Source organism: Anopheles gambiae, chromosome 3 (genome assembly GCF_943734735.2).
Source record: "Anopheles gambiae chromosome 3, idAnoGambNW_F1_1, whole genome shotgun sequence".
NCBI lineage: Eukaryota > Metazoa > Arthropoda > Insecta > Diptera > Culicidae > Anopheles > Anopheles gambiae.
Window position 1 is genome coordinate 3,851,527 of NC_064602.1, and position 284,913 is coordinate 4,136,439.

General features: G+C 47.3%; 17 protein-coding genes across 39 annotated transcripts; 9 read left to right on the plus strand and 8 right to left on the minus strand.

Annotated features, from left to right (window-relative positions):
- Positions 1-2,533: 2,533 nt before the first annotated feature.
- On the minus strand, positions 2,534-29,397 carry LOC3291626 (gremlin-1). 2 transcript variants are annotated; one of them, XM_061654396.1, is made up of 3 exons: positions 29,310-29,397; positions 26,807-27,940; positions 2,534-5,948 (listed from the first exon to the last, which is right to left on the minus strand). In XM_061654396.1, exon 3 carries the CDS (start codon positions 5,946-5,948, stop codon positions 5,079-5,081), a length of 870 nt encoding a protein of 289 aa, XP_061510380.1. In that variant the 5' UTR covers positions 26,807-27,940; positions 29,310-29,397; the 3' UTR covers positions 2,534-5,078. The 2 variants fall into 2 exon arrangements, with proteins under 2 accessions (XP_061510380.1, XP_061510379.1); XM_061654395.1 differs by lacking the exon at positions 29,310-29,397 and adding an exon at positions 28,777-28,964.
- A 5,190-nt stretch (positions 29,398-34,587) lies between these two features.
- LOC1277954 (nuclear receptor-binding protein) lies at positions 34,588-92,395 on the plus strand. Of its 9 annotated transcripts, none has more exons than XM_061662749.1 (12): positions 34,588-34,732; positions 39,566-40,692; positions 57,179-57,384; positions 84,552-84,776; positions 84,862-84,992; positions 85,208-85,386; positions 85,499-85,789; positions 86,253-86,394; positions 86,515-86,701; positions 86,765-86,884; positions 87,050-87,302; positions 89,656-92,395. In XM_061662749.1, the coding sequence occupies exons 3-12, from the start codon at positions 57,250-57,252 to the stop codon at positions 90,084-90,086; spliced, it is 2,094 nt and encodes a 697-aa protein (XP_061518733.1). In that variant the 5' UTR covers positions 34,588-34,732; positions 39,566-40,692; positions 57,179-57,249; the 3' UTR covers positions 90,087-92,395. The 9 variants fall into 9 exon arrangements, with proteins under 9 accessions (XP_061518733.1, XP_061518732.1, XP_061518737.1 ...); XM_061662748.1 differs by having other exon boundaries at positions 34,608-34,757; XM_061662747.1 differs by having other exon boundaries at positions 34,678-34,968.
- A 1,840-nt stretch (positions 92,396-94,235) lies between these two features.
- On the plus strand, positions 94,236-99,332 carry LOC1277953 (mitochondrial Rho GTPase). Of its 2 annotated transcripts, XM_061662758.1 has the most exons (6): positions 94,236-95,662; positions 95,743-95,948; positions 96,045-96,197; positions 96,271-97,466; positions 97,902-97,964; positions 98,265-99,332. In XM_061662758.1, exons 1-6 carry the CDS (start codon positions 95,464-95,466, stop codon positions 98,401-98,403), a joined length of 1,956 nt encoding a protein of 651 aa, XP_061518742.1. In that variant the 5' UTR covers positions 94,236-95,463; the 3' UTR covers positions 98,404-99,332. The 2 variants fall into 2 exon arrangements, with proteins under 2 accessions (XP_061518742.1, XP_317471.4); XM_317471.4 differs by lacking the exon at positions 97,902-97,964 and having other exon boundaries at positions 94,243-95,662.
- Positions 99,333-99,379: 47 nt separating this feature from the next.
- Positions 99,380-104,849, minus strand: LOC1277952 (nuclear pore complex protein Nup154). Its single transcript, XM_061662745.1, has 6 exons — positions 104,563-104,849; positions 104,221-104,380; positions 104,074-104,150; positions 101,711-103,997; positions 100,070-101,633; positions 99,380-99,992 (listed from the first exon to the last, which is right to left on the minus strand). Exons 1-6 carry the CDS (start codon positions 104,662-104,664, stop codon positions 99,740-99,742), a joined length of 4,443 nt encoding a protein of 1,480 aa, XP_061518729.1. The 5' UTR covers positions 104,665-104,849; the 3' UTR covers positions 99,380-99,739.
- A 533-nt stretch (positions 104,850-105,382) lies between these two features.
- LOC1277951 (sepiapterin reductase) lies at positions 105,383-107,755 on the plus strand. 2 transcript variants are annotated; one of them, XM_061662772.1, is made up of 3 exons: positions 105,383-105,866; positions 106,141-106,475; positions 106,648-107,755. In XM_061662772.1, exon 3 carries the CDS (start codon positions 106,717-106,719, stop codon positions 107,581-107,583), a length of 867 nt encoding a protein of 288 aa, XP_061518756.1. In that variant the 5' UTR covers positions 105,383-105,866; positions 106,141-106,475; positions 106,648-106,716; the 3' UTR covers positions 107,584-107,755. The 2 variants fall into 2 exon arrangements, with proteins under 2 accessions (XP_061518756.1, XP_061518757.1); XM_061662773.1 differs by having other exon boundaries at positions 105,409-105,866; positions 106,141-107,755.
- Positions 107,756-107,933: 178 nt separating this feature from the next.
- On the plus strand, positions 107,934-108,416 carry LOC133394026 (uncharacterized). Its single transcript, XM_061662342.1, has one exon. The coding sequence runs from the start codon at positions 107,934-107,936 to the stop codon at positions 108,414-108,416; it is 483 nt and encodes a 160-aa protein (XP_061518326.1).
- Positions 108,417-109,020: 604 nt separating this feature from the next.
- Positions 109,021-112,074, minus strand: LOC4578383 (ribosome biogenesis protein NSA2 homolog). 3 transcript variants are annotated; one of them, XM_061662776.1, is made up of 2 exons: positions 111,533-111,990; positions 109,021-111,087 (listed from the first exon to the last, which is right to left on the minus strand). In XM_061662776.1, the coding sequence occupies exon 2, from the start codon at positions 111,052-111,054 to the stop codon at positions 110,275-110,277; it is 780 nt and encodes a 259-aa protein (XP_061518760.1). In that variant the 5' UTR covers positions 111,055-111,087; positions 111,533-111,990; the 3' UTR covers positions 109,021-110,274. The 3 variants fall into 3 exon arrangements, with proteins under 3 accessions (XP_061518760.1, XP_317465.2, XP_061518761.1); XM_317465.3 differs by having other exon boundaries at positions 109,973-111,087; positions 111,984-112,074; XM_061662777.1 differs by having other exon boundaries at positions 109,973-111,087; positions 111,941-112,013.
- On the minus strand, positions 109,021-112,077 carry LOC133394087 (ubiquitin-ribosomal protein eS31 fusion protein). Its single transcript, XM_061662779.1, has 3 exons — positions 111,984-112,077; positions 109,513-109,843; positions 109,021-109,424 (listed from the first exon to the last, which is right to left on the minus strand). The coding sequence occupies exons 2-3, from the start codon at positions 109,831-109,833 to the stop codon at positions 109,275-109,277; spliced, it is 471 nt and encodes a 156-aa protein (XP_061518763.1). The 5' UTR covers positions 109,834-109,843; positions 111,984-112,077; the 3' UTR covers positions 109,021-109,274.
- Positions 112,078-112,277: 200 nt separating this feature from the next.
- On the plus strand, positions 112,278-113,705 carry LOC1277948 (cyclin-K). The gene is made up of 2 exons (XM_317464.5): positions 112,278-113,255; positions 113,319-113,705. Exons 1-2 carry the CDS (start codon positions 112,407-112,409, stop codon positions 113,592-113,594), a joined length of 1,125 nt encoding a protein of 374 aa, XP_317464.4. The 5' UTR covers positions 112,278-112,406; the 3' UTR covers positions 113,595-113,705.
- Positions 113,706-113,839: 134 nt separating this feature from the next.
- Positions 113,840-123,221, plus strand: LOC3291629 (WD repeat-containing protein 7). 4 transcript variants are annotated; one of them, XM_061662801.1, is made up of 14 exons: positions 113,840-114,469; positions 114,551-115,527; positions 115,609-115,851; positions 115,918-116,138; positions 116,209-116,543; positions 116,611-116,771; positions 116,831-116,925; positions 117,003-117,069; positions 117,374-117,442; positions 117,836-117,934; positions 119,071-119,225; positions 119,306-120,697; positions 120,899-121,025; positions 121,156-123,221. In XM_061662801.1, the coding sequence occupies exons 1-14, from the start codon at positions 114,333-114,335 to the stop codon at positions 121,497-121,499; spliced, it is 4,422 nt and encodes a 1,473-aa protein (XP_061518785.1). In that variant the 5' UTR covers positions 113,840-114,332; the 3' UTR covers positions 121,500-123,221. The 4 variants fall into 4 exon arrangements, with proteins under 4 accessions (XP_061518785.1, XP_061518786.1, XP_061518787.1 ...); XM_061662802.1 differs by having other exon boundaries at positions 117,836-117,928; XM_061662803.1 differs by lacking the exon at positions 117,374-117,442.
- On the minus strand, positions 118,006-119,071 carry LOC1277947 (uncharacterized). Its single transcript, XM_317463.5, has 3 exons — positions 118,488-119,071; positions 118,288-118,408; positions 118,006-118,222 (listed from the first exon to the last, which is right to left on the minus strand). The coding sequence occupies exons 1-3, from the start codon at positions 118,545-118,547 to the stop codon at positions 118,092-118,094; spliced, it is 312 nt and encodes a 103-aa protein (XP_317463.4). The 5' UTR covers positions 118,548-119,071; the 3' UTR covers positions 118,006-118,091.
- An 803-nt stretch (positions 123,222-124,024) lies between the features above and the next one.
- On the plus strand, positions 124,025-126,953 carry LOC5668219 (uncharacterized). The gene is made up of 4 exons (XM_001688985.2): positions 124,025-125,571; positions 125,870-126,007; positions 126,079-126,409; positions 126,486-126,953. Exons 1-4 carry the CDS (start codon positions 125,502-125,504, stop codon positions 126,757-126,759), a joined length of 813 nt encoding a protein of 270 aa, XP_001689037.1. The 5' UTR covers positions 124,025-125,501; the 3' UTR covers positions 126,760-126,953.
- A 68-nt stretch (positions 126,954-127,021) lies between these two features.
- On the minus strand, positions 127,022-130,919 carry LOC1277944 (hepatoma-derived growth factor-related protein 2). 6 transcript variants are annotated; one of them, XM_061662814.1, is made up of 10 exons: positions 130,895-130,919; positions 130,482-130,780; positions 130,259-130,314; positions 129,990-130,131; positions 129,623-129,703; positions 129,053-129,491; positions 128,848-128,985; positions 128,585-128,766; positions 128,389-128,515; positions 127,022-128,304 (listed from the first exon to the last, which is right to left on the minus strand). In XM_061662814.1, the coding sequence occupies exons 2-10, from the start codon at positions 130,560-130,562 to the stop codon at positions 128,138-128,140; spliced, it is 1,413 nt and encodes a 470-aa protein (XP_061518798.1). In that variant the 5' UTR covers positions 130,563-130,780; positions 130,895-130,919; the 3' UTR covers positions 127,022-128,137. The 6 variants fall into 6 exon arrangements, with proteins under 6 accessions (XP_061518798.1, XP_061518797.1, XP_061518794.1 ...); XM_061662813.1 differs by having other exon boundaries at positions 130,839-130,905; XM_061662810.1 differs by having other exon boundaries at positions 129,984-130,131; positions 130,839-130,905.
- A 1,273-nt stretch (positions 130,920-132,192) lies between these two features.
- LOC1277942 (cullin-1) lies at positions 132,193-140,671 on the plus strand. Of its 2 annotated transcripts, XR_009766596.1 has the most exons (13): positions 132,193-132,495; positions 133,199-133,416; positions 133,536-133,621; positions 135,430-136,014; positions 136,092-136,449; positions 136,540-136,803; positions 136,892-137,236; positions 137,304-137,435; positions 137,505-137,586; positions 137,665-137,791; positions 137,875-138,094; positions 138,164-140,172; positions 140,257-140,671. XR_009766596.1 is itself a non-coding variant. In XM_061662805.1 (12 exons), the coding sequence occupies exons 2-12, from the start codon at positions 133,360-133,362 to the stop codon at positions 138,242-138,244; spliced, it is 2,337 nt and encodes a 778-aa protein (XP_061518789.1). In that variant the 5' UTR covers positions 132,538-132,695; positions 133,199-133,359; the 3' UTR covers positions 138,245-138,887. The 2 variants fall into 2 exon arrangements, 1 of the variants encoding a protein (XP_061518789.1); XM_061662805.1 differs by lacking the exons at positions 132,193-132,495; positions 140,257-140,671 and adding an exon at positions 132,538-132,695 and having other exon boundaries at positions 138,164-138,887.
- LOC1277941 (translation machinery-associated protein 7 homolog) lies at positions 140,259-140,671 on the plus strand. Its single transcript, XM_061662831.1, has one exon. The coding sequence runs from the start codon at positions 140,259-140,261 to the stop codon at positions 140,451-140,453; it is 195 nt and encodes a 64-aa protein (XP_061518815.1). The 3' UTR covers positions 140,454-140,671.
- On the minus strand, positions 140,651-141,705 carry LOC133394089 (dynactin subunit 5). Its single transcript, XM_061662829.1, has 3 exons — positions 141,550-141,705; positions 141,132-141,481; positions 140,651-141,062 (listed from the first exon to the last, which is right to left on the minus strand). Exons 2-3 carry the CDS (start codon positions 141,477-141,479, stop codon positions 140,850-140,852), a joined length of 561 nt encoding a protein of 186 aa, XP_061518813.1. The 5' UTR covers positions 141,480-141,481; positions 141,550-141,705; the 3' UTR covers positions 140,651-140,849.
- A 350-nt stretch (positions 141,706-142,055) lies between these two features.
- On the minus strand, positions 142,056-228,130 carry LOC1277939 (tyrosine-protein kinase Dnt). The gene is made up of 6 exons (XM_061662809.1): positions 226,915-228,130; positions 145,187-145,553; positions 144,358-145,113; positions 144,046-144,265; positions 143,896-143,972; positions 142,056-143,814 (listed from the first exon to the last, which is right to left on the minus strand). Exons 1-6 carry the CDS (start codon positions 227,021-227,023, stop codon positions 143,703-143,705), a joined length of 1,641 nt encoding a protein of 546 aa, XP_061518793.1. The 5' UTR covers positions 227,024-228,130; the 3' UTR covers positions 142,056-143,702.
- Between the last annotated feature and the right edge of the window lie 56,783 nt (positions 228,131-284,913).

Here is a 284,913-nt window from a genome sequence, read left to right on the forward strand (position 1 = left end):
GGTAAACACGGCGCCCTCGCGAGAACCGCGCTCGGCAGGCGAAACCGAAAGCATACCATCAAGAGCCCAGCGCCAGAAGACACAGATGGACAGATGTTTTATTGGGCCCTTTACACAGCGCTTTTCGTGTTCCCTTCAGCCCCTCCTTCTCTTCACCTCTTTCGTTCGAAAGACCGGCCAAGTCTTCTTTCGCAATTTAGGCGCCATTCTTCAGGGCCCCAACCCAAAAAAAACATAACCAGTGACCGATGGCGGTGTGTTTGTGTGCGTGAGTGCGTGTTTGGTTGCGCTCAGGACTTTCGGGGAATCCTACCCTGTCCTGCCATTTATGTCTTCTTTCGTAGCGGGCGCTCTCCCCAAAACACGACCGCACGAACGAAACATTGTGTCTGCTTTTCGAAGGCGACTGTGGAGCTCTGCTTTGCGGCCTGGTTATTATTATTTAATAAGCGGCTACGGCCGGTATCCTTCTGCCCCAAACGATGGTGAGGGAATGCTGGTAGCAGCACATCCGCAGGTAGCAGCACACAAATGACCGAACAATTCGCCCCATTCGCCCGTGTTTGCAAAGTGCAGTTTGGGGTGCAGCAGCAGCAACAGAAGAAGGAGGAGATCGCAAATTGGTGCCCAATCAGGGCAGAACGGGATTGATTTATTGCGGTAAATGCTAATAATTCGGGTTATAGTTTCTTTCGATTGACACCACGTCGCCGGTGGGAAGCTGTAAAGCTTGATTTTTACTTACATTTTTACAGTTCCCAATTCGGAAGCTTCTTCTTTCGTATCTCTTCACACACACTTTAAGCTTTAAGTTTCTTTTAGTAATGGGTTTATTTTGCATTTTGTAGTTTGTATTTGTTTTTGTGGGTGCATGGTTTGTTTTGTGTTTTTGTGTATGTTTGTTTGCTTTCCTTATTGTCCTCTTAATACGTCTCCCCTCACAGCATCATTAAGTTTCGTTCCACACTTTACCGTTCACATAGTGCGTTACGCGCTTCCAAAACTTGCGAACGCTTTCCCTTTTAACCGATTTCGATTAAATTAGCTCTTGTCTTGCCGAGAAGAGCTCAGCATCCTTGCTCCTCCTCAGCATGGATGTTTCAAGAAATCTGTGCTCTTCGGCGCCCTAAATGTGCCTTATCATGCTACGGACTGTACGGCCCTTCCTCGACAACTGGACTGGGACTTTGGGCGCACGTGGCATCTCCTAAACTACTGCACCACCAAGTGCTTCCAACACCTCAAAAGGTGTCTCACACTCACACGCATTCCAGCTGCTGTTCGAACCCGCGATGACGCTCAGCGCGCTAATTGTTGCACACCGGTCCATCATACCAACTGGTCCAATTACTGTGCTGGGGAGCATTCTTTCTTTTTTTTTGGAGGGGCACGTGATGAAGTAAATTACAAACAACAGGGTGCGATAACTAATTAAATATTACAATTGGTAGGAACATCTGATTCCGAAGACTGGGCAGAGATTTGTTTTTCTGGAGTGGTTTGTTTCTGTTTTTTGTTCTGTTTCTGTGCTTGCTCTACACACCTACACAAACATTTCTCAAATCATTATGCTTTACAGCATACAACCAATTGAAGCAAACGTTAGCAGTTGACATCGTTTCCTATTTATTGAAAATGCCACTCTGGAAGCTAAATGACTTCTGTTTTCCTCTCTGCTGTTTTATGTTCACACTATTTTACTAACTCTACCACTGCAAAAGCCACCAGCGCGTTCTGCAAGAGTAACAACAATCGCACATGTAAATGGAACAAGAACAACGATCATTTCAGTGTATGTGTGCGGCTGCTGCATTCTACAGCTTTGTAGCTTTTCAATACTGCAAATACTGAATCGGGAACTGAAGGGAAATGGAATTGAATCCATTTGCTAGTTAATTGAACATTCGTTTTCCTTTTTTTTCTTCTTCTTATTGTTGTTGCGATAAATACCTGACTAAATTATAACAAAAAAGTACACACACACACACACACTCACGCAGACAGACACACGCGCACACTCTAGTATATGTGCCATTGGCTTAATATTAAGGGATTTTCCAATTGTGTTTTTTTGTTGTTGCCTAATTTACTTGTTTTGTTGGAACTTCTCGTCGCTAGCTTCTCGTTTGCATTTCGTTCGTGTTTTCATTTCGATTCGCTTTTCTGCTGGTACTTTGTCTCGAAACACACTTCCTTTGCTAACATTCATCTTTTCAATGCTCTTCATTCGTGTTCTTGTGTTGTTTACTTTTCCTTGCACTTTCCTCTACATGGTTTATGCGTTTTTTATTGTATGATTGTAATATTTCTTACCAACTGCGACTCACAATTCTTCGTTTTCCTGCTTATAAACCTTTTGTTTGCTTTCTCCTTTTTTACTTGTTCTCGGCTTCGCTATACAATAAATATTCGTTGCACTACAACTAGAAAGGTGGTTACGATTTCATTATTTCATGTTTTATTATTATCATTGTTATTGGCTCCATTCATCTCTTTCTCTCTTTCTCTCTTTTTGTTTGTTTATTTGTGTGTGTGTGTGTGTGTGTGTGTGTGTGCTATTTATGCTTCTATTCCGTGCGGGCGCGCTCCATCCTTTGGCTTATCCATCTCTGTGCATAGCTATCCCACGCTACTCACAACGATCGATGTACGATCGGGAGATCATTTCACATAAATTCACACACCCGAAAGGCTTCCATCACCTTACAAACCTGCATTCCCCCCCTCTCATGCACAGGACAAACACACACACACACACATTAGCATCATAAACGGATGCCACTGCAAATGCCATCCAGCAAGCGGGGAAAGCACTGCAAGCGCTCTGGCTGACTGCTTCCCGTCGCGATCGATAATTGATCTACGCCCCGGCTCAATCAGCAACCCTGCCGCCCGCGTGCCCGATTCCGCGCCAGGAACTCCAGCGGTGCTGATTCATCGGCCGACCGGTCTCGCCAATGCAGGTGATTCCGTTCGACTGCCCGTGTGGCTTACACACAGATGTGAGCGCGCAACACCAACGGCCAAAAAAGAAACACACGCATTTTGGACACAAATTTAGCACAACACCACCACCACAGCGAAGGTGTGCTGCTGCTGCTGCTGCTGGGTGGTGACTTATGCAGACGCTGGTGACAGAATTACTCGCGCGCAGGCACCATTCGGCGGCAGGAGGCTCGTGCGATGCCAAAACGTCGGCATGACTCACCGTACCACCGGCCGACCTATTGCGTCGTTTTGGCGGCACGGAAATCCGATACATGCGGCCACTGAGCCAAGGAGCGAGCACAGCAAAACCCCCAGCCAAAGATGAGGCGAGGGGTCCAACGGGCCCAAAAAAGCAGTCGAACGGTCGTCCATAATTAACACCGCCATTGCGAGAGTCTATCCGATTTCTGCGGGCCCAGCACACATATCTGCGACCTCTGCCGATCGGTGACATCTTCTCCACCCGTCCCCGCGCGGCTCACCTCATCCAATCATAACTAATTTATTCGCTCCGGGCACGGTAGGAGCCCTTCCTCCCCACCTTATGATCCCTCCGAACCGGAAGATTATCTCATCGACGATCGATGCGGACTCGGTTCGGAGGCTCATCGGCCACCAAAGCATGACATCAGAGTGGGATGAGCGCAACAGAGACAGAGAGACAGAGAGAGATACAAGTGCTCCAAGTTCATGGACGGCGTACGGGGCACGTACCGTGGTTGCAGTAGACGCGGCAGTGGCTGAATTTGGAGCGCGAACGCGTTAGCGTCACAAAGCGATCACTCATCCGGGCCCGACCGGCCAGGGGAGGGGGAGGGGCATAAAGCCGAATGAATGAGCTCCAATCAATCCAGCGGCTGCGGTCACGTGCGCCAAATGCAGGAAGCATAGTGATGCACACTGCAAACCGGCGATGAGTCAACGATAGACAGCTGCCGGGGGTGCCGCAACCAACTGCTCATTACTAGACACTTTGCGGCTCATTATTGTGTGCCGCGCTGCACATTGGAACCTATTGGAAAACTACCACCACTAAAGGACAGTTACTGCATCGCTCCGACTCTTGCCACAGAGCGGCAGAACATCCGGCAAACGAGGGGGGTTTCTTTAGCTCCCGTGCACTCTACCCGCAAAACGTTTCATTAAAACATCATCCCATTCAAACGGGCAATACCACCGGTTCTCGTTCTTGTGACCCACATGAGAGGGGGCTTCCTCCCCCCCCCCCCCCCTTCGCCAGGTAGTGACCATTCCTGTTCACGGTGAGCCGCCGCTGTATGCCCACATGTACATGCGCACGCGCTCGAGGTTCGCTTTTGGCAAATTCGCGCACCATTCATCATTCTAAGCGCTAAAGCCGGGGGCGAACGGCGGGGTGAAAATTACCACCTTCCTACGGGTGGATCTCAACCCCCGGACGGCCGGGGGGATGGGGATGTCCAACGGCGTGGTTTCCGCGGCGCGGCCCACCACTTCGCGGTAACTTTATCTTCGGCCCAAACGTCCCAAAAACAAACGCCTCGTGCTCGTGCGCAAATGGACGTAAATGGAAGGTTGGCCAGCGCGCACCATTCGAGAGGGATGGCATGGGGGCTAACTGACAAGGATGTTCCAGTTCGTTTCGAGTCTCCTGCCATCCCTACCCTTCCCCCCCCCCTCCCTCTCTCTCTCTCTCTCGCTCTCTGCTCTGCTTGGTTCATATCGTACAGCAATAAAAACGAAACAACAACATAACCCTCACCTTTCACAACAAAGATGGCTCCAAACTAAATTCTAAAATGGTGATAGCAGCGCGCTTTATGGTTTAAAAATTCCACCCCCTTCCCCGGCACCCCGTTTCCCCGTACGCATTCCAATTGGATGCACGATGGCTCCAAAGTGCACAAATGCCTGGAAGGTGGGGAGATTGGATCGGGCTCGGGGTTGGAAACAACGACGGCAAAACATAATAGTAACAGCTACTGCCTACGTACGAACAATAATACTAATCAAAACGTAACCCTAACCTTCACTCTGCCGGACACACACGCACACACTCGCATACATACTGCTCTTTCACGCACACACACACACACACAGACGCCCATCTCCTAGTTCAGCGGTTCGGCGATGCACTTGCACTGCTTGATGCGTTGGATGCGCTTCCGCCGCAGCTGCGGCACGAGCGACGGGCAGCGCAGCGTCACCGTCATCCAGGTGAACTTCTTCGGCTTGCAGAAGGCGCACGAGCGGAACGCCGGCCCGGTCAGATCCTCGTCCTCGAAGTCGCCGCCACCGCCCCCGCCGACGCCACCGCCGTCCGCCAGATCTCGCCGGCTGGTGACCGAGTAGCTCGAGACGGTCGGTTTGCCGGCGTGGTGGCGCCTGCGCTTCGGCGACTTCGGGATGTAGAACGAGTTGCACTGGCCGTAGCAGAAGCGGTTCACGATCGTCCGGCTGAGGCAGCCCTCCTCCCGGATCCGCTGCACCAGCGGTTCCGTCTTGCACCAGTCCTTCTTCAGATACTCCTTGCGCGTGACCAGCAGTGCGTTCTTGCTCGACTTCAGCAGCTTGTCGCCCCGGTAGGCGTGCAGATCGGCGAGCAGATCGCCCGACGACGACGACGACGATGCACTGCCGCCGGATCCGTTGTGCGGGAGCGCGGGACCATGGCCGGGCGAACCGGAGTGGCGCGATCCGTGACCACCTTGGCGCCGGCCGTGAAAATCAAAGTCTAGCGCCACCTCGGGCGTTTGGTACAGGTCGGCACCGTCCTCGGTAACGTCCTCGTCGAGGTCATTCTGGACGAGGTAGCGCTTTTCGTTTTCGCGCGACGCGTTCGCCCGCCGTTCGGCCAGTATCTGCTCGACGTGCCGGGTGTTGATGATGTCCAGGATCGAGTCGGACAGCTGTATCCGGTGGCCGGACGAGTGGACGAGCAGAAACGATAGTAGCACCAGCAGCTTCATCATTAGATTCATCTGAAAAATGGCACCGAGCGAGAGAAGGAAAGAATTATTGTCGTTATTGTAGCTGCTGTATTTCCCAGACATTAATTTGTACAACATTGACAAACAATTTAGCTGTGCTGGCCGAGCCATAAATTCTACCGCTGGCACGTTCCAAGAAGTGGCCATAGCTCCGGTCGCAAAGATTCATCAAATCGGGGCGATCTTCCCGGAATAGACAGTTCCACTCATCATCTAATGAAATAAATTCTAAAGGAAGATAATCACATCACGAAACCATCGCGACGGCCCAAAAACCATCCAGCATCAGTCCGGAGGCGTACCGTTGCTGGAAGTGGCCTCACCACCGTCGGTCGGTGGCCCTTCATCCCCCCTCCCCCCCCCCCCTTCTTCATCATATTGGTTTGGACCGTCCTACACATCCACAGCCAAACGCCGAGACACATTGTTGTGTGCCCGCAGCAGTCAGCACTTCCCACCTAATGCGCGATCCGAACTGGCGCGAGGCCCGAGACACTTGAGACCGGCGCCACAAACTTTTTCTTTCCTCGGCTCCTCTCGTGGGCTGTGGCATCTTCTGCACTCCACTTCTCCCCCGGCTGCAGTAATGCCTCCACACACACACATACACATCGGTGCAACGGCGCATATGATATGCTTGCGTATGCGGGTCTTACCCGAGGCGCACATCAAGCGCGACGTTTCGACCAGAGGCGGACGGGATTTTTCATGAATGAAAGCCTGGAAAAATATGCCACACCACACACTATGAATGAAGTGATGGAGCTGCTTCCCTACCTCCCCCCCCCCTTCCCTCTGTCCCTTTCTATTGGTCGCCTCTATTACTACTTCTAGTTCTGTTACTACCACGTGAGTATGTGTTGCGACAGTTCCCTTATTGCGTGATTGCGTGCGATCGCGTCCGATCGGAACTTACCGTCGTCGGCACGCGAGAAATCAGCCCAACAAATCGGCCACAAGTCGTAAAAACTAAATGCTCTCCCTCTGTGTGTTTGTGTGTGTGTGTGTTTGTGCGGGACAGCGTGGGCCGCTCGTTGCGCATCCGGGGGCCGCCGGTCGCGTACGCGTCGACCCGCACGAGATACGCGATTCATCCATTTAAAACCGAAATCCCGTTCACCCCGTTTTCGTTCCCCCCCCCCCCCTCTTCCTCCCTTCTTCCTCCCACCCTCTCTATCACTTTTGGTATATTTATTTCCCGTACTTTTCGCTTTGTTTTCGCGGGGGTATGTGCACACTTTCTTAAACTCCCTGCGAGCGAACGAGCGGGCGCGCGCGCGCGCCAGATCGTACCCACGTGCCCGGGGCCACGACGGCGTGTACTTCGCGTCGGTGTGTCGCCGTAAAGAGCCGGCGAGTGTTTGTGTGTGTGTGCGCGCAATGGACAACGGAACAAGCAGGGAGATTGCCGCCGCCACCGCGTGTGATGTCAACATGGAATTAAAACAACAACAACGGCAAAAACGGCCCCAACGAACCTCGCTCTGGCTGTTACACCTTTCCCGTGCCCGCTTTTGGCACACGCGTCCGTCAGAAAAGATAAGTGTGCCCGGCCTGACGACCCCGCGGGGACAATTGCGGCAGATGGCACACACACACACACACAGGCATACAGAGCGATTTTGGTTCAAGCTGCGGAGGAGCACCCATTCATGAGCGATCTTAACCGAGCGTTACGCGCGCGCTCGCTCCCAGGCCTGATGCGAATGATTTCATAAACGTTTGCGCTCGAGCGGCACACTCTTGACACGAAATTGATGTTTGCGATCCACATCAACGAGCTCGCGGTGAATGATTGCTGCGGCGACGCACAGTTTCCGGCCACCGATCAAGTAAAGCGGAAATCGCTAAAAGCCTTTCTGCGACGTTTCTTGCCTGCCTTGGAGAGTGAAATTCGGTTGACATGTCTCGTGAGCTCGCTTCCTTCATCTTCAGCTGCACAGGTTTATCTATTCCAACCTCACGCCCTGTCGCTTAATAGAGTTGTCAACCGTAGCGCTAGCTAATACGTTAATCGTAAACTTTAACAACAACAACCATTTGCGCTCTAATCCCGGCCACGCCGACGTCCCTCCATCGGTTCGTTATCTTGCCGTGTGGTTCGCCTGCGCGAAAGACACATTTTGCGACTTCATTCATTGCCTTTGCGTCCACGTTCTACGACGCGGGATCGCTACACACTTACATGCTGTGAAAATTGTCACCTCTAGTGTCCAAACCCGCGGCGTCGCAGGCAACCTTCGACTAACACACACACACACACACACACCCACGAGAATGACTCCCGTCAAGGGTGCCTCTGCCAACGGAGATGATGATGATGCTGCTGCGATGATGGTCCCACGAAGGCAAGGTCCCGACACGCGAAACCTAAGCTCAGACACTCGCACACCGTCGAGCCTTATTAGTCACCAGCCGAGTGGTTTGGGTGCCATCGGGCCGCGCGAATCGGAGGTTTCGGAGTATAAAAATACATCTATATGTATCTAGAGGTGTGTATGCCACACCTTCGCATCTTGCGCGGCGGAAGAGCCTGCTTTCCTTCACAAGATCGAGGCGTCCATCGACCCCCTACGCGCCCCCAGTTCCTTCTCCCTCTTGTGTGTGGCTGTGCCAAAATGGTGAAATGCGACACCATTAATCTAATAGCGAGCGTCGCATTTTTAATCAGCCATAAAACGCTGACTAACAAACGATTTTTGCCGGACAACCCGCCCGGAGGATTTTGGACATTGGACCTCGTAGTCACGCGCAGACCTTTACTGAAGTCATCTCTTGGTTAGTGAGAAGCAGATAGAGAGAGACAGACAGAGATAAATAAAGAGATAGAGAGAATGAGAGATGGAGGAAAACACAGATTTTGTGAGGTACACTGGTGGACATAAAAATAGGAAAAAAAATTTGGATGTGGAATAAAGGATGTGCAAGTTCTACCGTGGCCTGTGTTGAGTCCTGACCTCAACCCGATTGAAAATCTGTGGTCAACTCGCAAGCATCAGCTAAAGAACCAGCCTGCACGTTCAGCCGATGATCTATGGACACGCTGCAAGGTTATGTGGAAACGCATACCCAGAAGCGAATGCCGTAAGCTCATCGGCGATATGGCCAAACGCTGTCAGGAAGTGATAGCGATTAACGGTCACCACATTGACCGTTAGAATGTGTTTTCGCTCTGTGGAACACCGCAACACCTCCTCCCAACAACCACTTAAACAGTCCTTTTCAGGGCTACCAAATATTTCTGACAAGAACTATGTCTTTCGGTCACAGAAAAAAGTTCCTATTTTTATGTCCACCAGTGTACTTGTACCTAACTTCAAAAATGGATGACTCGACTTCTTGCTATCCCCGCAAGCTCTGTTTTCTCCAAAGCGGTTAGAATCCATTTGGCCAATGCATATTCTCCTAAACGCTTTGAAAGCATCCCCCCATCAGAACGTCGCGCATACCACACTATTCCCACCAGAGATGCACGGCTTCCCCCATGGGGTCAACGCAAGCCACCACGCCACTATCAGTGGCATTAAAACTGAACGACCCGAGCCCGCTCCATCAGCCAAATGCGGTGCGCCACAAACGACCCGCTGATACGATCGCCGAAGTCTCCACCGTAAAGGTAAAATATTGAGACATTCGAAATCGGACGCCACGGCAAAGCCGCGACCGAGGCCACAAATATCTCAGCCCGCGCCGTCTGATTGGTGGTCGCCGTTTCGGATCTGGACTGGCGCCGGCAAAAATGCTGGAGCCATGTTAACGGGCTGTCCCGAATGTCCGCAGCTGCTGCTTCCGTCGGGCCTCCGTCGTCAGCCGTCCAATCGGTTGTCGTCCCAAATGGAACGGGGATACTTCGAAAGCTGGATGCATTAAAGTGCGAGCGCGCCGTTTCGGGCCCTTTTGCAGAACTCTTCCGTGCGTCAAACCAGTATTCGCCCGCCAGCACCATAATTGTATTCACCATGCGCGCCCCATACCCCCCTGCTCCCATCGCTGGTCCAGCAAATCGGACTTTCCTCCCGTAAACTGATCCGTACGGATCTCTCTTATCGTCGTACGCAATCGAATCTGTCGACCGCCGTTGTGCGCATCTTCCAACCGCCAACCACCACCGGGCACAGCGCTTAATTACGGTCCCCTACCACCAGGCTCTCGGCGTCCAAAATGGAGTCTCGCTGCCCACCACCATCCGGATCGGATCGGACGCCCAATTTTGGTGGAAACTTCCCATTTCCAGGAAGCTGACCAATCCAACCCACTGCCACGAGAGTGTCCCAGCATCGGTGCCGTTTTTTTCGGCCCGTGCCTGTGCGCGCGTCTTCTTCAGAATGAATGGCTCAAAGCGTTCCACGAGGTGGAGGATTTAGTCGTGCCAAGAGTGATTGTCACTCCATTTCGGTCAAATTGCCGGTGCTTCGCGGCACAGATTACTAGACACACTTGCCAACACTGTCCAACCAGGCAATTGTGGGAGGCGAGGCGTGTGCTTGTGTTGTGTGTCGTAAAGCCGTGTGTCCGCTTGGGTCTCCCAGCGTCCCAGAGGCCCCAGAGCGCTCTAACCAGAGGCGGATCACGCGCGACGTATATGGGCACCGCCGTTTAGCCGATAGATCTTTGGCTAGATCTTAATCTGTTGAGCCTATTGTAAAACCATTATTCGCTTCTGAAGATCGGTCGTTGCCGGTTCTACCGATACTTTGTATGAGTGTGTGTATGTGTGTGTGCATTGTGCGACGGCTTGCTGCCAAAAGAGCGTGGTGACGCAGCGGATGTGCCAAGACCACTATGATTCTACTATTGCCTTTGAAGAATTGCTGATGTTTTGTAGCGGAAAGGTTTTTATGTACAGTATTATGACAGCATATTGTTCCTTTCGGCCAGTTCTAAAGACGGAACAACTCCATCGATTTAAACTGTTACAGACATGGAACCAACACCAATTTTTTTTATTCTCAAAAATATAACATTCCACCGAAAAATCCATTCAACTAATACTTCTGATCTATTTCTCTCTCGATTTCATTTATTTCCTCTCCATCTATCCCGTTAAACTGTGACTCAGTCAATGAATAGTTTAATTTGCACGATAAATCCATCTACCCAGTCCATCATCAACCGGCACCGATTTTAATGCCCGTTTGGCTCTCATCACAACACTTTATCTGACTCATAAATTTCAACTAAATTTATTGTTTTCCAATGGCGCACCTTGTGCCCCATCCCGCAACCCACCCCCACACACACACACTCAGTGGAAGCTTAATCTGCCACCGATCGAACGTCACGTTTCGATCGACCACCACCACGACCACGGTGACGAAGACGACCGAACCGAACGCGCTGGGAACGTCAATCCGCTCAGGAAACGAACCGGAGTAGAGTGTTATACTAAAAATAAAAATCCGATCTAGAATCAATTTTGAGTCATGACCTATAATTTGATGGATTGGAAAAGCGTTCACATTTTACGCCACCCCTTCAGGCCCGCCGTCCACAGCTCCACACTTTGGCGGGGGATGCGATTCGTTGCGGTCTGCGTCATAACAAACATCTTTCGATGCCTTCGAAACCTCTGAAACGCTCCAAGCGCGCCATCATATCGCCCCAGCGAGTTGCTGTTTTGCTGGCGTGCTGTCATCATCCGTTTTCGTGTAATGGATCTGTTTTGGCGTGCGTGGCATGGTATGGGGTGATCGCTTTATGAAGCTTCTTGAATACTCCCGCACCGCCACCGGTCAAAGTGGGGAAGGTTGGGTGCATTATAAATTTTATCCACAAATCCATTCCTTTATTGCAAATTATTACAACTCATCGACTCCGGGCAGGCGGACGGCGTCTAGACGGCCGGCCGGAACCCTTTTTACGCCAAAGCCAGGCCTTGCACGAGCCCCCTTGCGCACACATACACACACACACACATCAACGCTAAATTAACCTTCGCGTAATCAATTTACTTCAGTTTACTGTACCATAAATCTTCAAACGTGCACCGCTCGAGAACGCGCGCAAGAGAGCATCTGTTGAAGCGGCCTGTTAGCTTCAATCAAAGCGATCCTTCCCATCTCAAACACTGTGCGGTAAGAAGTAATATCCGATATGATCTTTACCGGTCTGCGTCTAGGATTAAAAGGAGTCTCGGCTTGTTGATGGTTTCTAATTACTGGCTGCTAATACAAAAAAAAGCGAGCGTGCACTGTTGGGGAAGTACTCGTGCTCCAACAGTTCCGTCCACTCCGCGTACAAAGATCGCATGTCAAGCTGTCGTTACTAGCCGGTGGTGACATTCCGCTAACGAAACAATTAACACCAACCAACCGACACGTAACATCGCTCAATTTTATGTATCAAAATCTCTATCGGCACTAAGTACGCCATTAATCTGCCCCGCGCGCGGGTTGACACTTGACAGGTCTGTTGGGACAGGCCGCCGTCGAAAGGATCTTCCGTGGCGTGCCTGTTGATCGTGAGAATAGGTGCCCCCTGTTCATCTCATTTGCAAGGTGATGATGCTCACGGGGCCAGCAATCGCGATGAATATATGTACATTTATGCACGGTCCGATTTGATTGAAACGTGTGGTGCGAACCATTGTGTGGAGTAGTGCCCGCGCCCCCCTGCAACGGACTTTCGAGATACCCGATACCGTCAGCGGGCCCCTGTTTGGTGTGTCACTTGGTGTGACAACGAAGCCGTTATCTTGCAGTCAGGCAGATTGGGGTGGGCCTGGGGTGGGAGGAACTCCGTTGCTCCAGGAAATCAAAGCAGTTCGTGATTTCAAATATTCAAATCGCAATAAATCACCAACAATCGGTGAGACAACTGCAAATTACCGTCGCCACCAAGTGTGCAGCCTGGCAGCATTTGGGAGCTTGGGAGCTTGGGAGAGGGCTGAGAGGTCCCCCGGACCCCCGGACCCCCTTCATTTTAGTTGCAGTTGCCCTTCCCTGGACAAGCCAAACCTCTAAACAAAAAAAAAGGCACTGGTGTGCCGTGTCGATCGTGCCACAGGCCAACCACGAATGATGAATTCTTGATAAAGTACAGACAGCACGACACGAACACCGTGCTGAGGTGCAACGTGTGTTGGGGCTGAATGATAGCAAACAACCAGCGCGCCCTCCACCCCTCCCCCGGAGGGTGCGACACGCGAAAGGGAGTAAAAAGATCGATAGAAATGAATTTCCATGTGACATTCTTTTAAATCGATTTATGACACCTGCAGACAATGGAAACAACAATGCAATGATCGCTGCCGTGGCAATGGGCCGATCGATACTGTATCCTTCGAATTCCACGCGATCGAGATTGAGGTAGAGCGATCGTACGACATGATCAGTGCATGGAGGTTATGGCCACAATTGGTCCGACACACCTGACGGAATGCAAAGGTGAAAGTTTTCTGGGCGCTATTCCAACAATTTCATAAAGGTTTGTGTACTCTAGGCGAACTCCAGAAACTCCCTTCAACAAAACTCCAACAAATCTCTAGCAATAACGGACGCAAAATACACACCAAACGACTTCCCATTTGTCGACGTTTACAGCACAATCTGTGCCGTGCTCGGGTTATTACTAGCAGAAGTTTAGCTATTTAAATACTGACACATTGTCAATTTAAATTGTGGCGCCCCGACGCCATACCGAAATAGCTGCACCACTTGACGACACCCGTTTTATGGCTCGCAATGTGCCACTCGCTCGCTTGCGAGTTGCATTCCTCCATGTTGCACCAACCGCGATACATACCAGAAGGCGGTAGAGAGAAAACAAGACCCTAAACATTACTGCAACCAGGCGTACGGCATCCGTCGCACACTGGGTCGTACCTCTGGGAGATGCAAGGCGTGAACTATAATTATCAACTCGGCGTGCAAACTGAGCCAACAAGATCCGGCCAATATCACTGCAGTGTGGTAGGATAATCCGAGGATCTCATCTCTGAGACAGCTTCTCGGCGTCGCCCGAACTTCGCAACTCGACGACGGTACGGATTAATCCAGTTTTAACAGAAGGACTCTTCGCGGCAGAGATCGTTCGAAAATAGCGCCACCCAATAAATGTGGCTGTGTGACCGTGTTGTGGCACCCCTCTGGTCCCGGATGGTTGGGTAGTTGTTATTCCCGCGCGGATCATTTTATGATCCCCACATTCTAGTGCAAACCGATCAACCGGACGTCGTGATGGGTTTCGACGAGACGCTCGCTTTTATTTACGCGCAAGCGGTAGCACGGAGCACGGTGAAATCGTTTACTTTAGGTCGGGGCAACCAGCAGAAGGAAAAAATAACCCCCGAAATCGACCTCAGGCATAAACAAACACACAAACGGTTTAACGCAGTGCGCAACGAAACAGGTCGCTCTCCGAGGTGTGTATGAGATCAGCTGATCGGCGACTTCTGGACATTTGCCGAGCTGACCGGATCGCCAGAGCTGCCGCACTTTCGATTACGACCACCTTTCCGTCGCCAGGCTTATCGTCTCGGCCCGGAGCGACATCGCTCGCTTTAACGTTTTGGAGGAGAAAAAAACCTACTCAAACTCTAATCCTCCCGCCAACGAAACCATTAGCGGGCGCTGTATGGCATCGCGTGCTGGCGTGAATGTAGGTGGCGCGGACTCCAAAGCCGGCTCGCTCTCTCTCTCTCTGCGTCGCTGGGTAATTACATTTCATTTAATTAAAAATCCATCACTTATCTACACCAAATGGAGGGAAGCAAGATAACGTCCAATCATAACCGGCGGCATATGCATGTGGTTTGTTTTTTCTCCAAACATTTCTGTCTGGGACACACCTCGACGCTTTCCAATGCGTTCGCTACCATGAAGAACACTCGGTTCGGAGGGGAAAAAAACCTCACCGCCTTAAAGCACGTCTGAAAGGAAAACAAAACCCTTCAATCCCCCTGACACCCGGCTCCTTTATTGCCTTTGTGAGGAGAGGCTTTGTTCTCCTGCTTACTTCCCAACGCGCCGGACATGGGCCGGAAGTACGTTCACAGCATCCCTGGGGTAGCATTCCGATACGGATCATCCACATAAAAATGGGTTCCAAGTTCCGAGAAACAGGCCTACTCCTACCTGCCCTGGCCCGGTCGAGAAAAATGTGTCAAAATTCCCACGCAGCCAGCCACTTAATCCCTGTGCCGTTCCAGTTGGCAGCTCGCCCGTAGGGTATTGGGTAAAGGTTCCGGTGTCTTGCTGATCGGAAGCTCAGGTAACTTCGCTCGTAGCACGTACGGAACTGATCGTTTGTTGTGCACGCTGCTGATTGAACTCTTTACGAGGGAAACGTGACAGGACGATGTGTTTCCCGATTGTTATTGTTGCTGGAAGCTTAGAGGTGGCCGAAATCGTGGAATTCTGGTGAGGCTTAGCAAACAAACAGAAATGCCTGACACCTTCCGAACAAGGGGACTCGTATCGATTTAAGGGACGCTCTTTTGTGAACTTCCAATACGGGCTTCAAACACGGCAAGGGATGTCTTTGTGCCATACAAATATTTCAGAATAAGTTTTGATATCGTATGACATATCTACTTTTTTCCAAAAATCTCCCACCAACTTCGATTGTCTGATCGACTCTGTCAGATCGCTGTCCCCACGTGCCTTTCTCAATCTGAAAGATCATCTCGCCGTTGCATCCGTGCCAGCCGTGGATTTGTTTTCATCGCCAGCGTCGTGAAATGCCGGCCGGCATTGGCGTAACACTACGGCGACCGCAAAACGCCACTCGAGCCCTAAGGGCACTTGATTTCCGCATCCCGATATTTCCATACGGTTTATGTATGCACACACACACGCACACATGCTCAGACCAACAGCAAATAATTGTATCGAAAATGAAAAATTAATTTCTGATATCATGCTCGTAAATATATACACACACACAAGTAAGAGAAGGCTCGGCGCATGCTCGAGCTGCCGCCGACATAGCAACCCTCCCCCCCCTTTACACCCGAGTTGCGGCTTGTTGTCGTCGCCGGTCGTCGTTGTGGTCGTCGCCAGAGCAAGTCACGTTAAGATTCCCTTCTTTTCGTTCCCTTCGCAGCCGCTGACAACTGCTGGGGTCAGGGTATGGCATCGAGAGGGTGCCACAGTGTCCCACCCCATCCCCGTACTTTCCCCCCCCCCCCCTCTCGCCCCCTTCCTTCTAGCATTATTTTTTGTTTTTTTTCCCGCTTCTCGTTCTTCTCATTTTTCGCTACGCCGTGATCGCCGGTGGCTGAAGTCGAGGAGACACACAGAGCACACGAGAAGAGATCAAAACACTCACACAACTGCGAGCGCGCGCGCCACAGATCGTGAGGTTCATGATCGTCGATCCCTGCACGTTCACGCGTCCCAATCCCACCCCATAACACGCTCTCTCTCTCTCCCCCCTTCTCTTCCATCCCTCGCCATGGCGCCAAACGTAAAACTGCCCGCCTGTCGCTATCTTATTTGTCAGTTAACCTTAAATCTTTAGCGCAACAACCGCGCAGCACCGGGCGGACGCCGTGATCATCGTTCATACCAGGAGGGAGGGAGGAGGAGAAGGGGAGGGGAAGGCCGGCTCCGCCGATCGTTTGTCAGACATACGGTCGGGCGCACTAACGGGGAAGTTGGGAAAAGAAGCGTGTGGCAGTGCGCGCCTCATCATCGTTTGGGACGTGCACCTCGCCGCAGCTTCCTATCTATCGTTTGACGACGATGATGATCTGTCCCCCGGCGCTCCTCTGCCGTCTCGCGTACACTGACGCCGCCACCACCGCCGACGACAACGAAGACGCCAGCGCTAAGCGCCATGATGCGGGGAGGAAAGCAGGCGCGCGCGCGCGCTCGCACACACGCACACTCTGCCAACTCCGTCCTGCTTTCGTTTGCCGTATTTTCCTTCGCAGTCGCGATCGCCGGCAGTGGGCCAAAAATTCGAATTGAAAAATCGCACCCCGGCCACCCCGCCCGGAAACCTCCGAGAGCGCGGCTGCTCGATCGACTCGATCGAGCGAAACTGCTCTCCGTCAACATAATATGAAAAAAAACCCGCACGGAGAGAAGATCTCTGTCTGTCAGCTTCATCGGCAAAGGATTCTGTGCTCTGGGAGCTGAAAGACGGTGAGAAGGAACCGAGAAGAATATACGCATCGGGTTGCTCCGTACGTGCGTGTGTGTAGCGCCAGTTGTGGCGCCCGCTTCTGGCGACGACACCGACGACGACGACGACGACGACCGTTCGAAGCGATCGAGAGAGGATATGGAAACCTTACTTGAGCCACTGGCGTCAGGCCGAACCTGATTCGGCGGACACCGAGAGGAAGGGAGGAGACCCGGAAGAGAGGCAAGGATCGACGACCACGCATCATCATGATCATCAACGCTATCATCATCATCCACGCGTCCTTTTCCATTTGGGGTTTTGCGTGAGAAAGTGAACCCGCGGCGGCGTAACAGGATCGGGAATTATTAAACGGGGTGAAACCGGGAAGCAGGCTGCTCTGTGCATCTTTGTGCGTGTGTATGTGTGTGTGTGTGTAATCAGAAACAACTTGTTAAGCGCCACCAGAAGCAACCCTGCCTCAACCTGCTTTGCTACGCTGCCTGGGCAGGGACCGTCGTCGCGCCAGATGCGCCGTGCTGCACATCAACATCATCATCATCATCGATCGCACCGCACCGCTTGGTGAAAAATTATTACATGCAACTACCTCTCTTTCTCTTTGTTTGCTCCCTCCCTCTCCCGCTGTCTGTTCTTTTCACTTGTCGAGGTTGTTTTGCTTCCACACTCCTCTCCCACGGCTGCTGGAATCATCCCGCAAAGGATGCGGCGCGCGAATGCAAACATGGAATTGCAAAGGCATTTAAGCGCCACTGTTTTTGGCCACGACTGCGCCAGACGGCAAAGGAAAGCAAACGTAAAGACGAGGACAATGATCCATGCACCGGTCGGTTGGCGGAAAATTGGTATCTTGGTGTGTTGGGTTGCTGCTTTTTTTTTGGGGGGGGGAGCCGGCAGTTGAGGTTTTAGAGAAAATGTCAAACCGAACAAGCACAACACACACGCACGCAATTGGACGCCACCGGCACCGGGTTTGCCCTTTAACGGCACTGTCCCGGCACTGTCAAAGGGCGCCAAACGGCGATTAACTTCTCCGTCGTCGTCTCCGTCGTCAGTCTAAATCCGGCCGGGCCGTGTTTGTGTCGCTACACCGTGTGTGCGTACGCGAGCGCGCGCGTGCGGAGGTTACGCATCGGCGGCTGCCCTCTCTTGCGGCACAGCTTGGCTGGACTTCCCCCCGAAAAAGGAAAAAGGGCACGTCGGCGGCATCCCGAAATACACACACACACACACACGAAAATGTCACGCATGATAGGAGCGCGCTGCATTTCGACTAGATGTATGAGAGAGCTCGGTATTATTTTATCGATCGCCAAAGGGTTTGCCATTTGTTACCGGGTTTGCCTGTTGTTGATTATTACGAGCGTTGCTGAGCTGTGTGTGACTGGTGGTGGAGGTGGCGCCATTACTACAAGGTTTTGCAAACTTTCAAATTCGTGCCAACACCGCCTTGTGTACACAGGTACCCCGCAAGGGAGAGGGAAGTGGCAAGTCTCGCATGCGGATAGAAAACTGATCCTCTGATTGTCTATAATTACATTTGCGATGCAATTAACCCCGGGCTGGAGACTGCGCCACATGGCGTTGGCTTCTAAATATTGGTGTAATAATAATAAAGGCAGGTGTATGTAAGTAAACCAGGCACCACGAAGTACGAAGAAAGTGGGTCAAAAGAGCCGTGGTGAGTTATTAACTTTTATCCATATTCCATCCAAGTCGGCAGAGATTCGATCGCACGTCCTCTTGCGTAGCAGCTCCTAACGCTTACCTGCTGCACTATGGCGACCGTCTCCGAACGCCACTGCAAAAGACCAATTAAAACCAACAAACTGTTTACTGACGTCATCGACCTCTTCGAAAGCTGTCGATCGTGTTTGTTCCCAGACAGATCGAGCACTACTTCCTACCACAAACGACGCACACCACAAAACCATTAGAACAACATTCTGCTCGGCTTTTACAACTTCCTTCCACCATAAAGCACACCAAAGCTGTCGCAATGACCGGTTTGATGAACTCTCCTCTCTCCCTCCCCCTCCCTCTCAACTCAAGATCGCGTTCCATTAACGGAAGCTGCCAAAATAAACCACTCACTTGGCCGAGGGAGAAACGGGAATAGCATCCCACACACACACACACACTCGCACCCAGTGTCAGCTGAGTTTCCGTTGTGTCCATCGTTTCAGGAATGCTTTCCGATTGCTATTACCTTCCATCGGTCGGTTTCTTCAGTCTCGTGGAAGGGGGGGTGCTGGTGAACCTTTCGCAATTTGTCCGTTCCATTTTAATTAGAAACATATTAGAGCAGATTGCCAACACTGCCATCGCGGCAGCAAAAACACTCCCCTTGCCCACCAGCTCATTTCCCATTTGCATACGGAATCGTAACAAAACAGGCCCCATACTATCAATCACGGCCATTCATTTCGCACCGGGATCCATTCCGCCGACTTTACGCGACACGGAAAAGGCGCTGCTGCTGCTGGTGCCCTTCAACAATAACAGGGAAGGACGAAGGTGTTAGGAAAAATGGCGGATCCACCATGGGACGACAGTGGTGCTAATGTGCGAACAGGCCGCGTACATGTGCAACATTAACCCGCGGGCCGCCGCCGCCGCCGCCGCCGCCGCTGTTTCACTCCGCGTCGCAATTTATCTCAATTATCTTTTATGGAATTTTAATAATAGTGCAACAATAGTGCAAATGCGTCGTCGATTCGTGTGTTTGTTCTGGGGCGAGAATGAATGCCAAACACACACACACATACACACAGACGGATACGCACACGATGCGCGAGCTGGGAGTGTAAATCCAAATACCTTTTTCTTGCTGCTGCGATTCAGCACAGGCAAAACGCAGCCGCAGATGGGTTGGGATGGCCAATGTCAGTTACTTTGTTGCACCAGCAAACGCCACAGGAACATGTCACCTGGCCCCGAGGGTGCAGCACGTTGCACTTCCGTTCCGATCCCGATGCTGCGAGCGCGCTTGTTTGTGTGTACAGGGCGTGTGCAATGTTTCATTGAACCTTTCTACGACGCGGGGTTTCCGCAACACGCAAACAGCGTACACGCAGACACCTTCCGGCGGCTGGAAAACTCATTCATAGAGGCACATTCCTCGCATACCTTTGCTTGGCGTAAGCAGATGCGCGTGACGTGACCCGCGATTGGGGCTGTTTTTCATCACCTTTAGCATTGCCGAGTGGTTTGGGGTATGGGCAACGTGCGAGTTTTGACCTATAAATAACTACCCTTCCCTCGCGGTTCATTGTTGGACTATTTCTGGACCTTATCGTACGCACGCAGGTGAGGAAACACCTTTTTCTGGAGCTCACAGCTCAACCGTTACCTTCAAGGCGCGGGAAACGCTAATTGGTTGGCGTTTGGTTGTGATGAACGATTGATCGATTGGAGCTCAAATTTACGGCCCACTGCACGGATCGCCGATCATTTAGGATCTTCCCACGTAAGCGCGGGCCCATCTATTCATATCGCTCAAGATTCCATTCCAGGGCCCAACCAGGGGCATACATAACATTAAAACAATTCTCTGGCACACGTCACGCGACGTTGTTTGCCTCCATTTCGTACACATGCCTCATGTCTAGCAAAGCTTCCCGAAATGACCGGTAAGGAACCGCCAGACGGTTGCGTGCGTCATTGGTACGGACAGGTGAATCGTTTTCGTTGCTGCACGCTCCTAAAAGTAGCTGCCAAAACTGATCGACCACTGTCCCGGGATATTAATCAGCGAAATAAATCGTCAATCCCATTAATGTACGAACTAACCCGCACGAACGCGGGCGCTGAATAACAAACATCGGACGGCTCGTGCGTGCCATGACGCCAAAGATTGCGAAGCCCGCTCCAGTCCAGCTCCAGTAGAATGCAATGTAAACACCAGAGGTCAATTTAGAATATCACCCACCCCAGACCGTCCACTGTCTAAGGTGCTCCTGGAAGGGATAATTGGCTCAATTATGATCTGTCAATATTATGCCACTAACAACACCCTTTCAACGCTCTTAATGTGACGGTGTAAACAAACACATCACACTATTGGAGAATTGAGATGTTGGTAAGGTTTGCAATAAAACACCCTGTCGCGCTCGATACATGATTTGGAGGGGGTGGGGTTTGGGCAACCGGGAACAGCAGTCCCCCCCTTCCAAATGTCTCGTCGTCCAATAAATCAACATTCGACCGATTTGATGCAAAGACTTGGTGGCGACGGCGGCCACGGCAGTAAAGATTTATGAAGCTTGCGAAAGGAGTCAACCGTGCCAAATTCGTGTATCTTTATTGTCTTCTACATTAATGTCCCACCGCGTAAAACTGTGCCTAATGCCGGAGGAAGGGTGTTAATCCACCCGAACGTGGCAATATCCCGAAGCCCACGATCTTCCCGTACGATCGAAACAACTCAATTTGCCGACCCCGTACCCGTACCCGAACTAATTCCTTGTCGTACTAAATCCTCCAAATCCAATTAACGACTGGCTCGCTGGCTGGCACCGCCGCGAGGTAAGTGGCACCATAAACGATACATCTGCGCCAGCGACATCATCTTTGCCGGCATGGGGCACTGGTATTGAGTTGTCCGCCCGGTGTACATTTCGATGCCATTTGTTCGGCTTACAGAAGCGAGAGACTTTTTGCACCGAAATCGATTGACGCTTGTCGAATGCACTTGTCCATGCACTTGTTCTCCCCTGCTGCTCCAAACACAAGACAAGTGCTCGTACACTCATTAGCAAAACCAGAACCTCCCCGTGGGGGGGTAGGAACCAAGGGTCATAAAATTTTAAATTAGACCAACTATTGGCGACGCCGGCCAACTTCTGGATGAGGATGTAGTTCAAGGTTTCCGATGGAATTGGAAGATCTGAAAGGCGGGAGGTTCTCTCGAGTTTTTGCTACCATCTGCTGGTCTGGGATTGCGCGATCAGCCGCTTCCGTGCCAAACTGTGGCAACTGTGTGCTACCACAGGAAATAAAATGCCATTATTTATGACACACACACACAGCATGGGGAGAGCGCGCGCTTGGACACAGTGGAGCATTCAATACCCGATCGATCAGGTTCGTTTGGGGAACGGGATAGAACAGAAAAGCTCTTGAGATGTAAGACTTGAGGCGCTCACAAAAAAACATTTGGAGTCGAAAATAAAGTTACAAATTTAACTACAAGTAAGCGATATCTTCCAGCACAATGTAGGATACACTCAAGGTCACCGCGCTTAGTGAGCCTATCTACATCGAAATCAAAAACAATGGCCCCAAGGCACGCTCCAATCTACCGGTTCGGGCCAAAAAAGCCTGGACTCATCCCAAGCCCTCGTCCCCAAAGTGAGCTATCTTACGATCAACTCCTTACCATAAGCAGACGCAGCAGATTGCTCCAAAGTGCAACTGCTACAGCTTCACTGCACCACGCGTTGGGCAACTCGCAAACACACACACACGGGGATTGAAATAGGCCACCGACTCGGCGTGAAATCGGTGCGGACCGCCACACCAATGCTAATGACACGGCGACGCCATCGCCGATGTAGGTTTGATTGCATCCGATTTCGCACTCGGCTCAAATTACCTCGGCACACACCGAAACGCCTCCTCTCCCTCGAGCACCCTGTCCCCCCCCCCTCCACCTCGCCAAGCGGGGGTACTACTTTAATGGATAATTAAACACCTTATCCGGCAACCGCAGAGCGTGGCTGAGCGTGGCCGAACCAGGCAACCTACGATTCGCCCGTGTACGTTTGTACGCCATTCATTGACAGATCGCCTTCGATTGTTGTTGCCTTTGCTGCTGCTGCTGCTGCTCCTCCGAGATGCAATTTAACACCCCCGGGAAAAATCACTCAAAGCAAAGCGCAGCGTCCCCCAGGTGTCCGGAAGTTCCCCGTGGTGAAACTCGCAAGCACTGGCGCACATGGGCCCATGACAAACAAAACAAAAAAAAGCAAGGAACGGGCGCAAAACCCACCCGATGAGCCGTCATGCGCGTGATGAGTCGCACAAACCGCAAAAACCGTGGCCGTGGTCCTCACCCAAAGGCGTGCGGATTAATTACGGATTGCCTTTAATCTTAGGTCTGCCGATGAGCGTTTGTGGGATGGAAAATGGCCAGCAAAAAGGTAGTTCAGGTTCCTTTACGGATCGTCAAATCACACACACAAATACAAACAACGAGACGACAACGGATGGACGTGGTGCCGCTAGTTCTATGCCAATGGGAATTCTTTTTTTTTGTGCAAAACTTTTCCATCCCCTTCCGGACTTTCTTTCAAACATCCGCTTGCCATGGCAGTGGCGATGACGGATTGCATTGTTTTGCTGGCAGCGGTTCGAGTAATTTGTAATTTATCATACCGAACTGGCGAAAAGGATTGCATGCTTTACTCTGTGTGTATGTGTGTGTATGCACTGGAAGCCACCAATCATTCGATGGATTCCAGTCCATAGCCAACCATAGCGCACCAGAAGGGCCATAAATCATGCTTGGGAAGCGCCTTAAAAGCGACGCTGGTCAAGCATGGTATAATTGCAGCTCGCTCGGGCTCGCTTACCCGCTTGCGTGTGAGTTGGCGGTGGCAAGTGCAAACCGATCAGCTGACGCGCTTTTCGCGAGGCGCTTCCAGTCTAGACGGTGTCGGCAGTGATTTCGGTTGCCCCATCAGAAGCTCGTCAATGTCAATGATGGGAAGCTGGAAGGCTGCTGAGAGTGACCGATCGAGATGGAAAGCGTTCCTGAGCTGTTGAAGAATGATGGGGTGTTGCAGGGTAACAAACAGTATCCTCCTAGAGATGAAGTTCAATCTCGCACAAAGTTAGGATCTGTTTGAGTCTGAAAAAGACTGAACACATGCTTCCGACCAAACAAAAAACCAGCTTCACGCTGTACGCAGCATGTCCTTCAAAAGACTGCCATACCTTCCCGGGAACAAAACTGCAGCACACAAACTACGCTAACTAAGAAAATCGCTTTCCAAACGCTAGAAACAAACACACACACACACGAACAAAAACAACGCTTCCACAAAATGGTTTGGCGCGCGGTGGAGCGCTCCAGGGGGTTTTCAAGGTTCTTCTGCTCGAGCGCACCGACCTAACTTTGGTCGTTTGTCGTTAGTTTTTCCCACCACCATCACCACCAGAACATCCGCCAAGAAAAACAACACCTTCCTAACTCCCTTCTTTCTCCCCCACCAGTGTCCCGTGTCTGCCGTGTCTTTCCGGCACAAAAATCCTTGCACACGCTGGGCGTCACGGCGTCACAGCCAATGGAGCTAGCTGCTGCAGGGGTGGTAAAGTGTCGCTTCGATCGTATAATTTTAAGATCACACTCTTGGTGCATTTGTTTTGCGTTCACACACAGAGACACACATAATGCGAGGAAGAGGGATTTTTATTGCAATTTTATTTTCCCAACCCCGAGGACACATATTGGTCCGGTGCACTGCCACCAACAACAGCAACAGCAGCATCACCTCCGCATGGCCCAAGTCAATATGGTTTAGTGGGAAGCCGTGTGTGTGTGTGCGGGGTCTTTTTTTTGTTGGTGTTTCTTCGTGTGTCTTCCCTTTTGAATAATAATATTTGTTATCGCGATAAGGACCTTGAATATGTTCCCACTTTCCCGCCCCATTCGTCTCCCCCAGCCTTTCTTTGTCTCGGTGGAGTAGATGATAAAAGAATGTTCTTGCCATCGTGTGTGAGAAAAAAAGGAAGTGATATTATGATAAAGCAGTTAAGGCATTTTTGTTGACTGATAAAATAAAGCCCTAGCCTCTAGCCGGTTTGGCTCTCGCCGTGCGTGGTATGCGTCGCTAGAAAATGCTAAACATGGTGCCAGGACGTCGGTCACACTGCGCGATCCATTCCAGGAGCGGTGAAATCACATTGCATTGTGTATTCACCACCACTCTGTGTTGCTATTAATATAAATAGTAACAGTTACCGTTTGTGCCAAACTGAAATAGTTTTCGATGGATAAGGTCCAAGAACGACAATAAAAAGGGGCACCATTTATTGGGAAGAATTGTTTGTTCGCCCGATTACTAAACCCGTGCGGAATCTGAAGAATGGAATGCAACGGAATTAGATTTATTGGAAGCAGTTCAAGCAATGTTATCGGGCAGGCGATTGTAATTTGCTGAACAAATCTTTACGCGATATTACTTAATTTCTTATGCACGGCCACCCTTTGGTCGGCTGTGGAGGAGCTGTGGGGGGGGCAACTCCCTGGAGTAGTGGCAAAAAGCATCTACCTCCATAAAACTACATCTCATCCATCAAATGGGAAGCGTTCGATCAACGCTCAGACACAGCAGCAAATAATAACAACAAAAAAACACCAGTACCACAGTCAGGCGCGGGTTATGAGTAGCAGAAGAAAACCGATTAACTCGCAAGCAGAAAGCAAGCGAACAAAACGGCAAACTCTCACTCGCGCTGTGCGGACGGGTCCTGCTGGCGCTGTCGAGTGCGCTAGCGAGACGGTCCGATTGCACTACCCCGGCAACGGTGGATGGGTCTGGCTGGCGTCGATGGCGCTACTGCCAGGCCAGGCCTCCACTCGAGAAACCAATCCACTGGCACAGAGCAGCCGCAGCCGCCGCCGCCGCGGTTCTAATGTGTATCATTGAGATCCGTCTTCCCGGCGCAGGTTGTTGAATGATGATCGGTCTTTTTTTCGCCCAACCGACCGTCTCAAGACCGGTTGGTCTGTCGTGGGCCCTGCTTGTGTGTGTGTGTTTGTGTGACGCGACATTTCAGACACTTTCTGCCTCCCACGATCCCACGATCCCTCTTGGGGATGATGATGATGATGATGGTGACGTTTCGGCCCACCGGAAGAAATTATCATCGGGAAGCGGGTTCCGGCGCTAATGCTATTACCGTGCGACGATGAAACACACACACACACACAGACACAGACAGACAGGGAGGGAAGCGTTACTATGATTAATGGTTTATTGTGTCGTACCGAGACGCCGATGTTGCTGTCCGTATTAAGCATCATCGTATCGATTTGTGTATGCAGTTGAACATTATTTCATTCGCAGATCGATCACAGTGAGAGCGCAATGCATGTTACGAAACTCAACCAAAAGTCAATACACGATCGACTCCCCCACTCCCATTAAACTCCCCCGCACACACACACCCACTACGTTGTGGGGTGGAAAAACACAAATATTTGCCATCGTCCGTTTATGGGGTGACAGAAAAAGAGGGTTGACCCGAATTAGAGATTTTTGTTACAAAATCATCGCATCAGACATTAATTATGATTTCAATTCAATTTTTGCACTTTTTTTCCTTTGTTGTTGTGTTGTTCAGGCGATCTTGTCCCAAAACGTTCGAACTTTAATCGCGCTGCTAATGATACTGTACGCGCACAGAAACAATTTCGCCTAATTAACACGTCATACCGGGCGCACAATGTGCGAGAGCGGTGATTAAATCAAAATAGAAGGCAACACAAAAAAAACTTCCATCCCCGAACGTGTTAATCGCACGATTAGCCCCCCTCCCCCAGTTGCCCCCGTTTAGCCCCTTCGGCGGAGCAAATACTTCCTCCATGAATCACCCTCCTTCCGGCGCATGGGAAAAAAGCGCTCATTTTCTTCGCTTTTACTGCAACTGCAACACCACTATCTCTAGCTGCTACTACTACCTACCGCAAACTACTACTATTGCAACCCCTCCACCCCTCCTCCTCTCCCCCCGTTGCTTCCTTGACTTACCTTGAACGTTCCGTTCAACGGGGCACCACACTAAGCGATGATGATAAAGTCTCGCAAAAAAACCGCGATCGCCGCCCCACGCGCGTTCGTGTCTGCCGACCGTGTGTTGCGGTGTTGCGACCGACGGGGTTGGAAATATTTCTAGCTGGGTGAGTAGGATGCTGCTGCTAGTTGGACAACGTACGGGGATGGGCAAAGCACCACAAATCAGCACCACAATTGCATCACTCTCGGATGGCGTCAACGTGGGAAAAAGCGGCGCGCACAACGCTCTGGCGTGACGTTTCAACGCGATGCGCTTTTAGAGGGCGATTAGGGACGAAGAGTAAGACGTCCGTTTTCACTCTGGAGACTGGGATGCTAGACCCGGGATGGGGTTAAGAACTTTCTGCGCACAGAGAACGACAGAACCACGCTAGATCGATCGAGAGCACAGGATCCTCACTGGATCAACGACTGTTATGTTTTTTTTTCTTTACGCCGAGAGAGAAAAGTTTCGCCACTAAAACACGCACACAAACACTCTGCCCCTCCCCCTGCCTCTTCTCCGGACCTTCTTGAGCGGGTCGGGTTACGGTTAGTCGGGTCGGGCGGGTTTATTTATATTGCTGTGCGATATAAATCATCAAACGGCCTCCCGGGGGCGCCTAATAAAACTGCGCTCTCTCTCCGGTTCGGTTCGGAAATATGGACGGAAGTTGGCGCCAGCAGCAATGCTACCGGAATGTGCGATCCGGTTTTCCGTGACTGACCGTGATAAGCGGACGCGCGGGGTGGAGCAATTGTTTAGAATTTTAAGCACACAGAACAATTACACAAACGTACACACACATACACACAGCCACAGAGACACGGGGCGAGCGAACAAGCGAGCACGTTGTGCCCTCCAACACGCGATTGACCCGGCCGCGCAACGCACCAGAGTATTTTGGCGACTTTGGGCGATATTCACTTCATTTTTTCTTTTTGTTAATAATTGAACGCTAGGCACGCTTTTTGGGAAATGCAGTGCAGTGAAAGCGGAAGCACCATCACCATTTCTATCTTGGCACCATTTGCGCGAGCACTTGTTCTTGTTTTTTTTAAAGCACAGCAGAGTAATTACACACACACACACACGGGGGACTGCAGTATCTGAAATGAGACAAAAGAACAACAGAGTATTAGCTTTCGTTGACTCCTCTTTTAGATGTATGCTTAAAAAAATGACACCCCTGAGGATGCAAACGGGTGCTTTGAGCAAGCTGCTTTGTTCCGAAGCTGCCCCCAAACAGATAAAGCCATCCACATGTCCAATACATGCACACGATCACGAGCGGAGTTGGCAATTCGGAAGTGTCACGACTTCCCTGGTAAGCAGTACTGTTGTAGGATGTTTGGAAGCTATTTTCGACCGTCATTTGGCATCAAAAACCGCCCATTTCTACGCTTCCCTAACGCCCAACACACCTAACCTTCCTCAATGCAATTTTTATTAACGTGAAAATGGGGACGTGTTCCCATTTTTTGCAAATGCAACGCACCCTCTCTCTAGTGCTGCTGCTGGGTTCTGGGTGCAATCATTCTAATCAAAATAACGTCAATCACTGGTAGCGGCCCGCTTGATCGACGCGACAATCCCAACCTTCTGCATCCGTCCCGCCCGAAACGCAGCATCAACGCATATCGAGACTGTCCAAACACCGGAAAGCAAAACAAACCCGGCCAGTGGGAAAAATAACAAACACAGTGCTACGAGAACCAACCCCAGACACACGCACACACACACAGATACTGATTTTCACGCTTCCCCCTTTGCCTGCTTTATCAACCTCAACAGATGATTCCATCCGTGCGACTGTTTTGCGGCCAGTTTTATCGTGTGTTTTTTTTCTAATACACAAAAATAATAATACTAAACCGCTCCTAGAGCAAGAGAGACCCCAGGGGAAAGTGTGTGGGATTTTTCCCCTGCCGTTGTTCAATCTTACCGAAACCGAAACGATGCTGTTGCAAGCTAACAACCCGCAGGGCGTAAGCGTAAAAACTGTTTGGCACAACACCGAGACCGGGACCACAAACCTACGACGACGAGCGAAAACCACCAGACACGTCCGCACGGCTCGAGAGGTAAACCAGCAATGAATGAAATGAACGAACGCGAGACGCTTGTAACCGCCAGGCTGGTCGGGCTGTTTTCAAAACACTGTCGTGAACTGCGTGAAGTGGTGGTGCGGTGGTGGGTTTTCGTTCTTGTGCTGGTACGTTTTGGATGCTTTTACATGCTTTTACATTATGTTTCAATTGATTTTTTTTTAATTTTAAGTGCTTTACATCAAGAGGAATCGTAAATTCAAGGCAAATGTTTGATAAATTTTAAACCGCCAAATTAGTCATATATTAAATGCAAATTTAAAACAAAACTTTAATCTAATTTTTCCAAACAAAAATGCCTATAAATAATATTTTTTACTTCATTTTATCCTAAACTCCTCATTTATTAATCAAAATTTGTTGTACTTACAAATGTATCCAATTAGCTGATTTTTTTAATAAACTTTACAGACTGTAAAGGAAAATTCTACACACCTTCTTGAACAAACTTTTGTAACAGACCGACCCGACGGTTGCTATCACACCATTTTATACCATTCCAACCGCATTTATCCCAGTGTCCGAGATCGTTCGAACGGTTGCACGAACCGGCCCGAGATCGAGCCGAAGCGTTTGCCGTTTTTTGCCTCTCTTTCTACCGGATCCTAGCAACCGCGGGTTCTCGTTCTATGCTTCTCTCGTTTGACGGATGCTGTGTGCGGATGAATTAGTGCGTTACATCAAACGGAAGGCGATACTAATTCGGCTTATCGGGGAGGGACTTTTACAGTGCGCCTTTTATTTCATGGTTCTCTGCGCTACATACAATTTCTAACACCTCCTTGCGATAAAACGTCCATTGTTGCGTTCCAATCGATCGTCATGAGCAGTTCATGTGCGTGGATACGATCGAACGTTGCAGCTAGGGAAGCTTATCAGCTAGAAGTGTTATGCTTTCGATAATTAGAGCATAATGTTCTCTTAACTCGCCTTGTAACTAACCTAACCTTTGTTCGTTTATCGATTATATCAAAGACGCAAAAGTCATTGAACCCGCTTACTCGAGCCGAAGTCGAATACTTATCACCAAAGGCGTATGGAAGCGATAATTAACCGTGTTTCTTGGGACAAGCTTTTCATTATTTTAGCGTGCTCTTTCGTTATCGTTCTAGCATAGTTTCATTTCAAATATGTTTCCATAGACTAAACATAGACCCACTGTAACAAGGTTTAAGTTCTTGCTCCCCACAAAGTGTATCCAATCGATAATTATTGGAAATTTCTTTGTACATGTTTTGCAATACTTTAACATGCACCTGCCCATTATCGCAGTTAGCACCATTTCTTATCGTTCTTTTCAAACATGTTTCATTGCTCTAAATATAGGACGCTTTAGAACATTTAAATCACACACAACTTAACATAAAATTGGTTAATATTTGCCCCCTCAATAAAAGACTTTTTCTCTTTCAAATTCATCTATTTTGCCATAACTCTTCACCCATTAATGGAGACGCCTCGTATCTCAAACGTGCCAGCGTGCTCCAGGCCACCCACCCTTACACACACACACACACTCCCACACCACGCTGCTTATCATTTTAGCATTTGCATAATCTTATCCACCGATCGCCCCGAACCAGCCGAGGGCCAAACGATAAACGAAAACACTTCAATCTTTGTCACCATTCCCCCTTCCCCCCTCCGAGCTCCCAAGCAGCCGACCGCGGAAGCTTTGCGGCAAATCGCCTGCAATCGATTAGCACACTCCGTACACGGCCTTTGCGCAACGAGCGTCGAAAAGGACATTGCGCAAAGCACCGCCGCGCAAAAAGAGGTTCTCGAGCATGATCAGAAGAAGAAACGCACACAATCACAGCACGGCAACAACAACAAAAAAGACGAATCACCCACCCAGCGCCACGGACGCCCTTGTCTGGGTGTCAGTCTGGAGCGGGCCCAGCCCCGGGGAGATTATTAAATCAAATCACCATTAATCTACATTCCCCGGGAGCAACCGCCGCCGGGCCCCCGCGCAGTCGAGAACCTCCCCCCACTTCCTCCTTCTTGTTATCCACTCTCGAGGGTGGATTGATTGTGGCCTGAGATTGTAAAAGAAAAGAGCAAACACACTAGAACAGCAACCACAACAACCGGCCCACCGTACAAGTCCGCAAGACTGATGACAGGACACAACCGAAAGACGAACGAACGATGGCGACGATGACTCCCCATGTGCTCGGTGCAAGCGCACAACCGGTGTGCGGTGTCTTTGTCAGTTCGTTTAAATATCACGCCACGATCGGGCGGATTGGGGGGGGGGGAGGACTGTTCACTCCGCAGGTCCCACTATGCCGGGACACAGCCGCTCTTCGCCTTCCTTTCCACGTTGCATTTGCATTCATTTGCTCGCAGATACATAAAATCTTGATCACCCCCACCTGTCCGCTCCTTCCATCCTTCCCTCACCTTTCACGGATGTCTTCTGGGGCGCACGCTGCGCCGGGCCACCGGGTTGCGGTTTTTTTGGACGCGCAAGGGAGGCGGAAAGCCACATAAACTTTTCTACCGACCTGCGGTTTCACCGTTGATTGACGACGCTGGACAAGGAAAACGAACGGGGAATGGTGCAATGGAGATGTGCGTGGGTTGTTTTTCTTCCTGCTCTCTTCCACTACTACTGTCAACGCGACGATGTCAACCAAATGACAGTAATTCGTGGCCTACTAGATGTGAACTTGCCGAAAACTCATCTTCACAGTTTTTGAATGGACCGTTGCAAAAACAAACAAACAACAAATCCACTCCATTTAGCGACGGCGAATTGTCTCTTGCATCACACGAACGAGCATTGCCCGGCATAAGCTACACACCCCACCCCGGCACCCATCGGCACACACCAATGTTCTATGCTCGTTTGTACGCAGACGAGCGAGAGCGCGCGCGCGAACGGCGGGTCGGGCGGATGTTGGGAATTATTCAATGAAGCAGCAGCAGCAGCAGCAGCAACGCTTTGATTTAATCCCATCCAATCTCCAACAAACCTGCCAGTCTGTCGATTTGCTGGCGACGACATTCACGGGGTGCTGCTCGAACAAAAAAAAAAAAAGACGCCCTTAAAGCTAAACCTCCGCACGCGTACGATAATCGACGCCGTACGCTGGGCCCGGTGAATGTCTGGGTTGGAGAGAGGGGCAGCAGCATCAGCAGGGTTTCTTTATTTTGCGGATAGGCGCTGCGGATTCTGGGTGCATTGGGATGCGCCGTTGTTTGACGCCGTTGACACAATATGCGCATGAGTACGCCACAATTGTTCACTTAACGCGGCGTGACGATGGAGAAGCTGTGTGTCTGTGGAGCAGAGTTGTTTCCCTGGTTTGTGTTAGCTTGTTTGACTGTATAAACATATTAACTGAAGTTGGTTTTAGGAGATCTTCGCAACATTAAATAAAGCACAAAAAGATGGCGCTAAAGCAACCGAAATGCGCATGCCAACTGCTTTGCCACGTGTTCAACCTGTCAATGCACGATCATCAACACCACGTGGGCATGGATTTGTAGGCCGCATACAACAAACCTCCGGCCCAACCTCAGCCAACGGCCAAAGGAAGCGAGATGAGCGGCACCCCTCCTGCCACCCCCTTCGAGCACTGCTACTGCGCTTCATCCGGCTGTAACGGCAGCGGCCATTACGTCGTTACAGGCCCTGAAGCTCTGCACGCACTGTTACAATGTTACTATTGCGCCCTGTCGTTAGATAGTTCCATATTTCATCTGTGCCTGCTGCGTTTGCTTTATGGCGTTTGTATTCCGAACACCCCAGCTTCTCCCCCTTTCAGTCTGCTTTAACACCTTCGCCGGAAAGGAAACTGTGAATTAAGCTTCCTACGCCATCCGCTCAGCACTGTCGAGAGGTGAACTCTCTGTCCCGAAGGCACCTTCGGAAGAAATTTGGAACAGTGCAGGCGTGAAGTGAAGAGCGCCTAATTGAACTTGATCAACGTCTTTTTGAACGACGATCAGCTGATCCAAGAAGCCCCAAATGGCGAATAAGCAGACACGAAATATACTTCAAACAGAAACAGGACAGTTTTGTTTTCTTCTTGCAAAGCTTCCCCACCCAGCCATGCGCCCATAAATTGCTACGATGAACTAGAAAACTAGCTCCGAACCCATCTAGCCTAAACTGTCTGCCCCTTGTCTGCCGGGGCTTTGCGGACCAGGTGGATCGAGGTAGCACGCGCACACACTAGTTTATTGCTACTTTCGCGCGTAAACCATGCGGTAAAATATGACCATTTTGCATGGGACTGTTTTATTTTCCGCTCGGCCATTTGTCTGGCGAAGCAAATGTCCTTCCCACGCACCTGGTGACGGAAGGCACACGGCAGAATCCACGAAATACAACCCCTCATTGCAGTGGTTGGTGGCGGGCAGACAGGGGTTTTGAGGGATGAGCGGGGGGGTACTTGGGGGGAATTTATGCACGACCACAAAACACTTCACACTGGAGCCGTTTTTGGGCCGTACGGGCCCCAAGTGCGCGGGACCGTGCGCGAGGGGGTTGCCGGCGGACGCAACGGCGTGAATGAAGTTCCCCGTGTGGATGGGATTTTATGAATGAAATTTAAAGGAAGGAAATAGCCAACCACTTTACCCGCTAAAGGTAACAGCGCGCGTTAAACAGCCTCTGCACACCAGCAGACCTGCTCTCTTGGTCCCGTTTCTTTTTTAGCAGCTCCTTCCCCCCCCCCCCCCCCCCCCTTCTATTTGTCTCCGCGGGGCGACTTTGGAAAGCCGGTTGCGATCGCGAATCGCGCAATGGTATCGAATTGGTGGGTGGCAGACATCACGGTCCGGTTCGGTCGAAGAGTACTTTCCCGAGGGTGCCCTCTTTTGGCGTGTGCTTGAGTCATCGAGATCCTAGACGCGTATGAATAAGCTTTTTCAGGTCAAAAGCTACGCTGTTTTGATAACACAAACGGTATCATTGCATGCTTTTGCTTGAGCAGATTTAAAACATCTTCGTCGCAGCAAAATTAGATCTTAATTAAATTTTATTTTGACTCCACATCTCATTTACCAACATCACTGAAGCATACATATTGAAAACAAATGAAAATACATTGAACTTACTGCACACATCAAGAGCTTCTTGTAAATCACGCAAGTAACGCTTGTAACGGTTGCGTTACACATAGATTCAAAACTACACTCCCATATAATATATATACTTTTTTCATCGGAGCACTTCTTTGACAGATGTCAAATTGGCAATGGCCTTGAACGGAAATTGTCGAGTTTCGGCCTAAAACGAGCTTTTTCATTATAATCTTTGTTCATTTCGATAAATGTTTATATAGAATATAAAAATAACTGATAGTTTACGACATTCAACGCGTGCTTTTTGCTTAACTTTTTGGACAATAAAAATGGCGTTGAAAATTCAGCAACTGCGCATCGCGTACAGGCTGGTACATTGATTGCAGCGTGACAGTTTGTGCTTTGACATTAGCTGCCTGCATGCTTGGGTGATAATCCATATTGAAAAGTTATTCACACTTCATCGCATTGTAATATTCATTAAAATAGATAAGAATTACATTATCTTGCTCCTATCTCCGCAAATTCCATGAAAACGAGTTTCATTTGCACAGCCGAATTTCAGCGCAACCTCTAAATGACGTTTAGGAGCAACCACAACTGTCACCAGCAAATGTCAAACGGGGCAGCAACTGCGCACACCGCGATGCTCGACAATTCAGTCCAATACCTTTGATTAAAAACGCTTTCATCGAACGAACGTGTACAATAACTAAAAGTTCAGAGCGCAGAGCGAATTAATTCCGACCCGTAAGCTGAAATTCTTCCACGCCTGGTTTGTTTCGCGACTGTTGAACTGCGGAGCTATTGTGTGCGCGCGTGTGTGCGTGTGTTAGTGCAAGGAAACAGTTCCCTCACCGTCAGATACGTACACGCAGCCGAGAACGCGGTGGTGTCTCTTGAACGATTCCCATTCCTCATCATCAGTTGTGTTGTGTGACCGCATCAAAGAACAGTGCAAAGCAGTTTTTCCCGTGCGCTCAAAGGTTTTACCACTTCTGCTGCTTCTGTCTCTACATCCACATCCAATAGGGCCGCTTCCCTTTGCTGTGTACGGGTGCTTCTTCTGCTTCTTCTTTTTTTTTTGTTCTGCCATCCCAACTAAACCGGACATTGTTGAAACGGGCAGCCAGACAGGAATGTGTGTGTATAGACGGTTCCAACACGGTGGCATTTTGGGCCGGAAGACGCAACTCCATTTGTTGGATTGGGTCGGTTAGGGTGGTGTGGGGTATCCGTCTTCGATTGGGATCGGGTGTGTGTGTGTGTGAGGAGAAGGGGCAATTCGAAGAACACAGATAAGAACAAACCCCCTTCTCATTAGTGGCGACCCGCGTGCTTTTTCCTGCGTTCGCAACACAATGGCTGAATAGTGGTGTGGTGTTGGTAGCATTATTGAGGCGTGGTACAGAGAGACAGTAGTTTAGAGGCGAAAACGGATGGGTTGGGGAGAAGACGGGAAGAGAAATCAATGTCGGTACGGGTGCAATCCTTCGAAGGGCTCTTGATTTGTGTGTTGCATGACGGTGCATGAAAAAGGTGCTCCTGGGAGAAGCCCGAACATATACGTACACGACGTACATTGGTGCGCGCCTGCTCGCACCCGTAAAACTGAGCAGTGTGTGTTAGTGTATGTGTGTTTGTATGCGTTCCTAGAAGTGTGCGTGCCTCTGTGAGAGTGAATGTGTGTGTATGTGTGGTTGCAGCGTGTCCTTTGAAGGAGCGAACATTTTCAGCTTCTCGTAGGAAAAATGGGCTTCTCGCCGTCGTCGCCTACCTGAATGCACACACAGTTTCACCCTTAGCCCACTCTCGGCGTACGGACGTGCACGGCTGCGTACTCAGATGCAGTGCCGTGCAGTTCCGCAACGCTTGGTGGTGTTTCCCGTTCCGTTTCCCCAGCCCTCGGTGGAAAACCCTTCCGCTTTTGGTTTAATATTCGGTTCGGTTGATGGATTGTTTATTGACGGAAATGAAACATGGATGCAGCTGTCGTCGCGGCACACTAACGGGGGCTAGTTAGCGGAGGCAGCGGCAGTGGCAAGGCGGGACATGTTGGGAAAGGTTCGGCTTTTTTTCTGCTTCCCGTCTTTCTTCTTCCTGCCAAAGGGCAGACGATGAGAAGGATCGATGTGTGCGTGTGCGTCGTCGCCGTCGTCGTCTGGCTGGCTGGCTACCACCATCGAAGAGATCGTCTGACAGCGGTACTGGTTTCACCCACTTTGCGGCACTGAAACCACTACCATCACCGATTCTAAATTGAGATGCAAGAAAAATGCAAAAAAAAGGTGTACGCAATCACAGGTACAACCGCTAAGATGGACATGGACGGGGGGAAACGACTTGTGTGTTGCTCCGTCCTGGCGAAGACTTTTGCTTGCTGTCAAAGGATTTGCTCTAGTGGGTGTGACGAGACCATAAAAGCCAACCCCAGAGCTTCACAAGGCTTTTATTTGCCCAGTAACACCGGGCCCTTCAAAAAGCGGGGGTTTGAGTGGAGAGTGAATTTACTTAACCTCAACTCCGGCGAAGCTTTTTCCGGTGGTCATTGTGGGAAGGAATTAATGTTGATTTCGTTTTTCACTTTCGTTTTAGCAGCGAAAACTTTTCTGCCAACCCCCACTCTCTCCCCTGCGTTGTGGTACAGGTTATTGGATTTTCCCTGCAAAGTTGATGGAAACACGGTTTGCTTTGTCCTGTTGCCGGTAGCAACGGTACCCGTTCTCGTGTAGGATTACACACCACCACCAAAGCGAGCAACGACCGAGGGAGGGAAGACAGCATTTTGTGCTTGCTAAAAAAAAAGGTATCCCTTTAACTATGACACACTCCGACGTTAATTTCGTTCAAAGAGGACAGTGAAGGGCGGTTATTTTAATGCTTCCCCGTTGCGCCCTACCCGTAGCGGTAGTTATTTTTGCGTTGTTTAAATTCGAAAAAAGTGCTATAAACATGTCCTACAAACACGGTTCTATCGTGTGATATATATTTTTTTTTCTTTTGCTGTGCTATCTTGACCAGTTAGTTCAACGACGCTATCTCATAGTGCGCAAAAAGTATATCTTGCGCGAGATCCCTTCCATTCTACACCCTTCTACCGACACCTAGCGGTGGACCACGGTATGTCTCGCCATCTTCTGATGCCTGTCCGCCACACGGTGATCTCCTCGCCGAGGTGCGCACCATGTGGCGGTGGCGGCGAGCACGTTGTTTCTTGGCGCTGTTCTCTGACGACGTGCTGTCACCGAAACTGCTGCCTGCCTGCCTGCCTGCGTTAAACTCTCTGGCTTAGAATTTTACGGACCACGGGACTTTTTTGTTGTTGTTGTGTGAATGTGTGTCGTTCCGTGGGGACAGTTGGTTTGGCTTTTTTTGTTGTGTTTTGCCACCACCACGACATCGTTTGGCTGAACGAACACAGAGCACAAGCAGGCAGGCACAGCGGTATATTAGATGAGTGACTGACTGTTCGCCAAAACGGCTTGTTAAATCAATGGATTCGGGACGGTAGAACGTGCCGGGGAGGCGGTCACAAGCTCGTTTTTGGCGCTCGGCGCACTCACTTACATATCCTGCGTTGGCCGGGCCAAGGAAGTCTCGTACCCTGTGGAAGAGTGGCGTGAGGCGAATGGGAGGAGAACGGGCAGCATTGTGTAACCCGTGACTGTTGTTGGTTGTGTGTGCGTGTGGAGCTTTTTCTTCCTTTTTAGGAGCATGGAGCGGAGAACGAACGAGAGTACAGCGCGAATCGACCGGCAGCCGCGTTGTTTGTTGCTGCACGTTTCGCATTGCGCGATCTGTCCACCAACGTCGTTCCCAGGCGCTCGACAGCGTCGACAGGACAGCGCACGGAGAGGAGTGCAAACCCCAACCCGAGGTCCTATCGCCAGAACCTGCTCTGCGCAGCGAAACCTAAGCAAGCCGGTGGAAACATGATCGTTCGCGTTCTTCTCCACACCCATGCAAAACCGCTTCCTTCGCGCTGAGCAATGCGTACGGCGTGTTGCGATGTGCTGCCGCGTCGCAAAAAAAGGCTCCAGCCAGGCGCTCTCCCACACGAGCTGACGGGGTTGGGGTCCTTTCGCGACCGCAAGCAGCAGAACGCACGAAGGAAACACACAAACAGACACACACACACGAGCGCGCGCACGCAGGCAGGCATAACCTTGGGATTCTGTTTCTCTTTCTTTATTAGTGAATTAATTTCCTTATATTAAATAGGCGAAACGGGTAGCAAAGCAAAGCGCACGACTACGCGCAAACCGGCCCAAGAGCGCGCGTGGCGGCAACGTGTGGTGCGCGGTAAAAGCGTCCGTTTTCGACCGCTCAAAGACGCGACGACGATCGATCCCACATGATCATCATTCGTGGTGGTGGTGGCGGTGGTGAGGGTAGTTGGAAGGCGCTCATGGTCCATGGAACCAACCGCGCCGCAACCAGCAACCAGCGGCAACAAAAAACTCCACTTCCATCTGCCAAAAGAGGAGAAACGGTTTGGTGTGTTGTTGCGTTTGCTTTATTTTGTTTCCTTTCCCTGGTGGTGCTCTGTGGAAAAGTGTGGTGCGGTGTGCCTTTTGGCGCATGATGCGACCACGGCGCGGACCAAGGGGCAAAGGAAAATCGTTACGGAGCTGCAACGTGTATCGGGTGGAGGAGGGAAACGCAATCGGTGGATAGTGGTGGCGGGATGGACCAAAAACCCCGTGACGACGGTGATGCGTGATTCTTTCTCGTGTGTGCCGAAATTCGCAAATCCCCTCCTCAATCGCCCGCCCGCCCGCCCAACACTGACAATCTCCTCTAGTCCGTGGTGTGAAAGGGAGGTGGGGTTTTCTTTTTTGGAAAAGTCCCGCTGGGGTGCCTGCCGGTTGTAGCAAAAGAGAAGCTCGCGAAAAAGATTGCGAAAAACGGCCAACTAGATTTTGGGGTTGGAAGTATGTGTGTGGGATGTTGCGGTGCAAAGAGAGCAAAGAAGCCTTTCCATCCCTCATGGATACCACCATCTCCAATGATCTACGGGTAGGTTTTGCTCTCTCTCTACTGGAATGGATCGGTTTGCCAGCGGCACCCATACAAACGCACACACGCTTGATTCTACAGCTCTGGGTATCGTCCATTACGAACGAGAATTGAGGTGCTGCGAGCCAACATCACCTTTTACATCGAGGCCGCGAAAGAGCGTGCGGAAGGCAGCGAAAGGAAATCTTCGCAAAACAATTTTCTCCTTCCACCTTCAGGCGTACGTGTACCGGCCTCTTCCCCGCTCCACCTTCACCCAAATCGAATCAATTTCTTGTCCGTCTCTCTGTCTCTGTTCACACAGCTGCCGCCCCGGCATCCCGGGCGCAGGTGTGTTGTTCCACGATCATCCGACATTTGCAAGTGCTGTCTGCACGATGTTTCAGTTCAACATGCTGGATCTTGCCCCGGAGTGTGTTCTTAGGCCGTTAGGTTAGGTCCGGTTTCGGTGAACTGTTTCCTGCATCGTCGTTAGTCTGCCGCACACATCCACACACACACACACAACGTCTTGTGCATGCAATCGATCATTTACTAAAACTCAAACTCTTTCTTCAATCGCAGTTGGCACAGCAATCCTAGCAGCAGCAGCAGCATCAGCAGCATCAGCAGCTCCTACGAATTTGTGTGTGTGATTCTCAAGTGAAAGAAGCAGAATAAGGGCAGAAGCAATTCCTTCTGTCACAAAGATACTTATCTCGGCGAGCAGCAGCACCAGCGGCAGCAGCACCAGCAGTTTCAAGGCCATAGCGTGTGCGCGGGTCCAATCGTGTATGATTATCTCTGGTCCGTCCGTGAAAGTACCCCCAGACACAGACGATTTACACAGCGCGACGACGGCAGCGGCAGCGACGGCAAGTGTTACTACTGGCACGGAGATACATACGGCGTGAACCGCAGAGAGCGAGAGAGACAAGGAGCGAGTCCATCGACTAAAAGGAAAGAGTGAAGGACCGACAGAGAGAGTACGTCTGTGTGTGGTGAACGCGGCAAATATCGAGCGGCAATCAGCAGCAGTGTGTGAGGTGCCCGTCTGACAAAGTGTATTGCGCGCAAGTGTGTGTTTTTTTGCTCTTCCTATTGCCTCTGCCTCCCCTGTGCGTGTGTGCATCTTCTTCTCAGCTGTAGCGAAACGTCAAGCCGCCCGCGTGCACTGCCGTGCGTGTTAGTGCAAAAAAAGTAGCGCAAGCAGCAGTTCTATTCCGCGTGTCTCGATTTGAGGTGCAAGCCCCCTTTCTACAACCTGCGCCCTCCCCCGGCCGTGTGTGTCTGTTACTGCAGTTCGTGTGCGCGTGTGAGAGTCGGTACAGTTTTCGGTTTCCCTGCTAAGTTTTCCATCCGTTCTCTTGCCAATTTCCCGTCCCGCACCCGCCACCGGTTTGGTCAGATTTTGATTTAATTAAGCAAAGCTTGCCACAGTACAGTCGTCGCCCACCCCCGACCGTTCAAAGTCTTTTCAAATATCCGTGCGATCGCGATCGGTTTGTGAGCAGCTCGAGAAGAGGAGAGAAGAAGATCCAGTGCGTGCACGTGTGTGGGTGTTTGGTTGGAAGCGTCGTGTGAAAGTTGTATACCCCCTGCCCCCTTGGGAGATTCGTGAATTATTCGTGGATTACCAAGACGCACTCTTCTCCCCACTATACTAAACTCTCAATGGAAGCGTGGTGCTTGCGAACAGAAGCTCATATAGGGTAAGTTGATTGCGCTGAAATCATATCTAAACGCTAACATGTGTCTGGCTGGATTACAGCTGCTTTTCTTTTTCCCGGAAATCAACTTTATTTGCAGCGTGTGCTGCGTTGTCGCCAATCCGTCCTCGATTATTGGTCACGCGAAATGGGTTATCGGGTCGATTAGTTTGATAAGATACGGTGCGATAAGAGCAGATAAATGGGCAAAGCCCTTAAGACACAGCGCAACCATATGCAGCGAGCTCGCGATGATAACTTAGGTGCATTTATGACTCACACGTGCGATTTACTAAGAAAAGCCTATTGGCGCTACATTCCTTCCTGTGCAGGAAGCAATGATAAATCAAACCTTATCGTGGGTGCAGACACTTTATAAAATTGCTTAAATCTTGGCTCGTCCGCTATGCGAAGTTGCGAAACGGAGATGAGTGTACCGAAAGCGGGAACCATTTTCATTCATCATTACGTCTGCAATGAGAGCCCCATTTTGGAATGGAGGGATTCCCGTGTCGTTTGAATTCATAATGCACGATTGAACATTGAGGTCATAAATTATGGAAGGTCGCCATATTAGCTAATTTGTCAGCTGGTGATTATTAATCGGTAACAAATCGGGCCTACTGCTTCTCCTACCAACCACACACGTGGTGCTCTAATGACAAACCCTGAAGCTGCCCAAGTGGCTATAAAATGTTAACGATCGATAGAACCTGATTCCCGGCGTCCGGTCTAGACTGCCAATGAGATTCGCCCGCGAACACACACACACACACACACACACACACACACACACACACACAACTTTGATCAAATTTCATCGACCAAAACTGCCATCGACCGCTCTGCCGCCGTATTGTGGTAGTCTTTTTGATTCTTTCCATTTCGACGGCGTGTAGCGGATGCTGTCTTTTTCCCCATACTTTCACGATTTCCATGGTCCCTCGGTCAGCTCAAAACATTGTTGCCATTTTCATCTAGCTTGTTCTGGTCTAGTTCACGGATGATGCTACCTTCCCAGCACGACCGCCCTTTCTTCCTCCGTTTTAGAAATACGTCACGTCGGCATCCATCAAAACTCTCATCTCACCGTGGAGAAGAGTATTGCAAAACAAAAATCCCAAAAAAGCAAATGATCCAAATTCGGCGGCACACAGGTCAAAAGCGTCCTCCGCAGCAATGCTTCAAAAATATACCTGTGTTGTTTGTTAGGACCAGCAATCTTTGTGTGTGTGTGCGTTCTTTTCCCTGCCCCGCTGCCAGCATGCAGCAGCTTTGTAGGGTAGGAACTTGTGCTGCTCTCAGTGTTCGAGCTGGCCGTGCATCAGTGTTGAGATTGTTATGTTGGCCAAGCAAACAACGCTCTGTGCGCTGTGTCGAGATGAGCAAAAGGAGGTGGAGAGGAAGATGTGCAAAGCCAAAGCCGCCACACAGACAGATAGTTCCAGGAAAAGCGAACGCGAATGCGGGGTGCAACTGGAGTGGAAAATTTCCAAAAGTTGCAAAATAATTTGCAAACGTGCTAGAAATGAAGAGGGTAGAGAAAACGCGTGAGAAAGGGAACGGAGAAAATGGTTAGCTCTCTGGATGGTTTGGAAATCGCACGAAGAACGCTTTGGAAATAGGGACAGAGGACAGTGCTTGCTTATGCCGCATCTTGTTTGTCTAGTTTTGTTGTGTGACTGTAGAGTTTGTTTAAAGTTGTGGAAACATTCTTTTGATTCTTTGCTTACATCCCAGCGGGATTTGCACATCAAAGAAGAGTTGGTAAATATTCATACTCAAATTCTATTACCACTTCTAACTTAGTACTGTTTTTTAGAATAGTTACATTATATATTCATGGTACAGAGAGTGTGTAGTGTGATAAGCATCTTGGGACAAAACAATTACTCAACACACACTGTAGCGAGTACAAAGCTAAAAAAAAGACTCCAAGCACATCTCCATTTGCTTTGGACAGCATCCTCACAACATCCATTTGCGAAACAAATTCCGTCTAAAATCTTTTCCAAGCCAATCTTATTTTGCGATTTCGAGATCTCGTTCTCCTGCTTGCCTTGTACCACATCTTCTTGTTGAGTCTTTTATTTTGCTTGCTTGGTCGGTTGGAGATGATGTCCGCCACACCACCACCATCCATTTGCGAAGCGAAGACGCGTTTTACGGGGAAGAGATTTTTTCGCGAAATTAGATGATTAAGCAAAAAGTTTCTTGGGGTGAATTCGGCCTCTCCACTTGCTGGCACCGGGGTAGAGCAAACGCTGTCTTGCATCAGTGTTGGTATTAATGTTTCCATAGTTGTTTTGTTGTGGTTTCTGCTCCTCTGATTAGCGTCCGATATGGTATGGTGAGCTGCGATGATCGTGCTGAGCAGAAATCGTTTTTTCTTATTCAAAATATTAAATTGATCTCCGAAGGGGGGGAAGTGTGAAGGCGTCTGAGTGAAGCGGAAACCCATCAACAATCATGGGTTTATGTTGAGATGAGTAGAAACTAGTTACGGGATATTGGCATAAAGGTGAATTATATCATTAAATTAAACAATTTCTTAATGTATTTAGCACAAACAGTGTCGTTGGAACAAAGTTATTTAAACCATTAATTTAATAGACCTGCTTTTTAATGAAAATTCATCAAACGTCAAGAGCAAAATTATGGCAAGAGCCACTCATCGGGAGATGTCTCTATCAATCTTCACGACACCCGTTAGGGTTAGCTGCACTGTAAAGCAACCAACCAGACCCAACACAACGCCTTGTCGAGGCTCATTAACAGAGACTACACTGCAATCATCAGCAAGTCTTACCGAGATGTTATTACCAAATTTGGCTTCTTCAATGAAAACACGTTTGCCGTTTTCTACCAAACAGGATCCTTTTTAAACCTGATCGCATGGATCGCGATAACAAGCGGAATGCTAAGGTGCCAACTTCTTGGTAAAGATTTTTTACCCCGCTCTCGCTATCTATTTCCAATTTCGTTGTACTCGAGTCTAGACGAGCAATAAATAAGTTTTGCTTACTACTAGTACGTTGCGCCCAGAGTAGACTTGGCGCAATCGTAATATGCTTCCCAACTCGCTAATTGCTTGATCAACAACATACACAGTGGTGCATTGCTCAAAATCCGTGTCCGGAACAGCAACGCGCCACACGTTATGTTCACAATGGTATTTGATTCATTCAATGTGGTGTGTGCCCCCTCTTCACCGAGAAGCGTACAACGAACGCCTCGTCGAGTCGAGATCTCTCTGTAAACTCCAAGCGGTTTGTGGGCATGTTGCGGAAGTGTCGAACGGCACTTGTCGATCGAACCTGGAAACTCCTTGGCGCTCCGAACAAGCCGTTGGTGATTTCAACACCTCCAAGGTCTACGGGAAGATGTTCAAGAATTCGGAACTCTGTTAAAGCTACAGGAAGTAGATGTTTGCTATTCTGAATCGGTTCTAGATATGTTGTACGAACATCGGATGTGGTTTGATGTACTTCTAAGCTATTGAATCTGGCTGGATTTCGCTGTCAGGAGTTAGCATGATCAACCGTTAGAAGCTCTGTATGCCACTTGTTATCTATTACACGATATTGATGTGTTACTCCTCCTCTCATGGGTCGTGGGTCCTCTGTTGACTTAAAATTTTAACAATATTTCTGATCCATTTGCCCCGTGAGCTGTACAATAGCGGCGCGACCAATGCAAACAGTGTAAAGCCAACCTCACTCACCTCTACGATATCATCCGAGCCGGGGGTGACTACAGTACTATGCACACAATTCAGGCATGTATCTGAAAACTTCGCTTCAATAATGGTGACAAATGGCAGCACACTACCTCTTCTCTCTCACTCTCTCTCTCTCTCTCCGTCTATTTCTATGTATCGATTCTCTCCACTCCACAGCCGGCAGTATAGTAAAGGCGTTTCATTCGTTCCGTGCGTTTGTTTGGTCAATGTCCGTTGATTGATTTCCGCATCACGACAGCGACACACGACCACACGGCCAACGAATGGACTGCTGGGCCCTGGTTGCGACGATGGGAGGGAATGATAATTAATTTACCAAGTTTTCCATTCCTTGACACACACACATAGAAAACGGAGCAGGGATGGGGGGGGGAGGAACGTTCCACCAGTGTCGCGCCATTAATTCCTCCACGGGACATACAGTGTTGGGGGAAGGAGGAGAGCGGTGGTGAGTTTGTGGTGCATCTACCCGGCCAGTGAAAGAGAGCTCCTGGAGAGTTGCCAGTGGGTTAGGTTACCATAAGTGTGTGTGGTTGTCTTTCTTTCCGAATTCCACCACACTGTCGTTCGGTCTTCCCTTTTGCTCGTGTGTAGCGTTTATGAAATCGATACACGTGCACCATTCAAATCCATCCCGTGTGGGCGTGAGTGTAATGTTTTACATCGTGCTTGTTTTTTTGTTTTTGTATCGTTGTTGCTGTTTGAGTTGTCGCTTCTTCCATTTAAGCATTATATTAGCCCTAACTTGAGGGGACGTGATTTTTTCGCTCGTGAAGCTCCGGCCAATCGAGCAAAAAGTGGACGGACTATCGCCAGCGCGGCCATGGTCAAAGGGATAAGCGTGCGGTGGTTTCCGTTTTGAAGAAAAAGTTTGCCTCCCTTTGTCCATCCATGGGAAACCACCGAGGAGAGGAGGTGCACAGTACGGTACAGTTCAGAATGTAATTCCCGCGAAATAGGAGACCAGAAGCGAGGGGTGACCTACGCGAGTATAATCGGTGAAATGATTTGTATGCAAAAACTTAATCCATAAGCATGCTATCGGCTTGCATAGCTTTGGATAGTTGTTTGTGTTTCATTTTTTCATCTACCAAACCACTAACCCAAGGTTCTTCCAATGCTAGCAAGACACTAAAGAAGGGAGTATCAGCTGTCCTGTGCAGTAAATAATTATGCTGAATTAACAGCGCGCGTGTGTAGCGGTGCTTTGGCGGAAGGATGGCGACCCCCCCCCCCCCCCAAAACAGGTGGATCCGGTGGCTCTCTCAGTGGCAAAAGTTTGTGTTGTCATGCTGTCTGGTTCTGGGCCGTTTTTGCCTGTTTTTTGCCAAGAGAACCTTCGTTTGGTTGATTAAAGTTTCTTTGCGGCCCAATCGAGGCGCGTTCTGGTAAAACTACAACCATTCTGATGTTAATTATTCATTAGATTTAGGGTGACTTGTTTCAGTTTTGTGTGTGTGTGTGGTTTGTTTCGCTGAGTTTATTAATATTCCAGCACTGTACTCTGCCAGTGCGTCCGTAGTGTCGTGCAAGCAATATTAATAATTCCTAACTCCTCCCCCCTTTTTGCGATTAATAATGGCAAACGGCACTTTTGCTAATTTGCAATGCCTTTTACAGAGTGGTATTTTACGTTAAAAATTTGGGAAGAGAGGTCGCACGTTAAAATACCCTCGCAAAACGGACGAATGAGTCAAATCTATTAGCCGCCTTTCCGTGACAATTAATCCTTCCGACTTCCCGTCTCCTCTGCACACTGCACAAAACCAGCCACACACGGCGGCCCGACTAAGAGCGCCGCGCACCCACGGACTCGATTTGCATTTGCTCTCTGATGCATCACCAACCCCCCACCCCCTCCCTTCTGGGTGAGCTGTTCCCAATGTAAACCCCGTTATTATATGGCGTCCACCAGGTTGACCCGATTGCGGTTGCCAACACACATCAGCAGCAGCTACCGCTCACCACCCCCCGGGGGATGATGATTCATCGTGCTCTCGCCAAATGCGCTGGCACCAATAGACGGTGCGGGGAGGAGAAGTGTAGAGGGTTCTCACCTACCTTTAAGCGTGTTAGCGGACGTATTTTTCCATCGGCAAGCCTTGTCGCGCCGCCGATTGTAATACCAAAACGCACCTCACAGAGTGGACCAAAAAAAAGGAAAATTAGCGTGAAAATATGCGTCATCCTGCTTTGAATAATTCGCTAACAAGCCGCGGCACGGTAGTGCACAGACGGGTGTGTTATAACACGCTGTTGTGTGTGTGACGGTGGTGGATTAAATTCATCACTACCACCACCACACACAACCGATGAGACGACCTTGAATACACTCTCATCCACCCATGGAAATGTCTTCTTTTCTTCGCCTTTCGTCTGCGTACAATGGAGGCCACACATCTCGCCGAGAACGTGACATGCGGCCAGCTGAAATATCGCCCTGAAGGACACACACACACACACACAGACGGTGATTGTCGGTTGGGCTGGTGTCGAAGGATCACTCAGCGCTACCACCTTCTACCGCGCCCGCCTGATTGCGTCACAAGACGAACGCATAGAAGCCCAACGAAAGAGAAAGACGGAGAAAGTGCCCAAGCAAAGCACTACTACGCGCGGGTCGATGGGAAGTGGACAAAGAAAGAAAGCGAAAAAGGATAGAATGCCAACCTGCTGCCCTACCATGTGCCAACGACCATGTGCTCTCGTTGTTGCCAACAAATGTACCCCCCCCCCCCCCCCCCACCCCTTGCCACAGTCAGGGGGGAAGCCATTAGGTGTATGTTTTCTAATTCTATTCTGGTGGTTCGGTAGTTTGCAAGTGATTAATGGAATTTTGAAGCCTGCGAGTCAGCCAAGGATCATTTATTCTTTCCACAGAGAGAGAGAGAGAGAGAGAGAGGGCGTCTGGCTTGAGGAAGAATTGGATGTACGTGGGCGGGCGGTTTTCTGGCTGATATCATTATGCCAACAAAGTCTTTTAATCCTAGCGCGCCTCATTCCTTTCGGATGATGGTGTGGTGTTCGTTTGGCAAGCCTCTTCGAGTGAGATTCTCGTTAGTTCCACTCGTTTGTTATCTGTAGTCTGCTGGTGGTAGACGAGAAGGTAAAAAAACACATCTCGCAAAGGTCTACTGCTTGTTCCTAGTAGGAATAGGCTTCTTATCTTGGTCTCGGGTCAAACCGTCGGGGCATCGAGTTCCGGGGATATCTACTTTAGGGTCTTCCGGGCATCTATATCTTTAGTGGGGAAGACTGTCCTGCTTTCCGGTGTGTTGTCGTATTTAGCCTTGGTTGGTTATGAAATTGTATGTCATCTCGGCCAAAAGTTGTCGTCGTCTGCCGACCGCAATGTGTTCCCCCAAATGCTTGAAAGTTACACTTTTTCCCGTATCGAATAGCGGTTTAGGGTGACCTCATGGGAACAGTCCAAAAACACCCCACTTTGTGAAGCGTAACTGGAGGAAGCGTCTAAACTGCTGCTCCCCTGTTACCATCTGTTGCTCCAGTTCGGCTGGACTCCTCTCTACTACCGTCAGATATTCCACGTTAATATATTTCAAATCGATTTAGCGCGTTTTGGATGCGCCAAAACATGCGGCGGTAGGTGTAGGGTTACTCAATTTAATCGTAATATAGGGACACAATCCGTGGGGGCTGGCTCGTACAATAGCGCCAAGAAACCTTTGTTGGTCATAATGGAGGTTATTCTGCGGCATTGGAACTCTATGAAATCCTTCTTTTTTTGTTATTTGTATGTTTGAGGATGCTCCCTAAACACACCACACCTCCCCACACCCAGGGTCGTATATCTCTTTCCGCACTGTTTACATTGCATTAACGTCACAGCACGGTCGGTCGGAACAAACACACAGCAAGCACACATTAGTTCTCTCTGCAGTGTGTGTGTGTCTGTGTCTAGACAGCCTAGTAGTTGTCTAGTGTGTGGAATAGGATGAAATCGATGAATAAAAGAATTATTTGCCAAAACGATAGCATGGCCCCTTTCGCATACACGCCCATTTTCGCCGGGCTGACATAATGCTCTTGCTGCAGGGTTATGTTTTTCTGCTTGTCATATCCACCGAAAGGCACCCCAAGAAGGTCCTGTGTCTAGGATTTCATGTCTCCAAGGTCCTGTACGTTAGGGCCTGCATTCTAAATTAGTTTACTTTTGTTTAAACAAAGAGGCATTAGTTAGAGCCAAAGAGGCACACGAACCCTACCGGCAGCGACCAACGTCCTTGAGCGTGTTGACTCTCGGGGGCTTGCATGCGAAAGTCCAATGAATCCATTTGATTTATGAATTTGTCCGTCTAGACCTGTCTCGGGGCCGAAAGATTTCCCCCCAAAAGTTGTTGTGTCATACATTGTGATGCCATAGCATGAAACGTTGTTTCCCTTAACATGCTGCCCTCTCCCGCGTCACGCTAATTAATGGTGCGCGATAGCTTCATTGAATATATCTAGAAACTTAATAAACACATTGGCTGTGATTTACACATTTTTAAAAACTTCTCCAGAACTCATACGATACAGCACAGGGGGGGGTTGGCATCCTAAAAATTAATAGTCTGATTTAGGCCAAACAACGGACCCAGCGGCCGGCAGTGATGGGTGTTGGATGAAAATTCGCAACTTGAGACTGCGCGCGAATTAGCAAGATTGCTGCAAACCCCCCGGGCAATGTTTACATTTCTCTGTTCTCTGTGTGTGATAAATAAACAATGCAAATCTCGCGAATACTAGGATGTGGAGCAGAGGAGCTGGGGGAGCGAACGGTTGATCAAAAATTTGCACGCATTTCAAATTTACAGCTGCCACAACACACATACCATCCATCGGTTCGTACCGCGAGCTAATGAAACTGGGCACGATCGATGAAGGTTTTGGCAGCGTGTGTTTGTCTCTGGGATAGAGCTATTTCCCGGAAAGTATAATCGTACGAAGAATTTCAATGTAATATTGCGAAGGGGACTGTTTTTGGGTAGTTCAGCGGGACTAAACATGTGGTACTCCTGCAATCTCTCTCTACTGTTTAGCTCAGCACCGTGTACAATCCCAACAACATGCGCGCCCAAATGCACATAACGATAATCCCCCGTTGTAACCCAACTCATGGCCACCCCAACCCGTGGAATGGCGACACAGCCGGACGACGGACGTTCACACAGCCACACATTGTTGTTCCGGTCGCCGAGCGTGTGTTTTCTTTTGCATTTGTCCACCACGCCCGAGCGGCAACTCCTCATCTGCATGTCTCGTGCGCCGTCTATGACGCACGTTAGTGGAGAAGCGACTGAGGATGCGCTTTTGTGTGTGTGCGTTTGTGGCCCCGGGGGGCAGGGGCACGTAAGCGCGCCCCGCCAGTGTCTGTTTTAACTGAAGAACGGAGCGTTCTTCTTCTGCTTCTTCTTCTCCTCCGGGCTAGTGCGCGCACATTAATAGCGCTAAGAATTTCGCCGCTCTGTTCTTCCTCGTTTCGCTTGCACTGACCGCGAACCAAAGTGCACTGACCGTGGGCATGGAAATTTACCCCCCATCCATCCCCGGGGGTTGGCGGAAACGGACCGGACCGCGCGCGGGAGTTCCGCTGCCGCATTGGAGAGATAAATGGAAGCGCCTACGCAAATCGGTTCGTTCTTTTTGTATTTCCATTCGGAGCTGCTGGATTCCGGCAGTCGTTCGTGTACGCAGTTGTACCGTTGCTCCTCTTCTGCCCCCCGCCCCCCAATGCGTGCTGTTAGATTCTACCGAATGTGAATGGGGGTTGGCATGATGAGTGTAGCAATAGCAGTTGTTTGAAAGTGTACTATAATCGGACATGATGATTTTTATATATTTTCCATCGTTTGATAACGCTTAATGTGCGCTCAAACCATGGCGCTAGGGCGTTTAAAAAGTCATTTTCAAGTTGCACCTACCTAACCGCCAGGGGACCACGGGAGACAGACAGAGACCACTCGAGTATAATAAAGAGCCATTGTGCATGTGTGCAAATGTGTGTGCATAGTTGCTGTTTTCGATTGGAAGGCGGCGGCTAATACATCTTCAGTGTATTTATAATGGCATTTGCACAACGTGTTTTGACATCCATCTTTTATTGTGTGTTGCCGAAACAATATTAGCTGCACATACGAAAACAACGGGGCAGTACTCTTTAGGAGGAAATTTTCAGAGCTAGAGACAAATACTTACAGAAAAACACAACTCTTTGCAGTCTATTTACATTGCAAATGTGAAGGTTAGAAGATGCAGTGGGAGTTGTTCCTCAAACACTCAGTGTCAAATGAAGCTTCAAAACATCTCGAGAGATGTGTCGTCGCTGCTGGTTTGATAGGGGTTTTCTTGTTCTTTTGAAGAAAGGTCAAAAGAAGTACAAGTACAGCTACTCATTTCTAATTACCTCTCTCGTTTCTTGTTGAGTATGTGAAAAAGTGTTCTCTTATTTAACGCTATTGTAAATATTTATTCATTGTTATGTATCTTGCTTACATAAACCTACTGTTTTTATTTGGCAATAAGTATCCTCCTCTTGTTGGGACTGTATCATTCATACTTCCTTTAGAGGCGATACGCTGTTCGAAATCAGTTTTCAGCTAATGGTCTGTAACGTGCAAATTGAGTAGTTGCCAAGACCGCTCTGTAATTGCATAATAAAATTGCCACTGTAAAGCAGTTTAAATAATAATCCTATTAATCTACAACTTACTGCCGTGAATAAATAAAGTCACTTGAGCACATGCTTTAAATGTATCCATTGCCTCGAGTGATAAATGTTGTACACTTACGAAACAACATGACTATCACTCAGTTAGGTAAAGTTACTGGGTGTTGTCTACTGTCCAGTTTCCTTTTCAATTTTGCTTCTATTTTTTCAACATTCCCGTCAGAAAGTGCAATGGCTCGGCTGCTACTGCTGCAAAATAATCAACCTGCTTTCTGTTTGCGGTTTCCTCAAACCATGTGTGAAATGCAATCAAGCTTTTCCAACTTTCCCAACCTAATCTGCTGCAACATTGCTTGCTGCTGCGCGTACGTACGAGGAAAAAAAAGTGCACTCAACAAACCCCCTCCCCCCCCCCGCCCCTCCTCTTCTTCACTTCCCCTTTCCTCTCCACGGATTTGCTTCTTATTTTCTTCTCTGGCTGCGGAGCCGCCGTTGCCCAAAATTTCCTGCCAGAGAAATGCGCGGGGTTTGGAAAATTTCTCCAACCAAGAGATCTACACACTATTCCCCTAATGCGCTAACTGGTTGTATTGAAGAGAGAGAGATAGAGGGAAGGAAAGGGAGATAAAGTACTTCCTCAGTGCTTTTCCTGTCACTGCAACGCTGGGGAGGAGTGGTAAAGTGTCGTGCCACGAAAATGTGAACGTTGTCGTTGACTGCAGCCAGTGTGTCCGGCGTCCGGTCGAGCATGCATCCCGGGGTGTTTTGCACAGTGAGCTACACCCATGTAGAGGCGTAACCGGCTCTCTCTCTCTCTCTCCCTGGAGATTGAGCGATGGGCTTTCACAAAATACACATATTTGGGGAGATGGGGACGAGATGTGGTGAGGTCTGTTTCGTCCAGCAGTGGCAGTAGTGTGCAGCGGATAAATTGATGGTGGTTTAAACCATTGCCATGCAGGGCTTGTGTAATAGCAGGTGGCACGCGTGAGAGGAGAGGACCTACCAAAATTCATTCGGTTTAATTTTCCGCTGTTGAATGAGAGAAGGAAGAGGGGAAAGGGAGGAGAAACCTATGCATGGCATGGGCGAAGCGGCCGAGAGGCTATTTCTTTTAGTGCGAGCACTCGAACTAATTATGATAATGGTTTTGTTGGTTGAGGCAATTTAACAGCAGCGGCAGCAGCGGCGGCATATGTTGCATGTGCTGGTGGATTTTGGGTTTAAAATTATTACGATCCTAGTGTTGGGACAGAGTTCCCCGAAATCCTCCGGCCACATTTGTTTGATTTTGCAGTGAAATGGGAAAATGGATTCAAATGATGATGTGTGACGTAAATCGATATTTATTCATTGAACACATTTTAATACTTCCTATCGTCTATGACATGTATTTTGCCAGCAGACTTAACGGGGATTACTGCCTCAGCTCAGCATGGTTTTAACACCAAATAGATGTGATTCTATTGAAACCAAATAGCTACCAATAATTCATCCAATTTTAGCAAAAAGACGTGTGGGTGGTGGATGAGATGTCCGGGGGTGGGGCAGGCAGAAAATGATGGAAATGTTATGTTCTGCATATTCACTTGTCTCTTTTCCCTTGTCCACGCACCGCTCGCGCTAACTCAATTTTGCGCACTCTTCTCCCATCGCGCTCCGGCGGCAGCTAGAGAATATTTAGACCACACACGTGTTGGACAACAACTCAAATCACGCCTACCGGAAAACACACACACACACTGGCATCCCCTCGTAAGCTCCCGGTGATGTATGGCGCGGACCGTCTTCTTTTGAGAACGGCTTGCGAATGGCCCGGGAAAGCGCGCGCACGCCATCAGTAAAACCAGGCCGCGTGTGAGGTCTTGCAGAAGGAGCATATTGATGAGCCAAAAGTGTATCGCTGCGTCGGCCATCTCTAACACGATCTATTACTGGTCGGCATAAGGGGAAAGGGAGGGAGGAGGAGTATGGTTGTACAAAATGAGAAGATACTTAATCACACAATTAAGCTGTCATATTGTATCAATTAGTCGGCGTCATATGCTTGCTGCATCCAGCGCCCCTTGCAAGCGTTTGCAAAACTGATCTCCTGGTGGTGCGCTGGTGGCGGCTGCTGCGTCTTTCACGGACACGAAACATGAGACGCGAATCCAGTTCGTGAGAGCGCGTTTGTTGTTGCGTTTTTGGATGGAAAATAGTGTAGTGACCGTGTGGTGGTGGCTAGTGTTTGTCCGAAAATATCCACTGACTAAACGACAAAACCAGCATGCAAATGGCATTGGTTTCGCGCTGCACTAATGATGTGCTGTTCAAAGCACGTAAAGTATATGTTATAATATACGTAACAGTTTCCGTTTAGGCGTTTTAGATGGGTGTGCGTTCATTTTTTTTCCCTTCCTTTTTGCTACTATCACATCCGTTGCATGATTTATCTCGCGTGACTTCCACACTAGATTTTCCTACCTTTCGCTTCCTTTGGCGGGTGCCGGTTCGGGCTTCTTGGCAGAGTTCTTTTTCCCACTTTCCAGCCGTTTTGTGGTGACTTGCAAGCAAAAAAAAGAATCGTGTGCTCTGTGTGTGTGTGTGACGCAGCATTGCCAAAATTATCTTTGACACTTTCCCTTTGGGAAAGTCTACCATCACCGCCGGCAAGCGCGCGTATAGATTGCGTGTGTGGTGCGGTGTGGTTGGCTCTTTGAAGTGGTGGATGACCCCGGTACACTGTTGCCGCCGTCCTTTCCAAATGCATTTCAAATCAGTTCACATCCACTGCAATGACTTTCGATTTCCGGACAGCAAAAGGAGAGCAGAGCACTACTTTCGAAATTTATTACACCCATTCCGTAATAACCTCCCCCCGTACGTGTGTGTGTTTTGTTCGATAGCTATTAGTTAGTTTCTTGTGCACTGCAAGTGTAAATAAGTGTGTGCCTCTTTTTTTACGACACCAACGAGCGTCGATCGGCAGCGTTGATTTTTTTCCCACCGTCACCGCGTTTCATCTCTTCATTGAATGGTTGTGACGCACATGGAATGAAATTTCGGGCTTTGAGTGTTGTAATTTGCAACCTCTTTCATGCGCTAACAGTCCGTTTATTCCTTGCGTGAACGTTGGGCGCACTGAATGTGAATATTCATTGTAAGCATAAAACTGCAACCTCATTATTTATTAAATTTTATCTCCTTTCATCGGTTTAACATTCTCTCTGAATATGTTGGTGCTATCGCGGGTGAGCTTTCAATACAGATGGTTAGATTTATTTTGTACATTGATTTGATGCGTAGCGCTTATGCGCCCGCGTACCCGAGACATATAAACTTCAATCTCTCGCCCCGGTTGATTTACGATTTTATGACCGTTTTTATCTGCAAAACATATTGCCTCAGCATCAATCAACGATACGATCCACTGAGACATGCTTGCATTTGTGTTTCACGTGAATTAAATTATGTGTACCGTCTGCCTATGCCTGCCTGCCTCCCTGTTCAATTATTCCACAAGAGTTGTCGTTTGCTGTACGTGTTTTGGAACCTGCCTAGACATTGTTTTTTTCCATTGGGTCAAATAATTTATTATGAAAGCTACGTGACTTTCCAAGGAGCTCATGGCTGGTTAATTTAGAATTGTTTTATTAAGTCTTTGTTTTTTTAAGCAAAGCAGTGCTCGAGCATGTTGTTCGTCGTTCTCAATCGATCTAAGCCGTTTAAATCCATCGGTTTTTCTTTTGCTAGCGATGTAATGAAACATGCAGCTTCCCTACAAATGTGCATGAGTCAAGCATCGAATCAGTGGAAAATTCGGTGTTTGCATATGCTCTGGAAAAAGGGAAAATATAAATAACCCTTCACAAGTATGATTCACGTCCGTTCAGTCCCATGAGTAAGAGGGGCTTTAAAGTGTATTTTGATACTGTGAGCAAAAGGTTACCAACTTGTTATGTGTAATGTTGTGTTTACAATGTTCTAATTGTGCTGCGTTACTCAGCCGAATAAAAGTTAAATTCATTCACGAACGGCGGCTTTTGGGCGTGTCCAGTTTAGTGGAATTGAAGCAACAAAAACTGAATTACCTGTGCAAAGAGCTGTTGGATAGGTTGAAGCAACAACTTTGGAGAATTGCACGACTCTTGGGTCTGCTCCAGTGCTGCACACCTGTTCATTGATTAATAAATGATGCGCCCCACACACACTCTCACCCCTTCGTTAATGATCATCGTGAGCAGATGTTTCATAATGATCTCCGCTCAATGGTTCAACCCTTTGCAAACAATGACAAGCCGGCACTTGCATTTGATACACTACTAAAGCCTCTAATGCGTAGTCTGTCAAAGAAAGGTCGGAAACGTTTGTCTGTGAATTCACATTCAAGTGTTTCCGTTTGCACGACGTGTGTGGTGCGGTGTGGAAAGGATGGACCATCCGCCCGCCCCCTGCCAATAACCATCACCACCCTCGGATGACCTCTAATAAATCACGTTAAATGCGTACATACACACACCCGCAAGCAGACGGACGGCGGGCGCGCACGTTATGCCAACCCGTCGTCATCTATTTACTGTCCATCTGGACGAGCAGCGGGTTTGATTGTTAGAGGGTGTGGTTGGGTGCGCTACCACTCGGACCCCCACCACACCGCCGTGAAAAGAAGCTTCCGAAAGCGTCCACTTTTCCGCACTGTGACCGGTGGCCAAGTTGTTTGTGTTGAAACGTGAAACCGCCGCGACATGAATACCTCGTTTTTTATATTTTATTTTTATCGTGGAACGATTAAAGCCAAACGGTGTCGTGGGGGGGGGGGGGGGATGGCGTGAGTGTGCCAAAGGCGTACCAGCTCCTCAATTCATTGAGACATATGAGTGGGTGAACCCTCCCGCACGCGTGTGTGTGTCATCAAGAGCAAGTGTCTTGGCGGGTTTAAGAGGGCGTTCGATAGTGCGGCGAAGAATAGATGTTAGAATTTATGTTTTAGCAATGGGTAAGGTGATACCATTCCGGGGTGGAGGGCAGTAGGAATCCGGGCTGTCCGTTCCAATTTTTATGACATCATTTGGCGTGTGTGTGTGGAATTCTACGGTGGAAAATACAACAATTTGACACACACTCACACAGAGAACGATGAATGTAGGGTACAATTATGTCACTCTGTTCGTAATTAATTTTCCATAAATCGTGCTGCACACACTGGGCCAGCCAGTGACCGGAGGCACGCGAGCGTCAATGTTTTACTACATTTTTTCCACTTCTCGCCTGCCTTTTTTCTGTATGATACTGTAGCGAGTGAAGCCATGATGGTTCGTGTTTAGGAAAGTAGCACATCGCATCGATATGTACCGCGGACCTCCTCTCTTGCTTTAAATTGTAGGTCGGAAGCATTCCACAGCTTACACACACAGCAGTCACAAAAAGGTCAGGGCAGGCGGGTTTTGTGTTACGCGAGTTTGCTCACAATCGACTCGTTACACCTGTTCTGGTGTAGTAAACAAATCCATAAGCTCAAAACGGCATGCTGGTTTTCGGGGGCATGAAGAGACCTAGACATGAAACCTATTGAATCAAGTTCTTCGTTGGGTGAACCTAGAATCTTTTGTCTTTCACTTCGTATCCTTGTTTTATGACCATTAAAACGCAACAGGGACGACCTGCACAAGCTCCTTGGACCTGACTGCTTGTTGGGACGTTGCAGTTGGTCCGCCGTGCGGGTGTGCACCATAGCAACACAGAAACAACAACCACGACGGCGACGACGGGCTACCATGGACGTGTAGAATTCGTGCTAGAGCTTCGTGAATGCAATCCAGCTGGGTTTGTTGAGAAATTTAAAGTTCCTAAAGGTCAAGTTCACTCGCTTCCAGTTGCACGCGCTCTCGCAATCGTTTCAGTGCCTACCCAGTCGGGTTGCGGTTTTCGTGTCTGCATCGTCATCACACATCACCACACACAGCAGCTGTCACACAGCCGCGCGTGTAGATCCTTCTCCTGTAGAGTCTTCTCCCTATCTTCGATCAAAAACAGTTGGCATATGTTCTAATTGGATGCGCTCGTTCGCTTCTCTTGCTGCTTCCCTCTCGTTTCAGGTACTAATTAAAATATCCTCGACACCCGGAGGTCGACCGAATATTTTTTCCCAAGCCGCTTCTGTTCTGCCATGCCGGGTAGTCGTTCCAGTAACAACGATAACGAGCACAACAGGTCCCCCAGAGAGAGTGGCGAGGATTCGGAGGATGAAAGTGAAATTTTAGAGGAAAGTCCGTGTGGAAGATGGCTGAAACGCAGAGAAGAGGTAGGTGTTTTACCAAAGTGATGGAACATTATATGCGTAGTTCTTGACATCCTGAGAACTGTCGAAAATTTGTGAAAATTGGAGAAAGTTCTTAGTTTTGTAACTGTATTGTAGAGCACAGAGAGTCACGCTCTATATTCAATTGTAACAAACTAACCTTGTTCGATTGTCCCAAGCTGAATAGTGTATACACGGTCCGAACAAGCGAACAAAAATTAGTCGAGTTAAGGTTGATCATCCCATTCCTCCCATGTTAGTGTGTGTCGTCTTGGTCGCCGAGAGAAGCCGATTTTCTTGGTCTCCATTGTGTGTGTGCACAGTTTTTGCAAAATTAATTTGACCTTTTGTCAGCACCACTTGAAGGAAAGGAAAGCAACCGAATAGAATGGTCCCTCTCTCTATTTATTTGATAACAAACGCCTGCCGGAATGTGTTTGGATGAAGACGCGCAGTGCCCTTTTTTGTTGGAGCATCTTCTGATGTTGATGTACAATACCTTTTTTATGAATTTTTCATGTCGTTTTTTTGGGGACTGGAGACATTTTATACTCTGGTTCTATTATCCCATTCCAATGCGGTCAGTCAGTTCAGCATCATTTTCAGCAACACATCCACCAGCATTGTATTGTTGCTTGTTCTGCCACAATCATTCCATTTATTCACTTTGTGTAGACCAACCAACCAAGCGCAGAACTGAAAAGAGTAGTGATTTATAAACTCGTTACTATTTCCGTTAATATTCCCGCTGCGTCGTCTGTTGTGCGCCAGCAAAATTCTAGCCATAGGTGAATTTGGGATTTTATTTTGCAACGCTGTATGTCCGCCGTGTGTCCAATGCGAGAGCTATCTTGCAGAACATTTCACCTATTAACTAACCGGTGCGTTGGTAGTCATTCCGTGTTATACGGTTTTAGTCACCATTGGTGCACAATGAAGCCTTTTTCTAGCGTGATTCATGGCCGTGAGTTTCCGGCAAAGGAATGAGCATGTGTTATGCACTGTCTTTCCTTTTTGTCTGTTGCATAGCATAGCCGTTCGCTGAGCAAGTTTTACCGAATGAAAACACGTCCAATTAGTCCATAAATTAAAGCATTAATTGTCACATCCTCCACAACAACAGCCAGTACCAGTGCTCAGGACGGAACCAGCTTTAGTAGTGGCACACGACGGCGCGTTATAGGTGGATGACGAAAGAAATGGTGCAAATTTACGATAGGAAACGATGTGAGAGAACTATTTCCGGTTGCGTTGTATGCCACTACTACCCTGCGAATGTATTCCTATGGAACGGAGTAATATAACATCACTGACACACACACGTCCACATGTGCCTTCTGACGTGTTCTATATTGTGCAATCTGACTTTTCATTGGCACTGAAATAGAATGTGTTTTTCTGTTTGATTTTTCTTTTCTTCATTATCACAAACAAGATTGTCCTCTGGAATATGCGTCAATCGTTGCAGTGTAGTGTGTTGCTGTGTTTATTGTGTTACTGTAATCCATAAGATACGTCCTCCGGATGCTGACCGAGAGAGAGAGAGAGAAAGAGTGTGTGTTCTTCTTGATGCAGAGCGTAATCTGAGTCGATTTCACATCTGTGTCAACTGCCACTTTGTAGTGGAATCGATTTCATGCAAAGACATACTGCAGTTTATCGATGTTGCTTTGACCTGGTTGATGTTTGCGTAGAAGTCACGTAGTTGCTGCATTGCATTTTGTCAAGTGAGAATTTGAAACGTCCTCTTCTGATTGAGGGGGACGCTGATTTGCTTTATGTATTGCTTTCAAATTTACGTAAAACTGTATAGTTTGCATTGAATTATTCTCTCTTTATTTGTCCCGCATTGTGCTCCTATTTTATTAAGTTTGTTAAGAGAGCATACCTATGACACGCGAAGAGCTCAGGTGGAGAATGGCATTTTTAATATTACCTCCGACACTGCTGCCACTGAGCCGCACTATCTATTTTCCGAGACAAGGTGATTTGTAGGATTTTTCCACATCCTTAGAGACAATAGAAAGAAAGTGGTTCCCTGGGCTGTGGTAACAAATTACCGATCTCTGTCTTTCTCTCTCTATCTTTATATATATACATAGCTCTCCTTCGAGTTCCTATCTCCGCAAGTTAATTCCACACCAAGCACCTCTGTCCAGGTAGAAGCAGATCGTAAAAGGATGGTCGTATATAATAAGTTTATTGCGAGCTCACGTCTAGATTCCGGCTGTGCGCCGGGACACGATACTCACGGGGCAACTTGCTCAGAGTAGAAAATATCACCAAGGGATAGCGTCTTCGTACTGTTTGCACACAGTTGAAGCATAAAGGAACTGGAGGACAATCGCGCCGGCAAAGGGAGAGGGAAACACATTGGAATTGCTGGACATCTTTTCTTGCTGGGCTGGTTTTTCTTGTTCCCCCAGTTCTCGCATACCATCGTTGCTGCGCCAATGTTTGTAGCCCTGTTTGTAGCCAAGTATTAGCGAGCGTGTTGTAGCACTTTACATTAAATCTGGTCTTGTAGGCGTAAAAATGCACTCTCGATGAGTGATTTATAAACATAGCCATCCCTTGTTCTTGAGTCTTTCCTTTATGGCGATAAATTATTCCCGAACCCTTTTTCCAGTGAAGTGGCATGAAAGTTTGTGTCCGCTGAAATGACAATCGAAATAGCGATGATGCACGTACATACACAAGCAGTAATGGCAATGGTATGTGTGTGAGGATCATAGAACCGGTAGCAACAACATACCAGCGTCTTGACGGGATTGCATTTATATGCATGAATGGCATTTGAAGCATGTGAAAAATGAAGAAGAAGTAGCAAAGAGGAGGTCATCGCTCGCACCCGTCATATTGAGAATTCAAAAGAGGCGTAACCTCAAGTTGCACAAATGGATGTTGGAGTTGAACGGAGCAATAGACCAAGAATGACAGGAGTTGTCAACTGTTGAATTCTACATTGTAGCATCAAGACTGCACTTCAGCTGCGTGTCTCTGACATGCAACCAAGTCGCAGCATCACCAACCAAAACGAAGAAGCAAACGCTCTCTTCCTGCTCCTCATGGCCGGTTGACCATCGCTAATAGATGCAACCCCTATAAATATATATCTCCACCTCGTTTCTTGCGTGTCCGCCGCATCAATGGCGGGATGGGGATACGAAACGCGCTTAATAGACCAATAATGATGGCTGTAAAATTTCAAATATTTCACCATTTCTCTCTATGGACCGTGTCTTTCAGATGCCCCATGCCTGTCTAGCGCAAAGTCAAAAGGCTTCCCGAAAGGTGCGAATGATGGCGTGTGGTAGACACCTTCGCACCAACACCGAGGGCTATGTTTCTTTTCTGTAGTCTTTTTTTTTTTTTTTTGGGGGGATGAACGTTAATTTTGCATGAAGTCGTCGGGAACCGGCTGCTTCTACCACCGCCGCCACCACCGCCACCGCCGAGCTGCTATCATCGGGGAAAAGGAAGGGATCCAACGACGTCCGCAATAATCGGTCGGTTGAAGGCGGTCGGTGGCGCAAAACAGCAGCGCGCAAGAGACGCTGCTATGCTGCATCCAAAGCAGTCACCATGGGTAGACCTTTCTAAAAATAGTCGCAAAATCAGCATTTAGTCCCATCGCGAAAGGGAAGGATACGAAGGGGAAGAGGGCGTTGACGGAACGGTTGAACACGACGGGGGCTGTGTCGTCGGCGTAGACGCCTAAATCTTCTCTCGCGCGTCTTACGCGTCTGGCATGTATGTGAGTGCGTATCACATCACCTCGCGCAACCACGCGAGCTGCTGCTTGTTCGTCGAGCCCCCTGCAACCATTAGCCTGTGTTCGGTTGATACAGTAACAGGGCGAGATTGGTGGAGTTGAACCGCATATGAAACGGTGTAGGAAGGGAGGAGGGATCGTTTGGTGGTTTTTGCAGCAGCAAGTTGCGAAGAGATGCGAAGAGCCGAACCGAGTGCGAAAATGGCTTGGGAAAGCAAACAAGGAGTTTTTACTAACTGCGCGTACACACACAGTTGTGAGTTTGCTTGAACCTTGTTAGATCGCAGTCTCTCTCTCACTCACGCACAAAATAGTTTCTCCTGTGTGTCGTCCATTCATTACATTTTATGTTAACCATATGCAAACGAGCATATATTCGCCTGCGCGTGATGCATTTGGCAGTAATGGGAAATACGCATGAAAGCGGCATGGAACCGTTGTATGAGTCATTCATGCAGAATGCCTTTGCCCTGTGTGTCACTGTCACGTTTTTTATGGATCTGAGTGGGATGAGTAGGAACTGAAGAATGTGGACGTGTGGAGAGTTGGATCCTACAGATATGAGTTTGTGTAATACATTTCTCTATGAGAAAAGTATTCGCAATACATTTTATACTTTACGTACCTCTTACTGTCTGCAATGTCTGCCATATCATCTCTAAAAGGATTAGAAGCAATCACTTGCTTTCTTTTCACCCTTGGAAGATGTTCACCGTTTGATGTGTGTCTTTCTGCCATTCAACCTCCTCAACACCCGTCATCCATCGGTGGTTGCAAAAGGTGACTGAAGGAAGAACTGTGTAAGCGTTTAGTGTTCGCATCTCTCACACCGACGTCACGACGCTTGTCAGAAACTTTGTCCACTGGGACAATGTCTCAACGATCGTGCGCCTAAACCCACGGCGGCTTTCACTCGCCACAAGACAGGAAGGACAGAAGAGTTCAAAGTGCGCTTGATGGGGATGAGAAAACGCTCACACTCACACACATCCTGTGGCACCATATTTAGTGTCCATGTGTCACCTGTCCGCGAGAGCCAGCCTACCCATTGGCGTGTCTTCTCCTCGTTCGCATTGCTCTGTCCCGCGCTCGTGGGCACACAACTGTCTTCCGTGCAACGCGCGCTGGTTGGTGGCGCTGTTGTGTGGGGTGTCGCTGTTAAAAATAACCGAAACCGCCACACATTCACTTTCCTCCGCACGCCGTCTTCATTTGGTGTGCAGCGGGCACCGAACCCACACACTATCTTGTGGTGTGGGGGTTCCTCATCCCTTGCACACACTGAGCCGCGACTCGCGCGCACTGACTGGCTGGCTGGTTGGCTGGCAAGTCAAGGCCATGGAATTGCTTTCCGCTTCGACAGGTTCGACGGGATCTATTTATTTCTATTTATTGTGCTGTGCTATTTTTCCACCGGGCCGCGTGTCCCTGTGACGAAACTCAAATTGTGTGTGCGAATCGACACGCCAAACACACATGAGTGAGTGTGTGTGTGTGTGTGTGTGTGTGTGTGTGTGTGTGTGTGTGTGTGTGCGCATTGCAAAGAAAGTGCAGACGCCGCCCATATCACGCCAAACGGATGGAGCCGCGGCGCACGATGACTTGTGCAATGGTCGCTGACTTTTCATGAACTATTCGCCTTGATGATGATATCGTGGGTTGGACCGAATCGGAAGGAAGCAACCGATCGGGATGCCACTGGTAGGACGGGGCGGACGGGGGTCAGTGGTATAAGCCGGAGGAAAAACGAGCACACATTTCAGGTCGCGGACACGGGGTGTGGATCGCAAGAAACAAAGATGTAACAACTTTCTCCATGGTGAGTTATCTTCACCTTGCTTTGTTTCTTTCTCTGTGGTTTTTTGTTTGCCTCATTTTTATCTATTTTGCCATCGTGCATGCAACGTCGTTCAGCTTGATATAGCTGACTCGTTAAGCTGAGTTAAATGATATACGGTATTATCACCATTTATCAAGCAGCTTAATAATGCTGTGAAGATAAAGAGGAGCAGCTCCTACAGAACTGTCGACTACTCTGTGTGCATTTTTGTGATTTTAACCATTTCACAAAGAACCCAACATAAACCTTCATTGTGTGCTTTCATGCCGAAACTCGTCACTTTTCCATTTGAATCTCTGGGCTCCAGCATGTCTGTTCTCTCTCAATATCGCTTCCGGAGACACATTTTGGAACATTGTGTCTGTGAGGCCACTTCAAACGGCAAAGTCGAAAGGGAAACGGCAAAAGTCTAACACTCCGCTCGCCAATTAGACGTCCAAAGGCCTCTACCAGCGCTAGTGCGCTGCAGTATTATCGCCAAGAACGGAACGCTTGATTGGTTGGATTTCTTTTACGAGCAATGACGGCTTTTGGTGGACGAGCTCGCGCGCGCGTTTTGGCTCCACAAAGAGAGAGGAGAGACGAGCTTCAAAAGTTGTCCCCGGTCGGTCGGTAGCCAACATTGGCGATTGTAAACATTCCGATAACATTTCCTAATGATCGCGGTGTTTTCTTTTTCGGCGCGGCCCTCTTACCATGCGACCGAACGAACTCTCTTTGCTGGGTTTCGAGTTTGTTTTAGCGCTTTTTACGGCGGTCCAAGCAAGAATTTCCAAGCAATCGCGCGCGACACACCGGTTTTTTTTTGGCTTCGGTTACAATTTGGACGTCGGCCAAATAGTGCAAAATACACAACGCTTCTAACGCGCCCCAAATGTAGTAGCCAGCCCGCCCCGAATCAGTTGATCCGAATGCCGAGGAGGGAAGGTCATGGAGAAGAGCTAAAGGGGAGCATCCATAGCACGACATCACACGAACCCCCCCGCCACCAAGCAGTAGGCAATTTCGATCCATTTGGAGAAGACTAGCGTAAACTATCGTCGAAGCCCGAAGCGGCTACTGAAAACATTTCAGAAATGGGAAAAATGTAAAGAACGCAATATATTGGACCAAAACCAGCAATGGCATCCTATCAACGCTAATAAAAACGGTTTCGATGGGACGAGCAGCACAGCGAGAGGCATAGGGCGAGAAACAACATCGGTAAGAAATGTCCTTTAATGTGTCTGCTGTGCAATGAAGTGCAAAGAAAGAAGCCAACTAAGGCGCATACGAAAGGGCAAATGGTGTGGTTGAGGGCAGTGAAATTCGGTAGCATTTTTTACGAGAGACACTACTACGTTCGACAAAGCTCTCTAATGAGCGGAAAGGTCGTAAAACGGGGACAAAGTATTCAGTGCAAAAAGTGTATAGTGTAGTACACCATTCCCAAAGATACGGGCGACAAGAAAGATGTCCTTGTAGTGTTGAACTGCTAATTCCGTCTGTCGCGCAGTAGTTTACTCTGTTGGATGATTAGAACAACAATAGTTGCTACACGAACCTGAACGCGGACGCGGTTGTATCTGTTAGCCTAGTGCTAACTACCGCCGCCGCTCTGAAGGTCTCGCTCTCCAGTGCAAAGACATTTAAAGTCGACCGGGTGCTGTGTGTGGAGTGCAATGTTCACACTCCTACGTGACATCTTGCGGATGGTATCAGGTGACCTCGAACTCTCCCCCATTCTGCCGCCCACTGAAGTCACCGATGAACCAAATCATAATAAAAACAGCTTATTAGCATTTATGTCTGTTATATAAATAGTGTCGGCTTGTGCGCAAAAGTACGCAATGCTACTGTCCACGTAGCAACGATGTCGCTGGAAGGCAACCGCTGCTGTAGTGAGCACGGAAACACAGGAATCGATAGTGCACCCACCCTCTAGGGTGGTGCATACACACCTGCCTTGCCATTTCACACGCCCACGGGGCCGGGTTGACCCAAGCGGGCGTATAAGCCGTGCAGATAATTATCACACACAAACATACGACGCTTTACTTTTTGTGTCCTGGATTTGTTCTATTGATTTAACCTCGCAGCGACCGATGTACTGCTGCTCCGGGTGGTGTGCTACTAATGCTACATTGTTGCAGCAACCCTCCGGTCCCTTTCGCCGGTACACTCGTGATGCCAGTATATGTATATACTAAGTGTGCTTATTTGCATGACGCACTCTAGCGCAGGGTAAAGTGTGACGGAAGCAGACACTCCGATAAGGCGATAATCTGACAGAAAAGATCAACCCTTACGTGATAGATTCACTGAATAATTCAGCTACTATGTCTATGTAAAGTAGGCAGAGTGGTTATTTAATGATCATAAGATACAGGGTTTTTTTTCTAAAAGATGTTACATAACTAATACTTCTGACTAGCGACATCTAACAGAATAAGACAACCAAACTGTGTGACATAAATTACCAACGGCTTCCGGAGCTGTGCACTGTTGGGTTCACTGATATCTGCCTACGCATTTTGGGTGCAATTTCCATGCGTCATATTGGATGGGTGTTTGCGGAGATAAATTTCGTTATCTGCTGCTCCATGCACACGCGTTAGGGGGGAGGCGGGGGGGGGGGGCACAGATCCCGGCTTAGGGAAAGCAACATTTCGTGTGCAATGTGTGTAACTTCCCGTGCTGCCCTCCCCGTCGTCGGTCGATTGGAAAGCGTGAAGCATTGAGTCGAGAGCTACCGGATTGGGATATATTATTCTCGAAAAAGTTTGGGCATGTGTGAGTTCACATAAAACATTCGTCTGTGCACACGTACACACACTTTCCGTTTCTATTTGATTGAATCAGCACATCATTATGAGATATAAAACTATAAATCCCCTGGCGCAGTAGCGGAGAGTGAGAGCCAAACAGCATAATATCTATCCTACCACATCCCAATCAAGCTGTTAAAGAAGAGGCCAGTTTAACTGCTCAAATAATTGATGTGCTGTTATTACTACTAAAGTAAGGTCAGCATTGCACCATGACCGCCGGTTGTAAATAATATTTTACAATCAAGCTATGTTCATGCTTTCAGTGGTTGAGATGGGCTGGCAACATGTTTTGAAGCTAATGTAACGCTTGTCGGGAATAGTGGTATAGACATTCCAATCGCTCTTTACTCAACCTGTACAAGGTAAGGAGGCATACTTACGTAAAGCTTCAAATACATCAATTCACTAGCAAAATGGTAAATGTTTGTAACTGTTTCTTAACAGTACAGGAATCAACAAGGTTGCATTATAGCACATTAACGCGCAACACTAGTGCATAGACAGACCTGCACAGATGTCTCATTAACACACGGGGTCCTCTGTTCTTGATTTGCACTTACTGCAGACTGATTATAGCTTTTACAGAAGTATTCTCGTGCTGCAAACTCAACCTGTTCGGCAGCCTTCCTCGATGACTTGTTTTAATGAGGTGGGTTCATTTTGCCACCAAGAACCCTTTCTGGACAACAGGGACTTAAATAGGAGTATCTGTTACTCATCTTTTACACTGTACAAAGACCATCCTTTGTCTTTCTAAAGTATGGTGCTGGAAATCGATTTCTCGTGGTGTCTTTATGCCCAAGAGATCGATTTAAGTCATTTGAAGGAAAAGATCCTTTCGCACTGCAGAGTTAACCTCCCCGGAAGAGACGGCATTGTCCACATTTGGATGCAAGTCGATCGACGTAGGTAGGTTCGATTTTCAATTAGATCGTGACGGAGAGTGCAACACATTCAAGGAAGGCCACATAGTGTGTAGTGTATCCTTCTTCGCCAGCCTTACCAAACTTGCTGTTGAACTCTAGCGGCGTCTGCACTCCCGATCCTCGTAGGCGGGGTGTGAGCAAAGTCCCATTACGGATGCGTCCGGAGTTCCGATCGATTCGGTCGTAAACCAGTCGACACCAGTGGATGCCGGTCGTCAACGACCGGCCAGTGTCGGAATTCCAGGCGCTGGTTGCTGTGCGAATACCACCCTTCCTTAGTCAGAAACTGGTTTGGCATGGATATTACCGCTACTACCGGTTACGTGTGCAAAGGTTGACTCCTCTCTCGCCTTAGTCATAAGAAATCGGGTACCTTTCCTTGAATGTATTCCGATGGGAGGTTTGTGTTGCTGCTGCTGTGATCCTCTCGGGGTGGAACAACCACGTTCGCCATGGGTTCCAGTTCCCCTCTTTCGGCCATTGAATCCGTCATTGACCTCCAATGAGCGGCGAATGAATGTGCGTGAGTTATTTGAAGGAGCTTACCAACCATCTACCCCCCAACTCCCCTTTCTCCAATAATTCGCCTAGACATGCGAGCGACTTTGAAAGTCCCAGGAAATGTGCGAAAGCACCACATCCAGCTCATGGCACTGTTTGCCACTAATTAATGAACTATCGAAAGTTGCAGTTCATCTTTTGAACTGTCATTGCGCAATAGAGTTCATTCACCGTATTCGGAATGCCATTGTATAGTGTCCTATAGTACTCTCTCGTATGTTTTTTTTTGTCTATTAGTCGTCTATTGGAATAAAGTGACAAAGAGTGAACATTGCTGCAATATTTTAGTTTATTAAAAAGGCAATTAATTTCCGTCTTTATGCCTTGTACTAATGTACCTTGAGTAATGTTTCCTGTTCTTTTTGCCTTTCTAACACATTGCGGATGAGCGTTATGACGTCATGTGTCGTAAAGTGGAATTACCTAGTCATCGACCAGAAAGCGGACAACTCTCGTGGTGCTGCCGAAGCATAGGCCAGGAGTGAGAGATTATAAAAGACGCTAAAATTATGCAAACAAATTAACGCCACACAAATTTACTACGCTGGCAAAGCCGAGACACGTGCCACATTTCATCGCACATGGCAGTAAACTGTCAAGTCCCTCGCCAGGATTCGGCTAACGGTCCAACTTCTTTATGGAGTGATACGTCTTAAAATGCCATGAAAAAGCACCTATAATTTAAAGCGAAGCAAATCGCTACTCTTAAGCAACTTCTAGTATTATTTTAGTGCGAAAATGCAAAGTATGAATTCTTCCACTTCAACTTTGCAATGAAGATCTGCGAAACAGACAAAGCCACAAGCGCGCAGTGGAATGGTGTGTATCAGCAATTATCATTATTTGCACAATATGACACATGTGGCCGAGAATTTTAAGTGCACGTCTCGCATATTATCACCACCGCCATCGGGTGAGAGACACGAGCGTGTTAATCCAATTGAAATGATCCATTTTACAGCCTGTCTCGAACGGTCATTAGATGCAGTTACGGGTGTAATAATTCTTGTGTTCTTCCGTCTTGCGGAAAGCACCTTATAGTGCGTGCAGTCACTTGTAGCATTTTATGTTCTGTGTTATTGAAATTATCTGTAAAAGATTCCTCATTTCATTTGCAAGAGCAAATTTAATGATGATGAGAGACAGAACAGAATTTCACTGCAATGTATGAGGTGAAAATTAATATCCCGTCGTAGAATTCTGCTTTCGACAATGCAACGTGGAACACGGTGGTGCCTGCTGGCGCTGTCTACTGCAGCAGCACCGCGGTCAACTGCACCGAACTCGGTGTTGTCCACTAACTGTAACAATTTCATGTCACCAAAGAAGATGGCACGTTTTTCGCGCCGTGGGAAGCAAACGGGCGGACAGCGCTTGATCAGATTGATGAAGACATCTGGCGACAGCTGCATAAAACATGAGACCCAAAAGCAAACACACACGCGGGGACCACAGGCAGGAGCAGCGAGGTGCATTGCAGCAGAGAGATTAGCTTGCTGATGGCTGCACACAAAGCAGAAAAGTGTAATAAATCCAACAAGCAGGCATCTTTTGCGGGGAATGAAATAAACCGGCGGCCGCCGGCGCGCCGTGCTGTTGGCCGACAACAATGATTATGGTATTAAAAGTTTGTATGTGTTTTTTTACTGCCCGCGAAACATCTCAAGAGCCAGTGCGGCGTGTTATTTGTGTGTGTGTGTGTGTGTGTGTGTCTTCTTTTTGGAGCATCTCAAGAGCATCACTTCTCGTGCTTGGGGGCAGTGAGAGTCGGCAAAATGAAGGGGGTCACAGGTTAGGTATAGGATTGTGGCCAAAAATGCTCTCATAAATCGTTGATGGAAAATGAAGCGCGAGCACACACTAAAACGCCAACAGCAGCGTGTATCCAAAACATAATATTGAAGAGGGAAAGACGGGTGACCGCGACGAGAGGGACCTGCAGCGCCGAGCGATGAAATTAGCAAAATCGGTGTGTGTTGAAAGTTTGATTTATTAATGGGCCTTCAAGTTTATACATGCCGCAGATAAATCTTTGCAAACCTGCTGGCTCCCCCCCAATATGATTGATGGAATAATTATGCATCTCTGTAGCTTAACGAGCGGACGTAGCGTCGAGACCCGCCGCCGCTCGACATTATTGATTCGCACCTTGAGCTTTGTTTTAATTTCATGTATCTAATGTGTGTTTGTGTTTCTCTCTGTTTCAGGTATGCTATACTACTTCCCTTGAGGAAAAGGATTTATGAATTGAAAAGTGTTTGAAGGGGGGAGAAACAGAGAGTAAGAAAGGAAACCAAACAAAAAAATAACAAAAAGTCGTACAATTTGGTAGCTATAAATTATTCCAAAATAAATCGAAAACATTCCCACCGCCAACAACGCCATGCCTCTCACCGATGGGGAGAGCGCTGCTGGTTCTGGTGGCCGTCTGCTGCAATGGAACGGCGTATGAATGTGGTTCAAATGTGCACGGGGGGATGAAGGTGGCTGCGCACCGTTGATTCCGCAGCTAAAGAACCACCGTTGAACGACTTCATAAAACTCCAAAACATAAAACCGTGCTGTGCCAGCACATATACACACACACACAAAACTATACAGCAAGTGGTTCATGTACGGGTGAACTAAAGCGTGTTAGCGAAGGGTGGAGAGAGGTGGGTGGATATATAAAACTGCTCGATTAGAGGTAGAGTTGATTCCTCCGAGAACGGAACTAAACCATGAGTTTGGTAAACTTTAGCAGCAGCAGCTATATTACATACACACACACACACGCCGGACTGAATGTTTGACCATGTACCAGTCGATCGTCGAGATATATCCGCAGTTGCCTTTACGCTCTGGCTCGGCACACCTTCACCATCCTTCCACCGCCCACCCACCAGCTGCTCTCCGTTAGGCGCTCAACCGCGCAAAAACATCATCAAGAACGAACTGCAAACAGAAGCAGCAGCATTGGCCTACCATCCCCACCTACAAACCCACCTCATGCGTCATTAAACGGGCAAGATTTATTTATATTTGCAAAATATTTTATGCGATTCCTTCTGCCCATCAGCATGTTCTGGCGGCGGGTGGTAGTAGTGGTAGTGAGGATGTAGCGCGGAACTCGATTTTGATGTATCAAGAAAAAAAAACCAACACCAAAACTAGTGTGTTGATGTTTCTCATTGGTTTTGGCAGGTTTTTGTGTATATTTTTCTACACAGTCTAGAATCGCGTATGTTCTGTCTCTTTCTCACTGCCGGTGTACGTTTAAGATTCAGATGACCTTTTGCTGTATGGACGTTTAAACTGCATGAGTTCAGAAATCGCGTCAGTTATGTTGTTATGTTTATTAGATCTGTCTCACTGACGCTTCGCCAAAGCAAGCTGTTCCTGAGGTCCATTAGTTAGCTAAAACCTACTGCGTTTATGCAAATATGCATGCAACATTGTAGCGCTGACCGCAAACTCGTCCCACGGCAAACGCACACACGAATACTCTGTGGTCGTGTGGAGACATCGAATTGGATTGAATTGTGGAGGGAAAACACATCAATCGGACTCGTTTTTCTTCCAGCTTGGGCGCATTGCGTTCAGGGTGTGTAGTGACTTCCTCATGACTTCCTCAGTTTGCTGGTCCCTCTAAACAGACGTGCCAGATGGGTATAGCGTTACCTTTGCTTGTTTGTTTTTTTCTGTTGGAAGTAAATCATAACTCAAGCCCCGAGATATGTCCATGGAATGGATGATGAAGTTTTACTTCTAATGTAACTCATCATACCGGCAATTTAAGTCAGAATTTGAGGTAGTTTAACAATTTAAATATATATGAACTGTGAAACTCTGATAATCAGTATATTTGTACAAATATTCACCTAAAAAAACTGCATCTCCTGCATACACATCCCTATAACACGTACCTAAACCACACACGCACACACATGCTCCACTTGCAGTTTATAGTGCGTTAAATCTAAACCATACCCCCAGACACATACGCAAAGGTAGCAGCAGCGCCAGTACGTTGCTCGCGCGCGCGTCCGTTTTGTTTACGTTTTGCGCGCTGGGTTTGCGCGCGTACGTGATAGTATGTGAATGAGCTCGAACGAAACCAGAAAGAGAGAGAGATAGAGAACGATAGAGAGAGATCAACCTATTAAGGTCGGTGTAAATACTGTTGCACAACCCTTTTGTGTACTACGCGCTCTACTGATAAGCGCCTGGTAACTTGGAAATTACGCGCAAAACAGCAGCGGTTCCGATTTTCCCTACCACCCGTGAGGCGGCAGTACCAGACAAAGGCGGCCTGATAAGAGGACGCAAAGGCGGGACCGCAAAGAGGGTGAAAGAAGAAATGGTTGCAAAATCATGCCGAGAGTAATTGTAGCGGTGCTCTTGATTGATTGTGCTATGGTGGGACCGTTGGTGATGATAACGCCACTGTTTTAAACTGTAACGGGCGCAATAAAATATTAAATTAACTAAAGTGGCTTGTTGGTGTAACGCTAGCTAAGCGAAGTAATGTACAGCTGGTGATTTACTCGTGATATAAGTTTCACCACAAACAAGCAGCGATGATATGAAGGGAAAGGGTTTAAAATTCCAGAACACTGTAGATTAACCGCAGAGTAGTACGTACATGAAGCATTGTGACTGCGTGCTGATCGACGCACGCATACCTCAAACAACAAACCCACGTTTTGGGGGACCTAACGTCATCGTCCAAAACCATCAGTTTCAAGTACAACCTGTTTTGCCTGCCTGGTGGTGGTGGTCGGGTCGGGTGGTTGAGTGCGTGTGATGTGATGTGTCCTCCTCTCTACGCAAAACATTGCAAACCTTGACCCGTCACTTGCCGTTGCTGCGGCCTGTCGAGGAAGCGATTGCGGCGACCAAATAAAACAACCGGCAGCTGCTGCTGCTGCTGCTGGCTGGGTTTAGCTCGAGCTCCAAACTTCTCGTCACACATCTTTTGCGAGCTTATTTGGTCGCCTCTAATGCAGGGGCCGGAATAGGCAGCTACCCTTGGTGTGTGAGGGGACAGGGTCGTTATGTGTGTTTGTGTTTTTGAGTCGTATCGTTACCTTTTTGAAGGGCGTTCTTTGCACTCATAACGGTTTATGTAAAGTGAAATAAATCGCGACAGCACAATGGGGGCACAACACAACGATAGGCAAGATAGCGTGCAAACTGCAGGGAGAGCAGGGGATTGAAGGGTTTACGGCAAAGACCACATACACTGTGCACGAAGACGTCAGATATTAGACAGGGTCTGGTGATGCTGCTACTATCCGCGGAGAGATAGATACTACGCAGTAGCGCAAACGGCGTGCGAGGACCATTTGTCGTCTGGTTTTATTGTGAATGTCATTGCTACTATGCACTTGGAGAGTAGAATAGGTGTTGTTGTTAGACTTAGGATTGTTACTTTTGTATGTATCTGTATGAAACCGACCATGATAGGTTGTTATGGCGTGAAGTTGTACTACTTCTACAACTATGATGAAGCGAAAGAAGCGTTTTGTAGTTTTGTTGGCGAAAAAGATCTTATCCAACAGCTATTTTGAATAGTACATTACACTGTCTAGACGTAACATGGGACACACTTTATGAAACACTGTTAGATCTCCCCCAAAGTCTCTTTGTTTTTGTATCTCATTGTAGAGGGAATAGATGGCCTTCCGAGCGATGCAGTGGTAACACTCTCTGTGCACGAGAAAAAAAACTGAATCATGCCTTTTTTTCACGGCTTATTATCTCGCAAAACACGCCATATTCATGGGACATTATTTATTTATTTATTTTTATCTTATTAATTGCTCGGCCACGTTGGGTTACAGCAATAGTGCTTACTGACTATAGTATACAATTATTCACGAAGGAGTTGGAAGGAGTTTATGGTACGGAAAAGGAGCGAAGACGGGATCGGTAGACAGGATAGGATATGTTGAAATCGAACAGATCAGAAGTACTATTAAAAGACGACATAGCTCTTACAAAAGGCTCATTGCGAGCAAAACGTGTACGACATATAGGTAACTGGAGACGAAAACGATAACGTAAGGTGCGACAAGGTGCATACAAATGTAAGCGCGACAGAAGTGAAGGAGTATCAATCGTATTGAGCAATATGCCAGCGACGAAAGAAGCCTGAGCGACCGAGAGGCGGTGCTCCAACTTGGCAAGGCCTAATAGAGTGCATCTATCGTCATACGAAGGAAGCGGAATAGAGTGATGACCCAGCGACCTACGAAATACGATCCTTGTAAAACGTCTCTGGATCCTCTCAATCCTTTGGAGCAGAGATAGTTGAACAGGAGACCAGATGACACAGGCATATTCCAGTACGGAACGGACCCAACAACAATAAAGGGACTTAAGACAAAAAGGATCACGAATTTCAGTGGACATGCGACAAATATAACCAAGACTTTTGTTGGCCTTGTTGATGACATAGTCCGTGTGCTCCTTGAAAGAAAGACTCGGGTCAAAGAAGACGCCAAGATCCTTAGACAAGGACGCACGGGGAATAGGGGCATCACAGACACTATAAGCATGAGCTATACTTGTGGAAGATCGGAAGAAAGACAAGACAGAACATTTTTCAGGACACAGGACTAAACCGTTAGAAGCACACCATGTAGAGAATTTACAGAGCCAGGATTGAAGGACTAGACAATCAGCTGTAGAAGATACAGGAAGAAAAATTTTAACGTCATCCGCATATAGCAAGAAGCCGTTAGGAGGAAGGATCGAAGTACAGTCATTGAGGAAGAGAATGAACAGTAAGGGACTAAGGACACTACCTTGAGGGACACCCGAAGAACTAAGAAAACATTCAGAGAAAGAGCCACAGATTTTAACTGCATATGAACGATTCTCAAGATAGGAGTTGAACCATGGCAATATAGAGCCACCGAAACCTAGTTTTCGAAGCTTAGCAACAAGTAATGATAGAGGTACACTGTCAAATGCCGCTTTGAAATCGGTATAGATAGTGTCTACTTGCTTACCACTAGACAGATAGTGATATAGAGAAGACAAAAAACACATTAGGTTGGTGGACACTGAGCGATTGGGCATAAAGCCGTGTTGTTCCGCAGAAATATAATTTTTTACACAAGGCATTACAGATAAATGGACAATTGACTCGAGGATTTTAGAACACGCACAAATAATAGAAATGCCTCTGTAGTTTGATGCTAGTGTGCGGTCACCTTTCTTATAAATGGGAACAAGCCAAGCTAGTTTCCATTGACTAGGAAAAATCCCTACACTAAGCGAGCGAGAAAAAAGACGAGTGAGAATAGGAGTGAGGGTATTGCCACATTTTTTCAAAACACAGGCAGGGATGCCATCGGGGCCTGGTGAAAACGAAGTTTTAAGTTTGGATAAAGCGGATTTTACTAGGCTTTCACTTACAACGACTGAATTACATGATATCACATCAGAGGGCGTGTAAGACAAGCCTACGTCCAAAGGAACCTTAAAAGTACTAGGATCGACAAATACACTAGAGAAATGTTTGGCAAACAGGTTACATATATCAGGATTGGACGTAGCAGAGGACAGATCAAGAAACAGGGTGGATGGAAGGCTAGCAGAGCCTCGCCGAGAGTTCGCAAAACGAAAGAATGACCCAGGATCAATAGTGAAGCGCATTTGAAGACGCCTAACGTAGCGACGATACAAATGGCGATTAAGAAGACGATAAGCCTTAGCCGCATATTTATATACACAAAGATTGTGTAAAGTATTATTTAAACGGTAGGCGCGTTGAGCGCGGTTTTTGTCCGATTTTAATAGACGTAAAGCTCTGTTCGACCACTTAGGATTAGGAGCGGGTTTAAGGAGAGGACAGCAGGAAGGGAAGGCGGAAGTGATTACATTAGTAAACGCTGCTACAGCTTGATTTATGTCACAGTCAGCATCAATAAAGGACCAATCGGTATCGGCTAATATACGATGAAGCTTTTGGTAGTCCAATTTCCTAAAATTGAACATACGAGCCGTAGGTATTCGTTGGGAGGATGCAGGGCGAGAGTGCGTAAGGAGCACGCTTGTCTCAAGAGCAGGATGATGATTGTCTAGCGCGACGAGTGGAACAGGTGAAGCTATGACGGGGGAGCAGCACTCCAAGAAGGCAGCATTGGCAAATAGAAGATCTAATTGTCTTCCGCGTATATTTTTTATGCCGGATAATTGCAGCAAACCGTTTACCGACATTCCATCAAGCAGAGAAACATTTTCACGAGATACACCAGTAGGAATGAACTGATTAACGCACGATGCCGACGGTTGCCAGGAGAGTGATGGTGAATTAAAATCACCAAGTAACACCATATGATCATTTGGTTTAAGTTTGCCAGCAACGAAACTAATACTCTCATGTAAAACGTCAAGGACTACTTCGGAAGAACGCAAATCGGGTGGGATGTAAACGGCGCCGATATAGATTGCAAGGTTTTGAAGCTTAACAATTGTCCAAACAGACTCCAGCGAGTCGAACGGCAGTGATAAAGTTGACGTGTTCAGCACGGAAGAGCAGGCAATGAGTACACCACCACCACGGCAACGGTTACTGTTGAGAGAATTTCGGTCGCAGCGATAGATGACATACGCATCCTCCGAGATAAGAGAGGACGGAATTGAGCCATCGAGCCATGTTTCAGTTAACACCAACACATCCATATCAAGCTCAGATAGAGAGAGGCGTAACTCGTCTAGTTTTGTGCGCAATCCTCTTACGTTTTGATAGTAGATGTTTAGTCGATCTATCGAAGGAATGAGAGAGCGAGATGCGCTGGGAGTGCTCTCGCTGCAAGTTATTAACGGCGGAAGAGAGTCAGACGGATTGTGTGTATTAGATGCAGGGTTAGCTTCCAGCAATTTGGGTAAAGTCGGTAGTTCATGAAAATTAGGCACACACAAACACACACTCTAGTGTGGGAGAAGCGCGGTAAACATGATGTTGCGTTTGTCGCGCACAGAACAGGGCGGAAGAATGGGTTTTTGGCGCCAATGATTGATGCCACAGTTGACGCTGATGCTGCTGTTGCCTGCCTCAGCGTGCCTTTACTGGTGGTGTAATCCGTACATTCTCTGAGTGGTGTCAGTCACTGTGTGTTTGTGTGTAATTGATGTTTCGTTACAGTTCGAGCGGTCATGATTAGTTGTTGGCCTAAATTCAAATGACGTCTCTTGGGCTCTCTCTCGCGCTCTCTCTCTCATCGCCAGGACGACCCGCTTTCTGTAAACACTGTGGCGAGAAGTACCCGGTGGGAAAATAGTATTTTAACTGTAAAGGAAAAGTTGGGCATGGCACTTAATTTATTTGAACTTCAATTTGAATGGACCACTGTCGCACAATCAGGAGAGATAGAGAGAAGCAGAGAACAAGAAGCGAGCAAAATGTGATGCTGGCGATGAGTTAGAACACCACTCCCCCCGCGTGGTATTAGATCAATTTGAGAAGTAACGAAATTCGGATGCAAACGAACCAATTGCACAATCGGACAGTTTCGGGTTTCGCTTGCCCTAATGAGACCACAGTCAATTAGGATTAATTGCTTTTTAACTCGCTCGTGAGAGGGAGACGCAATCAAAAAATGGTTTTAAGCTATTAACTGTGTATCACCAAAGATTGACCTTTTTGATGAGGGTTTAAGTGTTGTCCTTGAATATGTACAGTTAAATTACAATCTGAATGGGGTTTTTATTTAAATGCTCTACGTTGCGCTTTTAGTACAAAAAAAAAGCTTTTTGATACCTTTACATCAACACATTGGGTGTGCAGTTTTTTTTTATTGTTTTGTTTGTTTGAGACTCACGCACGTATAAAGATATGATTTGACATTGAAACAGAATGGGTTGAGTGAACTGAAGGGAAGAAAAAAATCACATAAATACCGGTGCCATTGCAACATGAATAGAATTTCCTACATCGATAAGAGTGAGTCATCCAAGCGCGTGTCCGTTTGCTGCCCGTGGCTTGTGAGAGCATGGCTAGAAAAAAAGGTGACTAAGACACAAGCCCGAAATTAGTATGCCAAAGACATTCCAGGAGCGGGGGCAACGCATAGAAATGTAAAAGCACATAATTGAGTTGAGGCGGGGAAAAACACGTTGTCAAAGAAAGAAGACGAGCAACATTTGTTGAGGAATTTGGAATCGTAATCATAAATTCATTACGAAAAACATTTCGTTTTCAAATTGGAATTCATAGCCAGACACACCTGGGACAACTGTGGTTTTAATGTGGCACAGCATAGGGGCAGGCTGGTTGGTGGTTTTGTGCGAAAAACTTTGGTTCTTTGTTCACATCACATCATTAAAATATTGCACAATGTTACCGATGCGCGGTGTACTTGAACAATAAAAAAAGAACTCTCTTATCGTCAATTCGTGGTTTTGATTTGAGCATTTAGCAAAACCCTTATCGCGCATACTGTTACGCTTAATGTGTATGATGAACTCTTTACGTTACGCGCGTGTAATAAAGAGCATGGCATGGGCGGGCAAGCGTGTAGAATGCGTTGCAAAAATGATACCCACCACACAATGAACCCTGAACACTTTGCGGTGTGTTGTTGGAGGTTTGTTTCGAGAATCTTTATTTATGGAAGCTACAAAAAAAAAACAAAAAACCACAACATGTACGCTAATGATCATTCGTGGGTTAGCCCTAGCTCATCGACACAGCAGCAGCAGCAGCAAGCATCACCATTACAAATCACCCGATCCTAAACATTCTCATATAAGGGCAAACGAAATCGATGGCGCTGTTGATTCATTCCTCCTCCTTCCTCACCACTTACCTTCCCAGTCAGCTGTTGTTGACTCTCAATTGGAAATCTCTCGCCATATTGTGTAATCGTAAATTAACATTAAATTGGCGCCATTTTAGCGGCACGCTGACAAGCACCGATCAGTGACCGCGAGGTTCGCGGGGATGGGTGAAATATTGGATCCACATTTGCCTCTTTTCCACTCGAGGAACGAGGAGGGTGCCCTAGCGATTGACTCGTTGCTTTTTTTCAACGTTTGCTTTTGTGTCTGTGATTAAATAATTGCCGTCTAACGAACCCCCCGTCCCCCGAACCGGCGGGTCTCTGCTAGACGTGTACAGAACGTGGGGAAATTCACTGAGTTCTCAAGTGGCCGTGATTTGTAGGGCCCCCTCGCGTTCGCTCTAACAGACCGCGCCCCGTGACACTATGTAAATATCACCTGCCTTGCGATGGTTGAGACGTGCGATCGCAAAAACTATAGTTCAATTTACGTATAATTTAATTTTTGCAAATCTTCTCTGAAATGTATATGGCGTCTGTGTCTGCCTTGTACACGCAATAAGTCCAAACAACTAGAACGCTCAAATAAACAACGCAAATCTGTGTTGTTCGATGAAATGGTGTACCACCGTCGTTGTCGTCCTCGCTGCTGCTGCACTGTGTGCGAATACCTTGACTCATTAAATAAGAAAATGCAAAAGTAAAGATTAAGCACAAGAGAACGGAACGATGGTTTCTTTCTTCCGACTGTTTATCATTCAGCCCACCCACCCACAAGCGTACATCAATCATGCGCCTCAAACACGAGCATGCAGTGCTACAAGTGTATCGGAATGTATTTACCTTTTGGTGCTTCAAGAACACGTCCAAACCGTGGCAGTCGGAGCTGTGTGCCGCTGTCAAACAATCGGTGGATGGAAATTGAAACAAATATGGCAACTGAAAGAAATGTTTGCCTTGTTATGGGGATAGTTTTTAGTAAATTATTAGCATGTCATATGTTTTGTGCAAATTATACCGACGTTCAGGTCGGGCCTCTTGTACTACATTCGCACATAGTGCGGCAACCGCTAATTGACTCTGAGAGCACCGAATGACGCAGCTTTGGAGCGGTTCAAGCCAGCTGTACTATCAAACAATACAAGAACGCATGAACCACACCGCCCCTTTTCACGGTGCACGAACGTACACACACGCACACACTCGCACGCTCACGTTTTGGCCATAGAACCCCACCGTGTGCGCTTGTTCTAGTCTGCGTCTAGCGCGCGAGACGCGAAAGGGGTGGAATGATATCGCGCGCACGCGAATGTGTATGGCCGTAAGGGTTGCGTTGGAAGGTGGGTGGTGACTTGGCGCAAAACGCTCGGTTCAAACGCTTGTAAATGGTGGCTTACTGCGTCAAAGCATTTATTTCCTCCTTTGCCTTGCTCTCTCGCATCATAGCCCGCACTTGCGCGCTCTGCGCCTGCTGGTGCGCTAAACCTTGTGTTTAATTAAGCGACGGTTGGCGCCATCGCTTATCGGGCGGGGGACCGACCCTGTGTGTTAACCGTCACGAGGATCACCGGAACCAGGGTGCCATTTTTTTCCTTTCCCCCTGCTTTTTCTCTAGATGACGACTCATCATACCTCTCCACTTGTAATGCAAGGTGCAGAAGAAGGGACGAGACGCGAGATAGAATGAAAATGATATTGCTCTCCCTCCAAGAAGCGGCAGGTGTGTAGCAGCGATCGTGCGAGGAAGAGCAAGTGGGGTTGTGCTGCACGCGCGCCACATTGCATCTAATTCTTCAGTTACAGCTTCGTACGATACATGCCTCCCTGACCACGATGATATGAAGTTGTGAAGGGAAATAAAAGCTTCCTTCCCGTTGCTCTTCTTCTCAACCATCGTCCGCATTTTTCTTCTATAGTAGGGGAAATAGTATCCGCCCTGGGCTGATTCTCTACCTCTAGCTTCCGCGTGTGTATAAAATGCGTACATTGCACCGGCTGGCTGGTGCTGCTAACCCTCCCACCAGGGCTCGAAAACCGGAGTCACGCGCAATCGAAAACCGCACCACCAAGACCGAGTGTTAACGTTTGTTTATCTTTCAAACGCATCATCACGCTCCCTTCAGGAGTTATCTAAGCCGCGGGCTGCTTACCAAAAAGCTTTGACCCTTCCCTCCGTCGATGTGGAGGAAGGTTTATAAACAACCTGCTTAGCGCCGTGGTGCGCGTATTTTAGAGGTCACGGTCTATCTAGGTTCGTAATTAATGGAATAACGGGGCAGGGCATTGGACAGGGCTAAATTTGAAACACTTTGTTAACAGTGTAGAAGATTCGTGGAAACTAGATTCGAATCCACGAACTTTCATGTATCAGACCAACGACTTAGCTACAGCTCTATCGAGCCGCTTCCATCGTGAACATGTATATTGATTGCGTTATCGTACATCTCGAGAAGTGAGTGATAAGATATTGCTATTATACAGAACCGATACATTCCGACTGCCAAAACCTCGTGTCTGCTGCGCTCGCTCGTGACGTTTCTTGTGATGTATGTTTTGCAATCTTTCACGTATGTGTTGTGTGCCCCTTCGCATGCTTAACCTTGACATTGATCATGAATAGTAGAAGGTTTAAATGTCTGACCAATTCCCCCGACAGTCTGCAAAGGATATGGTGTTGCTATTTTGTTTTAAATGCAGCTAACGTATCCTTGCACCAAAAGAAAAGCATGAAGCAATCCTGAAAAGTTTATGAATATTTTCAGCCGATTTAATGTGATCCCGCGCGTCGGTTTCAATCAACACCTGTCAAGGCCCATCTCTCGCTTGGCTTCTTTTTGCTTGCCACTTTCTACCGACTTATCAATCGATCTTTCTTTCTCGAAGGTCCCTATAGTCTCGTCTACCGAAGGGAGGAAAAGAGTTATGAGCTTTGTTTACACACCGGTGTATTCCCGCGGTTCTAGAGTAAAAAGGTAACAAAAATCAACTTCCACCCACTCGGTCGTCTATGGTTAACGGCGCAAAATTGCTCTTTCTCTCGCTCTCTCGTAATTTCCCCTTTCCTCAACTTAAGACGTCAGGGGGTAATTATTCGGCTTAAATTCTTCGCGCGCCTCGCTACTCATTCGACGGATGAGGGTTTGTTTGTTCGTGTATCCTTTTTTTATTTCCATTTTGGCCGTATGTCAGTTACAGTGAAGCGCAAGCAAAGCGCGCGAAAGGCGCCACCACCGATTAAAACCGATTCCACCGTGGTCAGCATGCTTTGTGTGTGTGGGTGTGTGTGCACCGTGTGATTTGAAAGGTGGCGAATGGTGGTGGTAGTAGTGTTGGTGGATGAAGACGGTAAACCCACGAGCCAAGTGAGACAAGTTAAAGGGTCAGTCTGTGAATGATGACCCTCGTCACACGTTTGTTTTCGTTGTTTATTTTTAGGATGCAATTGGATGCAGTTTCACGGTGCAGCAGGTAGTTGTGCTTTTGGGGGGTGGGATGTGGGAAAGATGTGGATTGAAAAGTTTATGCAAAGGAGATCGATGTGGAAATTCCGGAACAAGGTTTTCCAAACAATCTGTCCCCCCTGCGGGGAGCTGACCCGCCGACGAAGCAGATGCTCTCCGCAAAGGTGTAGCGTTTTGGTCGATTGCTCTAGAAGTACAGTAAATGATTTCATAATTACAAAAACTATTTAAAGCATTCTGTCGAATGCTTTCAGGAGAAAGCGCTATTGTTTCCGATCCATTATAATGCCTCTTCTCCGTCCTTGGGTGTAAATTTAGGCAAAAGGGCGCAGTAAATCATTAGCACCACAACGAACCACACGCCACAAACCCATACAAACGTTACTGGTTTAAATGCAGCTGCTTCTAAAAACAATCCAACGGTCACGATACATAGAATGCTGGTGGGATTATAAATAGTGACCGCGCGTTCTCTTATAAATAAATCATGCTCTTACTAATCAGAATAAGCAACCATTCAAAGTAGAAGTGTAAATAATCAACCGAAGTGAACAGCCTCGGTGTGATAGCTTATCGGTGACGAATCTGGGGGAATTATTTTGTTTGAACTGATTCATGCATGCATCAACATCAGAAAACCACGCATCTTTCTGCCAGAACTAAACGAACTCAATTCAACATAAAAGTTTAATATTATACTGTTCCATAACCGGGTGTGTAATAAGACCATGGAGGATCTAATAAGCCCACAGAGACACCATCCACAATGAAGATGACACGGTCATTAGTCGTGTCTAGAGGTTTGTGATTCGACGACGGTCTCTTGCACTTGCCAGCCAAACCAAGCAGAGAATCGAGACAGCTGTAGCTGTTTTCCTCTGGGTTCTTCCGCACATTACGCTCACCATGCCACGGTTGGTCACACCACGGTTGGTACACTCTATCGTAGAGCCTCGACGGGGGTGAACCGTGCCAAAACATTGGAACAAAAAAAGTGTTAATGAATATTAAAACATGACACCTAATTAAAAATATAGCCACTACAACCTGGTCGGCCGGCCTGGTGTGTTTCACCACAAACGCTGCCCACTGCACACGACCGCCCCACACACACACACCCGCGTTAATCTAATCGTCGTAGCGCGTTGTGGGTTTGAATGCTGTCAAGCTTTACGGGGGCACATCGCACATCGTCTCGACCGGGGTTCCCTTCGGTTCATTACCGACTATTAGTTGGTTATGGCTTTAGCATCCAGTTGGCGTGGCTGGCCTGGCTGTGTATGCTGCGACAGAAGATGTGCATTTCCCCGACTAATTAAGCATTTTTCGACTGACCTTTTCCATCACTCTTATAACCCTTAGTCCGAGAATGGGCAATGGGGCGGAGTACTTGGGAGTGTGTTGTGAGTGTGGGATAAACAACGATGCATGGCTGACCGACGACCGGAAGGCACGGTTCGTAGGCTCTCTCTATCCTGTCTGTCAGAGTCGTCGTCACCGCAATGTCGCCTATTCTGTGACAAACATGTTTGCTCACATCATTTCCGAAATCGGCCCATTTCGATTCCATCTCGGTTCGTTCCGGTCGGGGTCCATTGGCTCGGACGACTCTCGGACGGCAAAGCAATTTTGAGCTTTGGGCTAAGGAAAATCAATAAGGCAATCTGCTAGTTCTTCGACTGCCCTATAAAGACATAACTATGGACGGTATTGTATTGCTCCTGTGCTAGACCAAAACCTTGCTCCCTTCAACCTGAACGCGGTTCTCAAGGACACAGGCGAGACGGAATAAATATTAATGCCGCTCACAAAACACAGCTATCAGTAACAATTACGTTCCGGGGCCTTATACTGAATTAAATATATCCTCCAATCGGCCGGTGTCTGGTCTCTGGTGTCTGGTGAGTGTGTGAATGTCTTCACTGATTCGAGTCTCAATCGATCAAGGGTGTCGATGAAGGTGATGTACTGTAGAGTGCAGTTGTGTTTGATTGGAAACTTTCTTTAATATTTAACGCATTTCTTCTGCTCTTCTTTACAGTCAAGAGCAGAAGCGTGGTAGAAGTTTTTATTTTCTAGGAAGTTAAAATATATCCACCGTTTATTAAACCATAATTGAGAAAATATTGACTGAAACAACTGTCAAGAGATACAGCAATTGATACTTTCATTTCTCAGGAGTATATAAAAAGCTCTTCTCGTTATAGTCCACCAGCTCTGTTCAGTCAGAAATCGATCCATTTTGACCATAAACTCTTCCCAAGAAGGGCTGTTGTGTGTGTCTGGAGGAAGGAGGATGGGTCAGACATTTCATTTTACCGTACGAGGAACACAAGGCTGGTCTGGCTTGACTCTTGTTCTGATTTTATGCTCCCAGTATTCCAAAACAACCAACTCTGCGGACGTGTGGCAGTTATGATGGAAAACGGATGCCTCTATCGCTGGCTCATTCTTGTATGGGATCGTCACTGATGTGTTTTAGCATGAGGATGGTTACTTTGCAAACTACTACACCAACGGTGGCACTTTTCCCAAAAAAAAAACCCAGAACGTTCATCAGGCACGATTCAGAGTCATTCCATAAGCCAAGCCCTCAAGCTACGGCGCACGCCAATGGTTCGCGGTAGGCTTCACGGTGAGAGGGCTCTGCAAAATCGACAAATTGTGTGTACGTACCAATGAGCAGTTCGCGAAACTGCTGCGGCTTTTGGCCCAGGGCACATTGCTGAAGGGGAGGATGGGAGGTTTTCCGCAATCCCAACAGTGTCGGCTGGCTCGTTTCAGTCACGTTCCAGCATCCAAATTGAATTTATTCCATTTCGGCATTTGGTCAGTCGGACGGAAAAACACATGCGGCGACCCCAAACTTCATTATATGTCTGTAGCCCTCAAAAGATCAGTCCAATAATAATAAGCAGCTCAATTATGTTCTCCATCCTCTCTCGGGGGGCATACCTGTGTGCCATCATTGTACAGAAGTTGTTAACAAAAATATTCTTTTTCGCTTTTCTTTTCTCCGCAGGTCGAACAGCGCGATGTTCCCGGTATCGACTGTGCCCATTTGGCGATGGATACCGAGGAAGGTGTCGAAGTCGTGTGGAACGAGGTGCAGTTTTCCGAGCGGAAAAACTTCAAATTACAAGAAGAGAAAATACAACTAGTATTCGAAAACCTAACACAGTTAGAGCATCCAAACATAGTCAAATTTCACCGTTACTGGACGGATACGCATAACGATAAGCCTAGGGTAAGTGGTAACCTAAGCCGAGGATCATCCACGATCATTCTGCGTCTTTTACTCGGTTATAGCTAACATTTTCCTTTTTTTGCAGGTAATATTTATCACCGAATACATGTCCTCTGGTTCCCTGAAGCAGTTTCTGAAGCGTACCAAGAAGAACGTCAAAAAGCTACCACTGCAAGCATGGAAGAGGTGGTGTACTCAAATTTTATCTGCACTTAGGTGAGTTCGCGCAGTGTTGCCGCACACAATTGCCCCGGAGGAAATACCGCGTTTCGCGAATTAACATGCATCATCCTTTTGCGCTGGCCGCTTCGGTTGGCACAAGGAGGGGGGATGTCAGTCAGCACCAACCGAGCCACACTAACCTTGGATGTGTTTTGTGCACTCTCTTCTCTTCCCTTTGCTCTCTGTCTCTTTCTCTTTTTCATGCGCAGTTATTTGCATTCCTGTTCGCCGGCTGTAATTCACGGCAACTTAACCTGTGATACAATATTTATTCAGCATAATGGTCTAGTTAAAATTGGTAGTGTAGCTCCAGATGCCATTCATCATCATGTAAAAACGTGTAGAGATAATATAAAAAACATGCATTTTATAGCACCGGAATATGGATGTAAGTAGTAGACGAGTGTTGAATAAACAATCAGTGCACCGCGCGCGACATGTGACCGGTACAATATTAAATTAAATTCTTCTCATTTTCTCTCCTGCGAACCGTCATCCAGTATCCCCAACGACGACAGCCATTGATGTTTACTCGTTCGGCATGTGTGCACTGGAGATGGCAGCACTGGAAATCCAAGGGAACGGTGACTCGGGTACGCTAGTCACAGATGAGCATATAAGGCGCACTGTCGAGAGTCTTGAGGATACGCAGCAGAAAGACTTCATCATTAAGTGCCTCAGTCATGACCCTGCCAAAAGGCCTAGCGCTAGAGAATTACTATTTCATTCGCTGCTGTTTGAAGTGCACACACTGAAGCTACTCGCCGCCCACTGTCTAGTGAATACCTCATGTAAGTTTGGCACAGCACACACCCAGCCGTACACTGTTATGCGGCACTGCCCGATTCCCACTCCCCCTAGCTCGATTGCATCCCCTGGAGCACAGGATAGTATGGCACTAGTGTCGTACTTGGTTGAAAATTAATATTTCATTAGCAGTAGGGGTGCAATCTATAGTCAAACTTGAGTCATCTCTCCCCATCCCCATGACCCGTTTATGCCCCGTCACCAACCAGAGAAGCGGAACGTGCGATTGCGAAGAGGTTGGTCGCTTTGCTCCCATTTGCTACTGACCCGCGGCGACGCTGGCCAAGCAAATCGATTGAATAGCTCCCGTTATGTTTCATTACTGGCATCGGTGCTGTTTTTGAAATCGCAATACATTTTCTATGCATTCCCCCATTCCGTTCCGTTTGTCGTGTATTGTCCACGCGTACTTACGCTGTTTTTTTTTCCGTTTCTCGAAAACTGCAGCAAGCTATGACGACGTTCTGCAAAGGATCTACAAACCGGATATCCTGTATGCGGAGATTTGTCGCCCTAATAATGTCTACAAGTATCATCTTGGCGATATCGTTGCCACGGAAAAGCTGGATAAATTTATAGAGGACGTAAAGTGAGTAGTATTCTTTGTTTTTCTATGATTCCTTCTTTCACTACGTCTCGTCGACAAATGACAATGCTTCGTTTCTTACCAACCAATCTTCCTCTCTCGTCCTCTCTCCTCTTCCGACAGGTACGGCATTTATCCACTGACTGCCTTTTCGGCACAAAAACCACCCCCTACCCGACCCCGAGCATTATCGCCCGAAACAGCAGAATCGGTAAAATCGGCCACCCCGGAACCGCTCGATATTGAAACTAGGAGAGTTGTGAATATGATATGTAGTGTTAAGCCGCGCGATGTAAATTGTGAATTATTTGTAAGTGTACAAAGTGGAATAGTTAAGGCATTAGAAGCTCTAATAACTGCTGCCTCTTTTCAGATGACAATATTACTAAGGATGGATGATAAGATGAACCGACAGTTAACATGTCCCATCTCGCAGGACGATTCAGCCGTAATGCTTTCGCATGAGCTAGTACATTTAGGATTTATTCACGAAGTAACTATACGGAACTACTGCTATCCACGACGACGTGTTGCCGTCATCATACCGCAAGGGCACTAAACTAACGTTCTTTTAATTTCTTTCTCTCTTTCCATTTCTGTTTCTCTTTTTCTTTTCTGCTCCATTTGTTTGTTTTCTTCTCCCCCTTTCACCAAATAGATGGATCGCGAAAAAATTGCTACAATGATAGATGAAACGTTACGAAATCATCAGCTGAAGCTGAATGACGTAACTGAGACGGCGGAATCCACCGGCGCGCTGAATCCAACGTCCGGTTCGGTAGCCGCCATCGGTTCTATGCCGAAACCTCCGCTACCTGCCGGTGCATCGCCTGTAGGAGGAGGAGGGGCGTCGTCATCCATCGCGGGCAAATCGAATCACCTGCATCATCATGTTCCTGTACACTCGGCCAGTTAGTAGACTTTCCTTCTTTGTCAATTTTAATGCCTCATTGTTTCAATACTTTTTGTGTACTTTTTTTCTAACTGTTGTCTTTCTCTCTCTCTCTCTCAAACCCATCCCGCACACACATACACACCATCCCTAGTGTTCTGAATTGTTTGTATGTTTTTTTTTTCTCTCTCACTGTCTCGGGTCTTCTCTATGCTAATGTCCATATGCTCTCATTCCTTACCAGGATGAAAACTACATTTCTATCCACAGCAAAGATAAAAGGAAATGCAAACACATTTTTATGTTTTTTTTTAAAGATATATATCATATTTAATCATAAAGTGTGGCATATTTCCATCTTTTTATCATGGTTTTGTTTCATGATAGAATTTTCCACGTTTTCATTTACGCATGAAGCAAAGCATATATATTTAAAAAATAAACGAAAACACAACACTACTATCTTACACTTACACGCCCTATCTACTCACAATTACATGCACCCAACCCAACCTCTGCAACAAGTACACTCCTTCACACGTACATATACGTATACGCATACAATTACATATATATACACACACATGCATACACACGAACACACGAACGATTGCGTTAATAGTAGGTAAATAACATATTACAAAGCTAATATGTTGTCGATTTTATGTGTTATTACTAGTGAACTGAGGCTTCACCCACACAGCTGATGGGTGGGTACGGCCAGTGGGTCGCCGTACCGTCGATTGTCGTTTTAGTTCACTTTCACTGATGAAAGAAAACAGTAAACGTTCTCCCCCAGACACACACACACACAAACACACACGTAGACAGCAAACACTTGACCCGAAATACGATCGACCGAACCAACGTTTACGTCTTGGACACGCCGAAAGAACACTCGATTGTCTCTTTGTGTGTTGTGTCCGTTTTCCGCCACAGCATCGCAAAGGTTCACGGGCATTCGTTTCTATCACACTCCCCTTTAGCCGCGCTAAGTATGCCTCATAAAAGCAGATAATCGATGGCATAGCAAAGAGAGTACGTAGCAAGAGATTTTGAAACAAATAAACAGCTATATGGTAAAGTTAATCAAAAGTATGACTGACATATAGGCCCGCCCCTCCCTGTGTGGCACTCATATCTCGTTACTCTGTGTTACGCCTAATGTATTAACTAAACAAAACAAAATCATAAAGCATAAGGGCATATGTAAGCTAACGCGCGCTGCTGACGATTGCGAACCGGTTGCGCAAACCACACATACACATTGGAAATGCGCACAGTGCGAACGCAAACATTCGAAACAATAGCTAATAATGTATGCACAGAGCATCACCCCGCGTGTCCGCCCAGGCAAAAGGCAGGCAGAGGGCGGCAATATCTGTAAACAGCAGTTTTGATCGATTGTGTGCGAAGTGAGAGGAGGAGGGCGGCGGTGGCGAAATGAGTTTAAATGTAAGCGAATCGATTCTCGATGTAACGCGCAGACTTATTACTAAAGTAGAGTAAAGAGGGAGCAAATATGCAAGCATAAATCAAATCCGTAAATAAGTGTGTTAAACATTATAATTCGAAAATAAAACTAAATACACAATTTATCGATGAACAAAAGCGGAAACGCATACGTGTGCTAATGTTTACGCGCAAGCGAGAGTTGTTTGTAGAAGTTGTCGAAGCAGGTCCATGACAAAGCAAGGCATAATTAAGATAAACCACATCTATTTAGCTGTTCGCAGGAAGGCCCAAACACAGGCAAAAAAAAAATAAACACTTTGCCAACTAAACGTGAAAACCAATAATCCGGAACGATATTATGGAAATACAAGAATATGAATATATTTATATGTATTCTTTTGCAATCATTTTATTATCCCGTTCTTGTCCGCCGTTGTTGTTCCCCGTTTCGTGTAGACAGTACTGTTTTCCTTCGTCTTCGTTTTGTTTGTGTTTTTGTTGATTGGTGGATTTTTTTTTTTGTTTTGTTCGCTCGTGTTTTCATTACTTAGTACAGTTACCCATTTCCTTTTGTTTCGAATCCTGTTAAATGTGTGTTTCTTCCTGTTTTGTTCTACCTTTTCCCGTTTTTTTTTTTTGTTTTGTTTTACTTTGTGTTGTCTGTAGCTTTATTTTATTCGTTTATATTTGCCGTCCCTCTTTGTGTTGTTGATCTTCTGTTTTCTTATTTCGGGGTTTTATAGTTTTTATTTCAGTGATAAAGACAATTTGCATTTTTTGCATTGCGTCTATTGTGTTTAATCCTCCATGATTCGTTATCAAATTGTAGTACTACAAACACTAATACATTTCTTTCTTTTTACATTCTCTATGTTTTCTCTTACCCATCCGGGCCATTCGGTGCCACTTCTGGATAGGTTTGGAGCGTGGTTGGAAGGTAGCGGACACTGAATCCATGCCATCAACGATGCCTGCCATAGTGGAAACATCCGGAGTCAGCGTGAACAGCATGATAGACGGTGGTAACTTCGCGGGCCATCTCGACGACGCGGAGGAGGCGCGTGAAAACGACGAAGAGCTGGAAGCCCTCGAACGGATGGTGGAGCTTCGTCGGTTTAGCAGAGAAGAAGCTCAAGCAACTCTTGTATCGAACGACTTTCAGCAGCATGATAAGATGGTAAACATCGTTCCACCGAAAACCTGCACACCATCGAACGTACTTCATCATGCGCGGCTCGGTGCGGCTGAAACAACGGATCGAAATAACACCAATCGAACGTCATCCACCGGTGCCGGTGCCGTGAATAATGTCGAACCAGTAGCGAGTAGTAAACCGATCAAACCATAGAGGCTACGGATGAATAATTGTTAAGAAATCTTATCTAGGAAAAGGATGCTCCTACACGGTAGTGCCCTGTGCGATAGAAATTGTATGCGTCAGAACTTTCTGTAAAACAATATCTGAACTTCGGAGCTTGCTTTTCACTATTGAATAGATTAGAGGGTAAGAGAGGGGGCTAAAACAGAATACCTTGCGGGTAAAATACAAATGAATTTTGCTACTTTCCATGAACCCTTCCGAGAATACCATCGACCGTTATCGGATACAGACAGATATGAAGTGTAGAGAAGTTCTATCCCTTTTTTTATTTCATTTTTTACAACTGCATGTTAGGAACTCCAAATTTAAAGTGAGACAACCTAAACACCCCGTACGGGAAAGGGTTTAAAAACACACACAAAAAAAACTAAAAGTCTACTCTAAGCAAGAAAACCATACGTCATGAAAATGTAATACTAAGTGAATAATATGTACCGAGCAAAAGTTGTCACCACAGTTACAATAACGACCCAAAAAGATGCTATTGTGTGTTACCTGGATGGGTACGAATCTGGAATGCGATGCTGTTTGAGTACACGAGATCACGATAATAAATTTAACCAGGTACCCGGCACTGGCATCCATCCAGAAGCGAATCATGTAATGTAGAGGAAACATACACTGTCTAACTCGCATCATCTGTGTATCAAGAGGGAAGTGTTGGTAATGCAGCACAGAACTACCCCAGCGAGCTTGAATGATCTCAATCGTACATTGTCCTGAGAAGTTCCGTTGCTTTATTTCACTACCAAAAAAGGGAACCACTTGATGAAGAAAAGACAGTAAAACTGGATGGAAAGTACCATAAACCTCCGCATGTATGATCCTCTCAAACTAAAAATTCCATTGACCAGAAGCTTCAGTACCGGTAAACATACCGAGGGTTGGGAGTGCACAATAGCCGGAAAGAAATGTAATCGTTTGGAATGTTTCCATATCTCCCATCAACGATTCATACCAAATTCCCCACCCGACCACGAGTAAAAATAGTATAACCCTACCGCCAGTAAGCAGCTGTTAATTTAGAATTCTAGATTATCCATGTAAGCGATACCTTCTTGCTATTGCAACGGGTGCATACTTTGCATTCAGCCAGTCAGCCAGCCATCCAGCCAACATCCATTCACCGTCCCAGGGGGGGAGGAGGCATGGGTGGGGCGGGGCTGTAGTGTAGTTATTGTACAGACAGCATAAAAAAAGCAAAAAGTAATGGGTTTACATCGTGTGCTAAGGTAGTGTTAATGTGTACCGAGAATGAGTTAGTAAAGTAAGAAACGGTTCCATGCTTAGTGATGAGAGAACGGACCGATGATCGAACACTTCTCTTCTCCAAAACGGACTGAACTGGAAACGCTGGACGATGTGATAAATCTATTTGTACCAAACAAACAGTGTGCTAACTTCATGTAAACGCGTAAAAGAAAAGATGGGGCACCCCTTAAACCCGAGTGTGTAAGCGAATGGAAAGAAAATGGAAGAGACGGTGCGTGCACACACCGCAAACCGGAACTTAAAATAGCATTATGAGAGGTGAGGTGTATGCGTTTTTGTACTTTTTCGATACTAAAACAACGCGGGATATGATATTTGTGAAACACCAGCAAAGCTAAGACTTTGTACGTTGCAAGTATGGAAAGGCAGGTTGATAAAGAGGGGGGAGGGGGGGGGGGGGGGAAGTAGGATGTATGAGTGAGTGGAGATGGTGAAGAAAGATTAGAAGCATCCCAGCTCTGAAAGGTGGTTTTGGTTTTGCGCGCAGTGTGTGGCGTATGTTTTGCTTTAGGTGGGGATGCAATGTCATTGGATGGAGTATTGAGCCAGCTCAACTAGCTATACATTATCCGAAATCGTACCGTAATTTACAGGCTGTTTAATTTAATGTGCATGAGATTTCAAATAATAATACAAAAAAAAACTTACCCTGTATTACTACACCCACGATGATTCTGGAGCCATGTTGCTCTGGAACTCTTGATGATGCTTCCATTGTTTGAGTCTGTTCGTGATTTTCTATCATTATGCTTGCGTTGTTGTGTACCGCAGTACATCAACGATCATTTAAACAAACAAAAAAAGGCAAGAAACACAACACGAATGGGTTAAGAAAAACTGCTTCTAGAAATATGTGACAGGCAAAAACGTATCGCTTTCATTGGAGTTAAAGACAGTGGTGGTAAGTGGGTTGGTGGTTACATTACAATTAGCTGGTAAGGTATTACACGATAGTTGCGAGGGATTTAAAATCTCCAAACAAATAATTATATATTAAAACGAAAGGATGAGTGGGTAATTGAGTGTAAGATGTGCGCCACCGATTTGGGGGGTGCGAACGAGAGTGATCCAATCGCGGTCGCGGATAGTAACAGTACCTTTAGGATCATAAACTTAACGTCACGTTCTTAGCGCCGTTGGCCGTTCGATGTAACAAAAAAAGAGCAAGGATGTAGTTTTTATCCCGCAAACATCCTAAGCGCGTGTTAGCCAGCCCCATGTAATGCCTGAAACTGCTGTGTCCTGAAGTTAGACCTAAATTGCACGGCGTGTGTGTGTATGAGTGTATGTATGTGTGTGCGCACACACGCAACACACATGAAGCTACACCTCAGTGTAGTTATATTTTACTAAACCAAATGCAAACATTCACTCCTACCACTGCGTGATATAAAGGATATAAATTTAACGAAATAAACAAAACGGTAGGGACGAGACTAAACGATGGTAAAACACGTGCTCTACCATTTAGAAGCATACTCTCTTTCACATACATACCCAAAGGGCACGCGGCACTTGGCAGAGGCAGCAGCAGTAGCAACAGCAGCATCCTGTGTATCTCTAAACTCTCGGAAGAAAACAAAAAAAACGTCATGCATACACGCAACTGTATAAGAAATCAAATCTATTCAAAGCTATAGTCATTTAAATTATATTAACAAAAACAGATACGTCAGCTTGCTTTTGAAGTGCTATAGAGTGTGGTGCGCATTTGGTACAGGTTTTGAGCGAAAAAAAAAAGGGTTGAGTAAAGTTGTCCGTAACCGTCGTCACCACGTGTGCAGCAAGGCAAACGCTCGAAAACGTGGTTTTGAGCAAAAGGGAAAATAAACAAGGACAGTGTGTGAATGGATTCAAGTAATACAGTAGGAATACAATATGGGATATTGAACATGACGAACTCTCGAACGCTTCCCAGCATGAACGAAATGTCGTAACATCGATAAATCGAACCCGTATAAGATGATAAGCATGGGTGATGATGGTGGCGCAACGTGTACGAACGTGTAGGTTGGTAATAAATTGTGAACTGGAGAGACAAAGAATAGAGCGACTGCAGCAGAGATGCGGGGAGGATATAGGAGCAAACCCAAGGAAAATCTAATAAAAGTGCCCATGAACGGGAATAACGCTATGAAGGGGGGTCGGCTGAATGTTGAGAAGGTTGGAGCAGGAGCAGGCAATTTGTAGGACAGGAAGAGCCTCATGATGGAAAGTGCAAATTCGTAAGTATGATAATTTACAAGTGGACATGTGAACCCTACATCCATTTAAAAGGGTTTAGACTATTTCAAGGACAATATCCGAAACAGTTCATAGATAAGCATCCTCGCCGTGAGAAAGAACTGTGATCCACCTTGCTCTTAGATACAGCGCAGTCTAAATTCTAGGACATCTTCCGTCCCAAAGAGCCAATCGTGCCTAACAACTGTTCCAAGTTCCGTCACCATGTTTGCATATTTCGATTAAAACTTGATATTGGGTCAGTTCCGCTGAGCTTAATGTACTTCCAGACGGTCAAGAGTATTTCGCTAGATCTCAACAGGACTTTGGTTTCTCGTCTCCTTTTGAACAACATGGCCGGATCCTCGGGACCCAGACACCCCTGACTGATTGGACGGTAAACATTCGATTGCAGCAACTTCGCCATTGTCTTCTCACTAAAACGAGATGAAATTTAGTAAACAATTGCCAGAAAAACAACACAAAACATTCTATCGCAAACCTCCCTAAACTGCAACGGACAGCGCCTTTGCCGGCTCAAATCCAACCCGTCCCGACACAACCGCCAACTTTTCGCGCGTACAGTGTAAACCACACGCACACCACGAAAAAATCCATTTTGACAGCACGTTATAAACAATGAAAGGTGTGGAGAATGTGCACCGTAAAGTGAAACAGAAATAAGACGACAGTGGTGCAACTTATCAGTTAAATGCATAATTTATGGTGCAAAAACGTTCCTACGCGCCGTCGGTCCCAATAAACCGGCCCGGGAAACAGTGGTGAAGCGAACTGTCCGCAAAAGCGTCCAGCGAAGAGCGTCCGGGAAGCGGTGGCACGGTGAAAATATATGCCCACGAGGGCAAAACAGAGGACAGTGATTTCGTAATGAAGAACAACATCAGCAACAACAACAACAACAACAACAGGCAGAGCGCAAGAAGCAAGAACATAACAACCAAAGCATAGCGTGGAAAATACTTGGCGGGGGAGTTCCCAGCATAGCTGCTCCGGTCGGTAACCCGCACACGTCCCGACCTCTCGCCCAGGAGGAAGAGCAAGGCTAACTCTTTCTCTCCCAGGGTTACGTCCCGGCAGCGTTACACACCGGGTCGATGATGTGTTGTAGTTGGTAGTGCGGCGCACTGATCGGGCACTTTTTTTTCGTCTGCTTTTACGGGTGTGCGTGTGTGTGTGCAGAAAACCATCACGGCAAGTGTTCTATTGCGTGTGAGAGAGTGAAATTTTGCACGACATTCGGGCGGTTGGTGTGCATGTGCAGTGGCAAAGTAGCGCGTGTGAAGAAGGGCGGTGGACCTGAAACAACGGTTCTTTCGTGCGGGACCAACCGAAGCAAGCGTTGCATTCGGAGATCAGCATCATCGTCATCATCATCCCCCCTAGGGTCGGTTGTGGGAAATTTATAACTGTACCGGAGCGGTGGGCGGTAAGGGCAAGCGAAGCAACGCATGCTTGTTTGTCGCGCGCTGCTAGAGGTAAACGCGAGTCTGTAAGCAGCAGAAGCAGCAGGCGGAAACCTTTCTGCAAAAACCGTCACCACCCCAAACTGTGAATTTTATTCGCACACTGCCTCTCGGCATCGATTGTGCAAGATTGTGCGTTTGTGATTGGACGGTGCAGTGTTAGTGTGCGCGAGCGGTATAGGTTGTGTGTGCAGTAGCGCGGGTGCGTGCGATTACACATCGGTGGGGTGGGTTGGGCTGGGTGACGAAATTAGCCAAACGCAACCGTCTTCATTTCCGGTTCGGATCGGCGAATGTTGCCAAATCGCGGGTCAATTGGTTGAACTCATCCTCGCTCACACACACAGACACAGTGACACAACACGATGGTTGCCTGGTCGGTGTCGCACAAGCGGCACGTACGAATTCTGCTCGTGGGTGACCAAGGGGTCGGCAAGACGTCCCTGATCCTGTCGCTCGTCAGCGAAGAGTTCCCGGAAGATGTACCGCTGAAGGCGGAAGAGATTACCATACCGGCGGATGTGACGCCGGAGCAGGTTCCCACAAACATTGTCGATTATTCCGGTAAGTTTTGGGCCCATTGTGTGTGTGTGAAGTGGCCTGGAGCGTGTTAAAACCGTTTCATTCTCCACGTTTTTTTTTAGCGGCCGAACAATCGGACGAAGCGCTTGCCGAAGAAATTAGAAAGGCACACGTCGTCTGCATCGTTTACTCGGTCGACTGCGAGGAAACGCTCGACGGTATCACCGAGCGATGGCTTCCGATGGTGCAGAAATGTTCCGAAATGGAGCGGAAGCCGGTTGTGCTGGTGGGCAACAAGATCGACCTCGTTGATTATTCTACTATCGATGTAAGTTTTTGCTGTCTTTTTGGGGTGAAAAGGCGAAAAACGACATTTTAAGACACAGACATTCGTAATTTTCACACTTCTTCAACCCAATTCCAGCACGTTCTTTCGATCATGGAGGACTACCCGGAGGTGGAAAGCTGCGTTGAATGTTCGGCCAAAACTCTGCACAACATTTCCGAGATGTTTTACTACGCTCAGAAGGCCGTGTTGCACCCAACGGCACCGTTGTACATAATGGAGGAGCAGGACGTAAGTAACACCAGCCATAAGTTTCGTCACCCAACAGCAGGATGATTGTAAATCATGTTTCTCCTGCTTCCAGCTAACCGAAGCATGCAAGAAAGCACTTGTCCGCATCTTCAAAGTGTGCGACATCGATGGCGACGGGCTGCTGAATGACTACGAGCTGAATCACTTCCAGCGCCGCTGCTTCAACGCACCGCTCCAGCCCCAGGTGCTGGACGAGGTGAAAGCCGTGCTGATGAAAAACACGCCCGACGGCATCCGCGACGACTCGGTGACGCTGAGCGGCTTCCTCTTCCTGCACTGTCTGTTCATCCAGCGCGGCCGCAACGAAACGACCTGGGCCGTGCTGCGCCGCTTCGGCTACAACGAGAGTCTCGCGATGAGTGACGAATACTTGCATCCGCCGGTGAAGATTCCGCCCGGCAGCAGCACGGAGCTGTCGCACCGTGGCCAGCAGTTTCTCGTGTCGCTGTTCGAGCGGAGCGATCGCGACGGCGACGGGGCCCTTTCGCCGACCGAGTTCCAGAAGCTGTTCAGCGCCTGCCCCAGCCCCCCGTTCTCCACCGATATTAAGCGCACGATACCGACGAACGAGAACGGTTGGCCCACGCTGCACGGCTGGCTGTGCCGCTGGAGCCTCATGACGCTGGTGGACGTGAACAAAACGCTCGAGTACCTCGCCTACTTGGGGTTCAACGTGCACGAGAACGAGTCGCAGCTGGCGGCGATACACGTGACGCGCGAGCGGCGCATCGATCTGGCGAAAAAGCAGAACAGCCGCACGGTGTACATGTGCCACGTGATCGGTGCGAAGGAGGCCGCCAAAACGACCTTCTGCCGCGCGTTCCTGGCGCAGGACATGAAGCGGCTGACGGACCGGGACATACGGCACAGCAACCGGTACGCGATCAACACGGTGCAGGTGTACGGGCAGGAGAAGTACCTCGTGCTGCGGGACGTGGACGCGCGGCTCGTGCTCGACCCGCTGCAGCCGAGCGAGGTGAACTGCGACGTGGCCTGCCTGGTGTACGACGTCGGCAACCCGAAGTCGTTCGAGTACATCGCGCGAATATACATCAAGTACTTTGCGGAGAGCAAAATCCCGGTGCTGATCGTGGGCACCAAGGCGGACCTGGAGGAGGTGCGCCAGGAGTATCTGCTGCAGCCGCCCGACTTTTGCCACAAGTACAAACTGCTCCAGCCCCAGTTCTTCAGCGTGAAGCACAATAAGAAAGACGTCTACACGAAGCTAGCAACGATGGCGGCCTTTCCGTGAGTAATCTATGCAGTCTATGCTATCCGATGGGGGAGCAAGAACACGACAGTGTTGTGTGTTTTGCGGTCCGTATCTTCTTTCCATTGATCTTTTGATTTGAATCGTAAATGCAGTGAAACTGTCTCGTAGAAGCCACTAACAGGTGAATCTTCATTACAGTGCCAAAAGTATACAATTACTACCTTCTTTTGTATGTACAAATAGTAGCAACAGGTTTCTCGACCTTCAAACTAATGCACCCATACAAAGAGCAACTAAAAAGTACAATGATTGGTGGCGAAATCGAAAAGTTTACAAATTTTAACAGCATCGCGCTGCAAACCAAAAAAAAACAAAAGGTTCAAAATTTAATACTTTCCTCCTTTATCTTTCCATTCTTTTTCTCCGTTTGGGTGTAAACGTTTGTCTATACACGTTTTATCGTAATTCAGTCGATTTCAAGCAGCGTGGATTCTGTTTTATAAGCATAGATTGGTACAGCTGTGGGAAACAACGTAAGTTTGAGCCGTTTTGTACAAATGTTTTCATGTTGACTTATTTTGGTTTTAGTATAACACACAATGTAGAAAGCGCACGTATCAATAATCTGTAGCATGTAATTATCTCCGTAGATTGCTGCCCACTAACCCATAACAGCATAACTCTAACGCTTTGTATAATTTCTTTAAAGCTTTAAAGCCAATTGCATTGAATATGACTTCATACTGATTCTGCATGTGGTGTGTTGTGTTGGATAGTGGCCGTTTAAGGAATCATGTGCACTGACATCAATCTCCCTTTATCGCTCTTTTCAGCCATCTTAAGCAGTTCGGCCTCATGTCGAGCGATCCGTTGCTCTGGTGGAAGGCAGGATTGGGCATTGCGGCGGCCACCATTGTGGGTTTCTTCGTGGTGAAAGCGTTTCACGGCCCCGGTTCGTCGGTAACGCGATGAGGAGCCAGGACGAGTAGAGAAATGGCTGAGTAAAGCTGGTTGTGTACATAGAATGCAATTGTAGTGTATGTGGCTGTCCACCCCCTGCTCCCCCTCGTCACCATACAGTATAAGAACAGCGTAATGGGGGAGGACACTCATACAAAAGCTACACACGCACGTAGGAAAAAACCCAGTGTTACCCCATTAAGAGGAACGCCGCCGATATGTTGCTCCGCCAAAATAGAGCGCCTTGAAACCGTTACTCACTATTGGCGTATAGTTGAAGGCTTTTTTATACAGTTTCTCTTTGCAGTTTGAACGTACGAACGCTAGTAGAGGCCAAGCTGCTGTAAGTAGGTTTGCAGAGGAGTTGGCACCAACTGCTCACAGCAGTACCGACTGGTTGGTAACTGAGCAAAATCTTCCAAATTTTAACCATTCATTTGTATACACATTGTTTTTTCATTTGATTTGTAATTTTACGGCCATGGTCGCTTCTTTATTGGGCAGCAACAAAATATGGCTTTAGCTATGCTAGACACCAAGAGGGTGTTCGTATGTTTAGTTTCCTTATTCTTACTACGGTCGGCATTATCAGTCTGGGACGGTTAAAAACACTACAATGTTCTCGTCAAGTCAATACAAAAGTCTGTTTACTTGTGTTTAATAGTGGCACCGATAGAACTGATTGCTACAAAAGTGCTGCGCGTGCTGAAGCTTTCTTCTAGAAAACAGATAATTTGCAAGAGCAACATTGTATAGGAGCAGGTTCAAGATAGAGGGTTCAATTGCCGGTGTGGTACTGTAGTTGTGGTAGTCGTAGTGTAATGTCATTGAGAATTATTGTTTGAAATCATTCTACTAATTAGTGCAAAAAACGGATTCGAAACAAAAGCAAACCAAAAAAAAATACAACAACAACAATAAACTTATTATTCATAACGAAATTTCAACACGTAAAACAAGAACCGAAGAAGGCTAGACCAGAGAATCGTACACACTATACAATATTCACTTTATTCTGAAAACATTATCTAAGTTTCGTGTTGCTGCTGCGTATACGCACGGCAACGCGATGATCCGACGGCGTAATATATGTTGTGATTGATTGAACTTACTAACATTTTTCGTAAAAAAGAACATAAACATTGAAAACATACAAAAAAAAAACATTGCTCCCGACTAACGGACAGAACGCGATGGCAGCGGTACGGGCTGGCACCATCTGTGTCACACGCTTACTACGCGACATGCTACCGCCTGGCGCTAACTCACCGCCGCCGCCGCCACCACCACCGTTCATGGTCTTCTTGTTTTTTGTTCCTGCACTAGTCTTTACCCTTTACACTTTTGCTTACAAAATTCGCTGCAGCTTCGATTGCGTGTCGCGGAACACATCGATCAGCGGCTGCGTGTCCGGTTTGGTGTAGAGAATGTTCAATGCCGCCGCGATAAGGTCCTGCGATTTGGCCATCACCTTCCGGCGATCCTTCAGCGGGACCAGCTTCGGCTGATTGACGATCAGCGAAAGCAGCGCGGAGGTGGACCGGATCAGATACAGCTCGTCTTCCTCCGTCACCCAGACACGTTCGTTCATCGACACGAGGCTTAAAGGGGAAAAGAGACATAAAAACGTCAGATACATCGATTTGAAACCCCGGAAGACCGCCACCGCCATCCTTACCGTGAGTAGATGTTCAGCAACTCCTCAATATCCAGGTTCATCTCGATGAGCGCTTCCGGGACGGGCGAATTAAACATTCCCAGCCGGAAGCAACGAATCTCCACCTCGCGCACGATAAATGCCAATGGGAAGCAACACCCGGAGCTGTCGTACTCGAGCGCCAGGCTCTTCACCTTGGCCAGCAGCCGCCGGCAGCGCTCGGCGCAGCTTTCGCGCCCCTGCAGCTCCCGGTCCAGGATGTGCGTCCAGACCGACTCGATCAGCAGCGGATCGTTGTGGTGCGAGCAGTTCAGTATCGTCAGCTTGCACTCCCACAGCTCGTACTGCTCCGCAAAGTCGGAGTACAGCTGCGTCAAGTTGTACAGGTTGGAGTCGAGCAGCTTGAGCGCATCGTACTGTTCGTTGCTGCGCTGGGTCAGCAGGGCCAGCGCATCGTACACTTGGCGCTGAATTTGCGCCACCTCCAGCTTGTCCTCCAGGTCCTTCAGCAGCACCCCGTTGTGGGCGGAAAAGCCGACCGACTCGGACCGCATGCACATGACCGCCCGGGCCAGATACTCGATGCGCTGCTGCAGATTGATACTATCGCTCGCCACGTTAGCAAGCTTGTCCAGAATCTTGGCGGCGGCCGCGTGCTGCCCATTGCGCTCGTGGTACTTCCACAGCAGATCGGCCACGATCAGATTGTCCGGCGTGCGGGCCATCGCCCTGCTCAGGAACACGCCGAGCGACGGTTCGGTGATCTCCAGCAGCTCGGCCAGCAGGTTCTTCGACAGCAGCCACTCGTAGATGGCGATGTGCAGGAGCTGGTCCGTGCTTTGCAGCGATTGTCCGATGATGGTCAGCACCTCCTGATTGCCGGCCACCGCCCGCTCCTGCTGCTCGTCGTCGTCCATCGTCGGATAGATGCTGTCGGGCTTCGGCTGCTGCCCACCGGCACCGGCGCCGCTGCCGTTGCCTCCCGCAACCTCGTACACGTTGTCCAGCATCACCTTCACCTCGCTGTACCAGTTCATCCTGCTCTGGAACGCGAGGAACCCTTCCTGATTGTCCATCGCCTCGTTGTTGCGGTAAAACTGCAGCCCGACCTCGTTCGGGTCACTCTTGGCGGCGCACACGGTGCACAGCTCGATCACGCCGCTGTAAAACCCGGCCGACACAAACTGCTGGCACAGTGCGGCGAGCGGCAGATTCGGTGCGGCGCTCTTGCACAGCTGCAGCGCCGTACGCAGGCGCTCCTCCTTCTTGTCGCGGTCGGTGCAGCCGCGCGATAGGAGCAGAATTTCGGTCGCCTTGTGCGAAACAGCATCCTCGTGGCGGTACAGCGTGGGGCACACCTCGCGCAGCTTGGAAGAGATCGAGCCGACGCTTGCATTGTCCGCCAGGTAGGAGTTGATCAGCGTCACAATCAGCAGCCCGCAGACGTCGATGCGCGACAGAATCAAATCGCGGAACGTGCACGCCTGCAGTATGCTCTGCTCTTCCTTCGTTAGCTTACCCACCAACAGATGGCACTGGTGTTCGCAGATCACCTTCCACAGGCCGACCACTTCGCACGCTTGTTCTGTGAGGGAAAAGGAATAGGGGAATTACGAATTAGTCAACACGATCGAAGCAACCGATGAGCAGCCAGCTACTTACTTATTAATCGCACTAACGCTTCCAGCGACTTTCGTTCCTCCAGCAACGCTTCCTCCGTGCAGTTTTTCTGCGATATGGCAGCATTGGTCTGAGCATATGCAGCTCCACCGGCACCTCCTCCTATGCTGTAGCCGGGTTGGGAGGACATAAAACTACCGTATCCACCTCTCTCGCCACCCACTAACAGGCCGGACTGTCCTTGAGCGAATGAGGAACCGAGACTTCCTGCTCTTACAGACGTTCCGTTGCTGCGACCACCGGTGTACCCGAGCAGGTTGCTCACCGTCACGTTCTCCAGGAACCGTCGGATGGCGTACAGATCCTCCAGCAGCACCACACAATCCTGCTGCGAGATGGTCGAGTACAGTCGCTCGTCCACGCACGGTTTGCGCCAAATGCAGCGCAGCACACGACTCATGTACAGATACAGTCCGGCATGCTTGGCGGAGTAGTGAAACAGTGCTCCGTCCGCCGTTTCGTTGTTGTTGTTTAAATTCTGCTGCGGCGATCCACCAACGTACATCGACGGATGTTGCTGCTGCTGATGTTGCTGGTGAGGATGATGCTGCTGATGTACCGGCGACACCATACCACCACGCCCGGGCGTCGAGTACGGCGTGGAAGCAAACAGTCGTCCACCCGGTCCAAAGTTGGCATTATGCGGCACCGTCGAATCCATCGCCCCACCACCGTAACCCCCGGCCCCGGCAATGGGAGAATTAAAGCCTAGCTGCCTATTGTCGCTCACGATGGCCGCATCGAAGTACGGCTCGCCGCCATACAGCACGAACGCCTGGGCCGCCCAATCGCCCAGCTCGGTACCGCGGAACGATTCGCGGCAGGCGAGCAGCAGTGCCGTGGCGCAAGCTTCCGGTTCCGTCTGCTTGCTGAAGTACGTCTTGACGGCATCGTTGTGCGGACCGTGGCAACCAACGAGCAGCTGCTGCAGTATGTCCACCGATTGCAGTATCGACACGATGTGCACGCCCTGGTTCGTTAGCAGCGCCACCTTCCGGGGGTTCTGTGCCGTACGCAGCGGCGTTGAAATCGAAACGCGATCCTTGCGCAACACGTCGGCGATGGCCCACACCTGCCCGTCCAGTGGCATGTAGGTGGTGGACTCGACCAGATTCAGCTGCGACTGGAACTGCTCCGAGCTGAGGCAGGTGAGCATATCCTGGTCCTGCTGCTGTCTCGATATCAGCAGCAGCGACCCCTTCACGTAGTGCGCCGAATGGACTAGCTTCGGTTTGGTCAGCAGCAAATTGCCCGTCGTTCCCGGGGGTACGCGCACGTGCAGCAGATACAAGCCCTGCGGCTTACTCTGCGGCGGTTCGGGCAGGTTGGCGTTTTGCTGCTGCAGTGCCTGATTCGCGGCAAGGTTCTGCTGTTGCTGCTGCTGCTGCTGCAGCGAGAGTGGCGTTTGTTGCTGCTGCATTTGAAGTTGCTGCTGTTGCAGCAGTAGCTGCTGTTGCTGCTGCTGCTGTTGCAGCATTTGCTGCTGCTGGATGTAGAACCCGTGCAGGTGTAGCGGTACCGTAGAGAAGTAGAACCGGACGCCACTCTCCGCAATTGCCACCAGATGCAAACTGGACGAGTCTTCCGCCGTTAGTGGGCAGATGGCGGTGATCGGATGAAAGACGGACGGATCGATCGTGCGCAAAATGGCGCTCGCACTCGCGATGATGTCCTTGTACGACAGTCGGGCGATGCGTCGCGTACTTCCGGCGTCCTTCCCAATGTCCCACGCCTCGATCGAACCCTTCGACATGAGCACGTACAGCAAGTTACGCGTGTTGTCCACCACAATCTTTTCCACCGAGTCGGTTTCGGTAAATATTTTAAAGATGCCCGGCACCAGATGGGACATCAAGCCCTGCGAGTGGTTGATCTTGCGGCACCGCTTGCCGAACCAGTTCGATTCCGCCTGGTACGCCACCTCGTACAGGCAACCGTCCCGGCCGCCGAGGAAAATCCGCCCATCCTCCGTACCCTGCACGCACATGATGGCAACGTTGTCCGTGTTGAGCACGAAAATGGGCGTGTGCATTAGCTGCATCTCCTCAGTGCCCTGGGACGCGGTCATGCTGCGATTGGGCGTCCCGCTGTTTGCGTCACCGAACGTCACGCCGAGCACGACAATTTCGATCGGAGTCGTTAGAATCAGCAGATACTTTACGTCCGCCACGAACAGGCCCGGCTTGGGCGTCACCAGCCCGACGCTTATGATCACCTGGGACAGCCCATCGAAGTAGGCCACATCGCGTGCATTTTCATACGTCCAGATCTGCAAAAAGCCGGTAAGAGGGTGAGATATTGCAAGGAAGTCCTGCTGCAAACGGCTACAAAGAAAGGCCACTCACATATAAGTCCGTGTCGATTGTAAGCCACGCACGTCCAATTTCGGGAAACAGTCCCATCATACAGTGACATTTTATATCTGCAAAAGAAAAAAACAATATTACCACACTGTTTTCTGGGGGGGGGGGCTTACAGCTAAAACAACGCACGGTTAAAATGTTCCATTATTTCCGACGGTATAGGAACCTTGTTGACCGTGCACAGCTGATTCAGGTCCTTGAAGCCCATCGACAGGTTGGCCAGCTGCTGGTAGTCAAAGTCGCTCAAGCCGCTTGCAGTCGGAGTGCCGGCTTGCGTTACTCCCGTCAGCTAGCGGAACGAGAGCGCGAGCGCGTGGTGTTGTCGGCGTAGCAGAGTCGCGTGAAAAACAAAGCAAATGCATTATTACCGGACCAGTTTCGGACCGCACACAGGCGCGCGAGTAAACAACGACCGCATTGGCACATGGTGTTCATCGGTTTCTTTCCCACCTCCCTCTCTTCCCTTCCTACCTCTAGTAAACCCGGCACATCGGCATCGATGGAACCGTGGCGTTCTAGCGTATTGCCGGCGGATTGAAGCGCCTCCAAGGAAACGGTCGGTTGTTCGCCCATTCTGTGTGGCTGTTGATAGACTTGGACACCTGTTTCACACCTCACCACAACGCACGCACGCACACAGCCGGGATTATCTGACGGAAATTGATGATTGCTTTTTCTTGATTTCTAACAACTTGCAACAAACGGCGCTAAAATTGATTGATGCTTGCGGTCGGTGTGCCCCGGTGTGTAGGGTTGGCTCGTATACCTAACGTTGCCACTGAAGTGACGCGCTATTATGACAGTTGTGAGCAATACACGTAAAGGAAGCAGCGGAAAACAATGATGTTTGCGATGATTTTCCATACAAAATAACGTTAAAGCTTAGCAAAAACATGCATTTTTATTGATTTATGAAATTTGTTTAGTAACGGATGTAAAGAAGCAATTCCCGATGTTTTATATTGATCACAACCATCATTGATTGTGTACATTTTGAAGCGCAGCGATAGCCCACCTTTTGTTTTACTCTTTTTCGTTAACTTTCTGCTGTCAAAATACGTTGTCAATTCAAATGATTCCGTTGACAGTTGCGTTGAACGGTTTTGCAATTTTGTTACGGGAAAATAACGAAAAAACGTATTTAATGCACTGTGCTGAAGTGATTAAACTATGAAAAAACATCTTAACTCGCGATTTACTTTGCAAAGAAGCTAACACTCGGTAGTTTATTAAATATTGTCCGCATCGCTTGAAATATTTCACGCGATCGAATTATTTCACTGCACAAAATGTTGCAACGCGTGATGACATTTGCGTTTCTTTTATCCCCCCTTTTTCCCCGAACGCCTTGTAAAAAGTGCAATCGATTGTGGTGATAATTTTTTTTTGGGCACCGAAAGTTTTACAATAATCCCACCCCCGTAAACAAATGTGTAAAATCGATTCAGTTGTGTAGGAAAGTGGGTGAAAAACGTCGGTGCTGTGGGCCCGAAAAAATACAATGAATTTTGCCGACCCATGGGTGACGCAGGACAGCAAAGCTAGCAGTGAATCGTTTAGCGACAACAACAACAGCACCCCAGCAGCCATTAGCGAACACATTCCGCCACCGAACAACGCAGCAGCAGTGCCAGCGGACCCGACCAGCACCACCATTGTTGCTACCGATTCGCTGGAATTTGAAGATAACTTCATCCCCGAGCAGCCACCGCTAAACCCACGACAACCGCAAGATAATCGTCTTCCGGACTCGGACAACTATTTAGCTACATTAGGTAATGAAACAACCGACATTAGACATTAGAAAGGCTCCATGCAAGAATGTATAAAAGGGGGTGGGGAGAGAGAGATGTGTGAAAACGCGTCGTGTTGGGAGAGAGGGAAAAGAAGAGAAAAAATAGTGGTGCTTGTCCGCACGGCGCGATGGCTGATAAGCGTCATGAACGCAAGCTACTACGTTGTAGCGGACAGAGGCTGAGCATTAGAAGCCATTAGAATTCACGCATCCGCGCCATTCGTTTCCGTTTCTATTCCATCTCTGCCCGCCAGAGAAGCGTTTGCATCGGTTGAGGACCAATCCGGGCGTGCTGCAGCAGCTGGCCGAACGTCGCGAAGCTTGTATGCAATCGTTGCTCGGTGGCGACGTAGCGCTGCGTACGGACGCGGATCTGGAGTTGGAGGAACCGGTCAACAGCAACGAGCTGCTGCGATTCATTCGCCCAGAGCAGGCCCTTTCCCAGGCGGAGGTTGTGCAACTGGTGCAGCACGATCAGCTACAGCTCGAGGCGGACGAACAGGAGGAGCCACGCGAAGGCGAAGAGAGTGGCACGGAAAGTTCGACGTCACGCTAAAGCACGGGAGTGGCGAACTTTGCTTAATTTGTGGTAAGTGTGCAAGTAAAAAAGCATTGGAATTACATCTATTTTCTCAGGGGGGTATGTGTGAAGACTAATCGTGTAAAAAAAAACGCACTAACATTCTCAAAAGTCTAACGAACGCCTTTTAAATAGAAGAGTGCTTGATACGAATGTGTGTGTGTGTGTCTTTCTTGGTTAGCTTGTTTTGAGCGCTTTTACTTCGCCCTACCGTAGCGCAATCCAATCCAGTAAAAGCGCTACCCCAATCATGTCTTCCGAGACGGTAACCTCGACGACAACCCCGGCCGCAACCCCGCCGGCAGCAACGACGACGACGACGACAGCCGTCAATCTCGAGCAGGTGGCGTACTTTCTCGTGACGGGAGCATCGCGCGGTATCGGCGCCAAGATGGCCATCGAGACGGCGCGCAAGTTCAAGGCCGGTTCGGTGGTGGTGCTGCTGGCCCGTTCCGCCTCCGGGCTGGAAAGCACCCGGGCCGAGATACTGGCCGTCAATCCGCACGTTACCGTGGTGACGAGCTCGGTCGATCTCGCCACCGCATCGAAGGAGCTGCTGAACGAAATACTGGACAAATCGCTCGGCAAGCAGCCGACGGACCGGTTCGGGCTGGCCTGCGTCATCCACAACGTCGGCACGGTGGGCAACATCGGCCGGAAGGCGACCGACCTGGACGACCGTACCGAGTGGGAGCAGTACTTCGGCACGAACGTGTTCACCGTGGCCGTGCTGAACAGCTGCTTTTTGCGCAAGTTCCAGTCCGTCCCGGGGAAGCTGGTGATCAACATCACCTCGAAAGCGTGCCTGGTGCCGTTCCAGAGCATGACGTACTACTGTGCCGGGAAGGCGGCGCGCGAGATGTACTTCCGCGTGCTGGCCGAGGAGGAAGCGGCCGCGGGCGTCACCGTGCTCAACTATTCGCCCGGTCCGGTCGACACGGACATGACGGTCGATCTGCAGGCGAACTCGAATGCGCCGGAAATTCGGGACTACTTCAAGGGGTTGCGCGATACCACGACCATACTTACGACCGACCAAACGACGGCCAAATTTTTACACATCCTCCAGAACGGACTGTTCAAATCGGGAGATCACGTCGACTACTACGATCACTGATTCGTGGGGGGGGGGGGGGGGAGGAATGAATCTCTCTCTCACGTTCTCTCTCGTATTACGTATACATTCCACGTGCGCGCGGCAATCGATGTGCAATCGCTTAAAGCTTGCGGAAATAAAGAAGAAAGCTATCTTTGCTTGCGCTCTCAAAGAGCTGCTTAGCATTTGTTGACGATGTTGCGTGTGTGTGTGTCTCTCTGGTTTCTTTTCTATCGCTCCTACCTCCTTTGTGGCTGATAGTTTGCCTTTTTCTCTTCTCTTTTCTTCCACATCTCACGACAGATTCTGCTTCCTCTCCATGGTATTACCGAGGTTGCGCCTAGTAGCAGCAGCAGCAAACAAGCGGCAAAATGCTGTTGAATTCCACCTTCGGTCGCACGTTCCTTTTCCTCACAAACCTCGCGTGGAAGAATCGGGTCGCCCTGCCCGCCCTGATTATGGTCGGTTGCATGGTGCTGAACTATCGCGGCGAGATCGAAATTAACATCCACACGGAGCGGATCGCGCTGCACGATTTGCCACACCGGCAGCAGCAGCAGCAGCTGCAGCGCGGTGGTGGCGGCCCTTTCGGTGACATTCAGATCGACGATCTGGACGGTTCGTACGAGGAGTACGACGTGGACGATGATCTGTGGGATGACTACGAGACGGACGACGACGACAACGAGTACTTTAGCAGCTACGACGAGGAGGAGGACGATGAGGACGACGAGGACGGCGAGTACGATGAGGACGAGGACGAGGACGGTGGTGAGCTGGGAGAAAGGATGCTGAATGGCACGATACGGCTGAACTGGTACACGACGGTCAATATTCACAATGCACGGCGATAGGGAGGGGGATGGGCATGGGAAGGGAACGGGTTCCTGGGGGTAACTGTATTGATGTAACTATTAGCAGCTGTTATCCAGAGATAATTAATGTGTGGTGTTTTAACTGTGTTGAACAACGGGGTGTGTTAACTCGGTAAATTTACGTGTGGCCAAGTCAAATGATCCAATGCTAGGCTAATTATCCAATATAGGGTTCTTTACGATAGCGCGACGCCATCATCATCTTCATTATCATTTCTGTACATATTTTAAGAACTGTTGAGGATTAACTTTAACATGCATACGAATTAAAGAGCACTATCATCGTACGAAACTTTTTTGTAAGTGTTAGCAATGAAATGTCCGAAAAGAAGTTCTTGAAATTCTGAATGTTACATGGGTTTCTGCAACTCACCATAACACCTGAACGAGGGGACGTGTGAGTGAGATAGCATTTTCGGATACTAAGCCTACTACAATGCAATGCTAAGGATATCGAGGACTAATGCTAATCTCCAAGGGACTGACCTTCATTACTTGAGGACGTAAGAGCAAAGAAGGATTCCTCCAAACATTCCTCAAATCTGTGATATTGTTATTCGCGTACCATTCAAAAGACAGGAGGTTAGATGTTAATGTAATACAGGACACGATAGCCGTATCATCTTTATTGTTTTCCCTTCCAGTTTGTGTGGAACCGTGTAGAGGACAACACGCTGCCGCATCGATTACACTAAACTCAGGTAGAAGAAGTGGAAAAGCAACCTGAGAAGCGAGCACGCGCCTCTTACACGTGTGGAGGGGGGTTGGTGTGGTTGGGGTTCAAGACTGATACGGCCAAGCGCGCCGTACACCCTCCGCTCACGCCACTTTCACCTTTTACTTCTCCTCCTGCTTCGAGTAGACAAGCGTCAGGTGGCACTTGCCGCAGTAGTGACGGTCCTCATGGGCAGCCATGAACACGCCAGCACCGCACGACTCGCTGGTGCACTCACGACGCAGACGGTGGATCTTTCCGTTCTCGTCGACCTGTGCCAGGGGACAAGGAGAATAGAATAAGTGATTGTTTTTAAGTGAATCTGCGTTACACAAGAATAATGAACTGATTGCCCCTTACCTTGTAGTACTTGAGGACAGCAAGTTTGACCTTCTTCCTCTTGTGCTTGATCTTCTTCGGGGTGGAGTAGTTCTTCTTCTTGCGCTTCTTGGCACCACCGCGCAGGCGCAGCACCAGATGAAGGGTCGACTCCTTCTGGATGTTGTAGTCGGACAGCGTGCGGCCATCCTCCAGCTGCTTGCCGGCGAAGATCAGACGCTGCTGATCTGGCGGGATTCCCTCCTTGTCCTGGATCTTCGCCTTCACATTCTCGATCGTATCCGAGGGCTCGACCTCAAGGGTAATGGTCTTACCCGTGAGGGTTTTGACGAAGATCTGCATCTTGAACCGTCTGCACACCCAAGCGGGGTAAATATTGGTTAGAACGATAGAATACAAAATTCCTCTCCCCCTGTTCTACTACTCCGTATCCGAGAGAGTGTTTCGTTCATCAAAATGCGAGTTGATAACACGAGCGTTGTTAAATTGTCGGTCGCTAAACAATGTAGCGCGCCATATTTCAACGGTCCTTTCTTATTCAGGGCTTGTTGTTTCGTTTGTACAAAAATCCTGATCCTGTGCCTTCTCCTTTACGCTAGAGATTTGTTTGATTCGAACTTATCCCTGCTCTTAGATAAGAAAAGCTTAATACCTAGCGCACTATCACTGCTGAAGAATTACGCCGTCCGTCTTGAACCGGATGCGACAAATCCAATTCAGACCAATTCCCTCTCCCCTCCCTTAATATATCATCCCTTTCCCCCCGTTCCCTCCGCCGCTGCTTTACACCAGCAATACCGCGTTGATGCAACCGTCGTTCTCCGGGTTGTTCGTCACCTGGGCGTACTTTCCCCACACCACCTTGCCGGACTGTGTGACGAGACCGAGCTCGGAAATGTTCACCTCAATCACCGTACCCTTGGTGATGACGCCCAAGCTCGTGTACATCGGCGAGGAGGGATTCTTCTTCACGCCAATGATCGGCAGATGGAAGGTGGCCTTCAGCTCCGGGTGCGTCACGTGCGCCTTGTTCATACGCAGCGCCATCGGTCGGATGAAGCGTTCGTACTTGGGCGGTTTGCGGGTAAAGTTCTCGCCGACGTACGTCACCTTCGTGACCATACGCTTCCAGGCCTTGCGCTTCGTCTTGCCGCTCCGGATCACCTTAAACACCTCGGCATCGGCCTGGGCGCGCACCTTCGGTATCGGCACGTCCCATTTGCCCGCCTTCTCCTTGCGCTTCTGCTTGATCATGTTCGACAGCACCTTGGCGTTCGATTGGATGCCACGATCCATCAGGTACGGGGGCAGCGCACCGTCCTCCACCTTTTCGGTCGTCTTCTTCACCTTCTTCTCCTCGTGCGCCTGGATCTTGCGCTTCATTTGGATCTTCTCGTTGCGGCGCTGCTTCTGGAACAGCTTCGCCTTCATGCCCCGCAGCTTGCGGGCCATGGCGGCGCGCTTCTTCGGCTCGCGAGCCTCCCGCTTACGCTTGCGCTCCTCATAATCGAGCCGGCGACCGTACAGCTTAATGTGCCGCTCAATATACTCGTTCTGCGGCATGGTGAATGATGTTGCTTAGAGTGAGCGTACCGGCTGAAACGGGAGAGATGGAAAGGGTAAAGGTGAGCGTTAGAACGTGTTTCGTCGCTGGACCCACACAATCGCCTGAACTTTATTTAAGTGAACCACCGAGTGCATGAAGAGCATTCGAAACCACAATATCACTTCCGAAAATCCAATCCAACGATACAACCAGGGACACACACACCAGCGCACTAGTCACACTCTACCGCTTTGTCGTGCTTCCCTCCCTATTGGGCTCGTTACACGCGCAAGCAGCACACACACACGGGTGACGGAGCATTGCACGCACCAATCACACGGTTCGGCACTTGGTCGCGCGTTCCGCTTTCCCGCCGGGATTGTTTCTATCGGATTATGCGAATTTTTGGAAGGGATATTGCGTCCGAATACTCGACATGTTTCACTTAAATAAAGAAGGCTTTCATCGGGGCTCATTCCGGGCTAAGACACTTACCCACACCGCCAGACGTCGGAGACTCTTGCCGCTATACGACACACACACGCACACACAGATGTGCCTTGTTGCCCCGGGAGAGCAATCGATCGCCGTGCACCTTCCTTATCAAAGATCCCCAACACGTCGAAAGTATTCTTCACAGTAACCCAAGAGAAATTAGACTTAAAACTATCCTAGCCAGCTGAACCAAACTTTGCTTCGTTCCCTGCCTTAACTTGCTCTTCACGCACACACGTCTGCGTTCCACATGTGCCGTGTATTGCTGCTGTCGGGGAATAAGACTTCACCCGGCACAATATTACAATATTTTCACACCTAAACTACACAACGCTTAATCAAATCCGTTTTGCTCAGGCTGGCAACAACTTTTGCCAACGCTATCAACGCTATTTTGATGAACTTTACCACAAAAGATGGACTTTTTCCCGGGAACAACTCACAAACTCACCTTACTCTGACACCATACACAAAGTAAAAGAAAGCGGAAACGATACCGCAGCGCTGCCTGCGGACGATTCGCTGACATGACAGCTTCACGTGCTGCTTCCGCTTTGCTGCATGGGCAGCAATCGCAAACGTCAACGCGATTTTGTAACTGAATTTGGATTTTTAATGTTTAAATAATATTAATGCATATGAACGAGATTGAAAATAATTTTGAAAAACGCGAGAGGACTACATTCACTACAATATCGATAGAATCGATTTCAAAAGAAATTAATTTCATTTTTCCGCAGTCACCCTGTTCCAACCGTTCTGCTCAGCTGTCAAAACGTTTCCATATGTCAGTGGATTGTTTACAAAGAGAGCGCATTCGTAAATAATTCTCTGCTAAATACACGAAAAAGGCACCCGCTTTCCCCCATTAACGATGCCAAATTGGTACTACGACAAAAAGGACCTGCGGAACACACCTTCGGCGAGGGATGGCGTCGATTACGAGACCGAACGGCGGTACCGCAGAGAGGGCGCCCGATTCATCATGGAAGCCGGCGCCTCGATGAGCTTAGGGCACAACACGGTGGCCACGGGTGTTGTTTACTTTCATCGGTTCTACATGTTTCACTCATTCCGAACGTTCCCACGCTTCGTCACGGCCAGCTGCTGCTTGTTCCTAGCCGGCAAGGTCGAGGAGACGCCAAAGAAGTGTAAGGACATCATCAAAACAGCCCGCGGACTGCTGTCGGACGAGAAGTTCCAGTCGTTCGGTGATGATCCAAAGGAGGAAGTGATGACACTGGAGCGCATCCTGCTCCAAACGATCAAGTTCGATCTGCAGGTAGAGCATCCGTACTCGTTCCTGGTAAAGTACGCCAAATGTCTGAAGGGTGACTCGGCCAAGCTGCAGAAAATGGTCCAGATGGCGTGGAACTTTGTGAACGATTCGCTCAGCACGACCGTGTCGATCCAGTGGGAGCCGGAAATCATTGCCGTAGCGCTGATCTATTTGGCCAGCAAGCTCAGCAAGTTCACGGTCGTCGAATGGGTAGGTAAGAAGCCGGAGCACCTGAAATGGTGGGACATGTTCGTGCAGGACGTGACGATGGAAATACTGGAAGAGATATGCCACCAGGTGCTGGATCTGTACCAGCCCTCCCAGGCCGAAAGTGCACCGTCCAAGAGTCCTCCCCAGCTACCGCCCAGCAAAGCATCGCCCCCGATGAAGCGTGCGAATATTTCGCCCATCACCAGCAAAAACTCTCCCAACATTGCAGTCAAGGTAAATGGTTGTCACTTTATCACTTAATGAATTGGGTTCTCATGACCCTTACTTCTTTTCCAGACCCCGCTACCGCCTATGCCTCCAACGGAAGTGGTAGAAGCAAATCCCATCCCCAAGCATATCACGACAGAGAATCCACACTATCCGTATCCGCCATATCCGATGCCGCCGATGCCACCCCAAGGACACGGACCTCCACTACCCTACGTAACGATGCCTCCAGTGATACCACCCCAACCGCCCGCTGGCTGGACACACTATTCACACCCGAACGCCAACAAATACTACCCCCCCGGGCCACCGCCGGGCCGGAATCCTTACTATCCACCTCAGTAGCAGTGTGTCGCTAGCATAAGTAAAGGGGAGAGGGGGGGGGGGGGGGGGGCTGAACATGGGAACTAACGAACTATGTGAAAGAATAAAAGTACTTTGAACTCTAAATGCAAACAAGTCGGTGTGTGTCGTGTAACGTTTATTGGAGCTTTTCAAGGCATAAAATCCGTGAAGGGTTCATGCATGCAAGAATGATACGGTTTGCATAATTTTCAAAACAATTCTATGCTAGGTGCGAATTTCGAAACAAAACAAACCTTCCACCCAGCAACGTTCTCAGCTCATTTCTCGCCTTCGAGTCGCAGTCGGTGACAGCTGTCAAAGTGAAAATTTTCTTATCAGTAGCTCGGGACGGTGCAAGCTTCGTCGTGAGAAAAATCGCTATTTTTGCTTAGAAAACGGTACAATTTCCCACCAACCAACGTTGCTGTGCATTGCCAAGTCAGTTTGGTAGCAAAAACTGTAAAAGGGTCGCGCGTATCGTTGTGGTTTCGTGCGCTAAAGGGCAAAAATCGTGCGTGCAGTGCCAGCCCAATCAATAAAAACAATACACACATACACGCGCACACACCATCATACACGCCACCCCACCTTTGACAGCTGATTTGTAAATAATGCATCTGAAAACAGTGTAATCCCGTGATTTGGTGCTGAAAAAAAGGCGAGGGGTCGACAAATTGGAAATAACTCACTCACAGGCAAAAGCCCATTTATTAGTGCGGACAGAAGCGATTAGCCACCATGCTGAACACGAACCTGGTCGTGCCCGTGGTGCTGTGGGGCCCCAACACACCTACACACTGCGTGTCGAGTGTGTTTCTGTCACGGGACCAGAAAATCCTTGCGACGGGTTGCTACGACGGTCAGATTTGTTTATGGTAATGAGGCGTGTGTGTGCTCTGCGGGCGCGTGACATTGGCGCACGGGGTTAGTAATGACATTGTTTTTAATTTACTCAGGCAGGTGGACCCGGACACGCTGCAAATGACACCGCGATGTCTGCTGGTAGGGCATACGGCACCGGTGCTATGCCTGACGCGCGCGTCCATCATTCAGGACAACAACTTCCTGGTGAGCTCGTCCGAGAACGGCGAGATGTGCACGTGGGACCTGGTCGATGGCAAGTGCACGGAAAGCATCAAGATGCCGCAGGTGCACACCAACATCCAGGCCTACCACATGGCCAACTGCGACGACATCCGGCTGTTCTGCAACGGGTACTATGCGGAAATCATGGTGATGGATCCGTTCAGCCTGGAGGTGCTGTTCTGTCTCAGCTCGAAGGTGAACCCGGACTGGATATCGGCGCTGCACGTGCTGCGGCCGTCGAAGCGCAAGGACGACGTTGTGCTGGCCATCACCACCACCGGCACGGTGAAAGTGTGGACGCTGCTCGGGAACGAAAACAAGTACTCGGAACCGATCTACGAGAATGAGTCGAAGCAGATACGCTGCCTGAACGCGATCACGATGAACTGCTGCTCGCAGAACCAGCGCACGGTGCTGATCGTGTGCGCCAAGTACTGGCAGATATATGACGCGGGTGATTTTACCGTGCTGTGCAGCGTCATTTCGCCCTCCGGCGAGCGATGGATGGGTGGCGACTTTCTGTCCAACGATCGGGTCATCCTGTGGTCGGACGAAGGCAAGGGATACTTGTTCCGCCTGCCCGCGAACAGCATCCCGGACAATAAGGACTTCCACGGCCCGTCCGTTGGCAAGGATACACCCTTTCTGTACTGCATTTTGTCGCAAACGGGCGAAAAGCCGCTGTCCTGTCCGCCGACGATGAAGCTGGTTACCTCCAATCGGAGCGGCAAGACGCAGAAGTATCTGCTGCGGGGTGATTCCGAAGGCTACGTGAATATCTGGGCAGTGCCGGATATTTCGATGGAACAGATTAAGCAAATACAAACGCAGAAGCAACATCCCGCATGTAAGTAGGAATGAGAGAAGTGAGAAATGAGAGAAGTGTACTATGCGGCGGATATAACAAAATTCATCTTAATCTCTTCAGCTCTGGAATCAACCATCTGCACCTCGCTGCTGGAAGCGTGGAACAAAATGAACCCCCTTCCGGTGGGAATATTGGATCAGCTTTATCAAAACAGCGAACCGATGATCAAACTTACCGCCAGCATTTACTTACCGCAGCAAAGCCGTCTAGTAGTCGGTAGGGAAGACGGAAGCATCATTATCGTACCGGCTACGCAGACCGTAATGCTGCATCTGCTTCATGGAAACCATCAGCAATTCAGTGGTCAGTATTTAGTTGACGGAGATCGTGACGCAGGCTCCTTGTGCTCATGAACCCGTTCATTTGCAGACTGGCCGCCGCATCAAATCCTAAACGGACACAGTGGAAGGGTCAATTGTTTGCTTTGTCCGTCGCTGGCCCATTCGCGCTATGATAAATCTCACCTCGTGTCCGGCGGTGTGGATTTCGCCGTCTGTCTCTGGGATCTGTACAGTGGTTCGCTGATTCACAGATTTTGTGTGCACGCGGGAGAGATTACCCAGCTGCTAGTTCCACCACCGACGTGCAGTGTAAGTATGAACGTCCTCGTTTTGCTTCGATCGTTGCTATGGTGAATGTCTGTCTTTCTTTCCACTTCAGCCTCGCATCCTTAAATGCATTTGTTCGGTAGCTTCGGACCACTCGGTCACGCTGCTTAGTTTGCAGGAACGAAAATGCGTCACACTTGCCAGTCGCCATCTGTTTCCGGTAATTTCGATCAAGTGGCGTCCGCTAGATGACTTCCTGATCGTCGGCTGTTCCGATGGTACGGTGTACGTATGGCAGATGGAAACTGGCCACCTGGACCGTGTGCTGCACGGCATTCTTGCCGAGGAGGTGCTGAACGCGTGTGACGAGAATAGCGGCGAGACGGGTAGCAGCACCGGATCGACGTCGGAAATGGGACTGGCCAACCCGGCCGTTCATTTCTTCAGGTATGATAGAGTGGGATGGTTGTGTGATTTGACAATTTCTTGCTAAAAACGTATGCAATGCTTGCAGAGGTTTGAGGCACCGGAACATTAACGCGATTCGTCACGCTACCCAACGTGGTATACATCAGCTGCAGCAGCTTCATGCGCACAACAATCAGCACGGTGACTTTTTAATGAAGAACCGAAGCAGTCCCTTGATTATTCAGGGCTTGCGCACCAATCCCAAAGGTAGGACAATTTTCAAGCTGTGCAACATTTCGATATTAAACCATTTCGCTATTTTGCAGACGCCGAGAGCCATATTCTTTTCTTTGACATCGAAGGACTGATATTTGAACTGCACGCCGAAGAGTATGCTGCCATGAGTCCCAATACATTAGAGGTAAGCCAGGGAGAATAAATGCTTTTGTGTTTTTTCGGTTTATTCAGTTCCGCACTCTATCCTTCTTCTGTTTGCAGGCTGAAGGACTGTTGATCCCAACGGGAACCGATAGCCATGCTTCCGATGCTGGAAAGAAAATATCAGGTATGTACACGTGACATGCGTTCTGTGATTCTACCATTGTTCTGACTGTACCTTTACCAATGGCAATGTCCCGGTGATAGTATATCTGATAATACGATGGTTCTATGGTGTCTCACATCACGGTCTCTTCTTCTCTATTTTTTCTTCCACGCGGCCTCTTGTATGTGTAAAAATGTGCTAATTGAATGTAATCTAAATCGTTTTGAACGTTGGACACACACAACCCTCACTACAATACATCAAAACTGCTACCCTACCTTCACTTTGCTACGGTTCCGTATGCACACACTATCCCTGTGTATAGATTTCTTTGGACGCGTTAAAAATAAGGCTGGCGATATGGAGAAAATACTAAAAGAGAAAGATAAACATGGTTTGTTACATTTCACGTTGATTGCCTTTGTAGCTTTTGCAGCTTTAGCACAGTGTGTATGTGTGTGTGAATTCAGTTTGTTGTTTTGCGGGATTAATGCCCCGATTTGCCGATTATTAAACTCCCTCCCTGTTTTTTTTAAATTCCTTTTTTATAATAAGAAAAATTAATAGATTTTTTTTTCTTATGGCAATCATATTGGGAAACTAGAAGCTGTGGTTTATTTGAATGTGTATTTAATGTTATGCTTTTCATTGTATAGCTAGTTAGAATGTTGCATTTTGCTGTCCCTGTATAATAATTTATTAATTCCCTAATTTCTTAGCAATCAGCAAAATGATTGTTTGCGTATTATACTCATGTTTGTTTGGTATATCTCTTTGCGGCGTAAAGGTATCCTTGCTAAGATGAAGGAAGGTGCGGAGAATGTGCAAACCAAGGTGCAGGCAAAGCTGGAAAGCGTCGTGAAAAATGTCGGAGAAACCGGTAAGGGTAAGTTAGGGCATAGATGTTTGTACCAGTGTCTGTTGTGTTGTTATTCCTTCAAGCCAATTTTTGTGAACTAGGTGTAATACCGTTTCTGTAATTTTATTGATGCTTAAATGTGTTCTACATATTCCGTGATATAACATATTTGATGCTCCTGCAATTATTCGTCCGACTCCGAAGAAGACGCTGCCGGAGCAGATGCTTGTTCGTCAGTGTTGGAATTTCTGAGGAATTCCGGGTTCCTTCCGGGATCCCGAGCGGTGGGAGCGTCGGCGTGTTCCTCGAGAAGGCCTGTAAACGAACGTTCATTAGTGGGCTAGCGTTCATAATAAACGTCCATAATCATTGGTTCTTACTTGGATCAAACTCTTCCTCACCATCGTCACTTGACGATGAGGAGTGGGGCTTTAACGATTCCTCGTCAAAATCTTCCTCATCATAAGTTGGCACGTCGCCGCGGGCATACTGCGGTGCACTCTGGATGGGGAAAAGAAAGCAATTCACACAAATTATTTGATACGGGTATCACCTTATGTCGATAGATGTTAATTCAGACCTGCACAACCATTACCAAAGCGACACACAGGAAGGCTAACACGAACAGCTTCGAAGCCATATTGCCGTTGACCGATATAGGTTAAGAACGCAACTTGCACTTTGCCTTTGCTGTTGCTCTCGCGTTCTGCGGCGAACTGTGATTTCAAAGTCTAAGATTCTCGCGTTATATACTGCGCGTTAGTTCGCGATCGCGCTGAGTCAACAAATCGCGCACTGCTCGCGGTGATTGATGGAAGACAAATAGTGTTTCGCTTGTGCAGATTGCACTTTTATAAATACGGCGCGAAGTTGTTCCAACCGAGTTCTGTGCTGATAAGCGCACGTGTGTGTCGCGAACGAAAGTAAATAGTGATTCGCAACTACACACCCTTGCTGCTCGCGTTGTTTGCGATCGGTTTGGAATTTTAGTACGAAAATAAGTATTCTACGAAAGATTGCTTTTGTCTAAGCAATCGATTTGGAAGACACAACATCATCAGTGATTTCCCGCCGCAAACGCAACCGCAACACACAATGAATCGATGTACCCGTGGCCAGTTACGGTGAATGCAAACAAGATGATATTTGTTTTCGATTTCCAGATTCCTCGGACATTACGAAGAAAATTGCCCCCCGCATGGAAGCGACCCACGTGATGGAGGTGGCACAGTTGCTACTGTCGCTAATCCACTCCTGGGGACTCGATCCGCACCTGGACAAAGTGTGTGAAACGCAGCTCGGGCTGTTGCGTCCCATGGTGAGTAGCAAAGAGCCACATTCTCACACTCTGTGGAACGGCCGTAATAGTAACATGAAACAAACGGTGCTTCTTCCAAGATTCCCGTTTCGTTCGGAGTGCTATCGAAGGGAGGCTACATGTCGCTGCTGTTGCCGACGTGGCAAAACAATATCGTTATCAACTCAACGGCGGACGAGCTAAAGACGGCAGCAATGACGCCGGAACAGTTCCGGCAGGAGGGCCTAACGAAGCTGTTCACTGCCCGGCTGCACTGGGAACTGAGCACGACCCTTACCTCGAACCACCTGCTGGCGATGGTGGCAATGTCCAACACGCTGATGTCGATGAATATGGCCACCTTCATACCGGAGCAGGAGCGGGCCCGGAAGCTGCACCGTCAGTCAACCCGAGCCACCTGGAGCAATGAGGAGGAGCAGGAGGAAGCGTTCACCCAGCAGCAGGCACAGATCAAGCAGGGCTGGAGTTTGCTGTCAACGCATCACTGCTTCCTGCTGCCGGAGAAGATCGACGCACTCGATGCGAACAATTTCAAGCGCCCCCAGGTGGAGATGATGGCTAGAAGGTGGCAGCACCACTGTTTGGAAATCCGAGAGGCAGCCCAGCAGCTGCTGCTCGGCGAGCTGGGACGGATGGGGAAAAAGGGCCGCAAGCAGCTGGTCGAAAGCTGGGCCCAGTATCTGCCGATGTACACGCACACGGAACCGATCGTGCAGCAGGCACCCGCCACCGGACAGTCGAATGCCGGCTCGCCCACCTCCAGTCCCACCGGCCAGCCGGGCCTGGAGCACGAGGAAGAGTCGGAGGAGGAGGAAGAGGTGGTGCGGAAACCGTCCAGCCTGGCGGAGCTGAAGCGCAAGCAGACCACCGCGGTCGTACTGCTCGGCGTGATCGGTGCCGAGTTCGGGCAGGACATTTCGGCGACGGACGGCAAGCGCAGCAACGAAAACCGCCGCAAGAGCTCCGTCGTCGAAGGGTTCGGCATCGGCAATAACAATCTCGCCCGGTCGACGTCGATGGCCCTCACGCATCTGCTGCTGGCACCGGCGACGCAAAAACTGCCCGCCTTTACGCCGCTGCGCCGCGCGGCGATTGATTTGATTGGGCGCGGCTTCACCGTCTGGGAGCCGTACATCGACGTCAGCAAGGTGCTGCTGGGGCTGCTCGAGATGTGCTGCGATTCGAACCGGCTGATACCGAGCCTGAACTACAAGCTGCCGCTGACACCGCAGGCCGACGCATGCCGGACGGCGCGCCATGCGCTGCGCCTGATTGCGACCGCGCGGCCGGCCGCCTTCATCACGACGATGGCGCGCGAGGTGGCACGCTACAACACGATGCAACAGAATGCGCAGGCGATAAGCGTCCCCATTACGCAGTCGGTGCTGCATCGGGCCAAGCGGGAGATACTGCAGTGTGTCGAAATGCTCATCGATAAGATGCAAACGGAGATCTCTAATCTGCTCGTTGAGGTAGGTGGCGAATGGGGTTTGGAGGGTACTGGGATGATGCGGAAGCGGCTTATTTAATTGCTTGCAACTAGATGGGACTCAACACAGTCAGACTGATTTATAATTTCTGTGTCACGATGTTCCAGCAATTTAGCGCGTTGTGACGTTTGCGCATTTATTTGCTCTTTTTTCATTTCCCTTCTTATTAACACTTACCCACAGGTGATGGACATAACGCTTCACTGTGTAGACTCAGGCGATCTTAAAAACAAAGGCCTCGCTGAGGTCAGTCCGTTGATGTGCAAGTTCAATCAAGTTTCCCACTGCAGCGCTTCGCGCCGTATCGCTGGTGAGTTTTCCATTTTAAATTCATTTACTTTCGCTGAAAGCATTTTTACAGCAAACCATAGTGTGTGATTAATTTGCAATCAAATCTTAAAATGGTCATTATCACCTTCCATCCCTTTTTACCGATCCAGTCGGTGCCAGCAACGGCCACCTAGCGATCTACGAGCTGCGGCAAAACAAATGCCAGATGATACCGGCCCACACGAAGCAGGTGACGGCGCTCGCGTTCAGCCCGGACGGCAAGTTTCTGGTAAGCTATTCCTGTACCGAGAATCGGCTCTCCTTCTGGCAGACGAGTGCGGGCATGTTTGGGCTGGGTCAATCGCAGACGCGCTGCATCAAGGGCTACTCGACCGCACCGATACCGGACATCGGTCGGCTCAACCCGATGCGGCTGGCCAAGCTAATCTGGATCAACAATCGCACCGTCACGCTGATGCTAGCGGACGGTTCCGAGACCCGGTTCAACGTGTAAACGGACGCATGTTTGACCGCATGTTTCCGCCGCAATCTACATCTATCTAGTTATTCTCTAGCTCAATTTGCTTAGGTGGTAAATCGTGACGATCCGAACTGTTGATTTGGTTTTGTAAATGCGCCTGCGATCGGTGGTACACTGCAGAGCGCACCAAACCCGCTTCCCCTTCCCGCTCTTTTATTGCCTAACCGGGTGTGAATATTTACGTGCACATATATTTGTTGAGTTGTTGGTAAGTTTATTCCTTCCTTAAGTAATGATATATAGTGGTCGAGATCGATTGTATTAGCAATATTCCCGCGAAAGCGCAAGCATTATTGGAGTGGAGCAGCGTCCAGATGGATAGAGCGTCAGGTCACACTTGTGCATCGTCATCGTCTCCGATGCCGACATTCTTGCAGCAAAACGGAAAGAAGATCATCATCGGTGGCAGGGCATGATCATGGTTCAGTGAAAGGTGGCCCACAACTCGAAACTCGAGCACCGCGAGATAACGTTTTGTCAGAGGAATTGCATTAACTAAATGGTTTTTTTTAGAATTCGATGGGAAAAGGAAGGTGAACCAAACCAAAAAGACATTCAGTTTGTTCACCTTCGCTATGTCATTTTGCTTCCTCTGCTTCTAATCTGTAGCGGCAGTTTGGGGGACCCGGTTTTCGTTGCAAAAATGATACACACCGTGTACGAAACGGGCAAACCTGGTTGGATGGAAGAACACGGTTGGACAGCGAACCTGCGGCGTTGATTCCAATTATGACGCGATGAACTTATATAATTATGCAAATTAGCTCGCTTCTCCACCTTTCTTTCTAGACGGAATCCCGAAAGACCAGAACGAAGGGGAGTCGCGCGGGATAAAGAAAGAGAGAGAGAGAGAGAAAAAGGGAGGGCATACAAAACGTAATCTTGTGATTTTGGATAACCAACCGTTTTCGGACGATGTGCGTCCAGGCGTTGTGGTTCGATCTTCTTCTAGTTGACCTATATATTTTCGTTCGAGAAGCGACGTTTCCTGTTGCCCTGCTGCTGCTGCTGATGCTGTTGCTGATCCCTGAAGGGAATCCGGCTGGGCGAACAACGTCGTAGATTCTGTCCGTTGGGAGAATTGTATGCCTTGGTTTTTTGGGGGATCGGTAGATTGTGACCTAAATCATGTCATGCCAGCTCGGGGGATGGGCGGATGCTTTTGTTCTTCTTGTTTGTGGCCAATCTGTTTGCCGTTTCCTCCATATTTTTGCATTGGCAGCAGATTAAAGCTGCGCAGCAGAAAGGTATTAATGGGCAGTGACCTCTGGCGGGCGGATGTGTTTATTATACTTAAAGAATCACGCATGGGAGGGAGGGTCGTTTTATTGTAACATCGCTGCTTCACGGAATTTCGTTGTGGCTATCGCTTGCTCTCCGTTAGTCCTATGGCTGATATATAAATCCAACGATTATTATTAGATTAAAATGATTAAAAAGAAAAGAAAACTCACACGAAACACTAATCGCATAGAATGTTAAACCCGAAACAAAGTTGATGGATTCCTACCCGGCCCGACTGGGCCGTTAACCCCATACCATGTTGACAAAGTATTACTCTCGTCCGAGTACACAGATATACACATACACACAACTACGCAATAATGTATAAGAACCTGTGTAATTTATTTGTTAGCATATTGCAAAGTATATAACGATTAAACAAAACAATAAATCTATGAAACGGAAAGACAATACACTACTGAGCGCTTGTCATTTATTACTCATCCATATCCTCCGCACCTTGAACGAAATGTCTCGTGCGCACCCACTTTCACTACTAACGGCCGTGTTTGACAAAAAACCGAACCAGAGATACATCGTCTCGTGCACAATTGAAGTGAAAAGAATGAGCAATTTCACCGTTTTTGCAGATTAACAACTTGCATTTAACCTGTGCCATGCTCACGGTACCATGTGACTGCGCTTTACGCTTCAAACCATCAACCTTATCGTTGACTGTCTTCGCTTACCTATGCATGACGATCGTAGTAAGCGGTTGTTGATCTAAAACTGGAACCCGGTTCCATACGTCAAAAGTGATAAGTAACTTAACTCCACCCCATTTTGGGGATAGAAATAAAGGCTGGGGGTTACACCTCTTCTAGTCTAGGAGAAGATCAGTGGCAAAAGGTAAAAAAGCAAAATGCAAGGGCAGGATCTCGAAAAATTGGAGTTTTAGCCCAATTTGAATGACAGTGCACGACAAAAACCTTCTAAACAGCTCTTTGCTTCTTCCAGAGACACTCAAGAGTTTGGAATTTGAAAAATCAATCTGTCGTGACAGTTCAACCGAAGTGGATTAACTTTAATCCAACCCGATTGTATTGGGTTAATCTGTCGAGCTGTGCCGGGTCGCGCCGTGTCAATAGCTCGGGTAGGCGAAATTTCGAAAGGAGCTAAACCAATTTCCCGTTCCATGCTAAGGGAGCATGAAAATGGAGCACTCACGTTGCAGCAGTTAAGATGGGAGCTTTCCCTGGAATCGTTGCATGCTGCAGATCAAGTTGGAGGTCAGAATACCAGTGCCGTTTCCAGTGCGGGAAACAGTAATACAAAATCACGAACCACAGACTGCACTCGACCTAAATTTCACATCCTATAGGGGTAGGTCAGGGCTGTCAGGGAGGCACACGATCGCAGCAGCCGTTTTTGAGCCCTTGAAATCAAAGCAACCAAAGCCAACAAACAGCTGATCTCTTGTGCATTTACCCCAAAGCTTCTAAAGGCAACGGGTGCATAGAGGGATACAGAGAGAGAGGGAGCAATCGTTACTATGCAATCCTGGAAGGTAAATATTTATCATAGATCAATTCACTTTTCATTTTTTACGCTTTTTTATCTCCCCATTGCTCTCCCGAAGCTTGTAGGCATGGGAAGAAGAAGGGCGAAGAAGAAAGCGAACTAAAAATGTCCGTAGATTATCACATAATTTGTTAACGATGCTACTCCCGGTGCAACGCGCCATCCATTCCACGCACGTTCGATGACGTGCCGTGACGCTCTGAATGGAAATTACGCGTGCATCTTCATCTGTGTTCGTCTGCCAGTACCGGTCCGGGAAAGGCTGTTAACCTCTCGCCTGGAGAAAAGAGTCGTCTTCAGCGCGGTTCCCCGTTTTGGAGGCGTCGTCCAACGAACAACTTGAATGCGCGCGCGCGCGCACTAGTTCTACCAGCGACGAACCTACGAACAAGCGACGATCGCCCGGCCCTAGAAGTGAATGAAATTTCTTCGCCCCCTCCCCGTTGCACTCGGTGGCAGTTGGGTCGCCAGCCCAATGATCCTGTCACTCCGACACACCGCCCCCTCTCCCCCATAAGCCATTCACTTCATCCTCCAATGCATGCGCATATCTCGTTTTCCTTCCGTGCGTTTTCTTCGACGTTCGGTGTCCTACTCGCGCACCGTTCTCGGCACATTTCATCTCCCATCGTCATCCTCTTCGTGGCCGGCGGATGGGGATGGGAGGGGCTGTGAGAGGGAGGCATAGTGTAAAAGCTTTCCCGGTCGGGCCACGGAACGGGTTAGCCGCAGTCGTGATTCAGACGGCAGTCGAGTCGGTCCATTTCTCCAATTTCTCCCGGACATCTTGGACGGCGGGCGGGTGTTAGCAGTAGCGTCAGATGCTCCCCATTCTTCAAGTGCGTGTTACTTTGCAAATTTGTAGAAATTGTCGTGTTTGCGGCGACACGAGCTCGGCGTGTACAACGCAAAGCGATATTGTTTATCCGAGTGAAAGTGTGAACTTGACCACGGCGAGGGTCGACTGGGTTGACGGGAAGATACCGAAGGCAGCCGCCTTACAATACACATTGAAATAGAAGGTGCTGGAAGGTGTAGAGACGACTGTGCGTGGAACGCTCTCAACGCTGCTCCGAAAGCTACCAAAGAGAACAAGTCCTAAGAGGAGGCAGACAAAGACACACACAACCAAGGAGTTAAGAGAGCATACGGAAAGACGCCCGCAGTACAATGAAGAAATTGTTGTTATTCCTCTTACTGACCTATTTATGCTCCGCCGCTCTCTCTGCCAGCATACTGGGTAAGTACGGAAAGGCGGACCGAGTGCGCGGGTTCGGGTTGGGATTCACCAACAGACGTGACTAATCGTAAACCCAAACAAAATTTAGTCCGTTTTTTCCTCCATTGTCGTAATTTTGTGTCTAACCTCGTTCAATTTCTTGCAAATATTTGGAATTTTTGGAATCTGCAACTGAAAAACGGTTTGAAATTTATCAACTTTTTTGAATTTGCTCAAACTTCATTAGGAGTATATTTCGAAGCTGTTAACTTGAATACGTATGCGATGTACTGAAGAATATCCCTTTTGCGCGTTGTAGACTATCTCACACTCGCCACTGAGGAGGAAGCGGAAGCCAAAGAGGAAGAAGTGGGCCCCAGCAACTGTCTGTGCAATGGACCTTCCTGCATATGCTGCATCGATTTCAACATGACCCTCATTGATCTCGGCGGTCCTGGTAAGATAACAGGAAGAACGCGCTTGACATTGGTACACATTTTCTATAACAAACTTCACCGCCACGTGTAGGTTGCGTGCGGCTAAAGTATCTCTCCGCCGACGAAGGGATCGCGCTGAACGTTTCCTACGGCGATAGCGTGCTGCACAGCCAGCGTGTCAAGGGACCGGACCCGCCACCGACCTGCCTGAACGTGTTCTCCAGCCTGGCGCAGATGTGCGCCCGGTTCAGCGAGCTGCTGCCGACGGACGAGGGTCTGCGTGGTTGCCTGCAGCTCGAACCGATGCTGCTCGGCGACGTGCAGATCGAGCTGCCCCTCGGCTGCTTCCGGATGGGTCCGAAGGGCATGGAGGTGATTAAGTCGGCCGAGGAGCAGATCAAGGAACAGATTCCCAGCGAAAGGTAAGGCATGGAAATTGTCGTTTTCTGATTGTGGCTAATTGGCGCATTGCGCTCTGTTCGCGCGGTTTACCTGCAGCGAGGAACCGACTACGCCGGCGGTGGCCGTTGTAGAGGAGAAGCCGGCAGCCAGTAACAGTACTTCTACGCTGTCGCTGCTGGACAACCTGTCGACGGCCGACATTCTGGCGGCGGTCAGCGAATCGACGGACGAGGGCATCGCCATGATCTCGAACTGGCTGGGGCTTTCGGTGAACCGTGTACAGAAGCCGGCCGAGGGTGGCGCCGCGGAAACGGACGCCAGCGCTGCCAGCGAGGGAGACAGTGATAAGAAGGAAGAGGAGGAAGAGTAAGCATCGCTCGATGCTTCTTGGTCGGTAATAATGTCTCAGAGCGTCCTAGTGTGTCCACCGGGGGAGGAGATATTCAACTATTTTCATAGGTTTTAATGCGTAGTAAGTTATATTTCACCCACAAGAAGGCATGTCACGCACTTGTGTGTGTGTGTGTGCGAAAATAAATCACAACCATACTTTTAGTTTTTCCTAATATTTTGTTTTCTTTCGTTGTATCCTCTTTCTTTTGTCTTGAGAAAAAAATAGTCTCTCCGCCAAATTCGTATGCTCTTCTCTTCTCAAAACGTTTGTGTAGCATTTATTTCATAAAGTAACTTAATCAACACGCTTTTAGTTAGTGTGTGTGTGTCCACGTTTCCAGATCGTTTTCTTCGTTCTGCCCCCGTCTTCTCGCCCAAGATAGCGTTCGAAAGCGTTCTGAGCATGTACATCTCTCATTTGCATTGCTTTACTGTGGTTTGTGAGTTGTGGGATAGAGTGCTTACCAGTCTATTGTATGATTTTCATTCATTACAGAATGTTTCTGTGTGTGTGTGTGTGTGTGTCCTAATTATTTGTGTTTATTGTACACGTTGTGTTAACACGTTTGAGTGCCATGTCAGCTACCTATGAGTGACACTGATGTGTTGTATCGAAAGCCCTTGAATAAGAGAACGGATGCTGTTCTTGGCGCACTTTTACAACCGCACATCAGTGTAAGAAATTAAGTCACCCCCCAAAAAAGAAAAGGTCTTTGATAAACAACGACCCAATCATGTTGATGGAACATGCTCAAGAGCACGCACATCTAGGATGGATGGTAAACTGTGTTCGTTTGAGGGCTCTTTCGGCGATCAAAAACAGAAGTGAGCTTCTTTTCCATACAATCTTCAACATGTTCCCACAGCTGCAGAGCCGTAGCTAAAAAAAATAGTACTTTCGCGATCAATTTACACGTTTTCTATCGAATTGGGAAAACATTTTTAAAATACTTAAGTGTTTAAAAGAAAGAAAAAGTTAAGAAAAGTCTATGGTGCAGGCAGCGGGACATAAAATGAACTAGGAAAGCTCTTGCACATGGGATGACGGACGCGTGTCGTCGCGTCGTTAACCTTTTTCTTCTGCTCGCCCAAACAATGCCGCACAGCAATGAGCCCGAAAACAGAATATACTAAAAGCTACGAAAACAGAATTCGTAGCTATATATAGAGTGTCAAGAAACAATCAAATCTAACAATCGACGGCTTGATAATCGCTCTGATTCAGGACCACCATAGACTAATGATAATTCATAATTTGCTTAAATAACCTAGGCTCTTGCGTGTCGAGAGGTGTGTTTATGTGTGTTTGTGTGGATATTGGTTGATAGATCCGCTATACAAGCACCTCGCCGTTTCTAGTCTTCCGGTTTCTCCGCACTTGCTTCAGCTAGTGCCGGAGCTTCGAATCCCTCTTCCGCACCACCTTCAGCTGCCGGTGACGGGTCGTTATTGGTCGTCTCGTTTAGCTCCGTAGTGGCATTGGCCGGTTCGGTGAGTTGTTGTTGGCCGTCTTGAATTAATTCTGCAATGTGACGATAAAAAAAGCATCAAAGCAACATTAGGATGTCACAATAATAGAAAAAGGGAAGCGTCATTCCTACGTTACCTTTCTCGTCAACGAGCATAAAAAGTTCCTCGGTCGTCAAGTTCTTCGCCGCCTCCTCGAACTTGGTTACCTCCTGCCGGAACCACTCCCAGAAAGGCATTCTGCTGTCCGTCATTCCCAAAATCACCTAATTCGGTGAAAAGAGAGTGATTAATAAACGATGCACTTGCACACAGCGTTATCGTACTGAGCGTACTTTAAAGCGAGAATATATCTGTTCTGCCTTGTTCCGAATTTGCTGCGCTTGGAAATCGAACTGAAGCTTCTCTTTGTCGTCCATGTTCCACGCTTTCGCATTGCCGACGTACTTTCGTAACCTCTTCATCGTTTCGACGCAGTTGGGATTTTTCTTCAGGATCGTCGAAGTAACGCTCAAATCTAGAACGAAAAGGACAAGGGTCGTTAAACTGAGATCCGCAATGTTGGCCCAGTGGACCGTTTTTTTTCCTCGGCACTTACTTTCATACTGTTCCATCAGCTTGACGCATCGTTCCGGATCGGCACAATTCAGCTTCACCGACGATTTTATATCCAGATTCAGTTCCACCAGTTGCCGCTCGAGCTTCAACAGGTATAGCCGCTCATCGGCGATTTTTTCTGCAAAAGAGTGCAAACAATGAGTTTTGAGGATGCGATTTGATTTGAGCATAGTTCCCCCACATACCGAACGGGTTCAGCTTCTTGGTCGCAGCAGGGGTAGCCGCCTCCTTCGCTTTCGCCGGTGCAAGAGTCATCGCTTTCTTCTTTGGCGGCGCTCCTGCCCCAGTGCCACTGTCCTCGTCATCTCCGTCCATAAACCTTTTCTGCTTTATTACTCTACCCCTTCGACTGGTGACTTCCTTCGTTTCGCCGCCGCTGTTGTCCTGCGACACCGTTGTCGCGTCGTCCGGCTTTTTCTGCGCTCCATTATTGGTTGCGTGCGCGGCGGCGGCGGCAGTTTTCTTTGCGCCAGTGGATTTTACATTTGCATTCGATTTGATTTGAGCCGTCTGGGGTGTGCTGGCGTTCTCATTGCCATACTGTTTGTCTATGACTTCCTGCTTCACATTGCTTGTGTTGTACACGGTAGAGTTCGCCGACACGTGCGACTCATCGAAGGTGGTCTGGAATGTGATGAAAGAGTCAGCAGATTAGAAAATGGCACCAAAACGGCACCAAAACGGCACTAAGATTAGCGAAAACTTGATGCCAAGTCAACAAGTTCGTTTATCAATCCCGTTTCTACTTTACTTGCCTCGGCAGCGGACATTGACATTTCTTTCGATTCCGCCATATCATCGATCCCCGATTGTACCGCCGCAACGTCAAACGCAAGCTAGGGGAGAAAGAAAACGATAGTATTGTCGTGTGTGTTCTGTCCATCGCACAGAGAGGCCGTTTTGCGTGAAGCAGGTGGTTGAAACGCACGAATAATTCCTCCCGCACCATCACTGATTGATGAAAAGCCCAACTCAGCAGCAGCATGGCGCAAGAAAATTCATTTTTCACCGCGCCGAAACCGACACACAGCTGCTCTTACTAACCACCACCACCCGCTCCACCCACGCGCCTCCTGTTGCTCTAACCCATCTAAACCAACATCATGACACACTCACACTTACAGGGCTTGGATCGTCACCGCTCAGGGCGGATTCAATCTGTAGCATTGCTTCCTTGAAGCCCTTCCGTTTCATGATTTTTTCCGTCGCAAACTTCTCCTTCGACGTTTCGTACGCGAACAGGTCCTCCTTCTTGATGTTGGCGCTAAAATGGAACGGGCAGGAAAAATCCGCCGTGAGTGCCACATCTTACATAAATGGCGCCGTACGCACACCGCCCGCCGGCACTTCCGCTGCCTCGCACAGCATTATCTAGCCCCAAGCCTACTTACGTTTCGCCCGTTCCGTAGAAGTAGACATTGTATTTGTTCTTTTCGATCCGCGTGACCTGTCCCCGGGGATTGAGGTGGTGTCGCATTTTTATGGCGGAAAAGAAAAGATATCGATGCAGTAAGTTACACGGACCATTAAGCTTGGGTGTACGCGGATCGTCCACACAGTGCACACACACAACGCTGTGCGGTTCGGAGCATGTTGTCCCTTGCGCTGGCTTACCTTCGCTGGCCAGGGTGGGTAGCCCTTTACTTTGGCAAACACCAAATCCCCTATCTCGAAGGACTTTTTGGACGCCACCATCGCGCGTGCTGCTGCTTGCCTGTCGTCGAGTTTGTTTACGCGGCGATAAAACGGAGCGTTGATGCCTCTTCCGGCGCAATCCAGTCGCTTCTCTGCTGTCTCTTCGCCTTCACAGCGGCCGTACCGAACCGACAGCACACTTTTCGATTGAGCTCTATTGCAATGATTATGCTGTTCACGCGCTTGCCGCGTATGTCTAGAGATGCGGTTTCTTCTGGCTGTAATAAAAACGCGATGTTACAAACGTTAATTCCCCGTACCAAACACAAGAACAACTTTTGGCAGTTTCGCCTGGGGTCGCTGCTGAAATTCACCAATTCACCGCGACGTACCAAATCGTTTGACAGCTGGCGGAATGAGTTACCGTTGCTTCGGAAAGGCGACCCGGTTGGCATAAATGGTTTACGTTGGCGTGGAGGAAAATACTTGACACGGCATTAAATCATGGATTTTTGGAAATAGGTTTTGTGGAAAATTACTTTATTATTTTTGGAAGCTTCATGGCTGTATTTTGAATCGATTAAATCGACCTACCAGGAATTAGGCACTTGATACATAAAGATGAGTTCCCTTTACTTTTAAAATGAGTTCCTACAACTGTGATTTTTCATTTATTATGGAAAAATACATCGGAATAAGCTATAAAAAAAAAATGCGTGTCCTCTGAAAAATTATTCTTTTCATAACAAGATGTGATTTTGTACATTTGAGTGACTGCGAGTGCTAATAAGTAAAGGTTAGTAGATATCAAAATAAAGAACTCAGTTGATTAGTCATGCGAAATATAGTGGAGTACCGATTTTCCAGGCTCTTCGGGACTCTACCTCGCGCGGATAGTCGTATAACACGGATAATGAACCAATTATTTATTTTATCACAAATTCCTGATTTATTTCTGAAATTTATATTATTTTTTAGTAAAACTTTGCCAGTTTTTATCAACTTCATGTTTTTCCGATGAGATTATTTGAAGTGTGCTGTGAACTATAGTATTTTTTATAAACATGTGGTCTGATAACCTTTTTTTTCAAATATCCTCTTTAGCACGCAATGTCTTCTTCTGAATTGTCGTTTTTTAACGATTAGCTTTGACTCGGCCAAACTCGTTTAGAATAGCAAACACACACTCATTGGTGTGTTCAAAACGAGACTTCGATACTATCGGACGATGAAACGATGATGATACGAAAAAATAAAGAGTCCTTGGATGGTATTATTGAATCCGTTCGTAGCGGGGACGTACGGCGCTCACATGAAATTCTAGTGATGGCAACACATTTCTTGCGCCCGGTCCTACAACGCCGCGGTGAATAACTGTAGCAACAATCTAGTACGTTAGGAAAATGAGTGTCGGAACGTACGCCGCCGCTACGAACGGATTCAATAATACCAGCCCTTGTGTTCAACCATCGAACTTAAGATTGTTAGGAACTTCATATTTGTGCTACAAATGACATTAGATAGGCAATTTGCGTTATTGTGACACAAATTTCAACCTCTTTTACTTCCATTTCTACTCCCAACTTTGTAACTCACGCTGTTGTGCTATTTGCCAGCAGGGGCCTTCGCGCGCGCGCACGGTCACTCAACCAAAGCTGTCAATCCGCCAGCAGGGCGAATGGAGCGTTTTCCCCACACAAAGCGTTTCGCTGCCAGTCGCATCGGGCAACACCACAGCAAGCTCTCTCAAGTGTTTTTTTTAATGGCTGTCAGTTTTAATGGTTGGATTTCTCTAAGCTCGAACCTGAAAGAAAGTCATCTTTCGACCCGAAACGGCTTCTTTCTTTCGCGTTACTGTGTTTAATCTGGTGCACGGAAGTTGCCAGCTACAGCTCCCCAGCCCGAAACACCAACTGTGGGGCCCCAGTCGCGGTGGCCACATTCAGTCAGCCAAGAGCGTAGCAAATATCAGTCGATAATTACGACGAAACGGGTAAGGAGGACATGACGTTTTTTTCTTCTTTTCTTTCGTGCCTTTCCCTTTCCTACTATGTGCACCTTCCCATTGTGTGTGTTTGCAACGAATTGCTCCGAACAAACCCGCTTGCACCAGACGGGGCGCTCCGATCCCTCGAAACAACGGCGCACAAACACTCACAGGCACACATTCCGATTCCCTTTGGATGTGCGGAGGTAAAGGGAAAACTCTTCAATTTATCGATGGTGGTCCGTGATGGATGTTTTTTTTTCCTTGCTGGGTGCGAACATAAGTTTTCGTTGGGTGCGTAGGAAATCCTTCTACGACTGTGAAAAATAGTGACGAAATATAGTGCGCTTGCGAACGACACTGATGTAAGAGCAGCGCCCCGAGTGCCTCGCACGGACGGAATAGTGTGAGAAGCACAAAACAAAAGAGAATTGTTGCAAAGCTCGCGAAAATGAAACCAAACCCCCCTTTTCCGTTGTCTGACGATGCAAAAAAAAGGCCAGCGATAAGATTTGGTCCCCACTTTCCCAGCTGTGGCTAATCTGTTACCTTTTTTTTATACGTTGTTATTTTTTCCATTGTTTTTGTGTGCACCACCAACCCACATCTCGTCACGACACGGTGTGCCCTATCTCTTCCTGGATGATGATGGTGCGGCTGCTGCTACCGACGACGACGGCGATGGCTACTGCGACGCACAAACACACAGAACGCCCTGGGTCTGTGCCTGGCTGGTTCGTGTAAATAAACCACGTTGGAGTGATTCTTTTTCCACCCCCCCCCCCCCCTCGTGTAATCGTGTAATTGACGAAACCACACAACAGCACGCAGTAGACGGAAGGAAGCATTGAAGGATCTCTCCCTAATCCAATGTCTAAACTAAACTCCCATGGGGCTACAGGGCTTAAGAATATTAATCTTGAAGAGGTAAGCGTAACAACAGTTATCTGGTCGAACAGGGGCTAATAAAACCGTTTCTTTCTTTTCATGATGGACCATCCGCCCCCCAACGTCCGCCACCTTCGTGATGACACTCACTCGCCCAGATATGGACCGATCTGGAAGCAGGGATAAAGCAGGTGTACAAACGGGAGCTCAGTTTGGGCATCGCACGCTACATGGAACTCTACACGTAAGTGCAACACCAACCGGAAGTGTCGCGCTCTCCGTCGCTCGCTTCCTGCGATCGAATTGTTGTTCCGGAAATGAATGTTGTGTGAATGTGTCAACAACACCGTGCTCGTGCTTGGTGCATTTATCTGGTTTGGTGTCTGTGGCTGGATAAACACAGACATGTGTGCGTGTGTTCTTGTGTTGTTGTGTATGGTGCAAACACTGAGATGAAGCAGCAACCGTTCACCCGCGTGTGTTTCCTTGACCCCTTGAGGTGGTTGTAACAGGACGGTCGTGAGATAAAAAAAATCCCAGCAAGAGTGAATACGGGTGGGGGAAAAAAGCTGTTTGCAAAACAATAATCCTCGCGAGCAATGTGGTGCGAATATTTGGTGCTGTTTTGCGTGTTGAACGTGTTGATGTTGATGCTGTTTTAGTATTATTGTTGGAATTAGATTTTTGCACATCCAATTGCAATCCGACTGCACATCCAATTGCAATCTGATTGCACATCCAATTGGAATTGGTAGTTGAAACTACCCACTACAAAACCACCTCCCCAGTGCGTTCCCTTGTGCTCTCGAAGGTACTTTCAAAACTTCAGACTTGTTTTGTGTGTATGCGTGTGTGTGTGTGTATGTATCGTGTATGCGTGCGTGTGTGAGTAGTGCAACCGTGTGCTCGTGATGCTAAAATAAGCAAAGGAACAAAAAGCTAGTCTCACACAACAAGTTCGTAACGAGATTACCAATGCGGAAGAGGCTTGCGATGTTTGCGGTTTTGACGTCCTATTGGGCTTGCAGCAGCGCAGAGTCGTCCCCCTAGTGCTTAGTATGTGTGATGTTGTGCATTGTGGTGGGATCAGACAAAAACAACAACAAAATGTCACAGCCACGCAAGACACAACGCGATGTAGCGAAGGAATCCCTTTCGCCCTGTGAGATGGTCAGTAATGCGATGGTGAGCGGCGCTATGAGAAGTTTACTTTTTCATTGGTCAAATTGGCGTTGAAAAAAGTTTGTCTCTGCACAAGCCGTTATTGCGATTGTGCCTACTCTTCGTTGCGTGTGTCTGTTGCTATGGGGAGCAGCGCTGCTGCATTCAACCCAACATACACGGCACGGCAGCAGCAGCTCGAGTGCATCTTTTTTGTCGCTCTTGATCGACAGAACTGTTGGCCCGGCCTCCATGTTGCATATTGATGCGCGCTGGCTGGCTGCACAAACGATCAAAGTGAATTTCATTTCCCTATAGATCAGTGCACTGCCGGCCAGCGTAATGCGCTGTCTGAGGAGGAAGAGGAAGGGGTGGGGTGGAAGAAGTGACTGTCGTGATCTATTTTTAAAGTTTCTATTTTCCTGATTGGAATTTTGCCGCTGTAACGACACAACACAGCACCCGTTCGGGGTTTGGTGCCTGATGGTCGAACACACAGCGCTGAAAGATACGTCGTCGTCGTCGTTGCTGCAGAAGAGGCAACATACTGTACTTCTTGCGCTTCGGCATGGCGAGACAAAGCTCGGCGATTGTTGCTGATGATGATGCACTGATTACAAAACAATGAAGCGACGGCGGGGTACGAATGAAGCACAATGGAAGTTGAAATTTGTTTGCACAACTAAATAGAACCGGACACAACAAAAGGCTGCGATTGGTGGGCATGCTAAGGGAGTTTGAGATGTCGTCGTTCATTGTAGTCTTGGTGTAATGGGTCGTCCCCTGTCCATGTTCCGCACGATGGGACCGATTACCGGACTTAAATTAAATGTACAAGCTATGCACTTTAGCGTTGATCACGTCTAATTGACCCTATTTCCACCCTTTCAGACATGTCTACAATTACTGTACGAGTGTCCACCAGCAGCCCAACTCGCGCACGGGCTCGTCGAAGATATCGAAAAAAGGCATCAGCGCACCGCCGGGCGGGGCCCAGCTGGTCGGCCAGGAGCTGTACAAACGGTTGAAGGAGTTTCTCGAGAACTACCTCGTGCGGTTGCACCAGAATGGGATCGATCTGATGGACGAGGAAGTGCTGAGCTTCTACACCAAGCGCTGGGAGGAGTATCAGTTCTCGAGCAAGGTGCTGAACGGTGTCTGCGCCTACCTGAACCGGCATTGGGTGAAGCGCGAGTGTGAGGAGGGCCGCAAGGATGTGTACGAGATCTACCAGCTGGCGCTGGTGACCTGGCGCGGCAACCTGTTCAAGCATCTGAACAAGCAGGTAACGAACGCCGTGCTGAAGCTGATCGAGCGCGAGCGCAATGGGGAAACGATCAACTCCCGGCTGGTGTCCGGTGTCATCAACTGCTACGTCGAGCTCGGCCTCAACGAGGACGATCCGCACGCCAAGGGTCAGAATCTGTCGGTGTACAAGGAAAGCTTCGAGAACATATTCCTGGAGGATACGGAACGGTGCGAACGGATGCTTCATTTGATGTGGTGTAGTCGTCAAGCACTAACGGCGGATGTGGTTTGCTTTCTCGTTGCAGATTCTACACGCGCGAGAGTGCCGAATTTTTGCGCGAAAATCCCGTCACCGAGTACATGAAGCGGGTGGAGCTGCGCCTGAACGAGGAACAGAAACGTGTACAGGTGTACCTGCACGAAAGCACACTGGACCGGCTGGCGGAGAAGTGTGAGCGTGTGCTGATTCACATTCATCTCGATCAGTTCCGGACCGAGTTCCAGAACTTGCTGAACTCGGACAAGAACCAGGATCTGGGCCGCATGTACTCGCTGGTCGCCCGCATCAAGGCCGGTCTGTACGAGCTCAAAGAAATCCTAGAAACTCACATCCACAATCAGGGCCTGGCGGCAATAGAGAAATGTGGAGACTCTGCTGTAAATGTAAGTGAAGCGAGGCTAGTGCGCCTTGGGGGTGTAAAAGCTCATTGTGTTAATTTGTCTCTCGTCTCGTGTTGCCCTCTCTTCCCAAAGGACCCGAAAATTTACGTCCAAACCATTCTGGAAGTACACAAGAAATACAACGCATTAGTACTTACTGCTTTTAACAACGACAGCGGTTTCGTGGCAGCGCTCGATAAGGCGTGCGGCAAGTTCATCAACACAAACGCCGTCACCGAGCTGAGCAGAAGCGCCAGCAAGAGCCCCGAGCTGTTGGCTAAGTATTGTGATTTGCTGCTGAAGAAGTCTAGTAAAAATCCGGAGGAAGCGGAACTGGAGGACACGCTCAATCAAGTGGTACGCGCCGGGGGTTTTGGGAGAAGAATAACGCTTTGCGGTTTGTGTGGTGTGCGCAAACATTTTAATTGCATTTTCCCCACCGCAGATGGTTGTGTTCAAGTACATCGAAGATAAGGATGTGTTCCAGAAGTTCTACAGCAAGATGCTGGCGAAACGGCTTTGCCAACACATGTCGGCCAGCGACGATGCGGAAGCGTCCATGATATCGAAGCTGAAGCAGGCCTGTGGCTTCGAGTACACCAGCAAACTGCAGCGGATGTTCCAGGACATCGGTGTGTCGAAGGATCTGAACGATCAGTACCGGAAGCATCACGAGAAGCTGCGGGACACGCGCAGCACGACACAGAACGAGATAGATTTCAGCATTCTGGTGCTATCGAGCGGATCGTGGCCATTCGGCCAGGGCTTTACATTCTCCCTGCCCTTTGAGGTACGCGTCAAGGCAAGATGGGTCGAGTTTTTGGAATTGCTAACTGAACATTTTGTTCGCTTTGCAGCTGGAACAGTCGGTCCATCGATTTAACAATTTCTACGCCAAGCAACATTCCGGCCGTAAACTGAACTGGTTGTACAATATGTGTCGCGGCGAGCTCATTACAAACTGTTTCCGAATGCGATACACACTGCAGGTATGGTACAGCGTGTAATTTTGTATTAACGGTTTGTTTTTAATGAACGTGTTGTAAATTCCAACTCAGGCTAGTACCTTCCAAATGGCCGTGCTGTTGCAATTCAACGAAGAAACGGCCTGGAGTATCAAGCAGTTGGGAGAAAACACTGGTAAATGCAGCTGGCTCCGTATTGTGGAACAGAAAGACATGGTATATATTTATACTTTTCTCTCTCAATTTGCAAAAGGTATCAACAATGAAAATCTTATACAAGTGCTTCCAATTTTGCTGAAGACGAAGCTACTTAACTGCTACGAAGGCGAAGGCAAGCTACACCCAGACTCCACCATCGAGCTGAACAAGGACTTTAAAAAGTGAGTAAAGCGAGTGAGTGAGCAATGGATGAATTCGTTTGCTGATTTGTATTTTTCGCAATTTCCCTGTCGCGTAAACACAGCCGTAAACTCCGCATCAACATCAACTTCCCGCTGAAGTCGGAACTGAAGGTGGAACAGGAAGCGACACACAAAAACATCGAAGAAGATCGTAAGATACTCATCCAGGCGGCGATCGTGCGTATCATGAAGATGCGAAAGATGCTCAACCACACGCAGCTCGTGAACGAAGTGTTGAATCAGCTGTCCACACGATTTAAGCCGAAGATTCAAGTGATAAAGGTAAGTGGCCGGATCCTCTAGCATTCTCTCCCGTTTGTGTCCCTCACATGTTTCCCTTTTTGCCCACAGAAATGTATCGATATTCTGATAGAGAAAGAATATCTGGAACGTCAGGAAGGACAAAAGGATACCTACAGCTATCTGGCTTGATCAGTGATAATTTTAATCAGTAGTGTAGTTATCTAAAACAAAAACACGTATTTTCAATATCAAACATCCTAGCTGAGCGTACGTAAAATACAAAATCCCCCTCCTCCTCTAAGACAGAACAAAGGTGCGCCATTGTGAAAACACCTACAAAGAAGGATAGCAACGTTTAAATAGTAAATAGAGGCGATAGGCGCGATCAAACGTGACGTAAAAAAACGCAAACCAACATAAACACGAATGTATCTTGATAAACCATACAGTGTGCAGCCACAGCCTCTCGGCCAAGGAGCGGGACAGGGACATGTTACAGTAAAAATACCCTCAGACACATCCACAACAGCCAAAACGGTCCCGGAAAGAGAGCGTGCGTGTGTGAACGCACATAAAGAAACAATGATGTGAGATGCAGAGAACTATGTAGAAATGATGTGTGGAATTCTTCAGCTCATAGCTCATGCTGAATGGACAATTCCACCGGAACCGGAAAACAATGCCAGTAGCAGCAGGGGCAGCGACTGCAGCTAGCAAAAGGCGTGAGGCGCGTTGGAAGTGGAACGTAAAGGGCAGACAGACGAGAAGAGACAGAGGGAGAACAACAACAAAAAGCTATAGAATAATAATATTGGTTGTCTGTTTTGTCTTAGTTTGATTTTTGTTTTGAGATTTTAGCAGAATTTTGAAAATGTGACACAAACGTACACACAACACACATTCTCACAGAAATGGCTACGAACTACGTTTTTGCTACGGACGCACAGCAATCCTCTGTGATGGGAAGAGAGTAAAAGGGAGCATAGGCAATCTGTTTTATTTTGTTCAGTGTCCCGGACTACGCGAGTTGTTGTGTGACTGACTGTTACTATAGTTTGATAGTTTAAAATGTGTGGACGAGCACCACCATATGCCACTCTGTTTCGTTACTCTGTTTTAAGAATGGTTTGACTCCCAAATCTTGTGTTATCCTGCGCTGCTTCTTAGCTTTTGACCCGCCAGTGCTTGTCCTGGGCATAATAATGAAACGCTTTTCGCTCCGGGAAAGCCACTGCTGCATGTGCGTTGAACCTCCCCCGGAGTGCTAGGACAGTGCACTTTACAGCGCTTTTTTTCTATTCAACAACTTCTGTCGATGTTAATTTGTGTGTGTGTGTGTATTATGATTTTATGTTGATGCTGTCTGTAAAAACTGATTCTCATACCATGGATGCAAGCGCGCAGCTACTACTGCATCGAAGGCCCATGTGGTGGAGGCGTACGGGGTCTGTGTCGCATGCATCATTGCGAGCGCTAGTAGGGCAGTACACTACACCCTGGTCGGTCAGTTCCAGATCGCGCGAGGGACAATTCTGAATTCACTTATATTGTGTAGCTTTAAAAGAAGAAAATCCTCTCGGTTCATGTTTGAACAGTCTCTATTGAACAGTGTACCCGATGTTCGAGCTAGGGATAGAGCTAGAAGGATGAGGAGACAGAGAGATACAGAGAACAAAGCTCTTAAATATTAAGGACAACTGAGCTTGGAATAGCTTGGTTAAAAAAAGAAGAAAACTAACAGCGAACATAATTCATTACAGAATTTACTTGTGTATGATCGATCCAGCCAATGATGAAAATAAAACAAGGATCTAAACAGCTAGATAAACAGTAGTAATCCCTTTCCCTTCCTCTATTTACGTGCAAGTCGAGTAATGGTTTTCTAAAATGTTTGCAATTTGCTAAACATAAGATTTCTGCGCTTTGTAACGGACATTGAAATAATATGCCGTCATTTTTAAAAATTTGGAATTTCATTCCGCGAACTGTCAAACAGCATGTCCGCAGAAATAGCACGCCGTCCCACGTGATCTGTCAACTACGGAACGACAATTAGCACTTGTCAAAATCACAAGCATACGCATTTTCGGGCATTTTCTCTATCTTAACAAAAACAGGTAAATTTCTGTTCAAAAAACGCACCCAAAAGCACATTTACGTGAAGGTTTGAGTAAACCACGACTCTCCAATCCGTTCCGCAGCAATGAGTGGACGCGAAGGTGGCAAGAAGAAGCCTCTGAAGGCACCGAAAAAGGAGCAGTCCGAGATGGACGAGGACACTGCTGCGTTCAAGGCGAAGCAGAAGGAACAGCAGAAAGCGCTCGAAGCGGCCAAACAGAAGGCTACCAAGGGTGGCCCGCTACTGCAGGGCGGCATCAAGAAGTCGGGCAAGAAGTGATCCGGCAGCTGTTACCGGAACCAGCGGTTGCTGCTAACCTCCTCATCTGCTGCCACTCAATCCGACATCGGGAGGTTATCCCGGGAGGTCGTCTGCCGCCGTTGGATCGCCGTTTAAGTTAAGCCTACAAATTTCCGTGTTTTCAATGCCCGCGCTGACGGACCCGGTGTGGTTTATACACTATTGATAAATAAACATTTTCACTTAACGATACACGATTTTATTGGTTAGCTTGCTGTGAATAAATATATGCCTATGCGCTCGTAATGGTTATGATCAGTTTCCGCAGTGCAGACGATACGAGTTGTGGAATTGCTGAAAACGGGGGAGTGATGCACCTTCCTTCTATCACTGCACTCGTGGCACTCTCAGCACGGCCGAGAGTTCGCGTTGCCGTCAGTTGGGTGCCGGAACGAAATGGTCGTAGTAGGATTTGGTAAACTCGATCATCAGATCCAGCATACCGTGGGGCACAAAATCGGGATTGCCCTGTCCACCCTCGATCCTTCCGTCCGCGGTGTAACGCATGTAACTTGCAATTGTTGTTTCCGGCGGCACAACGGCACCGTCCTCCACGATACAGTTATCCTTCAGTATGCATCGTCGTCCCTGTTGGAAGGAAAGAGCAACAGACTTAGCAACGTACCACACCAAAGCAACTCCAACAGTTCCACTTACTATCACAGCATTCTTGCCAATGTAAACGTAGGAACCGATCGATGCCGCTGAAACGACGGCTCCCTCGCCAATGAACACATGATCGCCGATCTGCAGCGGGAAAAATGCAACACCCTTGCTGAACTGCTTGTACGGTGGCCGCACGACCGAACCCTTCGAGATGACGCAGTACCGTCCGGTGCGAACGGCGGCCAAATCACCGCGTATGATGGCCCCGCTCTGCACGATCACTTTCCCGTGGAGGACAATGTTTTGCGAGCCGCACAGTACCGTCTGGCGGCTCACCTTGTTGCCGGAAGCTGTTTCCACGTACTCCTCCTTGCTGTAGTACGTGTTCAGGGCGTCCATCGCTGGAAAGATGTGCGCGAACGGTAAGCGACAATTGTTTCTTAGCTTATAATATTAACATATTTCATACCAATGGTTCGTTTGTGCGTGTTTTACTAGTGAAAATCCTTAATTTATTTCATACATTTGTGTGGAACTAAAACTAAACAATTGCACTTTTCATAACAAATCTACGTCTGCACAGTGAAAAGGTGAGGTCATGCAATGTTCATTTCACCAATACACTGACACAACCGTTTGACAGGTAAACGTGTATTATTTTTCTGTGTTTTTCTTAAATTTAAATTTCATCATAATTATGCACAATTTATATTGCTTTTATTCCAATCGAAACAAGAAATCTTTCATAACAATTACCACTACACAACATTTCTGAATGAGGATCGACCACTGTGCCTGTTATATCGACAGTCGACCAACTGTGTGGTTTTTGTCCATGCTTATTCATACCAGCAGGGTTTGTGTCTTGGGTCATTTCGTTCAAAAGTAAGAAAATTCAAACCTCAACGGAATTTTCCAATGTGATATTCATTTTTTATATTTCTTTCATAAATTAAACACTTCAACCACAGCCAGTTCAGTTTAATACTTCCTTTATTATGCCAGGGAGTAGTTTGCTAGACAGTTTCTATAACAGGTTTACGATACGTCGAGCGGTTAATTATGACGAAGAAACTGTACCGGAAACAAAGAACCGGAATTGGGACTTATGCGGAAGATACAACAAATGGTTTTGATTGATTTAAAAAATAAACAAAATGTACATATCGTGAAACAGTTACACGAAGGAGGAGACGGCGTCGTTGGCCGTTTCTTCCTCTCGAAATTGGTTAAGAATGGTTCTCCGACCTTACTGTTGCAGTTATTTATTGGTGTTGACATTCGAGCGCATCGCTTACTTCCTTTTATTCCTTTTGTTAATCATTGACCTCAATTTCTTGCTACGTTACGTCTGTATAAAAAAGATGCTGCTTAGCGACTATCTAGCAAAAATAAATAACTTTTAACTTGCAAACTAGCGCTGTCGGCCTGTCGCATGTCTTGCGCTTTCGTTTTTCATCCCTTCATTCACACCTTATTGTTATAAACGATTTTCTTACTACGATCAAATTGGTATTATGTACAGCAAATGAGACAGCAGAAACGCGTACGCCCCTCCATTTAGACTTCTTTTCTACTGATTAAATAATTTTCTTTTCTCCTCGTTACACACTCTCGTCCCAGCTCTCCCTTCCTCTCGATGCACGGAATGGATATGAATTCTTATGATGATGATGATGATGTTGCTTAACCGTTCCCTATGAGATGATTGAAAACGATCGTTCTAACACACTTACAGCACCTAATTACTACTACTCTCTCCCCAATGCAGTTTTCGCTGACTAAATCCCACCCCATTCCCTCGCGAATTTCCCCCGGAAAAAAGTTTAAAAAACTCTACCAGCACTAACAAAAACAGGAACCGGGAACGAATCCGACCAAGACCAAGAGCAAGATCACACTCCGATCGACCGTTTCCGACCTAAAACTCTTTTCCATAATTATTTGGCACGATATATTCACACACACAAACACCTTAGACGACGCTCAATATCCCGTGCGTGCGCCAATAGTTCACCGGCAGTCGTATGGTATAGTGTACGGTTGGACCGACGACTCACTATCCTCGACACTTTCGCTCATCTCCTCCAGCACCTTGCGGCTCAGGACAGCGAGCGATCCCACCCTACCTCCACCACCACCACCACCAACACCATTACCGGTTTGCATGTGCATGTCCGCCGGCTGCTTCCCAATCCTTGGACCAACCGTACGGAAATTCGGAAAACGATGCTGCTGCTGATGATGGTGATGATGATGGTGATGATGATCTTTACGCGCCTGCTCCTTGGTGAAAGCTTTTTTACCACCCTTCGTACGGTTGGCACCGTTGGCTGTAGTTGCCAGCGCCGTCATGGAGCTCCAGGCCAGCGTGGGCGGCAGCAGTCCATGGCCGATGGCAGCCAACGGTGCCGCCCCGTGTCACGAAACGCCCTGGGCACTGGGCAGCGTGTTGCTGTCGCGGGCGGCCGGCGCAGTGGTGGGGGGCAGCAGGGGCGGGCAGGGCTGTGGTGCGATTGTGGCGGTGGCGGGGGATCGGTTTTTCACTCTAAATCTAAAGCTTAACGATAGTGCCCGGGGCGTAGGAAACATGTAGAACCGTTGGCCGGGACTCGGCAATCCCTAGACGTAGCGCGTCAGCTGGGCGTAGAAGTCCTGCAGGCAGATTTGGAGCTGCTCGAACGACGGTCGCTCCATCGGCATCATCGTCCAGCAGTAGGCCATTATTGCGAACCTGGGAGATGTGAGGAAGATCAAATTAGTGACCAATTCTTTAGAGTTTGGGTGCAAAGGGGCCTTGTTGGTGAGTACTTACAGCTCATCTGGACAGTTGATGGGTTGCGATAACCGGTAGCCATCGCGGAGATAGTGCTCCATCTCGAATGGATCAACCTGGAAGTAAGAGCAAGAGATCTCTCATTACACCTCCTCTGTATTACATTGATAAGACAATGTTCATTCTTACCTCCGCGTAAGGCTGTCGGGCAAGTGTGCACAGCTCCCACATAAGCACACCGAACGCCCAGGTGTCGGACGATTCACTGAACTGCTTGAACTGGATCGACTCGAGCGCCAGCCACTTGATCGGACGGTTTTCACTATCACCCAGACAGTAGTAGTCACCGGGGAAGAGATCACGCGACAGTGAGTTGTCTGCCAGCTTCACGCGCAACTGATCGTCAATCCTGGAAATAGTGGAAATGAAAACAAGAAATTCAACATGAAACCCAGTTTCTGATGCTCTCCAATGCATTCTCCACCTCAAAAAAACACTTACACGCAGTTTCGTGCCGCAATATCCTTGTGAATCACACCGTGACTGTGCAGATGACCGAGAGCCTGAGCGAGCTGGAGCTGTATCTTAACGATCTGGATCGTAGTAAGCGTGCGTGCTACCGGTTCCTGCAGGAAGATCTTCAAGTTGCGTGTGTTCTCCGGTGCCAGATAGAGCAGGAACGGTGCGGTATGGTCGTCGATCGATACACCCAGCACGGAAAGAATGCCCGGATGTTGGGCACCGTACAGGCTCATGCCTTCGTGTAGCAGCAGCGAGACTTGCACCTGCGATGCGTGTGGTCCAACCGTCTTCACCAACACCTCCTGGCTGTCGTTGTAGCTTCCGCGGTACACCCGTCCGAATGTTCCCTCCTGAAGTAGGCTCGAAAGACGCACACGACACCGTTGTACGGTGAGTTCCGAGATGCGACGCTGTAGCTCTTCCGGTTCGGCATTGGCGTAGATGCGGTTGCGTGACAGGGTCGCAATGGTCGGAGCGATCGAGGGTGGTGATACGATCGAGGATGGTGCAGACGGGGCGTGAGTCTGCAGGCGCTGGAAGCTGGACGTACGGATCGGTTGGGCGTGATGGGGCTTCCGGTTGAAGGATCCTCGCACACAGTACGCTATCATGATGAAGATGGACACAAACAGGATCGCCAGTATGCCACCGATAATGATCGTGATCAGCCCGTTCTGCCCGTTCGAGGCGTTCTCCAGCAGATAAGGATCGGGTTGATTAACATCGGGATGTTCGCTGGAAGTTGGCGAAAGATAGATTTGGTGTAAAAAGACATCTCCAACAAAGCCGTTTTAAAGGTTTTACTTACCTCATGAGACAGATCTTCTTGCGACGGAACAGCAGCTCGGTGGTATTGCCCGTCAGAGGGTCCAGCGTGATCTCGATCGTAATGGTTACTTCCACCTCGGCCGATACGATGCCACTGCACCTTAACCCGATGGCGAACGTTTCGATGTGCTCGGGGATTTCACCCTGCGTGGAGATGTTCATCGATGGCTTGGGCAGGGCTTCCGGATCGGGCGCGTCGATGTGGATCCGGTAGGGCAGCGGTCGGTCCGCCAGACTTTGCCAGGAAAACGAGATCTCCTCCAGGTGGGCCGGCACCGGTACGGTAAAGTGTAGGGCGTACGCATTCACCTGACCTTCGCGGATGTAATAGATCTCGGCACTCAGTCCTGCAAAAGTGTAAGGAGAAAGCAAGTAGAATTAATAAAGGAAAGAGATTGAGTGCTATAACACTAAACTATCTCCGACTAGTTTTGTAATTTTTCCCCATTTGCGTGCTACCCCAGACAATAGCCTGCCTGCCGACGGCGCATACAGCGGAACTATTTTACATTAATGGCCCACCCGAGCTCGATTACCGCTACTCATAATTCAGCATTAAGCTTAATGTGCTTTGAAAACTCGCACATTAAGATTCTTGTGCCGTGGTATTTATTTCATTTACTATCTTCGTGGCTGGCTGTATAGGGCATGGCCACCCACCCAGCCACATATGCCACCGTGGGGTAAGCACGAAGCCATAGGGCAGAAGAAATACGTGCCGTTTTTTAACTACAAACAACATAAACCACGAACCAGGGCGAGGATGCAAATATCACAACATTACAAAACAAAAAAACGTTTAAAAAAAGGAACGAGCCATCCCTTCCAACAGTCTGGTTATTACCATATCACCCGCCATTTCGGTCCTGGGAACCATTTCACACCGGTCGGGCCCAGCAGCCCCGTGCGCGACAATTATCGCCCAAGAATTATGAGGCGTTAGTGTGTTGGCCGCTTAATGCGACAGTAAGCTGCTATAAAATAAATTTTAATCCGCTCAAATTGCATCCGCCGGTGGCTTGTGCAGTTCTTTTTTCGCCACTTTTTCCCCCATCACTGCTCCTCCTCTCTTCTGTGTTGATACTGCTGCTGCTTCTGCTGCCTTTCGGTGGCTTAATCTCGGTGCCACGGTTATGTGCTTCACCATCTTGCCGGCGCAGTTGGTTCTCTTTTGGTGGACTGTTAGTTTATCGTGCCGGAATCAGCGCCGGATTCCAATAGACAACTCAATAGCTGCAAAGCTGCAATTTTCGAGGTCTGAAATTATCACAAACACTCGTTCTTTCCCCTCATAAATCAACTGATAAATGATGTTACTTCCCCCGAATAAAAACGAAAACAAAGTGGCACTAAAGGCACGCGTTGGCAAAACAGGTCACTTGGATCGTTCGGGTTCACACCCATACCCATCTACAGGCTAACAATGTTGCTAATGTAGTGCGATCGTAGCATGCTCGGAGGTGGGAGCTAAATTTTCCCGTCAATCCCGTCAACAGGCGCACGCGGTCGTCGGTTCGCGGCGTGCGTTTTGTCATCCACCACCTCACACACCACACACGTGGTTAGCGCGCACGCAAGAGAAGATGGGAGCGCAGCAGCAAACGGGCGCGCGAAAAAGCACATTAGACACGGACCGGTGAAAAGCAGCATTGTGTGTTGTAAAATCGTTTACTTTAACCTTTTCACCAGCTCCATTCAGCGCTTTAGTTTATTCCGTTCGCGGTCCAAATCGTACAGCTTCCGGCCGGCGTCCAAAAAAACCACCCAGTCACGCTGTTTTTGTTGTGGTTGGCTGTTGTGCGCGTGTGTGTGTGAGTTTCTTTTTCAATTTACGCAGTAAAAAGTGAGCATGTCAGGGGGAGGAAAAAAGTGAAATAAAGAAAAAACCATCGCGGGCATATAAATCACTCTGCCAAAAGCTGTGCGGAAAACTGGGTAACTTCCGACGCTTCAACAACACCTTGGGGTTGGGGGATAGGGAAACAGTAAGAAAAAAAAAACGTGGCGACATTTAATGATGCATACTCTCACAGCCCCTCTCGGTTGGTCCCAGGGCCCGGTGGCACTATTTGTGCAGACTTTGGGGCGCCGGACGTCGCGAACTGTTCTTTTGCGGCCCTGTTTTCCCACTGTGAGTGTAACGGTGTTTGGAATTAATTTTCCTCCCGCGTGTTGGATAGGAAGAGATTTGTTTCCCAACGCTGTGTTTGGACACGAGTTTCTGGATGAAGCTAACATTAACAATAGCACGAAGGCACGAAGCAGGGTGATGAGATTGGTGGAGGGGAAGTAAAAATGTTTTTATCTAATTAAATGCACTAAACGGGATCAGGCCGGGTGGCGAGTATGGACGACCACGCTGTGTTTGTCATCGTGATGGAAAATAATTGTTCATCCAAAGGACACGGGAAGCAAAATGGTGAAGAAAATCGTATCAATCCTGGAACTCGGTTCGTGATTGTATGTGTGAGAGAAAGAGAGAGTGATAGAGAGAGTGAGTGTATTAAAGCCTCCAATCCCTACCGGTAACACCCTTTTTTGTGGGCCCTGCACCGTTTGCAGCCTCCCGGTACCCGGTAAGATAATAATAACAATTCACCAGAAAATTGAGAGATAATCCGATTAAATTTAATAAACATCGATGGAAAGGTTGGAAGGAGGAGGAGGAGTGCGCTTAAAGGGATGAAACCGGTTGACACCTCGATGACGGTGAATCGGAACGAAATGTGTTCACCACAACACCCAAGAGGACCCATGACAGATGGGAGATGCATCCGCAAGGGGTCACAGGAAAGGGCGAAAAAACGAACGGGAGTTTTTGAGGAAAACCGGAGGGGGGAAAAAAGGGGACTGAGATTTGGATGCTAATGTGAGGATTATGTAGTTGGGAGTGTGAACAGCTGAAGGAACAATACAAAACAACAACAAAAAACCTCCAATGTGACGAATTTTAAACTCAAACAAACTGCGCTTGATGAATGTTGATGCGGATAAAGCAAATCAGCGATAAATCGAAAGCGTACACCAACAACAAACAACTCAATCACAGGGGGAATCCATTTACGGACAATCCTGCGTCTCTATCCTGCGTCTCTATCATGTATAATTGGAATTTGACACATTGAATGAGAAATATTTGAGTTAACAAATTTCAAAGGAAATAAATAGGATCGTTGAGGAGGTGTGAGCTAGACATTACTAAGAAGTGCAATCGACAATGGGAAGGCACAGTTGGAACAAGCAGCGAGCGTGCGAGAAAAATGCTCAAATTCCAATCCAGCAAACCTGTCGATCAAGAGAATTGATGAATTTGTATTATAGTTTTTTTCAATCTTCTTCTGCTCTCCATTCACAAAAAAGGATGCCATGAAAAAGGACACTTTGCGCCATGGTAACGCGCGCGCGTGCGGGTAGTGATGGATGATGGAAAGCGGAGCATGCTGGGAAGGTAAATGGATTCCGGAGTGAATAACTACTGCAGCTGAAAAGGAATCCTATTGAAAATGGTTCGATGAAGCATAAGAAACGCGGCCGAGAGCTATTGTTGTTCCCCATTGGCACTTGCATTTGCCATGCACACACACTGTATACTGTTACGATTGTGTGTATGTTTCTGCACGGTGCATGCAATAGTTTCGCTTACCGTGGCTAGAGCATGGGAAGGTATTTCGTAATTGAATTTTTATTTATTATCACATTCATTTCAGTGAAATTTTAGATTATTTTGGAGCTTTTTCGGGGTGGGTTTTCCTATTTAACCACAGCACGAAAGGGTATACCACCTTCCCATTAGATAAGCGCCTGCATTTCGGGAACAACAATAGGACTTCATGCTTGCGCAATTTGCGCAAATCGTTGCGCGTTTTTGCGCTGGTTTCAATTATAACACGCTGACCACACGCCATTATCACTTGGTTCCATTTATGATTGAGTGTAAATGCAACTCGATAAAAGCAAGATTTGGACCGTATACCGTTTGGCTGGGACCCCTATTTTTGTGACCGGTACGACCGGGACAGATGTGAGAACGGACGGCGGACCTGAATGCAGGTGAATGCCGGTGAGGCCACGACCACGTTTCCCAGGCTGATAATCTTCCGGAACGGAATCGTTTTACTTCACGCTCACGGTTTGTGTATGTGTGTTTTTTTTTGCTCGCTTTTCCTCGGTAGATCACTTGCTGTAGAGTAGTGCGCTGCCCGCCCGCCCGTCTGTCCATAGAGAAAAGGTGTGAAATACGCTATGTTGCGGTGCGAATGTGGCAGCATTGTTTTACAGTGAAAAGAGGAGAGGAGAGAAGCAGAGGAAGGGACAAAAAAATAATCCCGGCCTTGGTAAGTGAATTCTATGGAATCCATTTCCGTCCGTGCAAAAGAGTAAGCAAATCCGCGGAGAAGAGGAAAGAAATCAACCGAACAAAACAATTGAAATGGAGCTTAACCGTGTATTGTTCAAAGAGATGAAAACAACAACAGCAGTGTGGAAAAAAGTGGAAAAGAAGAAGCCGGTCGAGGTTGTTTTATTAGAATGTTCTAATAAGATGCTCGAACAATGCACCGTTTTGTCAACCGTGTTGGAGGGATGTGTTGAAGAATAAGTAGTAAGGAACAACACATCGATGTAAAAGTAGAACACAAAAGCAAAACAGAGAAAAAAGGATCCAGACCAGGTATAAAAGTTCAAATTTACGAGCAAATAAATGAAGCGAGAAGAAATCAAAAAGTAAGTAGTACAAAAAAGAGGGAAGAATAGACAAGGATACAGGGTAAGCGTGAAAATGCAATAATAGAAAATGGAAGGAAGCAAGAGCCTTAAAAGCCGAATAAAATCCAAATTAAAGAAGCGAAAGCCGGGCCGGCACACGTTAGTTGACGGCATTCAAGTAATTGTTCTATTCTTTGAAAGGGAAGCAATGTGAGACCGGGTTGTAAATGAAAGAATTAAAGCAAAAACAACGTAAAAGCCTGCCAAATGAATATAAAAAAAACAAAACAAGGTAAAACACATCGATTTTTATCCAAATATAACAGATAAAGGAACGGAACATTACAGATGGTACCTGTTAAAATCTCAACCAACAGTTAAATAAGAAAAACGGACAACGAAAACAGTACTGTTCATTCAACCATTTGAGCATGGTTCGCGATATTCGACGGGAAAGTTTATCCTAACTTTTGACACACCAAGTCCACCCCATTCGTCGAAAGGTAAGTCGAAGGTAAAATCATCACTTTTGCAACTCTTTTGCAGACGGCTTTTGCGTAGTCTTTGGTGACGGTCTTTCCCGAACCACGAATGCTTGTGGTGGTGGTGGTGGTGGTGGTGCACGGTGTGTCTAGTGCTGATGCTAATTTATAATTTAAAAACTTTCCTCTCAAACCACCAAGCGTGGTTCCAAGCGTCCCGTTTCTTATCGGAAACTATCATTTGCATTTATTCTCGAGTTGCATTATTCCAGACGCGACCGACTTTGTTCTTACAATTCTTGAGAGTACTCTGAGTAGAGTAAGACTGTGTCTTACCACAAAAAAAGACTAGACGAGACTGTGAGAGGGATTGCAGCTTAAAGATTTAAATACGAAATGTCACGCGGGACGGTATTTTGTCTGACTTTCTTGAGCAAACTTCCCATCAGTATCTTCACACAGACACACCACAGCCACGGATTCTGGGATGCCCCGAACCCCGCTCTTCAAGCTTCCACTGTGACCGCAGAAATTAGTGGAATGATTAATTACACTGACAGCGATAGCCTCGGACTGCTCGGGACGGATCTCTTCGACAGGAGAGCGAACGGTTCCGTGGCGTCACGGTGGCTCGCATGTGTCGCATTGCTGCGAGCCATGCGATCGTAATGCTGGCGATCGAATGACACAGACAGCAAAAGCCTCCAAGGCGCCCTCTGTGGTGCTGTAGTATTTCCTGATGCTGCTTCGTAGCTTCAATTTTCCTCTCTCTCTCTCTCTCTCTCTGTTTTCGGCACACAAACACAACCGAAGAGGAGAAATACGCTAAATCAGATCCTCGTGCCCGGTCGTGCTCTGCTTTAATTAGAATTAATTGCTTAATTTCCTTCAAATCATGGCGCTCCGTGCGAGGAAGGCAGAAGAGGAGAATTATGGACTGTCAGCGGGAAAATTTATTCCATTCACATAATACATTTCTGCCAAGCTGGGGACGTTAAAGTTGCGTTTCTGTGACATGTTTACCCTTGTGTGCGAAAGGGCTTGTGCTTAAAAAACAACGCTGTGGGAAGAATCCTTTCAGCTCTCGTTCTCCTATGTTACGATCGCGTGATTACGAAAAAAAACATGGATTTTGAATGGTGCGGAGAAAACATAACGGCCCTTTTTTATGTCCAACCAATCCGATGGAATGCGGCGAATGGGCAGAATGGAAAATGATTTTCCATTTTAATATGCATAGACGGTATGGTTTTCGGAAGATAGTTTTTATCCCTTTCCCCCCCCCCCCACTCCCATGTTCGTACCTTTGTGTGTCCGTGTGGCGCTAATGTGCCACTGGGAAAAACCGAAATGAGAGTGAGAGAGAGGTTTGGACGAACGTCTGTTTGCTGTAATTTTCCCCCAGTGCCACCCAATGCCAGCGGTCGCGGTTTTGTGAAGGGAGGCAATGAAGGAAGAGCGCATCTTTTCAATTAATTTCTTCGTTTAATTAATTTCATTCGGACAGTAGGGTTTTGTGCTAGGGAGCGGTCCGATTTGTGGCTTTGCGAATTGTGGGATGGAAGGAAAACCCGGACCATGAGAATCGCAACATAAGTGGACTCTACTGGCAATCATCACCCTGTTGGTAGTCGCTGTTGGGCGATTGTTTCTCAACCGCGTTTCCCAACGGCATGGGGCCAAATCCACACATTTTTTTACTTTAGACTTTCGGTCCGATCGCCTTTCGGTCGCACTTTAGTTGGTTGTGTCTGCAATCTATCACAAGTTTTCCACTTCCGGTTTGCAAACGGTGTGAGTGAGTGGATCGATATGGTCAGCTATGGGCAGGGATGAAATGAACGTCCGTCCGCCCTTTATTTTGAATTAGTCTTCCCAGGATGACCACAACATCTTTTTATGGGTTTTGCATGCATGTGTTCCCGGTTGTGTTTTGTTGCGGTCTCGGTTCCTTAGGGTTGCGGAAAACTGTGCTTAATCTCACGCTTGGAACGCCATATGTTTGCGTAATTAGTCATCCGGTATCAAAATGTAAGAAATTCGATTGAATTGTCCCTGAAGACGTAAGAAATGGTTACAAAAACTGAACCACAATATCCGACTGAATGCATGATTAATTGCACACCGAGCGCGTGAGAGGAATATTAGGTGGAAAACAAACTGGATTAGGAGAAGGATAATAAAACTTTACGTCTAAAAACGAATGGCGTAATTATACCGTTCATTCTGCTAGAGGATACATAGGAAGACAATTCTTTGGCAGTTACGGTTGATCTAAAGACACACAAGCACACGTTTACTCTAAGAAACCGAAGGAGGCCACGTTTTCTCCCTCATTGAGTCGGCAAATCGTCCATCGACAAATTGGTGCAGGCTGCACTAATTACACCCACCCAATCCTGGCTCCACCATTCGTCCATCCACACACACGCCATTGAAGGCCTCATTGCCCTTCCGCGTGCAATTATGCTGCTGCAGACGACCCAAGGGTGGTACGCATTCAGTTGGAAAATCTGTCCGCCCATCGTTAGCTGTGACTATCGCCTTTGATTCGACTTTTTCGCCGAATAATAGAACACAAAACGGTAGGAAACGAAAATGGGGGGAGGGGGGGGGGAAACTCCACCTCTTGGGGTGGGTCCGCCGGTACTTAGAAATTGAGGGAGGACACTCCTCGTGAGAGCATCGTTTCAGGTTTTGCTAATAATAATTAAATTAGAACCGACAGGGCAGTGACAAGACAGGGGCAGGGAAGACAAGTGCGTCCCTTAAAGAATGGAAAGCTACTTGGTCTTTTGCCGTCGTGAGAGAGAAAGCAAGCTGTCTGTGGGTCACAAAACATAAATAGCAAAGAGCGTCGTCGTCACCTTCTTGAAGGATCTGCGCGCCCTGCCGGCAAACGATGTTAATTAAATGCTACACATTTCACTGCTCCTGGGGCGGGAAGGGGACGAGCTTCTTGAATGATAAATTCCTTCGCAACACACGCACGCGTTTGAGCAGAAAGCGGTGAGATTGGGGGGGGGGGGGGGGGGGGGATGTAGGTAACGGCAGAACGGGCATGATGCTTCGGTGGAAATTAGTGTGAAGTAAAATCATCTTTCCTCGAAATTGACAGCGTGGGGCGTGTATAAACTGCTTGTTTCGCTTGTTTTCATTAGAAGCCATGTTGTACTACTACCGGGCGTGTGAAATGTCCCGAAAGATGTGTGCTCTGCTCCGTGTGCCAAAATGTGACGACCGTGTGGCCGATGATGACGTTCGCTTGACATTTACATGGGGGGAAAAGGTTTTTGCCAAGATATTTTAAGCTTATTATGCGAAGAAATTATGCTGCCCGCGGATGACTTGGCACGCGAGCCATAGCCGCGATGGGATGGAAAGTGGTCGCTGTGTGACGCATTCCTTCACGCCACGCTGGACAGATTCTTGTAATGCGCGCCGAAATTCCGCAACAACCATATCTCCATGGCAACGAGCAAGGGAGAGCAAAGCAACGAAGCCGACGACGACGACGTGTCTTTCTGCCCATTTTAAGCGCCTTTCGGTTCGGTTTCGGGCGTCCATATCGCCACGCCAACGCGAACACGGACGTGGTAAGTAATGCGCTTTGGGACTTAGTTTTTCGCGTTGTTTCGCGGACCCTCTCCCCCGCTGAAAAGGATCTCGCTTTCCTGAGCGCTTAAAGAGAAGCGCCAAATGAGAAAAAGTCCAGCGCAAAGAAAAGCGTATCGAACGGACACGGGTTGGGGCTCGCGATGGGGACGACGCGGCGTGATGCTGGAAAATTGTAATAACACAAAAACTTTTGCCTTGCCCAAGCTTTCCAAAACCGGTGGCTGGCAACAAGGAGAGCCGGCTGAAAGAATGCTGGTAACGAGCGTCAATTGTCAATGATTTTCTTCCGAAATCGTTCCCGAAGCCGTTTAGGGAAGCCAAAGGGGGGACAATTTAGGGGAGGTGGCGAGTGTTTGAGTCAATAATCTGCTCAAATTTAGCACACAATCGAAGAGGCAGCATGTTGTTTGGTTTGGAGTGAAATAATTTCGTGCTGGAAAATGGGAATGGGACAAACGAAAAATCCATTGCCGCCGGCTCGATAAATAGCAGCATTTTCCAAGAAAGCATTTGATGCTGTAAGCTGAGAGGAAACTGTCCCACACCCACACCCAGTTTCTGGCAAACAGCGAAAGTTTAAAGTGAAAATATGTGTAACAGCAAGGGAGCGAGCAATTGGGCAACTTTAAGCTTTGATTTCCGCCATATTTGTCATATCAAACAGCAAACCCCCCGGGAACAGCAACAGTTTGTCATCAAAAGTCGACTGCGTGGATGGAAAGATTATTACAAAAAATCCTCGAATCGAATGTAAACTTAATAACGATTTAAAATGCAAACAAACCGACAGATTGCTGCGCCTATAATCATCGCATCAAACGTGTAATTCTGACGCAAAACCCCAAACAGAGCACACACCGAGGGATGAGTGTCGAAAAAATTGTAATGAAATTGTTAAATCACGCATCCACCCAACCGTCACCCTCAGTGCGTGCAACGGTCCATATCATTCCCGCCACAATCCACGCACCCGCACGATAGCCGTACATCAGCCAAGCGATATCCCTGATACGTGGCGCTGTACGCAAATTCGATTACAAACCATCCCTTTGCACACACGCACACACGCACGCACACACAGGCAGTCATCAATCGAACGCGCGTGGGGGAACATGTCCTTGCGCGCGCGACTGGACCCTTCTGGACTTCTGGCCCCGGTTTCGGTTACCGGCGGTCCAATTTCACGGTTCGTTGCCCTCGGCCGAAGCAGACATATGTGTGCAAATAGACGGCGGCATAACCTCAGCTAAATACAATTTCATTGAGCATTTCAGGGAGAAAAATGTAATTACATTACGCAGGCCTCCCTGATATGGTCCGAAGCGCGTGGAATCATCACACCCCGCCAGTACAAGGATGTGTAATGGGCGAGAGCAAAAACAGGGCGCAAAAACTGCGCAAAGATGCCCGAAACAAATGGTTGTCATGGTTTCTTTCGGGGTGTCCCTTTGTTTGTTAGCAAGGGCGATTAAATTATCGCAGTGCGCTAACAGAGATTGAGCAGGCCTTGCATTGGATTGCTTGTTAGCGGCTTATAACAACGCACACACACCCCAAAAGCTGTCGATAGTTTTGACTCATATTTAATGGTAGGTGTCCTGTGTCTTTCCCCTCTACTGTGGCGGCTCTCGGTGCGTGATTGAGTGTCACAGTTGACAAGGTGTTGTTGGTGTTGGATTGAACAATCTTTCAGGGGAGGAGTGTTTCCTTTGCTACCGTCACGGTAGGTGTGCTTTGGCGTGTTCATAATTGCGCCCAGTGAGCTCACACCCCTCCGGAACTTTCACGCCGATGCTGGTCGGGGAGGGAAATTTGTAACGGTCCCTTTTAGCACGCAGAGAAAACAACGAATGTGCGAATTTGCCATTTTATTCTTTCTCCAGTTTGGGTTCGCTGCAGTTCGATGCAGTTCAATAAATTGCACTCTGAGTGGACGTGAATGCATTCGGGGTGGATTCGGTTTTTCATTGTGTTTTTGGATGGGAAGGCCTTTTCATCCTCCAAAAGAGCGACACAGTGTCAAATTTCGATGTGCGATGCCTCGACTACGGTCTCCAATGATGACGGCGATGATTGAAGTACCTACCAAGGTACTCGATTTGGGCCATTTCACCATTTGTTCCACTCAAACAACACCCCAAGGAGTGAGGAGGAACCGGGCAGACAGGCAGGCCGTTTGCACTCGTGTGATTATAATTGATGTCCGTCCGCCGGGCACAATCGGAAGTTGGAAGTGTCCTTCAGGCCACTGCTTGAGCGCGAACAAAGGACTCGGCGTCGTAAAGCTAACGAGGGACCACTGATTTGTGTGAATGAAACAAGCGAGGGGAAACGAAGAACACTATTTTGCATCGAGTGTACGGGTGATCTTGAAAACGATCGTTAGGTGGGAATAGAGCGCGTCCATAGAATTAGAAAAATAAAACAATTGATCAACACGATTTCCCCGTTGCGGAATGGTGCCGATTATCCGTCACTGTTGATGGTTAACTTCACAGCTTCCGGTCGTCTGTGGTTGTTGCTGTGGCGTACAATTTCGATGCGGGATATCCGAACACTTGAACAAATGCTTGGATCGCAACCGGTTGGGGATGAACCGCATCTACCAAAATGGTTTAAAAAATAGACTACAGAAACTTTTCATTCCACTCTTTACAATGTGTGATACGCATCCGTTTTTACCGTGCAATACTGCCCACCGCTGCATCAGGCTTGTGTAATATAATTAAGAAACAATCAATTCCAGCTGCATCTGGCGGTCGGGCATCGTCGTGCTGGTTGGAAATAATTATAATGAGTAGCAATTCATTTAGCGTATTAATGTAATTCGTTCACCGGCACCGGGTGCCTGACAAAATGTGTGCTGTATGTGCTATCGTCCCTGTCCGATGAGATGAGCCAACAGCCTTTTCCCAACGTCGATGCGGGGGTTTGGGGTGAAATACATACATCGATTCATGCGAAACCGAACCGGACGAATGATGGCAGATTAAAGCCAACCACCCGATTCCCCGATTCGGCCAATTAAATTCCGATTTTCAGGAGAATCTTTCGACAGGGAAAAGGATAATGGCAATGGCGATACAGGCTTTTGTGCTCGGGTTGAAACTGAATATGCTCTTTCTGTGTGCCATTTTGATATAAAAGATGTAGGATGAAAGCGCTGTTCAGCTGTTCATTATTGGAAATTTAATTATGTGTGGTATTAAAATACACCGATTGCTCACATTACGGAATATTCTACACCGTTCTCCCAACTTTAAATATTGTTCTTTTTTTGCGTGTGAAATGTACCTTCCATTTTGACGGTTACCAAAACCTCCGTTACGCTTCATCACGTACAGCAATATCAAACTGCAAACCAATAACTAATGCCGTGATAAATATATGTGCACACTGTTTCCCCCAAAAACCCGGAATGTGTCCCAAACGGTACGGGACAGATGAATGTGTCAACCCGTTTGACACCTTCCACCACTCGTCCCTCGTCCACCTCTTCGAAACGCGTGACAAGTGATGCGAAATTTATGCGCATTGCATATCGCAAACTGCATCACAAAACCGGGCACACACACCACCCCGATTCCCGATGGCCACCCGGGGGAACCGGGGGAAAAATTATGTAATTTTAATGCCATTCAAACTGGTGGCTGGTAACTGCCCTCGAGGAACCCACCCTTTCCCCCGGTTTTTGGAAGAAGAATTGATTGAAAAGTGCTTGGCCGTCGAATGGATGCTCTCAATTTACCCGCAGAACGAATTGGGCAAAGTAGGAGCTTTGTGTGGCAAATGGTTCCATAAAATATTGTTGACTCATTTTACGAGCGCTTCCCGAGGACTGACGGACTCATTCCGGTGGGCACTGCATGCTTTCTCATCCAGTTTTTGTTGGCAACTCGTCAAGGCAGTGGTAACATCTTCATAGTACTGGGGCTGTGGTGGTTCATGGTGGCAACACAGAGAACTCCCCCTGAACTAACCTAGACCTCTTGTGTTCCCGATTACCCGAAATGTTAGGGCAGAGATTTATGGCCAACGAGGCGAACGCGGGATCGCGCAGCTGAGTTCAGCTAGAATCACGTCTTCCGGATAGGTTTCACTCTCTGGGTAGGTTTTTTTTGTGTCGTTCTCTCCCTCTCTCTTCTCGTTGCCGTTTCGTTCCTTCGCGATCGACCGTGGTGACCGGTAATCCGATTAATTTAATGACTTGGGAACGAGACTGCGGATAGGTTAGGTGGTCGACGACGACTAGGTTAGGGTTTTGGCCCTTCCATCTGTCCCTCCCTACGTGTGACGGCGAACACCGAACAGGCACGTCCACAGGCTACTCCAGGGGCAATAAATTAGCGTTCCGTGGTGGGTTTTATGCTCTTTCGTTGCGATCGTTTTGAGATGCACGTGGGTTAGGCAACATCGGCACATTGTTTTTCCACCGACCCAAACAATCCTCAATTTGAATCTGCATGCACACACCGACGACGACATTGGTGCTCCATATTTTTCACTAGCTCTTCCTTACGACTTCCGGCCATCAGCGATCTGCGTTTCGGAAGATCGATTCGGGCATTTAGATGAACGATTAATTAAGGAACACACAGCGCCTTGTGCTCAACGCCACGTGCTAGGGCAGGAATTGAAATTTCCGCACTTTTCCGGCGTTCTGGCGGCCACCTTACACATCGCTCTTTCAGTGGGAAGGGACGTGAAATTTGAAACGGCAACGCATTTAGGACAAATAGACAATACCGGTGCATACCGGTGCGTAACACGGCTGGAAAGAATTTTTATAACGTTCCTCCTCCAACAACGCGTCTTTCGTACGCGCATTTCGTTGAAGTATGCAGTGTTTTTCACGCCGTACTAGAACCTGTGTTTATTTTTATGTGCTGTGCTACTGTTTTTAATTAACCTCTGGACCAACACACACACACACACCAACGCCATCTCCAAAAGGTTGTGTGCGCACCGTACGTAAACAACGCCTGCTGCTTGGGAAGGGAATGGAAGTGTGCTCCTTCCCAGGCACATGTTCGGGTATCATATCTAACGGGTATGAAAACGTTTCCCTGGAATGTGCTTAATGCTGCTACGCCAGAAGACAATGGTTGCTGCTTCTTGATGGAAATTCAAGTTGCATCACCTCACCTGGCATCTGCACGCACAAAAGCCTTAATCCAAAATGCAAGTGCATCACCGTGCTTACGACCAGAGGGGCCAGATTATACGATTTATTGTTTAGGCTTAGGCTCAGTGGGCTTGAGGCTTTATAAATTTATAGCATTAGGCAGCATCGTTGCCCTAATGGTTGGCAGGTTGCTGGGAAGGGTGTGGATGGACTAAATCGAAGGCTATACAGAGGTAAGAGGACACCGTTTGGCGCACGAGTCTTGCTTTTCTTGCAAGTGATCTGACCGGCTGGAAGATCCATTAGTGGAAGAATAGTAATCATTCCTTCGAGACAACAAAGCTCCACAGATATCTCGGTTCAGAGAGAGAGATATACATGATCTTGGCCCTCCTTAATAGGTACAGGTTGATGCTACTAAACGATAAGTAATGGTGCCGAAATGGATGAACGGTTGCAACCGTTTACATGGGGAGATATGGGGAGGCTGAACAAACTAACCGCCTCACAAAGAGAGGGCCTCAGCCATTGGGTGAATGCTGAAGTCTTCGATTGATTGATAGAAAAATTTAGTTTACTCATGGAGCCGGTAATTTCTGCATCATTATCCCAGTGTGGTGCCGCATACCTGAACCGCATAGCAGCAGCAGCAGCAACAGCAGCAGCATAAAGCTCTGTGTCCGGTGGAGATGTCATTAATTTAAATTCCTGACACAACCCGACCGACTGAGCGTTGAACTACATTCGCCCGGTGTATCAGCCCTTTATCAGACCCTGAGACAGCCAAGGTATAGGGCCCAGCATCGGCGCGCAGCAGGAACAGCGTTGGCGGGAACTTCCGGTTCAAGTTGATAAAACTCCATCAAACTACGTGGAACGTGGACGACGACATCGGTTGCTGCTGCTGCTGCTTGCTTCTCCAGTGGCATTCTTCCGGCATTTCTGGCACACCAGAGTTTGCGGACCATCGGGAGGTATTCCTTCACATCGGACGCTGGTAAGAAGTGATTTATGGAAGCGAGACATCTCACACACACACAGTACATAACGTCCGTCAAACGCCCGTTCCATGGACAAGGAGAGACCGCGTGTCCACTTCCGCTAATGGGCAGCCGACGACAACGGACGGACCGGGGGACCCGGTGCTGATGAAAATGGGCATCCTGTTTTATCATACAGGCATGGGAAAAGCTACTCAGGGGAAGATAGGTGGGTGGAAATGTTTATTCACCGAAGTTGCATCATTAATCAAGTGATCAGGTGGCCACCGGTGCTCATGTGTGTGTGTGTGGGTTGGGCAAAGAAAGCTTCGTATTTTTTTTAGGTCCGCTTGTCTATCGTCGCTTTTCCAATGTAGGAAGAGAGAAGTTGTGATCAAAGTTGGCACAGAGAAAACCGAATAGAAAAACAACCTCCCTCTCTTCGATTCGGCTTCGATTGTGGTAGGCGGTGAAGACCGTTTTGCCACACTGGTTTTCGGTCCGGCAGACAGACAAGCGTAAGTTGCATCCCCCGACACAGCTCTTGGCGAAACTATTTCAGGTTGGCCAGGCCAGGCAGGTGGTGAAGCTTTTTCGGAAGCAGAGAAACAGGAAGGTTGATTGGAAATGGTGGTTCCCATTCAGGGCGCTGATTCTAAATCGAATCGCTTTCAGTGCCACCTAATGGCTGGGTGGGATTGATGAAATTGTGCCTTTAAAAGACGAACCGCTGTCCCGGCGGTGTTGGGGGGATTTGTGACCAGAGTTTTCTAAAGATTCCACTAGCCAACCACAGTGGAGGAGGTGAGTGTTTTATCGCACATGGGAATGGGGTGATCAGGACATCCACAGAGAGAGGGAGAGAGAGAGTGATAAAAAACGGAGCACAACTAAACAAACACTGTGACAAGCCATTGAATGATTGCAGCTAGCGTTTTCTATCGAACGTTTGTGCTCGCCACAGTTTGACTGATGGTGACGTATGGGAAACGGTTTTTATGCTTCGTCGCGGTCCATCTCGGTGGTCAATTCATTGCACCCTCAAGGGCTTATGTGTACTTCTATTGGTGTATCTGTGTGTGTTGTTTTTTTGCAACATACTGTCCAGCTCTCGACCATTTTGTGGGCAACCGTTTTTGATTGACGTTGGGTGGGCGGTTTTTGTAAATTGATATTTCGTAACCGCAAACCGCCCTCCTTCTACCAAAACTCCCTGAGTACGACCCGGGCAAAAAGGTGGCGCAAATATCCACGCATTCAAACAAACATCATCCCCACTCGGACACGGATACGGATTGCGTGATCCATCGCATTCGGTGGCAAACACGGTTGACAAACGGCAGGCCACACGATAAATCGTTTGAGGTTGCAATTCTATGCAATTTCTACAGTGTGTTTTTATTTTGTTGTTTCATTTCCACGTAGTTTGCAGCTTGCATGTTTTTCCGTTCCTATGTCCTATGTTTCAATGCTAGCGCCATTTTTTTCTGACCGTTCTCCCTCTCCCTTATTTAGCATGTGTGGAAAATACATTTATCGGTTTTGCTCGCGGTTGACTGCAATTGATAGCACAAAACCGTCACTAAACTGTGCCCCTCACCGGATTGATGTTGCTAGAACGCATGCAAACATAGGTCCTTCGAGAATCAATTGCTCGCTTACCTGTAAAAAGAGAGAGAAAAAAAGAAATTTATTAGTTTTGGTTAAACTTCCACAAAAACGGTGACGTTTCAAATTTCGCGCACGTTTGGTTTTGATTAATCATAACCGCTTTAAAGCCGTGTTAGCGTTTGCTCACGAACGATCCTCTCATCGGGTGGTCTCAAGAGAGCAGCGACACGGTCCAATTGCATTACTCATCCGTTTGCGAAGCGAAGCGAAAAAACAAATAAACAAACTCCATAACATCCGGCAAACTGCAGAAACGTAATCACTGGAAACTGGTTGTTGCATGCATCCCGAAAGAAGGCGTTATCACACCTGTCTTTTGCATCACCTTCATCTTTCCCCCTCGTTCAAGGGACCCCCCCCGCCTCTTGCGCTACATTCATACTTACGGGGTGGTTAAACATCTTTCAATTTATTGCCCCTAACACGTCCCTTCGACCGCAAACGGAACGGAACCTGAGCAGCAAGCATCTCCTCTTGGAACCGAACCGAAATCGTGCAAATTTCCTTTAACAAGATTATGCTGATATAATCCAGCTCATCCAGAAGTGTGGTACACGGGGTACGGGAAACCATCCAACAAACCATCGACGGAACGATGAGAAGCGCAAAAGAAATCATAACACTCTTTCCACACCTTTCCACACCGCCCGCCGAGCCCGAGCAGGCCCTTGTCTTGGGTGTTTCTTCTTGTTCGCTTTATGATGATGCCTACACGGTCCTACACCTTTCCCGCCTTACTGCTCCGAAAAAACTTTGAATTTTATAATGCCCGTCTTCCCCAAAGAGAGATCTCGATGTTCGATGTTGTTCTTGGCCGTTCGTAGCAACGCCGCACAACACCACAGCCTACACCACACTCCGCCTCCTCCCCGTGCCATGGAAGTTCGAGTGCGCTCGAGTGCATGAAATCCAATTCGTTTCGCTTGTTTATTTTCCGGGGCCCCGCAGTATTTATTTAACGTTTGATTGAGATTTGAATTTATGAAGAATAAATATTGAGTGGTGCATGTGCCCGTTCGCCCGAAAAAGGCAAGTGTGAAGACGACCTTAAACGTTTTTCGGGGAGCAGCCCACCCGTATGTACACGGTGCGAGCGATCGAAGAACGGAAATCATCGGCTGCGGTACAACCAGACACGATCGACAAGCCAGGCTTACCGTCGGCGTAAAGATCCTCCCGGAGCCAGACCGGTTGTGGGGAGTGCTGCTAGTTCTTTTTTAACTTTATTTGTGTGTGCCAAAATGTTGCGTATTGGGAAGCGGGAGAAGAAATTCTTGCCGACTCCGTTCTCCGGTGTTTGGTTTCAACACTCCGGAGCGTCCCACCTTCGGCATCGTTATCGGTTCCACGCAATCCCATGTTCCTCCCGCTGTGATTTCCCGCTGGGACGGAGTTAAGAATCGGTTCGAATTCTGGGCCCGTGGGAAGGGGCCACAGCTCGGCTTACACGATCGCATTCGCAGGGTGGTGGTGTACCTTGCGAGCCTCACAACGGGTGGTCAAGCCCGAACCCGACACTGACTGAACACTTTCTCATTCGCTAACGATCAGGAGATACTTCCCCCTGCCAGTGCCAACGGTTCTAAACGTTGTTCTTCCCCAGCTTCTTCCACACCCGAAAAAGGGTTCCAGGGACGGGGTTGTGTGGTGTGTTTACGGCTTTTCAATTTACGATTACACGCTCTCGATTCTCGATCTGTGCCGTCTACAACCCCACAGCCTCACAACTTTTGCTCCAGCAGAAAATGCGCAGATGAATGGCGCGACACGCAAACGCCGTTTCTCAAAATATCACGCCCAGTCGCGAATTGAATTTCTTCTTCTCGTCTGTGTCTGTACGGTTGCGTGTGCTGTTGCTGCTGCTGCGTTCAAGTGAATTTATTTACTGTTTATCTTTCGATGTTTCGTATACCGCATGCGAATGCTTGTGTATGCAGAATAAATGCATCCACAAATTCATTCTCACCGGTACCCGGTTTCAGTTGCGGTTGGTGGTGGTGCCCGAGAATGGATGGGCTGTGTTAATAGCGACCGACAGTGTTTGCGAGCGTTGTGGCTTATGGCACACACTGGCAGGAGTAAGATATGGTAATGGGAGGTGGAAGACAAGCGTGGTGTTGTGAAAATGAATGCATATTAAGAAAACATCCAGCATCACTTACATATTGAATGGACATTAAAGGTACTCTCTTAAATTCAATTATTCTATCCCAAAACGTCACACACATCAAGAAAGTAGAACAGAAGACCGCCAAGAAAAGGGTAATATGATTGGAGTTTGTTTAGTATATTAGAAACCTGCCACACACACGGTTGAACCTGTCCTGACAGCATTTACTCACACTGCGTCAAAGCTGACACTAAGGGGGTAAGAGCATTTAGTCGTACAGCTTTCACCCAGGCGCTGCCGGTTGTCAGGCATAAATCAAATTCCAGTCAATTCGAAGGCGTTTTGTTTGAGTTGGGTTTTAGGAGTCCCGGCAAGGCACGGGACACGCTTCGACCTCAAGAGACGACGCCCCGATGCTTTCTAGAGACGGACGACACGTAATCCTGGTTATTGCCTTTTTTGCGTACGGCTCTGTTGCGACATTTTTGACAGTCGTGTGGCGCGCACAGTTCCTAATCCCACAGGGAGAAAGAGGCGTAGTAGGGCGAGCTGGGTAAATTTTTAACGATACACTCTACCCTACGAAAAGACGATTGGTAGTGCAAATAGTGGCACGTGGCGGGAACAGGAACACCTTCACTTTCGCGTCCGTTTTTAAATTGATATTTTATTTCTTGTCTCAAGAGAGAGACCGGCGGAGAGAAATATGTATTGTGCACCAATTTAATATTTCGAAATCACTGCACAGAGATCATCCCCTTGGGTGTCATGTCTGGGGGAGTTGTCTTGCAGACTGCATGCACTTTTTCTCCTCTGCAGACAATCATCCATTCAAGGATGTGAGTGCCGTGCGGATAAACTGACAGCAGATTTATTGCAAACGCGTGTCTCATCCTCCCAACGGAACAGGGGAAATACCACAGCGTATCGATTGCAATATGCACACAACCCTCTTTTTCTACAGTGATTGTTTTCACACAAGACTAGCTGCACAGCATTCGTTTCTGCACACACAGAAAAAACCCGACCTGACCACTTAAACTTTGAACCGCACCGATTTCGTGAATCCGTTTTCCAAGCAGTCCACTCTCAAGGCTTGAAGGACGCAGCGTTATGATGGGGCAATACTTGCGGACGGCATCGGACCGTTTTTGAAGCTGCTTGATTGGTTTTGGTGGTGTGGAAATCAATTTCTATTGGCCATCGGTCCGTACGACCGATATGGTAATGAGTACCAGTGTCAGTACTCGGAAGGAAACAGAGCTAGCTGCAGGGTTTTGCGGTTTTAGCCAACCCTGTTACGGAGCTAGCTTCGGTCTTGCGGAATAGGATCTTTCCACTTGGCGCCACACGCCACGCCGCAAGGAAAACACAAACCCCGCAAGGGCTGCAGCATGACGAGAAGCAATAAAAGTCAATATTTTGATCGCCATTCCTTGACTTCTTAACGAGTGTGCCTTGCCTTGCGTGCCTTGCTGTGTGCTTCGTTCGTTCGTTCGTTTTTCTAGCCGCTGCTAGAGGACGTACCGAAACCGCGTTATTGAAATCGCCACAAATTGAACGTGGTAGAGGGCGCAGACAGAAGCAGACAGCGTTGGGGTTTGGCTCGAAGAAGATGCTCGTTGATTTGGGTATCTGTTCCGTTTCTCGGTGGTACGATTTCGCTTCTGAACTGTCTGATCTGTTCTGCTTTTCTCTCTTCACGCTTGAGCTTGTTTTGGGGAGAGAGAAACAGTGTAGTGTCTGTTATGTTTAACATTTTATGTAAGCTTGTTTGGAGCCAATTTGAAACCACGAAACCGGCTGTAAGGAAATAACTATATCAAGCTAAACTGCTTATTGCCATCGCCGCTACTTTGACTGACCCGTGAGCTCTCGTTTTCCAGCTGCTCAACAACAAAAGCCAACCGAATGTGTCTCTAACTGTCCTACTTATTTTGTTTTTCCATCACCCAAAATAAAATACAGAAATTGATTTAAATAGATTTCAAATCATTCTCCTTGTTTGTTTGCCCTAATAAGATAGGCATCTGCATTGAGCGACGTTTCGTTGACGATTTAAATTTCCTGCTCGTTATAGCAGCACCGGCCGTTGCGTCCGAAACGTTCCTCGTACCGTAAAGATCATTAGCTATGGTTGAATACAAAAAAAAGCGAAACTAAGAACGTCGTAAAATGTGAGCCCATATTTCAAAGGCCGGTTTTTTAACTGCTCCTTCCTCCATCCATGCGGCGCGACCCGGCAACGAATGCACACACACAGGAAATTAGACCAGCTTTCGGACAAACAAACTGACCATAGTATCCAGCACCACCACCACCCAAACCCATCACATCGTTACCGTGTGGCGTCGTTTATTGATCGCAACCGTTAGATACGCGGGGCGGCCGGCCACGGCCACGGCACTGCAAGCTGCGGAAGGGGAATTAAAATAATCCCGAATCTCGGCGCGTCAACAAAAGCAACCAAGGGGCGTAAAGATTTAGCTGCCGGAAAGAAAAATCAACCCACTGGAACGGGGTGGAAGATCACATCACGGTCTGCCCAACCGGCCGGATGGATGGCGTGTCAATTAATTTTACGCTTGGAGGCGATAAATTTTCGTGAACAAATCTTCTCACACGAGCCAGCGAAGCAGGGATACTGGTTTCACTGTGCTTGCGGTGTGATTCCTCATCAAGCAATTCCGATCTTTTGGAGACAACAACGTGCCAAAGTACGATCGGCGTGATCATTCGATAGCTGTGCGACACCGACATCGTTGCGAACAGATGTGACGACACCGAGAGCGAAGACATCCACAACAACAACCACCACCTTGGATTCACGATCGGTGAGTTTGAGTTATGGTTGGTTGGTGCAGATTTTGGATATCTGATATCAGAGGTAAAGTTGAGCTTTATCTGTACGGTGCTAGCTCGATCAAGACATAATGGATTGCTGTGTCTCAATTTCAGAACCGGTTGCGTATGAATAATCAATAGCAGAAGTGAAACTGTTTGGTTTCCACAAATTTAATGCACGAGTTGTAAATATTAAAACCAGCAGAATGAGTAATTTTAAAGCTGAAAAGAGCAAAAGCCACGATATCTCAATATTCCAACAGCAAAAACTTGGCTGTTCCTACAATAAATACCTCAAAGGCAACCGCTCAAGGCATTGGGTGCGATAAAAACTTCTGCAATATTCGTTGCACCAACGCAAACACAAGACACGCCAATGCCGAAGGGCTGCTTCTGTTCCGGACAACATTCTTCCGCCGAAAACTCACCTCCAAAAAAAGAAGAAGTATCTCCGTCCACTGTTCTCCAAAAGCGGATTTCACTCAATCATCATGATTAGGCAACAGTGAACCCTTTTTCCCCGGCCCTGCCGATGCCCTGCGGGCGTCAAGGGACCCCTCCTTGACGAGAACAAATCAAACCTATTGAAGTTCATTTCCCGCGCAGGCACGTACTTCGGTTTCGGTTCGAAGACGTTTCGGGCGTCCACACGGGCGGCAGCCGCGCCTAGATTGTGGAATTGCCTTGCTACCCGAAGAAGTTGGACCACCTCCCCGCAATCACCCATAGCGGGAGGGAGGAAATCGCGCTGCGCCCAAACACCGACCGGGCAAGCTCGTTGGAGTTTAAACTTGTTTTGAATAATTCTGTCTAATGATATGATTACAGATAATTTCGCTGCTTGTTTTGTTCCGTACCAGCCTCCCCCCCCCCCCCCCCCCTAGTTGGTACGCGCCGAAGTACGTTGTACGTTGTTCCATTCCACCGAAAAAATTACGAGCAAACGATTGAACAACCTAAGTTCCGGCGATCAACCGTTCCCCGGCGGTGCAGGCGGTACTTGCGGGGCAGTCGGCCATGTGCTAGAGCATGAGCTAGTGTTGCCACCTTGTTCACCCTTTTCCTATTTATGGGGAAGAGTCCGTGGAAGCGTCCGTGCGGAGTCGCGGAGTCTGTGTTTCGACGAGAGTTCATGAATCGGGCGAAAATGATAGTAATTACACATGATTGGTTGCCTAGACCGGGAGCGTCACAATGCACAGGGCGGGATAGGTGTGTGTGTGTGTGGAAAAGACTCAAAGACCTAGAGCTTCGGAACGATAGAAAGGAAGACAACAAACAAACAGACCCACACACACACTCACTCGAAAACAGGTCGAAAATCATTGCTTGCTCATCACAGCGTCGTCATTCTGCGCGTTGGCTTCTGTTTCGGCGAGCGTTAGCGCTTTCTCCCCTTATGGCTGGTCCAATGTTGGCTGCCCTTTCCTACCTCCCGGGCTGGTGGAAAAGGTGGGGCAGAGGGTGCACGGTGAGCGCTATGGGGTCGTTATGGCTCGTTAGGTACGGATTATGGTCGATTTATGGTGTGCTGTAATTAGCGGAAGCGAAGTTAACTCTTCTTCTGTTGCGCCCAATTTCCAAACCTCGCAGAGCCTCGGGAGCTTCTGTTTGCGTCGGAGGAATTGGTCGAACTGGCACCGGTTTTTTTTTTTTGGTCGATGGAGTCTTGTCCAATTTCTTTCGTCTTTGGACTGTTGGATTTTTACATCGAGTTGCATCGATTGGATGAAACAAGTTGAGCACAGTTTGTCTAATTTGCAACCGGCGCGGCATTAAGTTGCTTCTTTGTGTGATGTTTTAAAGACTAACAAAGGAGGCATTGGAAAGATCGTTGAAACGCTCTATTAGATTTGAGGATCAAATGGTTCCTCGCAATTGAATTCCCATTAAAAAAAAGGAAAAAGGATCATCTATTTGATATGTCTATTACGGTGGCTCTAAAATTGAAAGGAAAGCCTTTTCCACAGTTCTTTTAACCTTCCGTATCACAGAACTCAAATGCTCGTCCGTAATTGCGTAATTGCAGTACCCCAAAACGGCACGCCGCAACCGATTATGAAAAACGAGACCGACCGTAAAGCCGGCTGAGATGGGTCAAATTCGGAGCTGCAGCGTTTCTGTTACGACATTTGACACCACACAGCGGCCACCAGCTGTGCATCGGCGTTTGGCAAGGATATTCATTGTTTTGCTAATGCCTCGCGTACCTCCTCCTTGGCAAATGGTTTTCGCGCGAAGGACGCAAGACCTCGGGACGCAGCCCAACGTTTATATTTAATTTCATTTCCTTTCCGCTTGCGTACGCGTTTTTCTTTTCATTCCCCGGACCCCGGCCATACTATCTTGGCAAAAGGTTTGTTTTGTGTGCTGAACGTAACCTTTCTCCATCATCTTCTGCCAGCGCTTCCACTCATCTTGAGCTGCCGGTTTCGTCGCTTTCGCATCACCCCGGTTACACACACACCTTCGTTGCTTGTGCAAACATCTGCATCCTTCACGCCTCGTTACGCTGGCTCCTCATCGCCTCCACAACCCCCCAAAATCGCAATCAACCATCATTTCAAGTGTTGTTGGCTCGTTCGCCTTCCCAAGAAGGAGAGAGAATTATTATTCCTATTTCCGCTGCTGCAGTTGCATCGTTATGCTGGTTTTAACGCTGCGCGATTCAAGCTTCCCGTTCCCGCCACCGTTTACGATTACTTTTGATATATTTATGATGAATTTATATGGCCAATATTTCTTTTCCTCGCCCCACACACTATGCAAAGCTCGCCATCCTCCGGCGCAAGAGTCGTTCTACGAGTCGGTTTTTGGGCATCACCCTCCCCAAAACTGGACAACACTCGGGGATGCTGCTTCGCCGTCGTGTGTTTTTGGGTGAGATTGTTGAGTGCCTTGAGCGTTTTTAGTGGCTCCAGTTCGCTCCTCAATCATTTTCTTGCAGCATTTATGTGTTTCGCCTGTTCTGCTTCCTCCGCTGTCTGGAAGGATCTGTGGAACTCTGTAGCCATCGTCGTCATGATCGTCGTCGTCATCATCATCTTCATCGTTGGTGGCTGCTTAGCGGTGGTCGTAAATACTGTCCAGGGCAGCTTGTGCTCCCCCGAGTTGAACCGTTCTTCTGCACATTCAAGACAGGCACAACCATTTTTTGCTCTGTTCAGCATTTCCCTTTCTTGTGGCAATCATGATGACGATGATGATGATGATGACGGTGCTACCACACTTTTGGCGAATGTGGCCACCTCCGCATCCTTCGGTCCAAATATGGGAGCGAAAAATGGTCTTCCCTTCCCGAAGCAATGCAGTTTTGTTGCTGTTTTGAAGTTGTTGTGGAGCGGTGTTGTGTTGGTTTAAAGGTCTCCTATTCCCCAACGCTGCAGGAAAGGAATTCACGCTGCATGGTCGTATTTTATATTCCATCGCATGTTGAATTTTATTTGCAGGGGTTTTGCAAAGCCAAGCGATGCTTTGGGCGAACTAATCGGAAATTATTTGACCGTGCGATGATGCGCACAGAAGCTTAATTTATGGTTACGATCGCCTCGCTCTTTCCCTTTCTCTCTCTCTGATGCTGTTGAGTGCTATAAACAATTTCCTTAATAAAATCTGATTGCATTTCTGGTCAACCTTGAAGTGGAACGAATTTGCAGCTTCACTATATCAATCTTTTGGCAACGATTGGCAATCTTTCACCGCTTTATAAAAGTTGCAAATGAACAGGTAACCAAGATAAGCCAAAAAAACCTACCAGGCACTTGCTATTCCACGGAAAACTGTGCAAATAGCACCACATTATCGCACTGGTCGCCGTACAGTCAATGGGCGAAAGTAAACCCGAAACGAACGACAAAAGGACGCTTTTGCTCGAGCTCGTGGACGTGATTTATTTCAAATTAGTTTTCTTCACTTTTCACTTCGCGGGAAATCTGCCTGGCCCGCTGTAGTTCCCACCGTTCTCCTATCACGGACGATCGGTTTGCAAAAACTCTCTCTCTCCCGGAGTACACTGGTTGATCATGAAAAATGGGTCCGCGTTCGGATTCACTTCCCATTTTGAACGGTGTCTCATAGACACCGGCACGGACACGGCCCTGCGGGGTTGTGTTGGGTGTTGCTTTATCGGTGCGGTACAATCAAGTCTTTTTCAAATATTTATAACACTTTCACGTTTTTGCACCATTTCCGAGGTCCTAAAAAAACACGTCCACTTTTCGGCAGGCAATGCTGGCATTTTTTTATCACCAACTCCGGAAAAAGGATAAAAATGTCACTCTGGTCCCGAAGAACCCCCGCGGAACCCGATGGTAAACTTTTACTGTCCCCAAGTTCCCCTCGACGGGGGCCCTGGTTGTGTATGCAGAAAAGATGATGTTAAAAGAGACCCGAACCGAACCAATTCCCGCATTTTGACCGAAAATCATAGACGCTGTCCTTTGGCACTGGGACTGGGAGATAAGGGTGTGGATAGAGTTGGTGTGGTCGTTCCGGTTCCGGGCCCAGGGACTCCAGAGATCTCTCGTTCCATTTGGTGCATATGGAATGATGTCTGGCAGTCTGGCACCACAAACCGAGCCTCCTTCTCATCTAGGAGCGGGCGATTGTGTCGATTGTGTTTGGTCGGGAACTGGAGAATTGTCTCGTATTCCGTATTTTTCTGGTCGCCAGCCACCACACACACACATGCATAGCTTGTGGTCGACTGGCCAGTGTGTGTGTGTGTGTGCAGTTGTTTGCGGTCTGCAATACGGAAGCCGCCGGATGCAGGATTCGGAGGAAGCGTAAACGATTGTGTCTGTTTCAGGATACATTTTTTCTATTCGGGATTCGGGTACGGGAAAGTTTGGTGCTACGAAAAGTGAAGCATTCTGTAGACATTGGCACACCGAGTGGGTGTACTATATTCCCAAGGCTGAAACCGTGAATGCTCGTGTACAATAAGCGAAGTTATTAAGTGTAGTGTGGTTATTTATGACGCCTGGATGCAATACGTATCGCCCTACAGTGTGTGAGTGTATGTGTGTTGGAGGGGTTTTGTAGCGTAAGCTACCCGTTTGCTCTACGACTTTCAATATTATTGCCGGCACGTTGCCTCGACCGGAGGACCAACTTCTGTTTCAGTAGAACGCCAGAAACCACGAACCGAGTGGCTCCACAACCCTTTATTCCACGCTCACTATCTCCCTCTCTCCCTTCATTCGAACGGTGTGCAAACGGTCCACTACAGAAGCCACCACCGAGGCAAGTCACCGGGAAGCTACACAACAGAGTGCCGAGATTTTAAAGATTGTCGTCCGGAACCGGCGCATTCGTTTAGCAGAGCGCACAACACTACTTCCCAGGTTGGGACAGCAATGGATGGGGGACATTTCAGAATAGAAAAACAAAAAAGTGGAATCTCTTTAAAAACCATAACCAATAGAGAAGCAATTCCGGCACGGCACGGCCAGATGGTACCACACTAAGGGATCATAAAGAGCAGGTGATGAAGAGCGTCGGTGCGCTACCTTCCGGAACGACGCGCGGCATTGCTTTGGAAATCTATGAGCAGAAAAATCTCATAAATGGACTCACGTTTCAGCAATATAGCCCCACACACACACGCTCACACATGATACCAACTGCTGGACTGTAGTTTCTATTATAGACCCGAGAGCTATAAAGTAGCGGAAAATGTGTGGTTTATAAGCAGTGATGGAGAGTTCCCCCTCTTCCTTGTGTTGGGATTTTAAACTAAATAACATTTTCTGGCACTGACCACGTGTGTGTGTGTGTGCACTATTGGACTTTTTGGTCGTATTCCAACAACCTGTCAGTGTCCGGCGTTGGAACGAGGGGAGCCGAGTATAATTTAACACGAGATGGCACCAAAGTTCAAAAGGCAGGCAGGCAGGCATCGAAATTTATCGCCCGTGAGATTAAGCACACGTGAACGGGTCATAAGCGGAGGACACACGGCAAACAATCTGTGCACAAGAGCTTGAACAAAATTAGATGCATTTTTAATGATGTCAATAAACGTAAGCAATGGCTTTAAAACTGGACACGCTAGTTAATTGGGCAAAAAATGGTAGCTTTCGATGTGCTTTAATTTCACCGTCGGAAGGTAGACGAATAGCGTGGACAAAATGGGAGCAAAATTTTATGGTTTATGAATCAATCACCGTCCACAAACGGATGACATTCCAATTAGGCGTCGTTTGCAGTTGCTCGCGATCGTTGCGCACACCGGCTGGGAAATTGTTCGCAAAAGTGAATAAATAATTACTCAACCTGTCATACAATTGCTACGTTCCAGGTTTTTGATTTGGAGCACACTTTACCATGCCATTCGGCACCATTGTTAGGCGTAATTTAATGTGCCTCGCAAGCCCAAGTCCCTCCAACCGTAACCCGTTCCAGTTACGAGTGTGCGTAAAGTCTAAAGACACGCTTTCAACAGTTGACTCGAAGCTGTTGGTTTATGGTGGGCTGTAAATGAGATGGTAACAAGGCGGGGACGCAAAGAATTTTCACCAACAATTCCATCCTCAGCTCCAAAAACCCCTCCAGGCGACAGTTATTCGCTTTCGAAGGTCCTAAAATCATGGCCTTTAGGGTAGGGTCATTACGGGCTATTGGAGTGTAGCTTTTACAGACGCTTAACAACAACAGGCAAGAGACAGACAGGAGAGCAAAAGAGAGTGTAAGTAGGGGAACAAACGGTAAGAACCGGTCCTTGTAGAATGTTCCCTTGTCTTGTCCTGTCCTGTAAACCTGGACAACAGTTTTTATTGAGCAGTGATTGAGCAAATGTCATTATTATTTGATTCCCTCAAACAGGCATAAAAACGGCTTCAGACTCAGAAATCAAAACATAAACAAACACACTGTCTCTATGCGTGTGCAGCAGTGTGTTCTCCTCAGCGACAACTCCGATGACAGATGAAGGTAACCAGATACGCGCGAAGCCAGACAGTCTCCCGGGCCATCCCGTCCCCAGCATCTAACCGAACGACACTAACGGCAGACCGATATCCCCAGGAGTTCCCGGCTTTTGTCACGGTTCGACGCCACCTTAATGGTCCCAATCCGTGGCCATTCCGGCCGCCCTTCCCGCTCGCCGCAAATTTCGCTAAAGCACCAGGGAGGAGCCTGGCTGGTTTTGCAGCGGACGCAAATTTTATTGCCACCTCAAATGAGCGTGCAGGGAAATAAATATGCACACTTTACTGGAAACAGTTTTACTGCACAATTTACGACAGCCATTCCCGGTTGCGGGCGGGAGGGCTGGGACAGTGTGTAGAGGAGGAACCGTTTCTGTGGTCGAGATTGTCATTTGAGTGCGAATGTTTGTGCGTGTGTTCCCGCGCGCAATTTTCTTCTTCCTGTCGCATTTGAGTGGGTTGTAAAACATGCAAAGCAAAGGAGGCTGTGAGCAAGCGCCGTTTGCCAGTGCTGTGAAGAGGAGGAAAGGTTAATGTTTGTATTGTGTGCCCGGGGATCTGCCAAACAGGCCGATGCAAAACCGCACACAAACCTCACACAAACGATCCCATAGGGGGAATTTGTGGGGAGAATGCATCCCGAACGGGTGGATGCTGCACTGAACGACACCATAGCGACGATCGGGCGATCTCATTTCATTAGCATAACGAGTGAGGCCAGAGGTTTTAATCTTGCTTTGGGTGCAATTCGGTTGATTAAGGATTGCGATTGCGAAACGGGAGTCAATCGATTGGTGCTTTGCCGTTTTAAAAATGGAATCATTAGAGGATTGTTTGGCTTTTTGTTGTGCTTGTTGGTAAATTTAATGAATCATAATCACAACCTGGCATTAAAAAACGACGTGAAAAGCAGGGGAGAAATAAAGCGACAACTAAACGCAACCATCTTTAAATGTGCTCTCAGACCAACACCTTCAGCTAAACATTTTTTTCTCCACACACACTTTCCCCTTCCCTTTTTCCTGCGCTGACTGGTCGTCATTATCGCGCCAAAAGTGGATGCGCAATTACGCGACCGTTTACACTTTCCCCTGTACGTAATGCGTGCGGCTTGCATACTTTTCCCCGCAAATCCCTTCGTACGAAAAAAAAACACCATTTCACATACCCAACAAAAGGCGCCGGAGAGTAGTAAGGATGCAAAATTTATTGCCATTAATGCATGTGGCGTGTGACGTTATTATTTCGGTGCGCCATGCGCGAAGGATTTCATATCCGGGCATGCAGCAGCGTAAGTGGGCTTTCAGTGATTAATTCCCGCCGCTCGGGATAGCAAAGGTTGGTGTGCAAAACTGCAACAGGGAAAGTGTGTGTGTTCCGATGCTGGTGAGTGCATCCTGTGCAGCCCCTGTTCCCCGTAGGGGTTGTTTTGCTTGTGCGCAGTAGTAATGAGTGAGGTGTGTGCGTAAGTGCACGTGGCCGTACAGTCAATGTAAACAGTCAACAATCCAGGACGAAAAACGAGAAGGCGAGGGGAATAAAAAAACGCACCCAAGCAACAATCTTCCCAGCCGTGGTTTACCATTTTAGTGACGGTTTTTCACACGTACCCGTTGTTAGCAACATCACAACAAGAAGAAAAAAAAACCCCTTCCTAACACTAGGGTGGGAAATGTTATTGTAGCGCAATCAAATGTCCCTTCTTTGGCGTAGTCTCTCTAGAGAGTTAGATTGCGTGTGTGTGGCGGCGCTCGGGATAGGGTTCGATTGAAATTAAAGGCTTTATTTACAATGCTTAAGGGATTAGCAACACGCGCGATCCATTTCGGTCGTACAAATCAACGGAAAGCAAAAAAGGATACAGAAAAATACGAAACTCAATCCAACCACTACCGCAAGCGAGTTAAGACTGCCATCAGAAGATTTAAAACTCTTACAACAAATAAGGACGCTTCAAGCTCATCGTTCATATTGTTTCCTGGAGGGGAAAAATGGGTCAAACATAAGCAAGCACACCGGTACACCACAGTTGACAAATGAGAAGCAGCCTCCATTAGCTTCACTTACCACGGGAGCACATGGCAAAACAATTGAGGCTTCTCCTACGCCCCCCTGTCCCAAGTTTTACTCGACGGGGAGTGAAAAAGAATAGGAAAGAAAGGCACAACAACAGTATGTTTACAGTTCCTTAAACAGCGACAGCGGCGCTTCGTTCAATCACCCGAAATAGGGCAAAAAATAAATGCCATCGAGGTAAAAATTGCGCTACTCGTGAGCTGCCAATCATCGTGAAAGCATCACGCCGTGCACCGCACCAGTACAAAAGACGAGATATTACACCATTTTTCACTTGCTGGCAGTGGTGCCAGGACCTTCTCCACGCTGTGAGATGTGCCTCATGTGTAGAGGCGCATTTGTACGGATGCGTTTCCGGAAGTGGATGCTATCGCTTAGGTTGTTGCTACATCCACCCGTGGTGTAGATTTGGGGCATATCCCAGGGAATGGGAAAATTCGTAATGAATTTCTTTTGTTTGTTTATTTGTTTGGCTGTTTGTTTGACTTTCTATCACCATTTTCATGAGCTGCTAGAGTGCTGCTAGCTGGAGTAGAGTAGGGACATCCCAAAATGCCGTACACATGCTCCAAGATTAAGTGTACAAGGTGCACATGGAAGCCAACGCCCGGAACCGAAATTCGACTCGAGCGACTCGGTGGTCCGGAAGTAACTCCCTTCTTCTCTTCTGCCTGTATGTGTGTATGCGTTCGGTGTGTATGAATCGACTCCGGAGAGGTTCAACGGCGAGGCCAAGCGAGAACCATTTATTTCACCCTCGAAGAAGTAAAACCTTCTTCCCCACGTGCCAACGAAGCCATACCGACCATGCAGCACCAGGAGAAGGAAATTTCTCTTTTCGCTACCAAATGGATGTATGGCCTGTACGGGGAAAACCATCGTCGCTCCCCGAAAACCATCCATAGCATTGAGCTCGTCTGCATCGAACAGTAATTATGGGTGATAGGGAATGGGAAACTTTGTCCGATCCGGTTACTTCAATTCCAATGCGCCTCACACGCGCAGCTGTGCAGCGAATGCTCTGGGCCTCGATTGGGTGTGCAAGGAGTGGATAGGGGGCAGCTTTTCCCACCCAGCCGAATGCCTCCGGTGAGGCAGGAAAACGGCACCGGCACGTGGAAAGAGTGAGGTGAAATTAGTGTCATTAAACTTTTTCAAAGTATTCTAATTACTTTCAACTGAAGCGCAAACCCCGTCGTGCTGGAAAACTGCAAATGGGAAGCGCGCGCGCGCGTGTGTGTGTGGGCAATATCCTGCCGGATGTTTGCACGTGGGTGTCGGAAGGAGGATGCTGAACAAAACTGCTCTTTTAATCCTTTTTAATAGCGCACTCGTTTAGTATGATGACGAATGAAGTATAAGAATGCTGCATTGCACTACGTCATTTGACTAAATTATGACAGGCGACTGACAAAGTGAAGCCTTAGAAAGTAGGAAAGCCTAAAATTATCAATCCATTTCTTGCTTCTTAAATAGCTCAAGAAATATGGCAACCCAGTATTGTATTGCCAGCTAGGCTACGGCCACAGCAAACTTAACCTGTGACGGAAAACGGTGCCGATACCGATAAGCAGCTTGTCGCCTTGGGAAAAGTGTCTGCACAGCGCTAAAGTTTGGTAATCCAATATGAGGAACCAGGTCCAAACTGTTTCCAAAACGCCTTTATGGGGTGTTATAAATTTTGTAATCTAATTACTGAATATTTGGATCGATTACATCGTGCCGGTTTTGAGGGTTGTGCTGCCAAATGATTGTCCGTTGAAACTCACCTAAAAAGAGCAGAAAAGAACCAAACATAACCTTTGTTAGTATTGTTGCCACGGGTGTAGCTTTATGTTTATTTCAGTTGCTGCTACAGAATTTTTGTAACTGTCGCTCGCGTATTCAGGGTTCCGCCGATCAGTTCAAAAATTGGTCTGTCTTTCTTCGTATATAAATTGCAACTCAGCGTCTTCAATGGCGCTTTGTTTTTCACCAGCTGATCTACTTGACCCTAAGTAACCTCGCTTAGCGACCTTTCTCGAACTTTTCCCTTATTGGTTATGTTTTTCAACATAGCCAGTTGTTTCATATTTGGGATATATGTTCGTCTTTATCTAATCTTTATCTTTATCTAACAACGCCATCTGGAGTTTCTTTTGCGAATTATTCGAGCTGTCCTTGACAGCTCGTTGTTTTGTAAATATTGCGGCAGCTAATCTGCACGAGGTGCACATCGTGCCAACACCCCACCCCGTAAATCCTTAGTAAAGCAGGATTTACTCAAATTCTGCACGATGTACATATTTTCGGCTTTCGATATGATTTTAGATATCGCATTAGCGTTCGTTTATAGACAGCCACCTCCCTATCCTGCCAGTATAAAAGTTGTGTTGTTGGCAGCCTCTCCTGATTCTCAACGCGTGCTTTGTGCCTTTCGTATTTCTTATTCATACGATTTCGCATCCCTACGATCAACCCAGCGATCAACCTTCTCCTATCTACAAGCGGTGTTACTTTTCGCCGATTTTCTCTACCGATTGCTGGTTGAATGCAAAACCACATATTCATTTGGTCCGTACACCTGTCCTGCAACGCGCATCGTGAAAACATAACCCTACTTCTGTTTGTGTCGGTGAGTGTATGTGTGCGTTCACTAATTTGTACATTCTTCTCTTTTAGAGTCGTTGTACGCAGGAATTGTACGTCGCTATGAAAGCACCGCACTAGCTTCTGTCTGGATGTGGCCCCGACAAAGCTGCCGAAACTGTAGGCCGACCATCTCAACCGGCTTCTATCGGTAGCCGGTACGCCAGTGCTGCCTATCTCGGGTTGTGCTGTCAGATCGGTGTGTATCGTTCCGATCATCAACTTTGGCTCCCCTTTCAGGAACGGCGGTATCGACTGTCCCTGAAAGTGAGCAAAAGTGTTCATTAATGAGGTGAAGAAAAGTTCTTGAGGCGGCCAACTTAGCTTTATGCTGCTACGAGTATTGGCGAACTCGTATTGCCTGTTGTCGCCTCCCGTCGCATTCGCCAATCCCTCCTTGCTCACGCTCGAACCATCTCTCGTCGCGCCTGCCGTCCAGCTGATCTCCGGTGGTTCTGGCTTACCGACTTCACCGGCGCTTCGTGCCAGTATAGATTGCACCGGTGTTGTCGCTGGCTCTTCTTGGAGGGTGCTTATTGTTTCGATGGCTTGTTGTCCTTGTTGGTTTCTGGCGGACACTATGCGGAATGGTACCCTCGGTACCATGGATCTCAACGCATAAATGTTCGTCAACGGTTCTGCTCCTCCAGATTGGACCGTCTCATGAGGGAGCGTGTTGTCCCGCGTTTCGCAGCCTAGTTGTGTGCGTGCGTTGGCAGCAGAGCAGTTTTGTGGCTGGGAAGGTGGTTGCGCCGACGCGTGTTGTTCGGTACGAGCTGTTGCTTCCACGATTGCTACTGCCGCAGGGTTTGCTGGTACCGTTCCGATGCGCACTCTCTCAACCACTTCACAAACGTTCGCTGCTGCGTTACACTGCTGCTGCTCGCGTGCACTCTGCGTCATATTTGAGGAGCTATTTGCGAAAGATCGCTTCGATCTTTTTGCCTCCTCGATTTGAAGCATAATTCTTTCCTGTTTATGCTTCAGGTTCGCCATTTTAAGCTCGAATTCTTTCAGAGCTATTTCCTTCTCTAATTGTTGCACTTCGATAAGTCGTGCCAGTGCCGCTTGGATTCTCGCTTTTTTCGACGCGTTTGTGGTAGGGGGTATTTTTGCAGCTTGGATCGATGTGGGTACCCATTCTTCTGTGGACAGCTTCTTACTCGCCGAGGTTTCGCCCTCGCTATATGCTGCTCTTTTGGCTATTTTTTCGCCGTCGCAGCTTTCAGCTGGCTTCCTCGTCTTCGCGATGGCTTCCATTGGGGTTTTTGGACACCTCTTCTCCTTGGCTTCGCACTTTACCGCCTGCTTCATACACAAATCGCACCTCCACATACGGGATTCAGCTATCGCGGTGGTGCCGACACACGCGTATTGGTACCACTTATGGCATTTTTTGCACAGCACCATAGTCACGTTATTATGCCGCTCGCAGCCACCACGATTAAAACTCGTACTCATCGCGACGAACACTGGTAGGGACTTTATTTTCGAAGAAAATATCGAAACAATTTTTGAATGTTGCCACGGGTGTAGCTTTATGTTTATTTCAGTTGCTGCTACAGAATTTTTGTAACTGTCGCTCGCGTATTCAGGGTTCCGCCGATCAGTTCAAAAATTGGTCTGTCTTTCTTCGTATATAAATTGCAACTCAGCGTCTTCAATGGCGCTTTGTTTTTCACCAGCTGATCTACTTGACCCTAAGTAACCTCGCTTAGCGACCTTTCTCGAACTTTTCCCTTATTGGTTATGTTTTTCAACATAGCCAGTTGTTTCATATTTGGGATATATGTTCGTCTTTATCTAATCTTTATCTTTATCTAACAACGCCATCTGGAGTTTCTTTTGCGAATTATTCGAGCTGTCCTTGACAGCTCGTTGTTTTGTAAATATTGCGGCAGCTAATCTGCACGAGGTGCACATCGTGCCAACAAGTATAATGAATTTGTTGGAATGCATTATAAATTTGGAGACACACGCCATATGTTGCACGACATAATCAGCAAATATGAAGAGCTTTTAGGCTACCTTGCAAATGTTCCTGCCATGCCGCTGTATCGCGAATGTTTGCTTAAACTTTGACTGACGCGTGTTACCGAGAGGCTCTTTGCGAAATTTCCCATTCCCGCTCATGAAGCGTGAATTTTCCAATGAAAGATACAGTACAGTGTGCTACTGTGTCCGTGTACATAAGGAAGCATTTCGTCACACCGGCATACCATCCATTGACACGTTCTAGTGATACATTTCCTGCGTGTGCCAGATGCGTCCGAATCTGCTGCACCAGGTTCCAGTTGTCGCGAATTGTCAACTGGTTAGCAGAATAGAATGGTATGGCGTATGCAAGTACATACAAGTGGTGAAAAGTACTGGAAAAAGTGAGTTTTGTAGAAATATGTACCATTCGTGCATCAGCAAAGAGTGGTGCATCGTATGCATCCCGTGGAGGGGTTTTGCGAATAGAATGGTAAAAGTCATACACGGAAGCAATGTTTGGAGGCATGTGAGCTCGTTTGCAGGGTGGTCAATAAACGAGTGAATAGAATTCATGGACATTGCGTTAAATTTTCTCTGTCATATAGTTGCCTCGGGATACGTTGAAGCGTTTTTGATATTTGTACAACGATAGACAACTAAATTTTGTCAGAATTCAACTCCAAAAAACTCGCATCAAGAGCCACAAACAAGTTCGTAGCATTAACGATTGTCATGCCGGATGAAACCATGCTTTGCATCACAAAGCCTAACGCTAGTTTATGTCACCATAATGTGCGGAAAGCTGTTACTTGTCTGATTTGTTTCTAATTGGATTGCTACCAGGCAAAGTTCTGCACGCATCGTTTAAGATCTCAACCGTTCGCAAGCGACTGAGCGGTCAATCGTCGGGCAACAAACTAGCCCAGAACGGTGCACACGGGAAACGGCTCCCGAGTTCAGACGAACGGCGCGTTGTTGTGCCAGTCGTTGCTAAAATGGGGAAACAAGTACATGCCATCGCGAAATACGGAATGATTGCTCGCATCGCATTGAAAATCGGCCGCCAACATAAATGACAGTCTTCACCATGTCCAATTTGCCCATCCGCGCGTATGGTAGCGGCCGACGACAGAAGGCTTCTGTTTCTTCGGAAGTACGTGTAGGATCCTGGTTTTCCGTTCCGTTTGTCGCTGTGCGGGGGACATGTCACAGCCGATGGGGAATGGAGGAGGGATGAAAAGGCCTCGACAGGACGAAATGGCTTTCATTGTTTAAATTTAGTTATCTAACTTCACCCCCTAAACGATCCAGCCTGGGTCCATCCGTTCTACCCAGGGCAGCCGCTCTACGATAAATGGTGAACCGAGCTTGGGATGAAAACTTTCGACATGGCCGCCCCACACACACACAGCTGGTGGCGATTTTGGGACGATTTTGCATTGTGGAAATTAATTTCACTACTTTACAAGTAAGGACACCCATGTCCCATTACGCTCCAATGCGCTGTGCACCCTTTTGTCCGTACTGCCTTCGCTGTTTGCCGCTCAATAGTGCTCACTGTAACTCATCATTTAGAAGACAACTCGGCACGGCCATTCACTCGCATCTCGACATTTAACCATATTTCTATACCATCATCGTACTGTCCACCATCGATCGTGCTGATATTCGGCAGCAAATTAGACCAATGTGCTGTCGGAGCTTGTGTTTTTCGATGTGTCAATCTTGCGTAGACATGAAGCTGCGCGGATGTTCAAATATACTTTGGAGCAACTTTTTGGAACATCCAAAGCAGGACACTCTATCGACGACGATGATGATGCACTCGTAGCGCTCGTGCGTCCACAAAATGAAACTCCAATAAACGCACGATAATTGACTTCTAAACTTATTATCGTCCCGAGAGAGGTAGCCAACCATGTGTAGAGTGATGCTGACCGAAAGGATACAACTCTTAATGGAGCTACCTGTCCGGATACAGGTGTGGTGGTGTCTTCACTTTTCATTAGACGTTGTTGGACAAATTTTGCAATAAAGTTTACGCTTTTGCGAACAGTCCATTAGAGAGCGGTGGACGATAGTGGTGTACGTAAAACAATCAAAAATTATTGAACGTTTACTCTCTCTCCATTTAATAGCATGTGTCTAGGTAGGTGGAAAAGTAATTAGGAAACTGTCGAAGCTTGTTACAGGCTGTTGCGTTTATCAGTAGCGCGAGATAGGAGAGTTATTACGTAGTGCGTAGTCCCACGAGCAGCGCGGACAAAAAGGGGACTGTATAATGAATGTACATATTGTTGATAACAGTCCTATCTCATATGCATCACTTTCTCTAAATAGAAATGAGCTGAGAATGTATAAATAGAAAAAAAGGTTCCTGTGTCCCATATTTTAAGGGATCTTTTCACCTTCCGTGTGCCCTTTTTCCGCTTAGGAATGCTCTAATTTTCATACGATTTTTTTACTCCAATTCAACCATACTTTTCGGCATAATATTGCGCTTTTTAAGGGTCTAGCATAAACACACACACACTCACACATTGACAGTTTATGTGTTTCCAGTCGACTGATCGTGAAGGGAGGGAAAGGTTTATGTTTTTAATTATCTGTTTTTTTGTTTTTGCATTTTGTTTTAGTTTCGCTTTTTGTCATAAAAAGTCGCTGCTGGGGGGCGAGAATCCGTAGGCGTTAATTTAATTAGCTTCACTCGGTAAACGATCGGAAAACGCCCACTGTATCGAAGGAAAAGTGACATTATTCAGCGCTGGGCAAGCTTCAAGCCCTTTAAGCGAAGCGTAGAAAACCGTAGCACGATCGGAGGGGATACCTTGTTGGATATATGTATGTAGGAGCCCTTTTGACTGTGGTCGGAACGGAAGAGCGAGCCGTGCCGTTAAAAATGAAAATAATATAATTATGCATTCAGTCGCGGGGCATTAAAATCAACAAACTGCTGCCGGCGTGATCCACACGTGTGTGTGTGTTGTCAGGCACCCCTGACGGATCTATGGAGCGGATCGGTGAGTGGGGATGGGGCGGTTGACTAATTAATTCCTTGTAATTATAAGATAAATGGGGACGAGAACACGCCCGATATCATGAAAGTTAGTGTAGTCGCTTTTTTGTATCGTCAATACCAGGAGTTTATCACCAACGGTGTCCAACGACGGTTACTACTATTAACTAAGATTATGATATGAGTAATTGGCGATAGTTTGTTTAAATTGGAAGCTTTTAATTGGATGTTACGCTAGTATTGTTGATATCATATTTCATATTCTGAAAAGCGTGCAAAGCCAATCAACGGAAAGGTATTGGTGAAAGCTCCCAGGAATTGATTAATCATAAAAATCAATCAGTCAGTCCCAAAAATTGTACCATCCCTTATCGCTTGGGGCGTTTTGTTTTTACGCTTTGATCTTCGATAGATATCTCAATACACACGTTTGTTTGTGGCTGCATGTTATACTAAAGAGGATGAAATACAAACATGCTTGATGATACTAAAACAACATTTATCAATAATAATCCACCCCGTACATGGATGAAAGAAGTGAAGAGAACACACTTTTCTGTTGAGGCTTGATAAAACAAGCCAGGAAACATAATAACAACCAAACGGAAAAGCTTAATCAACACTTCGTGTTGACCGCTCCGTAATGAACTTATTTCAAGTTTTTTCCAATATTTACCTGGTTCAATTTCGATTAAAACAAGAATCCTATCCACCGAAGAGCTACCGAAAGACATTCGATTTATTGAAATGATTTGTTTTCCAGTTCCTCCTTGCTTGCCATGAGACCCCATCCGCAACCAGAGGAGAACCCGTTTCTAATACTCGAACCCGAAAAAAAAATATCCCCAAAACAGCAAAACCTTTCCGGCAAACGTGGAGCAAAAAGTGGGAAAGATGTCGAGCATGTTTTATTTCTTATCGAATCGTTTAGATCAAAACACGAACCAATTTAATGTAGCAGCAGCGCGCATCGTGTTCATTTAGGATTTCCTCTCTAGCCGGAGGCTTGTTCTTCCCCTTTCGGGCCTTGCTTTGCCTAGCTGGGGGGAAATCACTTAGATCGATCTTAGAATTAATCATTTTTTAAAAAGCTGTCTTGGGTGCCCTTCTCTCCTTCCGTATCCCACCATCCGTATGTATTCTCTTTCTTCCCTACTTTCTTTCTGCCTTCTTCTAAGTTTGATGAAGTTTGGGCTTTTGGTGGACATCGGGCGGACACATCGTTTATTCAGCGGCACGCAAAGTTTGCCCGAGCACGTACCGGACGCCTTTGCGACCGATCAACGGGCCCAGATAATCAACGAACGTCTCGCGCCCAAAGTCGGTAGAAATCGGACTGATCACGTCCAGCTTCCCGCGCTCTGCCTTAGCTCTGCGAGGAATACGAGGAAAGGCAAATATAAAACTCAAGAAAGAAACGACATTTCAACGTCCAACTCAAAGGAATGGAGAGAGAGAGATAGTGAGAAAAAGAGAGCCGTTGGTCAAAGTCGTGCAAAGGTATGAACGATCGGATCCGTAGATCGAACGGGCTAGAAACTGAAAGCCCAAATACATCCCTCATCCCGGTCCAACCGAACTCCACGGGAGGCAATCCTACCTCCGAGTGTTGTAGCGTTTCATCTGATTTCAATTCGGAACGGACACACAATCACGCATACTAACGTGTATTGCCTCAGTGCCTCTTGCTGCGGTCCTGATCCTTACCAGCAGATTAGAGAAATGTCCTAAAACATGAATAAAACCGTCCACAACTACGATGACTACGAGCACGATGGGAAGTGAAGCCCAAGAAAAAGAAGCAAATAATTGTACCCAATCGGAAAGGAATCAGTTTCTAATTTAAATAGAATAAAGCCGGATCGGTCTCCACGATATTCTTAAGCCGCTTTTGGGAATGGTTTTCGGTCAAACTCCGGGACTTTTTTTTAGATTCCCCTTGACCGGGACGATTGTAGTTGAAATCCATGTTATGTCTTTTTTTCAACAAGGAAGGTAAAATATGTATCGTGAGCATTTCCAAAAAGTGTGCAGATCTTCACTGCCTTCAGGCGAGGGAGACTCCTTCTCACGATTCCTTGCTGTCAAGCGCTCAGCTTCCAAAGCACACTTAGAAGGATAAACACAGATGAACGGTGTTAATCAATTACTTTATGTTTCGGGATCCGCGGGTATTCTTTGCTCTCTATTTGAAGCTGTCATTTCACTCTGTTTCTCATCCAAAGATTCATCATTTTCAAACAAAATCTTTACTTAAAGCCGTTGCCGCCGTTCAGCGCGTGATCGTGAGTGACCATTTGAGGTTTAATTAAACTGTCAATCCTGTTTCAGGTTTTGCATGCCCTGATAAAAAAGAGCAGCAACAAACCATCCCCCATACGTAGAATCCAACCCCGAGCGCGTGCAAGGATCTGCCAACATGTGGTCTTATACATTTTTGGACCAAAAAAAAGTATGCTTGTAACACAAACATCGTTTAGACGCGCAGTCCATAAATCACTCTGTGACCTCAATTATTCACGCGGGGTACACGCGGGTTTGTTCGGGGCGAACCCAAAATACGAGACGAACTGTTTTGTACTCCAAAACCATTCCCACACCATGTGAGCATATATCCGGTGCAGTATGTATGTAAGGCAAGTCGGCGAAAGAAACCAGAAACCCGGAGAGTCTCGCCCCAGTCGACGACGTCCTGCCGAGGCCTATGGCCTCGCTCACTTGACCGATGCATACGCTTGCAGCGGGTGCAAGGCAAGGTTTCAGTCTGTAAGCATCTGGAAACAATTACCACAAAACCATTGCAACGCCAGGCTTGGCAGAATGTGTGCCCTGCTGTCCTAGTTGTGTTTGTTGATACTGAGTGCAACACATGGGACGGGAGAATGTAAAGTGAGAAGAAATTTGGGCTCCTTCGGGGTCAATAATGCAGTTCGCGATGTTCTGGGAAGCGGTGGAGGAAAAGGATGTTGAAATCCCATGCCAGCTAATTAATCCATTCGCACCGAACAAATCTTTCGCTTTCCTTTCATCGTCTCGCCTGGGTGTCGAGATTTTAATGATGGTTTTTCGAACATCGAGGGCAACCCCGCGTGGGGTGGACAGCGTGGGTTTTTTCAATGCTGAGCGAATATAGATCTTTAAAGAAAAGCCTACGGAATATTGGGACGTGATAAGTGTTTTGACAATTGCTGGACGTGAATGTGGTTCTGATTTAGGGTTTTGAAGCAGGAATTGAGCGCATTTATGACAACTATTGCTCCAAAACACATCCAAAAACTTCCCAAGACATGATCACGCGTTGGGTCGAGGTAACGCGCAAACGTGCCCAAACAAACTCGTTGAACTATCATCGCTCCGCCGTTGCTTCTACGACGAGAACTCGACGGGCATCTCAAGAACATGCTTAGCGAGCATCTTTTACTGCTCGTTGCCTCTCCATTCCATTCCTGGGGATCGTACGAGTGCCTTCGAGTGTCATAAATTTATGAAACAAATTTCCATAACGCTTCGATTACCGAGCGATGGCATTGCCACCCCGGTCCTAGGCGTTCCGGGGACGATATCGCTGGAAGGCTAGTTGCGCCCACCAGCTGTCAATGTGGGAGATGGTACAGCAGCAGTGTGCACTTGAAGGTGTTTGTAGATGGCGTCGCCGAGAGGAACATCTCCGAGTCGGATTCCAACGCACTTCTGTGTTGTTCCGAGCCTTCCACAGAGAGCATCACTTGAGGTGGGGTCGTGAGATGAGTGGAGGGGGCATAGAATTGGGCACTGACGTGATTCTGTATTTTTTTACGACAGACAGAGTAAGGTCTATGGGTTTTGTTTTGTCCGGTTTTTTCCTCCTCTGGGGCGGATGGAATGTTTATTTGTTTTAGTCTCTGTCAGTCATGATGGGCAATGAATATTTCTACACCTTTTTTGGATATGTTTCGTAGGTCCGAACATGAACAAAAAAAAAAGAACGTTGGTAGAAACATTCATGGCTCGAACGAAGAAAGAAAACGTGATGCGGAATTTATGAGTACGTTTGAGGATGTCTTCCCAACGTAATGAAATAAGCTCCAGCACACATTCACTCTCAATAGCGTTGAGTGTGGAGAGGAAAACGATTTCCATTCACTTGGTCGGTTGTTGATCCAAAGGCAGATAAAATCTTTAAGAGCAAGCATTAGTTGCATACATTATCGGTGAGGAATCTACCCTAAAGTATCACGTTCCTTGTAATACATTACACAATTCAATGCTCCAAAACAGTACCAGCAGAGTTCGTTCGTTGAACTATGGATTTGGGACAAGCGTTACGATAATTAAAAACAGCCATTTAGTGTTCATTTGTTGCAGTTAGCCTCAAGGTATCATATTTCCATTTAAACGTTACTGCATACATTCGTTGGCCTTAAGTAAGATATTTCGTGTTGCGAAATATTGTGAGAAGCAATGAAAGTTTTACGGAAAATCTGCCCCCATCCAGTAACAGAACGTGTGTCGGTACCGCTTAACCTAATCAATCAGCATCACTCGCTCGACCGGAAGAAACGATCACAAATGGTTTTGCTGTCCGTTTCCCTTGCCCTCCCACTTATTGAACCAAAACGGTGGTACAGCTGCCGTATGGCAAATTTAGTTCGACGGTAATTAACTTAACCTGAATGTTGCCGACACTGCTTTCGCTCCCACCCAGTTATGGTTGGAAGCTACTGCGAGGGGAAGTTCGGTGAGCCAAGGAATTTCCATCGCGTACAGTTCTGGCAAGTTCTTGCGGCAACCGCTTTGTAACGAATGCGTAGAGAGCAGCAACCGATGTCGGTTTACGTCTTATCGTACGGTTGGGCCGATGCACAAGGTGGTGCCGGAGAGTTAATTAGATCAATATGCCAGGAACATGCCGCTGGCTTCCGATAGATTAATGTACGAAGGTGGAAGGTAAACGCCCAGTAGTGGCCACCACTGCCACCGCGCACAGATCTGATAGCCGGTACTAACAGTAGCGCGTAGTACGAACCGCAAACCTGGTTAAATGGCAAAGCAAACACGACTCGACCACGATTGGCAGATACTGGAATAGGTGCAGGGCGCACAGGCACCAGTATTAATTGGACCTCCGAAGGTTAGTTGCCCGGCCATTGGGTGGGTGAGGGAGGTAGGGAGGGAGAGGAGAGTTAACTCTCTTGGCGAGTGAATTGGAAGGTGGTCCGAACAAATTAGTGTTATCCATAAGCTCGAAGATACAAGTGTCGGAGCATCTCTCGACCGTCGCTTGGCAACCGGGAGGAAACGGCTTCTGTGCAAATGGGGTGGGAAGCTGTGTTGAGGATTGTTCATGCAATGGGAAGGCGTTCTGTGGGCAATTAAGTCATCAAATCGCCGGGTCGTACACGCAAACACCTTGTCAGTTCAACGCCTTCAATCAAGAACTCGGGACAACAATTAGGGAAACGTGCGGAGGGCTTGGTAATGTAAGGTCGCTTGTGCTTCTGCCCGTTTGCCGACTGAGGGAAGGACTTTCATAAAGTGAAATGTGTGTTTAGTTCTGATTGAATAGTTGAAAAATGTGAAACGTTTAAAATTAGTTCTAGAACTGCATGGATTTTAAAGGGATTATCACAGTTCATCAGAAATAAATATAAAACGTATGAATAGACAAAATACAATCACTCTCGTGTTAATTGACAATGCATGTGCATACACAACAATATGAAACGAAGTTGGTTTGGATAGCTTTTACGCTTTTTCCACCTATTCACTGTTATGTACTGTCCTGCACGTACCGCGATGACCGGTGGCTCTATCCAGCCACTACAAATTTTCATTTAGTTGCCTAGACTGCAGTTTCACCCATCAATGAAATGAAGAGCATGAATAAAAAAAGCTTCTCTGTCAGATGCTTGATGAATATTTTCAACAAAAAATAACACTTCCCGGGAGCAACGATGCATTAAAAATAGCACGTGGATGTGTTTGATGAATTCTATCGTGCTTTTTAAGCTGTCTCTCTCACTCTCTCTACCGATTGTTTTTCACCATTTTTACCACTCGATCAAGAATTATGTGTCAAAGTAGGTTTTGCTCTTCATGTTTGTATGACGCCCAAGGAGTGATTTTGATGGAGCGGTTCGGATGGTTGGGATGTTTGTGCGAAAAAGTTGATTGACTGATTGTTTTATTGATTAAACTCTATCAACCGGACGGCACAGGTGTGGGTGGGATGAGAATTTCAATACAAATTAGTGTGGTTCGATGGAAATTGAGATAGAGTTTGCTTGAAATCAGGATGCGGGCAACTGTTCCGATGAAACAATTGCGATTGCGCTTGAGCGTTTGAGCAGGAAAATCAACACATCAAACACATTGTTAGCATTGAGCGAGGCAGGCAGCTTATGAACGGTTCGATTGAACAATTAATTTTACAACTTATTTTCTGTGGAAATTGAAAGATGCCACACATTCTAAAAGACCTTGGGTGCGAATGAAATGCGAATGAAATATCATCATCAGCAAGTGCGCTTACGAACACAACATGACGATGGTGGCGAATAGCCGCGTACTACCCACATGTGCTTTTTAAAAATCGAAAGAAAGCTCTTCATAATTGAGTTCCCGTACTACGGGCATCAATCTTTCGGACTTCATATTTTCCTTTAAACAATTTACCTTACGGTACTTGTTCGCTTTTCCTCGTTCCCCTGTTGTATCCACTTGCCAACCGCATCAACGCAATGACCGATGTTCCGTCTTGTCCGTCCATGTCCGAAAGTTGAACTTGTTCGGAAGGGGGTCTCCCGGGGTTGTAATTTGTTTCTTTATTTTTTTTCTCTCTCTCTTGCCGCTCTTTTTGCCCTTTCAAGCGATGCCGACAACATTTAACAAAAGGCATAACATTTTGACAGCTTGTTAAGCGGTCGATGGCTCTCTTCAACTGCGTGATTTGAAGAATTATGAAGATTGGCTCCGTTGGTTGATCGGGCTGTACAGTGGGGTAGGAGACAAGCGTACGATCTCCATCTTTCTTGGAGATTGGTTATTGGTTTTCCTTCGCACTACAAAGTTTTGGCTGTTGTTGGGTTGTTTAATAGAATTCTGACTCGTTTTGGGCTGCCTCAGAATAGTTAAAAATCTTTCAAAACTTTCATTTCCTTTTGAATCGTGATTCACATCAGTTGCCAGAGTGTGTGTAGGCAGCCGAGAAAAAAAAAGTAATCTTCACCGACGGTAGCTATTCAAGGTACAAACAAATGATTTGTTGCCGGACCTGTGGGTGAACATTTGTACAAATCGTAGTAGAAATTTGAGACCTCTTTTCAAACAGACACACACACGCAAACAGCCAGCAACAGTAGTATAAAAGATTGCGTGAAGAGAATGGGACAGCTTGGTTTATTACAAATTGTGGATGGTTTGCTCCAAGAACTCGCTTCCCATTTGAGGCCTCAGCTTTCCAAAAACGATCCATCTCTGATCAATCAGTAAAGGACTGTACAGGTCCCGAAAGCATGCCGATGAATGGAGTAGAAGTCTGTCAAAAATTGGATAAATAATGGACATCGTAAAATCGATTATGGCTGACCCTCGTTAGCATCCGGAGTTATCGGCAACCGATCATGAAACGCTGAGCCTGAGAGCTGTACAGAGGTGTGTCCGGGGTGATTCCAAAGGCGTCCTGAATCTGAAGATCTTTAAACTACGGCTCGAAGACGCGATCATTCTACCCTGCTGTTTTGGAGCACCGGTAAATGAGGCGAAGGAATATAAAGATCAGAGATCAGAACGTGAATAGGAGAGGAGCAAAGGATCTTGAGCACAGCAAGCCTGGCAAGTTCAAATGAAGGTTTATTATTTTTCTCCAAAAAAATAAAACCCCCATCCATGATCATGATGCCCTATACGATGGATGATGGTGATTGTATCGTTTAAGTCGTTTCACATACGTATTGATTGATTCGGGAGAAATTTGGTTGAATATTTACCTTACAAAACGCCTGCCGTGGCCACGGCCACACATAGTCATCGCAGTCCACTTAAAGCATGAGTCAATTGGCAAGTCGTTCTGCAATTTACAGCAGGCTAACCTCAACCAATAAACCACTCAACCGTAAAATTATCAACCTCGATCTGAAAGAAGCCATCACAATGGGTTCTCCTCCGGTGGTGGATAAACGGAGCTGCTTTCAATTACCATTTGCCTGTGCGCTTGGCGCTTGTGGCTAACCTTGCCCGGGGTTTTGGCTGTCTACTGTGGGAAGAGTGCACGTTGCACGATGGAACGGGCACGGCAAAAACGTCCCACGACGGAACTGGCTGCTGCTGCTGCTGACGGGTTTGTGGTTTGCTGAGGTCATCAGCAACACAGAAAGGTGGGTGCACAGTTCCGTTGCAGTTGACCAGTAAAGTGTGACCAAGCGAGATGCGAGAGGCAAGTAAATCCATTTCTCCGACCGAAATATGTTTCTTCGTGGAGCTTCCTTTCGTGGATGTGGAGAATGATTAATAAGACGCGTGGTGTGCGTGGTGCGCAGTGGACGAAGTTTGGCGAGGTAGTGCGAATGGACTGGAGCAAAATGAAAACCGACAGATAATAGATTTATGTTCACACTCGAAGAATTTTCCGTGTAGGAACATATGAGTGTGTGTAGAGAAGTTTGCGTTGGTTGTGAGTTTTGTTAAAATATGACCATCCGGAACACCGGAGACGACAGACGTCTGGTCAAGTTTGCGTGGGTTTAAAGGAGCGATGAACCGCAAGAAATGCATTCAGTGTGGTGGCCGTCATGTTTATGATTTTATTCTTTTATGGATTGCTGTTGCTTAAGCATCAGTTGGAATGCGAACAAACTGTTGCTGAGAATGGGATGATTTAAGATCCTATTCATACATTACACAGCCTATTCTCGCTCACACCCTGCAGTCATGCAAGCAACCGAGCAGAAATCCAATTTTTCGATAGACATCGAAACCATGCGAACGATGGTGGAATATTTCCACGAAGGACACTTGTGACACACGTCCGTATGGCGCTACGCCTATGGGTTTAAGTACGTCAGACGTCTCTCACTGACATCACCCAGCTGGCGACGCATTCTCCGACTCCAGCATCCAACGAGGGTTGAGCGCTCACATTACACACCATCATCCGGGAGTGTGTAGATAAGCATCACTCAGCCCAGGAGTGCGCTCAACAGGACGACCATGAGGCTACAAGGGGACAGGCGCGTTGTGTACCGCACGCATAACGTCGAGGCGATTAGAGAACGAAGCGTATGTTTGTACCATCCAGCACCGAACTTTGGTGTAGGTGTCATGGGTCATGGTAGAAGGATTTCCAGTAAATCGTTAATGTAATGTCACCGAGCCGTACCAGGTCTTCGTCGGCCAGCTTTTGTCGTACCGGTGAGATAGGTTCCTGCCATGAATTAGTGTGAAAGTTTTGTGTGTAGCGAAAAATTACCAAGATGCATGTGAAGTAATTCTTGGGAGGCTGGAAGCAATATGTCTGCCTGTGTTGGTCTTGTCATTGTAGAATCATGAGAGCCGGTTGCACAAAAATGTAACTAAAACAAGGATACAATACCGGGGCATACTCTGTGAACTGTATTTCTCATTACAAAACGAAAGAGTTTTCAAGCAGCTGGGAACAACGAGAGAGAGAGAGAGAGAGAGAGAGAGAGAGAGAGAGAGAGAGAGAGAGAGAGAGTGATAGAAAGAGCTCAGAGGATAACACCTTTTATCCCTTTGGCATCTGATCTGATCTGTTGCCTAAAAAAGGACACCTCACGTTGGCGTTTCGTGTCGAGCCATACACTATTGTGTGACAGGATGGCAAAGGGAGTTTTCTCCGTCCTAATGACCAAATATTTCAGCACAGTGTGAAGCAGCCAAACACTTGACAGGATCATCCAGCGATACAAAGTGGGCAAGCGACTGGTGGAACCTGGTGGAAGCAGTAATTAAGTCTTGGAACAAAGAAATATGCTTTATATGGTAGCGTTTGTGTTATAATTGGATGACATGTCAGGGTCGGCAAGCAACACAGAGTAACGTTTATGCGAACATATACATGAACTGTTACTCCGTATGTTCCCCAATTTGGAACATACTCTTCTGATAAATGAAGGAAATTTCAAAGTGTCATTTCTAAAGGCTCTTAAGGTGAGTGCTGATACACAAAGCAGTGCTATAAACTTTTGCAAACAAATTTTAATCATCTACGATATGGTTGAATGCCTCATTATGGTATGGTTGAAAGCGAGACAGATAAATGACTACCAAAACATGTCTTATGGATAAATGTGCGCTTTTTCAGTGAGCTAAATCGTAACGAATACGAAACTGTTGAGAATGATAGCCTTTGAAATGGTTAGATGAGCAGCATAACTGAAACTGTTGCAACTTATCCTTGGACAATATTGTCCATTCATTGTACTCACAATTTGTTCATTTCGGACTTGGCTTGGCCAGGAGCGGTTCTTCTCGAGTACGAATTGAAATCTACAGCCTCAGTACCGGTCTCGCTAAGCCACTCGAGAATGGTGATGCCACAAAACTGCTTATTAATCAAAATATGATGATTTTGGACGAGTTACGGCCCGCGATTGTCGCTCGTTCAGCTCGGCTCAGCGTTTGTAGCGGAAGAATTGTACCGGAAGAATGTACACAGAGAGCAGGATGAAACGATCCTAACCATAGGTAGCCGGTGCGCCTTCAGTATAAGATGAGCCTTCCAACCGACCGACGCGAGCGGTTTCTTGCTGGCACTCACCTGACGGGAAATTTTTGCAACCTGCACAATTCCAGCCACTTCAGAGACTGTAAGAAGATGATTTAATAGCCCCTGGACCACCACCGGGCACAGCGGACGAGAAGATGGAAACGCAAAAGAGATAGGGATACGGGAAGATGCAACTGCAAAACCGCTTCATGCCGCCTGCATCTTGATGAATGGCAATCTTCATGCTTCGAGGGAAAGGTGCAGCAGCAGCAGGGTCAAGTGTGTTGCAGGAAGCGCACCTCAATACATCTGGTCCGGTGCTGCGTTTTTGCTCGTGAGCTCAAGTTGAAGAGCTGCTCTCTCGAAGGCCTGATCCTTCCCGCGTCCGAGACCGATGATTAGTGCGCAATTACTCACAAAACCTCTCATCACAGTCGGCCTGTGGACGATGATGATGGCGACGAGGGTTAACAAGCTGCATGCCCGGCTGCATGGAAAGTCAACAACCAATCCGGAATACCGGGTCCACCATGGGCCGAGTTGCAGTAGAAAGCGGTCTCTATGCGTTTTGTTCGCCTGCCTTAACCTCCAGCAGAAGTGCCCGCCTGGTCCGCTCCTTCTGCTCCTCCCTGGCAGCCGCATTTATTTGCATTGATTCGATGCATTTTCAATTTGAAGCCCATTTAGCATGCAATTATATCATTATCTTTTCTTCGGCTCATCGGCTGGATGCGGTTGAGGCCTTTTCTGCCGGTTAAAGGATCGCCACGTTCGTCACGTTTATGCTTTGCTCTTTCGTCTTTGTTCTTTCCCATCCGAGGGCACCGGGGAAGGCACCGTAAGCAGAAGTTTCAGCACGTGATGCTGAGATAAAGAAATCGTATTCCACCCCGAAGGCACTGAGTGTGGCGGCCAACCAAAATATCCCCCTGCCCCCGCTCCGGATTCACCAGTGCATTCTTCCATTGGGAAGGGAAGGTTCGAAGACGGCCAAAACATTCACAGGCTGGGGTCAAGGAGCAAAAGGGTGAGGAATGAAAATTGTTTGCCAGCACTCCCATGAGCGACACAACATTCGTTATGCCAAGAAAAATCACTTCTTCGCGTAACCTTCCCCACAATGCGACGGAAGCAACGGTTTTGCGGATGGCGAAGATGGTTGAAAGAAAATTGGTGGTTGTATTGGGTGGGGGCTAGCCAGCATCGCGAACTGCGGACCCTGGATGATGGATCGGGGGCACGAAGATCCGAGACGCATCATAAATTCAAATATAATCATTGACGTTGTTTGTATCTGCTCGTGGCTGGCTGTGTGTGTGTATTTCTTGTGCCCTGTCTTAACGGGCCATCTTTTGCCCTTCGCGATCGCTTTGTAAATCAACCAATGCTAATCACTTGTTTGAATAGTGCACGCTTCTGCTGCCCGCGGAACCCGTTGCGTTCCATTCGGCACGGTGGCTCCTGTGGGAAACTGGCGACGAGATCATAAACAACAACGGGGCTTGGGTTAAAAATTGCCCAAAGAATGCAACATGGCCAAGGACGAAGCTCCCGGGGGTTGTGCAACGAGAAAGCAACACTATTAACTGTTGAATTGTTCCTCCACCGGGTTGGTCCAGAGTGCATCGATTGGAGCTGCATCCGTCGGGGAAAGATGATCGACAGGGGTACATTGTTGAGACAAAAGCGCGACCGTTCGACGTATTATTTTATACGCTTGAGGCTGTGTGCTTTTGTGTTCAGCGAATAGAAGGGCAAAAACAACACAGTGGAGCGTTCCCCAACAAGGTGTTTTATCTTCTGGTCAGCTTAACACAATACTTCATTTATGGATATGGAGTTGTTCGTTCGCTGTGACCATCCTTAGTAAAGCTTTAAAGGGTGGCCCGTTTGGTTATTCGGCACAGCAATCAGCTATTGTTCTGAGTGTATCAAATTAAGCGAAAGTAGGTCTCTCACTGATCGGAACAAACAAACATCGACATCGAGTACAACATCTGCTCTGCAAAAGATTTCCAAGGTCCGAGATCCATTATCATATCACTAATAGAAATTGCAATGCTAACATACATTTTTAATGTATCTGATTTTAGATAATTGAGCGTGCCATGTGTTGTTGCAGTTTAAAAATAGAGTAAAATGTTGGCAAAGGTTCAACATGCTGTTTGAATAAGCTTCCAGACAGACAGAGGTACAGCCTACCAGACTCTAAACGACCCCCAAACCGATCAATGCACAAATTATGGTTGAATACATCATCAAATCGGAAATGCAAATGTTGTTCCGCGCTTTCTGTCGTTTTGATATTCGTTAAATCGTTTTGCACTTGCCCGAATGACAGGTACGGCGCCGCCCATTTGCAATCGTTTGCTGAGGCTGTGGCCCGGGTGGTGGTTGTACCATGAGGATTAGAATCCTGTCCAGAAGCACCCATCGAAACGTATTCAAATTATATAGAAATGTAAATGTATTTGTATGCTTTTCGATCGAAATCTCTGCAAGCGAGCGAATGTGAGGAACGGTAGCTGCTGTGTGCTGTGCGGTGGAGTCGAGGGGATGCCTACAAATTGCATTCTGTTATGCTCTTTTCCAGCTTCTGCCCTTTCCCTCGTTGGGAGGTTTTGTTTATTTTAATAATTGCGGAATTAACATATAAGCAATCATGAGGTTCGAGTTGGTTGCGAAGGGAGCATTCTATTTTTCCATTGGCTGGACTAGCGACACGAACATAAACAATGGAATGGAATGATGCAGAGGCAGTGGCCAGAATTTGGTAAAAAATGAAATATAAAAGTAACATTAAAGCGAACGTAAGTTCTTTAGCTCTGTGGACATGAAATATAAATATAAATAAAATATAATGTCCTCATTTTATCTCACACTCCCAGCCACGAGGCGTACATTAGGCCAAACGTGCCTTACAAAATCAATTCATTGGACCAATTTCATTAGATAGCTTGTAGGGGTACCTTTTCTCTGATGCCTCAACAGAGTTTGCCCATCGGCCGTGATCCAATTGCAACAACAACATCATCTCATAATGCGCCCGAAAGAATATTGATTCAGCCTAAATGAATTTCAAGCACTCTCCCTGCATGTCCCGTTCCCAAAGTGTTGGTCAACAGTGTCTACATGCCACTCGGAAAGACTTTGCTCTGAAGTTTGCCTCCACAAAAAGTAGAGCCTTAATTAAAATTCTATGCTGTTGTGTGTGTGTGTATATTTAAGAGTGTGTGTATGTTTGCTCCGGGAGATCCCATCGATAGGTCGAAACAGCTTCTCATCCCCAAGCACGCTCAGAGACTGAATCGTCCCGAAAGACGTCTCGATCGGGGATTAAGAAGTGAGGGGAGGGCGATATCGTGCTGGGATGATGCAGGGTGTGCAAAAACCTGAAAGAAAAAAGACCAGTATCCACCCCCTGTCAGCTGCCCTTTAAGACGGCAAGCACGGACAGTAGGCACAGCACACGATCAGAGAACGACAGGCACGAAAAGCTGTCTCAATCGATACACTCCAACGCCGATGCAAGAACGGCCTTCGGTAAGAAGACTACCCAGTGAAGGCATGCCTTGCCGTTGGAGAGGGCTTCCAAAATTCGGAGGAAGTATATTGAATAAGGAATGAGATTTGGAGCAGAACGAACGTCGTCTGTGAACCGACACGAGCTACTGGGTAGCTGCTGCTGCTGCTGCTGTTGCTGATCTCGTTTGGTTTGCATCAGTCACCAGCGTCCCACCAGACACCTGGGGAGGTGGAGACGATTGCACCGAAGAAATCGCACGTCCCCATCGTCTGCAAGACCTTTGGCTGCGAAAGAAGGTGTTGGGATATGATCGGCTTAATGTGAAGGTTTGCCGGAAGGGGGGAGGGAATTAGGGTGCTTCTGTATGTGTCGTATTACGTGATATCTGGACGTTCGATCCAGACATATTCCTGCCTGCCAGATTGCCAACGCCTGTGCCGATGTGCAACGATGACGCAGCAGCACTCGATTGCCCACAGGACACACACACACACAAGCAGGACTCGCCTTAATGAAAGGCGATACGTTGCTGCAGCCGGTTACCGGTTGGTTCAAGGGAAGCAGGCCTTCGTCAAAGTGGCCAGAGTGTTGTAGGTGTCGTATTTCTTTTTATCGCCTTTTCTGGTTCGATTGCGCCGGGAGAGGAGGGAGTTTGTGTGAAGAATCTTTCAATAGCAATAGGGGAGGGCTTGTTGCGAAAAAAGCAAAGCAAGACATATATGCAAACCCGTCATTGCAGTGTTTGTGCTCCGAGGAACCGGGCAAAGTAGGTTAGTTTGCGGATAAAGAATTACCTTCCGCATCGATGCATCGATACACTCTGGCAGAGGAACGTACAGGAGCTTACCGGTACTTTACTCGTCTGGTTGTGCTTTTTATTGGTCGCACGAAGCTTTTAAGTTGCCTCAAGGGAAAGTGTGTTTGTTACGTACTGTACATACCCGTAAGAAGGAAGAGATTTCTTGTCCAAAGTAAATCCGGATAGAAACGTAAAGTGACAGTGTTGGCTTAGGGCAAGTAAATGACTAATTAATGTGGCTCGGGTTTCTTTTTCACCGTCTTGCCGTGTGTTCCGGTCCTTTATGTGTCCACAAAAACAACCCCAGAAGAAAGCATTCGCCGAGGACAGTGAAAGAATCCGTAAGCAAACAGAAAGTGTGGCCGAAAAGCCACGAACAAATATTGGTTAATTCGTCCCACAAGATGTTTTATTTTACTCTTGTCACCCGTCAAGAAGCTGAGTTAATATTTTATTTAGCTTTGGCTCTCGACAAGGGCGACAGCTTCTGTGGTAAACCCGAAAAAGGGTAGAATCGGTTGGAAAATCCGATTATGTGCCTAGAAGCTCTTGCCACTTGGTTGCTTCAAACATCCACTACGAAAGGCAACGGAGTAAGCTTACACCCGAAAATACTCATCCGAATCTGCCCTCCGGGTTCTCCGACTGATGCCTTTCCGTTTGGGAAGGGTTGCGGCTCGTTTCCGCTCGACTGGCCGTGGAGTGATTTATGAATTACTGCAACAATTTTCCAGAAAATCGTTTTCCACGTCTTGCATCTTGCTGGAAAGAGAAAGGACGGCGGCGCACTGGGGAACATTTTTCCACGGAATGCCGATGGTATTCGCGCGTCCGTACACGTCTTCTTGGCAACCGTTTTTGCCAAATCCCGGTGACCCGGAGTCGTTTCGCATCAGTACAATGCGTTTTTTAGCGTCCGTGCTCAATCCCTTGCACTCTGGCACAGTGTTGTCAGGTTTGATAGTGGATTTATGGGCAAACCGAGAGTTCTAGGAAGAATTCCAAGCGAAGTTTCACATCGACGATAAACGACTCGGTGAACCGTTTCATCCTCGAGGCATTGCTCTGTATGCATGAATGCTGTAAAACGGAAGTTAAAAACAATAGTCGAAGTCGAAAGACTGCTACCAGCACGAGTGTACATGCGACTGTGCTACGCTCCGGAAAGGACACGCCGGAGAGTGAACCTGCGAGCCAGTTGTTAGTTTTAAAATTTATATCCTTTCTAAGACGACTTCATCCAGGAGACTGTGGGAGCTTAAGATGTATTTATGAGATTGGATATTTTTGTGTCGCTTTGAAGATTATTTTTCAATGTTCCAGTCGTTGGGCATCTGAGATGCGGCGGTTGTCTCAAGGCGCTCGGAACATAATTGGAAATGGGTAATTTGTTTTGTAAAAAAAATAAAACTTTGTCATTTCTAGGATGATGTATTCCGGCATGCTGCATTAAACAGCTAGAACATCTCCTAGCCCAAGAAAAGACAACCATTAACACCCTCGTTCCTTTTCCGTCAGGCTTTTCCTACCCTTGCCTTGACGACCTTGTGTGCTCTGTGTATGTGTAAGTTAAAACCAAGGGCGCACAAATTGCCTGCTGGCGGATTCACGGAACCCATGCAGCGGGAGGACGATCGGTTCATCATCAGTGACATCTGAGAGGTTCGTCCTGGCGCGTGACATCTCCTTTTCCAAATGAACCCCCACTCACCCGCCACAGTCTGGTACAACTGTCTAGCAAGCGGCAAGAAGGTAAATTGTTCGAGTCGTTCTAGCAATTTCGGAGCGCGCCTTCTCTCGACTGTTTGTTTGTTTGCCTTGGGTTTGTTTATTTTATTTATGCTTCATGAAAATCCGTTCCGGTTGTATTTGCGACCGGTCGGGGAGCGGTTCGCTGCCGGAAGTCTTATCGTTTGACGAATTTAGAAATTCCGGGCGGTTTATTTTCTTTGGCATTTGTGAGCGCTCTGTTTAAGCCACGCGACACAGCGAAAGTTGTCCGGGGACGAAACTTTGCAGGAAAAGTAAAGCTGAACTAGCTAGACAGAACTGCATTTGAGGTTCGGCTAAGATTACTCGGAAGCTAGCACGCGTCAAACGAGGGAAGGTTCTGCACGAGCAGCAGACGTTCATCGAACCGTGGAAGTTAACTTTCCCTGGTACGGTGTCGTCCGTTCTCGTTTTCTTATCCATTGCAGCCACCCGGTTGCATCGAGAGCTCGTAACAAACGCGTCCTCGGGATGGCAATGAAGCACAAGAACCAGGTGTTACACGGCGAAGAAGAATAGCAATCGCATGTTGAGCCACTTCTGCACTGCCACACCATGGCCAGACGTTGGAGACGTGGAGGAAGTTTGTGTGTGTGTGTTTGTGTTGCATTTGCATATGGAAACATCATGCATGTAAATGAAACACAGTGACACCGGAAGCAGGCGAGCTTGTAACGACGCAATACACAGCACGACGTAGCACACACACTCCAAAAAGGGAAGTGTGCGTTGACAGCGAAATAATGAATACCAGATGATTCCATTCCACCACGAAGGCGCCTAGATTGCAAAATTTCCTGCTGCCAGGTGTTGTTTTGCTGCTGTCACAATTACGCTCCCTGGAAGTCATCTTGACAGGGACGGTGTTTGACACTTTATACCTGGTAAAAGATAAGATTGGTTTATGGCTGCAAGGCCATCGGGCGATTGCCATTGGGGTGTATGTGTGGAAAGACGAGTGAAAGGGTGGCAAGTATGGCCGAATGTCATGTTTCGTGAGTGGAGATATGTAAATTCTTGAAACGAATAGAGTTGTACGGATGGTTGTGCTTGTCCGAGACGTGAGACACGCTCCTGGAGGAGCAGGTTCCATAACAAATCCCGATTTGCTAAACTGTTGATGAAGAAGCTGTCGTTGCAAAATGGGATTTTCAGTGATTGATACAGGACGACGGTGTGGAGGGCATCCGTTTGGCATACATAATGCTGTGCGAATTATGATGGAATTATGATCCCGAGTGAATTTACATTACCATAATATGAAAACTGATTGTAATGGGAGGCTCGTGGTTGGCATCAAACCACGGAGGAAATGTAGTGTTGACAATCAACTTGAAAATCCACCCGTCACTTCAACAGAATAATCCGAATAGCATACCTGAAATAAAATGAAACAAGAAGAGTAAAGAAATGTAAGTATAAAAGTGTGATTTAAACTCATATATTAGAAGATAAGCACAAGTCTACGCTCTGTTGTCTAGTCGTGGGAGATGTCTTACAAAATGGAAGTACTCATGAACCGATGACATTTAAAACCACATTCAACCAAAACACATTAACCCTTGATTGATGGGAATTGTTGAAAGTAAACGCTACACCATTCAAGCAGAGCGTATTTCTGATTGTCAAGCCTTTCAAGCATTAACCTCAGTTGTTCGTAAACATCAGCACACTCAGTGGAACACAATCGACCCAATCATCTGTTCATTGTTGGCCGGATTGGTTCGGATAGTTTCAGATTTCAACCCAACTCGTCATTGCTACCGATACACGATGGATTGAAAGTGAAATCATCACACACCCGAGAGAACGACCACTTCAATAATGCTCTTCCTTCCACTGTCGTATGACTTCATGTCCTAGGCGCCTGTAGACAACGACGCAGCAGCACGATTCCGGGATAGAGTTACCGTGATGAATCCTTTTCTTTCTTGGTTTGTTTGTTCATCGCTTGTTCATCTCGATGTTCGGAAGCTGTGCTTTGATATGTTCATCCCTTTCGTACGTTGGTGCTAATGCGTTCTAGGAACTGTCAATCGTACGTGCACTCCCAACCCATCGACTAATGGATTGGTGATACAATTTGATCCAGCTTCACGATGTCGTACGGAGGGTTTGCAAATGTACAGCCTCTAGGTGAAAGAGGATTGTCTTGATCCATTTCAAGCAGCAATTGATGATTGCGGAGCACAGTAATGGTCAAGTGGATGATTCAGGAGTGGAGAAATCGACTTTTGGAACAGAGTATTTAGGTCGCTTTATTTCGGCAAAATTTTCCAAATCCCAAAGCGACTGTGCAAAACGATCAGATCTTAAGTAGATTGAAAGTCGGTAAGTCACGAAGCAAAAATCGGCGTATGTTTAAAACACTCCTGAGCCCAAAACACTCGCAAAACTCATGAAATTCCAGTAGTTTCCTTGTCGGCATCGAGTGTGGAAACTGGAGACACAAAACACAAGCTACGGGAATCCCCTTTAAAAAGCACAAACATACACTGGCCACAGAACTAGGGAGAGAGAGGGTCACAAGAAATGTCAATTGTTTGCTTGACCCACCGGTGCTTGTTGTCCGTTCCTCAGTGTGTGCCTGCGTGTGTGCCTTATCGATTACAGTACAGCGCTGTTGCTGTTGCTGGGTTCGTCGAAGGACGCTCCATGTTCGCCGGACATGCGATCGCTATAGCACTGTACTGTGGTGTGCACGATTCCTTTGTGCATCTGCCCTCGCTGGAGGCGACAGCTTCCCGCGGGGAGTAACATGCGCTGACCCAAGAAGCTGTGTCCAGAGACACCTACCCAGAGACATCGGAGAAGGTCATAGCGTTTTTTGTTTGCGTTCGTCCCGAAACAAAGCGTAACTGCATTAAAGGCCTGTTTGGATATTAATGTTCACGAACTCTTGTGTGCCTTGTGTCTCGTGTGTGCGTGTCTTGTAGCGGAATGGGGAAGGAACATCGCCAAGGGGAAAGGACATGGACAAGATGCCTACTGGTGGAGTTACTGGGGCTGGATGGTGTTGAAAAGGGAACCGAATGAACAGCAAAAAAAAAGAAATCGTGTCGTACATCCCTTGGAGCGTGAGCCAAGAATTTTTTAGCAAAAATAGCTATCATTTAAAGATATGTATTTTGTTAAATAAATCATCAAACTATTAAATAGGCTTTTCAGTAATGGAAGCACGAAGAAGTTTAGGTCAATATTTGTCATTTAAGCGTTCATACTCATATAAATCAAAAGCGCAAAGCGCACACAAACTAACCCACGGCTTCATCCACACAACACCGAAAGATAATGGTGGTAAACCGGTGTAAAAGCAAACAGCGACACCGTCATCGTCGCAGAAAACATGGCTGATTGTCTGCGACTGATAGGTGGTGCGACACCATCATCACACCATTAACCGGCAGCAAAAAGGCGAACGAACCAGTGGGCAGCGAGACACACTGCGTTTGTTCCTTCCTTCCCTTTTGCTGATTTGCATCGATTGTCTTTTCGTTAATGCAGCGGTGTGCTTTACCACCGGCCGCAGTGCTGGCACAGAGACCACTGGCCGCTCGTTAAGCAACGACATCGTTCCTTTTGCCTTTTGGTCAACGCGGAACGACAACGTCCTCTTCCTCCTCCTCCTCCTGCTTCTCCCTGTTGTGTCCAACTGTAAATCGTGCGAATGCAGCATCATTTAGTCCTTAATATCTGCACGCCGTCTCTCCATACGACACGGCGGAGGTAGTGAGTGTGTTTGGATAATGTGGTAGGCGATACTGTACGGCCACAAGCAGACGATTCTCTTGTTAGCGGCACTCGAGTGTCGCACAGCGATCGGGTGGAAACGGGCCGGGGACAGAATTTTCTTAATTTTGTAAGCATCTCGCAAACGGATAATGTTCCTTTCCACATCGGTAACCGTAATCACGATGAAAAGTTTTACGTTCATTTAAAATTCTTATTTCTTTGTGCCCTTCTTTTTAGTTAGTTGCCCGGTTGCGCAAGCCCCCAAACGAAAGATGCATCTGTCGCTGTTTTTCCTTACACTTTGTATCCTCTTTAGAGGTTCGCTTTTTTCTGCTGCTACCAAGCCAAGACACCAATGTTTTTGCAGGATCGTGAGGAGGAAGAAAAAAAACTATATTTCCCACTAACCAATTGCAGTAGCACTCGTGCCGGTGCCGGCCAACCGCTGTTGATGAAGATGAGCAGCTATGGTTATAACTTTGCTATTTTATCGCAACTGACCATAACTTCTGCTGCAGCCGTGTGTTGCAGCACGAATGTTACCTTATTGGAGGCGTCCGGCCCTCCTATTTTTTCCAGCTTCTTCTACTGCTGCTGCTGCTACTGCTGATGCTACTGTCCCTGTCAGCACGTCCTAATTATACGGAATGACACTTTTGCAGCACGTTCGCGGCGCAAGGAAGATGCAACCATAAGAAACAGTTGATGGAAAGGGTATGGAAAGGTTCTTTATTCTATTTTTCCCCACTCTCTCTCTCTTTCTGCCTCGAGAATAGTTTTAAAAAAGTGTATTTTTTTAAGCAAGACTGAAACAAAAAGGACACTCGCTGAGTGGTGGGTCTCCGCGCTGCCCTTGATTTACGATCCAAATGGCATTACCGGGTGGATAGTGTTCGGTGGAAAACTTAGTCCATTCTGTCACACGGGAACGGGCAGTTGTCCGGACTAATAGAACCGAGAACGGGCCTGGCCTGCCCGTACCAGAAACGTGCCTACGAGCATTTGCAGACAATCAGCGGGTCTGTGTAACAATGAAACACTTTTTATGTGCACCGTAATGAAGGATGAAATGCAGAATTGTAGTGTGTTTTTTGGACTATTGTTTTTGCGAAAAATGGGTCATCTCTTGTGATACTTTTGCTCACGACCGACGAGTGTGCACGTGACGGTGACAATCTGTGATTTACATTTGTATAAATGCACAAGTAAAATAGTAGAATGCACATGCTTTTCTAATAGGTGTAAGTGCACAGAGAGATGTTCTTAACTCAGTACTATTTCACTTATCATATTTGGACAATAATCGTTCTAAATCAACATTATGGCAATAAATTTCGTTTTCGAGGCTTTTATCATTCATTTCCAAGGAAGTGATCGAGGTTAATTGGAACAATGTCTTTGTTTTATTTAATGTTTCCTTCCGCTATAATCCACAATCAGTGGACAAGTAATTGTCTCCTTTCACGACGGACGACAATTGCGTTTACAAACTCCTCGATTGGTGCAAACCAGCGATGAAAACTTCTTCAAACTCCATTCGACGCGTACAAATAAAGTGGCTCAACGTGAGGTGGGAAAAAGCAATTGAAGCAATCTTTATTCTCATCCATCATTTAGCCATCCACTTTTACGGCGTAGCACACACACACACACACACACACACTAACCAGCCCTGTTGTTGATGAGCTCGAAGTTCGCTTCTTGACGCACATCTTGAGGGCGCAAAACCGACCGAAAACGAGAAGCAAAACAAACTTCCTTTCTCAATTGGCTTCATTGAAATGTATGACAAATGCAATCATCACCAAAAGTCAGCCCAAATTGTGGCCGTTTCCTCTCGGTCTCCACCCCCCTTGGATGATAATGATTGTGAGGAGTTTATGTGTACGCGGTTATGGTGATGATGTGAAAGATTGCATTCCTTCGCTCATGGGTCCAAACAGAACAGCCAGAAGCGGGAACGATTCTATCCGCGGTTCTCAGAATGCATTTGATTCAACCCCGCAAACCGGCAGGGGTGAAAGTGTGCATAAGAAAAACGAAAATAATAGTCCCGATAGCGTCAAGTGGATGCCATTTATTTCGTCACCAAAGCGAACGCCTGGCGCTACTGTCAGGTTTCCCAAAGGCCCGCTCGGTTTGCAAGATGCCGTTGTTTCTCAAGTGCTGCCAGAAGAGGCACACACACACACATGCAAGCAAACACAGATGGCCTCGATAGAATTTCAAGTGCTTTGGGAAAAATGGGAAATTCCTGTGCCGGCGCGCGCTTGGGGAGTGAAAACGAAAACGTTTCTTTTTTTGTCGGGAAACTTATGCTCCCAAGGCTACCAAGTAAGGTTGAAGTTTCAACTCAAATACGACCAAACCAACCAACAGAGCCAGCGATAGAGCAGGAATGCAATTATCATAAACATACATCATTGCGGAGCATCATATGCACCGGCACCTAGTAGCTCGGGAAGACGATCTTTTTTTTGCCCAAAGAGCCTAGAAAGCAACAGGAAAAACTTGTCACACTTAGGGGCCCAATGTGTATGTGTGTGGCTGCACGCAGAGACAGTTTAATGGTGGGAATAATTTTGTAAAAATTGAAAAATAAATATGCATCAAAGTGGAAAAGTTGTGGCGTTTGCTCACACTTCACGCTGCCAGCGGAAAGCAACCATACTTCGTGTGTCAAAGTTTGTCGTTCTACTACTGTTGGCAGAAAAGAGGAACTCGGATAAAAGGTGGCTTATTTCCGGTCGTTGTTTTAATTTCCCACAAACTGATAACGACAACGTGCACGGTTAAAGTTTGAAAAGTGCCAACCTCTTGTTCATTAATTTCCCATGAACATGTCTCGCATTTGCCTCGTTTATCCCTTCTGGGGAGATATTGAGAGCGCGTATAAAACGGGATTTTCCCTTAATCCCCAACGGTATGCTCTGGAGGCTGGAAAGCTTGTTCGGGCAAAAACAAACACCAACAGACGTACTAGGAGGGTAAGCTTTTGAGGGTAGCCACCAAAAGTCGTTTCGATTATTTCCATCGGTAGTACATGCCGCTTGTAGTACTTTTCGTTGCCGGATTAGCTCCCCCCATCCGGTAAACACTACTTTGCATACTTATGGGTAACAGAGGGAATGTTTTTTTACCACCCAAGAAAAACTGTTTTGTCGAAGGTGCGATAAGCGAAAAGTTTTCCATTGGAGCGTCCTATACTGGGTTACTCTGCGTCGCATTACTCTGTCTCATGTAGGCGACTTTCCTTCCACACTGAAAGGTAAAATAATACTACACGGTATACTTCCGAGCAAACTCCCCAGTAGGCCTGTGTTTGAAACCGTCTTCAACGCGCAGCCCCCCCCCCCCCCCATCTAAGCCTTTAGAAACAAGACATTTCCATTTCGGTGGTTGGACCGAAAAAATACCCCTTTCCCTGTATTTCCTTTTACGTTCCGGGATTCCATGACACCAACGTACTCCAAACAAGCATCAGAATGGGGTAAAGACTTGGGTACAAGATCTTCGGTTCCCTAGGTAAGTGTCTAGCTGTATATTCCTCACTTTCCAATACTTTTAAGATCATGGTAGCTTGCCAAGAGTATCTTCTATCGGCCCGGAGACTTAACGGAATGTCACCAGACGCGCTTCACGCAGCCAAAACACAGCTCGGCGATCAAGCTAACTGATGGGTGATACCGAAAGACAAGCAAACCATTTGCCGTTGGGTGCCGTTTCTTTGGCCTTCCTCTATGGGGCCGGTTCTGGCAGGGGCGGAGGGAACATGCTTTCCATTTTCAATATGAAAGTGTACTTCAAAAAGCCCCGAAGCCCTACAGTTTTTAGCACCAGCACCAATTCCATACCCGGGCGACACGGAGTGTGAACTGAAGCGTTCCGTCTGGAATTCTCCGCTCTCCTGTGGGTGCCGCAGCACGGACGCACTTTGCGAAAGCGCAGGGGGCATTGGAGGGCAATGTCTTGGCACAGGGACGGCTACAAATAAACAGCCCCTGAAACCCCTCACGGGGTAGCCCCGGTGGGCGGTGTGTCGCCGGGTGTCGCCGGCAGTGCAGTGCATGGTAACGAAATTTTAGGTTAGCGATCTGGTAGTTGAACATTCCAAACGGCAACTTATAAACACATGAAGGAAATCCATCACCACACACGGGACTGGAGTAGCGTCCCTCAGTGTGGTGCTTGTGAAGGGCGAGATTATTGCCACTAATGGTTTGGGTGTTGATGGATTTATCACTTCGATGTACTCTGTTCTTGGGCTTCTTTTTTGATGCATAGCCGATGCTTGATGTCTTTAATGCCGTCCGCATTGTGTGTGTGTATACTCTCTCTCTCTATGTCGGTTAACAGAACGGGTTACAACGGGATCTTTCTTGCGCGTTTCCTCTATGGGAAAGGTCCGTTGACATTGGCTGAGATTGTCAGTTAAGAAGAGCGTCTGGGTATGAAGAAAGGTAGGAGTGAATGTCAAATGACACCAAAAATAAACGCTTCATCCAGGAATTGAGCCGCTGTCACTGTGTCATCATCACCTTCAAGGATGTTTGGTGCGTTTTTTTACTACTTTTGAAAATGCAATCATAAACCAATCGCTTGATTCATCGTGTTGCTTCCCGGCAAGAATGGTGTCTTTCCGACAAGAAAATGCACAAACTAGGAATACAAAATTGGAACGCTGAAAGATGCGCAACATCGAGATGACCTGCGGCAACATACGCAAATCGTTGATTTGTAGTCGCACAAGCTGGGTCGAATCGATTTAGCTCAAATCCGTGGCCCCAAAAGCGTTCCACCGCCGTACCGTTTTTCTCCGAATCTGTGGCAGTTTTTTGTTAGTCCATCCGCCTGTTTCCATCTTCCTGTGCATACAATCAAGCTGTTCGCAGGCTTGCACCGTAGTTAAACGTCCCGACAGCAGAAAAAAAGAAGTACATCAATAGGGACATTTTTCAGCGTCTGGAAAGCAAAACAACAAAAAAGGCGACTTCTCTGCCAAAGCAGCAAGGAAAAAGACAAATGGTTACGACCGACGACGACAGTCCGGCGCTCGCCCGTTAACACCGCGGCTCGTCCGTGTACGCTCGCATGGCCCTATGCCTGTTGTTGGGACGGTTTCAAGGCGCCTACAGCTGACCGGCGCCTGGGGCGCGCCTTTGGCAGCCAATCCCATCATCCGGACGTACCCGGACAGTAGCCGTCCCGGGTGAAGTAAGCGACCGAGAGCAATGGGCCGGCATGTGCACGCACAAACGCGTCCGGTGTGTCGGTAGAGAGAGAGAGCTCGCATGTATACACACAAACACACACACGCATACGATAGCGACAAAAGCTTTCCCGGATGCTTGGTGCCTGGTGAAAAGGACTTGGAAAATAGTTCATCCGTTCAACGTCAGGCTGTCGACGGGATGCGATGGTAGGGTAGGGTAGGTCGGTAGCACGCCATAATGCCAAAAAAAGAGAAGCGAATTCTCGTTATTTCGGATTTGCTACAAAAACGTACGGCCAGGGCCTATTTTTCAGCAACATTTGTTGTCGCCTTCCATTGGCTGGACGTCATCGATGGTTGGCTGTACCCGATAACTCCCACACGAAAGGGCGGAGGCGTTTGGCAATTTGGCATTCGACACCACCGCAGCGGCGACGCGGTACCCAGCAGCAGCAGCAGCAGCAGCAGTAGCACACCACCCCGACACACTAATCATCTGCAATCTCGATTAACAACTCTCGAACCAGCTCGGGAAGAGATGGAGGAAGCGGAAAACCATCCCATCGAAAAAGGGGAAATGGTTTGCTAGAGGGCAGTAAGAGCCGACCAGCAACAGCAACAAAAAGGAAGCGTTGCCAAACGAAACAGGGACCACACCAACACGCTATTACCGATGAGAATATTTTTGTGCGAAATGATGGCCCCGCAAGGAGCAGTCGGGGGAAAAAATGAAAGAAAACCCATTTGCAGATACGAAAAATTTATGCAACGCTTAGTTACACAAAAAGGTGAGCGGCACTGTTGCCCCTGATTTTCGGGGGAAGGCCGAGTGTTTTGGTAATCCATTCGCACTTTGAAAGCATTGAAAGTTTTGAAAAGGATGCATCGACAGCCAAAAATCATCACTCGGAAAAAGCAACACTATTGAAGTATGTTTTATAACGCACCCTATTTTAAGGCTTTTGTGCTCCGAGGAGGATTCTATGTTTTTGTAGTGCATGCTGGAGTGGGTTTGGGAAATTCGGATAAAATATCAAACGAAATTCAATCGAAAATATCCAAAAACGACCAAATTTGGAAACCAATTTTAATATCAGCTATGGAAGGTTGTAAGCTATCGTATTGCTTTGGTGTTGGATATTGGAGCTAAACAAACAAACTGGGAGCGTGTGCTATTCGTTGTGCTTTTGTTTGTTCTATAGGCAACAAGGGCAAGCAAGAGTGACGATAAACGATGGCGTGCTTGCAGTGCTAGATGGATGGTGGTTTTTAATTTGATCACACACATTTCTCTTCCTTCACAAACGATCCTGTGGTCCTGTGGATCGGAAAGAGCCCATATTCCCTACTCATTTTCACTCCCCACTTCTGCTCCTACACGCCCTTGTCTTCATCTTTAGGTCAACCGTTTGCCGAGGCTTTTCTCGGGTGCGGTCATCGGTTCCCGTTTGCCATTGTGTGCATGTGCGCCCTCCTCATCAATTTCCCGGCTCGTTTATTCAGCCACAACTCCCTGAGAGCGGCAGGAAGATGGGCGCGGTGTGTGTGTGTTTTGTAAAACACACAAAATAATCACCAGCTAATTACACACGGTGCACCGAAAAAGGAAGGCAATAAGTAAGAACAAAAAACAAAACCATCCCATTCCGAAAACCTTTGCAGGAAGGAAGAATGCCAACGATCGAAGGAACGCGCGTGCAACGGACGAAAGAATGAACGACCCAGAAGGACGGCTCGACACGCTGCTGGTGCCGCAATCACAGGGGCGTGTAGTCGTTGGAAGCGATCTCCATCGTTTGCGAAGGAAGCTTCGAAAAGGGGAATAAAAACGCAAAAATTGGCGGTGGTGGTCAAATTTTACGAGCATACAAACGATCGGCAAACTACCGGGTTTTTGTTCCACGATGCTCCACCAAGAACCCTTTTTCTTCGACAACATGCAGGTGAGGTGCGTTGTTTTTCACTCTGGCATACTGGGTTGCCTCGATATGAAGGGCAAAACTTGAGGGCTTGGCCCCGAGACACACCTCAAGCAGTGGGGAAACATTAAGCAGACGGCACCGGCCACCCGGTGTTGAAATGTTTTGCATCTGGTTGCGAGAATTTCGCTGCAATAACATTACCAACTTTCTACCAGTTTTCGGCGTGGATGGGCAAATTATTTGCCTTATTGTTTTCTCGGTCGACGATCGAAGCAATTAACGTCCATCTACGGTAACAGAATTAACGTTTAATGGACTGTAACACGGGCTAAATTGTGTTGTTGAACGTATCAAACAGTCATGAGTTTACTACTGTCCAGAAGCACTGCTCTCAAGTTTTTAACGCTCAAACACAATTCATTAAAGAAAAATGAATGGATAATTAAATGAGCGCAGCATGGCGATGCAAAAAATACAAAGAGTGCAGTGTTCTTGTGGGTTTTTTGTTTCGCTGCCTGAAGTATGACCACGGTACGGCTTCACTCCTCGTGAAGATAGTTTTCACACATTCCTTCGCCATAATTTCTGGTTACTTTCCACACCACACAGACACAGTATGGGTTGTGTTCTCCACGCACTTGAAGCTATTAGCCGGTCATTTGATCCCCCGGGTGAAGCTATACTGGACGCCCATTCAGAACATTCCTGATGCCACACGTCTAATATTCGACTCGCCCGTTAGAGCCATGGCACTAAGTGTTGAGTTTTCCACTTCCGATGCCCCGGGAACGACGTACATTCTGCAAATTTCGTGCGTTCCTCACCACGAATCGTTAAGCCTCCACGTAAGCCATCGGTACCAAACCAGGTACGTGCTCAGGTGTGGTGTTGACAGATCTGAAAGGTAATCTACACCCGGGATACCGATCGTTCGACAACCGATACGCGCACTTCAATGCCTGGTGGTGTGTGTTCTAGTCCGAGTGGGTAGACTTGGTGGTGCATGTCGAGATGCATGCAGCTCACACTATTTGCATGCCAACATATGGGATTGGTTTTGCTGGAGCATTTTTTTTTTGTTTTGCTATTTGTTCCTCGTCCCGGGCTCCAACAGCCATCCAGATCAGAAATATCTGCTCTGGTATGAAATGGAGAAAAAGTGTGAAAAACATCATCCGACATCCGGGACCGTACTGCGATGGGTTTTGCGGCAGCTCAATACGAGCCCCGGGTTGCTAACAGATGTACAGATTTGCTGACTTCCTAGGTCAGGTCCACCTTCAACACGTTCGCCGCTTCAAGCATCCGCGGGCACATAACAACACATGCCTTTGAAAATTGAGTGAAAGGGAATGAAAATGCAGAAGAGAGAGAGGGAGTGCAACAACAGAGTGGAGGAAAACTTTACCCGTAGAGTAAATATGTGATCATGCAATAAAAATTGTAGCATCGTGTTACTGCACCTATCGGCACGGGATGAGACAGAGGAGCGAGCACGACAGAGAAAAACAATGCCATGGGATGCAGGAGTTGCACGCGCAAACAACTGCATATCATGACTTGCAGTTGTTCCAACCTTTTTTGTGTATGGAAGTTATCGAAGCGGTGTGAGAGATGATGTGCATGTGTTTTTGCATCGGGTCCTCCCTCCAGGGCTCTCCCTGCCAATATCGACTTCTTTGCGACAAACAAAACCTCCTCCTGGCTCTCTCCTGTTTTGCCCCCTTTTGGTACAGTTGTGCCAGGCTCAATAATTTTCCCTTCTACCGTTACTCCTCCACTGGCTGGTTGGTTGAAGTGGGGTTTTATTGAGCTTTTCCTGTGTCGGATGACTGCACGGATGCACGGTTGTGTTCCACGCGGAATGACGCACGGAAGTGACACAAACAAGCTAGCAGCAGTGAGGTTGTAGGGTTTAGTTCCTGGAGAAGGCGTCTTCTTGGGACAGTAGAACCGCGCACACAAAACCAGTAGCAGTAGCAGTAGTAGTTGTAGTGTGTGGTTTGAGAAGGTCCATCTTGTGGCCAACACTAGAATTCCCACAACATATTGTAGCGTCGACCGTTAAAATCCCCTAGTCCAGCTCGTTCGCCACCGCTCTCTTAGGCACAAGTGCGAAATGTTTCCCAACACGGGAACGGGCAACGGCTTGTCCGGGTCTTTTGCTGTTGAACCTGTTTTCCTCTCGTTTTGTGGTATAAAAATGGAAATTCAGTTCAACTTCGAGTGGTCGTTGTCGTGTTACTCCATCTCCTCAATGCATACCCCCTTCCATTCCCCCGTCCCTGTGTGTGTGTTTACGCGCTTGATTCTTTTTCCATTAACCGGCATTCTGCGTGACCGTGCTTCAATAAAAAAGGGACTTGTAGTTGATGCTGCGAATCGACAACAGTGGCGTACGCCACTACTGCCTGCACAGCGTTCATAGGCAAGAACTTGTGCAGGCAGACAGGGAATAAAAATAGAGCAAAAAACTCAATGGGCACCATATGCAAAAGTGCAAAAACTCAACCCAGACGGTGAAGTTTGACCGACAACACCGACCACCCCGAGCTGGGGGAGGGATTGGCATTCCCGCTCTCTATCGTTAGTTTGTGCTGGCGCCGGGGTGTGTGGAGAGTTTTTTTTTTATTATTATTCACCATCACACCACAAATTGCATTATCGCAACACGCTGTTCGAATGCAGCAATCTTCGCGCATTCGCAAACTACCCGCGGTACGGCTAATTAACTCGATGCGGGATGCTTGACCACCGGTGGTAGGCGTACCAACGGGGAGGATGGCTGGTCGATATAATCCTCCGCCAGCTGGGCTGAGGTACACCGGGGCAGTTATAAATTTATCTTCCTCTAATAATAACGCACCTCGCATTGCATGCCCATGTGCTGCTGCCGTGCAGCAAACGCGGCACAGGTGGCGAAGGCAAAGCGGTGCAAATGGGAATGCTTTAGAGGACGTGATTATGTTAATGAATTGTTTGCGCCCGATGGTGGAGAAAAGCGTCGTTAAAAAGCTGTTGGGCAGATTTGAAAAGCTGCAATCGAGGTTTAGCTGTTGGTTTTGTTTTTTTGCTGTTATTTCGCTTTTCCAATAATCTGATCAGTGCAGCAGTGTGATTGAGTTAAGCACGGCCAGATTGTGCGCGCACTAACAAACACCGTATCGGTGCACTTTTGTACTTGCATGTTGCGGGGTATGTAGTGAGGTGACTTCATTAAACCCGAAGGGCTCATTCATTGGATGTCGACGTACGTACCTGAAACAAAGAAAGGAAGATAATTAATTTCAATTCAATGTGTTTGTGTGTTTTTGTTGCTGCATTGGTTCGAGATTCAACAAACTTTTAGCTGCATATAAAACATAAACAGCAGATTGAACACTTTCATACGGCACACACGTTGAGTGATGATTGTTTTCCTCCGGTGGTAAAATTAGTCCACTCAAAATGTTTAGCCTACTTTCCATCCCACCGCAGATGCTAATGATGCTGCTAATCGTCTTACGGTGTCAAGTGTATCGAATTTCCACCAACTGTTGACATTTCGGGCCGGTGGCCGGTGGTCGGCAGGCGCGATTGAGACTGATCACTGCCGAGTGCTCGTGCCGCTGTTCGTCGCAATTAGGTGTGGGATGATTTAACGATTAGTCAGTGTTGTTGAGCGTCGAAACGAAAGTAGTGGGCAAACCGTACGAAACCCCTTTCTAACCCTGTTGATGATGCAATGCGATGAAAAAAAATGGGCCCAAAATTTCCCCACTGGGAATTGGCCTGGTCCGGTGAAGGATAGAGCGGTTGGGGAGCAAATGTCTGCCCCCGAAGAGAGTAAAGGTATTTCTTGAGCTGAAGATTGGCAATCCTATGCGTACGAAAGCGATTGCCGCAACCCATATCATGTGTATTCCCAGTGGGTATTGCCAGTAGCTCCAACACAGCACAATCATAGACAAAATATTATCTGTATTTTCTCCTAATTGTAGCCATTTTTCCTTCGTTTGATCTGTGGTTCTGGAGCGTTGTTCAACGTTCCCCATCGTTTACTTTCAAATCCAGTATAAGCTACAGTTTCTAAAGAACAACTCGAGAGTTCGTGGTAAAATGCAATTTGGACAGCTGTCAACGTGTTGTCCTTTCCAAGGAGGCATCTAAAATTACCATTTGCCCAAACGTTTCATGCAAACGACAAGTTGTTGGGAGCGAGTTTTGCGTGTAAAGTGAATTTTAAATAAATTAGAGAAAGTAAAAGCATTGCCACGTGACGCCTCTCAGAGGATCTAAATTAGGTTAGCGTCCCTATTGTCAGCTGGTGATAGCAGCTACGGATAATATCAGACCATATTGCAGCAATAACGAAGAACAAGTGCTGCTGACACATGCTAGAAGTAGTGTATCGCGTCATGCGTGTATTTTCACTACCAACTACGAACCAGATAGTGCCGTAGCGTAAGGCGAGTAGCTTTGATGAAATTGTGCACTATTTGCATTCCCTGCAAGACATCGCTTCTAGGACCGCGTTTCGTCAAGATGCCTCACAGCACAATTGAATGCCACACCAACTGCGCCACATCCTGCAGGCAATGATGGAGGGCGATGAAAGAAAAAAAAGCCCCGAGAGAAAAATCAGACCTTTGATAGAACACACTTTTTCCTACCTACCGGAAGCGGTTTCATCCTTCGCGTGGTAGCGCACGAATCGTTTTCAATCAGTTTGACGCTACATCCTGTGCGCAAGATGCGAAGGAGCGTCTTTCATCTAAGCTAGATATTTAGCAAACGGGGAGAAAATAGAGGAAATTGGAGGAAAATAGCGAATAATTGAATCAACAATATATTCCTGCACGCTACTTCCTCTATTTTCCACGCAGTGCTTGCAAAGAATGGTAGAGATGAGGCCTTTTCGCGAAATGGGATGGTTTGGCGGGAGTGGCAGTGTAAAGCGATTTTGATCTTCCGGTTGGTTCAATTTGGTTACCCATTCCCTCCTGTAGCATAGCGACCGTACGGTCGTCTTTTACACACCGATGGAATTTGCTTTCGCGCCCTTAGGGGGAGAATGTGTGACGTTTCGTGTCCCGGGCTAGACGCACTGTGTTCACATCCTGTCGAAAGGCACCATTGGCGCAAAACGGTAAAGCCAGCGCACCGGCAAGACTTCTGAAGGCATCAACTGCATCCACCAGGTCTTATCGTAGCCTCTGTTGGCAAAGGCAAATAGCTACTGCCGCTAGTACCGCATCAGTGGCTGGTGAAGAAATTGATGCGGGCTGATGGATGCATTGATAGTGGCTTGGTGATTGAGTGGGGGACATTCTTCGCCTTTCTGAACATATTTCTAAAAAGTGAAAAAGAGGAAAGAATTCGCTGCTCGAATGTACAATAGTAGCAACAAAATATGTGGATTGTTAGCTTTAAAAGCATTTTTCATTTTTCAAAAGGATGTGTACAAATTTTCAAAATATCTCTCGTGAGTTATACGTTTTGCTAGCAAGCATTCACGTTTCCGAATTGGAAGAGTTTCGTGACATTTATTGCTACTTAAACAATGACGTCGATCGGAAATCTATGCGTACCTTCCTATAATTAAATTCATCACTCACAGGGAAAGCAATGATATTACACCGTATTTGAATGTCGTGAAACTTTTCCTTTCCCCTAAGGACATTGGTTTCGACGCAAGAGCCTACGAAAAACCCATCCCCTCGTGGGGCACTACTGGTAGTCTAATTATAAAATGTCTTCCTCCAACCATTTGGCCGAAAACTTTGCACTGGGACGATCGTATCGGAGGCCGTGGAAGCAAACTGTGACGTTTTACGTGTCGGTGAGCAGCCCACAGCTGCTGAGTTTTTGGAAAAAGGTTTCAGTGAAGGACTTCCGTTGAATGGTAGTGGCCGCGGAGAGAAAGGAAGCAGAATTTTAATTCGGTTACGATGATTAATGATGCAAAGTTTTTCTACTCGGTACAACTCGCTGCGTAGCTGCCGAAAAATGTGTAATAGATACAACGTTCCCGAAATATGTGGGACAATGGTTCTCAGGAAGTAAAGCCAGAAATGAAACGTTGTTATACAAACTGTACTAACAAATTCAGGCATCAATGATTTTGAGTGTAGATCAATAGCCAAATATTGGTACAATTTAGAATGATAAATGATTCCCCTATGCTGGAGTATGATCGTATAAGGTCTATTAATAAGTTGATTGACAGGTACTGATGCCTCCCATAATTCATTATGGTCAACAGGATCGTCACTAATGCTATATACTTTTATTGACATTCATTAGATCGTTAGTTGTGATCAATTTTATTATGTGCATGTCTGCAATATGCACAATAAACTTACTGGAGCGTATAAAGACATAAAACCTCTATGCAATCAATAACAATGCAGAAACAAATGCAGCAAATTGAGAGGAAACAGGATCGTTTTCCAAACAAAAAAGGCAGAAATGCAGTCAAGCATAAAATAATCAAAAACAAAATTAGAAGAAATAATGTTGGGAACATTAAACTGTGCCCTTTTCGGGACCATAAGATCAGTGTCAATGTTTACTTAACGCAGGGGCAGCCTACATTCCACACCAGCTTATATGGAAAAAGGGAACGATCGTAGACATAGCTCTACAATAATAAACGCTACAATTCCTTCACGTCAGGGAAGCCCAGCGAAGAAGAAGGAAGAAAAAAAACTCAGCTCATAAAACGTAACAACTATTTCTCGATCACCGAACCTGTGCAATTGTATCCAGAGGAAGAAGGGGACGTTTTTCCTCACTGCTTCTATTCTTTCTTGCCTGCCATAGCTGCTGATGTTTTCCTTTCAACCGACTAACCTTCACTGACTCGTACGCAAACACAAAACAATTAAAAGCAATAAAATTTTAATTTATGACTTCGTTATTAAATTTTTATGCTCTTCCGAACTTCCCGGGTTCCCGGTTGGGATGGGTTCGGCGTGCATCGTGCGTACAGTGATCATCGCGCCGTTAGGTTCTGTATTCCCGTATTGCGCTTCTCTAAACCTGTCCTTCCGTGGCTGCTCCCTGCGCATGTTCACAAATAAAAACCATCGTTCGTAAGCAGTCGGAGCAGCAGCAGCAGCAGCAGCAAGAAATCCAACTTCATCACCTCATCATGGGTTGGGTAGTCAAAGCAATAGTTTGCGATGAAAACGAAAGCAGAGTTGAATGTAAAATAAAGGAATAATTCTCGCATATAACCATATGCTCTGGGTCTAAGCTGAAGAATCCACCGCACATACGGAGTAGTCATAAAACGCATAGATCAACCAATACAAAAACCGGTCCCGGTACTAACCTATTCAGACAAGAGGAACCGGGGAGAAAAAAAACTGGAATAACAACGACGCCATGGCTTGGCGGTAAACCTGAGAGGCCAGAAAAAAGGTCGCCAAGGTTTACCGAGCAGCGAATTATTCCTGGTTTCGGGGCTGGTGTTGTGGCCACGGGATGATTTACGGCTTCGTCGAGGCTTCGGTGGACCAAACATGCTGGCAATCGTAAGGAAGTCGGAGGCTAAGAGGCCAACCCCCGGTGGGGCCCTCATGATGGCATCCGAGGATTGTTTTCATTTTTATTTTCCCGACCCTTTTCCTCGAAGGGATCAGGAATCCATTTGGAGCAAAGGAAGACAACAATAGAAAAAACAATACAATGGCAAAATGAAGGTTGGGGGAAGCAACCTTTCTCAATCGTGTTATACGGGTTAGATTTAAATGTTCCAATATTTTATCCATAACACGATAGCCACTTGAAAATTCAGCACATTTCCATAATCGAATTTCGGGGTGTGCGTGTACACACAACCGATCCGCTTAAATGAGATTATTATGCAAACAAACGATTCACGTGCGAAAATCATAAACTGCAAAAAGTATAAAGGGATCATCGCACGGGTTCAACACGCAATAATACAATAAGTTACTGTTACTGTCAATGTTGTCTATGCTAAAGTAATGCATACCATAATTCCACTCGAAATGAAACATCACAAGTGGTAGGAAATGGATCTTCTTAACCGTTCAAAGGCTTAAAGCACAAACAAGACCCATCCGATGGTCGCACGTGGCGCTGTACATCATCTGTCCGTCGGAGCGAACATGACTTCTTTTGCTCTCTGGTAACGTGAGAATGTGCTCCCATCGCTATGCACGCATCGAACCGTTAAGAAAACATTAACAACATTAACAGCATCCGTGTCCAAATATTCGGAAGTCATTTGAAGGTTCAACACATACACACACAACCCCGCAGCAGATGATCTTCCTGTCCCGGTGCCGGGTGCAGTAGGTTCCACAGTTTCCACAGGAAGCGAGCGCAGTACGGGGATAACTGGACAAACATATTTCCACGTCTACGCGCCTTTATTTACTTCAACCGAACTCCAACACACAGTCCGGGTGGAGCCGCGTTCGTATGGCGCACATTCTTCGATATGAAGTCAACGATTCGATGCAGTTGCCACAGGTTCGATCAACTCAACTCGTACCCCGTATCGACAGAGTCGAATGTTGTAATATCAACTGGAATATCTAGGAATGGGTGTGGTAGGCTGAAACGGTATGGACGGAGGATGTTGCTACGTTGACTATTTGTCCAACAAAACGAACTACATAAAACAAACTCCCAGAGAAACCTAAACTAACAACTCGCACACTGGCGATGATGCACGCACGGTTCGGATGGATTCTACGGTAATGCAGTGTGAAAATGATCAAACTACATAAACCACTTGAGAAAACAATTGTTAAAATGAGGCAACCGTAGCTATGCACAGTAGTAGAACACACGCAACCTCCAATTCCAATCAGCTGCACGGCACATTAACTCATCACATATTCCAATCTACAGTGGAACACAATTTTAAGCTACGTTTTGTTACTGACTGTGAAAAAATGGGTTTGCGGGAAGTATTCTCCCTTCGAGCAATACGATTGCAATACATCATCGTCGTTAATGGAGAAAACCGTGCCGGTGGCAATTTCGAGGGGATCCATAAAATGTTTGGATACAAATATATATCCGAATGTTGCTGCTTCCTTCTTCATGGCTGGTTCGTATCTTGGCAAACGCCACTGGCGTAGAAGCGAATGGGTTGGCAATACCGTTCGTGGAGTCGCGCGAGATAATCGTGACCAGTCATCAACTTCCAGCTTCCAGCGGGTAACAACGGGCACAACAATAAACGGTTATGACATACGGTCGATCATCCCCAAAAATTGGTCCCCAGCATCGACCGGATATCGGTAGGGTAAACAAAATGTTTCAACTCTTTTTTTTGTGTTAGAGTTCCCTGCTAGACACTTTCCCCCCTGCTAGACACTGCACATTATTTTTGGGAGCTATATGTTTGAGGTTATAATAGCCGCAAGCAATCGCACTGGGCCACCGTGAAAAGGGGATACAGATTGGGGTGTAGAAGAAGCTCCCGGAATCGACGTGATTGTCGACAAGTTGTCTATCCGTCGGCGAGATGTCTACACTCCAAGCGCCGTTTCGTAGAACGTTATGGAGTTTGGGAGCGTGGTCTACCCATCCGAACCACCCCAAAGCGTCTGAGTGATGCATTGGAAATAGGATTCTGTGTGTGTGTGAGAGCGTTGTGCCATGTACCAAACATAAGAAGTCAACGCTCGGTATCTTTAAATGCTCGCTGGAATCCTAGCGGCATTGTACTAAACTGACACATTCGTTACGATAATCCCCGAAATGGAATGTTCGGCTGCGGTGTGGTGGGCTATGCGATAGAGTGAGAATTTACGATTATTTGTACAACGCGCCTTCCAGTTGTTGTGTTCGGTGCGGTTCTCCGCAGTAACGTTTGTTTCCCCTCCCGTGAGCAAAACCCCTTCTCTGAATGGCTCAATCAGGAGGGATCTCGATCGTGCTCGTACTGCCTGAGGAAATCGACTCACAGATCCCTCTGTTAACACTTCTTTACAGCGTGCGGGATGATATCACCGGCTTGCAATCTTCTTTTTTTTTCGCTCCTCCAATATGATGATAGACCGATTGGGTGGAAAAAGGGCTTTTGTTTCCTTCGTGCGGAGATAAAAAGTAATAATGAGTGTTGAGTTATGACACAGGCCTGAGGACACTTCGTGGTGTCATTGTTCTTTCTTCAATGTGCAACCAGTTTTTTTCTGTTGTCTCAAGAAGACACAAATGGACCTTTCCGTTGATATGGCGATACTAGATTGGTTGCGATGTGGATTCATCGGTAAACCCATACTCGATCGATTCGTACCATTAAGTATGGCTGTAGTTCACACATTCTGCACACACCTAGCAAATGGAAAGAAGTCATTGCGTATTCTACAGACATTTCCATCACAATTAAGCATAGGTGCGATTGATGGTTTCATACGGCGGTATCGACTGTCAGACGATTGAAATGGTGCAAAATACAGCTCGAAAAGAAACGTAAGGGAGAGAGAGAGCGGAAAAAAGACCATAACATATTCCACACAATACTAGCTAGACGCTCTATACCACATTCTATAATAGGCCATATAAATTCAACAACTTATCTCGGGACACCATGGAACAAAACGATAGCAGCCCTGGCATACAGATGCTAGGTTGTCGCTCATCATCGCTTATTGCTGTCAAGTTTTGACCAAAAACGGTTCATCATTCCTGTTCACGTGGCAGTGGGTCGTCGGAACGCTCCGGTGGGTTTGTTATTTTGCTCCATCGCTCATTCCAAAGCAGACGGCGAGATCGATCTGTAACGAATTGAATTCATAATGCGTTACCATCAGTAGCTCCCATTGGGAATGCTACTACATCGATCTTTCCCGAGAAGAGCTTGCTGGACGGCTGTGAGGCTACAGGACGAACTTGAAAAGCAAAAAAGTACATGTCTGATGTGTTTTAAGAACGATTGAAAAAGCAGACTTCACATTAGGGAAGCTGAAAGCACCGTCGTGTCAAGTAGAATCTCATTCTCGGCTACTTCGCGTATTACTCTGCTCAATCTGTGACGAGAAAAAACGTGCATGTCCTTGCGTTGGAAAAGCTGGTGACAACATGATGGTGCATTCTTAATTGTAACGGCAAATCGGCTGTGATTGTGCAAAAGCGGCAATGATCGCTATGGATGGCATGTTGAAAATCTGACAGTTGCCGAAAGCCGAAACATTGGGTCCTGCTAGTCGTAACGTCCGCCTCGCTCTGCACATGCATGGAATTTAATTAGGAATCCTTCCGCTTTTGGTTATTTGATGGCGTTGTTTATTTTTTGTTCCTTACAAAACACCAAAAGTCGGGAACAAGCTGGTCGGCCCTTCGTGGACGACAACATGACAAAAGTTTGATGATTGTGGTGTTGATTCGATGGCAATGTGTTCAAGTTCGCCGGGACCATTTAAGGGTGCAGGTGTGTCTCGATGGAGTACAGAACAGCGATTGAAAGCATTTCGATCTCACGCTTATTAATTCAGCAGCGAAGCGAAATCAATGCTCCAAAAGACACTTTTTCATCAATCCGAAACATTCCGGAATGCATTCAGCGAAACGAGGTGGTGCAAATTAAAATTCATACCACGAATAGCTGCAAACATTTTTCGCTCATTCTTCGAACGCTCCGCGATCACGAGATGGTACGTGCGGTGGCAATTAGTGGCGAAATGGAAACGTCAATCGGTAGGCCAGAACGCATGAACCGAACCGGCAAATGAAAACGGGAGAGTTTAATGCCTTCCCGGTGGTTAATGTTGCGATAATGGTGAACGCTCGATAACGCTTGACACACGCTACCGCTGTGACTACTGTAGTAAACAACGAGCGCGTGTAAGAGTGAGGTTGGGGAAAAAATTGATTCAAACACTCCGGTGGCATGAGGTTCGGGGTCAAAACGAGATAAGATTCCTAGACGCTGGGAAAGCAATCACAGACAGTTGAAAAAAGGCCCCACGATTAAACAGATTTCTTGTACCAGCTAGAAATATTTACTCAGAGCAAAGCATAAGGAAAGTTTTTTTTTTTTGTTAGCCTCAAGAAATAGATTTGGTGTTAAATTTGTTGTCTATGTGTTCAATGGCGCCCGAAGTAGACTCTGAGTCCGTGCCGGAGGCAAACCGATGTGCTATTTCGAGTGCGTGATAATTTGAGTGACACATTTTTGTGTCAAAATGATAATCTAATCACACTACCGAGAAATGAGGCCTGTGTACAAAATTCACACACGAATAATCCCTTTAATGATTGTCTTTTTTCGACACCATGTTGATCAAGCATTGGAGTACAGTTCTAAAAGTCTGCGGACTTGAGAGAGCCCTTTTATATCGATCTGGATTGAGCTGAGTACATCGAAAACGCACATTAAAAGTTCTTATTCAAATACGGTAATTCCCTCAAGGCTAAGGAAGTTAAACCAAATTTCATTCATGGACAAACATTTTCCAAACATTCCATAGCACGTCATTGTGAAAGTATAGGGCAGTCTGCAGAGAAAGGACGCAAGGGTGAGGAAGAATATCGAACCTAAAAATAAACCTTTTTTCCGTGTAAGTCACACTGCCGATCGGCCATTGAGAAGGTAAACAAAGTTTCACTAGCTCGCTCCTTCTTACATCAAAATATTGACACTGCAATGTAACGCTATTTGAAGCATAGTATTATGTTTTTTCTTCTCACTGTCGGTTGCCTGCTCGTCCTATTCACCACCCCTCAGCGTTGGCAAAAAATCTCACGACAAAGAAGGACGTAAAAGTTGCGCAAAAGTTTGTCAGGAACTGTCGGAAAAGTCAGAATGCAGACCGGGTCCCTTAGAGATTCCGGTGGATTGTAAGTGAAAATAGGAGAGCAAGTACATGCACGGACCACTCGAACATCTCGACGGAGCAAAGTTTGAAACGGACGGACGGGCGTACGTATGCATGCAGGCGACAGACCGATTCCGGATCCTCTCATGGGTAAGAACCCGGGGGCAAGAAGAAGAAGAAGGATGTTGATGATTATATGAGTTTTGGTTTTGTCATGTTTTCATAAAACAGATTTTCAACGGATTTTGTGGTGCCTGTCGCCCCGAAAAAGCACGCAATCCGTCCGAAAGGATGGGAGAAAAATCAACAAACCCGCTGACCATGGATAACAACGCCGTCGTGGTGAGAAGTTTTAGCTTACCTGTCCATCCCAACCCAATACAGCAGGCCAGGGGACAGGGAAAGGGACCAGCACAGATATTGGTTGTTCCTTTGGTCCCTTTGGAAGAGGATCTATCCTGTTCACTTGCGTCGGTGTGCCACATCTCGGTTCAAGAACTATCGGTGACGCAGTGATAATGATCAGAAACTGCCTAAAGGCATCCTGGGCGAGGGAAGGCAAAAGGGATGGCGGAAGTTTCAGGTGAAGACCCAAGGAGACAGTCAATATTTAACCTGTCAGTGTGGGCTTTCTCGTAGATTGGATTTGGTGTGGAAAAGAAAAGGTAGAGGGAGCAAAAGGAAAAAGAAGGTTTTTTCTCTTCTCTCGGGCTGTACCTGTGTGTGTGTATGTGCAGACGGAAATAGGTCCCTGTAACCCGAGCAAGACATACGGCAGGCAGAGCAGAGGGTGCAGAAAAGGAGGAAACCGGTAAGGGCCACCGATGAAAAGTCCTTTAATTGATTTATAACACGTAGCACACTGGAAGGGATCGCGGCTAGGGGATTGCTTCAGGTAGGTAGATAAGGCAGTGAAAGGTGATGTTTGTAGGACTTGCCATTCAATTCCGTACCCGTGCTTTGGGACGGGCGTTGTAGATTTCGTCCCTCTATACACCTTTCCTCCTCGAATACACCCATCCACTGACTGGACCCTTTCAAGCTTGTGTCTGATTGTGCGTTTTATAGATGATCTAAAAGCCTAAAAGATTTGCTGGACTTTACCACCCCCGGGGGCGTTCGGGAAAGGACTCTCGTTTATATTTTTCTCTCTATTTTTCCTGGTTAGGATTTCATTCCGGAATGGGTTCGGATTATTTGGTATTCTGTCACCTTTTTCCAATGTTTTTTTGTTGTGTTGTTGTTATCGTTGTGCTAGGCTGCACAATATTTCTGGGTGGTGACGCTAACAACCGATCAGTGCGGGGTGAAAAGGAAGCCGGATCAATGGTCTCGGTGGAGAAACCGGAAAACCATCATTTCATTTCAACAGCAGCAACCAAATCATTCAATGAGAAGCGTTTTTAGTGATGGGATGGGACAAATACATACACACACAAAAAAGTGTGCGTCCTTCAATCATTGGCCAACAACAAGAGATCGGGAAATGGTACGGTGGCTGGCGGAGAAGAATAGATTCATTAGCAAAGCATCTCTCCACCCGCTCCCTCTCGGTTTTAAATTGATGAATAGAACGTCGAAAGCCGAGGATCAGTAGAGCACAGCGCTGCGAAGGGAAAGCAACGGTTTTGCTTCCCGGAACGGATTCGGAAGCGCGTGTGCGGGTGAGTGTTTTCTAATCAGCGAGAAGCGAGAAAAGGATGATGATTAGCATCGTATAAATGCGCCTTGTCATCGTGAGATGGCAACGGGGTTAGGTATCTTCCAGCATCTACCAGCAGCTTGTTTTCCTTGGGCAGGGTTGTTGGGTTGCCGAAAGGGATAAAAAGTGGGCTCGTTGGCTCTTTTGTTTACACAATAGTTTTTGTTTCTGTGTGGCATTATTGTGTCGGTATTGTTTAGTGTCACACAGCGGAAAAGGTTAATTCGTTTCGGTCGTTATCCCATTCGGCAAGGCGTTTGTGTTAGTGTGAAATATTCTTTTCAAGCTCCAAGATGCATAGAAACGAAGAATTTTAATAAAAATGAAATACTCTTACGAAATATTTCCATTTAATCGTTCCCAGGAAAACCCAAATTTGAAAACCGATACAGGTTTCGCGAAGGAAAAGTTTTAATTGATTTCTATACGAACTGTCGGTGTATTCTGAGAAGGTTTTTCAATTTACAGCCGAAGTCGTACAAGATTGTATGCGTCCAAATATCAAAGCAAATATCACTTTCTCCCAACCGTGAGCTGACAAACTGATGCTTGATGGTCTTTGCTGTGGCCTCGGCTTTTCATCCGCTTTTCCATATGCTAGTCTCCTCCCCTCCCACTCTCTCCTGTGTTTCTTTACACACCGATCATCACCTCACCACCAAACGGTTGCGGTGGCAAATGGAGAATTGAAATCATTTCCCTGTTCGAAAACATTGTACGTTTCGTGAAAGGAGGATATCGCACGCGACCTGGAAACGTCAACCTACGGGGGTGGTTACAGTGTGGTTGGTATTCTGTTCCATTTCTACAAGTTGTCAGGACACTTGACAGCCAACAGCCGACCTGCTCCACCGGGGGGCTCCTCCAGAGACAACGATTTCCCAATTCCCCACAGTGAGGTCGAGAGGTACACCAGCCGCACAGCTTGCAAAACCAAAACAAAGGTGACGTTGAATAAACAATATTCAACCGTTGTTGGTGAGGTATTCCTTCAGGTGCAAGTGTCTAGAGGGAGTTGAGCTGTGCTAAGCGATAGGTCGGATTGTGCAAGACAATTAGTAACAACATGGGGGACGTTTTACAGCTTTTCCCCTCAACAGCAGGACGGTTTAAGGAGGCCGTTCGTAAATCATGTTCCTCACGAGACTTCCTTTCCGTGCCATTGTACAATGCAGGAAGTTTTCCGAAAAGGCTCGTTTCCGGCCATTCGTACCGAAGGGTTAAACGTAATGTTCTAGCCACGAGTACAAATGGCAAAAAGCGGTGTGTACCTTTGCTAGATCGTCGTCTAGGGAGACGTTCTATTACTCGTGGAACAAACTGGTTTTTTTTTGACGTGCACAGGAAAACTCCTTTGCCCCCGCTCGAAGAAATGGGAATGGAAAAACTTACCTAGTAATCTCTGGACTTCGATCACGTTGAGAAACAGATTTAGATGAGCCTCGCCGGCCGCCACCAGCAGGGACAGCAGTAATCCAACGTAAACACATAAATTCGTCATCGTGCCGGGCTGTGGGGGCTTTAAACTCTTTCCTTGTTTTCCGCTGGCTTCCCTTGCCCCTTTTCACCACTGGTCGTCACAAATTTTCTTATGCTGTTTCTCGATATGCTTGCTTGAGTTTTCGAGCAGCGTTGGGGTTTTTTTTCTTACTTTTGCCTTGCCTCAGTCGCTCGTTATACGATTTTTTCCTTTTTCGTCTTCTGATCTTGCTTTGCCCTCACTTTCGTACACACACAAACACAGACACTTTGGTTTGGTGGATTTTTGCTGCTCTTAATTTTGCTTCTCTCACTACACTTTTTTCTTCACTTATGCTGGGAGGTTTTTCTTCTTCTTTCTGCTTACCACGCACACTGTACGCCACTTAACACATCATCACCGATTTCGAACGTGCAGCCGGACCGGACACGATGCGCGCGGGAGGAGTTGTAAATACACGTTGAACACGCTCGCTTTTTGGAAGATCGAACTGCAGCAGCAACGCCAAGGTAAAAAGGCTCGGAGCTGCCCAAACAACAAATGCGGCCGATTTCGAATGTAGACGATTTTTGCAGTAAGCAAAGATAATTGATCAAATTATGACCGATGAACACTGGACAGTAAACACAGCGGTGACAGGCAGTTGATGCCGGTTGATATTGTTGCCAAAGATCACTGGGTTAGGTTTGTGTGTTGGGAGGTGTGTGCGGTTTGCGATACGAATTGCCTCATTCGAAACCACTTCACTGCAAGCCAATCTTCACTTTCTAACAGCACACTTCAGCAACGTTTGGCACACTAAACCAATTCACTGTAGATGCACTTTTCGCCACGACAAAATACACCATATTTGATTTCCATTTTTGTCACAAATCACCAAAATCATCTAACGATACGAATGCTGTGTTGTTTGGATAATTTTACTTCTCGCATAGAATGCACCGAATGCACAATTTGGTCGCAGAATACCAACGGCCCACCATCAAGCACTGGATGCACTTTGCTGTGCACGCGTAAACAACGGCAACGTAAGACTCGCACGGGATGCTTTCGATCCTGACAGAGAACACACTCGCAAAGGGCTCACGCGCACCGGGAGACGTACCATTAGTGACTGTCTACACGACCGTTGCCGCTGTGCTGTTGGACTCAAGCATGGAAGGTTCTGCAGAGATAGAGCAAACGCACTCTCTCCCTCTCATGTTTGGAAGAGAGAGAAACACGCACAATTTCTCCCAAACAACTTGTTGTACAGCGTGATGTGGAGTAAACGAGAGTTGGCAGGGCTCGTAAGCCGCTAATGATGTTCAAATCATAATGTTTTAGTAAGAAAAAACTAGCATAGACTCTGTAAAATTTCAGTTTTTATAAGAAATGTGTAAATATCATTGACAGACGGGAGTATTGGGTTTTATTTAAATTTGCCGAGTTTTTTTTTTATTGATGATTTGTCTGCGTCAACCCTGCCTCTTTCAAACATCTGCTCTCTTCCAACCACACAAAATAAGGAAGCGTAGAAAGGGAGAGCAAAAATGCTCTCTCTCTCTCCCATTATGATTGCTCTCTCGTAGGATAGAAACGTGTTTATGCTGTCAATTTACCGGCCGGTTTTTGAATGCAATCAAGGGTATTTAAATCAATGAATTTCATAACTACATTTGCGATTTATGAAATGATAATTTGATAAGATTTGTGTTGTTTTTGATGATCGGAATGAAATTTTGTTTTATATATTTTTGCTACACAACTCTAGTAGATTGAACGCTAGTTTCTCCACACCATTATATGCTGTGTAAATGCTGTCAGTTTCTAATATGAAACAGTGTTATTGGTTTTTTTTTGTGTGTGCTTATATCGGTTCGAAAGCTATACAAATTGACACTTCAAATCGAATTCTATGCAGTTTCGTAGCAACTATTGGTCAAAGTTCCCTTTTTCCGTACCACAGTCACAATAATTAAAATTCCAAATGGAACACATGGTCAATCGGGTTAAAGGTTGTTAACGGTGGCTTTCGGTCAACCGTCAACAGTAGTTTACGTTCTGCATAATTCACTCCGGTTTAGACACAACAGTTTTAGATGCTTTTATTGATATGAAACTCACGTTGTTCAACTTTGTACAACATTTGCATTGCGCCTTTGTTTTGGCAGACAATAAATAATGGTTCCAACTGAAGCACATAGAGACAGAGAGAGAGAGAGAGAGAGTTGGTAGAATAAATTATGCGACACATTATACTCTTCAAAGCATAAAATAATAACTTCACCGTAGGCCTGCCATCGCACTCAATGGCTTAATAGAAAACATTCATTTCATTCTACATACGCTATCCAGCCTCTCTTTCAACGTAAATTACTGGAAAGATGCTCTGCGCCAAGGGGAAAGTGTGTATCTCTTTCGCTGCGTTAATCGACCAGCACCCATTCGCAAACCGTCCTCAGTAAATAATATCCACTATCGTGCAGATAATCTTTCCCATCTTAAGCGAAACATGACCATCGGACGTAAGAGCATGTTGTGGGTTTTGTATCATTTCTTTCAATTCCCTTCCTAAGCCCACGGAAAGCTCACCCAACGATCCAAATAGGGAGACGATACTTTGCTAAAAGCTTTTGCGCTGGCGCTGGTGACAATGTTGTGCCCGCGTAACAAATGGCAATCCATTATGGGGCAAACAAAGCTCGATTCGACACCACCCCGCACCACCCACAAACAGCCTGCATATTTCACCTCCACCACCCATAGGAATCGCTAATGACAACATCACTTTCCTTCCCGGGCGGAAAGTGGTTATGATATTTCCCGAATGCTTCCCATCCCCTTCAGTGTTGTCCTAGTGTTCGGGCCAATTGCGTCGGCGGTGGTTTCGATGGCATATTTTCTCACTCCCACACCATCGGCTCTCCCGCCCTGCCGCACGTTGATGATCTCTAATCTCTTATCTTAATTAATAGCTATCATATTCGGTGTGTATTTCGTTCATCCACTCTCGGGGATGCTTCAGCTTTCTTTTGCCAGGTGTAGACAAGTATCTTTCCCAGCAGAATCATAAGCATGAATTTGATGATTGATAAACATCCCCCCCATCTCATCGCACTTCCTCCCCCAGACTTGGTACTTACAACATTATCTCGAACCAAGGTGTACAGCTGGGCTTTGTTTTTGGCTAGATTATTTTGTTATTTAATTTCCTGCTAAAGTACAGCGTACAGCCCTCCCACTACGATGGCGGCACTTTTGAGAGCACTCACAATCATTCCGCTGTGTAGACGTGCTGCCAGAAGCTCACGATTTGTATGTTGTTTTGGGTCGTTTTCCCCCCTGGCAGCCTAAACTTTTCTTTTCAGCTTGCAAACAAGGGGGTGGCACGATTCGAGACATCAAACACGCGTGACTTCCTACGCCTGCAGCTCGAATAGCGCGGTCCGGAAGGCTCTAATGGGCAACCGAAACAGCAGATCCACCACACAACATCACCTTCCTGAAAGCGCGCCCAATGTTTACGAAGTAAGAGGATAGTAAGTTTCGAAGACATTTTTTTGTGTGAGAAATGAGACATCTTGTTCTTGTTTAGAAAATTGTGAGGGGTAATTTTTTTTTGAAAGATCCTTATTATGAGCGCGTGTCTTCACCGGCTTTTTTCAAACTGTAGTCCAAATATATTCCCCTCTATCTCTCATGGGTTTCCTCCATCGTCGGTGGCCATCAATTAGATTTTTTCATCACCATACCACACTCTGTTACTCGATATAAAATCGCTCCCCACACACGGGCACCCTACTTTTCGGGTGCACTGTACTGCCGACCACCGGAAGAGACCCGACCGGAGGAAGACTCAACAAAAAAAGCAAACGATGGCGGCTGTTGATTCCACCGGTTCATTAAAATTTTAAATATTTGTTAAACGTTGGCGCATCGCGCATGGCACAAAGAGTGTCTTAAGCGTTCTGAGGAGGGGGGGGGGGAAACTTGCGGTACCCACAGTGCTTAGACACCCGGTGCAATGTGCTGTTCCAGTTCTTCGTTCGGTGTCTTTTTTTACAATTAAATTTGCTTTCCCTACTTCGGAAGTCACGAGCAGTGAAAGTAAGGAAAACGAATGACGGAAGAAGAGAAATGGTAATGGAAAAGGCAAGGGGAGGAACGTTAGAACCTGGAATCAAGGAAAGCGAAAGTCGTAATGATGTGGAAATAACGGTTGCGAAAAGTTCATAGAAAAACACAATGTACTTTTAAGGGTCAAAAGGAGGACTTGTGCAACTGCAGCTGATGTCAGTGGAGTATGCAAATGAAGTAAATGTTTTTTAGAGCTATTGCAACAGCATTAGCGATCGATGAATACAATTATTTCAGAATGATGTCAAACATAATACATCTTCTTAATATAGAATAAAAACTTCTGTTTTTTTTTATAGCACAAGCTCGTTTCATGTGATACATCTTTCATGTTGTCAGTAGATAAAAGGCACCATATCCTTACACTCGCTTCTCGTTAATAAAGCTACAGATGGTGTGCAGATTAAAGACGCCCACATAAACCATTCGGCACCGGTACCCGGGTCCCTGCTCTAATACAGAGCCGAGATAAAACGGCGCACTTTTCCCTGCTGAAACGGGCCCGGGCGTAAGAGTAAATAAAACTTCTCGCCCCGTACGAAAGCAAGGCTAAGACGGCGACCATGGAGACCAATGGTTTCTGACAGTGGACCCGGCCAGTGCAAAGGCGCCGAGGAGATGCACTAAACAAATAGCAAAACGCTACCATTGAGGAGGAGAACGGGCAACACGGCTTCTAAGTGCACAGAATGACAGAAAAATAAGGCCAAGTGGCACTGCGGGAGACAGGCCGTACAAACAGTGCCATCAAATGTAAATCAAGCACCGTGTGTGGCTTCATCAGAGCGAGCGAGCGAGCGAGCGAGTCCTTAAGCGGGGTGCAGCTATTGCCCGGGCGACGCACGGCACCGGTGTTGACGTTTGGTACGATTTGCATTTAGAAAGGATATTACGTTTAGCTTCTTTTTTAGTTGCTGTTGTGCTTGCTGGCGCGCTCACTCATACGCTTGTTGAGCTTCCGTTTGTTGGGTTGAACTGGGTGGAAACCGATTGGCAACAAAACGTGAGTTCTAGCGCCCGGGAAGTGCAACGCGGGTGGGCAAGGAATCCGCACAGAGGACAAATGTTGGGGTCGGGAAATGCAAATGCCGTGGTTGAATGGATTTGATTTGAAAACATCAAAACACATGTTTTCTTTTTGTTGTGCGAACTGTGCGCCCAGATCCTTTAACAAGCGCCCCAGGCGCATGGGTCGGGTACATGTGTGTGTGTAAGTCATGTGGGATGAAAAATGACCTACTTTATGCAACTGACTTTGCAGTGAGCGTTGGATGCAGTGGCATCACCTTTGGCAACCATCTTTAAGGTGGTATTTAATTCCGGAATCATTTGTTCCGGAACTCTCTCCCACCGGAACAAGCTCAACAATCAGGAAAACTATCCAAAGTTGATTTCCATTTTCGGAATTTCCCATCGGACCGGTACTAGAAACACAAGTGTTAAACTTATCCCTCGCAGAAGAGTTTCAAGATTTCGTCGGTCGTGGACAACAACGGTTCGGAAAGCCGGAGAAAACTTTCCTCGGAAAACACTTCGATTGTGATTTCGAGTAGGTACTACCTTTTAGTATTTGCCGGCCGGCACTCGACCGGTCGGGGTTGATTTCATTTCTCACCAAGAAATCATATCCCGTCCGACCCTTGAAACTCATTGCTTCCACAACCCACGCCTAGCGAGCTCTAACGATTGTAAATTCGATTATCCTTTAGGCAAATAAACTCAACCCCCCACCGGTACCACGAAATCGTTTCTCACACAAGACCTTTGACGGTTCTGAACTGTTCGACGGAAAAGTTTGTTTTTCCACAGAAGCAACCCACGGGGCACGGGAAAGCTCTTGGAAAACTGCTCGAGCTGGATGCGCGAGTGGGCGAGTGAGAGCATTTTGTTTTTAATTGATTTACAGCAAATGATTTCCCGGAAGGGATTTAAATGGAATGAAGAAGGAGGCCAGGAAAAAACAACAATCCTTCAGTACATTTAACCAAACACAACGGATGGAATTTCGTTGGGGTCATTTTGATCCACTGCTTTCCGAGTATTCGGGGGGATCAATCGGTTGAAGTGGGTGCTTGTTGCCATCGTGTCAGCGGATGAATTTGGGGTGAAGTGTTTCCGCTTTGGAGTAAAGGACAGCACATTGTCATCTCGGGCGAAGAGTTGGATTCAGATGCAAAACAGCAGTGAGGACCGCCGAATTCTCCTGTGGGCTTCCGTGATCCTTCACTGCCACTTGATACTAATGGAATAAGCGAGACGGTGGAGTTGGTGAGAGAACTTCGCATAATACGCTAACCAAAATGGATGCAATGTTCCGAGTGTTTTGCTAATGGAAGTGATAATTTCATTGGAGAATTTGAGCTTTTCCAACACCTACAGAAACCCTAAAAGTATTGCACCTACACAATCGATTCGAATTTCATATTTTGCCCTATGCATACGGTAGAAACAATACATGCTCATGTTGAAACCTAGATCATGGTAGTCCCTCCAAGCCGTAGATAGCCGACCGATCGAGACGCACACCCATCTGGACTGGATGGCACAACAGTTGCATAAACGCACGCTCAGGCTGTCAGGCGGCAGCAAGTATCGAATGTCAAAACTTGACGCAACCACACTTCTCGATCGGTGAGCGGTGAGTGATAGAAGTCGATCAAAATGCGCTAGTATCAGGTTTCCTCCATCAAAACCCGAACATGTGTGCACATACACGCAGCTGAAACTCAAATTTGTTTCGTATGAATTTTCCATACCATTCCCGCGCCCGCTTGGGGGAAAATTGCATCGGGGGAAAACGCGGTGCGTAATAAGTGATCTCGTGGGACACGTTGCAGGTTGTGCAGGGTTGTTTTTTTTTGTATTCTTCTCTATACACAATTATTTGTCAAGTACAGGGTGCCGCACTTGTGACGCGAAGCGTCGTAAGCGTAAATGGTGTGTTCGTTATGAATCGATGACAAACTGATTTCGTTTCACTGCTGATGGATAAAAAAGAGCTTGAAAAGCAGCTGACCCATGTCACGGGATGGTTGATTGATTTTGGAGTGTTAAAAACGTGTCAAATGGTGGTTTTGTGTTTGCTTACCACACCATATCGAAGGATAGCATCTAGCAAACCTAATGAAATTGCGTATAACATTCATTGTAATACCTTTTTAAAGCCTCTCATTAATTAGATTATTTAATCATTGTGCCGTTTTGAGAACGCATCGTTGTTTGGAAGGTCTTTGTGTTGTAATCCGCAATCGAGCGACCCTTTCATTAAGGTGAGCCCGAGTAATCCAACCTAAACTATCATCACCACGATAAGATCTACGACCCATGTCCCCGCGATGAACGATCCCCACCCATGAAGCGCCCTCTCTACTGCACCATCTTATCGGCAACATCAAATAAATATAAAAACGGAAAATAATTCCTTCCATTACCACCCTTTTCGGTTGGTGGCGTTCAGGCAAACACACACACACACACACACACGATAGCCATATATTGGCCTGACAGTTCTCCGGGGTTTGGGGTTTGATAGTAGCATCCTTTCAGCGTGGATAAAAGTTGTAATAAAAACCACAACATCACCGATACTGACACGGAGGTGACAGGCATTAGCATCGAGCATTACACATCGTGGCCGGAAGCGAGCAATGAGTCAGCACGATGCCACAAACACACACACACTCACGCACCGTGACATCGCGATAGCCCAGAAATGATCCTGGCCGGACGCGTGGGTCTGTTTGTCAATGTGTACGCATGACGTACCGTATGGGTTTTCTACGTACGCTTGTTTGAGGGGGGGGGGGGGTGAATTAAATTACATTGCTTTTTTTACGACATCAACACCTGCCGGACGAATTAGATTGGGCTGTGGTCTAATTTTGTGTGTTTTCTCCTTCTTTTCGTGTGAATTCAAACACTTTCTAGGTTATGGCATGGTTTGGCTTCTGAAGTGGACTTTATTTGAACATGATCCACGTGTAAATGTAGCTTATTGGCTCATGTTGATAGTCGCGTGTGTAACACCTTAAGCGTTATCTTCAGTTACTGTATTTATATGGCACCATTCTCCAGTTATCGATCATCCTTCATTTTGATGAATTATGTTTGAACTAAGATAGCAACAGAAAGAGAGAGCCTCTTGGTAAATAAACACAGCAAAGTTAGGTAAGTAGTTCAGCAATGAAATTGATCTTATCTAAACCATAAACTCTTTTTCATATCTCACATAAACGCATAAACACATAAAAATCATAAGCTTATTGAGCCATCTTTCATCCTCCCAGACCACCGTTTTATACAATGTTCCCAATCGGGGGACCAATTCAGCATGATTGAGGTACTCTTTCAAGCCCAACCCCGCCCAACCGCTTCATAAAAGCCGATGACAAAGTTCAAGCGGGAAGGGAAAAGGCTTCATCTACGAGTGTGACACATCCTAAGCAAACCCTCATCGTTTTTGTCGATTGAGGTCTCGAACCGCTTGCCGAACCGACGGCGTCACTGATGGCGAATGTCAACAACTTTTAATTGATGTCTTCTCCTACTGTGGTGGTCACTGAAGTGTCTCTTATTAGAGGGACGTGATGAGGTCGTATGTGCCAGTTCCCGAACGCCAGGCTGCCAGAAGTTGGCCCCCAGGTTTTTGTCGCAATCCATTAACGGATACGGAGCGGGAAGGGTCCGGTCTGTCGGAGCGGGTAGCAACATCCGTTAGAATATGTTTGCGTGGCATTCAAATATGACCCATCTCTCGCTTAATAGGCCATTTTCCGATGGTGCACACACACACGAAAAACTAAGTCGGCCCGAAATGAGTTCTTCTACAGTGGAGGCGACTAAATCAGACCCTCGGGCGGAGTTGGACTGAGTTTTCGGATATTGACGAGCGGAGGGGGGTCCTGGGTGTGAAGCGGACGTTTGAGACGCAAAAGGCTCATCACTCATCGCATGACAACTCTCATCATCGCATCATTGCGCCGTGGTATAACATTTTCCTAGTCTTCCCGATAAGTTGTCGTGTACGGTCACGACAGTATCCACAGAACGCTTCCGACTAGAAACCGTAAAGCTTAGAATTGTATGCCCGAACGTGGTGCGGTGTGAGCCATTTCCAATCCATTTAACTCGAGCAATGGAAACGAAATTGACGACCGAACATGCGATGAGCGATGAGCATCGAAGAGCGATTGTAAGTTCTAGCCTTCGAGCACGGGCGGGACAACGCTCAAGCGTCGGCAAATGATGGGCAAATGAAATTGTCGTCGGTTCCGCCGGATTCCGGAAAGGGCGAACGGAGCTGTTTGCGGAAGAAAGTTGATCTGCACCAGTGAACCGTGGACGATGGATCATCATCACCTCCACTTCCGACTTCTTCCAGTGTTCCGTCTCGCATGTTCCAATGGGGCAGGGAGGAACGCGAAGCTTTTATCGGAATTGTGTCCACTCGCTTCCAACCGGACGACCTGTCCGGACGCCTAGCACTGGTGAGAAGTAGAAGTAGCAGAGCGCATCATGTAAGGGCAAATATTTGCGCAACTTTCCGTATCTCTGGTCCATCGGATCCATCAGCACGGTCCTGTGCCGTACGTTTGCTTGCTGTCTGGTTCGCACATGCACCCAGTCTCTGGTGTAGCATTCCCTGGGCCAAGGGGAGCCTTGAGCGGTTTCGTCGAACTTTTCTCCCCGGGTCGGGTCGGGTTCTCCCTCGGTGTGTTTGCGGTTTCGAAGCGATGGAAGGAAATAGATTTTAGGATAAAACCACATCCGATAAGCACTCTGCGCTTGTGTTCGGAGAAGTGCCGGGAGTTACGATTCTTTCCCGAACGCCCCGAACTCTTCCTTGCTCATTTCGAGGGCGATCTGTGATGGGTTAGCAGCTTGGAAGTGTTAATTGCACGATAAACATCTCGGAAAGTGTTGCACTTGTGTGTGTGTGTGTGTGTGTGTGTGTGAGTGTTCATATGTTCTGAAGTTTGACGTCTGGAGAAAGAGGGGCACTCGTCTGTTAGGAAAGTTCATTCCCAATCGGAACCGTTTTTGTGAGCAAATAGTTGCACTCTTAACTGTACTTAAAACAATTTGTTTTAGCACCGTGTCTTGTATGCCTTCCTAAGCGATGCTGCATGTCTGTAAATAGCAAGGAATTTTTACACAGATTTAACTCCAGTTCTTCTCTAGAATGTTCCCTTGGGGCTGTTTTTAGATTGAGTGTAGTAACTTTAAATAACTCTCCCATTACCGTTTGGAACTTTCTACCAGCCAGACATTTCATCCTGAGTAATACACTCCAATACATTTTACATCCAGAACCAGCGAAACGCCAGCAAGTGACAGTTTTATCTCCGTGTGACACCGACACTCAACCTTCAACCCGGAAGAGGCTTCAGACCAGCAGTCCCACAAAATCCAAGCAAAAAATCTGTCTCTTCCACGCAAGGCAAATCACACTTCCTTTGCTTATTGCCCCTTGGGCGACAAAGCTTGCACAGGGTAAGGGATGATAAGATTATACGGCTAGAAGTTGATGTTGGTTTTTGTGCCTTTTGCACCATTTTCCGTTGCGTTTGTACCGGGTGCAGGAGCTAATTGCATTTCGCGTTCTTTAGAGGCGCTTCATCATCGCGGTAGGGCTTTTTACTTATCAAGGGTTGTGGTTTTTTTTCTAGCTGTTTCTTTACTTTCTTTCCCTTTGGTGCTTTTTACTCCTTTTGGTTGGGATGTGATTTCCGCCATGACGTTCCCGGAAAGCTATGAAAGCAGGGAGGACGGAGGTAGAGGATCTATGCAACGGCAGACTTTGACATGACGACCGTACCCACTTGTCAGCGAACCGTGACTAAAAGCTGGAAAAGCTAAAGCCTCACTCCCCATTCCGAGATGGGCTCGTATGCAAACCCGTGGCCGGGCCCCTGTGCATTTGTACACGTTGTTTTTGTCGACGCCTCAATGTTTCTGCCGACTTTGTGGTGACTTGTGAGCCTCGCATCCTGGCACCGGAAGAGACGGTTTCCGTGCGAGCACCTACGTGGCGAACAAAACAAGCAAGGTGTGTGTGTGTGTTTGCCGGAAGAAAGGGCAAGAAGAATCTAACAGCTAATTACGCGCGACTCATACCGTCGTGAAAGGACTGGACATGCGTGTAACAGCGACAGGGAGAGTAATGTAGCGGAAAGATGTTTACCACGCTGGCTGAGCTATACATTTCATCTCGGATTTGCTATCCTGTGATCTTTGGAACGCAACATGGCTCCTTAAAAGTTGTTTAATTAATACACACACCTCCACACAACGCAGCAAAGCAGCAACAAAAAACAACCAACCATCCCAAAAGTCGAAACAATAAATAAGAATAACAGATTATTCAACAGCCCTGTGCCTGTGCTGTCAACAGGACGATGTGGTTTTTCTGTGTCGTGACTTACCTGGCGCGGAGGTGGCGTATGTCTACAGGCAGTATTTGTCGAGAGTGTGCAACCCACAACCGGTAGCAGTGTGTGTGTTCGTGATGCACCGGAGCACCGGAAAGTTGGCCCGAGTCAACTGCCAATGATCCATAGACCGAGGCAAACAGCGTCCTCGCTTCCGTTCGTATGATGTACACGGCTGAATTGTTCGTTGCACCGGGTGCACCAAAGTGCCGCATACCGGTCCACGAGAGCAAGGTGGTTGACGTTATATTAGCTCAGGATGCCGGGATGCAATACTTTTTTTTGTTGCTGTTTTGGTGTTGCTCCAATGCAATCCATTTTCTTCCTCTCTCTCTCTCTCTCATTCGAACCGCCACACTTGCTTAAGCATCGCCGATATATCTTGTTGGAGGTCGGTGGAGCTTTTTGCTGCTGTTCCCAGCTTCTCACTCGCTTCAAAGCCATTTGCAAACTTCATCCCTTCTGCGACCAAAATTCTACCATGGTCTCGATCTCGTCTGACGTTCTGAGTTGTTACGGTTGTTTTTGCGTTTCATTCCACTGTACAGCAGCATCACGGATGACGCCCCGCCGCTACTGGACTGGCGAAGCAGATCAGAAGCAGAACCGGACCATGCATGAACGCGTCACGAGTTGGCCCCGATAAGATAGGCTTCCGTGTGTACCGTAGCCACCACCACCATCGAGCCAACCAACCAGCTCGAAATTGACTTGACCTGGTCGAGCGAAGAGGTGCAGGTCGTTTGTTGTTTTCCTTTTTTGTTGCTTTCGTTTTCGAGAATCGATGGCACGGTACCAGGCGGCAGCGAGGACATTAAAATATGCAGCAACCACTTTGGAGGAGATATAACTTCGAAGCGAGCGTGTTGGGGAAGAGCATCTTGAGCTGGGTTGTCCAGGTTTGCTTATCGTACAGACACATTGTAGAACAGTGCTTAATTAGCTGGTATTTAGGTTGGTATGTCTTGTTGTATCCTATCTGGTTGATGGAAGTGGTTACCGGTAAGCTTTATCTTAATGTGATAACCTGCATGTTGCTCGGATAGTGTCTCTCATCTCCAATGAAGATGTTAAAAAAACAACGGTTGACAACGAGATTTAAGACGAGCTTTAAATAGTGGTCAACTATCTGCCTTTACGCCCTCTAAAACGACTCTAATGGATTGGGATGTTTCAATTCCATTTAAAAACTCTCGCACGTTCTCCGTAAACTATTCACCTCGGTAGATTTTTCCATTTCCGTGCTCGACTCCCCCCTCACTGCTATTAGTTGCTATTTCCTTTTTATCCCTCGAGCCAAACGGAGGCAGCATCCTATAATTTAAATGCAACTTTTGAACGTGCTGCAACGGAGGAAAAGTTGCACAAAAAATGCCCTACCGAAACTACTAACTCCGAGACCACAAAGTGCAAAATTTGCCAGTGTCGGTCGAAATGAATTTGCTCGTAGGAGAGCTTTTAAAAAAGCGACTGCAGTAGGAGAAGGAGATAGAAAAAAGCAGACACGATCGTACTAACCCAACTATTGCTATTTAGAAGTTACACCGTGTGTGAGTGTGTGTGTGTGTGCTGTCAGAGCATACCGGGTGACGCTAGTTTACGGATGGTTCCGGGCGGATACTAGTTCAGGCTTTCGAGGCACGTCCGCACTGGGTTGATAAAAATATCGTATACCACAAGCTATACTGCTGGTGCCCACAGTCCAACGCGTTTCGATGCTATTGGGATCTCCAATCTTTGTAGCAATTGTTTGCGAATCGGGGTTTTACGAATTCTGGCAGCGAATACGGATGCTTCGAGCATGGGTAACGGGTAGTCCCCATTCCCGGCACATGTCAGACAGATTCAACCGGATAAACCTCGAACAAACTATAACTATTGACGACAATACATTACGCTTGCTGCTGGTTGGAAGCGGCAAGTTGCGGTCTTACCTGCAGCCGGGACTCGCTCGCTCGTGTATGCTTAGAAGGTTCGTGTGCTGTCATTTGAATGAGACATCTTTCTTTGCTACAGGAAGCCATCCTTTTTTTAGCCGGGTTTCTTCGCCCGAGGGTTGCAAATCAATAAATTCAATTTCCGAACCCACACGATGCTGCTGCATTCCTTGCTAAACCGTGAACCAATCATCCCGGATTATGGCCGTTCTTGTTAGTTGATTACAGTTGGTTGACAATCGAGCCGGTGGCTGTGGAGGGTGGGATGGTATTGGTCCCGACGGATCAGCACCTTCCAGCGTGGTAGGCGTGAGTGTGGTGCACCGAGAACGCTTGACGATTATGGGAGCTGGCAGTCGTCTTTGGCCAAACTGAAGAATGCTGGTTGATTTTTCATGCCGCGCCACGAGGATGTTTCACTCTTCAAAAGCACACCTTACAAATGCCTAACTTTCGAGCGTCTTTTCGAAGGCTAAACAAATCCTGCTAACGAGCTGCTGCGATGGCGAAAGACCGGCGAAAGAAAGTTTATCCAAAGTTGCCAGTTCGTTACGAAGAAGGGAGTATCGGGCTGAAGAAGATGAAAAAAACTCACACTCACTGTTACACCGACTTTCGATCTTTCGAGGTAGTGAAGGCGTTCGATCGATGTCAATATTTGACATTGCAGCAGATTCTTCGTCACATCCTGTGCGATTTTTGTGCGACTTTTTTTCATTCGTTCCTTCGTTTGCCCGGACGCGACCTCCGGCCTGCTTCGATGAGGGTGATAATTTGAGAAACTGCATGTCACTGCAGCCATGAGGGAGTGCGCCGTGGAAGCTGTCGTGAGACTGACAACGTCGCTGTCGTCGTCGTCGTCGTCATCTTTGCTTCGATCCGTTGCCGTGCCAACCGACGTTCTTCCGGATAGTTAGGGCAACCCCGGGGAAGGTTCGTTAAACGGCTTCATTATTTTGTGATTATCTTGCCGCTGACAGCAGGCGTTGGCTACTGGCAAACGCTGCTGTTTGGGTTCGCACAGCGCCATCGAGGCGCCCCTTTCCGACGGTAGCTCAATGAAGAGGTAATCCCGTTGGCGTTAGTCAATTAAATATCGCCGCCAAGGATTGCGTGGGGACATCGGGCAGAGGTGAACGCAGTTGTAGTAACGAAGCGTCGGTGTGTATGTACCGAAGCCGGATTAGCCCTTTCCAAAGGCGTTTGGCACGGGTTGGCACTCGGTTGGCAAAATATGCGGGACGGATGTTGTCTGAATTGCCTGATTGTACTTCCTTGAGCACACGATTTGACTGAGATGTGTCCCCGGATGAGCTGGGCTGGGCAGAAGGACGGACACGATGACTCGTAGGATTATGTTTGACAATAATGAGCATTCGATGTAGTGAGGGAGATTGCGAGCAGTTCTTTTGATTGATTTCTGCTTTCATAAAGGTGGTCGAATGATTTGGCAAGACGGTGAATTTTATTAGAGCAAATTCTTCAGTTGAAGTTCAGTGGAATATGTTGGAACTTTATCGATCGATGAAACACAAAATGAACCTTGAAATATTTACCTCATTCAAGGTTGATACCTGAGCATTAAGGCCTATGATTAAATAATAAACACAATCTAATCTTCAACCACAAACCAGCAAACCCACAATCCCGGTGCGCTGTGTTCCCAAAGCTTATTGCTAATCGGTGAAAATCGGTTTCCACCTTCGGATTGTGGCCAATTTCGTGCATAATTCGCCACCGACCCAAAACCCCCCGCTGGAGCACAACAGGCTTTGCGTCTTCTTCCGCTCAGTACCTGGAAACCCGTCCCGAACCCGTTCGTTGGCGCTGCTGCTTACGTTTTTCGGATTCCCAAGCATTCGGTTGATTGAGGTTGGAATGTCTGCCCGTTGTGGTACAGTTGTGCTGTGCGTAAACAATCGTTACACTGGGCAGCGTGCCCCGAGCATAGGTGCTATCGGGGAGGGAGCTAGTTACCCCTCGGAAGCAACTAAATGACGATGATGCAGCGAAAAGGCCGACTCAATTGACCAAAAATGATAATAATTGTACTTGATTGGCGAGAGAATTTCCCAGACAATTTTCCCTCCTCACCATACCACATTCGCCCATTCGTCCGCTTCTTCATCTCTTCAGCTGAACGCCAACTTCTTGGCCATGTTCTTACGGACGCTCTCTATACCCTCGAGCCAGAGCCAGATGGACTACGGGCAAGTGGATGAGTTGTGCTTCTGGATGAGTTTTGGACCGTGGCTGCTGGTGCTGTGTGGCGCTATAATTAGCGGAAACGGTCCGACGCCGATTGAGGTGCGGCGAGACCACCCCGACCCCGGCTGGAGTGCAAACACCCTGCAAGGTTGGGATGTGATTGTCGCTTCTTAATTGAGTATGATTTATCGCTTCATAGACTTGCACGGGTACAACCAACTACCGACTATGGTGTGAGCGAACAGTGATCAGTACAAGACCACCGTTTAGTTGGAAGTCTCCGCGTGTCTGTCTTTGGGGTCCAACAAGATCTCTTAATCTACGATCGCTGCCGTACGTTCCCAGCTTGTCGCAGTCGACAAAACTGTCATATCTAGAGGATTTGCTCCAATATCTCATTTGAATTTCTCACTCCAGCCCTGTCCTTTGGCTGAGGAACTCAAGAAGCAGTGAATAAACCGGCTTGATCCTGATGCCTTGCCCTGCCTTTATGCGGCGGCCGGTAAGCAGTCAAAACAGTCGTAAGCTTATCGAGCGAACACACGTCAAAGGCAAGATATTCCGCCAGTTATCTTTCCTCTTTCTTTGTTTGTTGGTGCTTACTCACAGCCTACAAACTTCCTCCGACCAACCGGCTCCGGACTTCGGCTTCTAATCGGCTAATCGGGTGGAAGCAGTGGTATTTTGGTTGAGCGTCCGCGGGAGTTGAGAAAGAAGTCGGACAAAAGTGACGATGTTTGCGTTTGCCTTTCACAAATCACTAGTAACAAGCTGTTGGTATTCAGGCCGTCGGTGGAGCTTTCGTCCGGGGTCCGTGCATCTTGTTGTGTCGTAATTTCTACACACAATAGTGGAACGCCCGTAACCTGGCAGATAGAACATTAAGGCTATCGTAAAGATCTTTTCAAGGGGGGCGTGCAAGAAGAAGAAGAAAAAGAGTGATTCTCCAGCGAAGAAAGCCGCTAGAATCGGGTCTAGAACAGAACTGAAGAGTCAGAACGAAATGAAAAGCAAAAAGCGCCGACCCGTCCGTTTGATCCGTTGTTCCCCCTCCTCCGGTTTCATTCACGCTGTGTTAGGCGTGCTCCAAAAGTTCGTGATCAGCCCGAAAACAGTCAATCCAGTTCGGTCTTCTTGTAGCCACCCTCGCACCCTCCTCGTCGTTCCTGGTGGATAGACATCGGCCGGCGTGGTGCAATCGTTTGTTTTATCTTTCAAATGATTTTATGTTTGTTCCCAAAATTGGATAATATATGCTTTCGAGGCACCCCGCGAGCCTTCGAACCAAGCCCCATGCCCCTCCCAGGGTCCGGTGAACCGTGCCGCCCATGGAAACGAGTTCTTGTTTGCTAGCTTGCGCCGGCCGTGGAGCGCGCAAAATCCCCTCCCGAAAGCGCGTCGGTTAACGAGATCAACATTCTGACAACGGTTGATTAAGTTGCTCGTCGATCGTCCGGTTTGGGGCGAAGCTACTGGAACCCTCTTTGGACGGCGTTTGGTTTGGACCTCGGCTATGCCCACGATGTGTGGCTAACGATGTCCGGCCCGGAACGGAAAGAAACTCCGGTGGATTAGAGTAGAGTGGCTCCCTCCCCCCAAGGAGGATGAGCTCGACGGTTATGCATGCTAAATCGCCCTCCCTGGGTCTGAAATGCGCAAATTTTGGCTTATTTTTGGCTGTGTCGCTTCCTTCCTTCTTCCCTGTTGAGCGTGCCGGAGATGGCGAAGCAGCTGGCCGCGCAGGGTGAGCAATCGGATGTTTATGCAAATTGAATTCTGGAATCAATTCACCGGTGTGTAGAAGCAACAGTGGAGAAGAAAAAGAAATGTGGTTTTTTTTGCTTCGTTCTTTCCTTACTTCACTGCAGCTCTTTTCTACGCCCTCGTTCTACGTAGTTTCTTTGCTGTTGCTTCTCCACTGGCTCCACAGCGATGACTGCGGAGGAAAGTTTAAGTGCAACACGGTTGATTGCTGACGCTAGAGAAGTTACGGGTCGATTTTGGGCGGGTGCAAGCACTTTGGGAGAACTTTCCACCCGTGCGGTAGAGAGAACTTACGGGCTTGCGGGTGTACAAAAATGCATTTGCCCACGGCAAGCTTTCGGTTCGTTCGCCGAAAACTTTGGCTCACGCAGTTTCAAGTACACAGCGGGGTTAAGCTGTAGTTTGTTCAAGTGTAACGAAGTCAAAGTAAGCCGTAAAGAGTAAGTGGTTTAAAATGGTTACCAAAGCTTTTCGGTGCTAGAGCATCAACCTGCCGTTAACTGTACGAAAGCGTTTTAAACGATAATTTCTTTATTATATTAAATCAAAAAGCGTTTTTTGTGGGTACAGCATCATTGCAAAATCAACCAGAATAAACAGAAATTAAGCTGTATGCTTTATTAAATCATTGGGTTGAATCGCCAGATTTCAGAGTGCTCTCCCACACCTAATTTGATGCTCAAACACCCACCTACCATAACTAGATTATTAGTCAAATTATTGCTCGCGCCTATTTTTCAAACAAAGCCTACTAATTCGAGCCCCTCATTAGCGACGGCGGTGTTAATTAAAATCGTTCCAATCGTTCCATTCTCCCTGCGCAATGCAACTGGGCATTGCAATTGCAATCCCTCCCTGTGCATTAATTGTGTTTCCCTGTTTGCTAAACACACATACGGTGGCTTACTTTCTGCGCAATTAAATTTGATTGCAATGTTTTGGAGCTGGTTGAACGGTTTTTTTTTGCAGTTGTTGCTGAATGCATCGAATTAGTCCTGGTTTGTTGTGTTACCGGCGCGAATGTAAATGGTTGTGTGTCTGTAATATGCGGCCCCAAATGGCAATTGTGCCGTATTGAATGTTCCACCACAGACAAATCAAACAAATCAAACCACCTGAATAGAGATTGTGACTTTAATTGAATAAATTAACACGTGTGCAACCGAATGATGACGCTTTTTAATCACAGCTTTACTGATAATGAAACGAGCGTATCTTTTTCATTTTACACGAAAACCCGCAGCAGTACAAGCTTATAAACGACGAGTTACACACTTGTTACCATGTGTAGTAAGAGTGCTGTAACATTTGTCCAAACAGAATTCAGCTCGTTTTTGGCGAGTGGGGCGAGAAAAACGGAAGCGAAACGATAAAAACTAACACCCAAATCGTTTGCAACCATTGGGCACTCTCGCCGGGACGGACCGGGTGGGTAAATATTTGTTCATTACTTGTTCGTGTTTTGTGTGTGTGTGTGTGTGGATTGGTATTTTCCTTGCGAACCCGGAGTCGTTCGTGCGACCAGGCTTGCACCTGCTCGTCGGTGGTGGTTTGGCAGCGAGAGATCCGGATGAAAAGCGAGATCGAACCACACCAGCGCAGTGTGCCACACTACTGCACCAGACACCAGTGTGTAGGGTAGCCCTTGCCCGGTGGCCTAAATCGGGTGCGGGCCAAAAACACCGAGCTAAATGGCAACCATTGGGTTAAGGGTTCCGCGACCACTCTACACGATTGCGGTGGATGGTGGAGTGCGGCTGCCTAGGGAGTTCCTAACAAATTTAGCATCATTTCGTGAATTTCGCCGAAGCGTCCCTGGTGGATCCCGGGCAGAGAAAAAAACCCCTTCAAAACCCAAAAAGCCAAACCCGAAAAGGTGGGCACCGGTGTGTCGATGCAGTCAAGCTGGCAAAAACACGTATTGAGGTTTTCAGTTGATAAGTTATTGGAAGACTCAAGGAGCGTATACAAGCGATCAAAATGATCCACATGCATCTTAAAGGGGATGTATTATGCGTAGACTTTACTTTGCAACTCTAGTTTAAAATTCAATTTATAGTTAATATTCTTCTCTATCTCTGTGTCAAGTAACTCATCATTAAAGTCAACCACAAACCTTTACCTAGCCGAGTGCTGCAGTTGATTGCACCGCCCGGAGTTGCATTGCCGCTCGATTGCCGCGATTGCCCACCGAGACCAACACCGCAACGCGCCGGCATCGCGAGGCTCGGTGCGTCATCTGTTGGCGCTGTGAGTGTGCAACTGCGGCGCCACCGTAAATTGAAACTTGTGCGCCATCAGTTCGCGTTTGCCGTTTGCGTTGCCTCGATCTCGGGCTGCCAGCTTTTTCCGGAAGCCAGTAAAACTTCGCAAGCCAGCACACAAACACAGATAGCAGAGCATAGTTGGGATCCTTCGTCCAAGAACAGTTACAGTCATGGCGATGTCTAAAATTTCAGTCACTCAGCACGAGGGAGCAAGGGTAGCGAGAATGGGGGAAGCTGGTGCTGGTGCTTAACCGGTGGAGGAAGAAAAACGACGAATAATTTGATAAGTGTCACCGAGTGGCGATATTTTTGGTCGTTGGTTTTGGATTTCCACACCGAACGCGGGACACCCTGTTTCCCCCGCGTTCACTGGGAAGCTGAGGGTGAGCAGGAATGGGAAGCATTTTTCTCGCTCACCAAGGGAAAAGCCGGAAAGATGGCACTGCACATTCCCCGGGAGTTTGGAGGTTTTGCGCGACACAGATGCTCGAAAGCATTCTCTCCAGCACGGGGAAGGAGCTGTTTTGGGAGGGTTTGTGTGGATAATACCCGGGCGCAGCGGAAGGAAGTCGGAAGGAATAAATTTACATAATAGAATTATGAATGACAATGCGATAGCGATGGGTGTGAGTTTCCGCCTGTCCGTTCGCGATTCAATTGACATCGATTAACATCATGGATAAGTGGGTCTTTCGTGCTGTCGTTGTCTCGGCAACCGCACCCCGGTGCTCCGCGCAAGACAGTCAATTGGATCATATTGCAGTGAAGAGCTTTCAATGAACTTTAAGTGAAGAATTTAGCAAAGTGACCGCGAATGACATTTAAGGTGTAGAGGTGCTGTATCATGGTCCTAAAATGTGGGAATTGTTATCTCATTTTTGTGCAATGTTCTTAAGCATCATGTTAATAATTCTTCTGCTGTGTCTTTGCCCGTCTGGAGTAACGATACGCGGAGAAGCAGCGTTCCAAAAAGGAACCCCAAAAAACACACGCCGGCTTTTTGTCTCGCCCGCTCATAAACTATACATGCAGCAATCGCAAACTAACATCCCTGCGCAACCATCCCAACCCCGAAGAAGTCCGGTTTCCCGCAGCGACGTTTCAAGTTTCCTGACAAGTGTCAAACGGCACACAAAATATCACACATCGAGTGAAACACATCGTGCAGAGCGTGAGAGAGCGTGAGAGCAGAGGAACCTGCAGGGTCGGGCTGTTTTTGTGGCTGCAAACCAGCACCCAGCATGCTGCCGATCAATCAAAACCGGGTGTTCGTACACCAACAAAAAACCCATTGCCAGTCGATCAGATTCGCACTATTTTGGATGCAGATATTGGTCTACAAAGCAGAAGCGGGCAGAACAGGCGCAAGTATCAAATGGCGAAGATGGTGGGAAGACAGCGCGCCCTGCACGGCCTTCATTTCAATGTCAGCCATTAAACGCGAAAGGACCCCACGGGTGTTTAAGAATCGTTAGCAGAACGGAGCAGAAAACGTGCCACGGAGTGTTCTTACTCCCGAGCGGGGCAGTGGAGAAGGTCGTATTTATTAACTGCAGCAATTCTTTTTTTGTTCCTTGTTCTGGAGTTTCTGGAGGCAGGAGTGATGAACAGTCTTCCTCAGCCTGGTGCCAGTTGTTAGGTGTTTTGGTAGCTTCCTTTCAAACCCCCTTTCCGTTCTAGAGTTCCCATGTGTGTCTGTGCGTCGTTGCTTGCCTTTTTTTGCTCGTAAAATGTGAGCGAAGATAAATGGTTTGGAAAATAAAAATTAATTTCCCTCTCCATTGTGCCTCCTGCCGGCCCATGTTTGGAGTGTGTCCCTGAAGAAGTGTCTGCAGGCTGCTACAGTCAAAACCCGGAGAAAACGAGCTTTGGATTTATGTTTCCGATAGTGATCGGGGATGGCGTTCGCTTTCGTGAGTCGCTCGCCCAGTTGTTCTACGCCACGGGAATCGAGACGCGGCGCGATATGATCTCATGTGTGAGCGTTGGTTCGTTTTTCAATGCACAGGTTCGATCCTCCGATTTTTTTGGAGCTCCTCGTTGGGGGGTGTCCCCAACACGGGACGAGATTATGATAGTTTTCGACCGATGTACAAATTGTTTAGATGATTTTTTCGTCGTCACAGTCGTCGTCGTCGTCGTCGTCGTCCGGATGCTCCCACTCTCCAGGGTGGCCTGACGGCTGGCTGTTCTGGCGCAGCGCATAAACAAACCGTTCTCGCTGCGGATGGCTCACAGCATGCGTATCTGTTTTCTGAAAACGGATCGAATGCACCACCATCGAGAGGGATAGGACGGTGGAAAACGGGATGATTTGTTTAATTGTTTTCTCTCTTTTATTTCACTCGGACTCGGGGCCCGAGCTCGCGTATTGATTTTCAATTTGAATCTATCATTCCGTTAGTATCGGTTCGTTTGCCCGTTCGTTTTTTTTCTTCCCCGGAGTCCGGACGTGGGGCCCTCTGGTGCGAAGTTATTAATCTTCGATCACGATCGTGATGGGGATGCGGGATGGAGCCCGTGGATTCAACGCTCAGGACACTCGTCACTCGTTTGTGAAGGGGCTCGGTGTGCCGTGTGTCGCTCGCTTAAATGGCTCGCGCGTTTCGACTGTTTTGACTGCAATTTATTTCGATAGTTGATTGAGTGGACTCTAGCCCCCGTGAGAGGTATGGGATGGGCAGAATTTATCGATCGATCAAAATTTTAAATCAAACACATCAATCCTCTCTGCCCGTGGTGCAGTGCATGAACCGATTCCTGAGAAGCAAACGGGCTGTGTTTTGTTTTTCTTAATTGCGTCGAAGCAGTTGAAGAAAGTATTCATTTAATAATCATCTTCTCTCCCTCATTGCTGTAATTAAAAATCATTCACATCACTCTGCATAACACGCAGTCCCACACGCCACCATCGCAAGGCACAGCGAACAAACGAACATAAATATTTATTTACGCACTTCCCCCCTCCCGAGCAGTCCCGCATTAATTGCAAAACGCTTCGCTCTTGTTTAATCCCCAGCTCCAAGGGCAGGGGCGCTAATGAAATTAACTTCCCTGCTGCCTGCTCCCGATTGGCAAATGGCAGATGACAGATGATGACAGCCCGCGGGGGCACAAATCTGTGCTTCTGCACGGGGCTTCCTGCGCTAATGCCTTTAAATTTATCACACCCATTGGTGTTGTGTGTGTGTGTGTTTGTGTGCTGTTTTTAATCACGAAACCGCACCCGCACAACCACCCCCCTGCTGTGAATGTAATCGAATAAATCTTTGGTGCCTTTTTGGGTGGGTCTGGGTTGCTTACCGAAAGAAGCAGCAAAGAAAAACCCTTTACAATGTTGGTGTGCGAAATCAAATCGTCTCCAAACCTGCATTCGCTTCGAGAATGATGACGATGAGGAACACTTTGGAAAAGAGAGGGACTTTTGCAATAAAAAAGAAAATGCCGAAAAGATGCTGATTTTTTTTCCAACAGGAGTAGCAGATTTGAATTCAATTCCGCAACAGCGAGGATGGAAAACTCGGCACCGGAAAATGTTCCTCCTTCACACTCTTTTTACAGCGCATCATAAAGCGGAAACACCCATAAGGTTCTTGAAGCGACAAAGCGGGAAGAGCACAGGGGAGGCAAAAAGGGGTCACACAGGGAGAAAGTGTTGTAAAACGGCTTTGCAAGTGGATTTGGTTTCGCATGTCGTCACGGTCTTGTTCGTTCGGGAGGGATTACGAGGAATCTTATCAAATATTCATGAAGTAATTGTCGTCTGCTTGTCTGCCAGTCAAAGCTTTTTTGGACGCGCTATCACTTCTTATCGTTGGGCTCGTTGGGAGGCTTTGTGGGTTTTTCAGTTACTTTTGGTGGTTTCATTTCATTCTTCTTCCGGCCACACGATTGTGCGATGATTGCTATAGGATACTGGAACACAGTTATAGGCAGTTTAAAGTGAAAAAGGAGCGATTACTCTGTTGTTTCTTGTAACGGATTATATGCTTCTGTATCGCGTTCAACATTAAAACCAATAGCATTCGCTACTAACTCAACGACCCTCATCATTGGTGCAAGAAAATAAATCCCAAAATTGATCGTCTATCGTGCAGCGTTATCCAAAATGTTTAATGGCATAAGTTTTCCAAAAATTTAAAACCCGCGCTTCAAAGTATAATTGGCCTATCTTCGCCTTCCCTGCAACGAAATCAAGCAATACGCACAAGCCCTCTATTTGCCATCTCGCCAGCGAACCGTAGCGAATTGGATAAGTAACAGGAAAGTAAACGACAAAACTTTTACACCCCCAGCGTCGAAGAAGAAGAAGTAATTGCACTTTGGCCTGCCGCGGACGACATCAAAGCTGTTTGCTGTTTGATGACAATTTTGTTTGCTAAAATTCTCTGATTAGCCAGCGTCGGGTTTATTCGTTTCATCCTGACGAGGTGCTGTTGTTGTTGTTGTTGTTTGTCAAAGTTCATCAAGTGACGAAGCGCACGCACGAAAGCGCTGCGAATTGGAAAGCCTTCCGATACGCAACTCTGATTTTCTGTGTACACAAACAGTGTGAGAAGAAGCGTTGTAAGGTGCAAGCCGACGGCCTCACAAGTTTCTGACACCTCGGAAGCGTAATCGTTTCTTTCGTCGCGTTGCTCTTGATGTTGAAATTACGTTAAAACTTTACATCACAGCGACCCAACACAGCAGGCAAGTATTACACCTATCGAGAAGGAAAAACGGTGTTGCGGAAAAGTGTTTGCTCCGTTTGACATTCCGGCGGATGTCAAGTGCTCGTGGTACCACGGTGTGACACTTGAACGTCCGCCAGCGCGTCAAAAACGGTCCTGCTGGTTGGTTTTGATATACGGTAAGGATGCACCGGATGCTGCTGGCAACGGGCTTACGGCACGGGAAGTGCGCTCTTACGCTATGAGCCAACACCACTCCAACAATGTAAGCTGGCGTATGTGAGCTCTTGTTGATTTCACACTTGAAGTACCTTTGTGGTGTTTAATGCCATTTTTTAAAGCCACATTAGAATGGGGGGGGGGGGGGGGGGATAGAGTATTCGGTGATAATTGTGGGCGACTGCCGGGTTGCGTAAGTCCCGCCCGTAAGGTGTTGAAAGGGACGTTTTGAAGAATGTCTTTGCGAAATTCAGGTCTAGTTTTTGCCATGTGTCATACAAAAACGTGCCCCCAAAGACTAGAATACCCTAGGTCATCAGTTTTTTCTTCCTTTGTGTTCACGTTCAAACAGAAAAATGACACAAACATCCTTTCCCATGCTAAATGATTGACGCACGTAAAGGAAATAAAAGAAAATCGCAAAATCATGTCGTGCTGTTTGTACACGTCCGTCGAGTTCGCCACACGCTCAACAAGGCTCGCCGTGAATTCCGACCATGGTGCACTGAAGTGTCGCGTTGCGTGCTTTAAAAGAATCCCCTGCCGCACGAAACCCTACCACAAACGAGTGATTTGTCAATCAATGTACAGCAGATGATGTTTAAATAATTTCTACCAACCGTTTGTCTTCGCGACACCCCTTCATCCCCTCCGTTCGTCCGTGCCAAAGAAACGACAAACGAGCAAGACGACACAAGACGCCCCATTTGCAGCGGTTTAATGCCACAACATGCGCACGTTTTCCTGCGCTTTGATGATGCTGCTGCTGCTGACGGCTGTTGATGCCACGGTGGTCATATCTTCCGCGTACGAGTGGCGTTCTTTAACGCTGCGAAAGACATTTAGTCTCATCCGGGACAGCGGGACAGCGGCGAAGAAACATTCGAAACATGTAATGCGGTGCGATGAGGCTGAGGAATGTTTTGCACACGCTGGTGACAGACGGGAGGGAAAATATTTGGAAGGCGGCAAAAAATGTACCATGCATTGTCACGCTGATGGCACATTATTTGCAGCAATTACTTATGAGTGCAAATTGAACGATTATGTGTTTAACAGGCAACAGAAGGGACGATTAATTTCACTACGACCAAGACACTATAGGTTCAGGTTCACTCGCCTTTAGCCTCAGAGTTTCTTTTCTTATTTTAATAAATCATTAATGCAATGTCATCTTTCATACGAAATAATTTATGCTTTATCCCCTTTCCTCATTCTGATTCAATTTCCTCTGTTTGCGTGCCACAAAAATCAACCCTTTTTAATTAAACACAATCACGCCTGGCGATCACCCCTCAAAACGTGAAGGATCAACTGAAATGTCGTATAATATCTTGCACACCTTCACCGGGACAGGGTTTGGGTTGCCCCCTCCTCAGCCAGTGATAAAAAAGTAGTTAATTTCAATTCCCACTTCCCGGTCCTGCCACCTAGCACCTTCACTTGATTATTTATTTAACGACACGCCATAAAAGGGGATTACCCGGTCTCGCCGATCCTGAAACAATTTGTGCTCAGCATGGAACATTCAATTCATTCCATTCATCCATCAATCATCTGGGAAGCCTGAAGTGTGGCTGCAACACAGTAGCTCAGCCAGCATAAGACCGATTATGGACGCTTTCTTCAACACCGTTCGACACCGTGTAGCAGGATCGCCGAGCGAAGTGCGGCATCATGTACGTACGCAGTTACTTCCACTTGTGGAATGAGGCAACGGTGTTAAAGCTGACGCAAAGTGCAAGGAGGTGAGTATCGACGTGATCGACGAGGTAAATTTGAACATTATGGAAATTTTTCGGGTCATATAATCAACTGGGAACCGGGTGAGAAGGGTTTGAATTAGGTAGCAGCCGTACGTGCATGGTAGTAAAAGGCGAAGAGTAGCTTACTTTTACTGTACACCGAGAAACGCTGCTACTGCCAGTTAAGCATGGCAGCGAATGGGCGAAAGGTACACGTATCTAAACACCTTGAACGAAAAGATCATAATAATGTTGCGAGTACGGTTGGGAAATATTTATTACCGTTGGTCCTAAAAACGAAACGAAAAGGTGAAAAAAGGTTGCTACGCTATAAGCTGAGGCACGCGCGCATAGTGTGATAGAAAGCAGCATATAAATCATACTTTCCATCAACGATGCATTTCTTCACAAGCGAACCATCAATCAGTCGAAAAAGACGACATTTTGTGAACAGCAAAGCTTCCAGTCTCAGAGAGGACCAATATTTGGATATCTTTAAAAACTAAACATGTTGTTGCTCCGTCTCGATACACCATCACTAATTATGAGGGCAAACAAACGCATCTTAAAACCCCGTAACGACAACGATTGATGAAAATTAAATATGACCTCCTCCCACCCGCATTTTCGTGCGCATCGCTCGCTTAACAACCCGTGAGATCGATAGTATCGGAATCGGAAACCGGGCAAACATTCTCGAAAGACAAACCTCGCGTGAGACATGCCACTTCCCAGCGTATGTCGCAACGGCGGCTCAACAACAAGCTGTGAAAATCCAAACATCACACCGTTCAACGCCATCGAGGAGTCTGTTGACTTTTCCGACTTCCGACGACCGAACGCGAGTGAGTGGAATTCAATTAGCGTGTCGAAATAGTAGCATGGCCCTTGACTTTCTGTCGGCCGCTCCAACTGCAAGCTGGAGTTCTCCGGTAGCCCCCCTCTGGACTGATCTGAGAGAAATCCTTGCCGGGGTCGATTGTTTGGAGCGCCTGGTAGTGCACTGGCAGAAAATTGTGCTCCCCGTGCTGTGCTTAACCGTCACGGCAGGGCAAACAAAACATAGCCTCAGCGAGGGTCTCCTCCTTCCTCCGCCTTTTGGTACACATAATTCCACCGGCATGCTATTGGGCGCTTCGACGGAAGGTTCGACATTCCGATAAACGACACGAGAAGCGACAGCGTCTGGACGAGAGGTTGTACTGTTTGGTTACTGGTGTTGTTGTTGTGTACCTTACAGAAACACCAATTGTTTTGTTGGTGAGGGAAGGATTGGCGGAGAGTGGAAGTGGAGAGGGCAACCATGTGTGTGGTCGAGATCGGAAGGATCCCGGCGCTGCTCGCGCGGAAAGATGGCAGGATGTAAAGTGTGGAACAGTGCAAACACCTACGGAGCGAAACGGAAGCCCTACGGTCGCGTCCCGGGCGCTCGAGATGAGTTAATTAATCCCTCTAATGCTACAACAACTCTCCGGATGGTTGATGTCGATGAAGTTGTGGAGCAGACAGATGAAGTGTTGGTTGAAATAGGGAAAAAGATTGATAAGTTGCTGTAATTTCTTGTTAGAGTAATGTTACTGTAGAAATGTTTGAATTAACGATATGAAGTTCCTTATATCTCTTAGGTATTTACTTCCAAAATGTTAACTTACTCTGAACATCCAAACATTTCGCATGCTACACGTAACTTTTCCATTACCAAACAGAAAATCCATTTAGTCGCCAAAGAACTTAATGCTAATTTCGAAACACGTGTACGCGTACCTCTGCACCTGCTGAACGATCCGCTTAGTTACAGGATCCACTTACGCCAATCCACTCCGCCGGATCGGAATTTCCACAACAATCCACAACAATTTCGTGGCAAAGAGTTTTCCGCCCGTGCACCATGTCGACAGCGAAGGGAAAATCGCTTTATTCGCATGAAAAACGATTTGAAAATGATTGCTAATTCACGGGGCGGTGCTTGAATGGGAGACCATTCATTCGCAGGGTGCAGGCAGCGGCAATGTCACGGGTCACGGGTGTTGTTGTTACCTTGTGGTCGTAAAGTTTTACAACGCAGATCATCGACGTAAATGAATAACTGGAGGAAAAGGGGTGAGGGGAAACAACAAAACACACAGACAAACGTGTTATCTGACGGGTGAGTGAGCGCTGAGAGTGGAAATCCTTGGAAATTGGAGGAGCTAAATTAAGGGGTGTAAATTTCTGTTCTGGAATTTTAAGTGGAGTTGGGCAGAATTTTTGCACTCTGAATGGGAACGATAATTGTGGGTTGCGCATGGAAACCACTTGGAGAGAAGGGGAAGCATTCCATGGTCATTGCACAAATCACTTTAAGATGGTAAGAGTTTTTAAGTGTTAAATCGCACCGTTTAGTTGAGCAGGGAGGGCTTAGTTTTAGGGGCTTTAAATTTAATTCAAGACATTTTTTGGCCTTCCATTCTGCGGAGAGTTATGAGCAGAAGAGCTAATGTTTAATGCAGTAACGAAAGTGTTTTATTTGAATTTCAAAGCTTGAAGTACGCATCAAGAAGTTAAAGTAAACAATACAGCAGCTTTATCCTTTATCATATGTTTCCGTTAACAATCTCTGGTTTCTCATCTTGTTTAACACATTCTACGATAAATTCAATTAACATCCCTTCCTAATGAGCAATGCTTGGATCATGTAAAAGTCCTTTTGCGTTATGAGTTATGAACGCCAACCATTAAAAACGTCAAAATGTATCATATGCCTTGGTGCCCACTTTAAACGTTAATCTACATCCCATGCTGCGTGAGCTCATGTTCCTCCCTAAAACGATGGGATAAGGGGAAAAAAGCATTCATTGCTCTCATATTCATTCACACAACTGCTTGCCGGTATGAAACTGTGAGACAAACAAATAACAAAAAACACACACAGCCCGCCAAACATGTACAGCGACAAACCAAATTGTTGTCCTCATTAAAATATTTGTCTTACCCACATGCTGCTGTTCCTGCTGTTTCTGGTGGTACTGGTACTGGTACGACGTCATCTCGCATCTCCAACGGCGACGATCATGTGTCTTCCCTGAAGCGAGAGAGCGCGCGCGCGCGCGCCCGCGTCTGGAGTATTTTAATCGAGCACTGGCAACGGACCACCGCCGGAATCTCAATAAATCATGAGCTTCAGGTGATAATTTTACATCCGGCAGGCCTGCCGCAACAGCCTTGCTCGCGAGTACGATTTTCCCCCCAATGGGCTGGAAAGGGGCCCAGCGAAGGAATGTTGTTGTACGCTTTTCCTTGGCATTTCCGTACGGGACTCATGCTGTCAGACGGCAAGAAATATGACGACAGCATATTTCATGCAGCATAGATGCAGCTTTTAACGCAGCGATGCGGGATGTGATGGTGGGCGGTTGTGGCTGGTTTGTGCGAAATGAGCTGTTTGCGGTGGGATAACCCTTTTCTGGAAAAGTGGTAAGGCTGGGAAAATGTTCATAAAATAAATGAAGATTCCTTAGAACTTGTACAACACAAGTATTTTCCTTATCATTAGAACATTACGATTGATTAATGCTCGTCTTCCGACGAATTTTATACAACATATTCAATGCTCAAACGTATCAGTACAAATGACACTCAATTGAAAGTTTATCGTTCAAGCAGGGTGGATAAATGCGCCCGCAAATGGCCAGATTTATATGACGTAAATCAGCCAAACCACACCGTAACGCCCTCGTACGTACGGTTTGTCTAGCGATCATTAACTAAACAAATATCGCACTTTATAACGACGGGCAGCGGGTTGCCTCGAAGTTCCTGTTGCCTGTTTCTTTTATTGTGGGCAATTTATAAAACTTCAAAACGTGTGCTAGCATCCCCTTCCTTCCATCCAGCAAACGGGTTGTGTATGCTCGTATGCCACATGCCAACGCACTAGACACAGTGCCAAGCTGTATAAGCGGCAGTTTGTTGCGAAAAGCAACTGCTCGACGACGGTTCCCTCCTTCGCGTGCGATGGTCCTACTCACCCCCAGGAGACTGGCCGCGTGCTGCGGCGTGGCGTGGCGAGGAATGTTAAATAAATCGCTCAATTGACATCCAACAAGACGTGAATAATGTTTCACAAAACTGTCTTGTCCGCAGTTGGGAAACCGGTTCCCTTCGCACACGCACCACACCCGACTCGAGCGGGGAGCGGGGAGGGAGCAGAGACGATGGATCGGTTTCGCGACTTTAGCGCCTCCGAACCCATCGATCTTCGGGCCAATATCGCGTAGGTCTTCGGTTCGGTTCTCCCTAAGGGTATAGAGTCTCGAGCGCGAACGAGATTCGATGAAGATTCGTCGAAGTCGAGAGGGTACTCGGAGGGAGTTGAGGACATTGAAGGGATGGATGGTTTAAGTTTGCCGGTGGTGGCAGCTTGGAGCAAGAGTTGCGTTCGAGTTACAATCTATCCATCGTTCATGATTTGGCGAGGAGAAATGTTTCCCAGGAGTGGCGCGCACTAGCAGCAGGTGGATTAAAACACACTCTTCGAAGAACTTGTTTTGAGTTCAGCGCATTAGTTCACGTCATATTTCGCAACAACCAGGTAAAGGAGGAAAGTTTTCGAGTTCAATATGAACTTGCATAACTTTGACCTGCTTTGAAACAAATCATCCAAAACGGGGATTGCAAAATTGCCAAAACAAACCCAAACCCAAACCCTTGTCCGAAACTAACTGTGTGGTCCAGTGTGTCGTGTATCGTGCAGGCCCAAAATGGATGAAGCAGATCTGAGCGTTCTTCACCCTCGCCCAAGAACACCCAGAATCTGCTTCAACTGACCTCTTCGATACGATTGACCACAGCCAACACTAACGAACCATAGCAAACGCAAAAGGACGACCCAGTGGCCGTCTCGTCTTGTTTGTTTTGCTGCAAACCGCTCATTGTGTTGTTTCCTCCACTGTTTTCCACCTCGTTTTCGAAATGGGTAAAATGTTTTATTGTTGTGTAAATCGTTCTTCCCACTTAGCCCGGACCCGGGCAGTCCAGAACGGATCTTCAAGGGCTTTTCGCTCTTCTCTTTTCCGAGCGTGTTGTTTTGGGCTGAAACGAACAAGAAAAACACAAACGCTTCACACAAGACGCAACTTTAGACCTAACCTTTCCTTCGACGGTTTTCATAAGACCTTGAAATGCCAAAGAAAACGGTTTTCTTTCAACATCTTACTTTCAGTACGTGTTACGGGGAGAGGGCACCAAAAAGAAAGGCCTCGCTTTACACTCTTTCTCGACGTTTGGCAGATGAAATTGCTCAATCGTTTGGAATTGGGTTTGGGTTGCCTTTTTGGCACCGGGATGGATGAAGGCACCCATTGATGAAGGTACTGTGTCTGTCTGACGATCACCGACCGGAACAAGAGCTAATTTATTAGACAGAATTTCTCCTTTTGTCTGTATCGCTGGAGACTATCCTGACATTTCCCAAAAAGATTGACCTTTAAAGACGCTTTATTGTGGACACAAAGTTGGGATCGTTGTTGTGGAACTGAATGATGCATTGCTGGAAAATATTGTTGATTAAACAAGTCTTTATGGACCAGCGAAATCGCATTATCGGAGGACGAAGTCCTCAATAGAACCGGCGAAAGTTTGTCCGTATTGTAAAGCGAACTGAGCGATGGAATGGAGTAAATTGAATTAGCGTTCCTTCAGCTTGAACAAACCATCCCATCATAATGCAATTTCTGATCTTGCGATAAACCATTATAACTATTTTTAAAATAAAAGTTAAAAACAAAAGCATGCTTCACGGCACACAACGCGAAAGAAAAAACCGGTGTAAAATCATTCACCGGCGAAAACTTTACAACGAAGTTCAATCCCAGATCCCGCCCCGAGTGCGACGGGAAAGCTCCGTGGAACTGGTTCTCGCACATTTGATGTATTTGCACAACAAATCGTTTCCGCTCCTCGAACCCGTCATCTTGCACCCGCGAATCATCTGATGTCTTGACCACAGGGTACCGTGGAAAGTTTGTGGTTTTTTTTTGTTCGCCCGCTATTTTCCACCCTCTTGCCCCCGCCCCTTTTTCAGTGGTCTATTTGTTAGGGCAGAGTACCGAGTTTTATTGCTCGTCGAAAAACTTTCGTCAAGCAATTGCCCGAGTCCTTCCCCGAGTTCAGTTGTCGTCCACCGGAGGGGGATCGGTTGTGGTGGTCTTTTCTTTTATTAGCGCGGCGGAAGTGAAAGAAAAGTTGTGTTTTTTTTCTTCTTCCCTACACCCAGCACGAAATGCCTTTGTCGTGCGATGTGTTTTTCCTCCTTTCGGTTGCATTTGTTGGCTGGAGAAAAGTTTCTTCCAAACCACAGTCCCTTGGCGGAGGTGAAATAGGACCACATGCACAATAAAACGCTTCTTCAATGCGCGCGAGACAACAAAACAATTCCAAAGAAATACTCCTTTAGAGGATGAGGCGCGGGAGATTGAGGAGAACAGGCCAATCAGAAGGAATCAGGAACAATTTACTTGATGTTCATTAGCGAAGGAGAGTAATTTAATCGAAACAAACTCCTGGAAAGCTGTCCCTTTCTTGTTTGTTCCTTAACGTCTAGAATGTGCGGAAAACACACCCCGACGGGAGGACATCCAAAAAAAGGAAAATGTCATCGTTCGGATGTTGTTGTTGTTTGTTGAACAGCGCGTCCTCCAAATTGTCCGTTCGCAATTCCCACTCACTTTCAACAGCCGTCCCATCACCATTGTCAAATAATTGCTTCCGGTAGACACGGGAGCGCTTGATCCTATTTACCAGCCATGAACAGTCCACACACACATACACTTTTTGTTGTTGTTGTTGTCGGTAGGGTGGAGAAGCTGGCAAGTTTCGGAGATTAGAAAACTCGAATCAACCAGCATCAGTCATTCGCTCGGGTTTTATTTTCCCTCGCTATTTTCTTTCTGTGCTGAAGTATCCTTCCGTCCAACGCAACGCCATCATGGCCGTCCCGCTGTGCGGATCGGAGATGAGGATCTCACAGTCGACGAGAAGTGCCTTTCGGGTTGCGGGAAGCAATTTAATTGCGCTTCAAAATGTGACAACATCCCAGCTAGAGCCCATCGTTTTTCGCCCCCTTGTTTTCCACAAATCTTCTCGAAACGTTAGGAATATAGTTTGAAGTAGGACGACGGGAGGAAAGGACGACACCACTCCGGAGAGCTGGTTAAGTTGGTTGGAAAATTATCTTGCTTGGCAGCACAAAAGTAAAAAAGACCGTAGCTGGGTGACTTTGGTGTGAGTTAAGATTTGAAATATTACCAAACGCAGCAGGACACTACGCAGGCCCGACACTGGATAGGGGAACGCAGCTACCTCCTGTACACGTGTACGTATCCGGGCATTCCGAGCAACAGTGTGCAACGAGAGGAAGCATATAATGTTTCATCCCATCGCACAGTGCTAGTTGTTCCGAGTTGTGATGCTGTGTGTATGTGTTTAAATAAAACCGAACCGAATATCAACCCAACGAGTGTGTGATAGGATCAGCATTCAATGGAAAAGCCAGCAAACAATGAAGCCGGTAATGCGCTTTCAAAGACTTATGTAGACAATTTATGACTTATTTTGACCACCAAGTGTGGGTCCGAAGGGTTGGCTTTTTTTTTGGGTTTTCTGTGTCTGAAAACTGCTCATCTGCCCTTTGTGTGTTTGTGTCTCTTTGATGGGTTGATCATTTGTGTGAGTGGTTGATAAGTCAATTGAGAGTGTGAGAGAGGGACATATTGCAATGAAACATGTGCAGCACTAAATATTCGAGTGCGTTTGGCAACGATTGTCTTGCATTGGATGATTAAGTGAACAATCATTATCTGGGATGAGGACATGAAGGACAATCTTGAGTTTGCAATTATTGGTATAAAATCCTTGTCCCAAGATCCTTGTGAATTAATGTCATTTTAAGACAACATTCAAGCTCATCGTTTTTGCTCCTTATGCGCTCGTTGATGACGATAATTTGCATCGCATTAAATAAATCGTTCCTCACGTGCAGTAACTGCATGTTCACTTCCATTAGATAGCAAGTAACGTGTCGTGTCATGTCCAATCCTATATCTTCTTCTCCTGAAACGCCAAAGCAGAAAGGAAAGTGTCCCCTGAGCCTGAGCAAGAACATACAGCTCGAACACACGCCTTTCACCCGGCGAGATAAACGGGCGCCAGCTCAACACCTTCTGTCCCACGCTTCGTGCTCCCGTTTAGCTGCTTAGGCCCGTCACTAAGTGCAACATCCGTGCGAAGATTCTGGAGAGTAGACAAAAAAAACAACAACTCAAACCCAGCCCTTCCAGTCGACGTTGACATCTTCTCTCTCCGACCCCAACTGGGTACGATGGCGCGCGCACACAACATGACGAAAAACCACCCAATCATCTGTCATAAGAAGATTATTATGATTGTAATTTCCGGCACGTGCTGCCGTTAAGCGTTATGGGCTTGGTCTGGAGCTCTGGGACGGCTGGCAGTATATACGGGTCTCTGGTTCTCTCCCTCACGAAACAGTGTGGTGGGAGAGGTGGTGGTAGGTTGCAAACGGATGCGGATAAAGAACCATAAATTGCATCTTAAGTAAGTGATGGCCGGGGCCGGTGACTAGTGTCGTCGTCGTTGTCGTCGTCGTCGACGAGGTATCGTCACTGCGAAGGCAACAGGAGGTGTCGTTACTGGCGCTAGAACGAAGGGCTCGTCTGATGCGTATTTGCAGAATCAGCAGCTTCGCTTCTTACTGCTGTGGGCTGCACTGGAAAGGTGCAGATAAGATGCATCTTGGACGATGAGTTAAGGCTACGAAAAGTTTTACGTCGATTTATCTCGTACCCTTTCCGGGGAAGGAGTATGAGGCTAAACGGTAGCTTATCTTGTGGAATGAGATATCAAATGTTCAAAGTTAATGTCCAGCTTATGAAATCTATCTAATTTAGGGGGAAGTATACTTCAGTAATTGTAACATTTATACGTATTAAAGCTAAACGAATGCAGAATATTAATTTTGATAAATGACGCCCATAAATCTTGCATTAATTCGGGAACAGTTTTTTTATGCCACGGGCTCACTAGATCCTCCAAATGCTTATCAAGCAAGAATGCATTGGGGAAATTAATTCTAATGAAGAAATGGGCCTTCCAACGGGCTCAGCTCTATTCGATTCGATTACGCAGTGTCACATTGGCGCGGCTGTTGTGTTTATGTAAGCAACTTACGCTTTAGTGACAATTGACCCTTCCTGATGGACTTAATGCCCGGTCAAAGAGCCCCGTGTCAACAATGGAGCTGCTGGTCAAGATGTGGGAGATTGGGGCGGGAGTTTATCCATGAGAATATTATCCTCCCCTCTTGTGTGGACTAATTCCATTGTTTAATATTCAAGCGAGTCTCCATTGATTAATGTTATCACAAATCATAATGCTTCGCTGATGGACCATTGTGTTGGCCTGGTGCACCAAATTGGAATGTTTGTTTGTTTTACATCATATAGAGTTCTATTCCCAAAGCAACCTAAAAATGAAGCAGAATAAGTTTTGTAGCTTAAACTGTGTTATAAGCACATCGCTTTAATATAACAAGAAACCGAGACTTAACCTTTCACCGTTCCAAAACTCCCCACACAAGTAGATTTGAAAGCATCAAAATCACGTCTTCACGCTGTCTGCCGTTGGCAGCAGAAGCGTCCTGTCCCAACAAGAACGCGATTGACAGTTATTCGTTATTCTTCCATCATCGTCCACCTACCAGGAGCCGAACGGATCAAGCTTACCCAGGGCGAGGGTTTTGTATGCTAATGGATGTTTGACGGAACCGATTTACTTGCCTCCGGTGTTTGTGGCTTGCAAAGCGTGGTGCAAAAAAGCTCCCGCCGAACCCGATTTGGAAGCTCGCTCTCGCTTGGATTGATTTTCCGCCAGCAGATAGACACGGCCTCCTCTGTTGAGGTTTCGTCCGGTCCGTGTCTGAGGTTTTCTTCTTCTTCAAACTGTCTTACAGCCACCTTCTTACACACAGCAAGGAAGTGTAAGGGAATGGGAAGAAAAATACATCCCCCTGGAAAAGGGCAGAGCCAACCCGCCAAAGAAACGTGATGAAGCGCGCACACGGCCAAACTGGTTGCAAAGCCCGCTGGACAGAATTTAAATATAATGCTCAAAGAAGTTAAACACGAACAGGACGAGAAGGGGAGCCAGCAGCGGTTGGCAGTTTTGTCTCAGCTGCAAAGCAAACAAACTACACAAACTTGGCGTGTACTTACCGGGTAGAAAGGTCCATATGTGTGTGTGTGTGTGTTTGTCTGTGCGGATGCTGGCGAAAAATTGATGATGAACCATTGATTGGATTTATGCTTCCGCCTGGAAGCGGGCGATTTTTCATGCCTTTGTTTGGCCACAAACATCGCGATCGCGACTCGCTTTGCATACTGGAAATGGGAAAAGCTGCTTTCGAGCGAGGTACTCACCTTCCTCTTCTTTCCTCTTCTTAACACGGTCTTCCACCGGACGGACGGATGGGAATTGAAAATTTCGCACCACTTTCGTGTCCCTTTCAATTCGATTGAGCAGCGCTTGTGATTGACAGCATGCAGGCTCCGGTGGTCTCTGTGTGTGTGTATGTATTTGTGTTCTCACTTCCTTCTGCCGGGAATTTCAAAAGTGGATTTCGTGCCATTTTGATGTCGCTTCAGTTCGTGGCACTTCAAGTCACCGCCAACTGTGTGATCACCGAAACGGTGTCGCATATGAAAAGAATAAACGTCAAGTCAATCATAGCACGCTTGAGTCTAGCATATTATTGGCGGGACAACCTGCCGAAACGCACGTGTGCTGTGTGTTTTGTTTCGATAAACGGTTTTGCGTTTGATAGCAAATGCAAAAAAAAAAAGATTAAAGAAACATCAAGATCAAGAAACTAGCGTTATTTTACTATTCTTCTAGATGTCAACCACACCGCCAATAAAATCCTACTCAATATGAAAATTAAATCTTGGAAAATAAAATGGATCCAATCGGGTTCGCGTCAACGGTCCAGCAGCAACGCCCGATTCCATTTCCATCGAATAGCGCCTACTCTGTGCAGATTTATGCAACTGACCTCAAAGTTTTGATTGATATTCATGAAAATATGCAAACCCAAACAACCCCTCGCCCGACTACAAACGCTCCGAGGCACATACTTCAGTTCATCCTTCAGTCATCAATCAGACACCCGGGGACACGTTAAAGTCCCTCCGAGTCACCCGGGAAGCTATCGGGTTGAGCAGAAATATGGCTTTGCTACTATCAGCAGCTCCCGTGACTCGGCTGTGATCCGCATGTCATTGAATAGGACCGACGAACGGACGGACGGACGGACGGACGGAGACAAACGATCTCATACGAGTGTCCTATGCACTCGTGGCCATATGTTGATCTTTTCTTTGCTCCCCCTGCATTGATGGCATACCGGAACTAGTGGCATCAGTGGCTTGCTTTTATCTGGTTGCTTGCATGGTTGGTTGGGGTCTCTCTCGCTCTCCGTCTCATTCTTGTTCGTTTTTAATCACTTCGGAAGCCAAGAACTTATGCAAATATGTTTGCATTGTTGTGCTGTCCAAGGACGGTGAGTGAAGAGCGTCAGCCCAAGTCCATATGAAGATGCCCCTATACTTTGTACGTGTGTTGTTTGCTTCAGTTGTTGAGTTGCTTCTCAGGGTTGGAGAAAGTCAATTGGAGAATTTTTCATCCATTGTCACAGCGGTGACCAACGGAATATTGTATACATTGGGCATGGAAAGAGCTGTAGCTGCTGAGGTACGTTTTGAACATGTCAATATTTACACATTGTGTTTTTATTTACCCTAGGATACGCTGGTTAGATGATCTGCATGATCTACTGTGGAATGTAACATTGAAGGTATTCTAAGGTAAATTGCGTTGTGTTTTTCCCCCAGATTTGACTTTAACAAAGGCATCTCGCTCGCTCGCAAGCATCAACTTGTCGGTATATTTTTCACACCACCAAAAACCACCCAGAGCTCACCAATAACAAAGAGACGTGAGAAAACAGGCCAAAAATAACCCGTCAGTTCCAACGCTGGCCAACGCTTATGATGCAATCAATTCTCTTTTCTCCAGCCCAGCTCCAAAGATCATCTGTTTGTGCGTGTCGCTTCACAAATCATTACCCGGAGGTGGCTATGGGCGCTCTGAAGAAAGCATTAAAAATAATTTATTGGTCCGGAAAACCCCCCGTAAACGGCCGTTCGTTTCATTCCAGCGGTTATCATCACCATCATCATCATCAGCGTCAGAGGTTTGTTGGCCAGGTTTAATAGCTATCAGATTTCTTCTGTTTTTTTATTCTCTGTGGCTCAAAAACAGATGAAGCTGACTTGGGGGTTGGCTTGCGAGGAGAGAAAATAATAGAGAGATACATTTCTCTAGCCGTTTTTCCTACGGCGGACGATTCAACACCTTTCAAACTGCAGAAGAAAAGCGGTTTGGACTTTATGTGACTTTTTTTTCAACATTTCCGGGAGGATCATTTGGATGATCCATTTAACTGAAATTAACTGCGATTATGAAAAATGATGCCCAGTGTTTGGTGAGGATGGCCGAGACAAATAGATCCGTCCGTCTGCTGCTAATGGGCTGATGAAAGTAGGGAAAACGTTTATTTCCACCTCCAGGCGCCAGGAAAACCCGGCTCCGACAATTGAATAAAAAACCCCAACCTTTCGATGAAACCCTTCCCAAACTGGAATGATTAGTGGAAAAACGTTTGATTGAGTGCATTCGGTGGGTGAAAAATTGCTCCCCCAAAACGCCCACCCGGGTTGGAGTGAAAACGTGATGCGATCAAAATTCCCCACACAACAGCACAAGCTAATTCCATCTAAAACAACATTTCTCCCCGTACGATTGACGATGCTGGTACCGTTCCCGTTGCATCGATCTGATCAGATCAGGAGCACAATTTTCCTCAATTTTCTTTCCCGTACGAACAAACCAACCAACGACTCTCCTCTTCCTTCTAGCTGTGTATTGTGCTTCGCTGTGTGAGAAGCAATCGCCCACGACGCTCGATTTGTGCAGCTTGCACAATTTTTACCTTTGCAAACGGGGCAAAGGATAACGTAAAATCTTCCCATTTTCCACTGACATCAGCAATATGTTAGGTGCATTTTCGGGAAGCGCTCTGTGCTCTGTGCGCTAATGTTGGAACCCATTTGCTACCTGTTCCCCGGTGGATGGACGGGCGGGAAAACTTTGCCCTACGGTGTTTCGGTTGCGACCCATGATGCCGTGGAAGGCGCATTTCCCGGAGACGATTGGCCAATCGGCAGTGCACTGACTAGCATATTCTAGTTGCACTAGTTCGTTTGAGAAATGACATGGCAGTGCAGCAATCAAAAAAAAAAAAAAAACAAAAAAGGGAAGTATTTTTCGAGTCGCTTTGAACGGAGGAGAGTTATTGTAGGGCGAGTTATTATTCTCGGGCGTGGTTTCGGGTGGGAAGGGGACAAATCGATTCGAGGACGTTGAAATGCTATTAACTGCTCAGCAAGTTTCGACGATCTGATAGACGATTTATTTGATACTTTGGGTGATAGTCATCCTGCATCATACTTGCACTATCAGTGGATTTAAGTGATGAAGGTCTGATAATGGTCTGTCGAGCGATGAGCATTAAAGGGAATGGAGTTATAACACAATATTAAACATCTTTTTATTGGATTTTGAACTGTATTGTTATCTGAAAATGGTGTTAAGAAAAGATCCTTATAATGAAATCAGAAAATACAAGTGTGGCAAGATAAAAACTAATCCAAACATAACACGCTGGTGGTGGTTGTTGTTGGTGCTAACACGCTGATAAAACTTTCCGCACAAGCTCTTTTAATAGAAAAATAATGTCCTTAATCCCCGAGAGGACACCATCCCTGGTCCCTTGTCGACTGTATTTGTTGAATTATTTTTCCACTTTTTTCATGTTTGCTCTTTCGCCTCTTGACGCTCTGGATTGATGTCACAAAGGAGAAAGTAATGCAGACATTTCTGGCCGATCGTCATCGCAGAATCGTCAAGGATTTAGGTAAAGAACAAGGAAGCAAAAAGCAATGCTTGCAAAAGGGAGAAAAACACTTCGCAAACGTACGTACCACCCCGGAAACACTTCATTTGTAGCGAGTTGGGGTGTAGCTTTCCCAGTCTCTCAAGCGATTCAACTTGTTTTCCCCTGGCGCTGCAAACCCCGGGCCACGAGAGGCGAAATATCTTATCAAATATTCATGAAGTAATTGTCTGGTTTTATCAGTTATCCTTCCCATTCGGTGCTCGGTGGGTGCTATCTTTCGCACAGCAAAACACGAGGGGAAGAAAGTAGGAGTAGGGATTGCAATTTTCGCACCGAACACCGATCCTGTCGGCGGTAGATCCTTTTTGTGCTAGTAAGACGCTGCTGGGTAGCAACCCGGCAAGCAAGTAGTGAATCGTGTATAATCTTATCCCTTCACTATCTCACTGTGTTCCGTGTTGTGTTGGTGGCAAACACCGTAAGAAGTTTTTTGTTTGCTGCAAAACACTTCCAAGGGTGAATTTTCAGCGTCCTTTTCTGCTGCGACAAAGATTATTCCGAACGTAAATTGGCTGATAAATATGACGTGTTCGTTGCGTGTGTTTTTTCCTGCCTTTTCAAACAATTTTCCATCACACTGAGAGAACCGAACAAAACAACTATTTTACCATTCGTGTCACGCAAATTCAAAACCGTCCCCCACGCGCATAAAACACGTGTGACGCCGTGTGGTACCGTCAGTTTTTACCAATTCCTGTCGAATGAAATTGCAACCGGAAAAAGCCCGCCAAAGTCCGGGGGAAAAGTCAAGCGTGAAACAATCGCCATAAATTACTACTACTCTACTGCTGCAGCTGCTGGTGCGCTCAAGGACCGGATTTACCGGTCGGCATGCAGAACACAGTTAAACAAACGGCCGGAATCGCACACTTTGCTGCGAGGCTGTGATGGCCAAGCATTGAGCAGCACGCAGCCCGGTCAACCGTGCGTGAGTGAGTGCATTTATTTGAGTTTATTATCATTTTTGTACGGGCTTTTTGCATCCACACCGTAAAGGCTGCATCTGGTGCAACAAAGCGCATCACTTCCGGTGCATTTCAAACAAACACACACACACACCCGACTGAACCACAACTGGACACACTGGTGCGCCCGTTTTGTCATTGGGCTTCTGTTTCTGTTTTGGGCAAGGAATTTCGGGGTTTAGGGAACCGAATGGATTTATGTGTTTTAATAAAATGGTGCAAGGATATTAACGAAATAGTTACGACGAGGGAGAGGGGGGGGGGGGAGGGAGGTTCAATAGGAGATTCGAGATTGGAAGGGTTTTGGGTCGGCATTAGTAGAGAATTTATGAGCTTTAGTAGAGCGGGAAAAACCATAAACTCTTTAACTTCTATTAAAGTAATTACGAGTTAAAAGAGAAAATCATTCCCCATTTGTTGGCAATTATTGGTGCTACATATTGCGCTTTAATGAAACACCATGCACCAGCACCCACCCACGCAGCCCAAGGGGCCAACCGTGTCAACGATACACAGCAAACAGCAACTTGAAATTAATTGAGTACCCGCTGCAACTCTGCAGCTATCTTCCCGCACATAAAACATTCACTAATGACCTCAATGCGATCAATGCAAAAAACAAAAAAAAAAACGCAAGCCGGTACGAACAAGTTCACAGAGAAGGAATGTGCACGGTACAATACTGCTGTTAAAAACCAATGCCCTCAACGAAACCGATAATGAAACGCACACGAAACGATGGGGTTGTTTTTTTGCTGCAAGAAGCTCAAGCACGATGCCCCAATCATGGTCGCACAGTATCGGTCGCCAGTGCCAAACCACATGTTTGCCGACTTTGACTCATTATAGCCAGGCTCAGCATCTGAGGGGTCGGGAAATACTGGGGGTATTCTGGGAGAAGGATATAAGCGAAAACCCTCACCATAATTGCCACCCATTCCCCCGTTCACCACCACCATGCTGATCTTGCAGCTTTCATCGATCCTAGGCGAGGACGAACTTTTCCCATTTTAATGTATATATGGGTGTCCGTGTGCCATTTTGTCACCATTCCGGGGCACCCGTTGTTTCGTCGGGTTGCGATACGGCTTTCCATTTCCAACGTGCAGAGTGCTGGGGAAAACTGGAGCTGGAAAATCGATTTCCATACCACACACGGTTTAATGTATCCAATCATTATCGATGTTATCAATACACTGCCACCATCAACCATCGTTGCTGGTGCTAGGGATGGTAGGGAAATTTGTAAACTATCCCAAACGAGCCCAACTCGTATATACATTCGATCCGTTTTCGATGCTCTCGTACCATCCAATTTCCACTCACCAGCAGAAAACCAGCAGAGGAAAGGTTCGTATTTTGTAAACATTTGCACTCATCCCTCATCCCACACGGATACGTTACGGGAAGTGTAATTTTATTATCCTGATTATTGCGTTATTATGCGATCCGGGGTTGAAATATTACCTTGTGGCTGTGTTGTTGTTTTCTTTCTCCTGGCCATTGCCATTGCACCACCGTTGATCGTTGACGGGCGCATTTGCAGTACAGGCGGTGCAGTGCAACAACACACCAAATTCGATTACCATGCTGTGCTCGTGCCCATAACATGATGGCAAAACGCACCTTTGCGGAAGGCTGGCTGGCGCTGGATCGCTGCAAAATTGAGTTGATTTTCATCACATCAGGAAGGGCCCCGTTTTGGCCAAAAGGTGTGAAAAGAAAAACAACATCCGCAACCGCAGCAACCACTGCACCTTTATCGCTCCACCCCAAACCAAAGCCAAACCATCGAACGGAGGTGAACGAACACTTAGCGTTAGCACGAATGCAACAACATGGGGCCGAATTTGTTCGATGTGACCAGAAAACTGGGCCCCCGCTCGTCCTTATTATCGGACGCTTGTTCCAGCAAGGACACGGTACATGGTACAAACTGCTACAGCTCTCCTGCCCACACACACACACACATACACAGGGAAGCCATAATTAAATACATGTTGCGATTCGATTTAATTTTGCCTCCCGTCTCTGTCGTCGGTGTTCCTCTCCATCACCACCGCCACGATGGGGGCGAAAAAGGGCGCCTTCCGTACAGTGTATCGAACGCTATCCCAGGAAAACTGGATTAAGGTTGGTTCGCCCACTGCCCAAAACTCTCGCTTTGCCTACAAGGGTTAGGGTAAGTGGGTTTGCGTTGGTTAGGCATGTCCCCAGCACCGCTTTGATGATGATGATGATGGTTATTTTGGGGACAGGATCTGCTTTGGGGATTATAGCGCTTCTTCTTTCAGCCTTTTCAGCTGGAGCCGGCTATTGGAGGCAAAAGGGACCAGCGGAACGACAATGACGACGACACCGACGGACCGTGCTGGCAAACGCAACTGGCAATTAATGGGAATACACGCACACACACGCCTCGACATTGATGCTTTGGTATTGTGTCGCTTTGGAAGGCGATTTGATATGGGCTATCATGATGCTATAAGCGGCTTTTGGGAAAAGCATATGTTTCGGGTGTGATATATACGCAAGGGAAAATGAGCATGTGATTAAAAGGGCTGCTTTATGTTGGTGGAAATTGAGCTTTTTTCTATTATTTGAACAGTTTCCGCAGGAGCTTTATTGTGTGTTTTTAGAGTCTGAATCTGAAGATTGAATCTCTTCTATAATTTGAAGCCTCTTATGTACGGAAAATCCACTCCTAAGGGATTAACATTAATACCTCTTTAAAGTGTTTCTTCAGCCGCACTGCTTCACATTGACTAATGTGTTTCCAGTGGACGACTTTCGAATGCTTCCCTTCCACACACCATTATAGGATGTTCCAGTTTTTGTTTGTGCCTCGTGGGCCATTCTTCTTCTGCCACCGACTCCCAAAAGCACACTTACCACGGTGAAAAGGGAAACTCTCACACATTTTCTTCGTGCATACAATGCACACACACACACACCCCAGGAAGGAGATGGAGGCGCATGCACAGATCTTTGCACGACAACGAGTGACGAGTTGAAAATGAAAAGCCCGTGGTGGGCCCGCTCTTTAGAATCTTCTTTCGCTGCACCGAGCGAAAACGGGAAGGCTTTTATCGAAATTACCCAACATCGCCGCGGTCTCACTGTCCATTTTGCAGCCGACAACACGGGGAGAATGCATTCGCCCTCGGAGCACGCTCCTTAACAGAGGTCCCCACGGTCGGCTGTCGGTGGGGGGGGGGGGGGAGGAGTTTCTTGAGGTGTGCGCAAATATTTGCGCAAAAATATTAGTTTCAAAACCGCCGAGGCGCGCACAAAAGGGCGAGGAAGCCAGTGAACTAGTTTTGCGCTGCAGCATCGGCGAATGAAGAAAGTCGAACAAGTTGCAGGTGAACCGGTGCAGAGAATGCCTGGCATCATTCTGGCATGGGAGCAGCCCGCATTATCTCCTTTTTCTTTAAGAGTAGAAAAACCGTGTTCTACACAGACACAACCCTGGTATCACTTCGCAGCTCGCTTTGGTTAATGTGGTTTCGTGTTGGTGAAGAGTGGAGGTGAACACTGACTCGTAGGTAGGTGTGAAGAATGGAATTCTGAATTAATGCCTGCATCGCCAGCATCCCAAAAACTAGACGCTCATTTGCAGCGCTAGGAAGCAAAAGGACATGCAGCTGGCTTACCTGTTTTATTTTCCAAACAAGCCAACACACTCTTTTGCAGCATAAAACACACAACATCCATTAACGTACCGGCGGTACCCCATTATGTACGGAAACGGTGTGTGGTGTGATTTTGCTGTGCCTATTTGCTGCGATGTTAATCATTTAGGTTAGAGTGGCGTCGGATGCACCCGCTGCATTAATGGGTGTTGCTCATTAACATAAGTTTTGTGAAGGTGGGGAGATTTTTTTTGTTTTGGTTAGCAAAACGCATCAAGTGTGAGTGCACTTCTACTGTGAACGAACTACGAACCTGAGTGTGGGTTTGCTCGTCCTCGATGTGCCTCTTTCATACCGGTTGAGAGAGTGTTTTTTAAACATCCACCAAGCACTTGTTTCGTTTTGGAGCATTTCTATTCACCTCTTCACTTTTGCCTAAATTTTCAAACAAAAACTCTCCCCACTCTTATCTTCTTTCGCTCCAGCAAAAGCTCTATTTATCTAGTACTCGAGAGCTATTTTTCCTATTCCCTCTTCACATGGAGCATACAACTACAACGAAAAAGAGAAAAAATCGAATTGACTTTCAAGCGGCTGCTGTTGAAGGCAAATAGGCATGAAGCTACTCAGAGGAAAGCTTCCTTCCTTTAAAGTGGAAGAAGTTTGAAGAGAAAACTATCCCCACACTCTTGACACCAGCTACTTTGGGCGTTTTTGGGGCGAAAAGAAGAGCCTCACGGGTATAGAAAAAGATCCTCCAAAAATGTGCTCAACAGCGCCCGTGCCGTTCTATTTTTAGTGGCTGAATCGTTGACACTTTAACCACTAGGCAAAGTTTACCACCAGAACGGCAGCCCGTGCTAGTTGGGATGGTTCTTTTTATTTAAATACTTTTCACTCGCTCTCTCTCTCTCTCTCTGTCACAGCCTGTGATGCAGCTCTATGCACACTGCATTGCAACAAACAAACAGAACAAGCTTCACAAACACAGCCATAAAACGTCGTCCAGTCTAAATTAAACAACAACGAAGAAAGCACCCCGGCCCGGATCTAGTTCAAAGTAAAGTGCAGAATAAATGGCAAAAGCGAAAAGGAACCGTTCCGGAAGGGGATTTTTCAAGTGGGCACAAGGCTGTTTTGGGGGAAATGTTGGTCAGTAGTGTTGCTTTTCACGGTGGTCTGTCGTATGGTTTAAAGTGGCTCGTTTCTATAAGACTTTGCTCGCTTTGAGAATGGAACTTGCTCTTCCGAAGAGGTAAAATTGGTCTTGGAGTAGTAAAATGAACGATTAAATATGCTCAAAAACATTCATTTCAATGCGCATTCTGCATAAATAATGTCCTGTTGGGTCGATTCTACCTCACAAACACAATACTGCTCATGTTCTAATCGTTTTATCCGCTTAACATCGCTTGATGTTCAATCAATCTCCACAAATTCTAAAGGATAAAAAAGGGGGAACTCCAACAGCTGAAGCCTGTTATTCGATGCTATAAGCGGCTGGATCGTTCCCCTGGATGCATGTGCACTGGTGCATTTAACTTATTAGCTTTATTAAACCACTTCAACCTGCTGCTGCTGCTGCTAGTGCAACGGGAGCACAGAATGCGAAATGCTTTGCTAATTGATCGATCATTCGCAATATATCAAATCATTGCCAATTCTGCTTCCGTCTGCGCTCTCTTTTGTAGCGGCCGCCACGGGAAAGACGGGAATGTCGGGTTTTTTGCGTTCTAGTCACAGCTTCAAGAGGGGCTGTGCGGTACAGCGATGAGGTGAAGCGATGCTGATGCTGTACCACCCTTTACCTTGTTTTTCTACTACCACAAGCACCGTGTGAGGACCTGTGCGGACCGTAGCCACAAACGATACCGATGCCGTTTGTGTCACTGTATTTAGGAAAGGATCCCCCCTGCCCTATCACTTTTTGCGCACGACGCACGACCGAGGAAAAGCCACTAAGCATTCGAATGAATCGGTTTCACTTTTTTGCCGCCCGCAGCCAACCAGCCAGCCGGCGAGAGCGCGTTCACTGCAGGCGACGATTTACGCATCAAAAGCCCCCAGCAGCACCAGCAGCAGCAGCGGTCCTAGAACCTAGGGGTATGCAAATATGCAAACGGTACGCTGATGGTCGTACTTGCCTGCCTGCTTGTCCGTTGATCGACATCGACAACGATTTAGCAGGTTTTGAATGCTGACGCTCGGGTGAAAAGCTACAACCCTCGAGGACGAGTGGGTTTTGGAGGGGGGAAATTGTACACAAGAGGGAGGGGTAAAACACCAGACAATCTCCCCGCATCTTCCTTCCTTCCTTCGCACTGTTGAACTTTCCATCGTAGCTCCAATCCGTTTCTGCAGACTCCCCAGTCATTGTTGGGGAATGTTCGGGAAATGCGAGTTCGGAACGGAACGGTTCTGTTCATTAATACCAATTAAATTATAGTTTCCCCGAGATCGATATCGACCCGGTTGGTTCGGTGTGTGTATATGTGAGGCGTAAGCCTTTCCCCCGCGGAGTGGCTTGTTTTGCGCTTTTCCACCTGCTTTCGGAAAAAGGGAAAAACAGAACACACTCTGTGTAGGATTTGAGGCAACATTTTGCAAACCATTCCTCTGATGTGGCTCACTGTTAGTGTTTTTGTTTAGAAAAAGGGAGTGTTTTGACTACGATAAACCCAATTGTGAGCATAATTGTTGAAATCTAGCGGAACTTTTTGAGTTCTAAAATTGTAAATAAATGCTATATTGAACCTTCCGATCTCTCTCGTTACGCTACCAAGATACCATTTCTATAGAATATTTAGTAGCAAAGACATCTCATACACAAAACCGGCTCATCCACCGACCCATCTCCTTAATGCATTTAACGTTACTTTCAGCCAATGATGCTAAAAATCCCTAGTCGATGATAATCGGCTTCCTTATCCACTGACCAATAAAACGGTTTGCTAATCCCGCCGGAAGAGCTCACTTTTGACACCGACACTTGTTGTCCACGGGTGCGGATGTGATTCCATCTCCTCCCAACCCCCACAGCCGGTGGGGTGTATTGCATAAACGAGCTTGCCTGCCCCGCCACTCCCCCCACACACACAACCCACAGGTGATCATGGGAATTATGTTAAAAGCACACCAACCGCTCCAAGGAGGGCGGGGAAAAAGTGGTCTGAAATTTATGCTAAACAAAGTTCATAAATAAATAATTAAATACCAGCGCGTACCTTGCGTACCTTTCCCCCGCAAGCGTTCGATCTAAGTTTCTGCTAACTGTTGTTTCTTCTTTCTCTCTTTTTATTGTAAACAATTCTCCTCTCTTCCACCGAAAAAGCGCTGGAGGTTATTTAATTGCAGCACCACTGCTCTTGTGGGTGGGAGGGTGGTTTGGGTGCGCACGCTTTAATGGGGCAAAGTTTTGTGCCCTTGTTCTATTAGTGTTTACGGTGCGGGGTATCACCATCATGACACCTTCCAGGTGGCGCACCAGTACGAACGAGTACAACATGCCGTTTGGAGCCGTGTAAGCTGTAAAAAGAGTTGATTTAATTCACCCACCTTATACAATTACCTTGTCTGAACCACTGTTGGAGTTTGGGGAGGAGGAGGTTTGGTTTCTTGAAGTTGCTACTACAAACTATCTCAACCGGGTCGGAGCAAGATTGGACCATTGATAAGGAGGAAGAACAGCAAACGAAAATGATTGAATATTTTTAAGCAAAATGAGTGAATGGAGAAACGGGCTGGGTTGCTTGTAAATATTGCGAAACGGTAAATAAATCTCACTGTATCCTATTTACCTACACACAGTCACACTCTCATCCGTTAAGTCAACCTGCACGCACGTGCTTTTTTACAACCCCATGCTCGCCAAGTGCAATTGCGTGAAATGCAAAATCAACCAAATCAAAGCAAGCGCTGCAGCAGCAGCAGCATCATCCTCAACCCCAGGCCACATGGCAGCTCGAGCACGTTCGCATGGATCACATGGATTAATTACTCCCGGCGGTTCTTTTTTCACGATTTATCCGCCGTTTGTTTGCGTTCGTGGCTGTGTGTGTGTGCGTACATTTTATGCGCACAGACGCGAACGAGCGACATATTTATACGGCTGGCTTCCGTTGAATAATGAGCCCGTAGTATGCAAAGGGTAGCATTCTTCCCTCCTCCGTAAAAACGGAGTCTTCCATTAATAGGAACTGTTTGCCTATTTTCATTTTTATGCAAAAAAAACAACACGCAGCTCTTCTGCTTGCGAGGGATTTGGGGCTAACAAAAACATTGTCATCCCGCCGAGTGGGACAAACAATGTAATTTTTGTGCACTCCTGGTCTCTAGTGTTGATTATTCCTGATTTTTTTTAGATTCATTTGCCGCTATGAGCTCTCATTATTTTGTCTTTTCCTTGCTCGTTTGATGTGCGCCGTTCAATGCACGCATTTTCTTAATAGTAGTGGTAAATAGCAGCAGTAGTAGTAGTAGTAGTAGTTCCTCATCAAAGGCTTTCACAGCCTCAGCCCAGTGGAGGCTAATTGGCTCTTGGCGGGGCCGCACTGTGGCGCTGTTTTAAAGGATCATTCTCCACCCAAGTAACGTTTTGCACTCGGTGGCATTGCACACACTCAGTGGAATAAAGGACCTTCCCTTTCCCCTCCCGCCCGGAGCTTCTGATGGAACCATCCTTCGTCTATTGTTTTTGTTGTGCATCCTTTTTAGAGCACGAATGGAAAACGCTGCCACCGTGAAGTGGCTTGTCAGCGGTACATCAAACGAAATTTTCAACGCGACGTGCTTAACGTACGTCAACGGCCACCGTCCTTCTACTTCTACTGCGTCTGCAAGCGAACAATATGCAATTTCAATCCTGGTCCCGTTCCCCACCTACCCCTTAAAGAAGAAGGACACATTTATGCCTTCCCGGTTCCCGGTCCCCCGGTTCGTCCGGCCCTGTCTGTCAGGAGCGCAAACAAAAATTATGCACACCAATCCACTTTCGGCGTGACGTTTATGCGGTTCCTTGCGCTCGCTCGCTGGGTCACGCCGTGCAAGGGAATGCATCCTGCTAACGTTGTGTATCGGTGTTGTGGAAAATTGCACCAAACCCGAGCAAGATTGGGACGCGAAACCACGGATCATTGAAGCTGCCGAGAACGCGAAACGCTTTCATCCCGCACTCCACACAATTTTTGAAGGGAAAAGTGCAACATCATCAAATGATGGGTCGGGAGGTCGAAGCTTCCGGTTGTGTCATCATCAGCATTCAGCAACCTTTCAGGACGGATTATTGGGAAGGAAAATGTAGGACCGTATTTCGGCTCCGTTCAACCAAGCAAGTGACAGTCGACAGTCGGGGTCTTAAGGGAATTGGCGCTTTTTCTCCCGCCAACCTGCCGACGAGCGCGACAGTGATCGAGGGAAATTAAATTGCGCTAATAACCCAGAGCGCCCAGAGCCAGATATGCATCATCAGTCGTAATGTTCCACTGGGCTCTAAGTATTAATGCATACACACTACAACGACCCACCACGAACCGCAACACTAAGGTAATGAATCCTTTCCTGCGTTCGGTGTCTCGTTAAGGATCATTTTCCTAATCCATTTAGTGCTTCTTTCGCACCTTCACCGCCCCACCGCACCACTGCACTGGTAGGTGAACGGCAGCACAATAATTGTCACCCAGCATCCGGCAAACACCATCATCAACGTCGCGCGGTGCGTATAATTATCGTTATCAACGTTATTCTTACGGCACGGAGGGAAGTATAATATTCATAATCAACGTCATTGAACTTCAGCTGCACCGTCACTCGTCCTCCTGCTCCTGTTAGCTTTAATTTCAATTTAAAATGTGTTATCTCAACACAAACACACTTTGTGTCGGAAGGGGTAGAAAGAGGAGGACCATTGCATGCAAGTGCTTCTGCGATGTTGCGATGTTTACCGTTTTCCATATTTGCGCCCTTCTCCCTGATGCTAATTGATCATTCATCATCATACGTAAGCAGCACGGGAGCGATTTTCTATAATCATCCCGCTTACCATGATGGTATGTAAGTGGGAAAAACGAATGGAACGGTTCATGCACGGGCAGGAAAGTAAGATGTCATTCGTAATTTATGACTATTTTATCGATCTATTTAAAATCAATTTCATTTTGTTGGATTGCCATCGAAAAGTAAAACGGAAAAGTAAAGTAATAAAACAAAAGTTGCTTAAAATCATCCAATTCAACGCTCTCGCTTTCTCTCTCTCTCTCTCTCTCTCTCTCTCTCTCTCTCTCTCTTTTTTTTCATTTTTTGTTCCTTTTTATCTCTCAATCTTCATTTTCTTCCCAAGCCACTGAACGGGAAAACAAACCTTGAAGCCCACGCTTGCAAGCATGCTGTCAGTTGCGCCGTGATGCTTCATGCTGTCAGTTTAAGGGAGTATTCTACCGACGTGAGAATCCCTTGGGTAATGGGAAAAATTATAATATATTTTGAAAAGTAGGACATTTTCTTTTACTAGTTTGTATAATTTCATGTTTTAGTTTTTTTTTGCAATATTATTCTATTTTTTTTATTAATAAACGAAAGTTTATGCTTATTCCGTATTAAACACCATCTTCCAAATGAAGTCACGGGGACATGTGTACATGTGTTACCATCAATACATGTTCATACCCCGTATGTTCGTCCTACTAACCTTCAATCAGTCCCAAACGAGCGTTTTATTCGTGTTTTAGCTGTCCCTTTTATGTTGTATCTCATTAGTTTGCTTTCTTTTTTGATGGACCAAACCCCCAAATGTCCATTTGCTAAAGTTTTCCTACCTTTCCATCACGAAACACACACACACACACACACACACACACACACACACACACACACACACACACACACACACACACACACACACACACACACACACACACACACACACACACACACACACACACACACACACACACACACACACACACACACACACACACAACCTTCCGTGAGCGACGTAAATCCCGGCTCCCGTGTGCTCCAGTTAGTTAGCGATGCCACGACAGCTGCTACTACTACTACTATTACTGGCAGGATTTTCTCCCAGTGCATCCACTGCCTGGTGCAAGTACAACATTATTTCGTGCTGAATGCCAACACCATTCACCGGAAACTACACGGGAAAAACTAACGAACCGTACGCGGTTGTACACATCGCACCGTCACAATCAGTGGCACCTGCTGTAACACCGGTCGTCCGGTGGCCCGTACTTCCCGGACTCCCGTCGGAAGCTCGGGCGAGTGAACTAGACGAGACGAGACAACACTTTGGCACGCAACGACCACAACGACCGCACCGATTCGCATTGATGATGATGATGATCATCATCATCACACGTCCTTGCTGGGCGGTGGAGGTGAAAGGTGGTGAAAAGGAGGACCAACCTTTGAACCATTGGCCTTCTTGCTTCCCCCCATGGACGGGGACGTCGTATCGATGTCAGTTCGCTTTGGTTTGGCGTTTGCGGAAAAAAGCAATTTTCCATCCTTCCGTCCGATGTACTTCCGCGAAATGAGCTCATTTGCAGTGGCTCACCACAGCTCATCAGCTTCCTTGCCGTATTTGTTTTCTGACCCACCCCGCTGACCGTTCCACCATCACTGTAATGGTGGGGTGAATAAAAGTGGAAATTTCCTTCAAATCAATGCGCAGCACTGCCTGGAGCATCGCCACTCATTTCATAGTAAGCATTCCCGCTGGAGGAAAACACTTCAGCTGGGAAACATTTCCACGCTTCAACGCGTCCGGGGATGTCAAATGTTTGCTACATTTTCCCCGTTTGCAACGCACGCATTCAGTGTAAACAGTTCCATTTCCGGTGCTTCTCACTCTGGAAGTGAGTGTGTTGTTGTTGTTTTTCCGACGAGAGCGAAAAAAATGGAAAGAAAAACGTTATCAAACACTTCACAACAAATCGTGCGATGCGATAAGAAAATACGTTGCGAAAAGAAAAAGTAAGGATGGCAAAGAAAAACAAAATCAAAGTGTGAAAAAGAGTGTCACTCGTCCAATCGATGATGATACTCCCTTTCGGGCGAGTTTGTTGTTGTAGAGCTGAGAGATGGGAGAGGATGCGGCAATGGTGTCAGTTCCGCTTCACAAGGAGCAATTTAAAACCCTGAGCCAAGCAACCAGCGTCGTGCTTCTAATCGAAGCATATATCCTTGTAATCGAAGATCATTAGTTTAGTGGTGTGGAAATGGTACAGCGAGGTCGCACCGGCCCTGTCTTTGCAGCACTGGTGATAATTGAACCGCAGCAAAATGTCACCACAAATGATGCTGTGCTTGCTCACTGGTGGGAAAATTGTGATAGAGAGTTTTCATTGGAAGTATAGCACATCGTTGCTTGCTTAGCGAACGACAACACCAATGGACCAGGGTTGTGATTTGATTCGGTTTTTGTTGTTTTGCTTCTTTTTCAACCGATTAAAACGTGTCACCAGTGTCATCTGTACTGTGGTTTAATAGTTCGTGGCTAATGATTTTTGCGCAAGAGTTCTTGTTGAAGTGTTCTGGAAATTGAACGAAGTTACGACGGGTGATAAATAACATCCTAATATTACTGTTTTGTTTGAAAGAAGAGGCAAACAGAGATATTAAGATAATTTAAGACGAGAGCGAAACGAGATTAAACTTCATCAGCAAGAAGAATATAGGCAATACAAGAGTATAATCATAAGGATTCTATGAGTATACAGGGTTTTCCATTCCAATTAACAACTGTCCACAGTCAACTAGCAATCCTCGATTTGAAAAACACGATTGTCTACCACTTACAAACAAGTCAAGCCGTTTTTGGTACACTGTCCATTTCAATTTCACAATTGTCGTCTTCGAAAACACACGTCAGATGCGGCACGGGTTGTTTTGGTTTTGGCTGGAACGTGTATCACTTGATGTTAGGACAGCTGAGCAAAATGGACATGCTAGGCATTTTATGTATACTTTAATCTTTCAACACAATTCAGAAATGTTGACATTTATCGGTGCTTTTACTTGTACCCAGTGAAAAAAAATTACAACGTCCCAAAATAACCTAAAAACTGTAACGATCCAAGAATAACTAAAACCAAATGATAAAACTGTTTAACATGTCCAAATTGCTCAGCTTTCCCATATTCTGATATTCAATCAAGACCTGTTTACAACATGGTTCAATTCTTACAGACAAGTGATACACGTTCCAGCCAAACCCGTGCCGCATCTGACATGTGTTTTCGAAGACGACAATTGTGAAATTGAAATGGACAGTGTACCAAAAACGGCTTGACTTGTTTGTAAGTGGTAGACAATCGTGTTTTTCAAATCGAAGATTGCTAGTAGACTGTGGACAGTTGTTAATTGGAGTGGAAAACCCTGTAATGAGAAAGAAAAAGTAATAAGAATAATTAAGAAAGAATAAGAAGGAGAGGAATGAAAAAAAGAAGAAAAATAAAGAAAAAAACGAAGAAAAAACGAAGAAACGCAAAAAGGACGAAGAAGACGAAGAAGAAGAAAAGAAGAAGAAGAAGAAAAGAAGAAGAAGAAGAAGAAGAAGAAGAAGAAGAAGAAGAAGAAGAAGAAGAAAAGAAGAAGAAGAAGAAGAAGAAGAAGAAAAGAAGAAGAAGAAGAAAAGAAGAAGAAGAAGAAGAAAATAATAAGAAGAAGAAAAGAAGAAGAAGAAGAAGAAGAAGAAGAAGAAGAAGAAGAAGAAAAGAAGAAGAAGAAGAAAAGAAGAAGAAGAAGTAGAAAACGAAGGAAACGAAGAAGAAGAAGAAGAAAAACAAGAAACAAAAAGAAAAAAAAGAAGAAGTGAAATAACAAAGAGTAGATGTAATGAAAGTAAATTTACTTCAAGACGTAAAATATCTTTACACTTTCAATGTTTGTTTTATTCTTCAGTCGAATACTGCTTATATTACTAAAATACACATTCTTTTACACTTTCTGATTTTCCACTCTTTTTGCTTGCCTATTAGAATATGTTGTTATATTTATTTGTTTTTCTAACTTATCTAAACATCTACTCCTAAGCCATTGACAGTATTATCACCCTATTATCGGCTCATCATTTGAGGTGCTTCTTCACAGCACACATGCACTGACCGTGACAGATGGTTGCATTAAATAGTCCATTCGATTGCGCCCATAAACAGCGAACAATAGGACACCCTAACATTATTTACTCACCACTTCATTCGATGCTTCGCAGTTGATACCGTTTCCTGTTGGTCTAGGTTGCGATTGTACGACAACCAGAAAAAAGGAGAGAGAGGCGTGGACTGTTCGCGTTGAAAAGTGTACTCCCGAAATCCCATTTAAACCTCACTTTCAAACGATGCCCAATCGTTTATCGATCCGCCTAGATGCAGTAACGTCCAAGGCCAACAGAAAAGAAGCTCGGATGATAATTCCGATATCTAATCAACAACCTGCTATTGTTTCTGGGGACACTTCCCTGGGTACGGTAGTGGTGAGCCGTCAGAAACACACCAACCACCCGGAGGGAAGCCGTTTTTTCCTTCCATTTAAAGCCGAAGCTAAACTAACCTCGCAACAAATCGTCCGCAGCACACCCCTCCGTGCGCGAGCCTGGTGTGACGTAAGGATAATTTATTGGACCAATCGAATTAAAACCCCAAATGCCCAATGCTCCGCACATCCATCGTGAAAAGGTACGGCCCGCGTACGAGGACAAACGCAATCAAGCGAGGGGAAGTTTTCCCTTTGCACGGGATGAAGATATCAAAATCAGAACTGACCCTCCCGGTTTATTCCACTTGCTTCCGTGCCCAAAATGTCCCAAAACCACGCACACAGGGACGGATGGAGGTGCCCTTTCAACACTCGATGTGATAATAATAATAATATCACCCCGGACGCCGAACGCCGGACACGGGCGGACACTTCATTTCGGTCCAATTAGTTTTACCTTCAGCTTGTAGGTCCACGCAGGCCGTGGACGTGGCAGTTTATGGAGACCACCTCGAGGGTATGTTTCAGCCTCGATTGAATGCCCGCAGGACACATCGAAGGACGGTCAGAGAGGTTCACTCGCGCCAAGCTCGAATCCCCTTTAGGCACTCAAATCTGTCCCTCGGTGGAAGCGGCCATGTGTGTGTGTGTGTGCTGTTGTTGTTGGATGAGGCGACAAAGCAGGGACACATTTATCTGGCGTATGTCGCCGGCAAAGGTTTCGCTGCCTGCACTGAAGAAATGATGTTTACTTGGGGAACAGCCCACTTCAGCCCGGTTGTTCCAGTTGCACAGTTGTCCCTGTTTGGATTACCGGTCACGACACCGACCGATCTGACCGATACGGAGCCGGGTTATGGCGTCCTTCGTACGACAAACCCTCTCGCCCCTCCCTCCCCCTCCCAAATGGCTTTCCTTTGCATCGGATAAGCCGGGTCGGTTGGATGGTTGGACTAGGGCAACTACTTGGCTGCTCATTAGAACCCGACCGCCGTCTTCCGGAGCGCAGTTTGGAGAAGGAGAGGGCTTGTGGGGAACATGACACATTTTCACTGCCCGAGTCTGTCTTATGCCAGCGTGTGTGTGTGTGTGCGAACGCATTTGGCCGGTTGCTATCTTTGCTGATTCATTATAGCTATTTGTCTAGCATTTATTTTTGGAGTGTCTTCAATATTGCTTCCCGAATGGATGTGCTGTGCTGGGTGGAATGAATAAATGGAGAAGCAATTCCGGTGGTCCGGTGCACAGCGAGGGCTTTGGCTTCGGGATAAGCCTTATGTCTGGGGCCGAAGGACACACGGAGAAGATCGTTACGTTAGTCTATATGTTTAATTTATCGTAGATGCATACCATTTTGCACCCTGCTGCAGCCGTTCGAGGGAAGAAGAGATATCCTTTAGGATGGGACCGCCTGGCGCAAAAGATGCGCCTTCGACCGGGTCGTGTTGGCAATTCTGTGTTACGGCTCACTTCCTTTTTCCTTGCTTCAGTCCCATCCAGCCGTTTATCTCGCCCGTGACAACGCACTATTATTAGTAGTGTTAATGACTCCTGAAATTTGCTTCTTGAACGACCCGGGCGGATTTGGTCGTACGTCGTTGCCGTGCGCTTTCGAATGGGATTTAGATTATGTTTGGCGGGATTGCATACCTTCCTTATGTACACGGTTGGTTGAGCCGCAATGAAGATTTAAGCCCCAGGAAAATGGGGGGAAAAGCGTATGAATGCATTAATTTTATTGCTCTTGCCATTTGTTGTTATGATTAATGGACATGTGTTTTTTACATTAATTTCATCGCGATAACCCTAACACTTTCTTGGCTGCTACATGGCTACAAACCGTTTCCCGGCGATGATTCATTCGCTTCTAAATAAATAACGATTTCACAGGTGGACTGTCAAGACTTATCAAACTATTGCTTGAGCATGTCCCCTAGAAAGAAACATACTGTAACGATAAAATGATTCAGGAAAAAAGTATCCGCCAAACACATTAATCATCAACGCAGTAAATGAAGCGTATCATTTGCGCACCAGCGCCTTCTACTCCGCTACCTTCCGTGACGTGACGCGCGTCTGGCCGTTATGAACTTTTTCAATCAATGGCTGCTATGATTTACGACATGTGGCGCAAAATCCCATCACCGCAAATGTTGATACGCAACAATACCCTCGCTGCTATCTTTGTTGCTATCCGCGTGGCATCATGATGCACAAAAAGTGCATCCTATGTGTGCATATGTGAGTGTGAGCGAGGAAAGAATCTGTATAAATTTGTCATTTTTCCGCATTTTCAATGGCGTTTTTTTGCTTTTGCTGTTGCAGTTGCAACT

Bases quoted from the DNA above. Each gene is read 5' to 3' on its own strand.
- LOC3291626 (XM_061654396.1), bottom strand. From the start codon at position 5,948: ATGAATCTAATGATGAAGCTGCTGGTGCTACTATCGTTTCTGCTCGTC.
- LOC1277954 (XM_061662749.1), top strand. From the start codon at position 57,250: ATGCCGGGTAGTCGTTCCAGTAACAACGATAACGAGCACAACAGGTCC. The intron at 85,387-85,498 runs GTAAGTAGTAGA...ACCGTCATCCAG, and splicing joins TATAGCACCGGAATATGGAT to TATCCCCAACGACGACAGCC. The intron at 85,790-86,252 runs GTAAGTTTGGCA...CGAAAACTGCAG, and splicing joins CTGTCTAGTGAATACCTCAT to CAAGCTATGACGACGTTCTG.
- LOC1277953 (XM_061662758.1), top strand. From the start codon at position 95,464: ATGGTTGCCTGGTCGGTGTCGCACAAGCGGCACGTACGAATTCTGCTC. The intron at 95,663-95,742 runs GTAAGTTTTGGG...GTTTTTTTTTAG, and splicing joins AAACATTGTCGATTATTCCG to CGGCCGAACAATCGGACGAA. The intron at 95,949-96,044 runs GTAAGTTTTTGC...ACCCAATTCCAG, and splicing joins TTGATTATTCTACTATCGAT to CACGTTCTTTCGATCATGGA.
- LOC1277952 (XM_061662745.1), bottom strand. From the start codon at position 104,664: ATGGGCGAACAACCGACCGTTTCCTTGGAGGCGCTTCAATCCGCCGGC. The intron at 104,381-104,562 runs GTAGGAAGGGAA...TCGTTCCGCTAG, and splicing joins ATGTGCCGGGTTTACTAGAG to CTGACGGGAGTAACGCAAGC. The intron at 103,998-104,073 runs GTGAGTGGCCTT...GGCTTTTTGCAG, and splicing joins CAATCGACACGGACTTATAT to ATCTGGACGTATGAAAATGC.
- LOC1277951 (XM_061662772.1), top strand. From the start codon at position 106,717: ATGTCTTCCGAGACGGTAACCTCGACGACAACCCCGGCCGCAACCCCG.
- LOC133394026 (XM_061662342.1), top strand. From the start codon at position 107,934: ATGCTGTTGAATTCCACCTTCGGTCGCACGTTCCTTTTCCTCACAAAC.
- LOC133394087 (XM_061662779.1), bottom strand. From the start codon at position 109,833: ATGCAGATCTTCGTCAAAACCCTCACGGGTAAGACCATTACCCTTGAG. The intron at 109,425-109,512 runs GTAAGGGGCAAT...CCCCTGGCACAG, and splicing joins CTGTCCTCAAGTACTACAAG to GTCGACGAGAACGGAAAGAT.
- LOC4578383 (XM_061662776.1), bottom strand. From the start codon at position 111,054: ATGCCGCAGAACGAGTATATTGAGCGGCACATTAAGCTGTACGGTCGC.
- LOC1277948 (XM_317464.5), top strand. From the start codon at position 112,407: ATGCCAAATTGGTACTACGACAAAAAGGACCTGCGGAACACACCTTCG. The intron at 113,256-113,318 runs GTAAATGGTTGT...CTTCTTTTCCAG, and splicing joins CTCCCAACATTGCAGTCAAG to ACCCCGCTACCGCCTATGCC.
- LOC3291629 (XM_061662801.1), top strand. From the start codon at position 114,333: ATGCTGAACACGAACCTGGTCGTGCCCGTGGTGCTGTGGGGCCCCAAC. The intron at 119,226-119,305 runs GTGAGTAGCAAA...GCTTCTTCCAAG, and splicing joins TCGGGCTGTTGCGTCCCATG to ATTCCCGTTTCGTTCGGAGT. The intron at 120,698-120,898 runs GTAGGTGGCGAA...ACTTACCCACAG, and splicing joins TCTCTAATCTGCTCGTTGAG to GTGATGGACATAACGCTTCA.
- LOC1277947 (XM_317463.5), bottom strand. From the start codon at position 118,547: ATGGCTTCGAAGCTGTTCGTGTTAGCCTTCCTGTGTGTCGCTTTGGTA. The intron at 118,409-118,487 runs GTCTGAATTAAC...TTCCCCATCCAG, and splicing joins CTTTGGTAATGGTTGTGCAG to AGTGCACCGCAGTATGCCCG. The intron at 118,223-118,287 runs GTAAGAACCAAT...GTTCGTTTACAG, and splicing joins TGAGGAAGAGTTTGATCCAA to GCCTTCTCGAGGAACACGCC.
- LOC5668219 (XM_001688985.2), top strand. From the start codon at position 125,502: ATGAAGAAATTGTTGTTATTCCTCTTACTGACCTATTTATGCTCCGCC. The intron at 125,572-125,869 runs GTAAGTACGGAA...TGCGCGTTGTAG, and splicing joins TCTCTCTGCCAGCATACTGG to ACTATCTCACACTCGCCACT. The intron at 126,008-126,078 runs GTAAGATAACAG...CGCCACGTGTAG, and splicing joins CATTGATCTCGGCGGTCCTG to GTTGCGTGCGGCTAAAGTAT.
- LOC1277944 (XM_061662812.1), bottom strand. From the start codon at position 130,562: ATGGTGGCGTCCAAAAAGTCCTTCGAGATAGGGGATTTGGTGTTTGCC. The intron at 130,315-130,481 runs GTAAGCCAGCGC...CCCCGGGGACAG, and splicing joins ACCCACCCTGGCCAGCGAAG to GTCACGCGGATCGAAAAGAA. The intron at 129,704-129,983 runs GTGAGTGTGTCA...TTTCTCCCCTAG, and splicing joins ACGATCCAAGCCCTGTAAGT to CTTGCGTTTGACGTTGCGGC.
- LOC1277942 (XM_061662805.1), top strand. From the start codon at position 133,360: ATGTCTAAACTAAACTCCCATGGGGCTACAGGGCTTAAGAATATTAAT. The intron at 137,237-137,303 runs GTACGCGTCAAG...TTCGCTTTGCAG, and splicing joins CATTCTCCCTGCCCTTTGAG to CTGGAACAGTCGGTCCATCG. The intron at 137,792-137,874 runs GTGAGTAAAGCG...GCGTAAACACAG, and splicing joins CTGAACAAGGACTTTAAAAA to CCGTAAACTCCGCATCAACA.
- LOC1277941 (XM_061662831.1), top strand. From the start codon at position 140,259: ATGAGTGGACGCGAAGGTGGCAAGAAGAAGCCTCTGAAGGCACCGAAA.
- LOC133394089 (XM_061662829.1), bottom strand. From the start codon at position 141,479: ATGGACGCCCTGAACACGTACTACAGCAAGGAGGAGTACGTGGAAACA. The intron at 141,063-141,131 runs GTAAGTGGAACT...TCCTTCCAACAG, and splicing joins TTGGCAAGAATGCTGTGATA to GGACGACGATGCATACTGAA.
- LOC1277939 (XM_061662809.1), bottom strand. From the start codon at position 227,023: ATGACGAATTTATGTGTTTACGTTGGATTACTGCTGTCCCTGCTGGTG. The intron at 145,114-145,186 runs GTAAGTAAAACC...GCCAACTTCCAG, and splicing joins AAGAAGATCTGTCTCATGAG to CGAACATCCCGATGTTAATC. The intron at 143,973-144,045 runs GTAAGAATGAAC...TCTTACTTCCAG, and splicing joins CCCGACAGCCTTACGCGGAG to GTTGATCCATTCGAGATGGA.